Raw genomic sequence first — 288,358 nt, 5'->3', positions numbered from 1 at the left:
ACCAATAAAAAATTTGCACTATACATTAGTTATATAGGTCCTAAAAAGTGCTTTGTGAACTATATGGTGCCAAATGTGCAATTCACATTGCAAAAAGTTCTAACGGGTCTCAAAATGTTTATTAGAGTCTAATAAGTAAATAATAAAAGTATAACAGTTAACCAATGAAAGGTTTGTCTGTTATCGTTAAAAGAACTTAACTAAAACATTTGCACTATACATTAGTTATATAGGTCCTAAAAAGTGCCTTGTGAACTATATGGTGCCAAATGTGCAATTCACATTGCTAAAAGTTCTAACGGGTCTGAAAATGTTTATTAGAGGCTAATAAGTAAATAATAAAAGTATAACAGTTAACCAATGAAAGGTTTGTCTGTTATCGTTAAAAGAACTTAACTAAAAAATTTGCACTATACATTAGTTATATAGGTCCCAAAAAGTACCTTGTGAACTATATGGTGCCAAATATGCAATTCACATTGCAAAAAGTTCTAACTGGTCTCAAAATGTTTATTAGAGTCTAATAAGTAAATAATAAAAGTATAACAGTTAACCAATGAAAGGTTTGTCTGTTATCGTTAAAAGAACTTAACTAAAAAATTTGCACTATACACTAGTTATATAGGTCCTAAAAAGTGCCTTGTGAACTATATGGTGCCAAAAGTGCAATTCACATTGCAAAAAGTTCTAACGGGTTTCAAAATGTTTATTACAGTTTAATAAGTAAATAATAAAAGTATAACAGTTAACCAATAAAAGGTTTGTCTGTTATCGTTAAAAGAACTTAACTAAAAATTTGCACTATACATTAGTTATATAGGTCCTAAAAAGTGCCTTGTGAACAATATGGTGCCAAATGTGCAATTCACATTGCAAAAAGTTCTAACTGGTCTCAAAATGTTTATTAGAGTCTAATAAGTAAATAATAAAAGTATAACAGTTAACCAATGAAAGGTTTGTCTGTTATCGTTAAAAGAACTTAACTAAAAAATTTGCACTATACATTAGTTATATAGGTCCTAAAAAGTGCCTTGTGAACAATATGGTGCCAAATGTGCAATTCACATTGCAAAAAGTTCTAACTGGTCTCAAAATGTTTATTAGAGTCTAATAAGTAAATAATAAAAGTATAACAGTTAACCAATGAAAGGTTTGTCTGTTATCGTTAAAAGAACTTAACTAAAAAATTTGCACTATACATTAGTTATATAGGTCCTAAAAAATACCTTGTGAACAATATGGTGCCAAATGTGCAATTCACATTGCAAAAAGTTCTAACTGGTCTCAAAATGTTTATTAGAGTCTAATAAGTAAATAATAAAAGTATAACAGTTAACCAATGAAAGGTTTGTCTGTTATCGTTAAAAGAACTTAACTAAAATATTTGCACTATACACTAGTTATATAGGTCCTAAAAAGTGCCTTGTGAACTATATGGTGCCAAAAGTGCAATTCACATTGCAAAAAGTTCTAACGGGTTTCAAAATGTTTATTACAGTTTAATAAGTAAATAATAAAAGTATAACAGTTAACCAATAAAAGGTTTGTCTGTTATCGTTAAAAGAACTTAACTAAAAAATTTGCACTATACATTAGTTATATAGGTCCTAAAAAGTGCTTTGTGAACTATATGGTGCCAAATGTGCAATTCACATTGCAAAAAGTTCTAACGGGTCTCAAAATGTTTATTAGAGTCTAATAAGTAAATAATAAAAGTATAACAGTTAACCAATGAAAGGTTTGTCTGTTATCGTTAAAAGAACTTAACTAAAAAATTTGCACTATACACTAGTTATATAGGTCCTAAAAAGTGCCTTGTGAACTATATGGTGCCAAAAGTGCAATTCACATTGCAAAAAGTTCTAACGGGTTTCAAAATGTTTATTACAGTTTAATAAGTAAATAATAAAAGTATAACAGTTAACCAATAAAAGGTTTGTCTGTTATCGTTAAAAGAACTTAACTAAAAAATTTGCACTATACATTAGTTATATAGGTCCTAAAAAGTGCTTTGTGAACTATATGGTGCCAAATGTGCAATTCACGTTGCAAAAAGTTCTAACGGGTCTCAAAATGTTTATTAGAGTCTAATAAGTAAATAATAAAAGTATAACAGTTAACCAATGAAAGGTTTGTCTGTTATCGTTAAAAGAACTTAACTAAAAAATTTGCACTATACATTAGTTATATAGGTCCCAAAAAGTACCTTGTGAACTATATGGTGCCAAATATGCAATTCACATTGCAAAAAGTTCTAACGGGTCTCAAAATGTTTATTAGAGTCTAATAAGTAAATAATAAAAGTATAACAGTTAACCAATGAAAGGTTTGTCTGTTATCGTTAAAAGAACTTAACTAAAAAATTTGCACTATACATTAGTTATATAGGTCCCAAAAAGTACCTTGTGAACTATATGGTGCCAAATGTGCAATTCACATTGCAAAACGTTCTAACGGATCTCAAAATGTTTATTAGAGTCTAATAAGTAAATAATAAAAGTATAACAGTTAACCAATGAAAGGTTTGTCTGTTATCGTTAAAAGAACTTAACTAAAAAATTTGCACTATACATTAGTTATATAGGTCCTAAAAAATACCTTGTGAACAATATGGTGCCAAATGTGCAATTCACATTGCAAAAAGTTCTAACTGGTCTCAAAATGTTTATTAGAGTCTAATAAGTAAATAATAAAAGTATAACAGTTAACCAATGAAAGGTTTGTCTGTTATCGTTAAAAGAACTTAACTAAAATATTTGCACTATACACTAGTTATATAGGTCCTAAAAAGTGCCTTGTGAACTATATGGTGCCAAAAGTGCAATTCACATTGCAAAAAGTTCTAACGGGTTTCAAAATGTTTATTACAGTTTAATAAGTAAATAATAAAAGTATAACAGTTAACCAATAAAAGGTTTGTCTGTTATCGTTAAAAGAACTTAACTAAAAAATTTGCACTATACATTAGTTATATAGGTCCTAAAAAGTGCTTTGTGAACTATATGGTGCCAAATGTGCAATTCACATTGCAAAAAGTTCTAACGGGTCTCAAAATGTTTATTAGAGTCTAATAAGTAAATAATAAAAGTATAACAGTTAACCAATGAAAGGTTTGTCTGTTATCGTTAAAAGAACTTAACTAAAAAATTTGCACTATACACTAGTTATATAGGTCCTAAAAAGTGCCTTGTGAACTATATGGTGCCAAAAGTGCAATTCACATTGCAAAAAGTTCTAACGGGTTTCAAAATGTTTATTACAGTTTAATAAGTAAATAATAAAAGTATAACAGTTAACCAATAAAAGGTTTGTCTGTTATCGTTAAAAGAACTTAACTAAAAAATTTGCACTATACATTAGTTATATAGGTCCTAAAAAGTGCTTTGTGAACTATATGGTGCCAAATGTGCAATTCACGTTGCAAAAAGTTCTAACGGGTCTCAAAATGTTTATTAGAGTCTAATAAGTAAATAATAAAAGTATAACAGTTAACCAATGAAAGGTTTGTCTGTTATCGTTAAAAGAACTTAACTAAAAAATTTGCACTATACATTAGTTATATAGGTCCCAAAAAGTACCTTGTGAACTATATGGTGCCAAATATGCAATTCACATTGCAAAAAGTTCTAACGGGTCTCAAAATGTTTATTAGAGTCTAATAAGTAAATAATAAAAGTATAACAGTTAACCAATGAAAGGTTTGTCTGTTATCGTTAAAAGAACTTAACTAAAAAATTTGCACTATACATTAGTTATATAGGTCCCAAAAAGTACCTTGTGAACTATATGGTGCCAAATGTGCAATTCACATTGCAAAACGTTCTAACGGATCTCAAAATGTTTATTAGAGTCTAATAAGTAAATAATAAAAGTATAACAGTTAACCAATGAAAGGTTTGTCTGTTATCGTTAAAAGAACTTAACTAAAAAATTTGCACTATACATTAGTTATATAGGTCCTAAAAAGTGCCTTGTGAACAATATGGTGCCAAATGTGCAATTCACATTGCAAAAAGTTCTAACTGGTCTCAAAATGTTTATTAGAGTGTAATAAGTAAATAATAAAAGTATAACAGTTAACCAATGAAAGGTTTGTCTGTTATCGTTAAAAGAACTTAACTAAAAAATTTGCACTATACATTAGTTATATAGGTCCTAAAAAATACCTTGTGAACAATATGGTGCCAAATGTGCAATTCACATTGCAAAAAGTTCTAACGGGTCTCAAAATGTTTATTAGAGCCTAATAAGTAAATAATAAAAGTATAACAGTTAACCAATGAAAGGTTTGTCTGTTATCGTTAAAAGAACTTAACTAAAAAATTTGCACTATAAATTAGTTATATAGGTCCTAAAAAGTACCTTGTGAACTATATGGTGCCAAATGTGCAATTCACATTGCAAAAAGTTCTAACGGGTCTCAAAATGTTTATTAGAGTCTAATAAGTAAATAATAAAAGTATAACAGTTAACCAATGAAAGGTTTGTCTGTTATCGTTAAAAGAAATTAACTAAAAAATTTGCACTATACATTAGTTATATAGGTCCCAAAAAGTACCTTGTGAACTATATGGTGCCAAATGTGCAATTCACATTGCAAAAAGTTCTAACGGGTCTCAAAATGTTTATTAGAGTCTAATAAGTAAATAGTAAAAGTATAACAGTTAACAAATGAAAGGTTTGTCTGTTATCGTTAAAAGAACTTAACTAAAAAATTTGCACTATACACTAGTTATATAGGTCCTAAAAAGTGCCTTGTGAACTATATGGTGCCAAAAGTGCAATTCACATTGCAAAAAGTTCTAACGGGTTTCAAAATGTTTATTACAGTTTAATAAGTAAATAATAAAAGTATAACAGTTAACCAATCAAAGGTTTGTCTGTTATCGTTAAAAGAACTTAAGTGAAAAATTTGCACTATACATTAGTTATATAGGTCCTAAAAAGTACCTTGTCAACATTATGGTGCCAAATGTGCAATTCACATTGCAAAAAGTTCTAACTGGTCTCAAAATGTTTATTACAGTCTAATAAGTAAATAATACAAGTATAACAGTTAACCAATGAAAGGTTTGTCTGTTATCGTTAAAAGAACTTAACTAAAAAATTTGCACTATACATTAGTTATATAGGTCCCAAAAAGTACCTTGTGAACTATATGGTGCCAAATGTGCAATTCACATTGCAAAACGTTCTAACGGATCTCAAAATGTTTATTAGAGTCTAATAAGTAAATAATAAAAGTATAACAGTTAACCAATGAAAGGTTTGTCTGTTATCGTTAAAAGAACTTAACTAAAAAATTTGCACTATACATTAGTTATATAGGTCCTAAAAAGTGCCTTGTGAACAATATGGTGCCAAATGTGCAATTCACATTGCAAAAAGTTCTAACTGGTCTCAAAATGTTTATTAGAGGCTAATAAGTAAATAATAAAAGTATAACAGTTAACCAATGAAAGGTTTGTCTGTTATCGTTAAAAGAACTTAACTAAAAAATTTGCACTATACATTAGTTATATAGGTCCCAAAAAGTACCTTGTGAACTATATGGTGCCAAATGTGCAATTCACATTGCAAAAAGTTCTAACGGGTCTCAAAATGTTTATTAGAGTCTAATAAGTAAATAGTAAAAGTATAACAGTTAACCAATGAAAGGTTTGTCTGTTATCGTTAAAAGAACTTAACTAAAAAATTTGCACTATACACTAGTTATATAGGTCCTAAAAAGTGCCTTGTGAACTATATGGTGCCAAAAGTGCAATTCACATTGCAAAAAGTTCTAACGGGTTTCAAAATGTTTATTACAGTTTAATAAGTAAATAATAAAAGTATAACAGTTAACCAATAAAAGGTTTGTCTGTTATCGTTAAAAGAACTTAACTAAAAAATTTGCACTATACATTAGTTATATAGGTCCTAAAAAGTGCCTTGTGAACTATATGGTGCCAAATGTGCAATTCACATTGCTAAAAGTTCTAACGGGTCTGAAAATGTTTATTAGAGGCTAATAAGTAAATAATAAAAGTATAACAGTTAACCAATGAAAGGTTTGTCTGTTATCGTTAAAAGAACTTAACTAAAAAATTTGCACTATACATTAGTTATATAGGTCCCAAAAAGTACCTTGTGAACTATATGGTGCCAAATATGCAATTCACATTGCAAAAAGTTCTAACGGGTCTCAAAATGTTTATTAGAGTCTAATAAGTAAATAATAAAAGTATAACAGTTAACCAATGAAAGGTTTGTCTGTTATCGTTAAAAGAACTTAACTAAAAAATTTGCACTATACATTAGTTATATAGGTCCTAAAAAGTACCTTGTGAACTATATGGTGCCAAATGTGCAATTCACATTGCAAAAAGTTCTAACTGGTCTCAAAATGTTTATTAGAGCCTAATAAGTAAATAATAAAAGTATAACAGTTAACCAATGAAAGGTTTGTCTGTTATCGTTAAAAGAACTTAACTAAAAAATTTGTACTATACATTAGTTATATAGGTCCTAAAAAGTGCTTTGTGAACTATATGGTGCCAAATGTGCAATTCACATTGCAAAAAGTTCTAACGGGTCTCAAAATGTTTATTAGAGTCTAATAAGTAAATAATAAAAGTATAACAGTTAACCAATGAAAGGTTTGTCTGTTATCGTTAAAAGAACTTAACTAAAAAAATTGCACTATACATTAGTTATATAGGTCCTAAAAAGTGCCTTGTGAACTATATGGTGCCAAATGTGCATCTTAATATTGCTAAAAGTTCTAACGGGTCTGAAAATTTTTATTAGAGGCTAATAAGTAAATAATAAAAGTATAACAGTTAACCAATGAAAGGTTTGTCTGTTATCGTTAAAAGAACTTAACTAAAAAATTTGCACTATACATTAGTTATATAGGTCCCAAAAAGTACCTTGTGAACTATATGGTGCCAAATATGCAATTCACATTGCAAAAAGTTCTAACGGGTCTCAAAATGTTTATTAGAGTCTAATAAGTAAATAATAAAAGTATAACAGTTAACCAAAGAAAGGTTTGTCTGTTATCGTTAAAAGAACTTAACTAAAAAATTTGCACTATACATTAGTTATATAGGTCCTAAAAAGTACCTTGTGAACTATATGGTGCCAAATGTGCAATTCACATTGCAAAAAGTTCTAACGGGTCTCAAAATGTTTATTAGAGTCTAATAAGTAAATAATAAAAGTATAACAGTTAACCAATGAAAGGTTTGTCTGTTATCGTTAAAAGAACTTAACTAAAAAATTTGCACTATACATTAGTTATATAGGTCCTAAAAAGTACCTTGTGAACTATATGGTGCCAAATGTGCAATTCACATTGCAAAAAGTTCTAACTGGTCTCAAAATGTTTATTAGAGTCTAATAAGTAAATAATAAAAGTATAACAGTTAACCAATGAAAGGTTTGTCTGTTATCGTTAAAAGAACTTAACTAAAAAATTTGCACTATACACTAGTTATATAGGTCCTAAAAAGTGCCTTGTGAACTATATGGTGCCAAAAGTGCAATTCACATTGCAAAAAGTTCTAACGGGTTTCAAAATGTTTATTACAGTTTAATAAGTAAATAATAAAAGTATAACAGTTAACCAATAAAAGGTTTGTCTGTTATCGTTAAAAGAACTTAACTAAAAAATTTGCACTATACATTAGTTATATAGGTCCTAAAAAGTGCTTTGTGAACTATATGGTGCCAAATGTGCAATTCACATTGCAAAAAGTTCTAACGGGTCTCAAAATGTTTATTAGAGTCTAATAAGTAAATAATAAAAGTATAACAGTTAACCAATGAAAGGTTTGTCTGTTATCGTTAAAAGAACTTAACTAAAACATTTGCACTATACATTAGTTATATAGGTCCTAAAAAGTGCCTTGTGAACTATATGGTGCCAAATGTGCAATTCACATTGCTAAAAGTTCTAACGGGTCTGAAAATGTTTATTAGAGGCTAATAAGTAAATAATAAAAGTATAACAGTTAACCAATGAAAGGTTTGTCTGTTATCGTTAAAAGAACTTAACTAAAAAATTTGCACTATACATTAGTTATATAGGTCCCAAAAAGTACCTTGTGAACTATATGGTGCCAAATATGCAATTCACATTGCAAAAAGTTCTAACGGGTCTCAAAATGTTTATTAGAGTCTAATAAGTAAATAATAAAAGTATAACAGTTAACCAATGAAAGGTTTGTCTGTTATCGTTAAAAGAACTTAACTAAAAAATTTGCACTATACATTAGTTATATAGGTCCTAAAAAGTACCTTGTGAACTATATGGTGCCAAATGTGCAATTCACATTGCAAAAAGTTCTAACTGGTCTCAAAATGTTTATTAGAGCCTAATAAGTAAATAATAAAAGTATAACAGTTAACCAATGAAAGGTTTGTCTGTTATCGTTAAAAGAACTTAACTAAAAAATTTGTACTGTACATTAGTTATATAGGTCCTAAAAAGTGCCTTGTGAACTATATGGTGCCAAATGTGCAATTCACATTGCTAAAAGTTCTAACGGGTCTGAAAATGTTTATTAGAGGCTAATAAGTAAATAATAAAAGTATAACAGTTAACCAATGAAAGGTTTGTCTGTTATCGTTAAAAGAACTTAACTAAAAAATTTGCACTATACATTAGCTATATAGGTCCCAAAAAGTACCTTGTGAACTATATGGTGCCAAATATGCAATTCACATTGCAAAAAGTTCTAACGGGTCTCAAAATGTTTATTAGAGTCTAATAAGTAAATAATAAAAGTATAACAGTTAACCAAAGAAAGGTTTGTCTGTTATCGTTAAAAGAACTTAACTAAAAAATTTGCACTATACATTAGTTATATAGGTCCTAAAAAGTACCTTGTGAACTATATGGTGCCAAATGTGCAATTCACATTGCAAAAAGTTCTAACGGGTCTCAAAATGTTTATTAGAGTCTAATAAGTAAATAATAAAAGTATAACAGTTAACCAATGAAAGGTTTGTCTGTTATCGTTAAAAGAACTTAACTAAAAAATTTGCACTATACATTAGTTATATAGGTCCTAAAAAGTACCTTGTGAACTATATGGTGCCAAATGTGCAATTCACATTGCTAAAAGTTCTAACTGGTCTCAAAATGTTTATTAGAGCCTAATAAGTAAATAATAAAAGTATAACAGTTAACCAATGAAAGGTTTGTCTGTTATCGTTAAAAGAACTTAACTAAAAAATTTGTACTATACATTAGTTATATAGGTCCCAAAAAGTACCTTGTGAACAATATGGTGCCAAATGTGCAATTCACATTGCAAAAAGTTCTAACGGGTCTCAAAATGTTTATTAGAGTCTAATAAGTAAATAATAAAAGTATAACAGTTAACCAATGAAAGGTTTGTCTGTTATCGTTAAAAGAACTTAACTAAAAAATTTGCACTATACACTAGTTTTATAGGTCCTAAAAAGTGCCTTGTGAACTATATGGTGCCAAATGTGCAATTCACATTGCAAAAAGTTCTAACGGGTCTCAAAATGTTTATTAGAGTCTAATAAGTAAATAATAAAAGTATAACAGTTAACCAATGAAAGGTTTGTCTGTTATCGTTAAAAGAACTTAACTAAAAAGTTTGCACTATACACTAGTTATATAGGTCCTAAAAAGTGCCTTGTGAACTATATGGTGCCAAAAGTGCAATTCACATTGCAAAAAGTTCTAACGGGTTTCAAAATGTTTATTACAGTTTAATAAGTAAATAATAAAAGTATAACAGTTAACCAATAAAAGGTTTGTCTGTTATCGTTAAAAGAACTTAACTAAAAAATTTGCACTATACATTAGTTATATAGGTCCTAAAAAGTGCTTTGTGAACTATATGGTGCCAAATGTGCAATTCACATTGCAAAAAGTTCTAACGGGTCTCAAAATGTTTATTAGAGTCTAATAAGTAAATAATAAAAGTATAACAGTTAACCAATGAAAGGTTTGTCTGTTATCGTTAAAAGAACTTAACTAAAAAATTTGTACTGTACATTAGTTATATAGGTCCTAAAAAGTGCCTTGTGAACTATATGGTGCCAAATGTGCAATTCACATTGCTAAAAGTTCTAACGGGTCTGAAAATGTTTATTAGAGGCTAATAAGTAAATAATAAAAGTATAACAGTTAACCAATGAAAGGTTTGTCTGTTATCGTTAAAAGAACTTAACTAAAAAATTTGCACTATACATTAGCTATATAGGTCCCAAAAAGTACCTTGTGAACTATATGGTGCCAAATATGCAATTCACATTGCAAAAAGTTCTAACGGGTCTCAAAATGTTTATTAGAGTCTAATAAGTAAATAATAAAAGTATAACAGTTAACCAAAGAAAGGTTTGTCTGTTATCGTTAAAAGAACTTAACTAAAAAATTTGCACTATACATTAGTTATATAGGTCCTAAAAAGTACCTTGTGAACTATATGGTGCCAAATGTGCAATTCACATTGCAAAAAGTTCTAACGGGTCTCAAAATGTTTATTAGAGTCTAATAAGTAAATAATAAAAGTATAACAGTTAACCAATGAAAGGTTTGTCTGTTATCGTTAAAAGAACTTAACTAAAAAATTTGCACTATACATTAGTTATATAGGTCCTAAAAAGTACCTTGTGAACTATATGGTGCCAAATGTGCAATTCACATTGCTAAAAGTTCTAACTGGTCTCAAAATGTTTATTAGAGCCTAATAAGTAAATAATAAAAGTATAACAGTTAACCAATGAAAGGTTTGTCTGTTATCGTTAAAAGAACTTAACTAAAAAATTTGTACTATACATTAGTTATATAGGTCCTAAAAAGTACCTTGTGAACAATATGGTGCCAAATGTGCAATTCACATTGCAAAAAGTTCTAACGGGTCTCAAAATGTTTATTAGAGTCTAATAAGTAAATAATAAAAGTATAACAGTTAACCAATGAAAGGTTTGTCTGTTATCGTTAAAAGAACTTAACTAAAAAATTTGCACTATACACTAGTTTTATAGGTCCTAAAAAGTGCCTTGTGAACTATATGGTGCCAAATGTGCAATTCACATTGCAAAAAGTTCTAACGGGTCTCAAAATGTTTATTAGAGTCTAATAAGTAAATAATAAAAGTATAACAGTTAACCAATGAAAGGTTTGTCTGTTATCGTTAAAAGAACTTAACTAAAAAGTTTGCACTATACACTAGTTATATAGGTCCTAAAAAGTGCCTTGTGAACTATATGGTGCCAAAAGTGCAATTCACATTGCAAAAAGTTCTAACGGGTTTCAAAATGTTTATTACAGTTTAATAAGTAAATAATAAAAGTATAACAGTTAACCAATAAAAGGTTTGTCTGTTATCGTTAAAAGAACTTAACTAAAAAATTTGCACTATACATTAGTTATATAGGTCCTAAAAAGTGCTTTGTGAACTATATGGTGCCAAATGTGCAATTCACATTGCAAAAAGTTCTAACGGGTCTCAAAATGTTTATTAGAGTCTAATAAGTAAATAATAAAAGTATAACAGTTAACCAATGAAAGGTTTGTCTGTTATCGTTAAAAGAACTTAACTAAAACATTTGCACTATACATTAGTTATATAGGTCCTAAAAAGTGCCTTGTGAACTATATGGTGCCAAATGTGCAATTCACATTGCTAAAAGTTCTAACGGGTCTGAAAATGTTTATTAGAGGCTAATAAGTAAATAATAAAAGTATAACAGTTAACCAATGAAAGGTTTGTCTGTTATCGTTAAAAGAACTTAACTAAAAAATTTGCACTATACATTAGTTATATAGGTCCCAAAAAGTACCTTGTGAACTATATGGTGCCAAATATGCAATTCACATTGCAAAAAGTTCTAACGGGTCTCAAAATGTTTATTAGAGTCTAATAAGTAAATAATAAAAGTATAACAGTTAACCAATGAAAGGTTTGTCTGTTATCGTTAAAAGAACTTAACTAAAAAATTTGCACTATACATTAGTTATATAGGTCCTAAAAAGTACCTTGTGAACTATATGGTGCCAAATGTGCAATTCACATTGCAAAAAGTTCTAACGGGTCTCAAAATGTTTATTAGAGTCTAATAAGTAAATAATAAAAGTATAACAGTTAACCAATGAAAGGTTTGTCTGTTATCGTTAAAAGAACTTAACTAAAAAATTTGCACTATACATTAGTTATATAGGTCCTAAAAAGTACCTTGTGAACTATATGGTGCCAAATGTGCAATTCACATTGCTAAAAGTTCTAACTGGTCTCAAAATGTTTATTAGAGCCTAAAAAGTAAATAATAAAAGTATAACAGTTAACCAATGAAAGGTTTGTCTGTTATCGTTAAAAGAACTTAACTAAAAAATTTGTACTATACATTAGTTATATAGGTCCTAAAAAGTACCTTGTGAACAATATGGTGCCAAATGTGCAATTCACATTGCAAAAAGTTCTAACGGGTCTCAAAATGTTTATTAGAGTCTAATAAGTAAATAATAAAAGTATAACAGTTAACCAATGAAAGGTTTGTCTGTTATCGTTAAAAGAACTTAACTAAAAAATTTGCACTATACACTAGTTTTATAGGTCCTAAAAAGTGCCTTGTGAACTATATGGTGCCAAATGTGCAATTCACATTGCAAAAAGTTCTAACGGGTCTCAAAATGTTTATTAGAGTCTAATAAGTAAATAATAAAAGTATAACAGTTAACCAATGAAAGGTTTGTCTGTTATCGTTAAAAGAACTTAACTAAAAAGTTTGCACTATACACTAGTTATATAGGTCCTAAAAAGTGCCTTGTGAACTATATGGTGCCAAAAGTGCAATTCACATTGCAAAAAGTTCTAACGGGTTTCAAAATGTTTATTACAGTTTAATAAGTAAATAATAAAAGTATAACAGTTAACCAAAGAAAGGTTTGTCTGTTATCGTTAAAAGAACTTAACTAAAAAATTTGCACTATACATTAGTTATATAGGTCCTAAAAAGTGCTTTGTGAACTATATGGTGCCAAATGTGCAATTCACATTGCAAAAAGTTCTAACGGGTCTCAAAATGTTTATTAGAGTCTAATAAGTAAATAATAAAAGTATAACAGTTAACCAATGAAAGGTTTGTCTGTTATCGTTAAAAGAACTTAACTAAAACATTTGCACTATACATTAGTTATATAGGTCCTAAAAAGTGCCTTGTGAACTATATGGTGCCAAATGTGCAATTCACATTGCTAAAAGTTCTAACGGGTCTGAAAATGTTTATTAGAGGCTAATAAGTAAATAATAAAAGTATAACAGTTAACCAATGAAAGGTTTGTCTGTTATCGTTAAAAGAACTTAACTAAAAAATTTGCACTATACATTAGTTATATAGGTCCTAAAAAGTACCTTGTGAACTATATGGTGCCAAATGTGCAATTCACATTGCAAAAAGTTCTAACTGGTCTCAAAATGTTTATTAGAGCCTAATAAGTAAATAATAAAAGTATAACAGTTAACCAATGAAAGGTTTGTCTGTTATCGTTAAAAGAACTTAACTAAAAAATTTGTACTATACATTAGTTATATAGGTCCTAAAAAGTGCTTTGTGAACTATATGGTGCCAAATGTGCAATTCAGATTGCAAAAAGTTCTAACGGGTCTCAAAATGTTTATTAGAGTCTAATAAGTAAATAATAAAAGTATAACAGTTAACCAATGAAAGGTTTGTCTGTTATCGTTAAAAGAACTTAACTAAAAAATTTGCACTATACATTAGTTATATAGGTCCTAAAAAGTGCCTTGTGAACTATATGGTGCCAAATGTGCAATTCACATTGCTAAAAGTTCTAACGGGTCTGAAAATGTTTATTAGAGGCTAATAAGTAAATAATAAAAGTATAACAGTTAACCAATGAAAGGTTTGTCTGTTATCGTTAAAAGAACTTAACTAAAAAATTTGCACTATACATTAGTTATATAGGTCCCAAAAAGTACCTTGTGAACTATATGGTGCCAAATATGCAATTCACATTGCAAAAAGTTCTAACGGGTCTCAAAATGTTTATTAGAGTCTAATAAGTAAATAATAAAAGTATAACAGTTAACCAAAGAAAGGTTTGTCTGTTATCGTTAAAAGAACTTAACTAAAAAATTTGCACTATACATTAGTTATATAGGTCCTAAAAAGTACCTTGTGAACTATATGGTGCCAAATGTGCAATTCACATTGCAAAAAGTTCTAACTGGTCTCAAAATGTTTATTAGAGTCTAATAAGTAAATAATAAAAGTATAACAGTTAACCAATGAAAGGTTTGTCTGTTATCGTTAAAAGAACTTAACTAAAAAATTTGCACTATACATTAGTTATATAGGTCCTAAAAAGTACCTTGTGAACTATATGGTGCCAAATGTGCAATTCACATTGCAAAAAGTTCTAACTGGTCTCAAAATGTTTATTAGAGCCTAATAAGTAAATAATAAAAGTATAACAGTTAACCAATGAAAGGTTTGTCTGTTATCGTTAAAAGAACTTAACTAAAAAATTTGGACTATACATTAGTTATATAGGTCCTAAAAAGTACCTTGTGAACAATATGGTGCCAAATGTGCAATTCACATTGCAAAAAGTTCTAACGGGTCTCAAAATGTTTATTAGAGTCTAATAAGTAAATAATAAAAGTATAACAGTTAACCAATGAAAGGTTTGTCTGTTATCGTTAAAAGAACTTAACTAAAAAATTTGCACTATACACTAGTTATATAGGTCCTAAAAAGTGCCTTGTGAACTATATGGTGCCAAATGTGCAATTCACATTGCAAAAAGTTCTAACGGGTCTCAAAATGTTTATTAGAGTCTAATAAGTAAATAATAAAAGTATAACAGTTAACCAATGAAAGGTTTGTCTGTTATCGTTAAAAGAACTTAACTAAAAAATTTGCACTATACATTAGTTATATAGGTCCCAAAAAGTACCTTGTGAACTATATGGTGCCAAATATGCAATTCACATTGCAAAAAGTTCTAACGGGTCTCAAAATGTTTATTAGAGTCTAATAAGTAAATAATAAAAGTATAACAGTTAACCAATGAAAGGTTTGTCTGTTATCGTTAAAAGAACTTAACTAAAAAATTTGCACTATACATTAGTTATATAGGTCCTAAAAAGTACCTTGTGAACTATATGGTGCCAAATGTGCAATTCACATTGCAAAAAGTTCTAACTGGTCTCAAAATGTTTATTAGAGCCTAATAAGTAAATAATAAAAGTATAACAGTTAACCAATGAAAGGTTTGTCTGTTATCGTTAAAAGAACTTAACTAAAAAAATTGCACTATACATTAGTTATATAGGTCCTAAAAAGTGCCTTGTGAACTATATGGTGCCAAATGTGCAATTCACATTGCTAAAAGTTCTAACGGGTCTGAAAATGTTTATTAGAGGCTAATAAGTAAATAATAAAAGTATAACAGTTAACCAATGAAAGGTTTGTCTGTTATCGTTAAAAGAACTTAACTAAAAATTTGCACTATACATTAGTTATATAGGTCCCAAAAAGTACCTTGTGAACTATATGGTGCCAAATATGCAATTCACATTGCAAAAAGTTCTAACGGGTCTCAAAATGTTTATTAGAGTCTAATAAGTAAATAATAAAAGTATAACAGTTAACCAATGAAAGGTTTGTCTGTTATCGTTAAAAGAACTTAACTAAAAAATTTGCACTATACATTAGTTATATAGGTCCTAAAAAATACCTTGTGAACTATATGGTGCCAAATGTGCAATTCACATTGCAAAAAGTTCTAACGGGTCTCAAAATGTTTATTAGAGTCTAATAAGTAAATAATAAAAGTATAACAGTTAACCAATGAAAGGTTTGTCTGTTATCGTTAAAAGAACTTAACTAAAAAATTTGCACTATACATTAGTTATATAGGTCCTAAAAAGTACCTTGTGAACTATATGGTGCCAAATGTGCAATTCACATTGCAAAAAGTTCTAACTGGTCTCAAAATGTTTATTAGAGCCTAATAAGTAAATAATAAAAGTATAACAGTTAACCAATGAAAGGTTTGTCTGTTATCGTTAAAAGAACTTAACTAAAAAATTTGTACTATACATTAGTTATATAGGTCCTAAAAAGTACCTTGTGAACAATATGGTGCCAAATGTGCAATTCACATTGCAAAAAGTTCTAACGGGTCTCAAAATGTTTATTAGAGTCTAATAAGTAAATAATAAAAGTATAACAGTTAACCAATGAAAGGTTTGTCTGTTATCGTTAAAAGAACTTAACTAAAAAATTTGCACTATACACTAGTTATATAGGTCCTAAAAAGTGCCTTGTGAACTATATGGTGCCAAATGTGCAATTCACATTGCAAAAAGTTCTAACGGGTCTCAAAATGTTTATTAGAGCCTAATAAGTAAATAATAAAAGTATAACAGTTAACCAATAAAAGGTTTGTCTGTTATCGTTAAAAGAACTTAACTAAAAAATTTGCACTATACACTAGTTATATAGGTCCTAGAAAGTGCCTTGTGAACTATATGGTGCCAAATGTGCAATTCACATTGCAAAAAGTTCTAACGGGTTTCAAAATGTTTATTACAGTTTAATAAGTAAATAATAAAAGTATAACAGTTAACCAATAAAAGGTTTGTCTGTTATCGTTAAAAGAACTTAACTAAAAAATTTGTACTATACATTAGTTATATAGGTCCTAAAAAGTACCTTGTGAACTATATGGTGCCAAATGTGCAATTCACATTGCAAAAAGTTCTAACTGGTCTCAAAATGTTTATTAGAGCCTAATAAGTAAATAATAAAAGTATAACAGTTAACCAATGAAAGGTTTGTCTGTTATCGTTAAAAGAACTTAACTAAAAAATTTGTACTATACATTAGTTATATAGGTCCTAAAAAGTACCTTGTGAACAATATGGTGCCAAATGTGCAATTCACATTGCAAAAAGTTCTAACGGGTCTCAAAATGTTTATTAGAGTCTAATAAGTAAATAATAAAAGTATAACAGTTAATCAATAAAAGGTTTGTCTGTTATCGTTAAAAAAACTTAACTAAAAAATTTGCACTATACATTAGTTATATAGGTCCTAAAAAGTACCTTGTGAACTATATGGTGCCAAATGTGCAATTCACATTGCAAAAAGTTCTAACTGGTCTCAAAATGTTTATTAGAGCCTAATAAGTAAATAATAAAAGTATAACAGTTAACCAATAAAAGGTTTGTCTGTTATCGTTAAAAGAACTTAACTAAAAAATTTGTACTATACATTAGTTATATAGGTCCTAAAAAGTACCTTGTGAACAATATGGTGCCAAATGTGCAATTCACATTGCAAAAAGTTCTAACGAGTCTCAAAATGTTTATTAGAGTCTAATAAGTAAATAATAAAAGTATAACAGTTAACCAATGAAAGGTTTGTCTGTTATCGTTAAAAGAACTTAACTAAAATATTTGCACTATACACTAGTTATATAGGTCCTAAAAAGTGCCTTGTGAACTATATGGTGCCAAATGTGCAATTCACATTGCAAAAAGTTCTAACGGGTCTCAAAGTGTTTATTACAGTTTAATAAGTAAATAATAAAAGTATAACAGTTAACCAATAAAAGGTTTGTCTGTTATCGTAAAAAGAACTTAACTAAAAAAATTGCACTATACATTAGTTATATAGGTCCTAAAAAGTGCCTTGTGAACTATATGGTGCCAAATGTGCAATTCACATTGCTAAAAGTTCTAACGAGTCTGAAAATGTTTATTAGAGGCTAATAAGTAAATAATAAAAGTATAACAGTTAACCAATGAAAGGTTTGTCTGTTATCGTTAAAAGAACTTAACTAAAAAATTTGCACTATACATTAGTTATATAGGTCCCAAAAAGTACCTTGTGAACTATATGGTGCCAAATGTGCAATTCACATTGCAAAAAGTTCTAACGGGTCTCAAAATGTTTATTAGAGTCTAATAAGTAAATAATAAAAGTATAACAGTTAACCAATGAAAGGTTTGTCTGTTATCGTTAAAAGAACTTAACTAAAAAATTTGCACTATACATTAGTTATATAGGTCCCAAAAAGTACCTTGTGAACTATATGGTGCCAAATGTGCAATTCACATTGCAAAAAGTTCTAACGGGTCTCAAAATGTTTATTAGAGTCTAATAAGTAAATAATAAAAGTATAACAGTTAACCAATGAAAGGTTTGTCTGTTATCGTTAAAAGAACTTAACTAAAAAATTTGCACTATACATTAGTTATATAGGTCCTAAAAAGTGCCTTGTGAACAATACGGTGCCAAATGTGCAATTCACATTGCAAAAAGTTCTAACGGGTTTCAAAATGTTTATTACAGTTTAATAAGTAAATAATAAAAGTATAACAGTTAACCAATGAAAGGTTTGTCTGTTATCGTTAAAAGAACTTAACTAAAATATTTGCACTATACACTAGTTATATAGGTCCTAAAAAGTGCCTTGTGAACTATATGGTGCCAAATGTGCAATTCACATTGCAAAAAGTTCTAACGGGTTTCAAAATGTTTATTACAGTTTAATAAGTAAATAATAAAAGTATAACAGTTAACCAATAAAAGGTTTGTCTGTTATCGTTAAAAGAACTTAACTAAAAAATTTGCACTATACATTAGTTATATAGGTCCTAAAAAGTGCTTTGTGAACTATATGGTGCCAAATGTGCAATTCACATTGCAAAAAGTTCTAACGGGTCTCAAAATGTTTATTAGAGTCTAATAAGTAAATAATAAAAGTATAACAGTTAACCAATGAAAGGTTTGTCTGTTATCGTTAAAAGAACTTAACTAAAAAAATTGCACTATACATTAGTTATATAGGTCCTAAAAAGTGCCTTGTGAACTATATGGTGCCAAATGTGCAATTCACATTGCTAAAAGTTCTAACGGGTCTGAAAATGTTTATTAGAGGCTAATAAGTAAATAATAAAAGTATAACAGTTAACCAATGAAAGGTTTGTCTGTTATCGTTAAAAGAACTTAACTAAAAAATTTGCACTATACATTAGTTATATAGGTCCCAAAAAGTACCTTGTGAACTATATGGTGCCAAATGTGCAATTCACATTGCAAAAAGTTCTAACGGGTCTCAAAATGTTTATTAGAGTCTAATAAGTAAATAATAAAAGTATAACAGTTAACCAATGAAAGGTTTGTCTGTTATCGTTAAAAGAACTTAACTAAAAAATTTGCACTATACATTAGTTATATAGGTCCCAAAAAGTACCTTGTGAACTATATGGTGCCAAATGTGCAATTCACATTGCAAAAAGTTCTAACGGGTCTCAAAATGTTTATTAGAGTCTAATAAGTAAATAATAAAAGTATAACAGTTAACCAATGAAAGGTTTGTCTGTTATCGTTAAAAGAACTTAACTAAAAAATTTGCACTATACATTAGTTATATAGGTCCCAAAAAGTACCTTGTGAACTATATGGTGCCAAATGTGCAATTCACATTGCAAAAAGTTCTAACGGGTCTCAAAATGTTTATTAGAGTCTAATAAGTAAATAATAAAAGTATAACAGTTAACCAATGAAAGGTTTGTCTGTTATCGTTAAAAGAACTTAACTAAAAAATTTGCACTATACATTAGTTATATAGGTCCTAAAAAGTGCCTTGTGAACAATACGGTGCCAAATGTGCAATTCACATTGCAAAAAGTTCTAACGGGTTTCAAAATGTTTATTACAGTTTAATAAGTAAATAATAAAAGTATAACAGTTAACCAATGAAAGGTTTGTCTGTTATCGTTAAAAGAACTTAACTAAAATATTTGCACTATACACTAGTTATATAGGTCCTAAAAAGTGCCTTGTGAACTATATGGTGCCAAATGTGCAATTCACATTGCAAAAAGTTCTAACGGGTTTCAAAATGTTTATTACAGTTTAATAAGTAAATAATAAAAGTATAACAGTTAACCAATAAAAGGTTTGTCTGTTATCGTTAAAAGAACTTAACTAAAAAATTTGCACTATACATTAGTTATATAGGTCCTAAAAAGTGCTTTGTGAACTATATGGTGCCAAATGTGCAATTCACATTGCAAAAAGTTCTAACGGGTCTCAAAATGTTTATTAGAGTCTAATAAGTAAATAATAAAAGTATAACAGTTAACCAATGAAAGGTTTGTCTGTTATCGTTAAAAGAACTTAACTAAAAAAATTGCACTATACATTAGTTATATAGGTCCTAAAAAGTGCCTTGTGAACTATATGGTGCCAAATGTGCAATTCACATTGCTAAAAGTTCTAACGGGTCTGAAAATGTTTATTAGAGGCTAATAAGTAAATAATAAAAGTATAACAGTTAACCAATGAAAGGTTTGTCTGTTATCGTTAAAAGAACTTAACTAAAAAATTTGCACTATACATTAGTTATATAGGTCCCAAAAAGTACCTTGTGAACTATATGGTGCCAAATGTGCAATTCACATTGCAAAAAGTTCTAACGGGTCTCAAAATGTTTATTAGAGTCTAATAAGTAAATAATAAAAGTATAACAGTTAACCAATGAAAGGTTTGTATGTTATCGTTAAAAGAACTTAACTAAAAAATTTGCACTATACATTAGTTATATAGGTCCCAAAAAGTACCTTGTGAACTATATGGTGCCAAATGTGCAATTCACATTGCAAAAAGTTCTAACGGGTCTCAAAATGTTTATTAGAGTCTAATAAGTAAATAATAAAAGTATAACAGTTAACCAATGAAAGGTTTGTCTGTTATCGTTAAAAGAACTTAACTAAAAAATTTGCACTATACATTAGTTATATAGGTCCCAAAAAGTACCTTGTGAACTATATGGTGCCAAATGTGCAATTCACATTGCAAAAAGTTCTAACGGGTCTCAAAATGTTTATTAGAGTCTAATAAGTAAATAATAAAAGTATAACAGTTAACCAATGAAAGGTTTGTCTGTTATCGTTAAAAGAACTTAACTAAAAAATTTGCACTATACATTAGTTATATAGGTCCTAAAAAGTGCCTTGTGAACAATACGGTGCCAAATGTGCAATTCACATTGCAAAAAGTTCTAACGGGTTTCAAAATGTTTATTACAGTTTAATAAGTAAATAATAAAAGTATAACAGTTAACCAATGAAAGGTTTGTCTGTTATCGTTAAAAGAACTTAACTAAAATATTTGCACTATACACTAGTTATATAGGTCCTAAAAAGTGCCTTGTGAACTATATGGTGCCAAATGTGCAATTCACATTGCAAAAAGTTCTAACGGGTTTCAAAATGTTTATTACAGTTTAATAAGTAAATAATAAAAGTATAACAGTTAACCAATAAAAGGTTTGTCTGTTATCGTTAAAAGAACTTAACTAAAAAATTTGCACTATACATTAGTTATATAGGTCCTAAAAAGTGCTTTGTGAACTATATGGTGCCAAATGTGCAATTCACATTGCAAAAAGTTCTAACGGGTCTCAAAATGTTTATTAGAGTCTAATAAGTAAATAATAAAAGTATAACAGTTAACCAATGAAAGGTTTGTCTGTTATCGTTAAAAGAACTTAACTAAAAAAATTGCACTATACATTAGTTATATAGGTCCTAAAAAGTGCCTTGTGAACTATATGGTGCCAAATGTGCAATTCACATTGCTAAAAGTTCTAACGGGTCTGAAAATGTTTATTAGAGGCTAATAAGTAAATAATAAAAGTATAACAGTTAACCAATGAAAGGTTTGTCTGTTATCGTTAAAAGAACTTAACTAAAAAATTTGCACTATACATTAGTTATATAGGTCCCAAAAAGTACCTTGTGAACTATATGGTGCCAAATGTGCAATTCACATTGCAAAAAGTTCTAACGGGTCTCAAAATGTTTATTAGAGTCTAATAAGTAAATAATAAAAGTATAACAGTTAACCAATGAAAGGTTTGTCTGTTATCGTTAAAAGAACTTAACTAAAAAATTTGCACTATACATTAGTTATATAGGTCCTAAAAAGTACCTTGTGAACTATATGGTGCCAAATGTGCAATTCACATTGCAAAAAGTTCTAACTGGTCTCAAAATGTTTATTAGAGCCTAATAAGTAAATAATAAAAGTATAACAGTTAACCAATGAAAGGTTTGTCTGTTATCGTTAAAAGAACTTAACTAAAAAAATTGCACTATACATTAGTTATATAGGTCCTAAAAAGTGCCTTGTGAACTATATGGTGCCAAATGTGCAATTCACATTGCTAAAAGTTCTAACGGGTCTGAAAATGTTTATTAGAGGCTAATAAGTAAATAATAAAAGTATAACAGTTAACCAATGAAAGGTTTGTCTGTTATCGTTAAAAGAACTTAACTAAAAATTTGCACTATACATTAGTTATATAGGTCCCAAAAAGTACCTTGTGAACTATATGGTGCCAAATATGCAATTCACATTGCAAAAAGTTCTAACGGGTCTCAAAATGTTTATTAGAGTCTAATAAGTAAATAATAAAAGTATAACAGTTAACCAATGAAAGGTTTGTCTGTTATCGTTAAAAGAACTTAACTAAAAAATTTGCACTATACATTAGTTATATAGGTCCTAAAAAATACCTTGTGAACTATATGGTGCCAAATGTGCAATTCACATTGCAAAAAGTTCTAACGGGTCTCAAAATGTTTATTAGAGTCTAATAAGTAAATAATAAAAGTATAACAGTTAACCAATGAAAGGTTTGTCTGTTATCGTTAAAAGAACTTAACTAAAAAATTTGCACTATACATTAGTTATATAGGTCCTAAAAAGTACCTTGTGAACTATATGGTGCCAAATGTGCAATTCACATTGCAAAAAGTTCTAACTGGTCTCAAAATGTTTATTAGAGCCTAATAAGTAAATAATAAAAGTATAACAGTTAACCAATGAAAGGTTTGTCTGTTATCGTTAAAAGAACTTAACTAAAAAATTTGTACTATACATTAGTTATATAGGTCCTAAAAAGTACCTTGTGAACAATATGGTGCCAAATGTGCAATTCACATTGCAAAAAGTTCTAACGGGTCTCAAAATGTTTATTAGAGTCTAATAAGTAAATAATAAAAGTATAACAGTTAACCAATGAAAGGTTTGTCTGTTATCGTTAAAAGAACTTAACTAAAAAATTTGCACTATACACTAGTTATATAGGTCCTAAAAAGTGCCTTGTGAACTATATGGTGCCAAATGTGCAATTCACATTGCAAAAAGTTCTAACGGGTCTCAAAATGTTTATTAGAGCCTAATAAGTAAATAATAAAAGTATAACAGTTAACCAATAAAAGGTTTGTCTGTTATCGTTAAAAGAACTTAACTAAAAAATTTGCACTATACACTAGTTATATAGGTCCTAGAAAGTGCCTTGTGAACTATATGGTGCCAAATGTGCAATTCACATTGCAAAAAGTTCTAACGGGTTTCAAAATGTTTATTACAGTTTAATAAGTAAATAATAAAAGTATAACAGTTAACCAATAAAAGGTTTGTCTGTTATCGTTAAAAGAACTTAACTAAAAAATTTGTACTATACATTAGTTATATAGGTCCTAAAAAGTACCTTGTGAACTATATGGTGCCAAATGTGCAATTCACATTGCAAAAAGTTCTAACTGGTCTCAAAATGTTTATTAGAGCCTAATAAGTAAATAATAAAAGTATAACAGTTAACCAATGAAAGGTTTGTCTGTTATCGTTAAAAGAACTTAACTAAAAAATTTGTACTATACATTAGTTATATAGGTCCTAAAAAGTACCTTGTGAACAATATGGTGCCAAATGTGCAATTCACATTGCAAAAAGTTCTAACGGGTCTCAAAATGTTTATTAGAGTCTAATAAGTAAATAATAAAAGTATAACAGTTAATCAATAAAAGGTTTGTCTGTTATCGTTAAAAAAACTTAACTAAAAAATTTGCACTATACATTAGTTATATAGGTCCTAAAAAGTACCTTGTGAACTATATGGTGCCAAATGTGCAATTCACATTGCAAAAAGTTCTAACTGGTCTCAAAATGTTTATTAGAGCCTAATAAGTAAATAATAAAAGTATAACAGTTAACCAATAAAAGGTTTGTCTGTTATCGTTAAAAGAACTTAACTAAAAAATTTGTACTATACATTAGTTATATAGGTCCTAAAAAGTACCTTGTGAACAATATGGTGCCAAATGTGCAATTCACATTGCAAAAAGTTCTAACGAGTCTCAAAATGTTTATTAGAGTCTAATAAGTAAATAATAAAAGTATAACAGTTAACCAATGAAAGGTTTGTCTGTTATCGTTAAAAGAACTTAACTAAAATATTTGCACTATACACTAGTTATATAGGTCCTAAAAAGTGCCTTGTGAACTATATGGTGCCAAATGTGCAATTCACATTGCAAAAAGTTCTAACGGGTCTCAAAGTGTTTATTACAGTTTAATAAGTAAATAATAAAAGTATAACAGTTAACCAATAAAAGGTTTGTCTGTTATCGTAAAAAGAACTTAACTAAAAAAATTGCACTATACATTAGTTATATAGGTCCTAAAAAGTGCCTTGTGAACTATATGGTGCCAAATGTGCAATTCACATTGCTAAAAGTTCTAACGAGTCTGAAAATGTTTATTAGAGGCTAATAAGTAAATAATAAAAGTATAACAGTTAACCAATGAAAGGTTTGTCTGTTATCGTTAAAAGAACTTAACTAAAAAATTTGCACTATACATTAGTTATATAGGTCCCAAAAAGTACCTTGTGAACTATATGGTGCCAAATGTGCAATTCACATTGCAAAAAGTTCTAACGGGTCTCAAAATGTTTATTAGAGTCTAATAAGTAAATAATAAAAGTATAACAGTTAACCAATGAAAGGTTTGTCTGTTATCGTTAAAAGAACTTAACTAAAAAATTTGCACTATACATTAGTTATATAGGTCCCAAAAAGTACCTTGTGAACTATATGGTGCCAAATGTGCAATTCACATTGCAAAAAGTTCTAACGGGTCTCAAAATGTTTATTAGAGTCTAATAAGTAAATAATAAAAGTATAACAGTTAACCAATGAAAGGTTTGTCTGTTATCGTTAAAAGAACTTAACTAAAAAATTTGCACTATACATTAGTTATATAGGTCCTAAAAAGTGCCTTGTGAACAATACGGTGCCAAATGTGCAATTCACATTGCAAAAAGTTCTAACGGGTTTCAAAATGTTTATTACAGTTTAATAAGTAAATAATAAAAGTATAACAGTTAACCAATGAAAGGTTTGTCTGTTATCGTTAAAAGAACTTAACTAAAATATTTGCACTATACACTAGTTATATAGGTCCTAAAAAGTGCCTTGTGAACTATATGGTGCCAAATGTGCAATTCACATTGCAAAAAGTTCTAACGGGTTTCAAAATGTTTATTACAGTTTAATAAGTAAATAATAAAAGTATAACAGTTAACCAATAAAAGGTTTGTCTGTTATCGTTAAAAGAACTTAACTAAAAAATTTGCACTATACATTAGTTATATAGGTCCTAAAAAGTGCTTTGTGAACTATATGGTGCCAAATGTGCAATTCACATTGCAAAAAGTTCTAACGGGTCTCAAAATGTTTATTAGAGTCTAATAAGTAAATAATAAAAGTATAACAGTTAACCAATGAAAGGTTTGTCTGTTATCGTTAAAAGAACTTAACTAAAAAAATTGCACTATACATTAGTTATATAGGTCCTAAAAAGTGCCTTGTGAACTATATGGTGCCAAATGTGCAATTCACATTGCTAAAAGTTCTAACGGGTCTGAAAATGTTTATTAGAGGCTAATAAGTAAATAATAAAAGTATAACAGTTAACCAATGAAAGGTTTGTCTGTTATCGTTAAAAGAACTTAACTAAAAAATTTGCACTATACATTAGTTATATAGGTCCCAAAAAGTACCTTGTGAACTATATGGTGCCAAATGTGCAATTCACATTGCAAAAAGTTCTAACGGGTTTCAAAATGTTTATTACAGTTTAATAAGTAAATAATAAAAGTATAACAGTTAACCAATGAAAGGTTTGTCTGTTATCGTTAAAAGAACTTAACTAAAATATTTGCACTATACACTAGTTATATAGGTCCTAAAAAGTGCCTTGTGAACTATATGGTGCCAAATGTGCAATTCACATTGCAAAAAGTTCTAACGGGTTTCAAAATGTTTATTACAGTTTAATAAGTAAATAATAAAAGTATAACAGTTAACCAATAAAAGGTTTGTCTGTTATCGTTAAAAGAACTTAACTAAAAAATTTGCACTATACATTAGTTATATAGGTCCTAAAAAGTGCTTTGTGAACTATATGGTGCCAAATGTGCAATTCACATTGCAAAAAGTTCTAACGGGTCTCAAAATGTTTATTAGAGTCTAATAAGTAAATAATAAAAGTATAACAGTTAACCAATGAAAGGTTTGTCTGTTATCGTTAAAAGAACTTAACTAAAAAAATTGCACTATACATTAGTTATATAGGTCCTAAAAAGTGCCTTGTGAACTATATGGTGCCAAATGTGCAATTCACATTGCTAAAAGTTCTAACGGGTCTGAAAATGTTTATTAGAGGCTAATAAGTAAATAATAAAAGTATAACAGTTAACCAATGAAAGGTTTGTCTGTTATCGTTAAAAGAACTTAACTAAAAAATTTGCACTATACATTAGTTATATAGGTCCCAAAAAGTACCTTGTGAACTATATGGTGCCAAATGTGCAATTCACATTGCAAAAAGTTCTAACGGGTCTCAAAATGTTTATTAGAGTCTAATAAGTAAATAATAAAAGTATAACAGTTAACCAATGAAAGGTTTGTCTGTTATCGTTAAAAGAACTTAACTAAAAAATTTGCACTATACATTAGTTATATAGGTCCTAAAAAGTACCTTGTGAACTATATGGTGCCAAATGTGCAATTCACATTGCAAAAAGTTCTAACTGGTCTCAAAATGTTTATTAGAGCCTAATAAGTAAATAATAAAAGTATAACAGTTAACCAATGAAAGGTTTGTCTGTTATCGTTAAAAGAACTTAACTAAAAAAATTGCACTATACATTAGTTATATAGGTCCTAAAAAGTGCCTTGTGAACTATATGGTGCCAAATGTGCAATTCACATTGCTAAAAGTTCTAACGGGTCTGAAAATGTTTATTAGAGGCTAATAAGTAAATAATAAAAGTATAACAGTTAACCAATGAAAGGTTTGTCTGTTATCGTTAAAAGAACTTAACTAAAAATTTGCACTATACATTAGTTATATAGGTCCCAAAAAGTACCTTGTGAACTATATGGTGCCAAATATGCAATTCACATTGCAAAAAGTTCTAACGGGTCTCAAAATGTTTATTAGAGTCTAATAAGTAAATAATAAAAGTATAACAGTTAACCAATGAAAGGTTTGTCTGTTATCGTTAAAAGAACTTAACTAAAAAATTTGCACTATACATTAGTTATATAGGTCCTAAAAAATACCTTGTGAACTATATGGTGCCAAATGTGCAATTCACATTGCAAAAAGTTCTAACGGGTCTCAAAATGTTTATTAGAGTCTAATAAGTAAATAATAAAAGTATAACAGTTAACCAATGAAAGGTTTGTCTGTTATCGTTAAAAGAACTTAACTAAAAAATTTGCACTATACATTAGTTATATAGGTCCTAAAAAGTACCTTGTGAACTATATGGTGCCAAATGTGCAATTCACATTGCAAAAAGTTCTAACTGGTCTCAAAATGTTTATTAGAGCCTAATAAGTAAATAATAAAAGTATAACAGTTAACCAATGAAAGGTTTGTCTGTTATCGTTAAAAGAACTTAACTAAAAAATTTGTACTATACATTAGTTATATAGGTCCTAAAAAGTACCTTGTGAACAATATGGTGCCAAATGTGCAATTCACATTGCAAAAAGTTCTAACGGGTCTCAAAATGTTTATTAGAGTCTAATAAGTAAATAATAAAAGTATAACAGTTAACCAATGAAAGGTTTGTCTGTTATCGTTAAAAGAACTTAACTAAAAAATTTGCACTATACACTAGTTATATAGGTCCTAAAAAGTGCCTTGTGAACTATATGGTGCCAAATGTGCAATTCACATTGCAAAAAGTTCTAACGGGTCTCAAAATGTTTATTAGAGCCTAATAAGTAAATAATAAAAGTATAACAGTTAACCAATAAAAGGTTTGTCTGTTATCGTTAAAAGAACTTAACTAAAAAATTTGCACTTAACACTAGTTATATAGGTCCTAGAAAGTGCCTTGTGAACTATATGGTGCCAAATGTGCAATTCACATTGCAAAAAGTTCTAACGGGTTTCAAAATGTTTATTACAGTTTAATAAGTAAATAATAAAAGTATAACAGTTAACCAATAAAAGGTTTGTCTGTTATCGTTAAAAGAACTTAACTAAAAAATTTGTACTATACATTAGTTATATAGGTCCTAAAAAGTACCTTGTGAACTATATGGTGCCAAATGTGCAATTCACATTGCAAAAAGTTCTAACTGGTCTCAAAATGTTTATTAGAGCCTAATAAGTAAATAATAAAAGTATAACAGTTAACCAATGAAAGGTTTGTCTGTTATCGTTAAAAGAACTTAACTAAAAAATTTGTACTATACATTAGTTATATAGGTCCTAAAAAGTACCTTGTGAACAATATGGTGCCAAATGTGCAATTCACATTGCAAAAAGTTCTAACGGGTCTCAAAATGTTTATTAGAGTCTAATAAGTAAATAATAAAAGTATAACAGTTAATCAATAAAAGGTTTGTCTGTTATCGTTAAAAAAACTTAACTAAAAAATTTGCACTATACATTAGTTATATAGGTCCTAAAAAGTACCTTGTGAACTATATGGTGCCAAATGTGCAATTCACATTGCAAAAAGTTCTAACTGGTCTCAAAATGTTTATTAGAGCCTAATAAGTAAATAATAAAAGTATAACAGTTAACCAATAAAAGGTTTGTCTGTTATCGTTAAAAGAACTTAACTAAAAAATTTGTACTATACATTAGTTATATAGGTCCTAAAAAGTACCTTGTGAACAATATGGTGCCAAATGTGCAATTCACATTGCAAAAAGTTCTAACGAGTCTCAAAATGTTTATTAGAGTCTAATAAGTAAATAATAAAAGTATAACAGTTAACCAATGAAAGGTTTGTCTGTTATCGTTAAAAGAACTTAACTAAAATATTTGCACTATACACTAGTTATATAGGTCCTAAAAAGTGCCTTGTGAACTATATGGTGCCAAATGTGCAATTCACATTGCAAAAAGTTCTAACGGGTCTCAAAGTGTTTATTACAGTTTAATAAGTAAATAATAAAAGTATAACAGTTAACCAATAAAAGGTTTGTCTGTTATCGTAAAAAGAACTTAACTAAAAAAATTGCACTATACATTAGTTATATAGGTCCTAAAAAGTGCCTTGTGAACTATATGGTGCCAAATGTGCAATTCACATTGCTAAAAGTTCTAACGAGTCTGAAAATGTTTATTAGAGGCTAATAAGTAAATAATAAAAGTATAACAGTTAACCAATGAAAGGTTTGTCTGTTATCGTTAAAAGAACTTAACTAAAAAATTTGCACTATACATTAGTTATATAGGTCCCAAAAAGTACCTTGTGAACTATATGGTGCCAAATGTGCAATTCACATTGCAAAAAGTTCTAACGGGTCTCAAAATGTTTATTAGAGTCTAATAAGTAAATAATAAAAGTATAACAGTTAACCAATGAAAGGTTTGTCTGTTATCGTTAAAAGAACTTAACTAAAAAATTTGCACTATACATTAGTTATATAGGTCCCAAAAAGTACCTTGTGAACTATATGGTGCCAAATGTGCAATTCACATTGCAAAAAGTTCTAACGGGTCTCAAAATGTTTATTAGAGTCTAATAAGTAAATAATAAAAGTATAACAGTTAACCAATGAAAGGTTTGTCTGTTATCGTTAAAAGAACTTAACTAAAAAATTTGCACTATACATTAGTTATATAGGTCCTAAAAAGTGCCTTGTGAACAATACGGTGCCAAATGTGCAATTCACATTGCAAAAAGTTCTAACGGGTTTCAAAATGTTTATTACAGTTTAATAAGTAAATAATAAAAGTATAACAGTTAACCAATGAAAGGTTTGTCTGTTATCGTTAAAAGAACTTAACTAAAATATTTGCACTATACACTAGTTATATAGGTCCTAAAAAGTGCCTTGTGAACTATATGGTGCCAAATGTGCAATTCACATTGCAAAAAGTTCTAACGGGTTTCAAAATGTTTATTACAGTTTAATAAGTAAATAATAAAAGTATAACAGTTAACCAATAAAAGGTTTGTCTGTTATCGTTAAAAGAACTTAACTAAAAAATTTGCACTATACATTAGTTATATAGGTCCTAAAAAGTGCTTTGTGAACTATATGGTGCCAAATGTGCAATTCACATTGCTAAAAGTTCTAACGGGTCTGAAAATGTTTATTAGAGGCTAATAAGTAAATAATAAAAGTATAACAGTTAACCAATGAAAGGTTTGTCTGTTATCGTTAAAAGAACTTAACTAAAAAATTTGCACTATACATTAGTTATATAGGTCCCAAAAAGTACCTTGTGAACTATATGGTGCCAAATGTGCAATTCACATTGCAAAAAGTTCTAACGGGTCTCAAAATGTTTATTAGAGTCTAATAAGTAAATAATAAAAGTATAACAGTTAACCAATGAAAGGTTTGTCTGTTATCGTTAAAAGAACTTAACTAAAAAATTTGCACTATACATTAGTTATATAGGTCCCAAAAAGTACCTTGTGAACTATATGGTGCCAAATGTGCAATTCACATTGCAAAAAGTTCTAACGGGTCTCAAAATGTTTATTAGAGTCTAATAAGTAAATAATAAAAGTATAACAGTTAACCAATGAAAGGTTTGTCTGTTATCGTTAAAAGAACTTAACTAAAAAATTTGCACTATACATTAGTTATATAGGTCCTACAAAGTGCCTTGTGAACAATACGGTGCCAAATGTGCAATTCACATTGCAAAAAGTTCTAACGGGTCTCAAAATGTTTATTAGAGCCTAATAAGTAAATAATAAAAGTATAACAGTTAACCAATTAAAGGTTTGTCTGTTATCGTTAAAAGAACTTAACTAAAAAATTTGCACTATACATTAGTTATATAGGTCCTAAAAAGTGCCTTGTGGACAATATGGTGCCAAATGTGCAATTCACATTGCAAAAAGTTCTAACTGGTCTCAAAATGTTTATTAGAGTCTAATAAGTAAATAATAAAAGTATAACAGTTAACCAATGAAAGGTTTGTCTGTTATCGTTAAAAGAACTTAACTAAAAAATTTGCACTATACATTAGTTATATAGGTCCTAAAAAATACCTTGTGAACAATATGGTGCCAAATGTGCAATTCACATTGCTAAAAGTTCTAACTGGTCTCAAAAAGTTTATTAGAGTCTAATAAGTAAATAATAAAAGTATAACAGTTAACCAATGAAAGGTTTGTCTGTTATCGTTAAAAGAACTTAACTAAAAAATTTGCACTATACATTAGTTATATAGGTCCCAAAAAGTACCTTGTGAACTATATGGTGCCAAATGTGCAATTCACATTGCAAAAAGTTCTAACGGGTCTCAAAATGTTTATTAGAGTCTAATAAGTAAATAATAAAAGTATAACAGTTAACGAATGAAAGTTTTGTCTGTTATCGTTAAAAGAACTTAACTAAAAAATTTGCACTATACATTAGTTATATAGGTCCTAAAAAGTGCCTTGTGAACAATACGGTGCCAAATTTGCAATTCACATTGCAAAAAGTTCTAACGGGTCTCAAAATGTTTATTAGAGCCTAATAAGTAAATAATAAAAGTATAACAGTTAACCAATGAAAGGTTTGTCTGTTATCGTTAAAAGAACTTAACTAAAAAATTTGCACTATACATTAGTTATATAGGTCCTAAAAAGTGCCTTGTGAACAATATGGTGCCAAATGTGCAATTCACATTGCAAAAAGTTCTAACTGGTCTCAAAATGTTTATTAGAGTCTAATAAGTAAATAATAAAAGTATAACAGTTAACCAATGAAAGGTTTGTCTGTTATCGTTAAAAGAACTTAACTAAAAAATTTGCACTATACATTAGTTATATAGGTCCTAAAAAATACCTTGTGAACAATATGGTGCCAAATGTGCAATTCACATTGCTAAAAGTTCTAACTGGTCTCAAAATGTTTATTAGAGTCTAATAAGTAAATAATAAAAGTATAACAGTTAACCAATGAAAGGTTTGTCTGTTATCGTTAAAAGAACTTAACTAAAAAATTTGCACTATACATTAGTTATATAGGTCCTAAAAAGTACCTTGTGAACTATATGGTGCCAAATGTGCAATTCACATTGCAAAAAGTTCTAACTGGTCTCAAAATGTTTATTAGAGCCTAATAAGTAAATAATAAAAGTATAACAGTTAACCAATGAAAGGTTTGTCTGTTATCGTTAAAAGAACTTAACTAAAAAATTTGTACTATACATTAGTTATATAGGTCCTAAAAAGTACCTTGTGAACAATATGGTGCCAAATGTGCAATTCACATTGCAAAAAGTTCTAACGGGTCTCAAAATGTTTATTAGAGTCTAATAAGTAAATAATAAAAGTATAACAGTTAACCAATGAAAGGTTTGTCTGTTATCGTTAAAAGAACTTAACTAAAAAATTTGCACTATACACTAGTTATATAGGTCCTAAAAAGTGCCTTGTGAACTATATGGTGCCAAATGTGCAATTCACATTGCAAAAAGTTCTAACGGGTCTCAAAATGTTTATTAGAGCCTAATAAGTAAATAATAAAAGTATAACAGTTAACCAATAAAAGGTTTGTCTGTTATCGTTAAAAGAACTTAACTAAAAAATTTGCACTATACACTAGTTATATAGGTCCTAGAAAGTGCCTTGTGAACTATATGGTGCCAAATGTGCAATTCACATTGCAAAAAGTTCTAACGGGTTTCAAAATGTTTATTACAGTTTAATAAGTAAATAATAAAAGTATAACAGTTAACCAATAAAAGGTTTGTCTGTTATCGTTAAAAGAACTTAACTAAAAAATTTGTACTATACATTAGTTATATAGGTCCTAAAAAGTACCTTGTGAACTATATGGTGCCAAATGTGCAATTCACATTGCAAAAAGTTCTAACTGGTCTCAAAATGTTTATTAGAGCCTAATAAGTAAATAATAAAAGTATAACAGTTAACCAATGAAAGGTTTGTCTGTTATCGTTAAAAGAACTTAACTAAAAAATTTGTACTATACATTAGTTATATAGGTCCTAAAAAGTACCTTGTGAACAATATGGTGCCAAATGTGCAATTCACATTGCAAAAAGTTCTAACGGGTCTCAAAATGTTTATTAGAGTCTAATAAGTAAATAATAAAAGTATAACAGTTAATCAATAAAAGGTTTGTCTGTTATCGTTAAAAAAACTTAACTAAAAAATTTGCACTATACATTAGTTATATAGGTCCTAAAAAGTACCTTGTGAACTATATGGTGCCAAATGTGCAATTCACATTGCAAAAAGTTCTAACTGGTCTCAAAATGTTTATTAGAGCCTAATAAGTAAATAATAAAAGTATAACAGTTAACCAATAAAAGGTTTGTCTGTTATCGTTAAAAGAACTTAACTAAAAAATTTGTACTATACATTAGTTATATAGGTCCTAAAAAGTACCTTGTGAACAATATGGTGCCAAATGTGCAATTCACATTGCAAAAAGTTCTAACGAGTCTCAAAATGTTTATTAGAGTCTAATAAGTAAATAATAAAAGTATAACAGTTAACCAATGAAAGGTTTGTCTGTTATCGTTAAAAGAACTTAACTAAAATATTTGCACTATACACTAGTTATATAGGTCCTAAAAAGTGCCTTGTGAACTATATGGTGCCAAATGTGCAATTCACATTGCAAAAAGTTCTAACGGGTCTCAAAGTGTTTATTACAGTTTAATAAGTAAATAATAAAAGTATAACAGTTAACCAATAAAAGGTTTGTCTGTTATCGTTAAAAGAACTTAACTAAAAAAATTGCACTATACATTAGTTATATAGGTCCTAAAAAGTGCCTTGTGAACTATATGGTGCCAAATGTGCAATTCACATTGCTAAAAGTTCTAACGAGTCTGAAAATGTTTATTAGAGGCTAATAAGTAAATAATAAAAGTATAACAGTTAACCAATGAAAGGTTTGTCTGTTATCGTTAAAAGAACTTAACTAAAAAATTTGCACTATACATTAGTTATATAGGTCCCAAAAAGTACCTTGTGAACTATATGGTGCCAAATGTGCAATTCACATTGCAAAAAGTTCTAACGGGTCTCAAAATGTTTATTAGAGTCTAATAAGTAAATAATAAAAGTATAACAGTTAACCAATGAAAGGTTTGTCTGTTATCGTTAAAAGAACTTAACTAAAAAATTTGCACTATACATTAGTTATATAGGTCCCAAAAAGTACCTTGTGAACTATATGGTGCCAAATGTGCAATTCACATTGCAAAAAGTTCTAACGGGTCTCAAAATGTTTATTAGAGTCTAATAAGTAAATAATAAAAGTATAACAGTTAACCAATGAAAGGTTTGTCTGTTATCGTTAAAAGAACTTAACTAAAAAATTTGCACTATACATTAGTTATATAGGTCCTAAAAAGTGCCTTGTGAACAATACGGTGCCAAATGTGCAATTCACATTGCAAAAAGTTCTAACGGGTTTCAAAATGTTTATTACAGTTTAATAAGTAAATAATAAAAGTATAACAGTTAACCAATGAAAGGTTTGTCTGTTATCGTTAAAAGAACTTAACTAAAATATTTGCACTATACACTAGTTATATAGGTCCTAAAAAGTGCCTTGTGAACTATATGGTGCCAAATGTGCAATTCACATTGCAAAAAGTTCTAACGGGTTTCAAAATGTTTATTACAGTTTAATAAGTAAATAATAAAAGTATAACAGTTAACCAATAAAAGGTTTGTCTGTTATCGTTAAAAGAACTTAACTAAAAAATTTGCACTATACATTAGTTATATAGGTCCTAAAAAGTGCTTTGTGAACTATATGGTGCCAAATGTGCAATTCACATTGCAAAAAGTTCTAACGGGTCTCAAAATGTTTATTAGAGTCTAATAAGTAAATAATAAAAGTATAACAGTTAACCAATGAAAGGTTTGTCTGTTATCGTTAAAAGAACTTAACTAAAAAAATTGCACTATACATTAGTTATATAGGTCCTAAAAAGTGCCTTGTGAACTATATGGTGCCAAATGTGCAATTCACATTGCTAAAAGTTCTAACGGGTCTGAAAATGTTTATTAGAGGCTAATAAGTAAATAATAAAAGTATAACAGTTAACCAATGAAAGGTTTGTCTGTTATCGTTAAAAGAACTTAACTAAAAAATTTGCACTATACATTAGTTATATAGGTCCCAAAAAGTACCTTGTGAACTATATGGTGCCAAATGTGCAATTCACATTGCAAAAAGTTCTAACGGGTCTCAAAATGTTTATTAGAGTCTAATAAGTAAATAATAAAAGTATAACAGTTAACCAATGAAAGGTTTGTCTGTTATCGTTAAAAGAACTTAACTAAAAAATTTGCACTATACATTAGTTATATAGGTCCCAAAAAGTACCTTGTGAACTATATGGTGCCAAATGTGCAATTCACATTGCAAAAAGTTCTAACGGGTCTCAAAATGTTTATTAGAGTCTAATAAGTAAATAATAAAAGTATAACAGTTAACCAATGAAAGGTTTGTCTGTTATCGTTAAAAGAACTTAACTAAAAAATTTGCACTATACATTAGTTATATAGGTCCTAAAAAGTGCCTTGTGAACAATACGGTGCCAAATGTGCAATTCACATTGCAAAAAGTTCTAACGGGTCTCAAAATGTTTATTAGAGCCTAATAAGTAAATAATAAAAGTATAACAGTTAACCAATTAAAGGTTTGTCTGTTATCGTTAAAAGAACTTAACTAAAAAATTTGCACTATACATTAGTTATATAGGTCCTAAAAAGTGCCTTGTGGACAATATGGTGCCAAATGTGCAATTCACATTGCAAAAAGTTCTAACTGGTCTCAAAATGTTTATTAGAGTCTAATAAGTAAATAATAAAAGTATAACAGTTAACCAATGAAAGGTTTGTCTGTTATCGTTAAAAGAACTTAACTAAAAAATTTGCACTATACATTAGTTATATAGGTCCTAAAAAATACCTTGTGAACAATATGGTGCCAAATGTGCAATTCACATTGCTAAAAGTTCTAACTGGTCTCAAAAAGTTTATTAGAGTCTAATAAGTAAATAATAAAAGTATAACAGTTAACCAATGAAAGGTTTGTCTGTTATCGTTAAAAGAACTTAACTAAAAAATTTGCACTATACATTAGTTATATAGGTCCCAAAAAGTACCTTGTGAACTATATGGTGCCAAATGTGCAATTCACATTGCAAAAAGTTCTAACGGGTCTCAAAATGTTTATTAGAGTCTAATAAGTAAATAATAAAAGTATAACAGTTAACGAATGAAAGTTTTGTCTGTTATCGTTAAAAGAACTTAACTAAAAAATTTGCACTATACATTAGTTATATAGGTCCTAAAAAGTGCCTTGTGAACAATACGGTGCCAAATGTGCAATTCACATTGCAAAAAGTTCTAACGGGTCTCAAAATGTTTATTAGAGCCTAATAAGTAAATAATAAAAGTATAACAGTTAACCAATGAAAGGTTTGTCTGTTATCGTTAAAAGAACTTAACTAAAAAATTTGCACTATACATTAGTTATATAGGTCCTAAAAAGTGCCTTGTGAACAATATGGTGCCAAATGTGCAATTCACATTGCAAAAAGTTCTAACTGGTCTCAAAATGTTTATTAGAGTCTAATAAGTAAATAATAAAAGTATAACAGTTAACCAATGAAAGGTTTGTCTGTTATCGTTAAAAGAACTTAACTAAAAAATTTGCACTATACATTAGTTATATAGGTCCTAAAAAATACCTTGTGAACAATATGGTGCCAAATGTGCAATTCACATTGCTAAAAGTTCTAACTGGTCTCAAAATGTTTATTAGAGTCTAATAAGTAAATAATAAAAGTATAACAGTTAACCAATGAAAGGTTTGTTTGTTATCGTTAAAATAACTTAACTAAAAAATTTGCACTATACACTAGTTATATAGGTCCTAAAAAGTGCCTTGTGAACTATATGGTGCCAAAAGTGCAATTCACATTGCAAAAAGTTCTAACGGGTTTCAAAATGTTTATTACAGTTTAATAAGTAAATAATAAAAGTATAACAGTTAACCAATAAAAGGTTTGTCTGTTATCGTTAAAAGAACTTAACTAAAACATTTGCACTATACATTAGTTATATAGGTCCTAAAAAGTGCCTTGTGAACTATATGGTGCCAAATGTGCAATTCACATTGCTAAAAGTTCTAACGGGTCTGAAAATGTTTATTAGAGGCTAATAAGTAAATAATAAAAGTATAACAGTTAACCAATGAAAGGTTTGTCTGTTATCGTTAAAAGAACTTAACTAAAAAATTTGCACTAGACATTAGTTATATAGGTCCCAAAAAGTACCTTGTGAACTATATGGTGCCAAATATGCAATTCACATTGCAAAAAGTTCTAACGGGTCTCAAAATGTTTATTAGAGTCTAATAAGTAAATAATAAAAGTATAACAGTTAACCAATAAAAGGTTTGTCTGTTATCGTTAAAAGAACTTAACTAAAAAATTTGCACTATACATTAGTTATATAGGTCCTAAAAAGTACCTTGTGAACTATATGGTGCCAAATGTGCAATTCACATTGCAAAAAGTTCTAACTGGTCTCAAAATGTTTATTAGAGCCTAATAAGTAAATAATAAAAGTATAACAGTTAACCAATGAAAGGTTTGTCTGTTATCGTTAAAAGAACTTAACTAAAAAATTTGTACTATACATTAGTTATATAGGTCCTAAAAAGTGCTTTGTGAACTATATGGTGCCAAATGTGCAATTCACATTGCAAAAAGTTCTAACGGGTCTCAAAATGTTTATTAGAGTCTAATAAGTAAATAATAAAAGTATAACAGTTAACCAATGAAAGGTTTGTCTGTTATCGTTAAAAGAACTTAACTAAAACATTTGCACTATACATTAGTTATATAGGTCCTAAAAAGTGCCTTGTGAACTATATGGTGCCAAATGTGCAATTCACATTGCTAAAAGTTCTAACGGGTCTGAAAATGTTTATTAGAGGCTAATAAGTAAATAATAAAAGTATAACAGTTAACCAATGAAAGGTTTGTCTGTTATCGTTAAAAGAACTTAACTAAAAAATTTGCACTATACATTAGTTATATAGGTCCCAAAAAGTACCTTGTGAACTATATGGTGCCAAATATGCAATTCACATTGCAAAAAGTTCTAACGGGTCTCAAAATGTTTATTAGAGTCTAATAAGTAAATAATAAAAGTATAACAGTTAACCAATGAAAGGTTTGTCTGTTATCGTTAAAAGAACTTAACTAAAAAATTTGCACTATACATTAGTTATATAGGTCCTAAAAAGTACCTTGTGAACTATATGGTGCCAAATGTGCAATTCACATTGCAAAAAGTTCTAACGGGTCTCAAAATGTTTATTAGAGTCTAATAAGTAAATAATAAAAGTATAACAGTTAACCAATGAAAGGTTTGTCTGTTATCGTTAAAAGAACTTAACTAAAAAATTTGTACTATACATTAGTTATATAGGTCCTAAAAAGTACCTTGTGAACAATATGGTGCCAAATGTGCAATTCACATTGCAAAAAGTTCTAACGGGTCTCAAAATGTTTATTAGAGTCTAATAAGTAAATAATAAAAGTATAACAGTTAACCAATGAAAGGTTTGTCTGTTATCGTTAAAAGAACTTAACTAAAAAATTTGCACTATACACTAGTTATATAGGTCCTAAAAAGTGCCTTGTGAACTATATGGTGCCAAATGTGCAATTCATATTGCAAAAAGTTCTAACTGGTCTCAAAATGTTTATTAGAGCCTAATAAGTAAATAATAAAAGTATAACAGTTAACCAATAAAAGGTTTGTCTGTTATCGTTAAAAGAACTTAACTAAAAAATTTGCACTATACACTAGTTATATAGGTCCTAAAAAGTGCCTTGTGAACTATATGGTGCCAAATGTGCAATTCACATTGCAAAAAGTTCTAACGGGTTTCAAAATGTTTATTACAGTTTAATAAGTAAATAATAAAAGTATAACAGTTAACCAATAAAAGGTTTGTCTGTTATCGTTAAAAGAACTTAATTAAAAAATTTGTACTATACATTAGTTATATAGGTCCTAAAAAGTACCTTGTGAACAATATGGTGCCAAATGTGCAATTCAAATTGCAAAAAGTTCTAACGGGTCTCAAAATGTTTATTAGAGTCTAATAAGTAAATAATAAAAGTATAACAGTTAACCAATGAAAGGTTTGTCTGTTATCGTTAAAAGAACTTAACTAAAAAATTTGCACTATACACTAGTTATATAGGTCCTAAAAAGTGCCTTGTGAACTATATGGTGCCAAATGTGCAATTCACATTGCAAAAAGTTCTAACGGGTTTCAAAATGTTTATTACAGTTTAATAAGTAAATAATAAAAGTATAACAGTTAACCAATGAAAGGTTTGTCTGTTATCGTTAAAAGAACTTAACTAAAAAATTTGCACTATACATTAGTTATATAGGTCCCAAAAAGTACCTTGTGAACTATATGGTGCCAAATGTGCAATTCACATTGCAAAAAGTTCTAACGGGTCTCAAAATGTTTATTAGATTCTAATAAGTAAATAATAAAAGTATAACAGTTAACCAATGAAAGGTTTGTCTGTTATCGTTAAAAGAACTTAACTAAAAAATTTGCACTATACATTAGTTATATAGGTCCTAAAAAGTGCCTTGTGAACAATACGGTGCCAAATGTGCAATTCACATTGCAAAAAGTTCTAACGGGTCTCAAAATGTTTATTAGAGCCTAATAAGTAAATAATAAAAGTATAACAGTTAACCAATTAAAGGTTTGTCTGTTATCGTTAAAAGAACTTAACTAAAAAATTTGCACTATACATTAGTTATATAGGTCCTAAAAAGTGCCTTGTGGACAATATGGTGCCAAATGTGCAATTCACATTGCAAAAAGTTCTAACTGGTCTCAAAATGTTTATTAGAGTCTAATAAGTAAATAATAAAAGTATAACAGTTAACCAATGAAAGGTTTGTCTGTTATCGTTAAAAGAACTTAACTAAAAAATTTGCACTATACATTAGTTATATAGGTCCTAAAAAATACCTTGTGAACAATATGGTGCCAAATGTGCAATTCACATTGCTAAAAGTTCTAACTGGTCTCAAAAAGTTTATTAGAGTCTAATAAGTAAATAATAAAAGTATAACAGTTAACCAATGAAAGGTTTGTCTGTTATCGTTAAAAGAACTTAACTAAAAAATTTGCACTATACATTAGTTATATAGGTCCCAAAAAGTACCTTGTGAACTATATGGTGCCAAATGTGCAATTCACATTGCAAAAAGTTCTAACGGGTCTCAAAATGTTTATTAGAGTCTAATAAGTAAATAATAAAAGTATAACAGTTAACGAATGAAAGTTTTGTCTGTTATCGTTAAAAGAACTTAACTAAAAAATTTGCACTATACATTAGTTATATAGGTCCTAAAAAGTGCCTTGTGAACAATACGGTGCCAAATGTGCAATTCACATTGCAAAAAGTTCTAACGGGTCTCAAAATGTTTATTAGAGCCTAATAAGTAAATAATAAAAGTATAACAGTTAACCAATGAAAGGTTTGTCTGTTATCGTTAAAAGAACTTAACTAAAAAATTTGCACTATACATTAGTTATATAGGTCCTAAAAAGTGCCTTGTGAACAATATGGTGCCAAATGTGCAATTCACATTGCAAAAAGTTCTAACTGGTCTCAAAATGTTTATTAGAGTCTAATAAGTAAATAATAAAAGTATAACAGTTAACCAATGAAAGGTTTGTCTGTTATCGTTAAAAGAACTTAACTAAAAAATTTGCACTATACATTAGTTATATAGGTCCCAAAAAGTACCTTGTGAACAATATGGTGCCAAATGTGCAATTCACATTGCTAAAAGTTCTAACTGGTCTCAAAATGTTTATTAGAGTCTAATAAGTAAATAATAAAAGTATAACAGTTAACCAATGAAAGGTTTGTTTGTTATCGTTAAAATAACTTAACTAAAAAATTTGCACTATACACTAGTTATATAGGTCCTAAAAAGTGCCTTGTGAACTATATGGTGCCAAAAGTGCAATTCACATTGCAAAAAGTTCTAACGGGTTTCAAAATGTTTATTACAGTTTAATAAGTAAATAATAAAAGTATAACAGTTAACCAATAAAAGGTTTGTCTGTTATCGTTAAAAGAACTTAACTAAAACATTTGCACTATACATTAGTTATATAGGTCCTAAAAAGTGCCTTGTGAACTATATGGTGCCAAATGTGCAATTCACATTGCTAAAAGTTCTAACGGGTCTGAAAATGTTTATTAGAGGCTAATAAGTAAATAATAAAAGTATAACAGTTAACCAATGAAAGGTTTGTCTGTTATCGTTAAAAGAACTTAACTAAAAAATTTGCACTAGACATTAGTTATATAGGTCCTAAAAAGTACCTTGTGAACTATATGGTGCCAAATATGCAATTCACATTGCAAAAAGTTCTAACGGGTCTCAAAATGTTTATTAGAGTCTAATAAGTAAATAATAAAAGTATAACAGTTAACCAATAAAAGGTTTGTCTGTTATCGTTAAAAGAACTTAACTAAAAAATTTGCACTATACATTAGTTATATAGGTCCTAAAAAGTACCTTGTGAACTATATGGTGCCAAATGTGCAATTCACATTGCAAAAAGTTCTAACTGGTCTCAAAATGTTTATTAGAGCCTAATAAGTAAATAATAAAAGTATAACAGTTAACCAATGAAAGGTTTGTCTGTTATCGTTAAAAGAACTTAACTAAAAAATTTGTACTATACATTAGTTATATAGGTCCTAAAAAGTGCTTTGTGAACTATATGGTGCCAAATGTGCAATTCACATTGCAAAAAGTTCTAACGGGTCTCAAAATGTTTATTAGAGTCTAATAAGTAAATAATAAAAGTATAACAGTTAACCAATGAAAGGTTTGTCTGTTATCGTTAAAAGAACTTAACTAAAACATTTGCACTATACATTAGTTATATAGGTCCTAAAAAGTGCCTTGTGAACTATATGGTGCCAAATGTGCAATTCACATTGCTAAAAGTTCTAACGGGTCTGAAAATGTTTATTAGAGGCTAATAAGTAAATAATAAAAGTATAACAGTTAACCAATGAAAGGTTTGTCTGTTATCGTTAAAAGAACTTAACTAAAAAATTTGCACTATACATTAGTTATATAGGTCCCAAAAAGTACCTTGTGAACTATATGGTGCCAAATATGCAATTCACATTGCAAAAAGTTCTAACGGGTCTCAAAATGTTTATTAGAGTCTAATAAGTAAATAATAAAAGTATAACAGTTAACCAATGAAAGGTTTGTCTGTTATCGTTAAAAGAACTTAACTAAAAAATTTGCACTATACATTAGTTATATAGGTCCTAAAAAGTACCTTGTGAACTATATGGTGCCAAATGTGCAATTCACATTGCAAAAAGTTCTAACGGGTCTCAAAATGTTTATTAGAGTCTAATAAGTAAATAATAAAAGTATAACAGTTAACCAATGAAAGGTTTGTCTGTTATCGTTAAAAGAACTTAACTAAAAAATTTGTACTATACATTAGTTATATAGGTCCTAAAAAGTACCTTGTGAACAATATGTTGCCAAATGTGCAATTCACATTGCAAAAAGTTCTAACGGGTCTCAAAATGTTTATTAGAGTCTAATAAGTAAATAATAAAAGTATAACAGTTAACCAATGAAAGGTTTGTCTGTTATCGTTAAAAGAACTTAACTAAAAAATTTGCACTATACACTAGTTATATAGGTCCTAAAAAGTGCCTTGTGAACTATATGGTGCCAAATGTGCAATTCACATTGCAAAAAGTTCTAACGGGTCTCAAAATGTTTATTAGAGTCTAATAAGTAAATAATAAAAGTATAACAGTTAACCAATGAAAGGTTTGTCTGTTATCGTTAAAAGAACTTAACTAAAAAATTTGCACTATACACTAGTTATATAGGTCCTAAAAAGTGCCTTGTGAACTATATGGTGCCAAATGTGCAATTCACATTGCAAAAAGTTCTAACGGGTTTCAAAATGTTTATTACAGTTTAATAAGTAAATAATAAAAGTATAACAGTTAACCAATAAAAGGTTTGTCTGTTATCGTTAAAAGAACTTAATTAAAAAATTTGTACTATACATTAGTTATATAGGTCCTAAAAAGTACCTTGTGAACAATATGGTGCCAAATGTGCAATTCAAATTGCAAAAAGTTCTAACGGGTCTCAAAATGTTTATTAGAGTCTAATAAGTAAATAATAAAAGTATAACAGTTAACCAATGAAAGGTTTGTCTGTTATCGTTAAAAGAACTTAACTAAAAAATTTGCACTATACACTAGTTATATAGGTCCTAAAAAGTGCCTTGTGAACTATATGGTGCCAAATGTGCAATTCACATTGCAAAAAGTTCTAACGGGTTTCAAAATGTTTATTACAGTTTAATAAGTAAATAATAAAAGTATAGCAGTTAACCAATAAAAGGTTTGTCTGTTATCGTTAAAAGAACTTAACTAAAAAATTTGCACTATACATTAGTTATATAGGTCCTAAAAAGTGCTTTGTGAACTATATGGTGCCAAATGTGCAATTCACATTGCAAAAACTTCTAACGGGTCTCAAAATGTTTATTAGAGTCTAATAAGTAAATAATAAAAGTATAACAGTTAACCAATGAAAGGTTTGTCTGTTATCGTTAAAAGAACTTAACTAAAAAAATTGCACTATACATTAGTTATATAGGTCCTAAAAAGTGCCTTGTGAACTATATGGTGCCAAATGTGCAATTCACATTGCTAAAAGTTCTAACGGGTCTGAAAATGTTTATTAGAGGCTAATAAGTAAATAATAAAAGTATAACAGTTAACCAATGAAAGGTTTGTCTGTTATCGTTAAAAGAACTTAACTAAAAAATTTGCACTATACATTAGTTATATAGGTTCCAAAAAGTACCTTGTGAACTATATGGTGCCAAATGTGCAATTCACATTGCAAAAAGTTTTAACGGGTCTCAAAATGTTTATTAGAGTCTAATAAGTAAATAATAAAAGTATAACAGTTAACCAATGAAAGGTTTGTCTGTTATCGTTAAAAGAACTTAACTAAAAAATTTGCACTATACATTAGTTATATAGGTCCTAAAAAGTGCCTTGTGAACAATACGGTGCCAAATGTGCAATTCACATTGCAAAAAGTTCTAACGGGTCTCAAAATGTTTATTAGAGCCTAATAAATAAATAATAAAAGTATAACAGTTAATCAATTAAAGGTTTGTCTGTTATCGTTAAAAGAACTTAACTAAAAAATTTGCACTATACATTAGTTATATAGGTCCTAAAAAGTGCCTTGTGAACAATATGGTGCCAAATGTGCAATTCACATTGCAAAAAGTTCTAACTGGTCTCAAAATGTTTATTAGAGTCTAATAAGTAAATAATAAAAGTATAACAGTTAACCAATGAAAGGTTTGTCTGTTATCGTTAAAAGAACTTAACTAAAAAATTTGCACTATACATTAGTTATATAGGTCCTAAAAAATACCTTGTGAACAATATGGTGCCAAATGTGCAATTCACATTGCTAAAAGTTCTAACTGGTCTCAAAATGTTTATTAGAGTCTAATAAGTAAATAATAAAAGTATAACAGTTAACCAATGAAAGGTTTGTCTGTTATCGTTAAAAGAACTTAACTAAAAAATTTGCACTATACATTAGTTATATAGGTCCCAAAAAGTGCCTTGTGAACAATATGGTGCCAAATGTGCAATTCACATTGCAAAAAGTTCTAACTGGTCTCAAAATGTTTATTAGAGTCTAATAAGTAAATAATAAAAGTATAACAGTTAACCAATGAAAGGTTTGTCTGTTATCGTTAAAAGAACTTAACTAAAAAATTTGCACTATACATTAGTTATATAGGTCCTAAAAAGTGCCTTGTGAACAATATGGTGCCAAATGTGCAATTCACATTGCAAAAAGTTCTAACTGGTCTCAAAATGTTTATTAGAGTCTAATAAGTAAATAATAAAAGTATAACAGTTAACCAATGAAAGGTTTGTCTGTTATCGTTAAAAGAACTTATCTAAAAAATTTGCACTATACATTAGTTATATAGGTCCTAAAAAATACCTTGTGAACAATACGGTGCCAAATGTGCAATTCACATTGCAAAAAGTTCTAACTGGTCTCAAAATGTTTATTAGAGTCTAATAAGTAAATAATAAAAGTATAACAGTTAACCAATGAAAGGTTTGTCTGTTATCGTTAAAAGAACTTAACTAAAAAATTTGCACTATACACTAGTTATATAGGTCCTAAAAAGTGCCTTGTGAACTATATGGTGCCAAATGTGCAATTCACATTGCAAAAAGTTCTAACGGGTCTCAAAATGTTTATTAGAGTCTAATAAGTAAATAATAAAAGTATAACAGTTAACCAATGAAAGGTTTGTCTGTTATCGTTAAAAGAACTTAACTAAAAAATTTGCACTATACACTAGTTATATAGGTCCTAAAAAGTGCCTTGTGAACTATATGGTGCCAAATGTGCAATTCACATTGCAAAAAGTTCTAACGGGTTTCAAAATGTTTATTACAGTTTAATAAGTAAATAATAAAAGTATAACAGTTAACCAATAAAAGGTTTGTCTGTTATCGTTAAAAGAACTTAACTAAAAAATTTGTACTATACATTAGTTATATAGGTCCTAAAAAGTACCTTGTGAACAATATGGTGCCAAATGTGCAATTCACATTGCAAAAAGTTCTAACGGGTCTCAAAATGTTTATTAGAGTCTAATAAGTAAATAAAAAAAGTATAACAGTTAACCAATGAAAGGTTTGTCTGTTATCGTTAAAAGAACTTAACTAAAAAATTTGCACTATACACTAGTTATATAGGTCCTAAAAAGTGCCTTGTGAACTATATGGTGCCAAATGTGCAATTCACATTGCAAAAAGTTCTAACGGGTTTCAAAATGTTTATTACAGTTTAATAAGTAAATAATAAAAGTATAACAGTTAACCAATAAAAGGTTTGTCTGTTATCGTTAAAAGAACTTAACTAAAAAATTTGCACTATACATTAGTTATATAGGTCCTAAAAAGTGCTTTGTGAACTATATGGTGCCAAATGTGCAATTCACATTGCAAAAACTTCTAACGGGTCTCAAAATGTTTATTAGAGTCTAGTAAGTAAATAATAAAAGTATAACAGTTAACCAATGAAAGGTTTGTCTGTTATCGTTAAAAGAACTTAACTAAAAAAATTGCACTATACATTAGTTATATAGGTCCTAAAAAGTGCCTTGTGAACTATATGGTGCCAAATGTGCAATTCACATTGCTAAAAGTTCTAACGGGTCTCAAAATGTTTATTAGAGGCTAATAAGTAAATAATAAAAGTATAACAGTTAACCAATGAAAGGTTTGTCTGTTATCGTTAAAAGAACTTAACTAAAAAATTTGCACTATACATTAGTTATATAGGTCCCAAAAAGTACCTTGTGAACTATATGGTGCCAAATGTGCAATTCACATTGCAAAAAGTTCTAACGGGTCTCAAAATGTTTATTAGAGTCTAATAAGTAAATAATAAAAGTATAACAGTTAACCAATGAAAGGTTTGTCTGTTATTGTTAAAAGAACTTAACTAAAAAATTTGCACTATACATTAGTTATATAGGTCCCAAAAAGTACCTTGTGAACTATATGGTGCCAAATGTGCAATTCACATTGCAAAAAGTTCTAACGGGTCTCAAAATGTTTATTAGAGTCTAATAAGTAAATAATAAAAGTATAACAGTTAACCAATGAAAGGTTTGTCTGTTATCGTTAAAAGAACTTAACTAAAAAATTTGCACTATACATTAGTTATATAGGTCCTAAAAAGTGCCTTGTGAACAATACGGTGCCAAATGTGCAATTCACATTGCAAAAAGTTCTAACGGGTCTCAAAATGTTTATTAGAGCCTAATAAGTAAATAATAAAAGTATAACAGTTAACCAATTAAAGGTTTGTCTGTTATCGTTAAAAGAACTTAACTAAAAAATTTGCACTATACATTAGTTATATAGGTCCTAAAAAGTGCCTTGTGAACAATATGGTGCCAAATGTGCAATTCACATTGCAAAAAGTTCTAACTGGTCTCAAAATGTTTATTAGAGTCTAATAAGTAAATAATAAAAGTATAACAGTTAACCAATGAAAGGTTTGTCTGTTATCGTTAAAAAAACTTAACTAAAAAATTTGCACTATACATTAGTTATATAGGTCCTAAAAAGTACCTTGTGAACAATATGGTGCCAAATGTGCAATTCACATTGCTAAAAGTTCTAACTGGTCTCAAAATGTTTATTAGAGTCTAATAAGTAAATAATAAAAGTATAACAGTTAACCAATGAAAGGTTTGTCTGTTATCGTTAAAAGAACTTAACTAAAAAATTTGCACTATACACTAGTTATATAGGTCCTAAAAAGTGCCTTGTGAACTATATGGTGCCAAATGTGCAATTCACATTGCAAAAAGTTCTAACGGGTCTCAAAATGTTTATTAGAGTCTAATAAGTAAATAATAAAAGTATAACAGTTAACCAATGAAAGGTTTGTCTGTTATCGTTAAAAGAACTTAACTAAAAAATTTGCACTATACACTAGTTATATAGGTCCTAAAAAGTGCCTTGTGAACTATATGGTGCCAAATGTGCAATTCACATTGCAAAAAATTCTAACGGGTTTCAAAATGTTTATTACAGTTTAATAAGTAAATAATAAAAGTATAACAGTTAACCAATAAAAGGTTTGTCTGTTATCGTTAAAAAAACTTAACTAAAAAATTTGTACTATACATTAGTTATATAGGTCCTAAAAAGTACCTTGTGAACAATATGGTGCCAAATGTGCAATTCACATTGCAAAAAGTTCTAACGGGTCTCAAAATGTTTATTAGAGTCTAATAAGTAAATAAAAAAAGTATAACAGTTAACCAATGAAAGGTTTGTCTGTTATCGTTAAAAGAACTTAACTAAAAAATTTGCACTATACACTAGTTATATAGGTCCTAAAAAGTGCCTTGTGAACTATATGGTGCCAAATGTGCAATTCACATTGCAAAAAGTTCTAACGGGTTTCAAAATGTTTATTACAGTTTAATAAGTAAATAATAAAAGTATAACAGTTAACCAATAAAAGGTTTGTCTGTTATCGTTAAAAGAACTTAACTAAAAAATTTGCACTATACATTAGTTATATAGGTCCTAAAAAGTGCTTTGTGAACTATATGGTGCCAAATGTGCAATTCACATTGCAAAAACTTCTAACGGGTCTCAAAATGTTTATTAGAATCTAATAAGTAAATAATAAAAGTATAACAGTTAACCAATGAAAGGTTTGTCTGTTATCGTTAAAAGAACTTAACTAAAAAAATTGCACTATACATTAGTTATATAGGTCCTAAAAAGTGCCTTGTGAACTATATGGTGCCAAATGTGCAATTCACATTGCTAAAAGTTCTAACGGGTCTGAAAATGTTTATTAGAGGCTAATAAGTAAATAATAAAAGTATAACAGTTAACCAATGAAAGGTTTGTCTGTTATCGTTAAAAGAACTTAACTAAAAAATTTGCACTATACATTAGTTATATAGGTCCCAAAAAGTACCTTGTGAACTATATGGTGCCAAATGTGCAATTCACATTGCAAAAAGTTCTAACGGGTCTCAAAATGTTTATTAGAGTCTAATAAGTAAATAATAAAAGTATAACAGTTAACCAATGAAAGGTTTGTCTGTTATCGTTAAAAGAACTTAACTAAAAAATTTGCACTATACATTAGTTATATATGTCCTAAAAAGTACTTTGTGAACAATATGGTGCCAAATGTGCAATTCACATTGCAAAAAGTTCTAACGGGTCTCAAAATGTTTATTAGAGCCTAATAAGTAAATAGTAAAAGTATAACAGTTAACCAATGAAAGGTTTGTCTGTTATCGTTAAAAGAACTTAACTAAAAAATTTGCACTATACATTAGTTATATAGGTCCTAAAAAGTACTTTGTCAACAATATGGTGCCAAATGTGCAATTCACATTGCAAAAAGTTCTAACTGGTCTCAAAATGTTTATTACAGTCTAATAAGTAAATAATAAAAGTATAACAGTTAACCAAAGAAAGGTTTGTCTGTTATCGTTAAAAGAACTTAACTAAAAAATTTGCACTATACATTAGTTATATAGGTCCCAAAAAGTACCTTGTGAACTATATGGTGCCAAATGTGCAATTCACATTGCAAAAAGTTCTAACGGGTCTCAAAATGTTTATTAGAGTCTAATAAGTAAATAATAAAAGTATAACAGTTAACCAATGAAAGGTTTGTCTGTTATCGTTAAAAGAACTTAACTAAAAAATTTGCACTATACATTAGTTATATAGGTCCTAAAAAGTGCCTTGTGAACTATATGGTGCCAAATGTGCAATTCACATTGCAAAAAGTTCTAACGGGTCTCAAAATGTTTATTAGAGCCTAATAAGTAAATAATAAAAGTATAACAGTTAACCAATGAAAGGTTTGTCTGTTATCGTTAAAAGAACTTAACTAAAAAATTTGCACTATACATTAGTTATATAGGACCTAAAAAGTGCCTTGTGAACAATATGGTGCCAAATGTGCAATTCACATTGCAAAAAGTTCTAACTGGTCTCAAAATGTTTATTAGAGTCTAATAAGTAAATAATAAAAGTATAACAGTTAACCAATGAAAGGTTTGTCTGTTATCGTTAAAAGAACTTAACTAAAAAATTTGCACTATACATTAGTTATATAGGTCCTAAAAAATACCTTGTGAACAATACGGTGCCAAATGTGCAATTCACATTGCAAAAAGTTCTAACTGGTCTCAAAATGTTTATTAGAGTCTAATAAGTAAATAATAAAAGTATAACAGTTAACCAATGAAAGGTTTGTCTGTTATCGTTAAAAGAACTTAACTAAAAAATTTGCACTATACATTAGTTATATAGGTCCTAAAAAGTGCCTTGTGAACTATATGGTGCCAAATGTGCAATTCACATTGCAAAAAGTTCTAACTGGTCTCAAAATGTTTATTAGAGCCTAATAAGTAAATAATAAAAGTATAACAGTTAACCAATGAAAGGTTTGTCTGTTATCGTTAAAAGAACTTAACTAAAAAATTTGCACTATACATTAGTTATATAGGTCCTAAAAAGTACTTTGTGAACAATATGGTGCCAAATGTGCAATTCACATTGCAAAAAGTTCTAACGGGTCTCAAAATGTTTATTAGAGCCTAATAAGTAAATAGTAAAAGTATAACATTTAACCAATGAAAGGTTTGTCTGTTATCGTTAAAAGAACTTAACTAAAAAATTTGCACTATACATTAGTTATATAGGTCCTAAAAAGTACTTTGTCAACAATATGGTGCCAAATGTGCAATTCACATTGCAAAAAGTTCTAACTGGTCTCAAAATGTTTATTACAGTCTAATAAGTAAATAATAAAAGTATAACAGTTAACCAAAGAAAGGTTTGTCTGTTATCGTTAAAAGAACTTAACTAAAAAATTTGCACTATACATTAGTTATATAGGTCCCAAAAAGTACCTTGTGAACTATATGGTGCCAAATGTGCAATTCACATTGCAAAAAGTTCTAACGGGTCTCAAAATGTTTATTAGAGTCTAATAAGTAAATAATAAAAGTATAACAGTTAACCAATGAAAGGTTTGTCTGTTATCGTTAAAAGAACTTAACTAAAAAATTTGCACTATACATTAGTTATATAGGTCCTAAAAAGTGCCTTGTGAACTATATGGTGCCAAATGTGCAATTCACATTGCAAAAAGTTCTAACGGGTCTCAAAATGTTTATTAGAGCCTAATAAGTAAATAATAAAAGTATAACAGTTAACCAATGAAAGGTTTGTCTGTTATCGTTAAAAGAACTTAACTAAAAAATTTGCACTATACATTAGTTATATAGGTCCTAAAAAGTACCTTGTGAACTATACGGTGCCAAATGTGCAATTCACATTGCAAAAAGTTCTAACGGGTCTCAAAATGTTTATTAGAGCCTAATAAGTAAATAATAAAAGTATAACAGTTAACCAATGAAAGGTTTGTCTGTTATCGTTAAAAGAACTTAACTAAAAAATTTGCACTATACATTAGTTATATAGGTCCTAAAAAGTGCCTTGTGAACAATATGGTGCCAAATGTGCAATTCACATTGCAAAAAGTTCTAACTGGTCTCAAAATGTTTATTAGAGTCTAATAAGTAAATAATAAAAGTATAACAGTTAACCAATGAAAGGTTTGTCTGTTATCGTTAAAAGAACTTAACTAAAAAATTTGCACTATACATTAGTTATAAAGGTCCTAAAAAATACCTTGTGAACAATATGGTGCCAAATGTGCAATTCACATTGCAAAAAGTTCTAACGGGTCTCAAAATGTTTATTACAGTTTAATAAGTAAATAATAAAAGTATAACAGTTAATCAATAAAAGGTTTGTCTGTTATCGTTAAAAGAACTTAACTAAAAAATTTGCACTATACACTAGTTATATAGGTCCTAAAAAGTGCCTTGTGAACTATATGGTGCCAAATGTGCAATTCACATTGCAAAAAGTTCTAACGGGTTTCAAAATGTTTATTACAGTTTAATAAGTAAATAATAAAAGTATAACAGTTAACCAATAAAAGGTTTGTCTGTTATCGTTAAAAGAACTTAACTAAAAAAATTGCACTATACATTAGTTATATAGGTCCTAAAAAGTGCCTTGTGAACTATATGGTGCCAAATGTGCAATTCACATTGCAAAAAGTTCTAACGGGTCTCAAAATGTTTATTAGAGGCTAATAAGTAAATAATAAAAGTATAACAGTTAACCAATGAAAGGTTTGTCTGTTATCGTTAAAAGAACTTAACTAAAAAATTTGCACTATACATTAGTTATATAGGTCCCAAAAAGTACCTTGTGAACTATATGGTGCCAAATGTGCAATTCACATTGCAAAAAGTTCTAACGGGTCTCAAAATGTTTATTAGAGTCTAATAAGTAAATAATAAAAGTATAACAGTTAACCAATGAAAGGTTTGTCTGTTATTGTTAAAAGAACTTAACTAAAAAATTTGCACTATACATTAGTTATATAGGTCCCAAAAAGTACCTTGTGAACTATATGGTGCCAAATGTGCAATTCACATTGCAAAAAGTTCTAACGGGTCTCAAAATGTTTATTAGAGTCTAATAAGTAAATAATAAAAGTATAACAGTTAACCAATGAAAGGTTTGTCTGTTATCGTTAAAAGAACTTAACTAAAAAATTTGCACTATACATTAGTTATATAGGTCCTAAAAAGTGCCTTGTGAACAATACGGTGCCAAATGTGCAATTCACATTGCAAAAAGTTCTAACGGGTCTCAAAATGTTTATTAGAGCCTAATAAGTAAATAATAAAAGTATAACAGTTAACCAATTAAAGGTTTGTCTGTTATCGTTAAAAGAACTTAACTAAAAAATTTGCACTATACATTAGTTATATAGGTCCTAAAAAGTGCCTTGTGAACAATATGGTGCCAAATGTGCAATTCACATTGCAAAAAGTTCTAACTGGTCTCAAAATGTTTATTAGAGTCTAATAAGTAAATAATAAAAGTATAACAGTTAACCAATGAAAGGTTTGTCTGTTATCGTTAAAAAAACTTAACTAAAAAATTTGCACTATACATTAGTTATATAGGTCCTAAAAAGTACCTTGTGAACAATATGGTGCCAAATGTGCAATTCACATTGCTAAAAGTTCTAACTGGTCTCAAAATGTTTATTAGAGTCTAATAAGTAAATAATAAAAGTATAACAGTTAACCAATGAAAGGTTTGTCTGTTATCGTTAAAAGAACTTAACTAAAAAATTTGCACTATACACTAGTTATATAGGTCCTAAAAAGTGCCTTGTGAACTATATGGTGCCAAATGTGCAATTCACATTGCAAAAAGTTCTAACGGGTCTCAAAATGTTTATTAGAGTCTAATAAGTAAATAATAAAAGTATAACAGTTAACCAATGAAAGGTTTGTCTGTTATCGTTAAAAGAACTTAACTAAAAAATTTGCACTATACACTAGTTATATAGGTCCTAAAAAGTGCCTTGTGAACTATATGGTGCCAAATGTGCAATTCACATTGCAAAAAATTCTAACGGGTTTCAAAATGTTTATTACAGTTTAATAAGTAAATAATAAAAGTATAACAGTTAACCAATAAAAGGTTTGTCTGTTATCGTTAAAAAAACTTAACTAAAAAATTTGTACTATACATTAGTTATATAGGTCCTAAAAAGTACCTTGTGAACAATATGGTGCCAAATGTGCAATTCACATTGCAAAAAGTTCTAACGGGTCTCAAAATGTTTATTAGAGTCTAATAAGTAAATAAAAAAAGTATAACAGTTAACCAATGAAAGGTTTGTCTGTTATCGTTAAAAGAACTTAACTAAAAAATTTGCACTATACACTAGTTATATAGGTCCTAAAAAGTGCCTTGTGAACTATATGGTGCCAAATGTGCAATTCACATTGCAAAAAGTTCTAACGGGTTTCAAAATGTTTATTACAGTTTAATAAGTAAATAATAAAAGTATAACAGTTAACCAATAAAAGGTTTGTCTGTTATCGTTAAAAGAACTTAACTAAAAAATTTGCACTATACATTAGTTATATAGGTCCTAAAAAGTGCTTTGTGAACTATATGGTGCCAAATGTGCAATTCACATTGCAAAAACTTCTAACGGGTCTCAAAATGTTTATTAGAATCTAATAAGTAAATAATAAAAGTATAACAGTTAACCAATGAAAGGTTTGTCTGTTATCGTTAAAAGAACTTAACTAAAAAAATTGCACTATACATTAGTTATATAGGTCCTAAAAAGTGCCTTGTGAACTATATGGTGCCAAATGTGCAATTCACATTGCTAAAAGTTCTAACGGGTCTGAAAATGTTTATTAGAGGCTAATAAGTAAATAATAAAAGTATAACAGTTAACCAATGAAAGGTTTGTCTGTTATCGTTAAAAGAACTTAACTAAAAAATTTGCACTATACATTAGTTATATAGGTCCCAAAAAGTACCTTGTGAACTATATGGTGCCAAATGTGCAATTCACATTGCAAAAAGTTCTAACGGGTCTCAAAATGTTTATTAGAGTCTAATAAGTAAATAATAAAAGTATAACAGTTAACCAATGAAAGGTTTGTCTGTTATCGTTAAAAGAACTTAACTAAAAAATTTGCACTATACATTAGTTATATAGGTCCTAAAAAGTACTTTGTGAACAATATGGTGCCAAATGTGCAATTCACATTGCAAAAAGTTCTAACGGGTCTCAAAATGTTTATTAGAGCCTAATAAGTAAATAGTAAAAGTATAACATTTAACCAATGAAAGGTTTGTCTGTTATCGTTAAAAGAACTTAACTAAAAAATTTGCACTATACATTAGTTATATAGGTCCTAAAAAGTACTTTGTCAACAATATGGTGCCAAATGTGCAATTCACATTGCAAAAAGTTCTAACTGGTCTCAAAATGTTTATTACAGTCTAATAAGTAAATAATAAAAGTATAACAGTTAACCAAAGAAAGGTTTGTCTGTTATCGTTAAAAGAACTTAACTAAAAAATTTGCACTATACATTAGTTATATAGGTCCCAAAAAGTACCTTGTGAACTATATGGTGCCAAATGTGCAATTCACATTGCAAAAAGTTCTAACGGGTCTCAAAATGTTTATTAGAGTCTAATAAGTAAATAATAAAAGTATAACAGTTAACCAATGAAAGGTTTGTCTGTTATCGTTAAAAGAACTTAACTAAAAAATTTGCACTATACATTAGTTATATAGGTCCTAAAAAGTGCCTTGTGAACTATATGGTGCCAAATGTGCAATTCACATTGCAAAAAGTTCTAACGGGTCTCAAAATGTTTATTAGAGCCTAATAAGTAAATAATAAAAGTATAACAGTTAACCAATGAAAGGTTTGTCTGTTATCGTTAAAAGAACTTAACTAAAAAATTTGCACTATACATTAGTTATATAGGACCTAAAAAGTGCCTTGTGAACAATATGGTGCCAAATGTGCAATTCACATTGCAAAAAGTTCTAACTGGTCTCAAAATGTTTATTAGAGTCTAATAAGTAAATAATAAAAGTATAACAGTTAACCAATGAAAGGTTTGTCTGTTATCGTTAAAAGAACTTAACTAAAAAATTTGCACTATACATTAGTTATATAGGTCCTAAAAAATACCTTGTGAACAATACGGTGCCAAATGTGCAATTCACATTGCAAAAAGTTCTAACTGGTCTCAAAATGTTTATTAGAGTCTAATAAGTAAATAATAAAAGTATAACAGTTAACCAATGAAAGGTTTGTCTGTTATCGTTAAAAGAACTTAACTAAAAAATTTGCACTATACATTAGTTATATAGGTCCTAAAAAGTGCCTTGTGAACTATATGGTGCCAAATGTGCAATTCACATTGCAAAAAGTTCTAACTGGTCTCAAAATGTTTATTAGAGCCTAATAAGTAAATAATAAAAGTATAACAGTTAACCAATGAAAGGTTTGTCTGTTATCGTTAAAAGAACTTAACTAAAAAATTTGCACTATACATTAGTTATATAGGTCCTAAAAAGTACTTTGTGAACAATATGGTGCCAAATGTGCAATTCACATTGCAAAAAGTTCTAACGGGTCTCAAAATGTTTATTAGAGCCTAATAAGTAAATAGTAAAAGTATAACATTTAACCAATGAAAGGTTTGTCTGTTATCGTTAAAAGAACTTAACTAAAAAATTTGCACTATACATTAGTTATATAGGTCCTAAAAAGTACTTTGTCAACAATATGGTGCCAAATGTGCAATTCACATTGCAAAAAGTTCTAACTGGTCTCAAAATGTTTATTACAGTCTAATAAGTAAATAATAAAAGTATAACAGTTAACCAAAGAAAGGTTTGTCTGTTATCGTTAAAAGAACTTAACTAAAAAATTTGCACTATACATTAGTTATATAGGTCCCAAAAAGTACCTTGTGAACTATATGGTGCCAAATGTGCAATTCACATTGCAAAAAGTTCTAACGGGTCTCAAAATGTTTATTAGAGTCTAATAAGTAAATAATAAAAGTATAACAGTTAACCAATGAAAGGTTTGTCTGTTATCGTTAAAAGAACTTAACTAAAAAATTTGCACTATACATTAGTTATATAGGTCCTAAAAAGTGCCTTGTGAACTATATGGTGCCAAATGTGCAATTCACATTGCAAAAAGTTCTAACGGGTCTCAAAATGTTTATTAGAGCCTAATAAGTAAATAATAAAAGTATAACAGTTAACCAATGAAAGGTTTGTCTGTTATCGTTAAAAGAACTTAACTAAAAAATTTGCACTATACATTAGTTATATAGGTCCTAAAAAGTACCTTGTGAACTATACGGTGCCAAATGTGCAATTCACATTGCAAAAAGTTCTAACGGGTCTCAAAATGTTTATTAGAGCCTAATAAGTAAATAATAAAAGTATAACAGTTAACCAATGAAAGGTTTGTCTGTTATCGTTAAAAGAACTTAACTAAAAAATTTGCACTATACATTAGTTATATAGGTCCTAAAAAGTGCCTTGTGAACAATATGGTGCCAAATGTGCAATTCACATTGCAAAAAGTTCTAACTGGTCTCAAAATGTTTATTAGAGTCTAATAAGTAAATAATAAAAGTATAACAGTTAACCAATGAAAGGTTTGTCTGTTATCGTTAAAAGAACTTAACTAAAAAATTTGCACTATACATTAGTTATAAAGGTCCTAAAAAATACCTTGTGAACAATATGGTGCCAAATGTGCAATTCACATTGCAAAAAGTTCTAACGGGTCTCAAAATGTTTATTACAGTTTAATAAGTAAATAATAAAAGTATAACAGTTAATCAATAAAAGGTTTGTCTGTTATCGTTAAAAGAACTTAACTAAAAAATTTGCACTATACACTAGTTATATAGGTCCTAAAAAGTGCCTTGTGAACTATATGGTGCCAAATGTGCAATTCACATTGCAAAAAGTTCTAACGGGTTTCAAAATGTTTATTACAGTTTAATAAGTAAATAATAAAAGTATAACAGTTAACCAATAAAAGGTTTGTCTGTTATCGTTAAAAGAACTTAACTAAAAAATTTGTACTATACATTAGTTATATAGGTCCTAAAAAGTGCCTTGTGAACTATATGGTGCCAAATGTGCAATTCACATTGCTAAAAGTTCTAACGGGTCTGAAAATGTTTATTAGAGGCTAATAAGTAAATAATAAAAGTATAACAGTTAACCAATGAAAGGTTTGTCTGTTATCGTTAAAAGAACTTAACTAAAAAATTTGCACTATACATTAGTTATATAGGTCCCAAAAAGTACCTTGTGAACTATATGGTGCCAAATGTGCAATTCACATTGCAAAAAGTTCTAACGGGTCTCAAAATGTTTATTAGAGTCTAATAAGTAAATAATAAAAGTATAACAGTTAACCAATGAAAGGTTTGTCTGTTATCGTTAAAAAAACTTAACTAAAAAATTTGCACTATACATTAGTTATATAGGTCGTAAAAAGTGCCTTGTGAACAATACGGTGCCAAATGTGCAATTCACATTGCAAAAAGTTCTAACGGGTCTCAAAATGTTTATTAGAGCCTAATAAGTAAATAATAAAAGTATAACAGTTAACCAATTAAAGGTTTGTCTGTTATCGTTAAAAGAACTTAACTAAAAAATTTGCACTATACATTAGTTATATAGGTCCTAAAAAGTGCCTTGTGAACAATATGGTGCCAAATGTGCAATTCACATTGCAAAAAGTTCTAACTGGTCTCAAAATGTTTATTAGAGTCTAATAAGTAAATAATAAAAGTATAACAGTTAACCAATGAAAGGTTTGTCTGTTATCGTTAAAAGAACTTAACTAAAAAATTTGCACTATACATTAGTTATATAGGTCCTAAAAAATACCTTGTGAACTATATGGTGCCAAATGTGCAATTCACATTGCTAAAAGTTCTAACTGGTCTCAAAATGTTTATTAGAGTCTAATAAGTAAATAATAAAAGTATAACAGTTAACCAATGAAAGGTTTGTCTGTTATCGTTAAAAGAACTTAACTAAAAAATTTGCACTATACATTAGTTATATAGGTCCTAAAAAGTGCCTTGTGAACAATATGGTGCCAAATGTGCAATTCACATTGCAAAAAGTTCTAACGGGTCTCAAAATGTTTATTAGAGTCTAATAAGTAAATAATAAAAGTATAACAGTTAACCAATGAAAGGTTTGTCTGTTATCGTTAAAAGAACTTAACTAAAAAATTTGCACTATACATTAGTTATATAGGTCCTAAAAAGTGCCTTGTGAACTATATGGTGCCAAATGTGCAATTCACATTGCAAAAAGTTCTAACGGGTCTCAAAATGTTTATTAGAGCCTAATAAGTAAATAATAAAAGTATAACAGTTAACCAATGAAAGGTTTGTCTGTTATCGTTAAAAGAACTTAACTAAAAAATTTGCACTATACATTAGTTATATAGGTCCTAAAAAGTACCTTGTGAACTATACGGTGCCAAATGTGCAATTCACATTGCAAAAAGTTCTAACGGGTCTCAAAATGTTTATTAGAGCCTAATAAGTAAATAATAAAAGTATAACAGTTAACCAATGAAAGGTTTGTCTGTTATCGTTAAAAGAACTTAACTAAAAAATTTGCACTATACATTAGTTATATAGGTCCTAAAAAGTGCCTTGTGAACAATATGGTGCCAAATGTGCAATTCACATTGCAAAAAGTTCTAACTGGTCTCAAAATGTTTATTAGAGTCTAATAAGTAAATAATAAAAGTATAACAGTTAACCAATGAAAGGTTTGTCTGTTATCGTTAAAAGAACTTAACTAAAAAATTTGCACTATACATTAGTTATAAAGGTCCTAAAAAATACCTTGTGAACAATATGGTGCCAAATGTGCAATTCACATTGCAAAAAGTTCTAACGGGTCTCAAAATGTTTATTACAGTTTAATAAGTAAATAATAAAAGTATAACAGTTAACCAATAAAAGGTTTGTCTGTTATCGTTAAAAGAACTTAACTAAAAAATTTGCACTATACACTAGTTATATAGGTCCTAAAAAGTGCCTTGTGAACTATATGGTGCCAAATGTGCAATTCACATTGCAAAAAGTTCTAACGGGTTTCAAAATGTTTATTACAGTTTAATAAGTAAATAATAAAAGTATAACAGTTAACCAATAAAAGGTTTGTCTGTTATCGTTAAAAGAACTTAACTAAAAAATTTGTACTATACATTAGTTATATAGGTCCTAAAAAGTGCCTTGTGAACTATATGGTGCCAAATGTGCAATTCACATTGCTAAAAGTTCTAACGGGTCTGAAAATGTTTATTAGAGGCTAATAAGTAAATAATAAAAGTATAACAGTTAACCAATGAAAGGTTTGTCTGTTATCGTTAAAAGAACTTAACTAAAAAATTTGCACTATACATTAGTTATATAGGTCCCAAAAAGTACCTTGTGAACTATATGGTGCCAAATGTGCAATTCACATTGCAAAAAGTTCTAACGGGTCTCAAAATGTTTATTAGAGTCTAATAAGTAAATAATAAAAGTATAACAGTTAACCAATAAAAGGTTTGTCTGTTATCGTTAAAAAAACTTAACTAAAAAATTTGCACTATACATTAGTTATATAGGTCCTAAAAAGTACTTTGTGAACAATATGGTGCCAAATGTGCAATTCACATTGCAAAAAGTTCTAACGGGTCTCAAAATGTTTATTAGAGCCTAATAAGTAAATAGTAAAAGTATAACATTTAACCAATGAAAGGTTTGTCTGTTATCGTTAAAAGAACTTAACTAAAAAATTTGCACTATACATTAGTTATATAGGTCCTAAAAAGTACCTTGTCAACAATATGGTGCCAAATGTGCAATTCACATTGCAAAAAGTTCTAACTGGTCTCAAAATGTTTATTACAGTCTAATAAGTAAATAATAAAAGTATAACAGTTAACCAAAGAAAGGTTTGTCTGTTATCGTTAAAAGAACTTAACTAAAAAATTTGCACTATACATTAGTTATATAGGTCCCAAAAAGTACCTTGTGAACTATATGGTGCCAAATGTGCAATTCACATTGCAAAAAGTTCTAACGGGTCTCAAAATGTTTATTAGAGTCTAATAAGTAAATAATAAAAGTATAACAGTTAACCAATGAAAGGTTTGTCTGTTATCGTTAAAAGAACTTAACTAAAAAATTTGCACTATACATTAGTTATATAGGTCCTAAAAAGTGCCTTGTGAACTATATGGTGCCAAATGTGCAATTCACATTGCTAAAAGTTCTAACGGGTCTCAAAATGTTTATTAGAGCCTTATAAGTAAATAATAAAAGTATAACAGTTAACCAATGAAAGGTTTGTCTGTTATCGTTAAAAGAACTTAACTAAAAAATTTGCACTATACATTAGTTATATAGGTCCTAAAAAGTACCTTGTGAACTATATGGTGCCAAATGTGCAATTCACATTGCAAAAAGTTCTAACGGGTCTCAAAATGTTTATTAGAGTCTAATAAGTAAATAATAAAAGTATAACAGTTAACCAATGAAAGGTTTGTCTGTTATCGTTAAAAGAACTTAACTAAAAAATTTGCACTATACATTAGTTATATAGGTCCTAAAAAGTGCCTTGTGAACTATATGGTGCCAAATGTGCAATTCACATTGCAAAAAGTTCTAACTGGTCTCAAAATGTTTATTAGAGCCTAATAAGTAAATAATAAAAGTATAACAGTTAACCAATGAAAGGTTTGTCTGTTATCGTTAAAAGAACTTAACTAAAAAATTTGCACTATACATTAGTTATATAGGTCCTAAAAAGTACTTTGTGAACAATATGGTGCCAAATGTGCAATTCACATTGCAAAAAGTTCTAACGGGTCTCAAAATGTTTATTAGAGCCTAATAAGTAAATAGTAAAAGTATAACATTTAACCAATGAAAGGTTTGTCTGTTATCGTTAAAAGAACTTAACTAAAAAATTTGCACTATACATTAGTTATATAGGTCCTAAAAAGTACCTTGTCAACAATATGGTGCCAAATGTGCAATTCACATTGCAAAAAGTTCTAACTGGTCTCAAAATGTTTATTACAGTCTAATAAGTAAATAATAAAAGTATAACAGTTAACCAAAGAAAGGTTTGTCTGTTATCGTTAAAAGAACTTAACTAAAAAATTTGCACTATACATTAGTTATATAGGTCCCAAAAAGTACCTTGTGAACTATATGGTGCCAAATGTGCAATTCACATTGCAAAAAGTTCTAACGGGTCTCAAAATGTTTATTAGAGTCTAATAAGTAAATAATAAAAGTATAACAGTTAACCAATGAAAGGTTTGTCTGTTATCGTTAAAAGAACTTAACTAAAAAATTTGCACTATACATTAGTTATATAGGTCCTAAAAAGTGCCTTGTGAACTATATGGTGCCAAATGTGCAATTCACATTGCAAAAAGTTCTAACGGGTCTCAAAATGTTTATTAGAGCCTAATAAGTAAATAATAAAAGTATAACAGTTAACCAATGAAAGGTTTGTCTGTTATCGTTAAAAGAACTTAACTAAAAAATTTGCACTATACATTAGTTATATAGGTCCTAAAAAGTACCTTGTGAACTATACGGTGCCAAATGTGCAATTCACATTGCAAAAAGTTCTAACGGGTCTCAAAATGTTTATTAGAGCCTAATAAGTAAATAATAAAAGTATAACAGTTAACCAATGAAAGGTTTGTCTGTTATCGTTAAAAGAACTTAACTAAAAAATTTGCACTATACATTAGTTATATAGGTCCTAAAAAGTGCCTTGTGAACAATATGGTGCCAAATGTGCAATTCACATTGCAAAAAGTTCTAACTGGTCTCAAAATGTTTATTAGAGTCTAATAAGTAAATAATAAAAGTATAACAGTTAACCAATGAAAGGTTTGTCTGTTATCGTTAAAAGAACTTAACTAAAAAATTTGCACTATACATTAGTTATAAAGGTCCTAAAAAATACCTTGTGAACAATATGGTGCCAAATGTGCAATTCACATTGCAAAAAGTTCTAACGGGTCTCAAAATGTTTATTACAGTTTAATAAGTAAATAATAAAAGTATAACAGTTAATCAATAAAAGGTTTGTCTGTTATCGTTAAAAGAACTTAACTAAAAAATTTGCACTATACACTAGTTATATAGGTCCTAAAAAGTGCCTTGTGAACTATATGGTGCCAAATGTGCAATTCACATTGCAAAAAGTTCTAACGGGTTTCAAAATGTTTATTACAGTTTAATAAGTAAATAATAAAAGTATAACAGTTAACCAATAAAAGGTTTGTCTGTTATCGTTAAAAGAACTTAACTAAAAAATTTGTACTATACATTAGTTATATAGGTCCTAAAAAGTGCCTTGTGAACTATATGGTGCCAAATGTGCAATTCACATTGCTAAAAGTTCTAACGGGTCTGAAAATGTTTATTAGAGGCTAATAAGTAAATAATAAAAGTATAACAGTTAACCAATGAAAGGTTTGTCTGTTATCGTTAAAAGAACTTAACTAAAAAATTTGCACTATACATTAGTTATATAGGTCCCAAAAAGTACCTTGTGAACTATATGGTGCCAAATGTGCAATTCACATTGCAAAAAGTTCTAACTGGTCTCAAAATGTTTATTAGAGTCTAATAAGTAAATAATAAAAGTATAACAGTTAACCAATGAAAGGTTTGTCTGTTATCGTTAAAAAAACTTAACTAAAAAATTTGCACTATACATTAGTTATATAGGTCCTAAAAAGTGCCTTGTGAACAATACGGTGCCAAATGTGCAATTCACATTGCAAAAAGTTCTAACGGGTCTCAAAATGTTTATTAGAGCCTAATAAGTAAATAATAAAAGTATAACAGTTAACCAATTAAAGGTTTGTCTGTTATCGTTAAAAGAACTTAACTAAAAAATTTGCACTATACATTAGTTATATAGGTCCTAAAAAGTGCCTTGTGAACAATATGGTGCCAAATGTGCAATTCACATTGCAAAAAGTTCTAACTGGTCTCAAAATGTTTATTAGAGTCTAATAAGTAAATAATAAAAGTATAACAGTTAACCAATGAAAGGTTTGTCTGTTATCGTTAAAAGAACTTAACTAAAAAATTTGCACTATACATTAGTTATAAAGGTCCTAAAAAATACCTTGTGAACAATATGGTGCCAAATGTGCAATTCACATTGCTAAAAGTTCTAACTGGTCTCAAAATGTTTATTAGAGTCTAATAAGTAAATAATAAAAGTATAACAGTTAACCAATGAAAGGTTTGTCTGTTATCGTTAAAAGAACTTAACTAAAAAATTTGCACTATACATTAGTTATATAGGTCCTAAAAAGTGCCTTGTGAACAATATGGTGCCAAATGTGCAATTCACATTGCAAAAAGTTCTAACGGGTCTCAAAATGTTTATTAGAGTCTAATAAGTAAATAATAAAAGTATAACAGTTAACCAATGAAAGGTTTGTCTGTTATCGTTAAAAGAACTTAACTAAAAAATTTGCACTATACATTAGTTATATAGGTCCTAAAAAGTGCCTTGTGAACTATATGGTGCCAAATGTGCAATTCACATTGCAAAAAGTTCTAACGGGTCTCAAAATGTTTATTAGAGCCTAATAAGTAAATAATAAAAGTATAACAGTTAACCAATGAAAGGTTTGTCTGTTATCGTTAAAAGAACTTAACTAAAAAATTTGCACTATACATTAGTTATATAGGTCCTAAAAAGTACCTTGTGAACTATACGGTGCCAAATGTGCAATTCACATTGCAAAAAGTTCTAACGGGTCTCAAAATGTTTATTAGAGCCTAATAAGTAAATAATAAAAGTATAACAGTTAACCAATGAAAGGTTTGTCTGTTATCGTTAAAAGAACTTAACTAAAAAATTTGCACTATACATTAGTTATATAGGTCCTAAAAAGTGCCTTGTGAACAATATGGTGCAAAATGTGCAATTCACATTGCAAAAAGTTCTAACGGGTCTCAAAATGTTTATTAGAGTCTAATAAGTAAATAATAAAAGTATAACAGTTAACCAATGAAAGGTTTGTCTGTTATCGTTAAAAGAACTTAACTAAAAAATTTGCACTATACATTAGTTATAAAGGTCCTAAAAAATACCTTGTGAACAATATGGTGCCAAATGTGCAATTCACATTGCAAAAAGTTCTAACGGGTCTCAAAATGTTTATTACAGTTTAATAAGTAAATAATAAAAGTATAACAGTTAACCAATAAAAGGTTTGTCTGTTATCGTTAAAAGAACTTAACTAAAAAATTTGCACTATACACTAGTTATATAGGTCCTAAAAAGTGCCTTGTGAACTATATGGTGCCAAATGTGCAATTCACATTGCAAAAAGTTCTAACGGGTTTCAAAATGTTTATTACAGTTTAATAAGTAAATAATAAAAGTATAACAGTTAACCAATAAAAGGTTTGTCTGTTATCGTTAAAAGAACTTAACTAAAAAATTTGTACTATACATTAGTTATATAGGTCCTAAAAAGTGCCTTGTGAACTATATGGTGCCAAATGTGCAATTCACATTGCTAAAAGTTCTAACGGGTCTGAAAATGTTTATTAGAGGCTAATAAGTAAATAATAAAAGTATAACAGTTAACCAATGAAAGGTTTGTCTGTTATCGTTAAAAGAACTTAACTAAAAAATTTGCACTATACATTAGTTATATAGGTCCCAAAAAGTACCTTGTGAACTATATGGTGCCAAATGTGCAATTCACATTGCAAAAAGTTCTAACGGGTCTCAAAATGTTTATTAGAGTCTAATAAGTAAATAATAAAAGTATAACAGTTAACCAATGAAAGGTTTGTCTGTTATCGTTAAAAGAACTTAACTAAAAAATTTGCACTATACATTAGTTATATAGGTCCTAAAAAGTGCCTTGTGAACAATACGGTGCCAAATGTGCAATTCACATTGCAAAAAGTTCTAACGGGTCTCAAAATGTTTATTAGAGCCTAATAAGTAAATAATAAAAGTATAACAGTTAACCAATTAAAGGTTTGTCTGTTATCGTTAAAAGAACTTAACTAAAAAATTTGCACTATACATTAGTTATATAGGTCCTAAAAAGTGCCTTGTGAACAATATGGTGCCAAATGTGCAATTCACATTGCAAAAAGTTCTAACTGGTCTCAAAATGTTTATTAGAGTCTAATAAGTAAATAATAAAAGTATAACAGTTAACCAATGAAAGGTTTGTCTGTTATCGTTAAAAGAACTTAACTAAAAAATTTGCACTATACATTAGTTATATAGGTCCTAAAAAATACCTTGTGAACAATATGGTGCCAAATGTGCAATTCACATTGCTAAAAGTTCTAACTGGTCTCAAAATGTTTATTAGAGTCTAATAAGTAAATAATAAAAGTATAACAGTTAACCAATGAAAGGTTTGTCTGTTATCGTTAAAAGAACTTAACTAAAAAATTTGCACTATACATTAGTTATATAGGTCCTAAAAAGTGCCTTGTGAACAATATGGTGCCAAATGTGCAATTCACATTGCAAAAAGTTCTAACTGGTCTCAAAATGTTTATTAGAGTCTAATAAGTAAATAATAAAAGTATAACAGTTAACCAATGAAAGGTTTGTCTGTTATCGTTAAAAGAACTTAACTAAAAAATTTGCACTATACATTAGTTATATAGGTCCTAAAAAGTGCCTTGTGAACAATATGGTGCCAAATGTGCAATTCACATTGCAAAAAGTTCTAACTGGTCTCAAAATGTTTATTAGAGTCTAATAAGTAAATAATAAAAGTATAACAGTTAACCAATAAAAGGTTTGTCTGTTATCGTTAAAAGAACTTAACTAAAAAATTTGCACTATACATTAGTTATATAGGTCCTAAAAAGTGCCTTGTGAACTATATGGTGCCAAATGTGCAATTCACATTGCAAAAAGTTCTAACTGGTCTCAAAATGTTTATTAGAGCCTAATAAGTAAATAATAAAAGTATAACAGTTAACCAATGAAAGGTTTGTCTGTTATCGTTAAAAGAACTTAACTAAACAATTTGCACTATACATTAGTTATATAGGTCCTAAAAAGTACTTTGTGAACAATATGGTGCCAAATGTGCAATTCACATTGCAAAAAGTTCTAACGGGTCTAAAAATGTTTATTAGAGCCTAATAAGTAAATAGTAAAAGTATAACAGTTAACCAATGAAAGGTTTGTCTGTTATCGTTAAAAGAACTTAACTAAAAAATTTGCACTATACATTAGTTATATAGGTCCTAAAAAGTACCTTGTCAACAATATGGTGCCAAATGTGCAATTCACATTGCTAAAAGTTCTAACTGGTCTCAAAATGTTTATTACAGTCTAATAAGTAAATGATAAAAGTATAACAGTTAACCAAAGAAAGGTTTGTCTGTTATCGTTAAAAGAACTTAACTAAAAAATTTGCACTATACATTAGTTATATAGGTCCCAAAAAGTACCTTGTGAACTATATGGTGCCAAATGTGCAATTCACATTGCAAAAAGTTCTAACGGGTCTCAAAATGTTTATTAGAGTCTAATAAGTAAATAATAAAAGTATAACAGTTAACCAATAAAAGGTTTGTCTGTTATCGTTAAAAGAACTTAACTAAAAAATTTGCACTATACATTAGTTATATAGGTCCTAAAAAGTGCCTTGTGAACTATATGGTGCCAAATGTGCAATTCACATTGCAAAAAGTTCTAACGGGTCTCAAAATGTTTATTAGAGTCTAATAAGTAAATAATAAAAGTATAACAGTTAACCAATGAAAGGTTTGTCTGTTATCGTTAAAAGAACTTAACTAAAAAATTTGCACTATACATTAGTTATATAGGTCCTAAAAAGTACCTTGTGAACTATACGGTGCCAAATGTGCAATTCACATTGCAAAAAGTTCTAACGGGTCTCAAAATGTTTATTAGAGCCTAATAAGTAAATAATAAAAGTATAACAGTTAACCAATGAAGGTTTGTCTGTTATCGTTAAAAGAACTTAACTAAAAAAATTGCACTATACATTAGTTATATAGGTCCTAAAAAGTGCCTTGTGAACAATATGGTGCCAAATGTGCAATTCACATTGCAAAAAGTTCTAACTGGTCTCAAAATGTTTATTAGAGTCTAATAAGTAAATAATAAAAGTATAACAGTTAACCAATGAAAGGTTTGTCTGTTATCGTTAAAAGAACTTAACTAAAAAATTTGCACTATACATTAGTTATATAGGTCCTAAAAAGTGACTTGTGAACAATATGGTGCCAAATGTGCAATTCACATTGCAAAAAGTTCTAACTGGTCTCAAAATGTTTATTAGAGTCTAATAAGTAAATAATAAAAGTATAACAGTTAACCAATGGAAGGTTTGTCTGTTATCGTTAAAAGAACTTAACTAAAAAATTTGCACTATACATTAGTTATATAGGTCCTAAAAAGTGCCTTGTGAACAATATGGTGCCAAATGTGCAATTCACATTGCAAAAAGTTCTAACTGGTCTCAAAATGTTTATTAGAGTCTAATAAGTAAATAATAAAAGTATAACAGTTAACCAATGTAAGGTTTGTCTGTTATCGTTAAAAGAACTTAACTAAAAAATTTGCACTATACATTAGTTATATAGGTCCTAAAAAGTACTTTGTGAACAATATGGTGCCAAATGTGCAATTCACATTGCAAAAAGTTCTAACTGGTCTCAAAATGTTTATTAGAGCCTAATAAGTAAATAATAAAAGTATAACAGTTAACGAATGAAAGGTTTGTCTGTTATCGTTAAAAGAACTTAACTAAAAAATTTGCACTATACATTAGTTATATAGGTCCTAAAAAGTACTTTGTGAACAATATGGTGCCAAATGTGCAATTCACATTGCAAAAAGTTCTAACTGGTCTCAAAATGTTTATTAGAGTCTAATAAGTAAATAATAAAAGTATAACAGTTAACCAATGAAAGGTTTGTCTGTTATTGTTTGAAGAACTTAAGTGAAAAATTTGCACTATACATTATTTATATAGGTCTTAAAAAGTGCCTTGTGAACTATATGGTGCCAAATGTGCAATTCACATTGCTAAAAGTTCTAACGGGTCTCAAAATGTTTATTAGAGTCTAATAAGTAAATAATAAAAGTATAACAGTTAACCAATGAAAGGTTTGTCTGTTATCGTTAAAAGAACTTAACTAAAAAATTTGCACTATACATTAGTTATATAGGTCCTAAAAAGTGCCTTGTGAACTATACGGTGCCAAATGTGCAATTCACATTGCAAAAAGTTCTAACGGGTCTCAAAATGTTTATTAGAGCCTAATAAGTAAATAATAAAAGTATAACAGTTAACCAATGAAAGGTTTGTCTGTTATCGTTAAAAGAACTTAACTAAAAATTTGCACTATACATTAGTTATATAGGTCCTAAAAAGTGCCTTGTGAACAATATGGTGCCAAATGTGCAATTCACATTGCAAAAAGTTCTAACTGGTCTCAAAATGTTTATTAGAGTCTAATAAGTAAATAATAAAAGTATAACAGTTAACCAATGAAAGGTTTGTCTGTTATCGTTAAAAGAACTTAACTAAAAAATTTGCACTATACATTAGTTATATAGGTCCTAAAAAGTGCCTTGTGAACAATATGGTGCCAAATGTGCAATTCACATTGCAAAAAGTTCTAACTGGTCTCAAAATGTTTATTAGAGTCTAATAAGTAAATAATAAAAGTATAACAGTTAACCAATGAAAGGTTTGTCTGTTATCGTTAAAAGAACTTAACTAAAAAATTTGCACTATACATTAGTTATATAGGTCCTAAAAAATACCTTGTGAACAATATGGTGCCAAATGTGCAATTCACATTGCAAAAAGTTCTAACTGGTCTCAAAATGTTTATTAGAGTCTAATAAGTAAATAATAAAAGTATAACAGTTAACCAATAAAAGGTTTGTCTGTTATCGTTAAAAGAACTTAACTAAAAAATTTGCACTATACATTAGTTATATAGGTCCTAAAAAGTACCTTGTGAACTATATGGTGCCAAATGTGCAATTCACATTGCAAAAAGTTCTAACTGGTCTCAAAATGTTTATTAGAGTCTAATAAGTAAATAATAAAAGTATAACAGTTAACCAATGAAAGGTTTGTCTGTTATCGTTAAAAGAATTTAATTAAAAATTTGCACTATACATTAGTTATATAGGTCCTAAAAAATACCTTGTGAACAATATGGTGCCAAATGTGCAATTCACATTGCAAAAAGTTCTAACTGGTTTCAAAATGTTTATTAGAGTCTAATAAGTAAATAATAAAAGTATAACAGTTAACCAATAAAAGGTTTGTCTGTTATCGTTAAAAGAACTTAACTAAAAAATTTGCACTATACATTAGTTATATAGGTCCTAAAAAGTACCTTGTGAACTATATGGTGCCAAATGTGCAATTCACATTGCAAAAAGTTCTAACGGGTCTCAAAATGTTTATTAGAGCCTAATAAGTAAATAATAAAAGTATAACAGTTAACCAATGAAAGGTTTGTCTGTTATCGTTAAAAGAACTTAACTAAAAAATTTGCACTATACATTAGTTATATAGGTTCCAAAAAGTACCTTGTGAACTATATGGTGCCAAATGTGCAATTCACATTGCAAAACGTTCTAACGGGTCTCAAAATGTTTATTAGAGGCTAATAAGTAAATAATAAAAGTATAACAGTTAACCAATGAAAGGTTTGTCTGTTATCGTTAAAAGAACTTAACTAAAAAATTTGCACTATACATTAGTTATATAGGTCCTAAAAAGTGCCTTGTGAACAATATGGTGCCAAATGTGCAATTCACATTGCAAAAAGTTCTAACTGGTCTCAAAATGTTTATTAGAGTGTAATAAGTAAATAATAAAAGTATAACAGTTAACCAATGAAATGTTTGTCTGTTATCGTTAAAAGAACTTAACTAAAAAATTTGCACTATACATTAGTTACATAGGTCCTAAAAAATACCTTGTGAACAATATGGTGCCAAATGTGCAATTCACATTGCAAAAAGTTCTAACGGGTCTCAAAATGTTTATTAGAGCCTAATAAGTAAATAATAAAAGTATAACAGTTAACCAATGAAAGGTTTGTCTGTTATCGTTAAAAGAACTTAACTAAAAAATTTGCACTATACATTAGTTATATAGGTCCTAAAAAGTGCCTTGTGAACTATATGGTGCCAAATGTGCAATTCACATTGCAAAAAGTTCTAACGGGTCTCAAAATGTTTATTAGAGTCTAATAAGTAAATAATAAAAGTATAACAGTTAACCAATGAAAGGTTTGTCTGTTATCGTTAAAAGAACTTAACTAAAAAATTTGCACTATACATTAGTTATAAAGGTCCTAAAAAATACCTTGTGAACAATATGGTGCCAAATGTGCAATTCACATTGCAAAAAGTTCTAACTGGTCTCAAAATGTTTATTAGAGTCTAATAAGTAAATAATAAAAGTATAACAGTTAACCAATGAAAGGTTTGTCTGTTATCGTTAAAAGAACTTAACTAAAAAATTTGCACTATACATTAGTTATATAGGTCCTAAAAAGTGCCTTGTGAACAATATGGTGCCAAATGTGCAATTCACATTGCAAAAAGTTCTAACTGGTCTCAAAATGTTTATTAGAGTCTAATAAGTAAATAATAAAAGTATAACAGTTAACCAATGAAATGTTTGTCTGTTATCGTTAAAAGAACTTAACTAAAAAATTTGCACTATACATTAGTTACATAGGTCCTAAAAAATACCTTGTGAACAATATGGTGCCAAATGTGCAATTCACATTGCAAAAAGTTCTAACGGGTCTCAAAATGTTTATTAGAGCCTAATAAGTAAATAATAAAAGTATAACAGTTAACCAATGAAAGGTTTGTCTGTTATCGTTAAAAGAACTTAACTAAAAAATTTGCACTATACATTAGTTATATAGGTCCTAAAAAGTGCCTTGTGAACTATATGGTGCCAAATGTGCAATTCACATTGCAAAAAGTTCTAACTGGTCTCAAAATGTTTATTAGAGCCTAATAAGTAAATAATAAAAGTATAACAGTTAACCAATGAAAGGTTTGTCTGTTATCGTTAAAAGAACTTAACTAAAAAATTTGCACTATACATTAGTTATATAAGTCCTAAAATGTGCTTTGTGAACAATATGGTGCCAAATGTGCAATTCACATTGCAAAAAGTTCTAACTGGTCTCAAAATGTTTATTAGAGTGTAATAAGTAAATAATAAAAGTATAACAGTTAACCAATGAAATGTTTGTCTGTTATCGTTAAAAGAACTTAACTAAAAAATTTGCACTATACATTAGTTACATAGGTCCTAAAAAATACCTTGTGAACAATATGGTGCCAAATGTGCAATTCACATTGCAAAAAGTTCTAACGGGTCTCAAAATGTTTATTAGAGCCTAATAAGTAAATAATAAAAGTATAACAGTTAACCAATGAAAGGTTTGTCTGTTATCGTTAAAAGAACTTAACTAAAAAATTTGCACTATACATTAGTTATATAGGTCCTAAAAAGTGCCTTGTGAACTATATGGTGCCAAATGTGCAATTCACATTGCAAAAAGTTCTAACTGGTCTCAAAATGTTTATTAGGGTCTAATAAGTAAATAATAAAAGTATAACAGTTAACCAATGAAAGGTTTGTCTGTTATCGTTAAAAGAACTTAACTAAAAAATTTGCACTATACATTAGTTATATAGGTCCTAAAAAGTGCCTTGTGAACAATATGGTGCCAAATGTGCAATTCACATTGCAAAAAGTTCTAACTGGTCTCAAAATGTTTATTAGAGTCTAATAAGTAAATAATAAAAGTATAACAGTTAACCAAAGAAAGGTTTGTCTGTTATCGTTAAAAGAACTTAACTAAAAAATTTGCACTATACATTAGTTATATAGGTCCTAAAAAGTGCCTTGTGAACAATATGGTGCCATATGTGCAATTCACATTGCAAAAAGTTCTAACTGGTCTCAAAATGTTTATTAGAGTCTAATAAGTAAATAATAAAAGTATAACAGTTAACCAATGTAAGGTTTGTCTGTTATCGTTAAAAGAACTTAACTAAAAAATTTGCACTATACATTAGTTATATAGGTCCTAAAAAGTACCTTGTCAACAATATGGTACCAAATGTGCAATTCACATTGCAAAAAGTTCTAACTGGTCTCAAAATGTTTATTACAGTCTAATAAGTAAATAATAAAAGTATAACAGTTAACCAATGAAAGGTTTGTCTGTTATCGTTAAAAGAACTTAACTAAAAAATTTGCACTATACATTAGTTATATAGGTCCTAAAAAGTACCTTGTGAACTATATGGTGCCAAATGTGCAATTCACATTGCAAAACGTTCTAACGGGTCTCAAAATGTTTATTAGAGGCTAATAAGTAAATAATAAAAGTATAACAGTTAACCAATGAAAGGTTTGTCTGTTATCGTTAAAAGAACTTAACTAAAAAATTTGCACTATACATTAGTTATATAGGTCCTAAAAAGTGCCTTGTGAACTATATGGTGCCAAATGTGCAATTCACATTGCAAAAAGTTCTAACTGGTCTCAAAATGTTTATTAGAGCCTAATAAGTAAATAATAAAAGTATAACAGTTAACCAATGAAAGGTTTGTCTGTTATCGTTAAAAGAACTTAACTAAAAAATTTGCACTATACATTAGTTATATAGGTCCTAAAAAGTGCCTTGTGAACAATATGGTGCCAAATGTGCAATTCACATTGCAAAAAGTTCTAACTGGTCTCAAAATGTTTATTAGAGTGTAATAAGTAAATAATAAAAGTATAACAGTTAACCAATGAAATGTTTGTCTGTTATCGTTAAAAGAACTTAACTAAAAAATTTGCACTATACATTAGTTACATAGGTCCTAAAAAATACCTTGTGAACAATATGGTGCCAAATGTGCAATTCACATTGCAAAAAGTTCTAACGGGTCTCAAAATGTTTATTAGAGCCTAATAAGTAAATAATAAAAGTATAACAGTTAACCAATGAAAGGTTTGTCTGTTATCGTTAAAAGAACTTAACTAAAAAATTTGCACTATACATTATTTATATAGGTCCTAAAAAGTACCTTGTGAACTATATGGTGCCAAATGTGCAATTCACATTGCAAAAAGTTCTAACGGGTCTCAAAATGTTTATTAGAGCCTAATAAGTAAATAATAAAAGTATAACAGTTAACCAATGAAAGGTTTGTCTGTTATCGTTAAAAGAACTTAACTAAAAAATTTGCACTATACATTAGTTATATAGGTCCTAAAAAGTGCCTTGTGAACTATATGGTGCCAAATGTGCAATTCACATTGCAAAAAGTTCTAACTGGTCTCAAAATGTTTATTAGGGTCTAATAAGTAAATAATAAAAGTATAACAGTTAACCAATGAAAGGTTTGTCTGTTATCGTTAAAAGAACTTAACTAAAAAATTTGCACTATACATTAGTTATATAGGTCCTAAAAAGTGCCTTGTGAACAATATGGTGCCAAATGTGCAATTCACATTGCAAAAAGTTCTAACTGGTCTCAAAATGTTTATTAGAGTCTAATAAGTAAATAATAAAAGTATAACAGTTAACCAAAGAAAGGTTTGTCTGTTATCGTTAAAAGAACTTAACTAAAAAATTTGCACTATACATTAGTTATATAGGTCCTAAAAAGTGCCTTGTGAACAATATGGTGCCATATGTGCAATTCACATTGCAAAAAGTTCTAACTGGTCTCAAAATGTTTATTAGAGTCTAATAAGTAAATAATAAAAGTATAACAGTTAACCAATGTAAGGTTTGTCTGTTATCGTTAAAAGAACTTAACTAAAAAATTTGCACTATACATTAGTTATATAGGTCCTAAAAAGTACCTTGTCAACAATATGGTGCCAAATGTGCAATTCACATTGCAAAAAGTTCTAACGGGTCTCAAAATGTTTATTACAGTCTAATAAGTAAATAATAAAAGTATAACAGTTAACCAATGAAAGGTTTGTCTGTTATCGTTAAAAGAACTTAACTAAAAAATTTGCACTATACATTAGTTATATAGGTCCCAAAAAGTACCTTGTGAACTATATGGTGCCAAATGTGCAATTCACATTGCAAAACGTTCTAACGGGTCTCAAAATGTTTATTAGAGGCTAATAAGTAAATAATAAAAGTATAACAGTTAACGAATGAAAGGTTTGTCTGTTATCGTTAAAAGAACTTAACTAAAAAATTTGCACTATACATTAGTTATATAGGTCCTAAAAAGTACCTTGTGAACAATATGGTGCCAAATGTGCAATTCACATTGCAAAAAGTTCTAACTGGTCTCAAAATGTTTATTAGAGTGTAATAAGTAAATAATAAAAGTATAACAGTTAACCAATGAAAGGTTTGTCTGTTATCGTTAAAAGAACTTAACTAAAAAATTTGCACTATACATTAGTTACATAGGTCCTAAAAAATACCTTGTGAACAATATGGTGCCAAATGTGCAATTCACATTGCAAAAAGTTCTAACTGGTCTCAAAATGTTTATTAGAGCCTAATAAGTAAATAATAAAAGTATAACAGTTAACCAATGAAAGGTTTGTCTGTTATCGTTAAAAGAACTTAACTAAAAAATTTGCACTATACATTAGTTATATAGGTCCTAAAAAGTAACTTGTGAACTATATGGTGCCAAATGTGCAATTCACATTGCAAAAAGTTCTAACGGGTCTCAAAATGTTTATTAGAGTGTAATAAGTAAATAATAAAAGTATAACAGTTAACCAATGAAAGGTTTGTCTGTTATCGTTAAAAGAACTTAACTAAAAAATTTGCACTATACATTAGTTATAAAGGTCCTAAAAAATACCTTGTGAACAATATGGTGCCAAATGTGCAATTCACATTGCAAAAAGTTCTAACTGGTCTCAAAATGTTTATTAGAGTGTAATAAGTAAATAATAAAAGTATAACAGTTAACCAATGAAAGGTTTGTCTGTTATCGTTAAAAGAACTTAACTAAAAAATTTGCACTATACATTAGTTATATAGGTCCTAAAAAGTGCCTTGTGAACAATATGGTGCCAAATGTGCAATTCACATTGCAAAAAGTTCTAACTGGTCTCAAAATGTTTATTAGTGTCTAATAAGTAAATAATAAAAGTATAACAGTTAACCAATGAAAGGTTTGTCTGTTATCGTTAAAAGAACTTAACTAAAATATTTGCACTATACATTAGTTATATAGGTCCTAAAAAGTGCCTTGTGAACAATATGGTGCCAAATGTGCAATTCACATTGCAAAAAGTTCTAACTGGTCTCAAAATGTTTATTAGAGTCTAATAAGTAAATAATAAAAGTATAACAGTTAACCAATGAAAGGTTTGTCTGTTATCATTAAAAGAACTTAACTAAAAAATTTGCACTATACATTAGTTATATAGGTCCTAAAAAGTACTTTGTGAACAATATGGAGCCAAATGTGCAATTCACATTGCAAAAAGTTCTAACGGGTCTCAAAATGTTTATTAGAGCCTAATAAGTAAATAGTAAAAGTATAACAGTTAACCAATGAAAGGTTTGTCTGTTATCGTTAAAAGAACTTAACTAAAAAATTTGCACTATACATTAGTTATATAGGTCCTAAAAAGTACCTTGTCAACAATATGGTGCCAAATGTGCAATTCACATTGCAAAAAGTTCTAACTGGTCTCAAAATGTTTATTACAGTCTAATAAGTAAATATGAAAAGTATAACAGTTAACCAAAGAAAGGTTTGTCTGTTATCGTTAAAAGAACTTAACTAAAAAATTTGCACTATACATTAGTTATATAGGTCCCAAAAAGTACCTTGTGAACAATATGGTGCCAAATGTGCAATTCACATTGCAAAAAGTTCTAACGGGTCTCAAAATGTTTATTAGAGTCTAATAAGTAAATAATAAAAGTATAACAGTTAACCAATGAAAGGTTTGTCTGTTATCGTTAAAAGAACTTAACTAAAAAATTTGCACTATACATTAGTTATATAGGTCCTAAAAAGTGCCTTGTGAACTATATGGTGCCAAATGTGCAATTCACATTGCAAAAAGTTCTAACGGGTCTCAAAATGTTTATTAGAGTCTAATAAGTAAATAATAAAAGTATAACAGTTAACCAATGAAAGGTTTGTCTGTTATCGTTAAAAGAACTTAACTAAAAAATTTGCACTATACATTAGTTATATAGGTCCTAAAAAGTACCTTGTGAACTATATGGTGCCAAATGTGCAATTCACATTGCAAAAAGTTCTAACGGGTCTCAAAATGTTTATTAGAGCCTAATAAGTAAATAATAAAAGTATAACAGTTAACCAATGAAAGGTTTGTCTGTTATCGTTAAAAGAACTTAACTAAAAAATTTGCACTATACATTAGTTATATAGGTCCTAAAAAGTGCCTTGTGAACAATATGATGCCAAATGTGCAATTCACATTGCAAAAAGTTCTAACTGGTCTCAAAATGTTTATTAGAGTCTAATAAGTAAATAATAAAAGTATAACAGTTAACCAATGAAAGGTTTGTCTGTTATCGTTAAAAGAACTTAACTAAAAAATTTGCACTATACATTAGTTATAAAGGTCCTAAAAAATACCTTGTGAACAATATGGTGCCAAATGTGCAATTCACATTGCAAAAAGTTCTAACTGGTCTCAAAATGTTTATTAGGGTCTAATAAGTAAATAATAAAAGTATAACAGTTAACCAATGAAAGGTTTGTCTGTTATCGTTAAAAGAACTTAACTAAAAAATTTGCACTATACATTAGTTATATAGGTCCTAAAAAGTGCCTTGTGAACAATATGGTGCCAAATGTGCAATTCACATTGCAAAAAGTTCTAACTGGTCTCAAAATGTTTATTAGAGTCTAATAAGTAAATAATAAAAGTATAACAGTTAACCAATGAAAGGTTTGTCTGTTATCGTTAAAAGAACTTAACTAAAAAATTTGCACTATACATTAGTTATATAGGTCCCAAAAAGTACCTTGTGAACTATATGGTGCCAAATATGCAATTCACATTGCAAAAAGTTCTAACGGGTCTCAAAATGTTTATTAGACTCTAATAAGTAAATAATAAAAGTATAACAGTTAACCAATGAAAGGTTTGTCTGTTATCGTTAAAAGAACTTAACTAAAAAATTTGCACTATACATTAGTTATATAGGTCCTAAAAAGTACCTTGTGAACTATACGGTGCCAAATGTGCAATTCACATTGCAAAAAGTTCTAACGGGTCTCAAAATGTTTATTAGAGCCTAATAAGTAAATAATAAAAGTATAACAGTTAACCAATGAAAGGTTTGTCTGTTATCGTTAAAAGAACTTAACTAAAAAATTTGCACTATACATTAGTTATAAAGGACCTAAAAAATACCTTGTGAACAATATGGTGCCAAATGTGCAATTCACATTGCAAAAAGTTCTAACTGGTCTCAAAATGTTTATTAGAGTCTAATAAGTAAATAATAAAAGTATAACAGTTAACCAATGAAAGGTTTGTCTGTTATCGTTAAAAGAACTTAACTAAAAAATTTGCACTATACATTAGTTATATAGGTCCTAAAAAGTACCTTGTGAACTATATGGTGCCAAATGTGCAATTCACATTGCAAAAAGTTCTAACTGGTCTCAAAATGTTTATTAGAGCCTAATAAGTAAATAATAAAAGTATAACAGTTAACCAATGAAAGGTTTGTCTGTTATCGTTAAAAGAACTTAAGTGAAAAATTTGCACTATACATTAGTTATATAGGTCCTAAAAAGTACCTTGTCAACAGTATGGTGCCAAATGTGCAATTCACATTGCAAAAAGTTCTAACTGGTCTCAAAATGTTTATTACAGTCTAATAAGTAAATAATAAAAGTATAACAGTTAACCAATGAAAGGTTTGTCTGTTATCGTTAAAAGAACTTAACTAAAAAATTTGCACTATACATTAGTTATATAGGTCCCAAAAAGTGCCTTGTGAACTATATGGTGCCAAATGTGCAATTCACATTGCAAAACGTTCTAACGGGTCTCAAAATGTTTATTAGAGGCTAATAAGTAAATAATAAAAGTATAACAGTTAACCAATGAAAGGTTTGTCTGTTATCGTTAAAAGAACTTAACTAAAAAATTTGCACTATACATTAGTTATATAGGTCCTAAAAAGTGCCTTGTGAACAATATGGTGCCAAATGTGCAATTCACATTGCAAAAAGTTCTAACTGGTCTCAAAATGTTTATTAGAGTGTAATAAGTAAATAATAAAAGTATAACAGTTAACCAATGAAAGGTTTGTCTGTTATCGTTAAAAGAACTTAACTAAAAAATTTGCACTATACATTAGTTACATAGGTCCCAAAAAATACCTTGTGAACAATATGGTGCCAAATGTGCAATTCACATTGCAAAAAGTTTTAACGGGTTTCAAAATGTTTATTAGAGTCTAATAAGTAAATAATAAAAGTATAACAGTTAACCAATGAAAGGTTTGTCTGTTATCGTTAAAAGAACTTAACTAAAAAATTTGCACTATACATTAGTTATATAGGTCCTAAAAAGTACCTTGTGAACTATACGGTGCCAAATGTGCAATTCACATTGCAAAAAGTTCTAACGGGTCTCAAAATGTTTATTACAGTCTAATAAGTAAATAATAAAAGTATAACAGTTAACCAATGAAAGGTTTGTCTGTTATCGTTAAAAGAACTTAACTAAAAAATTTGCACTATACATTAGTTATATAGGTCCTAAAAAGTGCCTTGTGAACAATATGGTGCCATATGTGCAATTCACATTGCAAAAAGTTCTAACTGGTCTCAAAATGTTTATTAGAGTCTAATAAGTAAATAATAAAAGTATAACAGTTAACCAATGAAAGGTTTGTCTGTTATCGTTAAAAGAACTTAACTAAAAAATTTGCACTATACATTAGTTATATAGGTCCTAAAAAATACCTTGTGAACAATATGGTGCCAAATGTGCAATTCACATTGCAAAAAGTTTTAACGGGTTTCAAAATGTTTATTAGAGTCTAATAAGTAAATAATAAAAGTATAACAGTTAACCAATGAAAGGTTTGTCTGTTATCATTAAAAGAACTTAACTAAAAAATTTGCACTATACATTAGTTATATAGGTCCTAAAAAGTACCTTGTGAACTATACGGTGCCAAATGTGCAATTCACATTGCAAAAAGTTCTAACGGGTCTCAAAATGTTTATTAGAGCCTAATAAGTAAATAATAAAAGTATAACAGTTAACCAATGAAAGGTTTGTCTGTTATCGTTAAAAGAACTTAACTAAAAAATTTGCACTATACATTAGTTATATAGGTCCTAAAAAGTGCCTTGTGAACAATATGCTGCCAAATGTGCAATTCACATTGCAAAAAGTTCTAACTGGTCTCAAAATGTTTATTAGAGTCTAATAAGTAAATAATAAAAGTATAACAGTTAACCAATGAAAGGTTTGTCTGTTATCGTTAAAAGAACTTAACTAAAAAATTTGCACTATACATTAGTTATAAAGGTCCTAAAAAATACCTTGTGAACAATATGGTGCCAAATGTGCAATTCACATTGCAAAAAGTTCTAACTGGTCTCAAAATGTTTATTAGGGTCTAATAAGTAAATAATAAAAGTATAACAGTTAACCAATGAAAGGTTTGTCTGTTATCGTTAAAAGAACTTAACTAAAAAATTTGCACTATACATTAGTTATATAGGTCCTAAAAAGTGCCTTGTGAACAATATGGTGCCAAATGTGCAATTCACATTGCAAAAAGTTCTAACTGGTCTCAAAATGTTTATTAGAGTCTAATAAGTAAATAATAAAAGTATAACAGTTAACCAATGAAAGGTTTGTCTGTTATCGTTAAAAGAACTTAACTAAAAAATTTGCACTATACATTAGTTATATAGGTCCCAAAAAGTACCTTGTGAACTATATGGTGCCAAATATGCAATTCACATTGCAAAAAGTTCTAACGGGTCTCAAAATGTTTATTAGAGTCTAATAAGTAAATAATAAAAGTATAACAGTTAACCAATGAAAGGTTTGTCTGTTATCGTTAAAAGAACTTAACTAAAAAATTTGCACTATACATTAGTTATATAGGTCCTAAAAAGTACCTTGTGAACTATACGGTGCCAAATGTGCAATTCACATTGCAAAAAGTTCTAACGGGTCTCAAAATGTTTATTAGAGCCTAATAAGTAAATAATAAAAGTATAACAGTTAACCAATGAAAGGTTTGTCTGTTATCGTTAAAAGAACTTAACTAAAAAATTTGCACTATACATTAGTTATATAGGTCCTAAAAAGTGCCTTGTGAACAATATGATGCCAAATGTGCAATTCACATTGCAAAAAGTTCTAACTGGTCTCAAAATGTTTATTAAATTCTAATAAGTAAATAATAAAAGTATAACAGTTAACCAATAAAAGGTTTGTCTGTTATCGTTAAAAGAACTTAACTAAAAAATTTGCACTATACATTAGTTATAAAGGTCCTAAAAAATACCTTGTGAACAATATGGTGCCAAATGTGCAATTCACATTGCAAAAAGTTCTAACTGGTCTCAAAATGTTTATTAGGGTCTAATAAGTAAATAATAAAAGTATAACAGTTAACCAATGAAAGGTTTGTCTGTTATCGTTAAAAGAACTTAACTAAAAAATTTGCACTATACATTAGTTATATAGGTCCTAAAAAGTGCCTTGTGAACAATATGGTGCCAAATGTGCAATTCACATTGCAAAAAGTTCTAACTGGTCTCAAAATGTTTATTAGAGTCTAATAAGTAAATAATAAAAGTATAACAGTTAACCAATGAAAGGTTTGTCTGTTATCGTTAAAAGAACTTAACTAAAAAATTTGCACTATACATTAGTTATATAGGTCCTAAAAAATACCTTGTGAACAATATGGTGCCAAATGTGCAATTCACATTGCAAAAAGTTCTAACTGGTCTCAAAATGTTTATTAGAGTCTAATAAGTAAATAATAAAAGTATAACAGTTAACCAATGAAAGGTTTGTCTGTTATCGTTAAAAGAACTTAACTAAAAAAATTGCACTATACATTAGTTATATAGGTCCTAAAAAGTGCCTTGTGAACAATATGGTGCCAAATGTGCAATTCACATTGCAAAAAGTTCTAACTGGTCTCAAAATGTTTATTAGAGTCTAATAAGTAAATAATAAAAGTATAACAGTTAACCAATGTAAGGTTTGTCTGTTATCGTTAAAAGAACTTAACTAAAAAATTTGCACTATACATTAGTTATATAGGTCCTAAAAAATACCTTGTGAACAATATGGTGCCAAATGTGCAATTCACATTGCAAAAAGTTCTAACGGGTCTCAAAATGTTTATTAGAGTCTAATAAGTAAATAATAAAAGTATAACAGTTAACCAATGAAAGGTTTGTCTGTTATCGTTAAAAGAACTTAACTAAAAAATTTGCACTATACATTAGTTATATAGGTCCTAAAAAGTACCTTGTGAACTATATGGTGCCAAATGTGCAATTCACATTGCAAAAAGTTCTAACTGGTCTCAAAATGTTTATTAGAGCCTAATAAGTAAATAATAAAAGTATAACAGTTAACCAATGAAAGGTTTGTCTGTTATCGTTAAAAGAACTTAAGTGAAAAATTTGCACTATACATTAGTTATATAGGTCCTAAAAAGTACCTTGTCAACAGTATGGTGCCAAATGTGCAATTCACATTGCAAAAAGTTCTAACTGGTCTCAAAATGTTTATTACAGTCTAATAAGTAAATAATAAAAGTATAACAGTTAACCAATGAAAGGTTTGTCTGTTATCGTTAAAAGAACTTAACTAAAAAATTTGCACTATACATTAGTTATATAGGTCCCAAAAAGTGCCTTGTGAACTATATGGTGCCAAATGTGCAATTCACATTGCAAAACGTTCTAACGGGTCTCAAAATGTTTATTAGAGGCTAATAAGTAAATAATAAAAGTATAACAGTTAACCAATGAAAGGTTTGTCTGTTATCGTTAAAAGAACTTAACTAAAAAATTTGCACTATACATTAGTTATATAGGTCCTAAAAAGTGCCTTGTGAACAATATGGTGCCAAATGTGCAATTCACATTGCAAAAAGTTCTAACTGGTCTCAAAATGTTTATTAGAGTGTAATAAGTAAATAATAAAAGTATAACAGTTAACCAATGAAAGGTTTGTCTGTTATCGTTAAAAGAACTTAACTAAAAAATTTGCACTATACATTAGTTACATAGGTCCCAAAAAATACCTTGTGAACAATATGGTGCCAAATGTGCAATTCACATTGCAAAAAGTTTTAACGGGTTTCAAAATGTTTATTAGAGTCTAATAAGTAAATAATAAAAGTATAACAGTTAACCAATGAAAGGTTTGTCTGTTATCGTTAAAAGAACTTAACTAAAAAATTTGCACTATACATTAGTTATATAGGTCCTAAAAAGTGCCTTGTGAACTATATGGTGCCAAATGTGCAATTCACATTGCAAAAAGTTCTAACTGGTCTCAAAATGTTTATTAGAGCCTAATAAGTAAATAATAAAAGTATAACAGTTAACCAATGAAAGGTTTGTCTGTTATCGTTAAAAGAACTTAACTAAAAAATTTGCACTATACATTAGTTATATAGGTCCTAAAAAGTGCCTTGTGAACAATATGGTGCCAAATGTGCAATTCACATTGCAAAAAGTTCTAACTGGTCTCAAAATGTTTATTAGAGTGTAATAAGTAAATAATAAAAGTATAACAGTTAACCAATGAAATGTTTGTCTGTTATCGTTAAAAGAACTTAACTAAAAAATTTGCACTATACATTAGTTACATAGGTCCTAAAAAATACCTTGTGAACAATATGGTGCCAAATGTGCAATTCACATTGCAAAAAGTTCTAACGGGTCTCAAAATGTTTATTAGAGCCTAATAAGTAAATAATAAAAGTATAACAGTTAACCAATGAAAGGTTTGTCTGTTATCGTTAAAAGAACTTAACTAAAAAATTTGCACTATACATTATTTATATAGGTCCTAAAAAGTACCTTGTGAACTATATGGTGCCAAATGTGCAATTCACATTGCAAAAAGTTCTAACGGGTCTCAAAATGTTTATTAGAGCCTAATAAGTAAATAATAAAAGTATAACAGTTAACCAATGAAAGGTTTGTCTGTTATCGTTAAAAGAACTTAACTAAAAAATTTGCACTATACATTAGTTATATAGGTCCTAAAAAGTGCCTTGTGAACTATATGGTGCCAAATGTGCAATTCACATTGCAAAAAGTTCTAACTGGTCTCAAAATGTTTATTAGGGTCTAATAAGTAAATAATAAAAGTATAACAGTTAACCAATGAAAGGTTTGTCTGTTATCGTTAAAAGAACTTAACTAAAAAATTTGCACTATACATTAGTTATATAGGTCCTAAAAAGTGCCTTGTGAACAATATGGTGCCAAATGTGCAATTCACATTGCAAAAAGTTCTAACTGGTCTCAAAATGTTTATTAGAGTCTAATAAGTAAATAATAAAAGTATAACAGTTAACCAAAGAAAGGTTTGTCTGTTATCGTTAAAAGAACTTAACTAAAAAATTTGCACTATACATTAGTTATATAGGTCCTAAAAAGTGCCTTGTGAACAATATGGTGCCATATGTGCAATTCACATTGCAAAAAGTTCTAACTGGTCTCAAAATGTTTATTAGAGTCTAATAAGTAAATAATAAAAGTATAACAGTTAACCAATGTAAGGTTTGTCTGTTATCGTTAAAAGAACTTAACTAAAAAATTTGCACTATACATTAGTTATATAGGTCCTAAAAAGTACCTTGTCAACAATATGGTGCCAAATGTGCAATTCACATTGCAAAAAGTTCTAACGGGTCTCAAAATGTTTATTACAGTCTAATAAGTAAATAATAAAAGTATAACAGTTAACCAATGAAAGGTTTGTCTGTTATCGTTAAAAGAACTTAACTAAAAAATTTGCACTATACATTAGTTATATAGGTCCCAAAAAGTACCTTGTGAACTATATGGTGCCAAATGTGCAATTCACATTGCAAAACGTTCTAACGGGTCTCAAAATGTTTATTAGAGGCTAATAAGTAAATAATAAAAGTATAACAGTTAACGAATGAAAGGTTTGTCTGTTATCGTTAAAAGAACTTAACTAAAAAATTTGCACTATACATTAGTTATATAGGTCCTAAAAAGTACCTTGTGAACAATATGGTGCCAAATGTGCAATTCACATTGCAAAAAGTTCTAACTGGTCTCAAAATGTTTATTAGAGTGTAATAAGTAAATAATAAAAGTATAACAGTTAACCAATGAAAGGTTTGTCTGTTATCGTTAAAAGAACTTAACTAAAAAATTTGCACTATACATTAGTTACATAGGTCCTAAAAAATACCTTGTGAACAATATGGTGCCAAATGTGCAATTCACATTGCAAAAAGTTCTAACTGGTCTCAAAATGTTTATTAGAGCCTAATAAGTAAATAATAAAAGTATAACAGTTAACCAATGAAAGGTTTGTCTGTTATCGTTAAAAGAACTTAACTAAAAAATTTGCACTATACATTAGTTATATAGGTCCTAAAAAGTAACTTGTGAACTATATGGTGCCAAATGTGCAATTCACATTGCAAAAAGTTCTAACGGGTCTCAAAATGTTTATTAGAGTGTAATAAGTAAATAATAAAAGTATAACAGTTAACCAATGAAAGGTTTGTCTGTTATCGTTAAAAGAACTTAACTAAAAAATTTGCACTATACATTAGTTATAAAGGTCCTAAAAAATACCTTGTGAACAATATGGTGCCAAATGTGCAATTCACATTGCAAAAAGTTCTAACTGGTCTCAAAATGTTTATTAGAGTGTAATAAGTAAATAATAAAAGTATAACAGTTAACCAATGAAAGGTTTGTCTGTTATCGTTAAAAGAACTTAACTAAAAAATTTGCACTATACATTAGTTATATAGGTCCTAAAAAGTGCCTTGTGAACAATATGGTGCCAAATGTGCAATTCACATTGCAAAAAGTTCTAACTGGTCTCAAAATGTTTATTAGTGTCTAATAAGTAAATAATAAAAGTATAACAGTTAACCAATGAAAGGTTTGTCTGTTATCGTTAAAAGAACTTAACTAAAATATTTGCACTATACATTAGTTATATAGGTCCTAAAAAGTGCCTTGTGAACAATATGGTGCCAAATGTGCAATTCACATTGCAAAAAGTTCTAACTGGTCTCAAAATGTTTATTAGAGTCTAATAAGTAAATAATAAAAGTATAACAGTTAACCAATGAAAGGTTTGTCTGTTATCATTAAAAGAACTTAACTAAAAAATTTGCACTATACATTAGTTATATAGGTCCTAAAAAGTACTTTGTGAACAATATGGAGCCAAATGTGCAATTCACATTGCAAAAAGTTCTAACGGGTCTCAAAATGTTTATTAGAGCCTAATAAGTAAATAGTAAAAGTATAACAGTTAACCAATGAAAGGTTTGTCTGTTATCGTTAAAAGAACTTAACTAAAAAATTTGCACTATACATTAGTTATATAGGTCCTAAAAAGTACCTTGTCAACAATATGGTGCCAAATGTGCAATTCACATTGCAAAAAGTTCTAACTGGTCTCAAAATGTTTATTACAGTCTAATAAGTAAATATGAAAAGTATAACAGTTAACCAAAGAAAGGTTTGTCTGTTATCGTTAAAAGAACTTAACTAAAAAATTTGCACTATACATTAGTTATATAGGTCCCAAAAAGTACCTTGTGAACAATATGGTGCCAAATGTGCAATTCACATTGCAAAAAGTTCTAACGGGTCTCAAAATGTTTATTAGAGTCTAATAAGTAAATAATAAAAGTATAACAGTTAACCAATGAAAGGTTTGTCTGTTATCGTTAAAAGAACTTAACTAAAAAATTTGCACTATACATTAGTTATATAGGTCCTAAAAAGTGCCTTGTGAACTATATGGTGCCAAATGTGCAATTCACATTGCAAAAAGTTCTAACGGGTCTCAAAATGTTTATTAGAGTCTAATAAGTAAATAATAAAAGTATAACAGTTAACCAATGAAAGGTTTGTCTGTTATCGTTAAAAGAACTTAACTAAAAAATTTGCACTATACATTAGTTATATAGGTCCTAAAAAGTACCTTGTGAACTATATGGTGCCAAATGTGCAATTCACATTGCAAAAAGTTCTAACGGGTCTCAAAATGTTTATTAGAGCCTAATAAGTAAATAATAAAAGTATAACAGTTAACCAATGAAAGGTTTGTCTGTTATCGTTAAAAGAACTTAACTAAAAAATTTGCACTATACATTAGTTATATAGGTCCTAAAAAGTGCCTTGTGAACAATATGATGCCAAATGTGCAATTCACATTGCAAAAAGTTCTAACTGGTCTCAAAATGTTTATTAGAGTCTAATAAGTAAATAATAAAAGTATAACAGTTAACCAATGAAAGGTTTGTCTGTTATCGTTAAAAGAACTTAACTAAAAAATTTGCACTATACATTAGTTATAAAGGTCCTAAAAAATACCTTGTGAACAATATGGTGCCAAATGTGCAATTCACATTGCAAAAAGTTCTAACTGGTCTCAAAATGTTTATTAGGGTCTAATAAGTAAATAATAAAAGTATAACAGTTAACCAATGAAAGGTTTGTCTGTTATCGTTAAAAGAACTTAACTAAAAAATTTGCACTATACATTAGTTATATAGGTCCTAAAAAGTGCCTTGTGAACAATATGGTGCCAAATGTGCAATTCACATTGCAAAAAGTTCTAACTGGTCTCAAAATGTTTATTAGAGTCTAATAAGTAAATAATAAAAGTATAACAGTTAACCAATGAAAGGTTTGTCTGTTATCGTTAAAAGAACTTAACTAAAAAATTTGCACTATACATTAGTTATATAGGTCCCAAAAAGTACCTTGTGAACTATATGGTGCCAAATATGCAATTCACATTGCAAAAAGTTCTAACGGGTCTCAAAATGTTTATTAGACTCTAATAAGTAAATAATAAAAGTATAACAGTTAACCAATGAAAGGTTTGTCTGTTATCGTTAAAAGAACTTAACTAAAAAATTTGCACTATACATTAGTTATATAGGTCCTAAAAAGTACCTTGTGAACTATACGGTGCCAAATGTGCAATTCACATTGCAAAAAGTTCTAACGGGTCTCAAAATGTTTATTAGAGCCTAATAAGTAAATAATAAAAGTATAACAGTTAACCAATGAAAGGTTTGTCTGTTATCGTTAAAAGAACTTAACTAAAAAATTTGCACTATACATTAGTTATAAAGGACCTAAAAAATACCTTGTGAACAATATGGTGCCAAATGTGCAATTCACATTGCAAAAAGTTCTAACTGGTCTCAAAATGTTTATTAGAGTCTAATAAGTAAATAATAAAAGTATAACAGTTAACCAATGAAAGGTTTGTCTGTTATCGTTAAAAGAACTTAACTAAAAAATTTGCACTATACATTAGTTATATAGGTCCTAAAAAGTACCTTGTGAACTATATGGTGCCAAATGTGCAATTCACATTGCAAAAAGTTCTAACTGGTCTCAAAATGTTTATTAGAGCCTAATAAGTAAATAATAAAAGTATAACAGTTAACCAATGAAAGGTTTGTCTGTTATCGTTAAAAGAACTTAAGTGAAAAATTTGCACTATACATTAGTTATATAGGTCCTAAAAAGTACCTTGTCAACAGTATGGTGCCAAATGTGCAATTCACATTGCAAAAAGTTCTAACTGGTCTCAAAATGTTTATTACAGTCTAATAAGTAAATAATAAAAGTATAACAGTTAACCAATGAAAGGTTTGTCTGTTATCGTTAAAAGAACTTAACTAAAAAATTTGCACTATACATTAGTTATATAGGTCCCAAAAAGTGCCTTGTGAACTATATGGTGCCAAATGTGCAATTCACATTGCAAAACGTTCTAACGGGTCTCAAAATGTTTATTAGAGGCTAATAAGTAAATAATAAAAGTATAACAGTTAACCAATGAAAGGTTTGTCTGTTATCGTTAAAAGAACTTAACTAAAAAATTTGCACTATACATTAGTTATATAGGTCCTAAAAAGTGCCTTGTGAACAATATGGTGCCAAATGTGCAATTCACATTGCAAAAAGTTCTAACTGGTCTCAAAATGTTTATTAGAGTGTAATAAGTAAATAATAAAAGTATAACAGTTAACCAATGAAAGGTTTGTCTGTTATCGTTAAAAGAACTTAACTAAAAAATTTGCACTATACATTAGTTACATAGGTCCCAAAAAATACCTTGTGAACAATATGGTGCCAAATGTGCAATTCACATTGCAAAAAGTTTTAACGGGTTTCAAAATGTTTATTAGAGTCTAATAAGTAAATAATAAAAGTATAACAGTTAACCAATGAAAGGTTTGTCTGTTATCGTTAAAAGAACTTAACTAAAAAATTTGCACTATACATTAGTTATATAGGTCCTAAAAAGTACCTTGTGAACTATACGGTGCCAAATGTGCAATTCACATTGCAAAAAGTTCTAACGGGTCTCAAAATGTTTATTACAGTCTAATAAGTAAATAATAAAAGTATAACAGTTAACCAATGAAAGGTTTGTCTGTTATCGTTAAAAGAACTTAACTAAAAAATTTGCACTATACATTAGTTATATAGGTCCTAAAAAGTGCCTTGTGAACAATATGGTGCCATATGTGCAATTCACATTGCAAAAAGTTCTAACTGGTCTCAAAATGTTTATTAGAGTCTAATAAGTAAATAATAAAAGTATAACAGTTAACCAATGAAAGGTTTGTCTGTTATCGTTAAAAGAACTTAACTAAAAAATTTGCACTATACATTAGTTATATAGGTCCTAAAAAATACCTTGTGAACAATATGGTGCCAAATGTGCAATTCACATTGCAAAAAGTTTTAACGGGTTTCAAAATGTTTATTAGAGTCTAATAAGTAAATAATAAAAGTATAACAGTTAACCAATGAAAGGTTTGTCTGTTATCATTAAAAGAACTTAACTAAAAAATTTGCACTATACATTAGTTATATAGGTCCTAAAAAGTACCTTGTGAACTATACGGTGCCAAATGTGCAATTCACATTGCAAAAAGTTCTAACGGGTCTCAAAATGTTTATTAGAGCCTAATAAGTAAATAATAAAAGTATAACAGTTAACCAATGAAAGGTTTGTCTGTTATCGTTAAAAGAACTTAACTAAAAAATTTGCACTATACATTAGTTATATAGGTCCTAAAAAGTGCCTTGTGAACAATATGCTGCCAAATGTGCAATTCACATTGCAAAAAGTTCTAACTGGTCTCAAAATGTTTATTAGAGTCTAATAAGTAAATAATAAAAGTATAACAGTTAACCAATGAAAGGTTTGTCTGTTATCGTTAAAAGAACTTAACTAAAAAATTTGCACTATACATTAGTTATAAAGGTCCTAAAAAATACCTTGTGAACAATATGGTGCCAAATGTGCAATTCACATTGCAAAAAGTTCTAACTGGTCTCAAAATGTTTATTAGGGTCTAATAAGTAAATAATAAAAGTATAACAGTTAACCAATGAAAGGTTTGTCTGTTATCGTTAAAAGAACTTAACTAAAAAATTTGCACTATACATTAGTTATATAGGTCCTAAAAAGTGCCTTGTGAACAATATGGTGCCAAATGTGCAATTCACATTGCAAAAAGTTCTAACTGGTCTCAAAATGTTTATTAGAGTCTAATAAGTAAATAATAAAAGTATAACAGTTAACCAATGAAAGGTTTGTCTGTTATCGTTAAAAGAACTTAACTAAAAAATTTGCACTATACATTAGTTATATAGGTCCCAAAAAGTACCTTGTGAACTATATGGTGCCAAATATGCAATTCACATTGCAAAAAGTTCTAACGGGTCTCAAAATGTTTATTAGAGTCTAATAAGTAAATAATAAAAGTATAACAGTTAACCAATGAAAGGTTTGTCTGTTATCGTTAAAAGAACTTAACTAAAAAATTTGCACTATACATTAGTTATATAGGTCCTAAAAAGTACCTTGTGAACTATACGGTGCCAAATGTGCAATTCACATTGCAAAAAGTTCTAACGGGTCTCAAAATGTTTATTAGAGCCTAATAAGTAAATAATAAAAGTATAACAGTTAACCAATGAAAGGTTTGTCTGTTATCGTTAAAAGAACTTAACTAAAAAATTTGCACTATACATTAGTTATATAGGTCCTAAAAAGTGCCTTGTGAACAATATGATGCCAAATGTGCAATTCACATTGCAAAAAGTTCTAACTGGTCTCAAAATGTTTATTAAATTCTAATAAGTAAATAATAAAAGTATAACAGTTAACCAATAAAAGGTTTGTCTGTTATCGTTAAAAGAACTTAACTAAAAAATTTGCACTATACATTAGTTATAAAGGTCCTAAAAAATACCTTGTGAACAATATGGTGCCAAATGTGCAATTCACATTGCAAAAAGTTCTAACTGGTCTCAAAATGTTTATTAGGGTCTAATAAGTAAATAATAAAAGTATAACAGTTAACCAATGAAAGGTTTGTCTGTTATCGTTAAAAGAACTTAACTAAAAAATTTGCACTATACATTAGTTATATAGGTCCTAAAAAGTGCCTTGTGAACAATATGGTGCCAAATGTGCAATTCACATTGCAAAAAGTTCTAACTGGTCTCAAAATGTTTATTAGAGTCTAATAAGTAAATAATAAAAGTATAACAGTTAACCAATGAAAGGTTTGTCTGTTATCGTTAAAAGAACTTAACTAAAAAATTTGCACTATACATTAGTTATATAGGTCCTAAAAAATACCTTGTGAACAATATGGTGCCAAATGTGCAATTCACATTGCAAAAAGTTCTAACTGGTCTCAAAATGTTTATTAGAGTCTAATAAGTAAATAATAAAAGTATAACAGTTAACCAATGAAAGGTTTGTCTGTTATCGTTAAAAGAACTTAACTAAAAAAATTGCACTATACATTAGTTATATAGGTCCTAAAAAGTGCCTTGTGAACAATATGGTGCCAAATGTGCAATTCACATTGCAAAAAGTTCTAACTGGTCTCAAAATGTTTATTAGAGTCTAATAAGTAAATAATAAAAGTATAACAGTTAACCAATGTAAGGTTTGTCTGTTATCGTTAAAAGAACTTAACTAAAAAATTTGCACTATACATTAGTTATATAGGTCCTAAAAAATACCTTGTGAACAATATGGTGCCAAATGTGCAATTCACATTGCAAAAAGTTCTAACGGGTCTCAAAATGTTTATTAGAGTCTAATAAGTAAATAATAAAAGTATAACAGTTAACCAATGAAAGGTTTGTCTGTTATCGTTAAAAGAACTTAACTAAAAAATTTGCACTATACATTAGTTATATAGGTCCTAAAAAGTACCTTGTGAACTATATGGTGCCAAATGTGCAATTCACATTGCAAAAAGTTCTAACTGGTCTCAAAATGTTTATTAGAGCCTAATAAGTAAATAATAAAAGTATAACAGTTAACCAATGAAAGGTTTGTCTGTTATCGTTAAAAGAACTTAAGTGAAAAATTTGCACTATACATTAGTTATATAGGTCCTAAAAAGTACCTTGTCAACAGTATGGTGCCAAATGTGCAATTCACATTGCAAAAAGTTCTAACTGGTCTCAAAATGTTTATTACAGTCTAATAAGTAAATAATAAAAGTATAACAGTTAACCAATGAAAGGTTTGTCTGTTATCGTTAAAAGAACTTAACTAAAAAATTTGCACTATACATTAGTTATATAGGTCCCAAAAAGTGCCTTGTGAACTATATGGTGCCAAATGTGCAATTCACATTGCAAAACGTTCTAACGGGTCTCAAAATGTTTATTAGAGGCTAATAAGTAAATAATAAAAGTATAACAGTTAACCAATGAAAGGTTTGTCTGTTATCGTTAAAAGAACTTAACTAAAAAATTTGCACTATACATTAGTTATATAGGTCCTAAAAAGTGCCTTGTGAACAATATGGTGCCAAATGTGCAATTCACATTGCAAAAAGTTCTAACTGGTCTCAAAATGTTTATTAGAGTGTAATAAGTAAATAATAAAAGTATAACAGTTAACCAATGAAAGGTTTGTCTGTTATCGTTAAAAGAACTTAACTAAAAAATTTGCACTATACATTAGTTACATAGGTCCCAAAAAATACCTTGTGAACAATATGGTGCCAAATGTGCAATTCACATTGCAAAAAGTTTTAACGGGTTTCAAAATGTTTATTAGAGTCTAATAAGTAAATAATAAAAGTATAACAGTTAACCAATGAAAGGTTTGTCTGTTATCGTTAAAAGAACTTAACTAAAAAATTTGCACTATACATTAGTTATATAGGTCCTAAAAAGTACCTTGTGAACTATACGGTGCCAAATGTGCAATTCACATTGCAAAAAGTTCTAACGGGTCTCAAAATGTTTATTAGAGCCTAATAAGTAAATAATAAAAGTATAACAGTTAACCAATGAAAGGTTTGTCTGTTATCGTTAAAAGAACTTAACTAAAAATTTGCACTATACATTAGTTATATAGGTCCTAAAAAGTGCCTTGTGAACAATATGGTGCCAAATGTGCAATTCACATTGCAAAAAGTTCTAACTGGTCTCAAAATGTTTATTACAGTCTAATAAGTAAATAATAAAAGTATAATAGTTAACCAATGAAAGGTTTGTCTGTTATCGTTAAAAGAACTTAACTAAAAAATTTGCACTATACATTAGTTATATAGGTCCTAAAAAGTGCCTTGTGAACAATATGGTGCCAAATGTGCAATTCACATTGCAAAAAGTTCTAACTGGTCTCAAAATGTTTATTAGAGTCTAATAAGTAAATAATAAAAGTATAACAGTTAACCAATGAAAGGTTTGTCTGTTATCGTTAAAAGAACTTAACTAAAAAATTTGCACTATACATTAGTTATATAGGTCCTAAAAAATACCTTGTGAACAATATGGTGCCAAATGTGCAATTCACATTGCAAAAAGTTTTAACGGGTTTCAAAATGTTTATTAGAGTCTAATAAGTAAATAATAAAAGTATAACAGTTAACCAATGAAAGGTTTGTCTGTTATCATTAAAAGAACTTAACTAAAAAATTTGCACTATACATTAGTTATATAGGTCCTAAAAAGTACCTTGTGAACTATACGGTGCCAAATGTGCAATTCACATTGCAAAATGTTCTAACGGGTCTCAAAATGTTTATTAGAGCCTAATAAGTAAATAATAAAAGTATAACAGTTAACCAATGAAAGGTTTGTCTGTTATCGTTAAAAGAACTTAACTAAAAATTTGCACTATACATTAGTTATATAGGTCCTAAAAAGTACCTTGTGAACTATACGGTGCCAAATGTGCAATTCACATTGCAAAATGTTCTAACGGGTCTCAAAATGTTTATTAGAGCCTAATAAGTAAATAATAAAAGTATAACAGTTAACCAATGAAAGGTTTGTCTGTTATCGTTAAAAGAACTTAACTAAAAATTTGCACTATACATTAGTTATATAGGTCCTAAAAAGTGCCTTGTGAACAATATGGTGCCAAATGTGCAATTCACATTGCAAAAAGTTCTAACTGGTCTCAAAATGTTTATTACAGTCTAATAAGTAAATAATAAAAGTATAACAGTTAACCAATGAAAGGTTTGTCTGTTATCGTTAAAAGAACTTAACTAAAAAATTTGCACTATACATTAGTTATATAGGTCCTAAAAAGTGCCTTGTGAACAATATGGTGCCAAATGTGCAATTCACATTGCAAAAAGTTCTAACTGGTCTCAAAATGTTTATTAGAGTCTAATAAGTAAATAATAAAAGTATAACAGTTAACCAATGAAAGGTTTGTCTGTTATCGTTAAAAGAACTTAACTAAAAAATTTGCACTATACATTAGTTATATAGGTCCTAAAAAATACCTTGTGAACAATATGGTGCCAAATGTGCAATTCACATTGCAAAAAGTTTTAACGGGTTTCAAAATGTTTATTAGAGTCTAATAAGTAAATAATAAAAGTATAACAGTTAACCAATGAAAGGTTTGTCTGTTATCTTTAAAAGAACTTAACTAAAAAATTTGCACTATACATTAGTTATATAGGTCCTAAAAAGTACCTTGTGAACTATACGGTGCCAAATGTGCAATTCACATTGCAAAATGTTCTAACGGGTTTCAAAATGTTTATTAGAGTCTAATAAGTAAATAATAAAAGTATAACAGTTAACCAATGAAAGGTTTGTCTGTTATCTTTAAAAGAACTTAACTAAAAAATTTGCACTATACATTAGTTATATAGGTCCTAAAAAGTACCTTGTGAACTATACGGTGCCAAATGTGCAATTCACATTGCAAAATGTTCTAACGGGTCTCAAAATGTTTATTAGAGCCTAATAAGTAAATAATAAAAGTATAACAGTTAACCAATGAAAGGTTTGTCTGTTATCGTTAAAAGAACTTAACTAAAAATTTGCACTATACATTAGTTATATAGGTCCTAAAAAGTGCCTTGTGAACAATATGGTGCCAAATGTGCAATTCACATTGCAAAAAGTTCTAACTGGTCTCAAAATGTTTATTAGAGTCTAATAAGTAAATAATAAAAGTATAACAGTTAACCAATGAAAGGTTTGTCTGTTATCGTTAAAAGAACTTAACTAAAAAATTTGCACTATACATTAGTTATATAGGTCCTAAAAAATACCTTGTGAACAATATGGTGCCAAATGTGCAATTCACATTGCAAAAAGTTTTAACGGGTTTCAAAATGTTTATTAGAGTCTAATAAGTAAATAATAAAAGTATAACAGTTAACCAATGAAAGGTTTGTCTGTTATCATTAAAAGAACTTAACTAAAAAATTTGCACTATACATTAGTTATATAGGTCCTAAAAAGTACCTTGTGAACTATACGGTGCCAAATGTGCAATTCACATTGCAAAATGTTCTAACGGGTCTCAAAATGTTTATTAGAGCCTAATAAGTAAATAATAAAAGTATAACAGTTAACCAATGAAAGGTTTGTCTGTTATCGTTAAAAGAACTTAACTAAAAATTTGCACTATACATTAGTTATATAGGTCCTAAAAAGTACCTTGTGAACTATACGGTGCCAAATGTGCAATTCACATTGCAAAATGTTCTAACGGGTCTCAAAATGTTTATTAGAGCCTAATAAGTAAATAATAAAAGTATAACAGTTAACCAATGAAAGGTTTGTCTGTTATCGTTAAAAGAACTTAACTAAAAATTTGCACTATACATTAGTTATATAGGTCCTAAAAAGTGCCTTGTGAACAATATGGTGCCAAATGTGCAATTCACATTGCAAAAAGTTCTAACTGGTCTCAAAATGTTTATTACAGTCTAATAAGTAAATAATAAAAGTATAACAGTTAACCAATGAAAGGTTTGTCTGTTATCGTTAAAAGAACTTAACTAAAAAATTTGCACTATACATTAGTTATATAGGTCCTAAAAAGTGCCTTGTGAACAATATGGTGCCAAATGTGCAATTCACATTGCAAAAAGTTCTAACTGGTCTCAAAATGTTTATTAGAGTCTAATAAGTAAATAATAAAAGTATAACAGTTAACCAATGAAAGGTTTGTCTGTTATCGTTAAAAGAACTTAACTAAAAAATTTGCACTATACATTAGTTATATAGGTCCTAAAAAATACCTTGTGAACAATATGGTGCCAAATATGCAATTCACATTGCAAAAAGTTTTAACGGGTCTCAAAATGTTTATTAGAGTCTAATAAGTAAATAATAAAAGTATAACAGTTAACCAATGAAAGGTTTGTCTGTTATCTTTAAAAGAACTTAACTAAAAAATTTGCACTATACATTAGTTATATAGGTCCTAAAAAGTACCTTGTGAACTATACGGTGCCAAATGTGCAATTCACATTGCAAAATGTTCTAACGGGTCTCAAAATGTTTATTAGAGCCTAATAAGTAAATAATAAAAGTATAACAGTTAACCAATGAAAGGTTTGTCTGTTATCGTTAAAAGAACTTAACTAAAAATTTGCACTATACATTAGTTATATAGGTCCTAAAAAGTGCCTTGTAAACAATATGGTGCCAAATGTGCAATTCACATTGCAAAAAGTTCTAACGGGTCTCAAAATGTTTATTAGAGCCTAATAAGTAAATAATAAAAGTATAACAGTTAACCAATGAAAGGTTTGTCTGTTATCGTTAAAAGAACTTAACTAAAAATTTGCACTATACATTAGTTATATAGGTCCTAAAAAGTGCCTTGTGAACAATATGGTGCCAAATGTGCAATTCACATTGCAAAAAGTTCTAACTGGTCTCAAAATGTTTATTACAGTCTAATAAGTAAATAATAAAAGTATAACAGTTAACCAATGAAAGGTTTGTCTGTTATCGTTAAAAGAACTTAACTAAAAAATTTGCACTATACATTAGTTATATAGGTCCTAAAAAGTGCCTTGTGAACAATATGGTGCCAAATGTGCAATTCACATTGCAAAAAGTTCTAACTGGTCTCAAAATGTTTATTAGAGTCTAATAAGTAAATAATAAAAGTATAACAGTTAACCAATGAAAGGTTTGTCTGTTATCGTTAAAAGAACTTAACTAAAAAATTTGCACTATACATTAGTTATATAGGTCCTAAAAAATACCTTGTGAACAATATGGTGCCAAATGTGCAATTCACATTGCAAAAAGTTTTAACGGGTTTCAAAATGTTTATTAGAGTCTAATAAGTAAATAATAAAAGTATAACAGTTAACCAATGAAAGGTTTGTCTGTTATCATTAAAAGAACTTAACTAAAAAATTTGCACTATACATTAGTTATATAGGTCCTAAAAAATACCTTGTGAACAATATGGTGCCAAATGTGCAATTCACATTGCAAAAAGTTTTAACGGGTTTCAAAATGTTTATTAGAGTCTAATAAGTAAATAATAAAAGTATAACAGTTAACCAATGAAAGGTTTGTCTGTTATCATTAAAAGAACTTAACTAAAAAATTTGCACTATACATTAGTTATATAGGTCCTAAAAAGTACCTTGTGAACTATACGGTGCCAAATGTGCAATTCACATTGCAAAATGTTCTAACGGGTCTCAAAATGTTTATTAGAGCCTAATAAGTAAATAATAAAAGTATAACAGTTAACCAATGAAAGGTTTGTCTGTTATCGTTAAAAGAACTTAACTAAAAATTTGCACTATACATTAGTTATATAGGTCCTAAAAAGTACCTTGTGAACTATACGGTGCCAAATGTGCAATTCACATTGCAAAATGTTCTAACGGGTCTCAAAATGTTTATTAGAGCCTAATAAGTAAATAATAAAAGTATAACAGTTAACCAATGAAAGGTTTGTCTGTTATCGTTAAAAGAACTTAACTAAAAATTTGCACTATACATTAGTTATATAGGTCCTAAAAAGTGCCTTGTGAACAATATGGTGCCAAATGTGCAATTCACATTGCAAAAAGTTCTAACTGGTCTCAAAATGTTTATTACAGTCTAATAAGTAAATAATAAAAGTATAACAGTTAACCAATGAAAGGTTTGTCTGTTATCGTTAAAAGAACTTAACTAAAAAATTTGCACTATACATTAGTTATATAGGTCCTAAAAAGTGCCTTGTGAACAATATGGTGCCAAATGTGCAATTCACATTGCAAAAAGTTCTAACTGGTCTCAAAATGTTTATTAGAGTCTAATAAGTAAATAATAAAAGTATAACAGTTAACCAATGAAAGGTTTGTCTGTTATCGTTAAAAGAACTTAACTAAAAAATTTGCACTATACATTAGTTATATAGGTCCTAAAAAATACCTTGTGAACAATATGGTGCCAAATGTGCAATTCACATTGCAAAAAGTTTTAACGGGTTTCAAAATGTTTATTAGAGTCTAATAAGTAAATAATAAAAGTATAACAGTTAACCAATGAAAGGTTTGTCTGTTATCTTTAAAAGAACTTAACTAAAAAATTTGCACTATACATTAGTTATATAGGTCCTAAAAAGTACCTTGTGAACTATACGGTGCCAAATGTGCAATTCACATTGCAAAATGTTCTAACGGGTCTCAAAATGTTTATTAGAGCCTAATAAGTAAATAATAAAAGTATAACAGTTAACCAATGAAAGGTTTGTCTGTTATCGTTAAAAGAACTTAACTAAAAATTTGCACTATACATTAGTTATATAGGTCCTAAAAAGTGCCTTGTAAACAATATGGTGCCAAATGTGCAATTCACATTGCAAAAAGTTCTAACGGGTCTCAAAATGTTTATTAGAGCCTAATAAGTAAATAATAAAAGTATAACAGTTAACCAATGAAAGGTTTGTCTGTTATCGTTAAAAGAACTTAACTAAAAATTTGCACTATACATTAGTTATATAGGTCCTAAAAAGTGCCTTGTGAACAATATGGTGCCAAATGTGCAATTCACATTGCAAAAAGTTCTAACTGGTCTCAAAATGTTTATTACAGTCTAATAAGTAAATAATAAAAGTATAACAGTTAACCAATGAAAGGTTTGTCTGTTATCGTTAAAAGAACTTAACTAAAAAATTTGCACTATACATTAGTTATATAGGTCCTAAAAAGTGCCTTGTGAACAATATGGTGCCAAATGTGCAATTCACATTGCAAAAAGTTCTAACTGGTCTCAAAATGTTTATTAGAGTCTAATAAGTAAATAATAAAAGTATAACAGTTAACCAATGAAAGGTTTGTCTGTTATCGTTAAAAGAACTTAACTAAAAAATTTGCACTATACATTAGTTATATAGGTCCTAAAAAATACCTTGTGAACAATATGGTGCCAAATGTGCAATTCACATTGCAAAAAGTTTTAACGGGTTTCAAAATGTTTATTAGAGTCTAATAAGTAAATAATAAAAGTATAACAGTTAACCAATGAAAGGTTTGTCTGTTATCATTAAAAGAACTTAACTAAAAAATTTGCACTATACATTAGTTATATAGGTCCTAAAAAGTACCTTGTGAACTATACGGTGCCAAATGTGCAATTCACATTGCAAAAAGTTCTAACGGGTCTCAAAATGTTTATTAGAGCCTAATAAGTAAATAATAAAAGTATAACAGTTAACCAATGAAAGGTTTGTCTGTTATCGTTAAAAGAACTTAACTAAAAAATTTGCACTATACATTAGTTATATAGGTCCTAAAAAGTGCCTTGTGAACAATATGATGCCAAATGTGCAATTCACATTGCAAAAAGTTCTAACTGGTCTCAAAATGTTTATTAGAGTCTAATAAGTAAATAATAAAAGTATAACAGTTAACCAATGAAAGGTTTGTCTGTTATCGTTAAAAGAACTTAACTAAAAAATTTGCACTATACATTAGTTATAAAGGTCCTAAAAAATACCTTGTGAACAATATGGTGCCAAATGTGCAATTCACATTGCAAAAAGTTCTAACTGGTCTCAAAATGTTTATTAGGGTCTAATAAGTAAATAATAAAAGTATAACAGTTAACCAATGAAAGGTTTGTCTGTTATCGTTAAAAGAACTTAACTAAAAAATTTGCACTATACATTAGTTATATAGGTCCTAAAAAGTGCCTTGTGAACAATATGGTGCCAAATGTGCAATTCACATTGCAAAAAGTTCTAACTGGTCTCAAAATGTTTATTAGAGTCTAATAAGTAAATAATAAAAGTATAACAGTTAACCAATGAAAGGTTTGTCTGTTATCGTTAAAAGAACTTAACTAAAAAATTTGCACTATACATTAGTTATATAGGTCCCAAAAAGTACCTTGTGAACTATATGGTGCCAAATATGCAATTCACATTGCAAAAAGTTCTAACGGGTCTCAAAATGTTTATTAGAGTCTAATAAGTAAATAATAAAAGTATAACAGTTAACCAATGAAAGGTTTGTCTGTTATCGTTAAAAGAACTTAACTAAAAAATTTGCACTATACATTAGTTATATAGGTCCTAAAAAGTACCTTGTGAACTATACGGTGCCAAATGTGCAATTCACATTGCAAAAAGTTCTAACGGGTCTCAAAATGTTTATTAGAGCCTAATAAGTAAATAATAAAAGTATAACAGTTAACCAATGAAAGGTTTGTCTGTTATCGTTAAAAGAACTTAACTAAAAAATTTGCACTATACATTAGTTATATAGGTCCTAAAAAGTGCCTTGTGAACAATATGATGCCAAATGTGCAATTCACATTGCAAAAAGTTCTAACTGGTCTCAAAATGTTTATTAAATTCTAATAAGTAAATAATAAAAGTATAACAGTTAACCAATAAAAGGTTTGTCTGTTATCGTTAAAAGAACTTAACTAAAAAATTTGCACTATACATTAGTTATAAAGGTCCTAAAAAATACCTTGTGAACAATATGGTGCCAAATGTGCAATTCACATTGCAAAAAGTTCTAACTGGTCTCAAAATGTTTATTAGGGTCTAATAAGTAAATAATAAAAGTATAACAGTTAACCAATGAAAGGTTTGTCTGTTATCGTTAAAAGAACTTAACTAAAAAATTTGCACTATACATTAGTTATATAGGTCCTAAAAAGTGCCTTGTGAACAATATGGTGCCAAATGTGCAATTCACATTGCAAAAAGTTCTAACTGGTCTCAAAATGTTTATTAGAGTCTAATAAGTAAATAATAAAAGTATAACAGTTAACCAATGAAAGGTTTGTCTGTTATCGTTAAAAGAACTTAACTAAAAAATTTGCACTATACATTAGTTATATAGGTCCTAAAAAATACCTTGTGAACAATATGGTGCCAAATGTGCAATTCACATTGCAAAAAGTTCTAACTGGTCTCAAAATGTTTATTAGAGTCTAATAAGTAAATAATAAAAGTATAACAGTTAACCAATGAAAGGTTTGTCTGTTATCGTTAAAAGAACTTAACTAAAAAAATTGCACTATACATTAGTTATATAGGTCCTAAAAAGTGCCTTGTGAACAATATGGTGCCAAATGTGCAATTCACATTGCAAAAAGTTCTAACTGGTCTCAAAATGTTTATTAGAGTCTAATAAGTAAATAATAAAAGTATAACAGTTAACCAATGTAAGGTTTGTCTGTTATCGTTAAAAGAACTTAACTAAAAAATTTGCACTATACATTAGTTATATAGGTCCTAAAAAATACCTTGTGAACAATATGGTGCCAAATGTGCAATTCACATTGCAAAAAGTTCTAACGGGTCTCAAAATGTTTATTAGAGTCTAATAAGTAAATAATAAAAGTATAACAGTTAACCAATGAAAGGTTTGTCTGTTATCGTTAAAAGAACTTAAGTGAAAAATTTGCACTATACATTAGTTATATAGGTCCTAAAAAGTACCTTGTCAACAGTATGGTGCCAAATGTGCAATTCACATTGCAAAAAGTTCTAACTGGTCTCAAAATGTTTATTACAGTCTAATAAGTAAATAATAAAAGTATAACAGTTAACCAATGAAAGGTTTGTCTGTTATCGTTAAAAGAACTTAACTAAAAAATTTGCACTATACATTAGTTATATAGGTCCCAAAAAGTGCCTTGTGAACTATATGGTGCCAAATGTGCAATTCACATTGCAAAACGTTCTAACGGGTCTCAAAATGTTTATTAGAGGCTAATAAGTAAATAATAAAAGTATAACAGTTAACCAATGAAAGGTTTGTCTGTTATCGTTAAAAGAACTTAACTAAAAAATTTGCACTATACATTAGTTATATAGGTCCTAAAAAGTGCCTTGTGAACAATATGGTGCCAAATGTGCAATTCACATTGCAAAAAGTTCTAACTGGTCTCAAAATGTTTATTAGAGTGTAATAAGTAAATAATAAAAGTATAACAGTTAACCAATGAAAGGTTTGTCTGTTATCGTTAAAAGAACTTAACTAAAAAATTTGCACTATACATTAGTTACATAGGTCCCAAAAAATACCTTGTGAACAATATGGTGCCAAATGTGCAATTCACATTGCAAAAAGTTTTAACGGGTTTCAAAATGTTTATTAGAGTCTAATAAGTAAATAATAAAAGTATAACAGTTAACCAATGAAAGGTTTGTCTGTTATCGTTAAAAGAACTTAACTAAAAAATTTGCACTATACATTAGTTATATAGGTCCTAAAAAGTACCTTGTGAACTATACGGTGCCAAATGTGCAATTCACATTGCAAAAAGTTCTAACGGGTCTCAAAATGTTTATTAGAGCCTAATAAGTAAATAATAAAAGTATAACAGTTAACCAATGAAAGGTTTGTCTGTTATCGTTAAAAGAACTTAACTAAAAATTTGCACTATACATTAGTTATATAGGTCCTAAAAAGTGCCTTGTGAACAATATGGTGCCAAATGTGCAATTCACATTGCAAAAAGTTCTAACTGGTCTCAAAATGTTTATTACAGTCTAATAAGTAAATAATAAAAGTATAATAGTTAACCAATGAAAGGTTTGTCTGTTATCGTTAAAAGAACTTAACTAAAAAATTTGCACTATACATTAGTTATATAGGTCCTAAAAAGTGCCTTGTGAACAATATGGTGCCAAATGTGCAATTCACATTGCAAAAAGTTCTAACTGGTCTCAAAATGTTTATTAGAGTCTAATAAGTAAATAATAAAAGTATAACAGTTAACCAATGAATGGTTTGTCTGTTATCGTTAAAAGAACTTAACTAAAAAATTTGCACTATACATTAGTTATATAGGTCCTAAAAAATACCTTGTGAACAATATGGTGCCAAATGTGCAATTCACATTGCAAAAAGTTTTAACGGGTTTCAAAATGTTTATTAGAGTCTAATAAGTAAATAATAAAAGTATAACAGTTAACCAATGAAAGGTTTGTCTGTTATCATTAAAAGAACTTAACTAAAAAATTTGCACTATACATTAGTTATATAGGTCCTAAAAAGTACCTTGTGAACTATACGGTGCCAAATGTGCAATTCACATTGCAAAATGTTCTAACGGGTCTCAAAATGTTTATTAGAGCCTAATAAGTAAATAATAAAAGTATAACAGTTAACCAATGAAAGGTTTGTCTGTTATCGTTAAAAGAACTTAACTAAAAATTTGCACTATACATTAGTTATATAGGTCCTAAAAAGTACCTTGTGAACTATACGGTGCCAAATGTGCAATTCACATTGCAAAATGTTCTAACGGGTCTCAAAATGTTTATTAGAGCCTAATAAGTAAATAATAAAAGTATAACAGTTAACCAATGAAAGGTTTGTCTGTTATCGTTAAAAGAACTTAACTAAAAATTTGCACTATACATTAGTTATATAGGTCCTAAAAAGTGCCTTGTGAACAATATGGTGCCAAATGTGCAATTCACATTGCAAAAAGTTCTAACTGGTCTCAAAATGTTTATTACAGTCTAATAAGTAAATAATAAAAGTATAACAGTTAACCAATGAAAGGTTTGTCTGTTATCGTTAAAAGAACTTAACTAAAAAATTTGCACTATACATTAGTTATATAGGTCCTAAAAAGTGCCTTGTGAACAATATGGTGCCAAATGTGCAATTCACATTGCAAAAAGTTCTAACTGGTCTCAAAATGTTTATTAGAGTCTAATAAGTAAATAATAAAAGTATAACAGTTAACCAATGAAAGGTTTGTCTGTTATCGTTAAAAGAACTTAACTAAAAAATTTGCACTATACATTAGTTATATAGGTCCTAAAAAATACCTTGTGAACAATATGGTGCCAAATGTGCAATTCACATTGCAAAAAGTTTTAACGGGTTTCAAAATGTTTATTAGAGTCTAATAAGTAAATAATAAAAGTATAACAGTTAACCAATGAAAGGTTTGTCTGTTATCTTTAAAAGAACTTAACTAAAAAATTTGCACTATACATTAGTTATATAGGTCCTAAAAAGTACCTTGTGAACTATACGGTGCCAAATGTGCAATTCACATTGCAAAATGTTCTAACGGGTCTCAAAATGTTTATTAGAGCCTAATAAGTAAATAATAAAAGTATAACAGTTAACCAATGAAAGGTTTGTCTGTTATCGTTAAAAGAACTTAACTAAAAATTTGCACTATACATTAGTTATATAGGTCCTAAAAAGTGCCTTGTAAACAATATGGTGCCAAATGTGCAATTCACATTGCAAAAAGTTCTAACTGGTTTCAAAATGTTTATTACAGTCTAATAAGTAAATAATAAAAGTATAACAGTTAACCAATGAAAGGTTTGTCTGTTATCGTTAAAAGAACTTAACTAAAAAATTTGCACTATACATTAGTTATATAGGTCCTAAAAAGTGCCTTGTGAACAATATGGTGCCAAATGTGCAATTCACATTGCAAAAAGTTCTAACTGGTCTCAAAATGTTTATTAGAGTCTAATAAGTAAATAATAAAAGTATAACAGTTAACCAATAAAAGGTTTGTCTGTTATCGTTAAAAGAACTTAACTAAAAATTTGCACTATACATTAGTTATATAGGTCCTAAAAAGTGCCTTGTGAACAATATGGTGCCAAATGTGCAATTCACATTGCAAAAAGTTCTAACTGGTCTCAAAATGTTTATTACAGTCTAATAAGTAAATAATAAAAGTATAACAGTTAACCAATGAAAGGTTTGTCTGTTATCGTTAAAAGAACTTAACTAAAAAATTTGCACTATACATTAGTTATATAGGTCCTAAAAAGTGCCTTGTGAACAATATGGTGCCAAATGTGCAATTCACATTGCAAAAAGTTCTAACTGGTCTCAAAATGTTTATTAGAGTCTAATAAGTAAATAATAAAAGTATAACAGTTAACCAATGAAAGGTTTGTCTGTTATCGTTAAAAGAACTTAACTAAAAAATTTGCACTATACATTAGTTATATAGGTCCTAAAAAATACCTTGTGAACAATATGGTGCCAAATGTGCAATTCACATTGCAAAAAGTTTTAACGGGTTTCAAAATGTTTATTAGAGTCTAATAAGTAAATAATAAAAGTATAACAGTTAACCAATGAAAGGTTTGTCTGTTATCTTTAAAAGAACTTAACTAAAAAATTTGCACTATACATTAGTTATATAGGTCCTAAAAAGTACCTTGTGAACTATACGGTGCCAAATGTGCAATTCACATTGCAAAATGTTCTAACGCGTCTCAAAATGTTTATTAGAGCATAATAAGTAAATAATAAAAGTATAACAGTTAACCAATGAAAGGTTTGTCTGTTATCGTTAAAAGAACTTAACTAAAAATTTGCACTATACATTAGTTATATAGGTCCTAAAAAGTGCCTTGTAAACAATATGGTGCCAAATGTGCAATTCACATTGCAAAAAGTTCTAACTGGTTTCAAAATGTTTATTACAGTCTAATAAGTAAATAATAAAAGTATAACAGTTAACCAATGAAAGGTTTGTCTGTTATCGTTAAAAGAACTTAACTAAAAAATTTGCACTATACATTAGTTATATAGGTCCTAAAAAGTGCCTTGTGAACAATATGGTGCCAAATGTGCAATTCACATTGCAAAAAGTTCTAACTGGTCTCAAAATGTTTATTAGAGTCTAATAAGTAAATAATAAAAGTATAACAGTTAACCAATAAAAGGTTTGTCTGTTATCGTTAAAAGAACTTAACTAAAAATTTGCACTATACATTAGTTATATAGGTCCTAAAAAGTGCCTTGTGAACAATATGGTGCCAAATGTGCAATTCACATTGCAAAAAGTTCTAACTGGTCTCAAAATGTTTATTAGAGTCTAATAAGTAAATAATAAAAGTATAACAGTTAACCAATGAAAGGTTTGTCTGTTATCGTTAAAAGAACTTAACTAAAAAATTTGCACTATACATTAGTTATAAAGGTCCTAAAAAATACCTTGTGAACAATATGGTGCCAAATGTGCAATTCACATTGCAAAAAGTTCTAACTGGTCTCAAAATGTTTATTAGGGTCTAATAAGTAAATAATAAAAGTATAACAGTTAACCAATGAAAGGTTTGTCTGTTATCGTTAAAAGAACTTAACTAAAAAATTTGCACTATACATTAGTTATATAGGTCCTAAAAAGTGCCTTGTGAACAATATGTTGCCAAATGTGCAATTCACATTGCAAAAAGTTCTAACTGGTCTCAAAATGTTTATTAGAGTCTAATAAGTAAATAATAAAAGTATAACAGTTAACCAATGAAAGGTTTGTCTGTTATCGTTAAAAGAACTTAACTAAAAAATTTGCACTATACATTAGTTATATAGGTCCTAAAAAATACCTTGTGAACAATATGGTGCCAAATGTGCAATTCACATTGCAAAAAGTTTTAACTGGTCTCAAAATGTTTATTAGAGCCTAATAAGTAAATAATAAAAGTATAACAGTTAACCAATGAAAGGTTTGTCTGTTATTGTTAGAAGAACTTAAGTGAAAAATTTGCACTATACATTAGTTATATAGGTCCTAAAAAATACCTTGTGAACAATATGGTGCCAAATGTGCAATTCACATTGCAAAAAGTTCTAACTGGTCTCAAAATGTTTATTAGAGTGTAATAAGTAAATAATAAAAGTATAACAGTTAACCAATGAAAGGTTTGTCTGTTATCGTTAAAAGAACTTAACTAAAAAATTTGCACTATACATTAGTTATATAGGTCCTAAAAAATACCTTGTGAACTATATGGTGCCAAATGTGCAATTCACATTGCAAAAAGTTCTAACTGGTCTCAAAATGTTTATTAGAGTCTAATAAGTAAATAATAAAAGTATAACAGTTAACCAATGAAAGGTTTGTCTGTTATCGTTAAAAGAACTTAACTAAAAAATTTGCACTATACATTAGTTATATAGGTCCTAAAAAATACCTTGTGAACAATATGGTGCCAAATGTGCAATTCACATTGCAAAAAGTTCTGACTGGTCTCAAAATGTTTATTAGAGTCTAATAAGTAAATAATAAAAGTATAACAGTTAACCAATGAAAGGTTTGTCTGTTATCGTTAAAAGAACTTAACTAAAAAATTTGCACTATACATTAGTTATATAGGTCCTAAAAAGTACCTTGTGAACTATATGGTGCCAAATGTGCAATTCACATTGCAAAAAGTTCTAACTGGTCTCAAAATGTTTATTAGAGTCTAATAAGTAAATAATAAAAGTATAACAGTTAACCAATGAAAGGTTTGTCTGTTATCGTTAAAAGAACTTAACTAAAAAATTTGCACTATACATTAGTTATATAGGTCCTAAAAAGTGCCTTGTGAACAATATGGTCCCAAATGTGCAATTCACATTGCAAAAAGTTCTAACTGGTCTCAAAATGTTTATTAGAGTCTAATAAGTAAATAATAAAAGTATAACAGTTAACCAATGAAAGGTTTGTCTGTTATCGTTAAAAGAACTTAACTAAAAAATTTGCACTATACATTAGTTATATAGGTCCTAAAAAATACCTTGTGAACAATACGGTGCCAAATGTGCAATTCACATTGCAAAAAGTTCTAACTGGTCTCAAAATGTTTATTAGGGTCTAATAAGTAAATAATAAAAGTATAACAGTTAACCAATGAAAGGTTTGTCTGTTATCGTTAAAAGAACTTAACTAAAAAATTTGCACTATACATTAGTTATATAGGTCCTAAAAAGTGCCTTGTGAACTATATGGTGCCAAATGTGCAATTCACATTGCAAAAAGTTCTAACTGGTCTCAAAATGTTTATTAGAGCCTAATAAGTAAAAAATAAAAGTATAACAGTTAACCAATGAAAGGTTTGTCTGTTATCGTTAAAAGAACTTAACTAAAAAATTTGCACTATACATTAGTTATATAGGTCCTAAAAAGTACTTTGTGAACAATATGGTGCCAAATGTGCAATTCACATTGCAAAAAGTTCTAACGGGTCTCAAAATGTTTATTAGAGCCTAATAAGTAAATAGTAAAAGTATAACAATTAACCAATGAAAGGTTTGTCTGTTATCGTTAAAAGAACTTAACTAAAAAATTTGCACTATACATTAGTTATATAGGTCCTAAAAAGTACCCTGTGAACAATACGGTGCCAAATGTGCAATTCACATTGCAAAAAGTTCTAACGGGTCTCAAAATGTTTATTAGAGCCTAATAAGTAAATAATAAAAGTATAACAGTTAACCAATAAAAGGTTTGTCTGTTATCGTTAAAAGAACTTAACTAAAAAATTTGCACTATACATTAGTTATATAGGTCCTAAAAAGTGCCTTGTGAACAATATGGTGCCAAATGTGCAATTCACATTGCAAAAAGTTCTAACTGGTCTCAAAATGTTTATTAGAGTCTAATAAGTAAATAATAAAAGTATAACAGTTAACCAATGAAAGGTTTGTCTGTTATCGTTAAAAGAACTTAACTAAAAAATTTGCACTATACATTAGTTATATAGGTCCTAAAAAGTACCTTGTGAACTATATGGTGCCAAATGTGCAATTCACATTGCAAAAAGTTCTAACTGGTCTCAAAATGTTTATTAGAGTCTAATAAGTAAATAATAAAAGTATAACAGTTAACCAATGAAAGGTTTGTCTGTTATCGTTAAAAGAACTTAACTAAAAAATTTGCACTATACATTAGTTATATAGGTCCTAAAAAGTGCCTTGTGAACAATATGGTGCCAAATGTGCAATTCACATTGCAAAAAGTTCTAACTGGTCTCAAAATGTTTATTAGAGTCTAATAAGTAAATAATAAAAGTATAACAGTTAACCAATGAAAGGTTTGTCTGTTATCGTTAAAAGAACTTAACTAAAAAATTTGCACTATACATTAGTTATATAGGTCCTAAAAAATACCTTGTGAACAATACGGTGCCAAATGTGCAATTCACATTGCAAAAAGTTCTAACTGGTCTCAAAATGTTTATTAGGGTCTAATAAGTAAATAATAAAAGTATAACAGTTAACCAATGAAAGGTTTGTCTGTTATCGTTAAAAGAACTTAACTAAAAAATTTGCACTATACATTAGTTATATAGGTCCTAAAAAGTGCCTTGTGAACTATATGGTGCCAAATGTGCAATTCACATTGCAAAAAGTTCTAACTGGTCTCAAAATGTTTATTAGAGCCTAATAAGTAAATAATAAAAGTATAACAGTTAACCAATGAAAGGTTTGTCTGTTATCGTTAAAAGAACTTAACTAAAAAATTTGCACTATACATTAGTTATATAGGTCCTAAAAAGTACTTTGTGAACAATATGGTGCCAAATGTGCAATTCACATTGCAAAAAGTTCTAACGGGTCTCAAAATGTTTATTAGAGCCTAATAAGTAAATAGTAAAAGTATAACAATTAACCAATGAAAGGTTTGTCTGTTATCGTTAAAAGAACTTAACTAAAAAATTTGCACTATACATTAGTTATATAGGTCCTAAAAAGTACCCTGTGAACAATACGGTGCCAAATGTGCAATTCACATTGCAAAAAGTTCTAACGGGTCTCAAAATGTTTATTAGAGCCTAATAAGTAAATAATAAAAGTATAACAGTTAACCAATAAAAGGTTTGTCTGTTATCGTTAAAAGAACTTAACTAAAAAATTTGCACTATACATTAGTTATATAGGTCCTAAAAAGTGCCTTGTGAACAATATGGTGCCAAATGTGCAATTCACATTGCAAAAAGTTCTAACTGGTCTCAAAATGTTTATTAGAGTCTAATAAGTAAATAATTAAAGTATAACAGTTAACCAATGAAAGGTTTGTCTGTTATCGTTAAAAGAACTTAACTAAAAAATTTGCACTATACATTAGTTATATAGGTCCTAAAAAGTGCCTTGTGAACAATATGGTGCCAAATGTGCAATTCACATTGCAAAAAGTTCTAACTGGTCTCAAAATGTTTATTAGAGTCTAATAAGTAAATAATAAAAGTATAACAGTTAACCAATGAAAGGTTTGTCTGTTATCGTTAAAAGAACTTAACTAAAAAATTTGCACTATACATTAGTTATATAGGTCCTAAAAAGTGCCTTGTGAACTATATGGTGCCAAATGTGCAATTCACATTGCAAAAAGTTCTAACGGGTCTCAAAATGTTTATTAGAGCCTAATAAGTAAATAATAAAAGTATAACAGTTAACCAATGAAAGGTTTGTCTGTTATCGTTAAAAGAACTTAACTAAAAAATTTGCACTATACATTAGTTATATAGGTCCTAAAAAGTACTTTGTGAACAATATGGTGCCAAATGTGCAATTCACATTGCAAAAAGTTCTAACGGGTCTCAAAATGTTTATTAGAGCCTAATAAGTAAATAGTAAAAGTATAACAGTTAACCAATGAAAGGTTTGTCTGTTATCGTTAAAAGAACTTAACTAAAAAATTTGCACTATACATTAGTTATATAGGTCCTAAAAAGTACCTTGTCAACAATATGGTGCCAAATGTGCAATTCACATTGCAAAAAGTTCTAACTGGTCTCAAAATGTTTATTACAGTCTAATAAGTAAATGATAAAAGTATAACAGTTAACCAAAGAAAGGTTTGTCTGTTATCTTTAAAAGAACTTAACTAAAAAATTTGCACTATACATTAGTTATATAGGTCCCAAAAAGTACCTTGTGAACTATATGGTGCCAAATGTGCAATTCACATTGCAAAAAGTTCTAACGGGTCTCAAAATGTTTATTAGAGTCTAATAAGTAAATAGTAAAAGTATAACAGTTAACCAATGAAAGGTTTGTCTGTTATCGTTAAAAGAACTTAACTAAAAAATTTGCACTATACATTAGTTATATAGGTCCTAAAAAGTACCTTGTCAACAATATGGTGCCAAATGTGCAATTCACATTGCAAAAAGTTCTAACTGGTCTCAAAATGTTTATTACAGTCTAATAAGTAAATGATAAAAGTATAACAGTTAACCAAAGAAAGGTTTGTCTGTTATCTTTAAAAGAACTTAACTAAAAAATTTGCACTATACATTAGTTATATAGGTCCCAAAAAGTACCTTGTGAACTATATGGTGCCAAATGTGCAATTCACATTGCAAAAAGTTCTAACGGGTCTCAAAATGTTTATTAGAGTCTAATAAGTAAATAATAAAAGTATAACAGTTAACCAATGAAAGGTTTGTCTGTTATCGTTAAAAGAACTTAACTAAAAAATTTGCACTATACATTAGTTATATAGGTCCTAAAAAGTGCTTTGTGAACTATATGGTGCCAAATGTGCAATTCACATTGCAAAAAGTTCTAACGGGTCTCAAAATGTTTATTAGAGTCTAATAAGTAAATAATAAAATTATAACAGTTAACCAATGAAAGGTTTGTCTGTTATCGTTAAAAGAACTTAACTAAAAAAATTGCACTATACATTAGTTATATAGGTCCTAAAAAGTGCCTTGTGAACTATATGGTGCCAAATGTGCAATTCACATTGCTAAAAGTTCTAACGGGTCTCAAAATGTTTATTAGAGTCTAATAAGTAAATAATAAAAGTATAACAGTTAACCAATGAAAGGTTTGTCTGTTATCGTTAAAAGAACTTAACTAAAAAATTTGCACTATACATTAGTTATATAGGTCCCAAAAAGTACCTTGTGAACTATATGGTGCCAAATGTGCAATTCACATTGCAAAAAGTTCTAACGGGTCTCAAAATGTTTATTAGAGTCTAATAAGTAAATAATAAAAGTATAACAGTTAACCAATGAAAGGTTTGTCTGTTATCGTTAAAAGAACTTAACTAAAAAATTTGCACTATACATTAGTTATATAGGTCCCAAAAAGTACCTTGTGAACTATACGGTGCCAAATGTGCAATTCACATTGCAAAATGTTCTAACGGGTCTCAAAATGTTTATTAGAGCCTAATAAGTAAATAATAAAAGTATAACAGTTAACCAATGAAAGGTTTGTCTGTTATCGTTAAAAGAACTTAACTAAAAAATTTGCACTATACATTAGTTATATAGGTCCTAAAAAGTGCCTTGTGAACAATATGGTGCCAAATGTGCAATTCACATTGCAAAAAGTTCTAACTGGTCTCAAAATGTTTATTAGAGTCTAATAAGTAAATAATAAAAGTATAACAGTTAACCAATAAAAGGTTTGTCTGTTATCGTTAAAAGAACTTAACTAAAAATTTGCACTATACATTAGTTATATAGGTCCTAAAAAGTGCCTTGTGAACAATATGGTGCCAAATGTGCAATTCACATTGCAAAAAGTTCTAACTGGTCTCAAAATGTTTATTACAGTCTAATAAGTAAATAATAAAAGTATAACAGTTAACCAATGAAAGGTTTGTCTGTTATCGTTAAAAGAACTTAACTAAAAAATTTGCACTATACATTAGTTATATAGGTCCTAAAAAGTGCCTTGTGAACTATATGGTGCCAAATGTGCAATTCACATTGCAAAAAGTTCTAACGGGTCTCAAAATGTTTATTAGAGCCTAATAAGTAAATAATAAAAGTATAACAGTTAACCAATGAAAGGTTTGTCTGTTATCGTTAAAAGAACTTAACTAAAAAATTTGCACTATACATTAGTTATATAGGTCCTAAAAAGTGCCTTGTGAACTATATGGTGCCAAATGTGCAATTCACATTGCAAAAAGTTCTAACGGGTCTCAAAATGTTTATTAGAGCCTAATAAGTAAATAATAAAAGTATAACAGTTAACCAATGAAAGGTTTGTCTGTTATCGTTAAAAGAACTTAACTAAAAAATTTGCACTATACATTAGTTATATAGGTCCTAAAAAGTACTTTGTGAACAATATGGTGCCAAATGTGCAATTCACATTGCAAAAAGTTCTAACGGGTCTCAAAATGTTTATTAGAGCCTAATAAGTAAATAATAAAAGTATAACAGTTAACCAATGAAAGGTTTGTCTGTTATCGTTAAAAGAACTTAACTAAAAAATTTGCACTATACATTAGTTATATAGGTCCTAAAAAGTACTTTGTGAACAATATGGTGCCAAATGTGCAATTCACATTGCAAAAAGTTCTAACGGGTCTCAAAATGTTTATTAGAGCCTAATAAGTAAATAGTAAAAGTATAACAGTTAACCAATGAAAGGTTTGTCTGTTATCGTTAAAAGAACTTAACTAAAAAATTTGCACTATACATTAGTTATATAGGTCCTAAAAAGTACCTTGTCAACAATATGGTGCCAAATGTGCAATTCACATTGCAAAAAGTTCTAACTGGTCTCAAAATGTTTATTAGAGTCTAATAAGTAAATAATAAAAGTATAACAGTTAACCAATGAAAGGTTTGTCTGTTATCGTTAAAAGAACTTAACTAAAAAATTTGCACTATACATTAGTTATATAGGTCCTAAAAAGTGCCTTGTGAACTATATGGTGCCAAATGTGCAATTCACATTGCAAAAAGTTCTAACGGGTCTCAAAATGTTTATTAGAGCCTAATAAGTAAATAATAAAAGTATAACAGTTAACCAATGAAAGGTTTGTCTGTTATCGTTAAAAGAACTTAACTAAAAAATTTGCACTATACATTAGTTATATAGGTCCTAAAAAGTACTTTGTGAACAATATGGTGCCAAATGTGCAATTCACATTGCAAAAAGTTCTAACGGGTCTCAAAATGTTTATTAGAGCCTAATAAGTAAATAGTAAAAGTATAACAGTTAACCAATGAAAGGTTTGTCTGTTATCGTTAAAAGAACTTAACTAAAAAATTTGCACTATACATTAGTTATATAGGTCCTAAAAAGTACCTTGTCAACAATATGGTGCCAAATGTGCAATTCACATTGCAAAAAGTTCTAACTGGTCTCAAAATGTTTATTACAGTCTAATAAGTAAATGATAAAAGTATAACAGTTAACCAAAGAAAGGTTTGTCTGTTATCTTTAAAAGAACTTAACTAAAAAATTTGCACTATACATTAGTTATATAGGTCCCAAAAAGTACCTTGTGAACTATATGGTGCCAAATGTGCAATTCACATTGCAAAAAGTTCTAACTGGTCTCAAAATGTTTATTAGAGTCTAATAAGTAAATAATTAAAGTATAACAGTTAACCAATGAAAGGTTTGTCTGTTATCGTTAAAAGAACTTAACTAAAAAATTTGCACTATACATTAGTTATATAGGTCCTAAAAAGTGCCTTGTGAACAATATGGTGCCAAATGTGCAATTCACATTGCAAAAAGTTCTAACTGGTCTCAAAATGTTTATTAGAGTCTAATAAGTAAATAATAAAAGTATAACAGTTAACCAATGAAAGGTTTGTCTGTTATCGTTAAAAGAACTTAACTAAAAAATTTGCACTATACATTAGTTATATAGGTCCTAAAAAGTGCCTTGTGAACTATATGGTGCCAAATGTGCAATTCACATTGCAAAAAGTTCTAACGGGTCTCAAAATGTTTATTAGAGCCTAATAAGTAAATAATAAAAGTATAACAGTTAACCAATGAAAGGTTTGTCTGTTATCGTTAAAAGAACTTAACTAAAAAATTTGCACTATACATTAGTTATATAGGTCCTAAAAAGTACTTTGTGAACAATATGGTGCCAAATGTGCAATTCACATTGCAAAAAGTTCTAACGGGTCTCAAAATGTTTATTAGAGCCTAATAAGTAAATAGTAAAAGTATAACAGTTAACCAATGAAAGGTTTGTCTGTTATCGTTAAAAGAACTTAACTAAAAAATTTGCACTATACATTAGTTATATAGGTCCTAAAAAGTACCTTGTCAACAATATGGTGCCAAATGTGCAATTCACATTGCAAAAAGTTCTAACTGGTCTCAAAATGTTTATTACAGTCTAATAAGTAAATGATAAAAGTATAACAGTTAACCAAAGAAAGGTTTGTCTGTTATCTTTAAAAGAACTTAACTAAAAAATTTGCACTATACATTAGTTATATAGGTCCCAAAAAGTACCTTGTGAACTATATGGTGCCAAATGTGCAATTCACATTGCAAAAAGTTCTAACGGGTCTCAAAATGTTTATTAGAGTCTAATAAGTAAATAGTAAAAGTATAACAGTTAACCAATGAAAGGTTTGTCTGTTATCGTTAAAAGAACTTAACTAAAAAATTTGCACTATACATTAGTTATATAGGTCCCAAAAAGTACCTTGTGAACTATATGGTGCCAAATGTGCAATTCACATTGCAAAAAGTTCTAACTGGTCTCAAAATGTTTATTAGAGTCTAATAAGTAAATAATAAAAGTATAACAGTTAACCAATAAAAGGTTTGTCTGTTATCGTTAAAAGAACTTAACTAAAAATTTGCACTATACATTAGTTATATAGGTCCTAAAAAGTGCCTTGTGAACAATATGGTGCCAAATGTGCAATTCACATTGCAAAAAGTTCTAACTGGTCTCAAAATGTTTATTACAGTCTAATAAGTAAATAATAAAAGTATAACAGTTAACCAATGAAAGGTTTGTCTGTTATCGTTAAAAGAACTTAACTAAAAAATTTGCACTATACATTAGTTATATAGGTCCTAAAAAGTGCCTTGTGAACAATATGGTGCCAAATGTGCAATTCACATTGCAAAAAGTTCTAACTGGTCTCAAAATGTTTATTAGAGTCTAATAAGTAAATAATAAAAGTATAACAGTTAACCAATGAAAGGTTTGTCTGTTATCGTTAAAAGAACTTAACTAAAAAATTTGCACTATACATTAGTTATATAGGTCCTAAAAAATACCTTGTGAACAATATGGTGCCAAATGTGCAATTCACATTGCAAAAAGTTTTAACGGGTTTCAAAATGTTTATTAGAGTCTAATAAGTAAATAATAAAAGTATAACAGTTAACCAATGAAAGGTTTGTCTGTTATCTTTAAAAGAACTTAACTAAAAAATTTGCACTATACATTAGTTATATAGGTCCTAAAAAGTACCTTGTGAACTATACGGTGCCAAATGTGCAATTCACATTGCAAAATGTTCTAACGGGTCTCAAAATGTTTATTAGAGCCTAATAAGTAAATAATAAAAGTATAACAGTTAACCAATGAAAGGTTTGTCTGTTATCGTTAAAAGAACTTAACTAAAAATTTGCACTATACATTAGTTATATAGGTCCTAAAAAGTGCCTTGTAAACAATATGGTGCCAAATGTGCAATTCACATTGCAAAAAGTTCTAACTGGTTTCAAAATGTTTATTACAGTCTAATAAGTAAATAATAAAAGTATAACAGTTAACCAATGAAAGGTTTGTCTGTTATCGTTAAAAGAACTTAACTAAAAAATTTGCACTATACATTAGTTATATAGGTCCTAAAAAGTGCCTTGTGAACAATATGGTGCCAAATGTGCAATTCACATTGCAAAAAGTTCTAACTGGTCTCAAAATGTTTATTAGAGTCTAATAAGTAAATAATAAAAGTATAACAGTTAACCAATAAAAGGTTTGTCTGTTATCGTTAAAAGAACTTAACTAAAAATTTGCACTATACATTAGTTATATAGGTCCTAAAAAGTGCCTTGTGAACAATATGGTGCCAAATGTGCAATTCACATTGCAAAAAGTTCTAACTGGTCTCAAAATGTTTATTAGAGTCTAATAAGTAAATAATAAAAGTATAACAGTTAACCAATGAAAGGTTTGTCTGTTATCGTTAAAAGAACTTAACTAAAAAATTTGCACTATACATTAGTTATAAAGGTCCTAAAAAATACCTTGTGAACAATATGGTGCCAAATGTGCAATTCACATTGCAAAAAGTTCTAACTGGTCTCAAAATGTTTATTAGGGTCTAATAAGTAAATAATAAAAGTATAACAGTTAACCAATGAAAGGTTTGTCTGTTATCGTTAAAAGAACTTAACTAAAAAATTTGCACTATACATTAGTTATATAGGTCCTAAAAAGTGCCTTGTGAACAATATGTTGCCAAATGTGCAATTCACATTGCAAAAAGTTCTAACTGGTCTCAAAATGTTTATTAGAGTCTAATAAGTAAATAATAAAAGTATAACAGTTAACCAATGAAAGGTTTGTCTGTTATCGTTAAAAGAACTTAACTAAAAAATTTGCACTATACATTAGTTATATAGGTCCTAAAAAATACCTTGTGAACAATATGGTGCCAAATGTGCAATTCACATTGCAAAAAGTTCTAACTGGTCTCAAAATGTTTATTAGAGCCTAATAAGTAAATAATAAAAGTATAACAGTTAACCAATGAAAGGTTTGTCTGTTATTGTTAGAAGAACTTAAGTGAAAAATTTGCACTATACATTATTTATATAGGTCCTAAAAAATACCTTGTGAACAATATGGTGCCAAATGTGCAATTCACATTGCAAAAAGTTCTAACTGGTCTCAAAATGTTTATTAGAGTGTAATAAGTAAATAATAAAAGTATAACAGTTAACCAATGAAAGGTTTGTCTGTTATCGTTAAAAGAACTTAACTAAAAAATTTGCACTATACATTAGTTATATAGGTCCTAAAAAATACCTTGTGAACTATATGGTGCCAAATGTGCAATTCACATTGCAAAAAGTTCTAACTGGTCTCAAAATGTTTATTAGAGTCTAATAAGTAAATAATAAAAGTATAACAGTTAACCAATGAAAGGTTTGTCTGTTATCGTTAAAAGAACTTAACTAAAAAATTTGCACTATACATTAGTTATATAGGTCCTAAAAAATACCTTGTGAACAATATGGTGCCAAATGTGCAATTCACATTGCAAAAAGTTCTAACTGGTCTCAAAATGTTTATTAGAGTCTAATAAGTAAATAATAAAAGTATAACAGTTAACCAATGAAAGGTTTGTCTGTTATCGTTAAAAGAACTTAACTAAAAAATTTGCACTATACATTAGTTATATAGGTCCTAAAAAGTACCTTGTGAACTATATGGTGCCAAATGTGCAATTCACATTGCAAAAAGTTCTAACTGGTCTCAAAATGTTTATTAGAGTCTAATAAGTAAATAATAAAAGTATAACAGTTAACCAATGAAAGGTTTGTCTGTTATCGTTAAAAGAACTTAACTAAAAAATTTGCACTATACATTAGTTATATAGGTCCTAAAAAGTGCCTTGTGAACAATATGGTGCCAAATGTGCAATTCACATTGCAAAAAGTTCTAACTGGTCTCAAAATGTTTATTAGAGTCTAATAAGTAAATAATAAAAGTATAACAGTTAACCAATGAAAGGTTTGTCTGTTATCGTTAAAAGAACTTAACTAAAAAATTTGCACTATACATTAGTTATATAGGTCCTAAAAAATACCTTGTGAACAATACGGTGCCAAATGTGCAATTCACATTGCAAAAAGTTCTAACTGGTCTCAAAATGTTTATTAGGGTCTAATAAGTAAATAATAAAAGTATAACAGTTAACCAATGAAAGGTTTGTCTGTTATCGTTAAAAGAACTTAACTAAAAAATTTGCACTATACATTAGTTATATAGGTCCTAAAAAGTGCCTTGTGAACTATATGGTGCCAAATGTGCAATTCACATTGCAAAAAGTTCTAACTGGTCTCAAAATGTTTATTAGAGCCTAATAAGTAAAAAATAAAAGTATAACAGTTAACCAATGAAAGGTTTGTCTGTTATCGTTAAAAGAACTTAACTAAAAAATTTGCACTATACATTAGTTATATAGGTCCTAAAAAGTACTTTGTGAACAATATGGTGCCAAATGTGCAATTCACATTGCAAAAAGTTCTAACTGGTCTCAAAATGTTTATTAGAGCCTAATAAGTAAATAGTAAAAGTATAACAATTAACCAATGAAAGGTTTGTCTGTTATCGTTAAAAGAACTTAACTAAAAAATTTGCACTATACATTAGTTATATAGGTCCTAAAAAGTACCCTGTGAACAATACGGTGCCAAATGTGCAATTCACATTGCAAAAAGTTCTAACGGGTCTCAAAATGTTTATTAGAGCCTAATAAGTAAATAATAAAAGTATAACAGTTAACCAATAAAAGGTTTGTCTGTTATCGTTAAAAGAACTTAACTAAAAAATTTGCACTATACATTAGTTATATAGGTCCTAAAAAGTGCCTTGTGAACAATATGGTGCCAAATGTGCAATTCACATTGCAAAAAGTTCTAACTGGTCTCAAAATGTTTATTAGAGTCTAATAAGTAAATAATAAAAGTATAACAGTTAACCAATGAAAGGTTTGTCTGTTATCGTTAAAAGAACTTAACTAAAAAATTTGCACTATACATTAGTTATATAGGTCCTAAAAAGTACCTTGTGAACTATATGGTGCCAAATGTGCAATTCACATTGCAAAAAGTTCTAACTGGTCTCAAAATGTTTATTAGAGTCTAATAAGTAAATAATAAAAGTATAACAGTTAACCAATGAAAGGTTTGTCTGTTATCGTTAAAAGAACTTAACTAAAAAATTTGCACTATACATTAGTTATATAGGTCCTAAAAAGTGCCTTGTGAACAATATGGTGCCAAATGTGCAATTCACATTGCAAAAAGTTCTAACTGGTCTCAAAATGTTTATTAGAGTCTAATAAGTAAATAATAAAAGTATAACAGTTAACCAATGAAAGGTTTGTCTGTTATCGTTAAAAGAACTTAACTAAAAAATTTGCACTATACATTAGTTATATAGGTCCTAAAAAATACCTTGTGAACAATACGGTGCCAAATGTGCAATTCACATTGCAAAAAGTTCTAACTGGTCTCAAAATGTTTATTAGGGTCTAATAAGTAAATAATAAAAGTATAACAGTTAACCAATGAAAGGTTTGTCTGTTATCGTTAAAAGAACTTAACTAAAAAATTTGCACTATACATTAGTTATATAGGTCCTAAAAAGTGCCTTGTGAACTATATGGTGCCAAATGTGCAATTCACATTGCAAAAAGTTCTAACTGGTCTCAAAATGTTTATTAGAGCCTAATAAGTAAAAATTAAAAGTATAACAGTTAACCAATGAAAGGTTTGTCTGTTATCGTTAAAAGAACTTAACTAAAAAATTTGCACTATACATTAGTTATATAGGTCCTAAAAAGTACTTTGTGAACAATATGGTGCCAAATGTGCAATTCACATTGCAAAAAGTTCTAACGGGTCTCAAAATGTTTATTAGAGCCTAATAAGTAAATAGTAAAAGTATAACAATTAACCAATGAAAGGTTTGTCTGTTATCGTTAAAAGAACTTAACTAAAAAATTTGCACTATACATTAGTTATATAGGTCCTAAAAAGTACCCTGTGAACAATACGGTGCCAAATGTGCAATTCACATTGCAAAAAGTTCTAACGGGTCTCAAAATGTTTATTAGAGCCTAATAAGTAAATAATAAAAGTATAACAGTTAACCAATAAAAGGTTTGTCTGTTATCGTTAAAAGAACTTAACTAAAAAATTTGCACTATACATTAGTTATATAGGTCCTAAAAAGTGCCTTGTGAACAATATGGTGCCAAATGTGCAATTCACATTGCAAAAAGTTCTAACTGGTCTCAAAATGTTTATTAGAGTCTAATAAGTAAATAATAAAAGTATAACAGTTAACCAATGAAAGGTTTGTCTGTTATCGTTAAAAGAACTTAACTAAAAAATTTGCACTATACATTAGTTATATAGGTCCTAAAAAGTGCCTTGTGAACAATATGGTGCCAAATGTGCAATTCACATTGCAAAAAGTTCTAACTGGTCTCAAAATGTTTATTAGAGTCTAATAAGTAAATAATAAAAGTATAACAGTTAACCAATGAAAGGTTTGTCTGTTATCGTTAAAAGAACTTAACTAAAAAATTTGCACTATACATTAGTTATATAGGTCCTAAAAAGTGCCTTGTGAACTATATGGTGCCAAATGTGCAATTCACATTGCAAAAAGTTCTAACGGGTCTCAAAATGTTTATTAGAGCCTAATAAGTAAATAATAAAAGTATAACAGTTAACCAATGAAAGGTTTGTCTGTTATCGTTAAAAGAACTTAACTAAAAAATTTGCACTATACATTAGTTATATAGGTCCTAAAAAGTACTTTGTGAACAATATGGTGCCAAATGTGCAATTCACATTGCAAAAAGTTCTAACGGGTCTCAAAATGTTTATTAGAGCCTAATAAGTAAATAGTAAAAGTATAACAGTTAACCAATGAAAGGTTTGTCTGTTATCGTTAAAAGAACTTAACTAAAAAATTTGCACTATACATTAGTTATATAGGTCCTAAAAAGTACCTTGTCAACAATATGGTGCCAAATGTGCAATTCACATTGCAAAAAGTTCTAACTGGTCTCAAAATGTTTATTACAGTCTAATAAGTAAATGATAAAAGTATAACAGTTAACCAAAGAAAGGTTTGTCTGTTATCTTTAAAAGAACTTAACTAAAAAATTTGCACTATACATTAGTTATATAGGTCCCAAAAAGTACCTTGTGAACTATATGGTGCCAAATGTGCAATTCACATTGCAAAAAGTTCTAACTGGTCTCAAAATGTTTATTAGAGTCTAATAAGTAAATAATTAAAGTATAACAGTTAACCAATGAAAGGTTTGTCTGTTATCGTTAAAAGAACTTAACTAAAAAATTTGCACTATACATTAGTTATATAGGTCCTAAAAAGTGCCTTGTGAACAATATGGTGCCAAATGTGCAATTCACATTGCAAAAAGTTCTAACTGGTCTCAAAATGTTTATTAGAGTCTAATAAGTAAATAATAAAAGTATAACAGTTAACCAATGAAAGGTTTGTCTGTTATCGTTAAAAGAACTTAACTAAAAAATTTGCACTATACATTAGTTATATAGGTCCTAAAAAGTGCCTTGTGAACTATATGGTGCCAAATGTGCAATTCACATTGCAAAAAGTTCTAACGGGTCTCAAAATGTTTATTAGAGCCTAATAAGTAAATAATAAAAGTATAACAGTTAACCAATGAAAGGTTTGTCTGTTATCGTTAAAAGAACTTAACTAAAAAATTTGCACTATACATTAGTTATATAGGTCCTAAAAAGTACTTTGTGAACAATATGGTGCCAAATGTGCAATTCACATTGCAAAAAGTTCTAACGGGTCTCAAAATGTTTATTAGAGCCTAATAAGTAAATAGTAAAAGTATAACAGTTAACCAATGAAAGGTTTGTCTGTTATCGTTAAAAGAACTTAACTAAAAAATTTGCACTATACATTAGTTATATAGGTCCTAAAAAGTACCTTGTCAACAATATGGTGCCAAATGTGCAATTCACATTGCAAAAAGTTCTAACTGGTCTCAAAATGTTTATTACAGTCTAATAAGTAAATGATAAAAGTATAACAGTTAACCAAAGAAAGGTTTGTCTGTTATCTTTAAAAGAACTTAACTAAAAAATTTGCACTATACATTAGTTATATAGGTCCCAAAAAGTACCTTGTGAACTATATGGTGCCAAATGTGCAATTCACATTGCAAAAAGTTCTAACGGGTCTCAAAATGTTTATTAGAGTCTAATAAGTAAATAGTAAAAGTATAACAGTTAACCAATGAAAGGTTTGTCTGTTATCGTTAAAAGAACTTAACTAAAAAATTTGCACTATACATTAGTTATATAGGTCCTAAAAAGTACCTTGTCAACAATATGGTGCCAAATGTGCAATTCACATTGCAAAAAGTTCTAACTGGTCTCAAAATGTTTATTACAGTCTAATAAGTAAATGATAAAAGTATAACAGTTAACCAAAGAAAGGTTTGTCTGTTATCTTTAAAAGAACTTAACTAAAAAATTTGCACTATACATTAGTTATATAGGTCCCAAAAAGTACCTTGTGAACTATATGGTGCCAAATGTGCAATTCACATTGCAAAAAGTTCTAACGGGTCTCAAAATGTTTATTAGAGTCTAATAAGTAAATAATAAAAGTATAACAGTTAACCAATGAAAGGTTTGTCTGTTATCGTTAAAAGAACTTAACTAAAAAATTTGCACTATACATTAGTTATATAGGTCCTAAAAAGTGCTTTGTGAACTATATGGTGCCAAATGTGCAATTCACATTGCAAAAAGTTCTAACGGGTCTCAAAATGTTTATTAGAGTCTAATAAGTAAATAATAAAATTATAACAGTTAACCAATGAAAGGTTTGTCTGTTATCGTTAAAAGAACTTAACTAAAAAAATTGCACTATACATTAGTTATATAGGTCCTAAAAAGTGCCTTGTGAACTATATGGTGCCAAATGTGCAATTCACATTGCTAAAAGTTCTAACGGGTCTCAAAATGTTTATTAGAGTCTAATAAGTAAATAATAAAAGTATAACAGTTAACCAATGAAAGGTTTGTCTGTTATCGTTAAAAGAACTTAACTAAAAAATTTGCACTATACATTAGTTATATAGGTCCCAAAAAGTACCTTGTGAACTATATGGTGCCAAATGTGCAATTCACATTGCAAAAAGTTCTAACGGGTCTCAAAATGTTTATTAGAGTCTAATAAGTAAATAATAAAAGTATAACAGTTAACCAATGAAAGGTTTGTCTGTTATCGTTAAAAGAATTTAACTAAAAAATTTGCACTATACATTAGTTATATAGGTCCTAAAAAGTGCCTTGTGAACAATACGGTGCCAAATGTGCAATTCACATTGCAAAAAGTTCTAACGGGTCTCAAAATGTTTATTAGAGCCTAATAAGTAAATAATAAAAGTATAACAGTTAACCAATAAAAGGTTTGTCTGTTATCGTTAAAAGAACTTAACTAAAAAATTTGCACTATACATTAGTTATATAGGTCCTAAAAAGTGCCTTGTGAACAATATGGTGCCAAATGTGCAATTCACATTGCAAAAAGTTCTAACTGGTCTCAAAATGTTTATTAGAGTCTAATAAGTAAATAATAAAAGTATAACAGTTAACCAATGAAAGGTTTGTCTCTTATCGTTAAAAGAACTTAACTAAAAAATTTGCACTATACATTAGTTATATAGGTCCTAAAAAGTGCCTTGTGAACAATATGGTGCCAAATGTGCAATTCACATTGCAAAAAGTTCTAACTGGTCTCAAAATGTTTATTAGAGTCTAATAAGTAAATAATAAAAGTATAACAGTTAACCAATGAAAGGTTTGTCTGTTATCGTTAAAAGAACTTAACTAAAAAATTTGCACTATACATTAGTTATATAGGTCCTAAAAAATACCTTGTGAACAATATGGTGCCAAATGTGCAATTCACATTGCAAAAAGTTTTAACGGGTTTCAAAATGTTTATTAGAGTCTAATAAGTAAATAATAAAAGTATAACAGTTAACCAATGAAAGGTTTGTCTGTTATCATTAAAAGAACTTAACTAAAAAATTTGCACTATACATTAGTTATATAGGTCCTAAAAAGTACCTTGTGAACTATACGGTGCCAAATGTGCAATTCACATTGCAAAATGTTCTAACGGGTCTCAAAATGTTTATTAGAGCCTAATAAGTAAATAATAAAAGTATAACAGTTAACCAATGAAAGGTTTGTCTGTTATCGTTAAAAGAACTTAACTAAAAATTTGCACTATACATTAGTTATATAGGTCCTAAAAAGTACCTTGTGAACTATACGGTGCCAAATGTGCAATTCACATTGCAAAATGTTCTAACGGGTCTCAAAATGTTTATTAGAGCCTAATAAGTAAATAATAAAAGTATAACAGTTAACCAATGAAAGGTTTGTCTGTTATCGTTAAAAGAACTTAACTAAAAATTTGCACTATACATTAGTTATATAGGTCCTAAAAAGTGCCTTGTGAACAATATGGTGCCAAATGTGCAATTCACATTGCAAAAAGTTCTAACTGGTCTCAAAATGTTTATTAGAGTCTAATAAGTAAATAATAAAAGTATAACAGTTAACCAATGAAAGGTTTGTCTGTTATCGTTAAAAGAACTTAACTAAAAAATTTGCACTATACATTAGTTATATAGGTCCTAAAAAGTGCCTTGTGAACAATATGGTGCCAAATGTGCAATTCACATTGCAAAAAGTTCTAACTGGTCTCAAAATGTTTATTAGAGTCTAATAAGTAAATAATAAAAGTATAACAGTTAACCAATGAAAGGTTTGTCTGTTATCGTTAAAAGAACTTAACTAAAAAATTTGCACTATACATTAGTTATATAGGTCCTAAAAAATACCTTGTGAACTATATGGTGCCAAATGTGCAATTCACATTGCAAAAAGTTTTAACGGGTTTCAAAATGTTTATTAGAGTCTAATAAGTAAATAATAAAAGTATAACAGTTAACCAATGAAAGGTTTGTCTGTTATCTTTAAAAGAACTTAACTAAAAAATTTGCACTATACATTAGTTATATAGGTCCTAAAAAGTACCTTGTGAACTATACGGTGCCAAATGTGCAATTCACATTGCAAAATGTTCTAACGGGTCTCAAAATGTTTATTAGAGCCTAATAAGTAAATAATAAAAGTATAACAGTTAACCAATGAAAGGTTTGTCTGTTATCGTTAAAAGAACTTAACTAAAAATTTGCACTATACATTAGTTATATAGGTCCTAAAAAGTGCCTTGTAAACAATATGGTGCCAAATGTGCAATTCACATTGCAAAAAGTTCTAACTGGTTTCAAAATGTTTATTACAGTCTAATAAGTAAATAATAAAAGTATAACAGTTAACCAATGAAAGGTTTGTCTGTTATCGTTAAAAGAACTTAACTAAAAAATTTGCACTATACATTAGTTATATAGGTCCTAAAAAGTGCCTTGTGAACAATATGGTGCCAAATGTGCAATTCACATTGCAAAAAGTTCTAACTGGTCTCAAAATGTTTATTAGAGTCTAATAAGTAAATAATAAAAGTATAACAGTTAACCAATAAAAGGTTTGTCTGTTATCGTTAAAAGAACTTAACTAAAAATTTGCACTATACATTAGTTATATAGGTCCTAAAAAGTGCCTTGTGAACAATATGGTGCCAAATGTGCAATTCACATTGCAAAAAGTTCTAACTGGTCTCAAAATGTTTATTACAGTCTAATAAGTAAATAATAAAAGTATAACAGTTAACCAATGAAAGGTTTGTCTGTTATCGTTAAAAGAACTTAACTAAAAAATTTGCACTATACATTAGTTATATAGGTCCTAAAAAGTGCCTTGTGAACAATATGGTGCCAAATGTGCAATTCACATTGCAAAAAGTTCTAACTGGTCTCAAAATGTTTATTAGAGTCTAATAAGTAAATAATAAAAGTATAACAGTTAACCAATGAAAGGTTTGTCTGTTATCGTTAAAAGAACTTAACTAAAAAATTTGCACTATACATTAGTTATATAGGTCCTAAAAAATACCTTGTGAACAATATGGTGCCAAATGTGCAATTCACATTGCAAAAAGTTTTAACGGGTTTCAAAATGTTTATTAGAGTCTAATAAGTAAATAATAAAAGTATAACAGTTAACCAATGAAAGGTTTGTCTGTTATCTTTAAAAGAACTTAACTAAAAAATTTGCACTATACATTAGTTATATAGGTCCTAAAAAGTACCTTGTGAACTATACGGTGCCAAATGTGCAATTCACATTGCAAAATGTTCTAACGGGTCTCAAAATGTTTATTAGAGCCTAATAAGTAAATAATAAAAGTATAACAGTTAACCAATGAAAGGTTTGTCTGTTATCGTTAAAAGAACTTAACTAAAAATTTGCACTATACATTAGTTATATAGGTCCTAAAAAGTGCCTTGTAAACAATATGGTGCCAAATGTGCAATTCACATTGCAAAAAGTTCTAACTGGTTTCAAAATGTTTATTACAGTCTAATAAGTAAATAATAAAAGTATAACAGTTAACCAATGAAAGGTTTGTCTGTTATCGTTAAAAGAACTTAACTAAAAAATTTGCACTATACATTAGTTATATAGGTCCTAAAAAGTGCCTTGTGAACAATATGGTGCCAAATGTGCAATTCACATTGCAAAAAGTTCTAACTGGTCTCAAAATGTTTATTAGAGTCTAATAAGTAAATAATAAAAGTATAACAGTTAACCAATAAAAGGTTTGTCTGTTATCGTTAAAAGAACTTAACTAAAAATTTGCACTATACATTAGTTATATAGGTCCTAAAAAGTGCCTTGTGAACAATATGGTGCCAAATGTGCAATTCACATTGCAAAAAGTTCTAACTGGTCTCAAAATGTTTATTAGAGTCTAATAAGTAAATAATAAAAGTATAACAGTTAACCAATGAAAGGTTTGTCTGTTATCGTTAAAAGAACTTAACTAAAAAATTTGCACTATACATTAGTTATAAAGGTCCTAAAAAATACCTTGTGAACAATATGGTGCCAAATGTGCAATTCACATTGCAAAAAGTTCTAACTGGTCTCAAAATGTTTATTAGGGTCTAATAAGTAAATAATAAAAGTATAACAGTTAACCAATGAAAGGTTTGTCTGTTATCGTTAAAAGAACTTAACTAAAAAATTTGCACTATACATTAGTTATATAGGTCCTAAAAAGTGCCTTGTGAACAATATGTTGCCAAATGTGCAATTCACATTGCAAAAAGTTCTAACTGGTCTCAAAATGTTTATTAGAGTCTAATAAGTAAATAATAAAAGTATAACAGTTAACCAATGAAAGGTTTGTCTGTTATCGTTAAAAGAACTTAACTAAAAAATTTGCACTATACATTAGTTATATAGGTCCTAAAAAATACCTTGTGAACAATATGGTGCCAAATGTGCAATTCACATTGCAAAAAGTTCTAACTGGTCTCAAAATGTTTATTAGAGCCTAATAAGTAAATAATAAAAGTATAACAGTTAACCAATGAAAGGTTTGTCTGTTATTGTTAGAAGAACTTAAGTGAAAAATTTGCACTATACATTAGTTATATAGGTCCTAAAAAATACCTTGTGAACAATATGGTGCCAAATGTGCAATTCACATTGCAAAAAGTTCTAACTGGTCTCAAAATGTTTATTAGAGTGTAATAAGTAAATAATAAAAGTATAACAGTTAACCAATGAAAGGTTTGTCTGTTATCGTTAAAAGAACTTAACTAAAAAATTTGCACTATACATTAGTTATATAGGTCCTAAAAAATACCTTGTGAACTATATGGTGCCAAATGTGCAATTCACATTGCAAAAAGTTCTAACTGGTCTCAAAATGTTTATTAGAGTCTAATAAGTAAATAATAAAAGTATAACAGTTAACCAATGAAAGGTTTGTCTGTTATCGTTAAAAGAACTTAACTAAAAAATTTGCACTATACATTAGTTATATAGGTCCTAAAAAATACCTTGTGAACAATATGGTGCCAAATGTGCAATTCACATTGCAAAAAGTTCTAACTGGTCTCAAAATGTTTATTAGAGTCTAATAAGTAAATAATAAAAGTATAACAGTTAACCAATGAAAGGTTTGTCTGTTATCGTTAAAAGAACTTAACTAAAAAATTTGCACTATACATTAGTTATATAGGTCCTAAAAAGTACCTTGTGAACTATATGGTGCCAAATGTGCAATTCACATTGCAAAAAGTTCTAACTGGTCTCAAAATGTTTATTAGAGTCTAATAAGTAAATAATAAAAGTATAACAGTTAACCAATGAAAGGTTTGTCTGTTATCGTTAAAAGAACTTAACTAAAAAATTTGCACTATACATTAGTTATATAGGTCCTAAAAAGTGCCTTGTGAACAATATGGTGCCAAATGTGCAATTCACATTGCAAAAAGTTCTAACTGGTCTCAAAATGTTTATTAGAGTCTAATAAGTAAATAATAAAAGTATAACAGTTAACCAATGAAAGGTTTGTCTGTTATCGTTAAAAGAACTTAACTAAAAAATTTGCACTATACATTAGTTATATAGGTCCTAAAAAATACCTTGTGAACAATACGGTGCCAAATGTGCAATTCACATTGCAAAAAGTTCTAACTGGTCTCAAAATGTTTATTAGGGTCTAATAAGTAAATAATAAAAGTATAACAGTTAACCAATGAAAGGTTTGTCTGTTATCGTTAAAAGAACTTAACTAAAAAATTTGCACTATACATTAGTTATATAGGTCCTAAAAAGTGCCTTGTGAACTATATGGTGCCAAATGTGCAATTCACATTGCAAAAAGTTCTAACTGGTCTCAAAATGTTTATTAGAGCCTAATAAGTAAAAAATAAAAGTATAACAGTTAACCAATGAAAGGTTTGTCTGTTATCGTTAAAAGAACTTAACTAAAAAATTTGCACTATACATTAGTTATATAGGTCCTAAAAAGTACTTTGTGAACAATATGGTGCCAAATGTGCAATTCACATTGCAAAAAGTTCTAACGGGTCTCAAAATGTTTATTAGAGCCTAATAAGTAAATAATAAAAGTATAACAGTTAACCAATAAAAGGTTTGTCTGTTATCGTTAAAAGAACTTAACTAAAAAATTTGCACTATACATTAGTTATATAGGTCCTAAAAAGTGCCTTGTGAACAATATGGTGCCAAATGTGCAATTCACATTGCAAAAAGTTCTAACTGGTCTCAAAATGTTTATTAGAGTCTAATAAGTAAATAATAAAAGTATAACAGTTAACCAATGAAAGGTTTGTCTGTTATCGTTAAAAGAACTTAACTAAAAAATTTGCACTATACATTAGTTATATAGGTCCTAAAAAGTACCTTGTGAACTATATGGTGCCAAATGTGCAATTCACATTGCAAAAAGTTCTAACTGGTCTCAAAATGTTTATTAGAGTCTAATAAGTAAATAATAAAAGTATAACAGTTAACCAATGAAAGGTTTGTCTGTTATCGTTAAAAGAACTTAACTAAAAAATTTGCACTATACATTAGTTATATAGGTCCTAAAAAGTGCCTTGTGAACAATATGGTGCCAAATGTGCAATTCACATTGCAAAAAGTTCTAACTGGTCTCAAAATGTTTATTAGAGTCTAATAAGTAAATAATAAAAGTATAACAGTTAACCAATGAAAGGTTTGTCTGTTATCGTTAAAAGAACTTAACTAAAAAATTTGCACTATACATTAGTTATATAGGTCCTAAAAAATACCTTGTGAACAATACGGTGCCAAATGTGCAATTCACATTGCAAAAAGTTCTAACTGGTCTCAAAATGTTTATTAGGGTCTAATAAGTAAATAATAAAAGTATAACAGTTAACCAATGAAAGGTTTGTCTGTTATCGTTAAAAGAACTTAACTAAAAAATTTGCACTATACATTAGTTATATAGGTCCTAAAAAGTGCCTTGTGAACTATATGGTGCCAAATGTGCAATTCACATTGCAAAAAGTTCTAACTGGTCTCAAAATGTTTATTAGAGCCTAATAAGTAAAAATTAAAAGTATAACAGTTAACCAATGAAAGGTTTGTCTGTTATCGTTAAAAGAACTTAACTAAAAAATTTGCACTATACATTAGTTATATAGGTCCTAAAAAGTACTTTGTGAACAATATGGTGCCAAATGTGCAATTCACATTGCAAAAAGTTCTAACGGGTCTCAAAATGTTTATTAGAGCCTAATAAGTAAATAGTAAAAGTATAACAATTAACCAATGAAAGGTTTGTCTGTTATCGTTAAAAGAACTTAACTAAAAAATTTGCACTATACATTAGTTATATAGGTCCTAAAAAGTACCCTGTGAACAATACGGTGCCAAATGTGCAATTCACATTGCAAAAAGTTCTAACGGGTCTCAAAATGTTTATTAGAGCCTAATAAGTAAATAATAAAAGTATAACAGTTAACCAATAAAAGGTTTGTCTGTTATCGTTAAAAGAACTTAACTAAAAAATTTGCACTATACATTAGTTATATAGGTCCTAAAAAGTGCCTTGTGAACAATATGGTGCCAAATGTGCAATTCACATTGCAAAAAGTTCTAACTGGTCTCAAAATGTTTATTAGAGTCTAATAAGTAAATAATAAAAGTATAACAGTTAACCAATGAAAGGTTTGTCTGTTATCGTTAAAAGAACTTAACTAAAAAATTTGCACTATACATTAGTTATATAGGTCCTAAAAAGTGCCTTGTGAACAATATGGTGCCAAATGTGCAATTCACATTGCAAAAGGTTCTAACTGGTCTCAAAATGTTTATTAGAGTCTAATAAGTAAATAATAAAAGTATAACAGTTAACCAATGAAAGGTTTGTCTGTTATCGTTAAAAGAACTTAACTAAAAAATTTGCACTATACATTAGTTATATAAGTCCTAAAAAGTGCCTTGTGAACTATATGGTGCCAAATGTGCAATTCACATTGCAAAAAGTTCTAACGGGTCTCAAAATGTTTATTAGAGCCTAATAAGTAAATAATAAAAGTATAACAGTTAACCAATGAAAGGTTTGTCTGTTATCGTTAAAAGAACTTAACTAAAAAATTTGCACTATACATTAGTTATATAGGTCCTAAAAAGTACTTTGTGAACAATATGGTGCCAAATGTGCAATTCACATTGCAAAAAGTTCTAACGGGTCTCAAAATGTTTATTAGAGCCTAATAAGTAAATAGTAAAAGTATAACAGTTAACCAATGAAAGGTTTGTCTGTTATCGTTAAAAGAACTTAACTAAAAAATTTGCACTATACATTAGTTATATAGGTCCTAAAAAGTACCTTGTCAACAATATGGTGCCAAATGTGCAATTCACATTGCAAAAAGTTCTAACTGGTCTCAAAATGTTTATTACAGTCTAATAAGTAAATGATAAAAGTATAACAGTTAACCAAAGAAAGGTTTGTCTGTTATCTTTAAAAGAACTTAACTAAAAAATTTGCACTATACATTAGTTATATAGGTCCCAAAAAGTACCTTGTCAACTATATGGTGCCAAATGTGCAATTCACATTGCAAAAAGTTCTAACGGGTCTCAAAATGTTTATTAGAGTCTAATAAGTAAATAGTAAAAGTATAACAGTTAACCAATGAAAGGTTTGTCTGTTATCGTTAAAAGAACTTAACTAAAAAATTTGCACTATACATTAGTTATATAGGTCCTAAAAAGTACCTTGTCAACAATATGGTGCCAAATGTGCAATTCACATTGCAAAAAGTTCTAACTGGTCTCAAAATGTTTATTACAGTCTAATAAGTAAATGATAAAAGTATAACAGTTAACCAAAGAAAGGTTTGTCTGTTATCTTTAAAAGAACTTAACTAAAAAATTTGCACTATACATTAGTTATATAGGTCCCAAAAAGTACCTTGTGAACTATATGGTGCCAAATGTGCAATTCACATTGCAAAAAGTTCTAACGGGTCTCAAAATGTTTATTAGAGTCTAATAAGTAAATAATAAAAGTATAACAGTTAACCAATGAAAGGTTTGTCTGTTATCGTTAAAAGAACTTAACTAAAAAATTTGCACTATACATTAGTTATATAGGTCCTAAAAAGTGCTTTGTGAACTATATGGTGCCAAATGTGCAATTCACATTGCAAAAAGTTCTAACGGGTCTCAAAATGTTTATTAGAGTCTAATAAGTAAATAATAAAAGTATAACAGTTAACCAATGAAAGGTTTGTCTGTTATCGTTAAAAGAACTTAACTAAAAAAATTGCACTATACATTAGTTATATAGGTCCTAAAAAGTGCCTTGTGAACTATATGGTGCCAAATGTGCAATTCACATTGCTAAAAGTTCTAACGGGTCTCAAAATGTTTATTAGAGTCTAATAAGTAAATAATAAAAGTATAACAGTTAACCAATGAAAGGTTTGTCTGTTATCGTTAAAAGAACTTAACTAAAAAATTTGCACTATACATTAGTTATATAGGTCCCAAAAAGTACCTTGTGAACTATATGGTGCCAAATGTGCAATTCACATTGCAAAAAGTTCTAACGGGTCTCAAAATGTTTATTAGAGTCTAATAAGTAAATAATAAAAGTATAACAGTTAACCAATGAAAGGTTTGTCTGTTATCGTTAAAAGAACTTAACTAAAAAATTTTCACTATACATTAGTTATATAGGTCCCAAAAAGTACCTTGTGAACTATATGGTGCCAAATGTGCAATTCACATTGCAAAAAGTTCTAACGGGTCTCAAAATGTTTATTAGAGTCTAATAAGTAAATAATAAAAGTATAACAGTTAACCAATGAAAGGTTTGTCTGTTATCGTTAAAAGAATTTAACTAAAAAATTTGCACTATACATTAGTTATATAGGTCCTAAAAAGTGCCTTGTGAACAATACGGTGCCAAATGTGCAATTCACATTGCAAAAAGTTCTAACGGGTCTCAAAATGTTTATTAGAGCCTAATAAGTAAATAATAAAAGTATAACAGTTAACCAATAAAAGGTTTGTCTGTTATCGTTAAAAGAACTTAACTAAAAAATTTGCACTATACATTAGTTATATAGGTCCTAAAAAGTGCCTTGTGAACAATATGGTGCCAAATGTGCAATTCACATTGCAAAAAGTTCTAACTGGTCTCAAAATGTTTATTAGAGTCTAATAAGTAAATAATAAAAGTATAACAGTTAACCAATGAAAGGTTTGTCTGTTATCGTTAAAAGAACTTAACTAAAAAATTTGCACTATACATTAGTTATATAGGTCCTAAAAAGTGCCTTGTGAACAATATGGTGCCAAATGTGCAATTCACATTGCAAAAAGTTCTAACTGGTCTCAAAATGTTTATTAGAGTCTAATAAGTAAATAATAAAAGTATAACAGTTAACCAATGAAAGGTTTGTCTGTTATCGTTAAAAGAACTTAACTAAAAAATTTGCACTATACATTAGTTATATAGGTCCTAAAAAGTGCCTTGTGAACTATATGGTGCCAAATGTGCAATTCACATTGCAAAAAGTTCTAACTGGTCTCAAAATGTTTATTAGAGCCTAATAAGTAAATAATAAAAGTATAACAGTTAACCAATGAAAGGTTTGTCTGTTATCGTTAAAAGAACTTAACTAAAAAATTTGCACTATACATTAGTTATATAGGTCCTAAAAAGTACTTTGTGAACAATATGGTGCCAAATGTGCAATTCACATTGCAAAAAGTTCTAACGGGTCTCAAAATGTTTATTAGAGCCTAATAAGTAAATAGTAAAAGTATAACAGTTAACCAATGGAAGGTTTGTCTGTTATCGTTAAAAGAACTTAACTAAAAAATTTGCACTATACATTAGTTATATAGGTCCTAAAAAGTACCTTGTCAACAATATGGTGCCAAATGTGCAATTCACATTGCAAAAAGTTCTAACTGGTCTCAAAATGTTTATTACAGTCTAATAAGTAAATGATAAAAGTATAACAGTTAACCAAAGAAAGGTTTGTCTGTTATCTTTAAAAGAACTTAACTAAAAAATTTGCACTATACATTAGTTATATAGGTCCCAAAAAGTACCTTGTGAACTATATGGTGCCAAATGTGCAATTCACATTGCAAAAAGTTCTAACGGGTCTCAAAATGTTTATTAGAGTCTAATAAGTAAATAATAAAAGTATAACAGTTAACCAATGAAAGGTTTGTCTGTTATCGTTAAAAGAACTTAACTAAAAAAATTGCACTATACATTAGTTATATAGGTCCTAAAAAGTGCCTTGTGAACTATATGGTGCCAAATGTGCAATTCACATTGCTAAAAGTTCTAACGGGTCTGAAAATGTTTATTAGAGGCTAATAAGTAAATAATAAAAGTATAACAGTTAACCAATGAAAGGTTTGTCTGTTATCGTTAAAAGAACTTAACTAAAAAATTTGCACTATACATTAGTTATATAGGTCCCAAAAAGTACCTTGTGAACTATATGGTGCCAAATGTGCAATTCACATTGCAAAAAGTTCTAACGGGTCTCAAAATGTTTATTAGAGTCTAATAAGTAAATAATAAAAGTATAACAGTTAACCAATGAAAGGTTTGTCTGTTATCGTTAAAAGAACTTAACTAAAAAATTTGCACTATACATTAGTTATATAGGTCCCAAAAAGTACCTTGTGAACTATATGGTGCCAAATGTGCAATTCACATTGCAAAAAGTTCTAACGGGTCTCAAAATGTTTATTAGAGTCTAATAAGTAAATAATAAAAGTATAACAGTTAACCAATGAAAGGTTTGTCTGTTATCGTTAAAAGAACTTAACTAAAAAATTTGCACTATACATTAGTTATATAGGTCCTAAAAAGTGCCTTGTGAACAATACGGTGCCAAATGTGCAATTCACATTGCAAAAAGTTCTAACGGGTCTCAAAATGTTTATTAGAGCCTAATAAGTAAATAATAAAAGTATAACAGTTAACCAATAAAAGGTTTGTCTGTTATCGTTAAAAGAACTTAACTAAAAAATTTGCACTATACATTAGTTATATAGGTCCTAAAAAGTACCTTGTGAACAATATGGTGCCAAATGTGCAATTCACATTGCAAAAAGTTCTAACTGGTCTCAAAATGTTTATTAGAGTCTAATAAGTAAATAATAAAAGTATAACAGTTAACCAATGAAAGGTTTGTCTGTTATCGTTAAAAGTACTTAACTAAAAAATTTGCACTATACATTAGTTTTATAGGTCCTAAAAAGTGCCTTGTGAACAATATGGTGCCAAATGTGCAATTCACATTGCAAAAAGTTCTAACTGGTCTCAAAATGTTTATTAGAGTCTAATAAGTAAATAATAAAAGTATAACAGTTAACCAATGAAAAGTTTGTCTGTTATCGTTAAAAGAACTTAACTAAAAAATTTGCACTATACATTAGTTATATAGGTCCTAAAAAGTGCCTTGTGAACTATATGGTGCCAAATGTGCAATTCACATTGCAAAAAGTTCTAACTGGTCTCAAAATGTTTATTAGAGCCTAATAAGTAAATAATAAAAGTATAACAGTTAACCAATGAAAGGTTTGTCTGTTATCGTTAAAAGAACTTAACTAAAAAATTTGCACTATACATTAGTTATATAGGTCCTAAAAAGTACTTTGTGAACAATATGGTGCCAAATGTGCAATTCACATTGCAAAAAGTTCTAACGGGTCTCAAAATGTTTATTAGAGCCTAATAAGTAAATAGTAAAAGTATAACAGTTAACCAATGAAAGGTTTGTCTGTTATCGTTAAAAGTACTTAACTAAAAAATTTGCACTATACATTAGTTATATAGGTCCTAAAAAGTACCTTGTCAACAATATGGTGCCAAATGTGCAATTCACATTGCAAAAAGTTCTAACTGGTCTCAAAATGTTTATTACAGTCTAATAAGTAAATGATAAAAGTATAACAGTTAACCAAAGAAAGGTTTGTCTGTTATCTTTAAAAGAACTTAACTAAAAAATTTGCACTATACATTAGTTATATAGGTCCCAAAAAGTACCTTGTGAACTATATGGTGCCAAATGTGCAATTCACATTGCAAAAAGTTCTAACGGGTCTCAAAATGTTTATTAGAGTCTAATAAGTAAATAATAAAAGTATAACAGTTAAACAATGAAAGGTTTGTCTGTTATCGTTAAAAGAACTTAACTAAAAAATTTGCACTATACATTAGTTATATAGGTCCTAAAAAGTACCTTGTGAACTATACGGTGCCAAATGTGCAATTCACATTGCAAAAAGTTCTAACGGGTCTCAAAATGTTTATTAGAGCCTAATAAGTAAATAATAAAAGTATAACAGTTAACCAATGAAGGTTTGTCTGTTATCGTTAAAAGAACTTAACTAAAAAATTTGCACTATACATTAGTTATATAGGTCCTAAAAAGTGCCTTGTGAACAATATGGTGCCAAATGTGCAATTCACATTGCAAAAAGTTCTAACTGGTCTCAAAATGTTTATTAGAGTCTAATAAGTAAATAATAAAAGTATAACAGTTAACCAATGTAAGGTTTGTCTGTTATCGTTAAAAGAACTTAACTAAAAAATTTGCACTATACATTAGTTATATAGGTCCTAAAAAATACCTTGTGAACAATATGGTGCCAAATGTGCAATTCACATTGCAAAAAGTTCTAACTGGTCTCAAAATGTTTATTAGAGTCTAATAAGTAAATAATAAAAGTATAACAGTTAACCAATGAAAGGTTTGTCTGTTATCGTTAAAAGAACTTAACTAAAAAATTTGCACTATACATTAGTTATATAGGTCCTAAAAAGTACCTTGTGAACTATATGGTGCCAAATGTGCAATTCACATTGCAAAAAGTTCTAACTGGTCTCAAAATGTTTATTAGAGTCTAATAAGTAAATAATAAAAGTATAACAGTTAACCAATGAAAGGTTTGTCTGTTATCGTTAAAAGAACTTAACTAAAAAATTTGCACTATACATTAGTTATATAGGTCCTAAAAAGTGCCTTGTGAACAATATGGTGCCAAATGTGCAATTCACATTGCAAAAAGTTCTAACTGGTCTCAAAATGTTTATTAGAGTCTAATAAGTAAATAATAAAAGTATAACAGTTAACCAATGAAAGGTTTGTCTGTTATCGTTAAAAGAACTTAACTAAAAAATTTGCACTATACATTAGTTATATAGGTCCTAAAAAATACCTTGTGAACAATACGGTGCCAAATGTGCAATTCACATTGCAAAAAGTTCTAACTGGTCTCAAAATGTTTATTAGGGTCTAATAAGTAAATAATAAAAGTATAACAGTTAACCAATGAAAGGTTTGTCTGTTATCGTTAAAAGAACTTAACTAAAAAATTTGCACTATACATTAGTTATATAGGTCCTAAAAAGTACCTTGTGAACAATACGGTGCCAAATGTGCAATTCACATTGCAAAAAGTTCTAACGGGTCTCAAAATGTTTATTAGAGCCTAATAAGTAAATAATAAAAGTATAACAGTTAACCAATAAAAGGTTTGTCTGTTATCGTTAAAAGAACTTAACTAAAAAATTTGCACTATACATTAGTTATATAGGTCCTAAAAAGTGCCTTGTGAACAATATGGTGCCAAATGTGCAATTCACATTGCAAAAAGTTCTAACTGGTCTCAAAATGTTTATTAGAGTCTAATAAGTAAATAATAAAAGTATAACAGTTAACCAATGAAAGGTTTGTCTGTTATCGTTAAAAGAACTTAACTAAAAAATTTGCACTATACATTAGTTATATAGGTCCTAAAAAGTGCCTTGTGAACAATATGGTGCCAAATGTGCAATTCACATTGCAAAAAGTTCTAACTGGTCTCAAAATGTTTATTAGAGTCTAATAAGTAAATAATAAAAGTATAACAGTTAACCAATGAAAGGTTTGTCTGTTATCGTTAAAAGAACTTAACTAAAAAATTTGCACTATACATTAGTTATATAGGTCCTAAAAAGTGCCTTGTGAACTATATGGTGCCAAATGTGCAATTCACATTGCAAAAAGTTCTAACTGGTCTCAAAATGTTTATTAGAGCCTAATAAGTAAATAATAAAAGTATAACAGTTAACCAATGAAAGGTTTGTCTGTTATCGTTAAAAGAACTTAACTAAAAAATTTGCACTATACATTAGTTATATAGGTCCTAAAAAATACCTTGTGAACAATACGGTGCCAAATGTGCAATTCACATTGCAAAAAGTTCTAACTGGTCTCAAAATGTTTATTAGGGTCTAATAAGTAAATAATAAAAGTATAACAGTTAACCAATGAAAGGTTTGTCTGTTATCGTTAAAAGAACTTAACTAAAAAATTTGCACTATACATTAGTTATATAGGTCCTAAAAAGTGCCTTGTGAACTATATGGTGCCAAATGTGCAATTCACATTGCAAAAAGTTCTAACTGGTCTCAAAATGTTTATTAGAGCCTAATAAGTAAAAAATAAAAGTATAACAGTTAACCAATGAAAGGTTTGTCTGTTATCGTTAAAAGAACTTAACTAAAAAATTTGCACTATACATTAGTTATATAGGTCCTAAAAAGTACTTTGTGAACAATATGGTGCCAAATGTGCAATTCACATTGCAAAAAGTTCTAACGGGTCTCAAAATGTTTATTAGAGCCTAATAAGTAAATAGTAAAAGTATAACAATTAACCAATGAAAGGTTTGTCTGTTATCGTTAAAAGAACTTAACTAAAAAATTTGCACTATACATTAGTTATATAGGTCCTAAAAAGTACCCTGTGAACAATACGGTGCCAAATGTGCAATTCACATTGCAAAAAGTTCTAACGGGTCTCAAAATGTTTATTAGAGCCTAATAAGTAAATAATAAAAGTATAACAGTTAACCAATAAAAGGTTTGTCTGTTATCGTTAAAAGAACTTAACTAAAAAATTTGCACTATACATTAGTTATATAGGTCCTAAAAAGTGCCTTGTGAACAATATGGTGCCAAATGTGCAATTCACATTGCAAAAAGTTCTAACTGGTCTCAAAATGTTTATTAGAGTCTAATAAGTAAATAATAAAAGTATAACAGTTAACCAATGAAAGGTTTGTCTGTTATCGTTAAAAGAACTTAACTAAAAAATTTGCACTATACATTAGTTATATAGGTCCTAAAAAGTACCTTGTGAACTATATGGTGCCAAATGTGCAATTCACATTGCAAAAAGTTCTAACTGGTCTCAAAATGTTTATTAGAGTCTAATAAGTAAATAATAAAAGTATAACAGTTAACCAATGAAAGGTTTGTCTGTTATCGTTAAAAGAACTTAACTAAAAAATTTGCACTATACATTAGTTATATAGGTCCTAAAAAGTGCCTTGTGAACAATATGGTGCCAAATGTGCAATTCACATTGCAAAAAGTTCTAACTGGTCTCAAAATGTTTATTAGAGTCTAATAAGTAAATAATAAAAGTATAACAGTTAACCAATGAAAGGTTTGTCTGTTATCGTTAAAAGAACTTAACTAAAAAATTTGCACTATACATTAGTTATATAGGTCCTAAAAAATACCTTGTGAACAATACGGTGCCAAATGTGCAATTCACATTGCAAAAAGTTCTAACTGGTCTCAAAATGTTTATTAGGGTCTAATAAGTAAATAATAAAAGTATAACAGTTAACCAATGAAAGGTTTGTCTGTTATCGTTAAAAGAACTTAACTAAAAAATTTGCACTATACATTAGTTATATAGGTCCTAAAAAGTGCCTTGTGAACTATATGGTGCCAAATGTGCAATTCACATTGCAAAAAGTTCTAACTGGTCTCAAAATGTTTATTAGAGCCTAATAAGTAAAAATTAAAAGTATAACAGTTAACCAATGAAAGGTTTGTCTGTTATCGTTAAAAGAACTTAACTAAAACATTTGCACTATACATTAGTTATATAGGTCCTAAAAAGTACTTTGTGAACAATATGGTGCCAAATGTGCAATTCACATTGCAAAAAGTTCTAACGGGTCTCAAAATGTTTATTAGAGCCTAATAAGTAAATAGTAAAAGTATAACAATTAACCAATGAAAGGTTTGTCTGTTATCGTTAAAAGAACTTAACTAAAAAATTTGCACTATACATTAGTTATATAGGTCCTAAAAAGTACCCTGTGAACAATACGGTGCCAAATGTGCAATTCACATTGCAAAAAGTTCTAACGGGTCTCAAAATGTTTATTAGAGCCTAATAAGTAAATAATAAAAGTATAACAGTTAACCAATAAAAGGTTTGTCTGTTATCGTTAAAAGAACTTAACTAAAAAATTTGCACTATACATTAGTTATATAGGTCCTAAAAAGTGCCTTGTGAACAATATGGTGCCAAATGTGCAATTCACATTGCAAAAAGTTCTAACTGGTCTCAAAATGTTTATTAGAGTCTAATAAGTAAATAATAAAAGTATAACAGTTAACCAATGAAAGGTTTGTCTGTTATCGTTAAAAGAACTTAACTAAAAAATTTGCACTATACATTAGTTATATAGGTCCTAAAAAGTGCCTTGTGAACAATATGGTGCCAAATGTGCAATTCACATTGCAAAAAGTTCTAACTGGTCTCAAAATGTTTATTAGAGTCTAATAAGTAAATAATAAAAGTATAACAGTTAACCAATGAAAGGTTTGTCTGTTATCGTTAAAAGAACTTAACTAAAAAATTTGCACTATACATTAGTTATATAGGTCCTAAAAAGTGCCTTGTGAACTATATGGTGCCAAATGTGCAATTCACATTGCAAAAAGTTCTAACGGGTCTCAAAATGTTTATTAGAGCCTAATAAGTAAATAATAAAAGTATAACAGTTAACCAATGAAAGGTTTGTCTGTTATCGTTAAAAGAACTTAACTAAAAAATTTGCACTATACATTAGTTATATAGGTCCTAAAAAGTACTTTGTGAACAATATGGTGCCAAATGTGCAATTCACATTGCAAAAAGTTCTAACGGGTCTCAAAATGTTTATTAGAGCCTAATAAGTAAATAGTAAAAGTATAACAGTTAACCAATGAAAGGTTTGTCTGTTATCGTTAAAAGAACTTAACTAAAAAATTTGCACTATACATTAGTTATATAGGTCCTAAAAAGTACCTTGTCAACAATATGGTGCCAAATGTGCAATTCACATTGCAAAAAGTTCTAACTGGTCTCAAAATGTTTATTACAGTCTAATAAGTAAATGATAAAAGTATAACAGTTAACCAAAGAAAGGTTTGTCTGTTATCTTTAAAAGAACTTAACTAAAAAATTTGCACTATACATTAGTTATATAGGTCCCAAAAAGTACCTTGTCAACTATATGGTGCCAAATGTGCAATTCACATTGCAAAAAGTTCTAACTGGTCTCAAAATGTTTATTAGAGTCTAATAAGTAAATAGTAAAAGTATAACAGTTAACCAATGAAAGGTTTGTCTGTTATCGTTAAAAGAACTTAACTAAAAAATTTGCACTATACATTAGTTATATAGGTCCTAAAAAGTACCTTGTCAACAATATGGTGCCAAATGTGCAATTCACATTGCAAAAAGTTCTAACTGGTCTCAAAATGTTTATTACAGTCTAATAAGTAAATGATAAAAGTATAACAGTTAACCAAAGAAAGGTTTGTCTGTTATCTTTAAAAGAACTTAACTAAAAAATTTGCACTATACATTAGTTATATAGGTCCCAAAAAGTACCTTGTGAACTATATGGTGCCAAATGTGCAATTCACATTGCAAAAAGTTCTAACGGGTCTCAAAATGTTTATTAGAGTCTAATAAGTAAATAATAAAAGTATAACAGTTAACCAATGAAAGGTTTGTCTGTTATCGTTAAAAGAACTTAACTAAAAAATTTGCACTATACATTAGTTATATAGGTCCTAAAAAGTGCTTTGTGAACTATATGGTGCCAAATGTGCAATTCACATTGCAAAAAGTTCTAACGGGTCTCAAAATGTTTATTAGAGTCTAATAAGTAAATAATAAAAGTATAACAGTTAACCAATGAAAGGTTTGTCTGTTATCGTTAAAAGAACTTAACTAAAAAAATTGCACTATACATTAGTTATATAGGTCCTAAAAAGTGCCTTGTGAACTATATGGTGCCAAATGTGCAATTCACATTGCTAAAAGTTCTAACGGGTCTCAAAATGTTTATTAGAGTCTAATAAGTAAATAATAAAAGTATAACAGTTAACCAATGAAAGGTTTGTCTGTTATCGTTAAAAGAACTTAACTAAAAAATTTGCACTATACATTAGTTATATAGGTCCCAAAAAGTACCTTGTGAACTATATGGTGCCAAATGTGCAATTCACATTGCAAAAAGTTCTAACGGGTCTCAAAATGTTTATTAGAGTCTAATAAGTAAATAATAAAAGTATAACAGTTAACCAATGAAAGGTTTGTCTGTTATCGTTAAAAGAACTTAACTAAAAAATTTGCACTATACATTAGTTATATAGGTCCCAAAAAGTACCTTGTGAACTATATGGTGCCAAATGTGCAATTCACATTGCAAAAAGTTCTAACGGGTCTCAAAATGTTTATTAGAGTCTAATAAGTAAATAATAAAAGTATAACAGTTAACCAATGAAAGGTTTGTCTGTTATCGTTAAAAGAATTTAACTAAAAAATTTGCACTATACATTAGTTATATAGGTCCTAAAAAGTGCCTTGTGAACAATACGGTGCCAAATGTGCAATTCACATTGCAAAAAGTTCTAACGGGTCTCAAAATGTTTATTAGAGCCTAATAAGTAAATAATAAAAGTATAACAGTTAACCAATAAAAGGTTTGTCTGTTATCGTTAAAAGAACTTAACTAAAAAATTTGCACTATACATTAGTTATATAGGTCCTAAAAAGTGCCTTGTGAACAATATGGTGCCAAATGTGCAATTCACATTGCAAAAAGTTCTAACTGGTCTCAAAATGTTTATTAGAGTCTAATAAGTAAATAATAAAAGTATAACAGTTAACCAATGAAAGGTTTGTCTGTTATCGTTAAAAGAACTTAACTAAAAAATTTGCACTATACATTAGTTATATAGGTCCTAAAAAGTGCCTTGTGAACAATATGGTGCCAAATGTGCAATTCACATTGCAAAAAGTTCTAACTGGTCTCAAAATGTTTATTAGAGTCTAATAAGTAAATAATAAAAGTATAACAGTTAACCAATGAAAGGTTTGTCTGTTATCGTTAAAAGAACTTAACTAAAAAATTTGCACTATACATTAGTTATATAGGTCCTAAAAAGTGCCTTGTGAACTATATGGTGCCAAATGTGCAATTCACATTGCAAAAAGTTCTAACTGGTCTCAAAATGTTTATTAGAGCCTAATAAGTAAATAATAAAAGTATAACAGTTAACCAATGAAAGGTTTGTCTGTTATCGTTAAAAGAACTTAACTAAAAAATTTGCACTATACATTAGTTATATAGGTCCTAAAAAGTACTTTGTGAACAATATGGTGCCAAATGTGCAATTCACATTGCAAAAAGTTCTAACGGGTCTCAAAATGTTTATTAGAGCCTAATAAGTAAATAGTAAAAGTATAACAGTTAACCAATGGAAGGTTTGTCTGTTATCGTTAAAAGAACTTAACTAAAAAATTTGCACTATACATTAGTTATATAGGTCCTAAAAAGTACCTTGTCAACAATATGGTGCCAAATGTGCAATTCACATTGCAAAAAGTTCTAACTGGTCTCAAAATGTTTATTACAGTCTAATAAGTAAATGATAAAAGTATAACAGTTAACCAAAGAAAGGTTTGTCTGTTATCTTTAAAAGAACTTAACTAAAAAATTTGCACTATACATTAGTTATATAGGTCCCAAAAAGTACCTTGTGAACTATATGGTGCCAAATGTGCAATTCACATTGCAAAAAGTTCTAACGGGTCTCAAAATGTTTATTAGAGTCTAATAAGTAAATAATAAAAGTATAACAGTTAACCAATGAAAGGTTTGTCTGTTATCGTTAAAAGAACTTAACTAAAAAAATTGCACTATACATTAGTTATATAGGTCCTAAAAAGTGCCTTGTGAACTATATGGTGCCAAATGTGCAATTCACATTGCTAAAAGTTCTAACGGGTCTGAAAATGTTTATTAGAGGCTAATAAGTAAATAATAAAAGTATAACAGTTAACCAATGAAAGGTTTGTCTGTTATCGTTAAAAGAACTTAACTAAAAAATTTGCACTATACATTAGTTATATAGGTCCCAAAAAGTACCTTGTGAACTATATGGTGCCAAATGTGCAATTCACATTGCAAAAAGTTCTAACGGGTCTCAAAATGTTTATTAGAGTCTAATAAGTAAATAATAAAAGTATAACAGTTAACCAATGAAAGGTTTGTCTGTTATCGTTAAAAGAACTTAACTAAAAAATTTGCACTATACATTAGTTATATAGGTCCCAAAAAGTACCTTGTGAACTATATGGTGCCAAATGTGCAATTCACATTGCAAAAAGTTCTAACGGGTCTCAAAATGTTTATTAGAGTCTAATAAGTAAATAATAAAAGTATAACAGTTAACCAATGAAAGGTTTGTCTGTTATCGTTAAAAGAACTTAACTAAAAAATTTGCACTATACATTAGTTATATAGGTCCTAAAAAGTGCCTTGTGAACAATACGGTGCCAAATGTGCAATTCACATTGCAAAAAGTTCTAACGGGTCTCAAAATGTTTATTAGAGCCTAATAAGTAAATAATAAAAGTATAACAGTTAACCAATAAAAGGTTTGTCTGTTATCGTTAAAAGAACTTAACTAAAAAATTTGCACTATACATTAGTTATATAGGTCCTAAAAAGTACCTTGTGAACAATATGGTGCCAAATGTGCAATTCACATTGCAAAAAGTTCTAACTGGTCTCAAAATGTTTATTAGAGTCTAATAAGTAAATAATAAAAGTATAACAGTTAACCAATGAAAGGTTTGTCTGTTATCGTTAAAAGTACTTAACTAAAAAATTTGCACTATACATTAGTTTTATAGGTCCTAAAAAGTGCCTTGTGAACAATATGGTGCCAAATGTGCAATTCACATTGCAAAAAGTTCTAACTGGTCTCAAAATGTTTATTAGAGTCTAATAAGTAAATAATAAAAGTATAACAGTTAACCAATGAAAAGTTTGTCTGTTATCGTTAAAAGAACTTAACTAAAAAATTTGCACTATACATTAGTTATATAGGTCCTAAAAAGTGCCTTGTGAACTATATGGTGCCAAATGTGCAATTCACATTGCAAAAAGTTCTAACTGGTCTCAAAATGTTTATTAGAGCCTAATAAGTAAATAATAAAAGTATAACAGTTAACCAATGAAAGGTTTGTCTGTTATCGTTAAAAGAACTTAACTAAAAAATTTGCACTATACATTAGTTATATAGGTCCTAAAAAGTACTTTGTGAACAATATGGTGCCAAATGTGCAATTCACATTGCAAAAAGTTCTAACGGGTCTCAAAATGTTTATTAGAGCCTAATAAGTAAATAGTAAAAGTATAACAGTTAACCAATGAAAGGTTTGTCTGTTATCGTTAAAAGTACTTAACTAAAAAATTTGCACTATACATTAGTTATATAGGTCCTAAAAAGTACCTTGTCAACAATATGGTGCCAAATGTGCAATTCACATTGCAAAAAGTTCTAACTGGTCTCAAAATGTTTATTACAGTCTAATAAGTAAATGATAAAAGTATAACAGTTAACCAAAGAAAGGTTTGTCTGTTATCTTTAAAAGAACTTAACTAAAAAATTTGCACTATACATTAGTTATATAGGTCCCAAAAAGTACCTTGTGAACTATATGGTGCCAAATGTGCAATTCACATTGCAAAAAGTTCTAACGGGTCTCAAAATGTTTATTAGAGTCTAATAAGTAAATAATAAAAGTATAACAGTTAAACAATGAAAGGTTTGTCTGTTATCGTTAAAAGAACTTAACTAAAAAATTTGCACTATACATTAGTTATATAGGTCCTAAAAAGTACCTTGTGAACTATACGGTGCCAAATGTGCAATTCACATTGCAAAAAGTTCTAACGGGTCTCAAAATGTTTATTAGAGCCTAATAAGTAAATAATAAAAGTATAACAGTTAACCAATGAAGGTTTGTCTGTTATCGTTAAAAGAACTTAACTAAAAAATTTGCACTATACATTAGTTATATAGGTCCTAAAAAGTGCCTTGTGAACAATATGGTGCCAAATGTGCAATTCACATTGCAAAAAGTTCTAACTGGTCTCAAAATGTTTATTAGAGTCTAATAAGTAAATAATAAAAGTATAACAGTTAACCAATGTAAGGTTTGTCTGTTATCGTTAAAAGAACTTAACTAAAAAATTTGCACTATACATTAGTTATATAGGTCCTAAAAAATACCTTGTGAACAATATGGTGCCAAATGTGCAATTCACATTGCAAAAAGTTCTAACTGGTCTCAAAATGTTTATTAGAGTCTAATAAGTAAATAATAAAAGTATAACAGTTAACCAATGAAAGGTTTGTCTGTTATCGTTAAAAGAACTTAACTAAAAAATTTGCACTATACATTAGTTATATAGGTCCTAAAAAGTACCTTGTGAACTATATGGTGCCAAATGTGCAATTCACATTGCAAAAAGTTCTAACTGGTCTCAAAATGTTTATTAGAGTCTAATAAGTAAATAATAAAAGTATAACAGTTAACCAATGAAAGGTTTGTCTGTTATCGTTAAAAGAACTTAACTAAAAAATTTGCACTATACATTAGTTATATAGGTCCTAAAAAGTGCCTTGTGAACAATATGGTGCCAAATGTGCAATTCACATTGCAAAAAGTTCTAACTGGTCTCAAAATGTTTATTAGAGTCTAATAAGTAAATAATAAAAGTATAACAGTTAACCAATGAAAGGTTTGTCTGTTATCGTTAAAAGAACTTAACTAAAAAATTTGCACTATACATTAGTTATATAGGTCCTAAAAAATACCTTGTGAACAATACGGTGCCAAATGTGCAATTCACATTGCAAAAAGTTCTAACTGGTCTCAAAATGTTTATTAGGGTCTAATAAGTAAATAATAAAAGTATAACAGTTAACCAATGAAAGGTTTGTCTGTTATCGTTAAAAGAACTTAACTAAAAAATTTGCACTATACATTAGTTATATAGGTCCTAAAAAGTACCTTGTGAACAATACGGTGCCAAATGTGCAATTCACATTGCAAAAAGTTCTAACGGGTCTCAAAATGTTTATTAGAGCCTAATAAGTAAATAATAAAAGTATAACAGTTAACCAATAAAAGGTTTGTCTGTTATCGTTAAAAGAACTTAACTAAAAAATTTGCACTATACATTAGTTATATAGGTCCTAAAAAGTGCCTTGTGAACAATATGGTGCCAAATGTGCAATTCACATTGCAAAAAGTTCTAACTGGTCTCAAAATGTTTATTAGAGTCTAATAAGTAAATAATAAAAGTATAACAGTTAACCAATGAAAGGTTTGTCTGTTATCGTTAAAAGAACTTAACTAAAAAATTTGCACTATACATTAGTTATATAGGTCCTAAAAAGTGCCTTGTGAACAATATGGTGCCAAATGTGCAATTCACATTGCAAAAAGTTCTAACTGGTCTCAAAATGTTTATTAGAGTCTAATAAGTAAATAATAAAAGTATAACAGTTAACCAATGAAAGGTTTGTCTGTTATCGTTAAAAGAACTTAACTAAAAAATTTGCACTATACATTAGTTACATAGGTCCTAAAAAGTGCCTTGTGAACTATATGGTGCCAAATGTGCAATTCACATTGCAAAAAGTTCTAACTGGTCTCAAAATGTTTATTAGAGCCTAATAAGTAAATAATAAAAGTATAACAGTTAACCAATGAAAGGTTTGTCTGTTATCGTTAAAAGAACTTAACTAAAAAATTTGCACTATACATTAGTTATATAGGTCCTAAAAAGTACTTTGTGAACAATATGGTGCCAAATGTGCAATTCACATTGCAAAAAGTTCTAACGGGTCTCAAAATGTTTATTAGAGCCTAATAAGTAAATAGTAAAAGTATAACAGTTAACCAATGAAAGGTTTGTCTGTTATCGTTAAAAGAACTTAACTAAAAAATTTGCACTATACATTAGTTATATAGGTCCTAAAAAGTACCTTGTCAACAATATGGTGCCAAATGTGCAATTCACATTGCAAAAAGTTCTAACTGGTCTCAAAATGTTTATTACAGTCTAATAAGTAAATGATAAAAGTATAACAGTTAACCAAAGAAAGGTTTGTCTGTTATCTTTAAAAGAACTTAACTAAAAAATTTGCACTATACATTAGTTATATAGGTCCCAAAAAGTACCTTGTGAACTATATGGTGCCAAATGTGCAATTCACATTGCAAAAAGTTCTAACGGGTCTCAAAATGTTTATTAGAGTCTAATAAGTAAATAATAAAAGTATAACAGTTAACCAATGAAAGGTTTGTCTGTTATCGTTAAAAGAACTTAACTAAAAAATTTGCACTATACATTAGTTATATAGGTCCTAAAAAGTGCTTTGTGAACTATATGGTGCCAAATGTGCAATTCACATTGCAAAAAGTTCTAACGGGTCTCAAAATGTTTATTAGAGTCTAATAAGTAAATAATAAAAGTATAACAGTTAACCAATGAAAGGTTTGTCTGTTATCGTTAAAAGAACTTAACTAAAAAAATTGCACTATACATTAGTTATATAGGTCCTAAAAAGTGCCTTGTGAACTATATGGTGCCAAATGTGCAATTCACATTGCTAAAAGTTCTAACGGGTCTGAAAATGTTTATTAGAGGCTAATAAGTAAATAATAAAAGTATAACAGTTAACCAATGAAAGGTTTGTCTGTTATCGTTAAAAGAACTTAACTAAAAAATTTGCACTATACATTAGTTATATAGGTCCCAAAAAGTACCTTGTGAACTATATGGTGCCAAATGTGCAATTCACATTGCAAAAAGTTCTAACGGGTCTCAAAATGTTTATTAGAGTCTAATAAGTAAATAATAAAAGTATAACAGTTAACCAATGAAAGGTTTGTCTGTTATCGTTAAAAGAACTTAACTAAAAAATTTGCACTATACATTAGTTATATAGGTCCCAAAAAGTACCTTGTGAACTATATGGTGCCAAATGTGCAATTCACATTGCAAAAAGTTCTAACGGGTCTCAAAATGTTTATTAGGGTCTAATAAGTAAATAATAAAAGTATAACAGTTAACCAATGAAAGGTTTGTCTGTTATCGTTAAAAGAACTTAACTAAAAAATTTGCACTATACATTAGTTATATAGGTCCTAAAAAGTGCCTTGTGAACAATACGGTGCCAAATGTGCAATTCACATTGCAAAAAGTTCTAACGGGTCTCAAAATGTTTATTAGAGCCTAATAAGTAAATAATAAAAGTATAACAGTTAACCAATAAAAGGTTTGTCTGTTATCGTTAAAAGAACTTAACTAAAAAATTTGCACTATACATTAGTTATATAGGTCCTAAAAAGTGCCTTGTGAACAATATGGTGCCAAATGTGCAATTCACATTGCAAAAAGTTCTAACTGGTCTCAAAATGTTTATTAGAGTCTAATAAGTAAATAATAAAAGTATAACAGTTAACCAATGAAAGGTTTGTCTGTTATCGTTAAAAGAACTTAACTAAAAAATTTGCACTATACATTAGTTATATAGGTCCTAAAAAGTGCCTTGTGAACAATATGGTGCCAAATGTGCAATTCACATTGCAAAAAGTTCTAACTGGTCTCAAAATGTTTATTAGAGTCTAATAAGTAAATAATAAAAGTATAACAGTTAACCAATGAAAGGTTTGTCTGTTATCGTTAAAAGAACTTAACTAAAAAATTTGCACTATACATTAGTTATATAGGTCTTAAAAAGTGCTTTGTGAACTATATGGTGCCAAATGTGCAATTCACATTGCAAAAAGTTCTAACTGGTCTCAAAATGTTTATTAGAGCCTAATAAGTAAATAATAAAAGTATAACAGTTAACCAATGAAAGGTTTGTCTGTTATCGTTAAAAGAACTTAACTAAAAAATTTGCACTATACATTAGTTATATAGGTCCTAAAAAGTACTTTGTGAACAATATGGTGCCAAATGTGCAATTCACATTGCAAAAAGTTCTAACGGGTCTCAAAATGTTTATTAGAGCCTAATAAGTAAATAGTAAAAGTATAACAGTTAACCAATGAAAGGTTTGTCTGTTATCGTTAAAAGAACTTAACTAAAAAATTTGCACTATACATTAGTTATATAGGTCCTAAAAAGTACCTTGTCAACAATATGGTGCCAAATGTGCAATTCACATTGCAAAAAGTTCTAACTGGTCTCAAAATGTTTATTACAGTCTAATAAGTAAATGATAAAAGTATAACAGTTAACCAAAGAAAGGTTTGTCTGTTATCTTTAAAAGAACTTAACTAAAAAATTTGCACTATACATTAGTTATATAGGTCCCAAAAAGTACCTTGTGAACTATATGGTGCCAAATGTGCAATTCACATTGCAAAAAGTTCTAACGGGTCTCAAAATGTTTATTAGAGTCTAATAAGTAAATAATAAAAGTATAACAGTTAACCAATGAAAGGTTTGTCTGTTATCGTTAAAAGAACTTAACTAAAAAATTTGCACTATACATTAGTTATATAGGTCCTAAAAAGTACCTTGTGAACTATACGGTGCCAAATGTGCAATTCACATTGCAAAAAGTTCTAACGGGTCTCAAAATGTTTATTAGAGCCTAATAAGTAAATAATAAAAGTATAACAGTTAACCAATGAAGGTTTGTCTGTTATCGTTAAAAGAACTTAACTAAAAAATTTGCACTATACATTAGTTATATAGGTCCTAAAAAGTGCCTTGTGAACAATATGGTGCCAAATGTGCAATTCACATTGCAAAAAGTTCTAACTGGTCTCAAAATGTTTATTAGAGTCTAATAAGTAAATAATAAAAGTATAACAGTTAACCAATGAAAGGTTTGTCTGTTATCGTTAAAAGAACTTAACTAAAAAATTTGCACTATACATTAGTTATAAAGGTCCTAAAAAATACCTTGTGAACAATATGGTGCCAAATGTGCAATTCACATTGCAAAAAGTTCTAACTGGTCTCAAAATGTTTATTAGGGTCTAATAAGTAAATAATAAAAGTATAACAGTTAACCAATGAAAGGTTTGTCTGTTATCGTTAAAAGAACTTAACTAAAAATTTGCACTATACATTAGTTATATAGGTCCTAAAAAGTGACTTGTGAACAATATGGTGCCAAATGTGCAATTCACATTGCAAAAACTTCTAACTAGTCTCAAAATGTTTATTAGAGTCTAATAAGTAAATAATAAAAGTATAACAGTTAACCAATGAAAGGTTTGTCTGTTATCGTTAAAAGAACTTAACTAAAAAATTTGCACTATACATTAGTTATATAGGTCCTAAAAAGTGCCTTGTGAACAATATGGTGCCAAATGTGCAATTCACATTGCAAAAAGTTCTAACTGGTCTCAAAATGTTTATTAGAGTCTAATAAGTAAATAATAAAAGTATAACAGTTAACCAATGTAAGGTTTGTCTGTTATCGTTAAAAGAACTTAACTAAAAAATTTGCACTATACATTAGTTATATAGGTCCTAAAAAATACCTTGTGAACAATATGGTGCCAAATGTGCAATTCACATTGCAAAAAGTTCTAACTGGTCTCAAAATGTTTATTACAGTCTAATAAGTAAATAATAAAAGTATAACAGTTAACCAATGAAAGGTTTGTCTGTTATCGTTAAAAGAACTTAACTAAAAAATTTGCACTATACATTAGTTATATAGGTCCTAAAAAGTACCTTGTGAACTATATGGTGCCAAATGTGCAATTCACATTGCAAAAAGTTCTAACTGGTCTCAAAATGTTTATTAGAGTCTAATAAGTAAATAATAAAAGTATAACAGTTAACCAATGAAAGGTTTGTCTGTTATCGTTAAAAGAACTTAACTAAAAAATTTGCACTATACATTAGTTATATAGGTCCTAAAAAGTGCCTTGTGAACAATATGGTGCCAAATGTGCAATTCACATTGCAAAAAGTTCTAACTGGTCTCAAAATGTTTATTAGAGTCTAATAAGTAAATAATAAAAGTATAACAGTTAACCAATGAAAGGTTTGTCTGTTATCGTTAAAAGAACTTAACTAAAAAATTTGCACTATACATTAGTTATATAGGTCCTAAAAAGTGCCTTGTGAACTATATGGTGCCAAATGTGCAATTCACATTGCAAAAAGTTCTAACTGGTCTCAAAATGTTTATTAGAGTCTAATAAGTAAATAATAAAAGTATAACAGTTAACCAATGTAAGGTTTGTCTGTTATCGTTAAAAGAACTTAACTAAAAAATTTGCACTATACATTAGTTATATAGGTCCTAAAAAATACCTTGTGAACAATATGGTGCCAAATGTGCAATTCACATTGCAAAAAGTTCTAATTGGTCTCAAAATGTTTATTAGAGTCTAATAAGTAAATAATAAAAGTATAACAGTTAACCAATGAAAGGTTTGTCTGTTATCGTTAAAAGAACTTAACTAAAAAATTTGCACTATACATTAGTTATATAGGTCCTAAAAAGTACCTTGTGAACTATATGGTGCCAAATGTGCAATTCACATTGCAAAAAGTTCTAACTGGTCTCAAAGTGTTTATTAGAGCCTAATAAGTAAATAATAAAAGTATAACAGTTAACCAATGAAAGGTTTGTCTGTTATCGTTAAAAGAACTTAACTAAAAAATTTGCACTATACATTAGTTATATAGGTCCTAAAAAGTACCTTGTGAACTATATGGTGCCAAATGTGCAATTCACATTGCAAAAAGTTCTAACTGGTCTCAAAATGTTTATTAGAGCCTAATAAGTAAATAATAAAAGTATAACAGTTAACCAATGAAAGGTTTGTCTGTTATCGTTAAAAGAACTTAAGTGAAAAATTTGCACTATACATTAGTTATATAGGTCCTAAAAAGTACTTTGTGAACAATATGGTGCCAAATGTGCAATTCACATTGCAAAAAGTTCTAACTGGTCTCAAAATGTTTATTAGAGTCTAATAAGTAAATAATAAAAGTATAACAGTTAACCAATGAAAGGTTTGTCTGTTATTGTTAAAAGAACTTAAGTGAAAAATTTGCACTATACATTATTTATATAGGTCTTAAAAAGTGCCTTGTGAACTATATGGTGCCAAATGTGCAATTCACATTGCAAAAACTTCTAACGGGTCTCAAAATGTTTATTAGAGTCTAATAAGTAAATAATAAAAGTATAACAGTTAACCAATGAAAGGTTTGTCTGTTATCGTTAAAAGAACTTAACTAAAAAATTTGCACTATACATTAGTTATATAGGTCCTGAAAAGTACCTTGTGAACTATATGGTGCCAAATGTGCAATTCACATTGCAAAAAGTTCTAACTGGTCTCAAAATGTTTATTAGAGCCTAATAAGTAAATAATAAAAGTATAACAGTTAACGAATGAAAGGTTTGTCTGTTATCGTTAAAAGAACTTAAGTGAAAAATTTGCACTATACATTAGTTATATAGGTCCTAAAAAGTACTTTGTGAACAATATGGTGCCAAATGTGCAATTCACATTGCAAAAAGTTCTAACTGGTCTCAAAATGTTTATTAGAGTCTAATAAGTAAATAATAAAAGTATAACAGTTAACCAATGAAAGGTTTGTCTGTTATTGTTAAAAGAACTTAAGTGAAAAATTTGCACTATACATTATTTATATAGGTCTTAAAAAGTGCCTTGTGAACTATATGGTGCCAAATGTGCAATTCACATTGCAAAAACTTCTAACGGGTCTCAAAATGTTTATTAGAGTCTAATAAGTAAATAATAAAAGTATAACAGTTAACCAATGAAAGGTTTGTCTGTTATCGTTAAAAGAACTTAACTAAAAAATTTGCACTATACATTAGTTATATAGGTCCTAAAAAGTACCTTGTGAACTATACGGTGCCAAATGTGCAATTCACATTGCAAAAAGTTCTAACGGGTCTCAAAATGTTTATTAGAGCCTAATAAGTAAATAATAAAAGTATAACAGTTAACCAATGAAAGGTTTGTCTGTTATCGTTAAAAGAACTTAACTAAAAATTTGCACTATACATTAGTTATATAGGTCCTAAAAAGTGCCTTGTGAACAATATGGTGCCAAATGTGCAATTCACATTGCAAAAAGTTCTAACTGGTCTCAAAATGTTTATTAGAGTCTAATAAGTAAATAATAAAAGTATAACAGTTAACCAATGAAAGGTTTGTCTGTTATCGTTAAAAGAACTTAACTAAAAAATTTGCACTATACATTAGTTATATAGGTCCTAAAAAGTGCCTTGTGAACAATATGGTGCCAAATGTGCAATTCACATTGCAAAAAGTTCTAACTGGTCTCAAAATGTTTATTAGAGTCTAATAAGTAAATAATAAAAGTATAACAGTTAACCAATGAAAGGTTTGTCTGTTATCGTTAAAAGAACTTAACTAAAAAATTTGCACTATACATTAGTTATATAGGTCCTAAAAAATACCTTGTGAACAATATGGTGCCAAATGTGCAATTCACATTGCAAAAAGTTCTAACTGGTCTCAAAATGTTTATTAGAGTCTAATAAGTAAATAATAAAAGTATAACAGTTAACCAATGAAAGGTTTGTCTGTTATCGTTAAAAGAACTTAACTAAAAAATTTGCACTATACATTAGTTATATAGGTCCCAAAAAGTACCTTGTGAACTATATGGTGCCAAATGTGCAATTCACATTGCAAAACGTTCTAACGGGTCTCAAAATGTTTATTAGAGTCTAATAAGTAAATAATAAAAGTATAACAGTTAACCAATGAAAGGTTTGTCTGTTATTGTTAAAAGAACTTAAGTGAAAAATTTGCACTATACATTATTTATATAGGTCTTAAAAAGTGCCTTGTGAACTATATGGTGCCAAATGTGCAATTCACATTGCAAAAACTTCTAACGGGTCTCAAAATGTTTATTAGAGTCTAATAAGTAAATAATAAAAGTATAACAGTTAACCAATGAAAGGTTTGTCTGTTATCGTTAAAAGAACTTAACTAAAAAATTTGCACTATACATTAGTTATATAGGTCCTAAAAAGTACCTTGTGAACTATATGGTGCCAAATGTGCAATTCACATTGCAAAAAGTTCTAACTGGTCTCAAAATGTTTATTAGAGCCTAATAAGTAAATAATAAAAGTATAACAGTTAACGAATGAAAGGTTTGTCTGTTATCGTTAAAAGAACTTAAGTGAAAAATTTGCACTATACATTAGTTATATAGGTCCTAAAAAGTACTTTGTGAACAATATGGTGCCAAATGTGCAATTCACATTGCAAAAAGTTCTAACTGGTCTCAAAATGTTTATTAGAGTCTAATAAGTAAATAATAAAAGTATAACAGTTAACCAATGAAAGGTTTGTCTGTTATTGTTAAAAGAACTTAAGTGAAAAATTTGCACTATACATTATTTATATAGGTCTTAAAAAGTGCCTTGTGAACTATATGGTGCCAAATGTGCAATTCACATTGCAAAAACTTCTAACGGGTCTCAAAATGTTTATTAGAGTCTAATAAGTAAATAATAAAAGTATAACAGTTAACCAATGAAAGGTTTGTCTGTTATCGTTAAAAGAACTTAACTAAAAAATTTGCACTATACATTAGTTATATAGGTCCTAAAAAGTACCTTGTGAACTATACGGTGCCAAATGTGCAATTCACATTGCAAAAAGTTCTAACGGGTCTCAAAATGTTTATTAGAGCCTAATAAGTAAATAATAAAAGTATAACAGTTAACCAATGAAAGGTTTGTCTGTTATCGTTAAAAGAACTTAACTAAAAATTTGCACTATACATTAGTTATATAGGTCCTAAAAAGTGCCTTGTGAACAATATGGTGCCAAATGTGCAATTCACATTGCAAAAAGTTCTAACTGGTCTCAAAATGTTTATTAGAGTCTAATAAGTAAATAATAAAAGTATAACAGTTAACCAATGAAAGGTTTGTCTGTTATCGTTAAAAGAACTTAACTAAAAAATTTGCACTATACATTAGTTATATAGGTCCTAAAAAGTGCCTTGTGAACAATATGGTGCCAAATGTGCAATTCACATTGCAAAAAGTTCTAACTGGTCTCAAAATGTTTATTAGAGTCTAATAAGTAAATAATAAAAGTATAACAGTTAACCAATGAAAGGTTTGTCTGTTATCGTTAAAAGAACTTAACTAAAAAATTTGCACTATACATTAGTTATATAGGTCCTAAAAAATACCTTGTGAACAATATGGTGCCAAATGTGCAATTCACATTGCAAAAAGTTCTAACTGGTCTCAAAATGTTTATTAGAGTCTAATAAGTAAATAATAAAAGTATAACAGTTAACCAATGAAAGGTTTGTCTGTTATCGTTAAAAGAACTTAACTAAAAAATTTGCACTATACATTAGTTATATAGGTCCCAAAAAGTACCTTGTGAACTATATGGTGCCAAATGTGCAATTCACATTGCAAAACGTTCTAACGGGTCTCAAAATGTTTATTAGAGTCTAATAAGTAAATAATAAAAGTATAACAGTTAACCAATGAAAGGTTTGTCTGTTATCGTTAAAAGAACTTAACTAAAAAATTTGCACTATACATTAGTTACATAGGTCCTAAAAAGTGCCTTGTGAACAATATGGTGCCAAATGTGCAATTCACATTGCAAAAAGTTCTAACTGGTCTCAAAATGTTTATTAGAGTGTAATAAGTAAATAATAAAAGTATAACAGTTAACCAATGAAATGTTTGTCTGTTATCGTTAAAAGAACTTAACTAAAAAATTTGCACTATACATTAGTTACATAGGTCCTAAAAAATACCTTGTGAACAATATGGTGCCAAATGTGCAATTCACATTGCAAAAAGTTCTAACGGGTCTCAAAATGTTTATTAGAGCCTAATAAGTAAATAATAAAAGTATAACAGTTAACCAATGAAAGGTTTGTCTGTTATCGTTAAAAGAACTTAACTAAAAAATTTGCACTATACATTAGTTATATAGGTCCTAAAAAGTGCCTTGTGAACAATATGGTGCCAAATGTGCAATTCACATTGCAAAAAGTTCTAACTGGTCTCAAAATGTTTATTAGAGTCTAATAAGTAAATAATAAAAGTATAACAGTTAACCAATGAAAGGTTTGTCTGTTATCGTTAAAAGAACTTAACTAAAAAATTTGCACTATACACCAGTTATATAGGTCCTAAAAAGTGCCTTGTGAACTATATGGTGCCAAATGTGCAATTCACATTGCAAAAAGTTCTAACTGGTCTCAAAATGTTTATTAGGGTCTAATAAGTAAATAATAAAAGTATAACAGTTAACCAATGAAAGGTTTGTCTGTTATCGTTAAAAGAACTTAACTAAAAAATTTGCACTATACATTAGTTATATAGGTCCTAAAAAGTGCCTTGTGAACAATATGGTGCCAAATGTGCAATTCACATTGCAAAAAGTTCTAACTGGTCTCAAAATGTTTATTAGAGTCTAATAAGTAAATAATAAAAGTATAACAGTTAACCAATGAAAGGTTTGTCTGTTATCGTTAAAAGAACTTAACTAAAAAATTTGCACTATACACTAGTTATATAGGTCCTAAAAAGTGCCTTGTGAACTATATGGTGCCAAATGTGCAATTCACATTGCAAAAAGTTCTAACTGGTCTCAAAATGTTTATTAGAGTCTAATAAGTAAATAATAAAAGTATAACAGTTAACCAATGAAAGGTTTGTCTGTTATCGTTAAAAGAACTTAACTAAAAAATTTGCACTATACATTAGTTATATAGGTCCTAAAAAATACCTTGTGAACAATATGGTGCCAAATGTGCAATTCACATTGCAAAAAGTTCTAACTGGTCTCAAAATGTTTATTAGAGTCTAATAAGTAAATAATAAAAGTATAACAGTTAACCAATGAAAGGTTTGTCTGTTATCGTTAAAAGAACTTAACTAAAAAATTTGCACTATACACCAGTTATATAGGTCCTAAAAAGTGCCTTGTGAACTATATGGTGCCAAATGTGCAATTCACATTGCAAAAAGTTCTAACTGGTCTCAAAATGTTTATTAGGGTCTAATAAGTAAATAATAAAAGTATAACAGTTAACCAATGAAAGGTTTGTCTGTTATCGTTAAAAGAACTTAAGTGAAAAATTTGCACTATACATTAGTTATATAGGTCCTAAAAAGTGCCTTGTGAACAATATGGTGCCAAATGTGCAATTCACATTGCAAAAAGTTCTAACGGGTCTCAAAATGTTTATTAGAGTCTAATAAGTAAATAATAAAAGTATAACAGTTAACCAATGAAAGGTTTGTCTGTTATCGTTAAAAGAACTTAACTAAAAAATTTGCACTATACACTAGTTATATAGGTCCTAAAAAGTGCCTTGTGAACTATATGGTGCCAAATGTGCAATTCACATTGCAAAAAGTTCTAACTGGTCTCAAAATGTTTATTAGGGTCTACTAAGTAAATAATAAAAGTATAACAGTTAACCAATGAAAGGTTTGTCTGTTATCGTTAAAAGAACTTAACTAAAAAATTTGCACTATACATTAGTTATATAGGTCCTAAAAAATACCTTGTGAACAATATGGTGCCAAATGTGCAATTCACATTGCAAAAAGTTCTAACTGGTCTCAAAATGTTTATTAGAGTCTAATAAGTAAATAATAAAAGTATAACAGTTAACCAATGAAAGGTTTGTCTGTTATCGTTAAAAGAACTTAACTAAAAAATTTGCACTATACATTAGTTATATAGGTCCTAAAAAATACCTTGTGAACAATATGGTGCCAAATGTGCAATTCACATTGCAAAAAGTTCTAACTGGTCTCAAAATGTTTATTAGAGTCTAATAAGTAAATAATAAAAGTATAACAGTTAACCAATAAAAGGTTTGTCTGTTATCGTTAAAAGAACTTAACTAAAAAATTTGCACTATACATTATGTAAATAGGTCCTAAAAAGTACCTTGTGAACTATATGGTGCCAAATGTGCAATTCACATTGCAAAAAGTTCTAACTGGTCTCAAAATGTTTATTAGAGCCTAATAAGTAAACAATAAAAGTATAACAGTTAACCAATGAAAGGTTTGTCTGTTATCGTTAAAAGAACTTAAGTGAAAAATTTGCACTATACATTAGTTATATAGGTCCTAAAAAGTACCTTGTCAACAATATGGTGCCAAATGTGCAATTCACATTGCAAAAAGTTCTAACTGGTCTCAAAATGTTTATTACAGTCTAATAAGTAAATAATAAAAGTATAACAGTTAACCAATGAAAGGTTTGTCTGTTATCGTTAAAAGAACTTAACTAAAAAATTTGCACTATACATTAGTTATATATGTCCTAAAAAATACCTTGTGAACTATATGGTGCCAAATGTGCAATTCACATTGCAAAAAGTTCTAACTGGTCTCAAAATGTTTATTAGGGTCTAATAAGTAAATAATAAAAGTATAACAGTTAACCAATGAAAGGTTTGTCTGTTATCTTTAAAAGAACTTAACTAAAAAATTTGCACTATACATTAGTTATATAGGTCCTAAAAAGTACCTTGTGAACTATACGGTGCCAAATGTGCAATTCACATTGCAAAAAGTTCTAACGGGTCTCAAAATGTTTATTAGAGCCTAATAAGTAAATAATAAAAGTATAACAGTTAACCAATGAAAGGTTTGTCTGTTATCGTTAAAAGAACTTAACTAAAAATTTGCACTATACATTAGTTATATAGGTCCTAAAAAGTGCCTTGTGAACAATATGGTGCCAAATGTGCAATTCACATTGCAAAAAGTTCTAACTGGTCTCAAAATGTTTATTACAGTCTAATAAGTAAATAATAAAAGTATAACAGTTAACCAATGAAAGGTTTGTCTGTTATCGTTAAAAGAACTTAACTAAAAAATTTGCACTATACATTAGTTATATAGGTCCTAAAAAGTGCCTTGTGAACAATATGGTGCCAAATGTGCAATTCACATTGCAAAAAGTTCTAACTGGTCTCAAAATGTTTATTAGAGTCTAATAAGTAAATAATAAAAGTATAACAGTTAACCAATGAAAGGTTTGTCTGTTATCGTTAAAAGAACTTAACTAAAAAATTTGCACTATACATTAGTTATATAGGTCCTAAAAAATACCTTGTGAACAATATGGTGCCAAATGTGCAATTCACATTGCAAAAAGTTCTAACTGGTCTCAAAATGTTTATTAGAGTCTAATAAGTAAATAATAAAAGTATAACAGTTAACCAATAAAAGGTTTGTCTGTTATCGTTAAAAGAACTTAACTAAAAAATTTGCACTATACATTAGGTATATAGGTCCTAAAAAGTACCTTGTGAACTATATGGTGCCAAATGTGCAATTCACATTGCAAAAAGTTCTAACTGGTCTCAAAATGTTTATTAGAGCCTAATAAGTAAATATTAAAAGTATAACAGTTAACCAATGAAAGGTTTGTCTGTTATCGTTAAAAGAACTTAAGTGAAAAATTTGCACTATACATTAGTTATATAGGTCCTAAAAAGTACCTTGTCAACAATATGGTGCCAAATGTGCAATTCACATTGCAAAAAGTTCTAACTGGTCTCAAAATGTTTATTACAGTCTAATAAGTAAATAATAAAAGTATAACAGTTAACCAATGAAAGGTTTGTCTGTTATCGTTAAAAGAACTTAACTAAAAATTTTGCACTATACATTAGTTATATAGGTCCCAAAAAGTACCTTGTGAACTATATGGTGCCAAATGTGCAATTCACATTGCAAAACGTTCTAACGGGTCTCAAAATGTTTATTAGAGGCTAATAAGTAAATAATAAAAGTATAACAGTTAACCAATGAAAGGTTTGTCTGTTATCGTTAAAAGAACTTAACTAAAAAATTTGTACTATACATTAGTTATATAGGTCCTAAAAAGTACCTTGTGAACAATATGGTGCCAAATGTGCAATTCACATTGCAAAAAGTTCTAACGGGTCTCAAAATGTTTATTAGAGTCTAATAAGTAAATAATAAAACTATAACAGTTAACCAATGAAAGGTTTGTCTGTTATCGTTAAAAGAACTTAACTAAAAAATTTGCACTATACACTAGTTATATAGGTCCTAAAAAGTGCCTTGTGAACTATATGGTGCCAAATGTGCAATGCACATTGCAAAAAGTTCTAACTGGTCTCAAAATGTTTATTAGGGTCTAATAAGTAAATAATAAAAGTATAACAGTTAACCAATAAAAGGTTTGTCTGTTATCGTTAAAAGAACTTAACTAAAAAATTTGCACTATACATTAGTTATATAGGTCCTAAAAAGTGCCTTGTGAACAATATGGTGCCAAATGTGCAATTCACATTGCAAAAAGTTCTAACGGGTCTCAAAATGTTTATTAGAGTCTAATAAGTAAATAATAAAAGTATAACAGTTAACCAAAAAAAGGTTTGTCTGTTATCGTTAAAAGAACTTAACTAAAAAATTTGTACTATACATTAGTTATATAGGTCCTAAAAAGTACCTTGTGAACAATATGGTGCCAAATGTGCAATTCACATTGCAAAAAGTTCTAACGGGTGTCAAAATGTTTATTAGAGTCTAATAAGTAAATAATAAAAGTATAACAGTTAACCAATGAAAGGTTTGTCTGTTATCGTTAAAAGAACTTAACTAAAAAATTTGCACTATACACTAGTTATATAGGTCCTAAAATGTGCCTTGTGAACTATATGGTGCCAAATGTGCAATTCACATTGCAAAAAGTTCTAACTGGTCTCAAAATGTTTATTAGGGTCTATTAAGCAAATAATAAAAGTATAACAGTTAACCAATGAAAGGTTTGTCTGTTATCGTTAAAAGAACTTAACTAAAAATTTTGCACTATACATTAGTTATATAGGTCCCAAAAAGTACCTTGTGAACTATATGGTGCCAAATGTGCAATTCACATTGCAAAACGTTCTAACGGGTCTCAAAATGTTTATTAGAGGCTAATAAGTAAATAATAAAAGTATAACAGTTAACCAATGAAAGGTTTGTCTGTTATCGTTAAAAGAACTTAACTAAAAAATTTGTACTATACATTAGTTATATAGGTCCTAAAAAGTACCTTGTGAACAATATGGTGCCAAATGTGCAATTCACATTGCAAAAAGTTCTAACGGGTCTCAAAATGTTTATTAGAGTCTAATAAGTAAATAATAAAACTATAACAGTTAACCAATGAAAGGTTTGTCTGTTATCGTTAAAAGAACTTAACTAAAAAATTTGCACTATACACTAGTTATATAGGTCCTAAAAAGTGCCTTGTGAACTATATGGTGCCAAATGTGCAATTCACATTGCAAAAAGTTCTAACTGGTCTCAAAATGTTTATTAGGGTCTAATAAGTAAATAATAAAAGTATAACAGTTAACCAATGAAAGGTTTGTCTGTTATCGTTAAAAGAACTTAACTAAAAAATTTGCACTATACATTAGTTATATAGGTCCTAAAAAGTGCCTTGTGAACAATATGGTGCCAAATGTGCAATTCACATTGCAAAAAGTTCTAACGGGTCTCAAAATGTTTATTAGAGTCTAATAAGTAAATAATAAAAGTATAACAGTTAACCAAAAAAAGGTTTGTCTGTTATCGTTAAAAGAACTTAACTAAAAAATTTGTACTATACATTAGTTATATAGGTCCTAAAAAGTACCTTGTGAACAATATGGTGCCAAATGTGCAATTCACATTGCAAAAAGTTCTAACGGGTCTCAAAATGTTTATTAGAGTCTAATAAGTAAATAATAAAAGTATAACAGTTAACCAATGAAAGGTTTGTCTGTTATCGTTAAAAGAACTTAACTAAAAAATTTGCACTATACACTAGTTATATAGGTCCTAAAAAGTGCCTTGTGAACTATATGGTGCCAAATGTGCAATTCACATTGCAAAAAGTTCTAACTGGTCTCAAAATGTTTATTAGGGTCTATTAAGCAAATAATAAAAGTATAACAGTTAACCAATGAAAGGTTTGTCTGTTATCGTTAAAAGAACTTAACTAAAAAATTTGCACTATACATTAGTTATATAGGTCCTAAAAAGTACCTTGTGAACAATATGGTGCCAAATGTGCAATTCACATTGCAAAAAGTTCTAACTGGTCTCAAAATGTTTATTAGAGTCTAATAAGTAAATAATAAAAGTATAACAGTTAACCAATGAAAGGTTTGTCTGTTATCGTTAAAAGAACTTAACTAAAAAATTTGCACTATACACCAGTTATATAGGTCCTAAAAAGTGCCTTGTGAACTATATGGTGCCAAATGTGCAATTCACATTGCAAAAAGTTCTAACTGGTCTCAAAATGTTTATTAGGGTCTAATAAGTAAATAATAAAAGTATAACAGTTAACCAATGAAAGGTTTGTCTGTTATCGTTAAAAGAACTTAAGTGAAAAATTTGCACTATACATTAGTTATATAGGTCCTAAAAAGTGCCTTGTGAACAATATGGTGCCAAATGTGCAATTCACATTGCAAAAAGTTCTAACGGGTCTCAAAATGTTTATTAGAGTCTAATAAGTAAATAATAAAAGTATAACAGTTAACCAATGAAAGGTTTGTCTGTTATCGTTAAAAGAACTTAACTAAAAAATTTGCACTATACACTAGTTATATAGGTCCTAAAAAGTGCCTTGTGAACAATATGGTGCCAAATGTGCAATTCACATTGCAAAAAGTTCTAACTGGTCTCAAAATGTTTATTAGGGTCTAATAAGTAAATAATAAAAGTATAACAGTTAACCAATGAAAGGTTTGTCTGTTATCGTTAAAAGAACTTAACTAAAAAATTTGCACTATACATTAGTTATATAGGTCCTAAAAAATACCTTGTGAACAATATGGTGCCAAATGTGCAATTCACATTGCAAAAAGTTCTAACTGGTCTCAAAATGTTTATTAGAGTCTAATAAGTAAATAATAAAAGTATAACAGTTAACCAATGAAAGGTTTGTCTGTTATCGTTAAAAGAACTTAACTAAAAAATTTGCACTATACATTAGTTATATAGGTCCTAAAAAATACCTTGTGAACAATATGGTGCCAAATGTGCAATTCACATTGCAAAAAGTTCTAACTGGTCTCAAAATGTTTATTAGAGTCTAATAAGTAAATAATAAAAGTATAACAGTTAACCAATAAAAGGTTTGTCTGTTATCGTTAAAAGAACTTAACTAAAAAATTTGCACTATACATTAGGTAAATAGGTCCTAAAAAGTACCTTGTGAACTATATGGTGCCAAATGTGCAATTCACATTGCAAAAAGTTCTAACTGGTCTCAAAATGTTTATTAGAGCCTAATAAGTAAATAATAAAAGTATAACAGTTAACCAATGAAAGGTTTGTCTGTTATCGTTAAAAGAACTTAAGTGAAAATTTGCACTATACATTAGTTATATAGGTCCTAAAAAGTACCTTGTCAACAATATGGTGCCAAATGTGCAATTCACATTGCAAAAAGTTCTAACTGGTCTCAAAATGTTTATTACAGTCTAATAAGTAAATAATAAAAGTATAACAGTTAACCAATGAAAGGTTTGTCTGTTATCGTTAAAAGAACTTAACTAAAAAATTTGCACTATACATTAGTTATATAGGTCCCAAAAAGTACCTTGTGAACTATATGGTGCCAAATGTGCAATTCACATTGCAAAACGTTCTAACGGGTCTCAAAATGTTTATTAGAGGCTAATAAGTAAATAATAAAAGTATAACAGTTAACCAATGAAAGGTTTGTCTGTTATCGTTAAAAGAACTTAACTAAAAAATTTGTACTATACATTAGTTATATAGGTCCTAAAAAGTAACTTGTGAACAATATGGTGCCAAATGTGCAATTCACATTGCAAAAAGTTCTAACGGGTCTCAAAATGTTTATTAGAGTCTAATAAGTAAATAATAAAAGTATAACAGTTAACCAATGAAAGGTTTGTCTGTTATCGTTAAAAGAACTTAACTAAAAAATTTGCACTATACACTAGTTATATAGGTCCTAAAAAGTGCCTTGTGAACTATATGGTGCCAAATGTGCAATTCACATTGCAAAAAGTTCTAACTGGTCTCAAAATGTTTATTAGGGTCTAATAAGTAAATAATAAAAGTATAACAGTTAACCAATGAAAGGTTTGTCTGTTATCGTTAAAAGAACTTAACTAAAAAATTTGCACTATACATTAGTTATATAGGTCCTAAAAAGTGCCTTGTGAACAATATGGTGCCAAATGTGCAATTCACATTGCAAAAAGTTCTAACGGGTCTCAAAATGTTTATTAGAGTCTAATAAGTAAATAATAAAAGTATAACAGTTAACCAAAAAAAGGTTTGTCTGTTATCGTTAAAAGAACTTAACTAAAAAATTTGTACTATACATTAGTTATATAGGTCCTAAAGAGTACCTTGTGAACAATATGGTGCCAAATGTGCAATTCACATTGCAAAAAGTTCTAACGGGTCTCAAAATGTTTATTAGAGTCTAATAAGTAAATAATAAAAGTATAACAGTTAACCAATGAAAGGTTTGTCTGTTATCGTTAAAAGAACTTAACTAAAAAATTTGCACTATACACTAGTTATATAGGTCCTAAAAAGTGCCTTGTGAACTATATGGTGCCAAATGTGCAATTCACATTGCAAAAAGTTCTAACTGGTCTCAAAATGTTTATTAGGGTCTAATAAGTAAATAATAAAAGTATAACAGTTAACCAATGAAAGGTTTGTCTGTTATCGTTAAAAGAACTTAACTAAAAAATTTGCACTATACATTAGTTATATAGGTCCTAAAAAGTGCCTTGTGAACAATATGGTGCCAAATGTGCAATTCACATTGCAAAAAGTTCTAACTGGTCTCAAAATGTTTATTAGAGTCTAATAAGTAAATAATAAAAGTATAACAGTTAACCAATGAAAGGTTTGTCTGTTATCGTTAAAAGAACTTAACTAAAAAATTTGCACTATACACCAGTTATATAGGTCCTAAAAAGTGCCTTGTGAACTATATGGTGCCAAATGTGCAATTCACATTGCAAAAAGTTCTAACTGGTCTCAAAATGTTTATTAGGGTCTAATAAGTAAATAATAAAAGTATAACAGTTAACCAATGAAAGGTTTGTCTGTTATCGTTAAAAGAACTTAACTAAAAAATTTGCACTATACATTAGTTATATAGGTCCTAAAAAGTGCCTTGTGAACAATATGGTGCCAAATGTGCAATTCACATTGCAAAAAGTTCTAACGGGTCTCAAAATGTTTATTAGAGTCTAATAAGTAAATAATAAAAGTATAACAGTTAACCAATGAAAGGTTTGTCTGTTATCGTTAAAAGAACTTAACTAAAAAATTTGCACTATACACTAGTTATATAGGTCCTAAAAAGTGCCTTGTGAACTATATGGTGCCAAATGTGCAATTCACATTGCAAAAAGTTCTAACTGGTCTCAAAATGTTTATTAGGGTCTAATAAGTAAATAATAAAAGTATAACAGTTAACCAATGAAAGGTTTGTCTGTTATCGTTAAAAGAACTTAACTAAAAAATTTGCACTATACATTAGTTTTATAGGTCCTAAAAAGTGCCTTGTGAACAATATGGTGCCAAATGTGCAATTCACATTGCAAAAAGTTCTAACTGGTCTCAAAATGTTTATTAGAGTCTAATAAGTAAATAATAAAAGTATAACAGTTAACCAAAGAAAGGTTTGTCTGTTATCGTTAAAAGAACTTAACTAAAAAATTTGCACTATACATTAGTTATATAGGTCCTAAAAAGTGCCTTGTGAACAATATGGTGCCAAATGTGCAATTCACATTGCAAAAAGTTCTAACTGGTCTCAAAATGTTTATTAGAGTCTAATAAGTAAATAATAAAAGTATAACAGTTAACCAATGTAAGGTTTGTCTGTTATCGTTAAAAGAACTTAACTAAAAAATTTGCACTATACATTAGTTATATAGGTCCTAAAAAGTACCTTGTCAACAATATGGTGCCAAATGTGCAATTCACATTGCAAAAAGTTCTAACTGGTCTCAAAATGTTTATTACAGTCTAATAAGTAAATAATAAAAGTATAACAGTTAACCAATGAAAGGTTTGTCTGTTATCGTTAAAAGAACTTAACTAAAAAATTTGCACTATACATTAGTTATATAGGTCCCAAAAAGTACCTTGTGAACTATATGGTGCCAAATGTGCAATTCACATTGCAAAACGTTCTAACGGGTCTCAAAATGTTTATTAGAGGCTAATAAGTAAATAATAAAAGTATAACAGTTAACGAATGAAAGGTTTGTCTGTTATCGTTAAAAGAACTTAACTAAAAAATTTGCACTATACATTAGTTATATAGGTCCTAAAAAGTGCCTTGTGAACAATATGGTGCCAAATGTGCAATTCACATTGCAAAAAGTTCTAACTGGTCTCAAAATGTTTATTAGAGTGTAATAAGTAAATAATAAATGTATAACAGTTAACCAATGAAATTTTTGTCTGTTATCGTTAAAAGAACTTAACTAAAAAATTTGCACTATACATTAGTTACATAGGTCCTAAAAAACACCTTGTGAACAATATGGTGCCAAATGTGCAATTCACATTGCAAAAAGTTCTAACGGGTCTCAAAATGTTTATTAGAGCCTAATAAGTAAATAATAAAAGTATAACAGTTAACCAATGAAAGGTTTGTCTGTTATCGTTAAAAGAACTTAACTAAAAAATTTGCACTATACACTAGTTATATAGGTCCTAAAAAGTACCTTGTGAACTATATGGTGCCAAATGTGCAATTCACATTGCAAAAAGTTCTAACGGGTCTCAAAATGTTTATTAGAGTCTAATAAGTAAATAATAAAAGTATAACAGTTAACCAATGAAAGGTTTGTCTGTTATCGTTAAAAGAACTTAACTAAAAAATTTGCACTATACATTAGTTATAAAGGTCCTAAAAAATACCTTGTGAACAATTTGGTGCCAAATGTGCAATTCACATTGCAAAAAGTTCTAACTGGTCTCAAAATGTTTATTAGGGTCTAATAAGTAAATAATAAAAGTATAACAGTTAACCAATGAAAGGTTTGTCTGTTATCGTTAAAAGAACTTAACTAAAAAATTTGCACTATACATTAGTTATATAGGTCCTAAAAAGTGCCTTGTGAACAATATGGTGCCAAATGTGCAATTCACATTGCAAAAAGTTCTAACTGGTCTCAAAATGTTTATTAGAGTCTAATAAGTAAATAATAAAAGTATAACAGTTAACCAATGAAAGGTTTGTCTGTTATCGTTAAAAGAACTTAACTAAAAAATTTGCACTATACATTAGTTATATAGGTCCTAAAAAGTGCCTTGTGAACAATATGGTGCCAAATGTGCAATTCACATTGCAAAATGTTCTAACTGGTCTCAAAATGTTTATTAGAGTCTAATAAGTAAATAATAAAAGTATAACAGTTAACCAATGAAAGGTTTGTCTGTTATCATTAAAAGAACTTAACTAAAAAATTTGCACTAAACATTAGTTATATAGGTCCTAAAAAGTACTTTGTGAACAATATGGAGCCAAATGTGCAATTCACATTGCAAAAAGTTCTAACGGGTCTCAAAATGTTTATTAAAGCCTAATAAGTAAATAGTAAAACTATAACAGTTAACCAATGAAAGGTTTGTCTGTTATCGTTAAAAGAACTTAACTAAAAAATTTGCACTATACATTAGTTATATAGGTCCCAAAAAGTACCTTGTGAACTATATGGTGCCAAATGTGCAATTCACATTGCAAAAAGTTCTAACGGGTCTCAAAATGTTTATTAGAGTCTAATAAGTAAATAATAAAAGTATAACAGTTAACCAATGAAAGGTTTGTCTGTTATCGTTAAAAGAACTTAACTAAAAAATTTGCACTATACATTAGTTATATAGGTCCTAAAAAGTGCCTTGTGAACTATATGGTGCCAAATGTGCAATTCACTCTGCAAAAAGTTCTAACGGGTCTCAAAATGTTTATTAGAGTCTAATAAGTAAATAATAAAATTATAACAGTTAACCAATGAAAGGTTTGTCTGTTATCGTTAAAAGAACTTAACTAAAAAATTTGCACTATACATTAGTTATATAGGTCCTAAAAAGTACCTTGTGAACTATACGGTGCCAAATGTGCAATTCACATTGCAAAAAGTTCTAACTGGTCTCAAAATGTTTATTAGAGCCTAATAAGTAAATAATAAAAGTATAACAGTTAACCAATGAAAGGTTTGTCTGTTATCGTTAAAAGAACTTAACTAAAAAATTTGCACTATACATTAGTTATATAGGTCCTAAAAAGTGCCTTGTGAACAATATGGTGCCAAATGTGCAATTCACATTGCAAAAAGTTCTAACTGGTCTAAAAATGTTTATTAGAGTCTAATAAGTAAATAATAAAAGTATAACAGTTAACCAATGAAAGGTTTGTCTGTTATCGTCAAAAGAACTTAACTAAAAAATTTGCACTATACATTAGTTATAAAGGTCCTAAAAAATACCTTGTGAACAATATGGTGCCAAATGTGCAATTCACATTGCAAAAAGTTCTAACTGGTCTCAAAATGTTTATTAGGGTCTAATAAGTAAATAATAAAAGTATAACAGTTAACCAATGAAAGGTTTGTGTGTTATCGTTAAAAGAACTTAACTAAAAAATTTGCACTATACATTAGTTATATAGGTCCTAAAAAGTGCCTTGTGAACAATATGGTGCCAAATGTGCAATTCACATTGCAAAAAGTTCTAACTGGTCTCAAAATGTTTATTAGAGTCTAATAAGTAAATAATAAAAGTATAACAGTTAACCAATGAAAGGTTTGTCTGTTATCATTAAAAGAACTTAACTAAAAAATTTGCACTATACATTAGTTATATAGGTCCTAAAAAGTACTTTGTGAACAATATGGAGCCAAATGTGCAATTCACATTGCAAAAAGTTCTAACGGGTCTCAAAATGTTTATTAGAGCCTAATAAGTAAATAGTAAAAGTATAACAGTTAACCAATGAAAGGTTTGTCTGTTATCGTTAAAAGAACTTAACTAAAAAATTTGCACTATACATTAGTTATATAGGTCCTAAAAAGTGCCTTGTGAACAATATGGTGCCAAATGTGCAATTCACATTGCAAAAAGTTCTAACTGGTCTCAAAATGTTTATTAGAGTCTAATAAGTAAATAATAAAAGTATAACAGTTAACCAAAGAAAGGTTTGTCTGTTATCGTTAAAAGAACTTAACTAAAAAATTTGCACTATACATTAGTTATAAAGGTCCTAAAAAGTGCCTTGTGAACAATATGGTGCCAAATGTGCAATTCACATTGCAAAAAGTTCTAACTGGTCTCAAAATGTTTATTAGAGTCTAATAAGTAAATAATAAAAGTATAACAGTTAACCAAAGAAAGGTTTGTCTGTTATCGTTAAAAGAACTTAACTAAAAAATTTGCACTATACATTAGTTATATAGGTCCTAAAAAGTGCCTTGTGAACAATATGGTGCCAAATGTGCAATTCACATTGCAAAAAGTTCTAACTGGTCTCAAAATGTTTATTAGAGTCTAATAAGTAAATAATAAAAGTATAACAGTTAACCAATGTAAGGTTTGTCTGTTATCGTTAAAAGAACTTAACTAAAAAATTTGCACTATACATTAGTTATATAGGTCCTAAAAAGTACCTTGTCAACAATATGGTGCCAAATGTGCAATTCACATTGCAAAAAGTTCTAACTGGTCTCAAAATGTTTATTACAGTCTAATAAGTAAATAATAAAAGTATAACAGTTAACCAATGAAAGGTTTGTCTGTTATCGTTAAAAGAACTTAACTAAAAAATTTGCACTATACATTAGTTATATAGGTCCCAAAAAGTACCTTGTGAACTATATGGTGCCAAATGTGCAATTCACATTGCAAAACGTTCTAACGGGTCTCAAAATGTTTATTAGAGGCTAATAAGTAAATAATAAAAGTATAACAGTTAACGAATGAAAGGTTTGTCTGTTATCGTTAAAAGAACTTAACTAAAAAATTTGCACTATACATTAGTTATATAGGTCCTAAAAAGTGCCTTGTGAACAATATGGTGCCAAATGTGCAATTCACATTGCAAAAAGTTCTAACTGGTCTCAAAATGTTTATTAGAGTGTAATAAGTAAATAATAAAAGTATAACAGTTAACCAATGAAATGTTTGTCTGTTATCGTTAAAAGAACTTAACTAAAAAATTTGCACTATACATTAGTTACATAGGTCCTAAAAAACACCTTGTGAACAATATGGTGCCAAATGTGCAATTCACATTGCAAAAAGTTCTAACGGGTCTCAAAATGTTTATTAGAGCCTAATAAGTAAATAATAAAAGTATAACAGTTAACCAATGAAAGGTTTGTCTGTTATCGTTAAAAGAATTTAACTAAAAAATTTGCACTATACACTAGTTATATAGGTCCTAAAAAGTACCTTGTGAACTATATGGTGCCAAATGTGCAATTCACATTGCAAAAAGTTCTAACGGGTCTCAAAATGTTTATTAGAGTCTAATAAGTAAATAATAAAAGTATAACAGTTAACCAATGAAAGGTTTGTCTGTTATCGTTAAAAGAACTTAACTAAAAAATTTGCACTATACATTAGTTATAAAGGTCCTAAAAAATACCTTGTGAACAATACGGTGCCAAATGTGCAATTCACATTGCAAAAAGTTCTAACGGGTCTCAAAATGTTTATTAGGGTCTAATAAGTAAATAATAAAAGTATAACAGTTAACCAATGAAAGGTTTGTCTGTTATCGTTAAAAGAACTTAACTAAAAAATTTGCACTATACATTAGTTATATAGGTCCTAAAAAGTGCCTTGTGAACAATATGGTGCCAAATGTGCAATTCACATTGCAAAAAGTTCTAACTGGTCTCAAAATGTTTATTAGAGTCTAATAAGTAAATAATAAAAGTATAACAGTTAACCAAAGAAAGGTTTGTCTGTTATCATTAAAAGAACTTAACTAAAAAATTTGCACTATACATTAGTTATATAGGTCCTAAAAAGTACTTTGTGAACAATATGGAGCCAAATGTGCAATTCACATTGCAAAAAGTTCTAACGGGTCTCAAAATGTTTATTAGAGCCTAATAAGTAAATAGTAAAAGTATAACAGTTAACCAATGAAAGGTTTGTCTGTTATCGTTAAAAGAACTTAACTAAAAAATTTGCACTATACATTAGTTATATAGGTCCTAAAAAGTGCCTTGTGAACAATATGGTGCCAAATGTGCAATTCACATTGCAAAAAGTTCTAACTGGTCTCAAAATGTTTATTAGAGTCTAATAAGTAAATAATAAAAGTATAACAGTTAACCAAAGAAAGGTTTGTCTGTTATCGTTAAAAGAACTTAACTAAAAAATTTGCACTATACATTAGTTATATAGGTCCTAAAAAGTGCCTTGTGAACAATATGGTGCCAAATGTGCAATTCACATTGCAAAAAGTTCTAACTGGTCTCAAAATGTTTATTAGAGTCTAATAAGTAAATAATAAAAGTATAACAGTTAACCAATTTAAGGTTTGTCTGTTATCGTTAAAAGAACTTAACTAAAAAATTTGCACTATACATTAGTTATATAGGTCCTAAAAAGTACCTTGTCAACAATATGGTGCCAAATGTGCAATTCACATTGCAAAAAGTTCTAACTGGTCTCAAAATGTTTATTACAGTCTAATAAGTAAATAATAAAAGTATAACAGTTAACCAATGAAAGGTTTGTCTGTTATCGTTAAAAGAACTTAACTAAAAAATTTGCACTATGCATTAGTTATATAGGTCCCAAAAAGTACCTTGTGAACTATATAGTGCCAAATGTGCAATTCACATTGCAAAACGTTCTAACGGGTCTCAAAATGTTTATTAGAGGCTAATAAGTAAATAATAAAAGTATAACAGTTAACCAATGAAAGGTTTGTCTGTTATCGTTAAAAGAACTTAACTAAAAAATTTGTACTATACATTAGTTATATAGGTCCTAAAAAGTACCTTGTGAACAATATGGTGCCAAATGTGCAATTCACATTGCAAAAAGTTCTAACGGGTCTCAAAATGTTTATTAGAGTCTAATAAGTAAATAATAAAAGTATAACAGTTAACCAATGAAAGGTTTGTCTGTTATCGTTAAAAGAACTTAACTAAAAAATTTGCACTATACACTAGTTATATAGGTCCTAAAAAGTGCCTTGTGAACTATATGGTGCCAAATGTGCAATTCACATTGCAAAAAGTTCTAACTGGTCTCAAAATGTTTATTAGGGTCTAATAAGTAAATAATAAAAGTATAACAGTTAACCAATGAAAGGTTTGTCTGTTATCGTTAAAAGAACTTAACTAAAAAATTTGCACTATACATTAGTTATATAGGTCCTAAAAAGTGCCTTGTGAACAATATGGTGCCAAATGTGCAATTCACATTGCAAAAAGTTCTAACGGGTCTCAAAATGTTTATTAGAGTCTAATAAGTAAATAATAAAAGTATAACAGTTAACCAAAAAAAGATTTGTCTGTTATCGTTAAAAGAACTTAACTAAAAAATTTGTACTATACATTAGTTATATAGGTCCTAAAAAGTACCTTGTGAACAATATGGTGCCAAATGTGCAATTCACATTGCAAAAAGTTCTAACGGGTCTCAAAATGTTTATTAGGGTCTAATAAGTAAATAATAAAAGTATAACAGTTAACCAATGAAAGGTTTGTCTGTTATCGTTAAAAGAACTTAACTAAAAAATTTGCACTATACACTAGTTATATAGGTCCTAAAAAGTGCCTTGTGAACTATATGGTGCCAAATGTGCAATTCACATTGCAAAAAGTTCTAACTGGTCTCAAAATGTTTATTAGGGTCTAATAAGTAAATAATAAAAGTATAACAGTTAACCAATGAAAGGTTTGTCTGTTATCGTTAAAAGAACTTAACTAAAAAATTTGCACTATACATTAGTTATATAGGTCCTAAAAAGTGCCTTGTGAACAATATGGTGCCAAATGTGCAATTCACATTGCAAAAAGTTCTAACTGGTCTCAAAATGTTTATTAGAGTCTAATAAGTAAATAATAAAAGTATAACAGTTAACCAATGAAAGGTTTGTCTGTTATCGTTAAAAGAACTTAACTAAAAAATTTGCACTATACACCAGTTATATAGGTCCTAAAAAGTGCCTTGTGAACAATATGGTGCCAAATGTGCAATTCACATTGCAAAAAGTTCTAACTGGTCTCAAAATGTTTATTAGGGTCTAATAAGTAAATGATAAAAGTATAACAGTTAACCAATGAAAGGTTTGTCTGTTATCGTTAAAAGAACTTAACTAAAAAATTTGCACTATACATTAGTTATATAGGTCCTAAAAAGTGCCTTGTGAACAATATGGTGCCAAATGTGCAATTCACATTGCAAAACGTTCTAACGGGTCTCAAAATGTTTATTAGAGTCTAATAAGTAAATAATAAAAGTATAACAGTTAACCAATGAAAGGTTTGTCTGTTATCGTTAAAAGAACTTAACTAAAAAATTTGCACTATACACTAGTTATATAGGTCCTAAAAAGTGCCTTGTGAACTATATGGTGCCAAATGTGCAATTCACATTGCAAAAAGTTCTAACTGGTCTCAAAATGTTTATTAGGGTCTAATAAGTAAATAATAAAAGTATAACAGTTAACCAATGAAAGGTTTGTCTGTTATCGTTAAAAGAACTTAACTAAAAAATTTGCACTATACATTAGTTATAAAGGTCCTAAAAAGTGCCTTGTGAACAATATGGTGCCAAATGTGCAATTCACATTGCAAAAAGTTCTAACTGGTCTCAAAATGTTTATTAGAGTCTAATAAGTAAATAATAAAAGTATAACAGTTAACCAAAGAAAGGTTTGTCTGTTATCGTTAAAAGAACTTAACTAAAAAATTTGCACTATACATTAGTTATATAGGTCCTAAAAAGTGCCTTGTGAACAATATGGTGCCAAATGTGCAATTCACATTGCAAAAAGTTCTAACTGGTCTCAAAATGTTTATTAGAGTCTAATAAGTAAATAATAAAAGTATAACAGTTAACCAATGTAAGGTTTGTCTGTTATCGTTAAAAGAACTTAACTAAAAAATTTGCACTATACATTAGTTATATAGGTCCTAAAAAGTACCTTGTCAACAATATGGTGCCAAATGTGCAATTCACATTGCAAAAAGTTCTAACTGGTCTCAAAATGTTTATTACAGTCTAATAAGTAAATAATAAAAGTATAACAGTTAACCAATGAAAGGTTTGTCTGTTATCGTTAAAAGAACTTAACTAAAAAATTTGCACTATACATTAGTTATATAGGTCCCAAAAAGTACCTTGTGAACTATATGGTGCCAAATGTGCAATTCACATTGCAAAACGTTCTAACGGGTCTCAAAATGTTTATTAGAGGCTAATAAGTAAATAATAAAAGTATAACAGTTAACGAATGAAAGGTTTGTCTGTTATCGTTAAAAGAACTTAACTAAAAAATTTGCACTATACATTAGTTATATAGGTCCTAAAAAGTGCCTTGTGAACAATATGGTGCCAAATGTGCAATTCACATTGCAAAAAGTTCTAACTGGTCTCAAAATGTTTATTAGAGTGTAATAAGTAAATAATAAAAGTATAACAGTTAACCAATGAAATGTTTGTCTGTTATCGTTAAAAGAACTTAACTAAAAAATTTGCACTATACATTAGTTACATAGGTCCTAAAAAACACCTTGTGAACAATATGGTGCCAAATGTGCAATTCACATTGCAAAAAGTTCTAACGGGTCTCAAAATGTTTATTAGAGTCTAATAAGTAAATAATAAAAGTATAACAGTTAACCAATGAAAGGTTTGTCTGTTATCGTTAAAAGAACTTAACTAAAAAATTTGCACTATACACTAGTTATATAGGTCCTAAAAAGTACCTTGTGAACTATATGGTGCCAAATGTGCAATTCACATTGCAAAAAGTTCTAACGGGTCTCAAAATGTTTATTAGAGTCTAATAAGTAAATAATAAAAGTATAACAGTTAACCAATGAAAGGTTTGTCTGTTATCGTTAAAAGAACTTAACTAAAAAATTTGCACTATACATTAGTTATAAAGGTCCTAAAAAATACCTTGTGAACAATACGGTGCCAAATGTGCAATTCACATTGCAAAAAGTTCTAACGGGTCTCAAAATGTTTATTAGGGTCTAATAAGTAAATAATAAAAGTATAACAGTTAACCAATGAAAGGTTTGTCTGTTATCGTTAAAAGAACTTAACTAAAAAATTTGCACTATACATTAGTTATATAGGTCCTAAAAAGTGCCTTGTGAACAATATGGTGCCAAATGTGCAATTCACATTGCAAAAAGTTCTAACTGGTCTCAAAATGTTTATTAGAGTCTAATAAGTAAATAATAAAAGTATAACAGTTAACCAATGAAAGGTTTGTCTGTTATCATTAAAAGAACTTAACTAAAAAATTTGCACTATACATTAGTTATATAGGTCCTAAAAAGTACTTTGTGAACAATATGGAGCCAAATGTGCAATTCACATTGCAAAAAGTTCTAACGGGTCTCAAAATGTTTATTAGAGCCTAATAAGTAAATAGTAAAAGTATAACAGTTAACCAATGAAAGGTTTGTCTGTTATCGTTAAAAGAACTTAACTAAAAAATTTGCACTATACATTAGTTATATAGGTCCTAAAAAGTGCCTTGTGAACAATATGGTGCCAAATGTGCAATTCACATTGCAAAAAGTTCTAACTGGTCTCAAAATGTTTATTAGAGTCTAATAAGTAAATAATAAAAGTATAACAGTTAACCAAAGAAAGGTTTGTCTGTTATCGTTAAAAGAACTTAACTAAAAAATTTGCACTATACATTAGTTATATAGGTCCTAAAAAGTGCCTTGTGAACAATATGGTGCCAAATGTGCAATTCACATTGCAAAAAGTTCTAACTGGTCTCAAAATGTTTATTAGAGTCTAATAAGTAAATAATAAAAGTATAACAGTTAACCAATTTAAGGTTTGTCTGTTATCGTTAAAAGAACTTAACTAAAAAATTTGCACTATACATTAGTTATATAGGTCCTAAAAAGTACCTTGTCAACAATATGGTGCCAAATGTGCAATTCACATTGCAAAAAGTTCTAACTGGTCTCAAAATGTTTATTACAGTCTAATAAGTAAATAATAAAAGTATAACAGTTAACCAATGAAAGGTTTGTCTGTTATCGTTAAAAGAACTTAACTAAAAAATTTGCACTATGCATTAGTTATATAGGTCCCAAAAAGTACCTTGTGAACTATATAGTGCCAAATGTGCAATTCACATTGCAAAACGTTCTAACGGGTCTCAAAATGTTTATTAGAGGCTAATAAGTAAATAATAAAAGTATAACAGTTAACCAATGAAAGGTTTGTCTGTTATCGTTAAAAGAACTTAACTAAAAAATTTGTACTATACATTAGTTATATAGGTCCTAAAAAGTACCTTGTGAACAATATGGTGCCAAATGTGCAATTCACATTGCAAAAAGTTCTAACGGGTCTCAAAATGTTTATTAGAGTCTAATAAGTAAATAATAAAAGTATAACAGTTAACCAATGAAAGGTTTGTCTGTTATCGTTAAAAGAACTTAACTAAAAAATTTGCACTATACACTAGTTATATAGGTCCTAAAAAGTGCCTTGTGAACTATATGGTGCCAAATGTGCAATTCACATTGCAAAAAGTTCTAACTGGTCTCAAAATGTTTATTAGGGTCTAATAAGTAAATAATAAAAGTATAACAGTTAACCAATGAAAGGTTTGTCTGTTATCGTTAAAAGAACTTAACTAAAAAATTTGCACTATACATTAGTTATATAGGTCCTAAAAAGTGCCTTGTGAACAATATGGTGCCAAATGTGCAATTCACATTGCAAAAAGTTCTAACGGGTCTCAAAATGTTTATTAGAGTCTAATAAGTAAATAATAAAAGTATAACAGTTAACCAAAAAAAGGTTTGTCTGTTATCGTTAAAAGAACTTAACTAAAAAATTTGTACTATACATTAGTTATATAGGTCCTAAAAAGTACCTTGTGAACAATATGGTGCCAAATGTGCAATTCACATTGCAAAAAGTTCTAACGGGTCTCAAAATGTTTATTAGGGTCTAATAAGTAAATAATAAAAGTATAACAGTTAACCAATGAAAGGTTTGTCTGTTATCGTTAAAAGAACTTAACTAAAAAATTTGCACTATACACTAGTTATATAGGTCCTAAAAAGTGCCTTGTGAACTATATGGTGCCAAATGTGCAATTCACATTGCAAAAAGTTCTAACTGGTCTCAAAATGTTTATTAGGGTCTAATAAGTAAATAATAAAAGTATAACAGTTAACCAATGAAAGGTTTGTCTGTTATCGTTAAAAGAACTTAACTAAAAAATTTGCACTATACATTAGTTATATAGGTCCTAAAAAGTGCCTTGTGAACAATATGGTGCCAAATGTGCAATTCACATTGCAAAAAGTTCTAACTGGTCTCAAAATGTTTATTAGAGTCTAATAAGTAAATAATAAAAGTATAACAGTTAACCAATGAAAGGTTTGTCTGTTATCGTTAAAAGAACTTAACTAAAAAATTTGCACTATACACCAGTTATATAGGTCCTAAAAAGTGCCTTGTGAACAATATGGTGCCAAATGTGCAATTCACATTGCAAAAAGTTCTAACTGGTCTCAAAATGTTTATTAGGGTCTAATAAGTAAATAATAAAAGTATAACAGTTAACCAATGAAAGGTTTGTCTGTTATCGTTAAAAGAACTTAACTAAAAAATTTGCACTATACATTAGTTATATAGGTCCTAAAAAGTGCCTTGTGAACAATATGGTGCCAAATGTGCAATTCACATTGCAAAACGTTCTAACGGGTCTCAAAATGTTTATTAGAGTCTAATAAGTAAATAATAAAAGTATAACAGTTAACCAATGAAAGGTTTGTCTGTTATCGTTAAAAGAACTTAACTAAAAAATTTGCACTATACACTAGTTATATAGGTCCTAAAAAGTGCCTTGTGAACTATATGGTGCCAAATGTGCAATTCACATTGCAAAAAGTTCTAACTGGTCTCAAAATGTTTATTAGGGTCTAATAAGTAAATAATAAAAGTATAACAGTTAACCAATGAAAGGTTTGTCTGTTATCGTTAAAAGAACTTAACTAAAAAATTTGCACTATACATTAGTTATAAAGGTCCTAAAAAGTGCCTTGTGAACAATATGGTGCCAAATGTGCAATTCACATTGCAAAAAGTTCTAACTGGTCTCAAAATGTTTATTAGAGTCTAATAAGTAAATAATAAAAGTATAACAGTTAACCAAAGAAAGGTTTGTCTGTTATCGTTAAAAGAACTTAACTAAAAAATTTGCACTATACATTAGTTATATAGGTCCTAAAAAGTGCCTTGTGAACAATATGGTGCCAAATGTGCAATTCACATTGCAAAAAGTTCTAACTGGTCTCAAAATGTTTATTAGAGTCTAATAAGTAAATAATAAAAGTATAACAGTTAACCAATGTAAGGTTTGTCTGTTATCGTTAAAAGAACTTAACTAAAAAATTTGCACTATACATTAGTTATATAGGTCCTAAAAAGTACCTTGTCAACAATATGGTGCCAAATGTGCAATTCACATTGCAAAAAGTTCTAACTGGTCTCAAAATGTTTATTACAGTCTAATAAGTAAATAATAAAAGTATAACAGTTAACCAATGAAAGGTTTGTCTGTTATCGTTAAAAGAACTTAACTAAAAAATTTGCACTATACATTAGTTATATAGGTCCCAAAAAGTACCTTGTGAACTATATGGTGCCAAATGTGCAATTCACATTGCAAAACGTTCTAACGGGTCTCAAAATGTTTATTAGAGGCTAATAAGTAAATAATAAAAGTATAACAGTTAACGAATGAAAGGTTTGTCTGTTATCGTTAAAAGAACTTAACTAAAAAATTTGCACTATACATTAGTTATATAGGTCCTAAAAAGTGCCTTGTGAACAATATGGTGCCAAATGTGCAATTCACATTGCAAAAAGTTCTAACTGGTCTCAAAATGTTTATTAGAGTGTAATAAGTAAATAATAAAAGTATAACAGTTAACCAATGAAATGTTTGTCTGTTATCGTTAAAAGAACTTAACTAAAAAATTTGCACTATACATTAGTTACATAGGTCCTAAAAAACACCTTGTGAACAATATGGTGCCAAATGTGCAATTCACATTGCAAAAAGTTCTAACGGGTCTCAAAATGTTTATTAGAGCCTAATAAGTAAATAATAAAAGTATAACAGTTAACCAATGAAAGGTTTGTCTGTTATCGTTAAAAGAACTTAACTAAAAAATTTGCACTATACACTAGTTATATAGGTCCTAAAAAGTACTTTGTGAACTATATAGTGCCAAATGTGCAATTCACATTGCAAAAAGTTCTAACGGGTCTCAAAATGTTTATTAGAGTCTAATAAGTAAATAATAAAAGTATAACAGTTAACCAATGAAAGGTTTGTCTGTTATCGTTAAAAGAACTTAACTAAAAAATTTGCACTATACATTAGTTATAAAGGTCCTAAAAAATACCTTGTGAACAATACGGTGCCAAATGTGCAATTCACATTGCAAAAAGTTCTAACGGGTCTCAAAATGTTTATTAGGGTCTAATAAGTAAATAATAAAAGTATAACAGTTAACCAATGAAAGGTTTGTCTGTTATCGTTAAAAGAACTTAACTAAAAAATTTGCACTATACATTAGTTATATAGGTCCTAAAAAGTGCCTTGTGAACAATATGGTGCCAAATGTGCAATTCACATTGCAAAAAGTTCTAACTGGTCTCAAAATGTTTATTAGAGTCTAATAAGTAAATAATAAAAGTATAACAGTTAACCAATGAAAGGTTTGTCTGTTATCGTTAAAAGAACTTAACTAAAAAATTTGCACTATACATTAGTTATATAGGTCCTAAAAAGTGCCTTGTGAACAATATGGTGCCAAATGTGCAATTCACATTGCAAAATGTTCTAACTGGTCTCAAAATGTTTATTAGAGTCTAATAAGTAAATAATAAAAGTATAACAGTTAACCAATGAAAGGTTTGTCTGTTATCATTAAAAGAACTTAACTAAAAAATTTGCACTAAACATTAGTTATATAGGTCCTAAAAAGTACTTTGTGAACAATATGGAGCCAAATGTGCAATTCACATTGCAAAAAGTTCTAACGGGTCTCAAAATGTTTATTAAAGCCTAATAAGTAAATAGTAAAACTATAACAGTTAACCAATGAAAGGTTTGTCTGTTATCGTTAAAAGAACTTAACTAAAAAATTTGCACTATACATTAGTTATATAGGTCCTAAAAAGTACCTTGTCAACAATATGGTGCCAAATGTGCAATTCACATTGCAAAAAGTTCTAACTGGTCTCAAAATGTTTATTAGAGTCTAATAAGTAAATAATAAAAGTATAACAGTTAACCAATGAAAGGTTTGTCTGTTATCGTTAAAAGAACTTAACTAAAAAATTTGCACTATACATTAGTTATATAGGTCCCAAAAAGTACCTTGTGAACTATATGGTGCCAAATGTGCAATTCACATTGCAAAAAGTTCTAACGGGTCTCAAAATGTTTATTAGAGTCTAATAAGTAAATAATAAAAGTATAACAGTTAACCAATGAAAGGTTTGTCTGTTATCGTTAAAAGAACTTAACTAAAAAATTTGCACTATACATTAGTTATAAAGGTCCTAAAAAGTGCCTTGTGAACAATATGGTGCCAAATGTGCAATTCACATTGCAAAAAGTTCTAACTGGTCTCAAAATGTTTATTAGAGTCTAATAAGTAAATAATAAAAGTATAACAGTTAACCAAAGAAAGGTTTGTCTGTTATCGTTAAAAGAACTTAACTAAAAAATTTGCACTATACATTAGTTATATAGGTCCTAAAAAGTGCCTTGTGAACAATATGGTGCCAAATGTGCAATTCACATTGCAAAAAGTTCTAACTGGTCTCAAAATGTTTATTAGAGTGTAATAAGTAAATAATAAAAGTATAACAGTTAACCAATGAAATGTTTGTCTGTTATCGTTAAAAGAACTTAACTAAAAAATTTGCACTATACATTAGTTACATAGGTCCTAAAAAACACCTTGTGAACAATATGGTGCCAAATGTGCAATTCACATTGCAAAAAGTTCTAACGGGTCTCAAAATGTTTATTAGAGCCTAATAAGTAAATAATAAAAGTATAACAGTTAACCAATGAAAGGTTTGTCTGTTATCGTTAAAAGAACTTAACTAAAAAATTTACACTATACACTAGTTATATAGGTCCTAAAAAGTACCTTGTGAACTATATGGTGCCAAATGTGCAATTCACATTGCAAAAAGTTCTAACGGGTCTCAAAATGTTTATTAGAGTCTAATAAGTAAATAATAAAAGTATAACAGTTAACCAATGAAAGGTTTGTCTGTTATCGTTAAAAGAACTTAACTAAAAAATTTGCACTATACATTAGTTATAAAGGTCCTAAAAAATACCTTGTGAACAATACGGTGCCAAATGTGCAATTCACATTGCAAAAAGTTCTAACGGGTCTCAAAATGTTTATTAGGGTCTAATAAGTAAATAATAAAAGTATAACAGTTAACCAATGAAAGGTTTGTCTGTTATCGTTAAAAGAACTTAACTAAAAAATTTGCACTATACATTAGTTATATAGGTCCTAAAAAGTGCCTTGTGAACAATATGGTGCCAAATGTGCAATTCACATTGCAAAAAGTTCTAACTGGTCTCAAAATGTTTATTAGAGTCTAATAAGTAAATAATAAAAGTATAACAGTTAACCAATGAAAGGTTTGTCTGTTATCGTTAAAAGAACTTAACTAAAAAATTTGCACTATACATTAGTTATATAGGTCCTAAAAAGTGCCTTGTGAACAATATGGTGCCAAATGTGCAATTCACATTGCAAAATGTTCTAACTGGTCTCAAAATGTTTATTAGAGTCGAATAAGTAAATAATAAAAGTATAACAGTTAACCAATGAAAGGTTTGTCTGTTATCATTAAAAGAACTTAACTAAAAAATTTGCACTAAACATTAGTTATATAGGTCCTAAAAAGTACTTTGTGAACAATATGGAGCCAAATGTGCAATTCACATTGCAAAAAGTTCTAACGGGTCTCAAAATGTTTATTAAAGCCTAATAAGTAAATAGTAAAACTATAACAGTTAACCAATGAAAGGTTTGTCTGTTATCGTTAAAAGAACTTAACTAAAAAATTTGCACTATACATTAGTTATATAGGTCCTAAAAAGTACCTTGTCAACAATATGGTGCCAAATGTGCAATTCACATTGCAAAAAGTTCTAACTGGTCTCAAAATGTTTATTAGAGTCTAATAAGTAAATAATAAAAGTATAACAGTTAACCAATGAAAGGTTTGTCTGTTATCGTTAAAAGAACTTAACTAAAAAATTTGCACTATACATTAGTTATATAGGTCCCAAAAAGTACCTTGTGAACTATATGGTGCCAAATGTGCAATTCACATTGCAAAAAGTTCTAACGGGTCTCAAAATGTTTATTAGAGTCTAATAAGTAAATAATAAAAGTATAACAGTTAACCAATGAAAGGTTTGTCTGTTATCGTTAAAAGAACTTAACTAAAAAATTTGCACTATACATTAGTTATATAGGTCCTAAAAAGTGCCTTGTGAACTATATGGTGCCAAATGTGCAATTCACATTGCAAAAAGTTCTAACGGGTCTCAAAATGTTTATTAGAGTCTAATAAGTAAATAATAAAAGTATAACAGTTAACCAATGAAAGGTTTGTCTGTTATCGTTAAAAGAACTTAACTAAAAAATTTGCACTATACATTAGTTATATAGGTCCTAAAAAGTACCTTGTGAACTATACGGTGCCAAATGTGCAATTCACATTGCAAAAAGTTCTAACGGGTCTCAAAATGTTTATTAGAGCCTAATAAGTAAATAATAAAAGTATAACAGTTAACCAATGAAAGGTTTGTCTGTTATCGTTAAAAGAACTTAACTAAAAAATTTGCACTATACATTAGTTATATAGGTCCTAAAAAGTGCCTTGTGAACAATATGGTGCCAAATGTGCAATTCACATTGCAAAAAGTTCTAACTGGTCTAAAAATGTTTATTAGAGTCTAATAAGTAAATAATAAAAGTATAACAGTTAACCAATGAAAGGTTTGTCTGTTATCGTTAAAAGAACTTAACTAAAAAATTTGCACTATACATTAGTTATAAAGGTCCTAAAAAATACCTTGTGAACAATATGGTGCCAAATGTGCAATTCACATTGCAAAAAGTTCTAACTGGTCTCAAAATGTTTATTAGGGTCTAATAAGTAAATAATAAAAGTATAACAGTTAACCAATGAAAGGTTTGTCTGTTATCGTTAAAAGAACTTAACTAAAAAATTTGCACTATACATTAGTTATATAGGTCCTAAAAAGTGCCTTGTGAACAATATGGTGCCAAATGTGCAATTCACATTGCAAAAAGTTCTAACTGGTCTCAAAATGTTTATTAGAGTCTAATAAGAAAATAATAAAAGTATAACAGTTAACCAATGAAAGGTTTGTCTGTTATCATTAAAAGAACTTAACTAAAAAATTTGCACTATACATTAGTTATATAGGTCCTAAAAAGTACTTTGTGAACAATATGGAGCCAAATGTGCAATTCACATTGCAAAAAGTTCTAACGGGTCTCAAAATGTTTATTAGAGCCTAATAAGTAAATAGTAAAAGTATAACAGTTAACCAATGAAAGGTTTGTCTGTTATCGTTAAAAGAACTTAACTAAAAAATTTGCACTATACATTAGTTATATAGGTCCTAAAAAGTGCCTTGTGAACAATATGGTGCCAAATGTGCAATTCACATTGCAAAAAGTTCTAACTGGTCTCAAAATGTTTATTAGAGTCTAATAAGTAAATAATAAAAGTATAACAGTTAACCAAAGAAAGGTTTGTCTGTTATCGTTAAAAGAACTTAACTAAAAAATTTGCACTATACATTAGTTATATAGGTCCTAAAAAGTACCTTGTCAACAATATGGTGCCAAATGTGCAATTCACATTGCAAAAAGTTCTAACTGGTCTCAAAATGTTTATTACAGTCTAATAAGTAAATAATAAAAGTATAACAGTTAACCAATGAAAGGTTTGTCTGTTATCGTTAAAAGAACTTAACTAAAAAATTTGCACTATGCATTAGTTATATAGGTCCCAAAAAGTACCTTGTGAACTATATGGTGCCAAATGTGCAATTCACATTGCAAAACGTTCTAACGGGTCTCAAAATGTTTATTAGAGGCTAATAAGTAAATAATAAAAGTATAACAGTTAACGAATGAAAGGTTTGTCTGTTATCGTTAAAAGAACTTAACTAAAAAATTTGCACTATACATTAGTTATATAGGTCCTAAAAAGTGCCTTGTGAACAATATGGTGCCAAATGTGCAATTCACATTGCAAAAAGTTCTAACTGGTCTCAAAATGTTTATTAGAGTGTAATAAGTAAATAATAAAAGTATAACAGTTAACCAATGAAATGTTTGTCTGTTATCGTTAAAAGAACTTAACTAAAAAATTTGCACTATACATTAGTTACATAGGTCCTAAAAAATACCTTGTGAACAATATGGTGCCAAATGTGCAATTCACATTGCAAAAAGTTCTAACGGGTCTCAAAATGTTTATTAGAGCCTAATAAGTAAATAATAAAAGTATAACAGTTAACCAATGAAAGGTTTGTCTGTTATCGTTAAAAGAACTTAACTAAAAAATTTGCACTATACATTAGTTATATAGGTCCTAAAAAGTACCTTGTGAACTATATGGTGCCAAATGTGCAATTCACATTGCAAAAAGTTCTAACGGGTCTCAAAATGTTTATTAGAGTCTAATAAGTAAATAATAAAAGTATAACAGTTAACCAATGAAAGGTTTGTCTGTTATCGTTAAAAGAACTTAACTAAAAAATTTGCACTATACATTAGTTATAAAGGTCCTAAAAAATACCTTGTGAACAATATGGTGCCAAATGTGCAATTCACATTGCAAAAAGTTCTAACTGGTCTCAAAATGTTTATTAGGGTCTAATAAGTAAATAATAAAAGTATAACAGTTAACCAATGAAAGGTTTGTCTGTTATCGTTAAAAGAACTTAACTAAAAAATTTGCACTATACATTAGTTATATAGGTCCTAAAAAGTGCCTTGTGAACAATATGGTGCCAAATGTGCAATTCACATTGCAAAAAGTTCTAACTGGTCTCAAAATGTTTATTAGAGTCTAATAAGTAAATAATAAAAGTATAACAGTTAACCAATGAAAGGTTTGTCTGTTATCGTTAAAAGAACTTAACTAAAAAATTTGCACTATACATTAGTTATATAGGTCCTAAAAAGTGCCTTGTGAACAATATGGTGCCAAATGTGCAATTCACATTGCAAAAAGTTCTAACTGGTCTCAAAATGTTTATTAGAGTCTAATAAGTAAATATTAAAAGTATAACAGTTAACCAATGTAAGGTTTGTCTGTTATCGTTAAAAGAACTTAACTAAAAAATTTGCACTATACATTAGTTATATAGGTCCTAAAAAATACCTTGTGAACAATATGGTGCCAAATGTGCAATTCACATTGCAAAAAGTTCTAACGGGTCTCAAAATGTTTATTAGAGTCTAATAAGTAAATAATAAAAGTATAACAGTTAACCAATGAAAGGTTTGTCTGTTATCGTTAAAAGAACTTAACTAAAAAATTTGCACTATACATTAGTTATAAAGGTCCTAAAAAATACCTTGTGAACAATATGGTGCCAAATGTGCAATTCACATTGCAAAAAGTTCTAACTGGTCTCAAAATGTTTATTAGGGTCTAATAAGTAAATAATAAAAGTATAACAGTTAACCAATGAAAGGTTTGTCTGTTATCGTTAAAAGAACTTAACTAAAAAATTTGCACTATACATTAGTTATATAGGTCCTAAAAAGTGCCTTGTGAACAATATGGTGCCAAATGTGCAATTCACATTGCAAAAAGTTCTAACTGGTCTCAAAATGTTTATTAGAGTCTAATAAGTAAATAATAAAAGTATAACAGTTAACCAATGAAAGGTTTGTCTGTTATCGTTAAAAGAACTTAACTAAAAAATTTGCACTATACATTAGTTATATAGGTCCTAAAAAGTGCCTTGTGAACAATATGGTGCCAAATGTGCAATTCACATTGCAAAAAGTTCTAACTGGTCTCAAAATGTTTATTAGAGTCTAATAAGTAAATAATAAAAGTATAACAGTTAACCAATGAAAGGTTTGTCTGTTATCATTAAAAGAACTTAACTAAAAAATTTGCACTATACATTAGTTATATAGGTCCTAAAAAGTACTTTGTGAACAATATGGAGCCAAATGTGCAATTCACATTGCAAAAAGTTCTAACGGGTCTCAAAATGTTTATTAGAGCCTAATAAGTAAATAGTAAAAGTATAACAGTTAACCAATGAAAGGTTTGTCTGTTATCGTTAAAAGAACTTAACTAAAAAATTTGCACTATACATTAGTTATAAAGGTCCTAAAAAGTACTTTGTCAACAATATGGTGCCAAATGTGCAATTCACATTGCAAAAAGTTCTAACTGGTCTCAAAATGTTTATTACAGTCTAATAAGTAAATAATAAAAGTATAACAGTTAACCAAAGAAAGGTTTGTCTGTTATCGTTAAAAGAACTTAATTAAAAAATTTGCACTATACATTAGTTATATAGGTCCCAAAAAGTACCTTGTGAACTATATGGTGCCAAATGTGCAATTCACATTGCAAAAAGTTCTAACGGGTCTCAAAATGTTTATTAGAGTCTAATAAGTAAATAATAAAAGTATAACAGTTAACCAATGAAATGTTTGTCTGTTATCGTTAAAAGAACTTAACTAAAAAATTTGCACTATACATTAGTAACATAGGTCCTAAAAAATACCTTGTGAACAATATGGTGCCAAATGTGCAATTCACATTGCAAAAAGTTCTAACGGGTCTCAAAATGTTTATTAGAGCCTAATAAGTAAATAATAAAAGTATAACAGTTAACCAATGAAAGGTTTGTCTGTTATCGTTAAAAGAACTTAACTAAAAAATTTGCACTATACATTAGTTATATAGGTCCTAAAAAGTACCTTGTGAACTATATGGTGCCAAATGTGCAATTCACATTGCAAAAAGTTCTAACGGGTCTCAAAATGTTTATTAGAGTCTAATAAGTAAATAATAAAAGTATAACAGTTAACCAATGAAAGGTTTGTCTGTTATCGTTAAAAGAACTTAACTAAAAAATTTGCACTATACATTAGTTATAAAGGTCCTAAAAAATACCTTGTGAACAATATGGTGCCAAATGTGCAATTCACATTGCAAAAAGTTCTAACTGGTCTCAAAATGTTTATTAGGGTCTAATAAGTAAATAATAAAAGTATAACAGTTAACCAATGAAAGGTTTGTCTGTTATCGTTAAAAGAACTTAACTAAAAAATTTGCACTATACATTAGTTATATAGGTCCTAAAAAGTGCCTTGTGAACAATATGGTGCCAAATGTGCAATTCACATTGCAAAAAGTTCTAACTGGTCTCAAAATGTTTATTAGAGTCTAATAAGTAAATAATAAAAGTATAACAGTTAACCAATGAAAGGTTTGTCTGTTATCGTTAAAAGAACTTAACTAAAAAATTTGCACTATACATTAGTTATATAGGTCCTAAAAAGTGCCTTGTGAACAATATGGTGCCAAATGTGCAATTCACATTGCAAAAAGTTCTAACTGGTCTCAAAATGTTTATTAGAGTCTAATAAGTAAATAATAAAAGTATAACAGTTAACCAATGAAAGGTTTGTCTGTTATCATTAAAAGAACTTAACTAAAAAATTTGCACTATACATTAGTTATATAGGTCCTAAAAAGTACTTTGTGAACAATATGGAGCCAAATGTGCAATTCACATTGCAAAAAGTTCTAACGGGTCTCAAAATGTTTATTAGAGCCTAATAAGTAAATAGTAAAAGTATAACAGTTAACCAATGAAAGGTTTGTCTGTTATCGTTAAAAGAACTTAACTAAAAATTTGCACTATACATTAGTTATATAGGTCCTAAAAAGTACTTTGTCAACAATATGGTGCCAAATGTGCAATTCACATTGCAAAAAGTTCTAACTGGTCTCAAAATGTTTATTACAGTCTAATAAGTAAATAATAAAAGTATAACAGTTAACCAAAGAAAGGTTTGTCTGTTATCGTTAAAAGAACTTAACTAAAAAATTTGCACTATACATTAGTTATATAGGTCCCAAAAAGTACCTTGTGAACTATATGGTGCCAAATGTGCAATTCACATTGCAAAAAGTTCTAACGGGTCTCAAAATGTTTATTAGAGTCTAATAAGTAAATAATAAAAGTATAACAGTTAACCAATGAAAGGTTTGTCTGTTATCGTTAAAAGAACTTAACTAAAAAATTTGCACTATACATTAGTTATATAGGTCCTAAAAAGTGCCTTGTGAACTATATGGTGCCAAATGTGCAATTCACATTGCAAAACGTTCTAACGGGTCTCAAAATGTTTATTAGAGTCTAATAAGTAAATAATAAAAGTATAACAGTTAACCAATGAAAGGTTTGTCTGTTATTGTTAGAAGAACTTAAGTGAAAAATTTGCACTATACATTAGTTATATAGGTCCTAAAAAATACCTTGTGAACAATATGGTGCCAAATGTGCAATTCACATTGCAAAAAGTTCTAACTGGTCTCAAAATGTTTATTAGAGTCTAATAAGTAAATAATAAAAGTATAACAGTTAACCAATGAAAGGTTTGTCTGTTATCGTTAAAAGAACTTAACTAAAAAATTTGCACTATACATTAGTTACATAGGTCCTAAAAAATACCTTGTGATCAATATGGTGCCAAATGTGCAATTCACATTGCAAAAAGTTCTAACGGGTCTCAAAATGTTTATTAGAGCCTAATAAGTAAATAATAAAAGTATAACAGTTAACCAATGAAAGGTTTGTCTGTTATCGTTAAAAGAACTTAACTAAAAAATTTGCACTATACATTAGCTATATAGGTCCTAAAAAGTACCTTGTGAACTATATGGTGCCAAATGTGCAATTCACATTGCAAAAAGTTCTAACGGGTCTCAAAATGTTTATTAGAGTCTAATAAGTAAATAATAAAAGTATAACAGTTAACCAATGAAAGGTTTGTCTGTTATCGTTAAAAGAACTTAACTAAAAAATTTGCACTATACATTAGTTATATAGGTCCTAAAAAGTACCTTGTGAACTAAATGGTGCCAAATGTGCCATTCACATTGCAAAAAGTTTTAACCGGTTTCAAAATGTTTATTAGAGTGTAATAAGTAAATAATAAAAGTATAACAGTTAACCAATGAAAGGTTTGTCTGTTATCGTTAAAAGAACTTAACTAAAAAATTTGCACTATACATTAGTTATATAGGTCCTAAAAAGTACCTTGTGAACTAAATGGTGCCAAATGTGCCATTCACATTGCAAAAAGTTTTAACCGGTTTCAAAATGTTTATTAGAGTGTAATAAGTAAATAATAAAAGTATAACAGTTAACCAATGAAAGGTTTGTCTGTTATCGTTAAAAGAACTTAACTAAAAAATTTGCACTATACATTAGTTATATAGGTCCTAAAAAGTACCTTGTGAACTATATGGTGCCAAATGTGCCATTCACATTGCAAAAAGTTTTAACGGGTTTCAAAATGTTTATTAGAGGCTAATAAGTAAATAATAAAAGTATAACAGTTAACGAATGAAAGGTTTGTCTGTTATCGTTAAAAGAACTTAACTAAAAAATTTGCACTATACATTAGTTATATAGGTCCTAAAAAGTTCCTTGTGAACAATATGGTGCCAAATGTGCAATTCACATTGCAAAAAGTTCTAACTGGTCTCAAAATGTTTATTAGAGTGTAATAAGTAAATAATAAAAGTATAACAGTTAACCAATGAAATGTTTGTCTGTTATCGTTAAAAGAACTTAACTAAAAAATTTGCACTATACATTAGTTACATAGGTCCTAAAAAATACCTTGTGATCAATATGGTGCCAAATGTGCAATTCACATTGCAAAAAGTTCTAACGGGTCTCAAAATGTTTATTAGAGCCTAATAAGTAAATAATAAAAGTATAACAGTTAACCAATGAAAGGTTTGTCTGTTATCGTTAAAAGAACTTAACTAAAAAATTTGCACTATACATTAGCTATATAGGTCCTAAAAAGTACCTTGTGAACTATATGGTGCCAAATGTGCAATTCACATTGCAAAAAGTTCTAACGGGTCTCAAAATGTTTATTAGAGTCTAATAAGTAAATAATAAAAGTATAACAGTTAACCAATGAAAGGTTTGTCTGTTATCGTTAAAAGAACTTAACTAAAAAATTTGCACTATACATTAGTTATAAAGGTCCTAAAAAATACCTTGTGAACAATATGGTGCCAAATGTGCAATTCACATTGCAAAAAGTTCTAACTGGTCTCAAAATGTTTATTAGGGTCTAATAAGTAAATAATAAAAGTATAACAGTTAACCAATGAAAGGTTTGTCTGTTATCGTTAAAAGAACTTAACTAAAAAATTTGCACTATACATTAGTTATATAGGTCCTAAAAAGTGCCTTGTGAACAATATGGTGCCAAATGTGCAATTCACATTGCAAAAAGTTCTAACTGGTCTCAAAATGTTTATTAGAGTCTAATAAGTAAATAATAAAAGTATAACAGTTAACCAATGAAAGGTTTGTCTGTTATCGTTAAAAGAACTTAACTAAAAAATTTGCACTATACATTAGTTATATAGGTCCTAAAAAGTACCTTGTGAACAATATGGTGCCAAATGTGCAATTCACATTGCAAAAAGTTCTAACTGGTCTCAAAATGTTTATTAGAGTCTAATAAGTAAATAATAAAAGTATAACAGTTAACCAATGAAAGGTTTGTCTGTTATCGTTAAAAGAACTTAACTAAAAAATTTGCACTATACATTAGTTATATAGGTCCTAAAAAGTGCCTTGTGAACTATATGGTGCCAAATGTGCAATTCACATTGCAAAAAGTTCTAACTGGTCTCAAAATGTTTATTAGAGCCTAATAAGTAAATAATAAAAGTATAACAGTTAACCAATGAAAGGTTTGTCTGTTATCGTTAAAAGAACTTAACTAAAAAATTTGCACTATACATTAGTTATATAGGTCCTAAAAAGTACCTTGTGAACAATATGGTGCCAAATGTGCAATTCACATTGCAAAAAGTTCTAACGGGTCTCAAAATGTTTATTAGAGCCTAATAAGTAAATAGTAAAAGTATAACAGTTAACCAATGTAAGGTTTGTCTGTTATCGTTAAAAGAACTTAACTAAAAAATTTGCACTATACATTAGTTATATAGGTCCTAAAAAATACCTTGTGAACAATATGGTGCCAAATGTGCAATTCACATTGCAAAAAGTTCTAACTGGTCTCAAAATGTTTATTAGAGCCTAATAAGTAAATAATAAAAGTATAACAGTTAACCAATGAAAGGTTTGTCTGTTATTGTTAGAAGAACTTAAGTGAAAAATTTGCACTATACATTAGTTATATAGGTCCTAAAAAATACCTTGTGAACAATATGGTGCCAAATGTGCAATTCACATTGCAAAAAGTTCTAACTGGTCTCAAAATGTTTATTAGAGTCTAATAAGTAAATAATAAAAGTATAACAGTTAACCAATGAAAGGTTTGTCTGTTATCGTTAAAAGAACTTAACTAAAAAATTTGCACTATACATTAGTTATATAGGTCCTAAAAAGTACCTTGTGAACTATATGGTGCCAAATGTGCAATTCACATTGCAAAAAGTTCTAACTGGTCTCAAAATGTTTATTAGAGTGTAATAAGTAAATAATAAAAGTATAACAGTTAACCAATGAAAGGTTTGTCTGTTATCGTTAAAAGAACTTAACTAAAAAATTTGCACTATACATTAGTTATATAGGTCCTAAAAAGTACCTTGTGAACAATATGGTGCCAAATGTGCAATTCACATTGCAAAAAGTTCTAACGGGTCTCAAAATGTTTATTAGAGCCTAATAAGTAAATAGTAAAAGTATAACAGTTAACCAATGTAAGGTTTGTCTGTTATCGTTAAAAGAACTTAACTAAAAAATTTGCACTATACATTAGTTATAAAGGTCCTAAAAAATACCTTGTGAACAATATGGTGCCAAATGTGCAATTCACATTGCAAAAAGTTCTAACTGGTCTCAAAATGTTTATTAGAGCCTAATAAGTAAATAATAAAAGTATAACAGTTAACCAATGAAAGGTTTGTCTGTTATTGTTAGAAGAACTTAAGTGAAAAATTTGCACTATACATTAGTTATATAGGTCCTAAAAAATACCTTGTGAACAATATGGTGCCAAATGTGCAATTCACATTGCAAAAAGTTCTAACTGGTCTCAAAATGTTTATTAGAGTCTAATAAGTAAATAATAAAAGTATAACAGTTAACCAATGAAAGGTTTGTCTGTTATCGTTAAAAGAACTTAACTAAAAAATTTGCACTATACATTAGTTATATAGGTCCTAAAAAGTACCTTGTGAACTATATGGTGCCAAATGTGCAATTCACATTGCAAAAAGTTCTAACTGGTCTCAAAATGTTTATTAGAGCCTAATAAGTAAATAATAAAAGTATAACAGTTAACCAATGAAAGGTTTGTCTGTTATCGTTAAAAGAACTTAACTAAAAAATTTGCACTATACATTAGTTATATAGGTCCTAAAAAGTACCTTGTGAACTATATGGTGCCAAATGTGCAATTCACATTGCAAAAAGTTCTAACGGGTCTCAAAATGTTTATTAGAGTCTAATAAGTAAATAATAAAAGTATAACAGTTAACCAATGAAAGGTTTGTCTGTTATCGTTAAAAGAACTTAACTAAAAAATTTGCACTATACATTAGTTATAAAGGTCCTAAAAAATACCTTGTGAACAATTTGGTGCCAAATGTGCAATTCACATTGCAAAAAGTTCTAACTGGTCTCAAAATGTTTATTAGGGTCTAATAAGTAAATAATAAAAGTATAACAGTTAACCAATGAAAGGTTTGTCTGTTATCGTTAAAAGAACTTAACTAAAAAATTTGCACTATACATTAGTTATATAGGTCCTAAAAAGTACCTTGTGAACTATATGGTGCCAAATGTGCAATTCACATTGCAAAAAGTTCTAACGGGTCTCAAAATGTTTATTAGAGTCTAATAAGTAAATAATAAAAGTATAACAGTTAACCAATGAAAGGTTTGTCTGTTATCGTTAAAAGAACTTAACTAAAAAATTTGCACTATGCATTAGTTATATAGGTCCCAAAAAGTACCTTGTGAACTATATGGTGCCAAATGTGCAATTCACATTGCAAAACGTTCTAACGGGTCTCAAAATGTTTATTAGAGGCTAATAAGTAAATAATAAAAGTATAACAGTTAACGAATGAAAGGTTTGTCTGTTATCGTTAAAAGAACTTAACTAAAAAATTTGCACTATACATTAGTTATATAGGTCCTAAAAAGTGCTTTGTGAACAATATGGTGCCAAATGTGCAATTCACATTGCAAAAAGTTCTAACTGGTCTCAAAATGTTTATTAGAGTGTAATAAGTAAATAATAAAAGTATAACAGTTAACCAATGAAATGTTTGTCTGTTATCGTTAAAAGAACTTAACTAAAAAATTTGCACTATACATTAGTTACATAGGTCCTAAAAAATACCTTGTGAACAATATGGTGCCAAATGTGCAATTCACATTGCAAAAAGTTCTAACGGGTCTCAAAATGTTTATTAGAGCCTAATAAGTAAATAATAAAAGTATAACAGTTAACCAATGAAAGGTTTGTCTGTTATCGTTAAAAGAACTTAACTAAAAAATTTGCACTATACATTAGTTATATAGGTCCTAAAAAGTACCTTGTGAACTATATGGTGCCAAATGTGCAATTCACATTGCAAAAAGTTCTAACGGGTCTCAAAATGTTTATTAGAGTCTAATAAGTAAATAATAAAAGTATAACAGTTAACCAATGAAAGGTTTGTCTGTTATCGTTAAAAGAACTTAACTAAAAAATTTGCACTATACATTAGTTATAAAGGTCCTAAAAAATACCTTGTGAACAATATGGTGCCAAATGTGCAATTCACATTGCAAAAAGTTCTAACTGGTCTCAAAATGTTTATTAGGGTCTAATAAGTAAATAATAAAAGTATAACAGTTAACCAATGAAAGGTTTGTCTGTTATCGTTAAAAGAACTTAACTAAAAAATTTGCACTATACATTAGTTATATAGGTCCTAAAAAGTGCCTTGTGAACAATATGGTGCCAAATGTGCAATTCACATTGCAAAAAGTTCTAACTGGTCTCAAAATGTTTATTAGAGTCTAATAAGTAAATAATAAAAGTATAACAGTTAACCAATGAAAGGTTTGTCTGTTATCGTTAAAAGAACTTAACTAAAAAATTTGCACTATACATTAGTTATATAGGTCCTAAAAAGTGCCTTGTGAACAATATGGTGCCAAATGTGCAATTCACATTGCAAAAAGTTCTAACTGGTCTCAAAATGTTTATTAGAGTCTAATAAGTAAATAATAAAAGTATAACAGTTAACCAATGAAAGGTTTGTCTGTTATCATTAAAAGAACTTAACTAAAAAATTTGCACTATACATTAGTTATATAGGTCCTAAAAAGTACTTTGTGAACAATATGGAGCCAAATGTGCAATTCACATTGCAAAAAGTTCTAACGGGTCTCAAAATGTTTATTAGAGCCTAATAAGTAAATAGTAAAAGTATAACAGTTAACCAATGAAAGGTTTGTCTGTTATCGTTAAAAGAACTTAACTAAAAAATTTGCACTATACATTAGTTATATAGGTCCTAAAAAGTACCTTGTCAACAATATGGTGCCAAATGTGCAATTCACATTGCAAAAAGTTCTAACTGGTCTCAAAATGTTTATTACAGTCTAATAAGTAAATAATAAAAGTATAACAGTTAACCAAAGAAAGGTTTGTCTGTTATCGTTAAAAGAACTTAACTAAAAAATTTGCACTATACATTAGTTATATAGGTCCCAAAAAGTACCTTGTGAACTATATGGTGCCAAATGTGCAATTCACATTGCAAAAAGTTCTAACGGGTCTCAAAATGTTTATTAGAGTCTAATAAGTAAATAATAAAAGTATAACAGTTAACCAATGAAAGGTTTGTCTGTTATCGTTAAAAGAACTTAACTAAAAAATTTGCACTATACATTAGTTATATAGGTCCTAAAAAGTGCCTTGTGAACTATATGGTGCCAAATGTGCAATTCACATTGCAAAACGTTCTAACGGGTCTCAAAATGTTTATTAGAGTCTAATAAGTAAATAATAAAAGTATAACAGTTAACCAATGAAAGGTTTGTCTGTTATCGTTAAAAGAACTTAACTAAAAAAATTGCACTATACATTAGTTATATAGGTCCTAAAAAGTACCTTGTGAACTATACGGTGCCAAATGTGCAATTCACATTGCAAAAAGTTCTAACGGGTCTCAAAATGTTTATTAGAGGCTAATAAGTAAATAATAAAAGTATAACAGTTAACCAATGAAAGGTTTGTCTGTTATCGTTAAAAGAACTTAACTAAAAAATTTGCACTATACATTAGTTATATAGGTCCTAAAAAGTGCCTTGTGAACAATATGGTGCCAAATGTGCAATTCACATTGCAAAAAGTTCTAACTGGTCTAAAAATGTTTATTAGAGTGTAATAAGTAAATAATAAAAGTATAACAGTTAACCAATGAAAGGTTTGTCTGTTATCGTTAAAAGAACTTAACTAAAAAATTTGCACTATACATTAGTTATAAAGGTCCTAAAAAATACCTTGTGAACAATATGGTGCCAAATGTGCAATTCACATTGCAAAAAGTTCTAACTGGTCTCAAAATGTTTATTAGGGTCTAATAAGTAAATAATAAAAGTATAACAGTTAACCAATGAAAGGTTTGTCTGTTATCGTTAAAAGAACTTAACTAAAAAATTTGCACTATACATTAGTTATATAGGTCCTAAAAAGTGCCTTGTGAACAATATGGTGCCAAATGTGCAATTCACATTGCAAAAAGTTCTAACTGGTCTCAAAATGTTTATTAGAGCCTAATAAGTAAATAATAAAAGTATAACAGTTAACCAATGAAAGGTTTGTCTGTTATCGTTAAAAGAACTTAACTAAAAAATATGCACTATACATTAGTTATATAGGTCCTAAAAAGTACCTTGTGAACTATATGGTGCCAAATGTGCAATTCACATTGCAAAAAGTTCTAACGGGTCTCAAAATGTTTATTAGAGTCTAATAAGTAAATAATAAAAGTATAACAGTTAACCAATGAAAGGTTTGTCTGTTATCGTTAAAAGAACTTAACTAAAAAATTTGCACTATACATTAGTTATAAAGGTCCTAAAAAATACCTTGTGAACAATATGGTGCCAAATGTGCAATTCACATTGCAAAAAGTTCTAACTGGTCTCAAAATGTTTATTAGGGTCTAATAAGTAAATAATAAAAGTATAACAGTTAACCAATGAAAGGTTTGTCTGTTATCGTTAAAAGAACTTAACTAAAAAATTTGCACTATACATTAGTTATATAGGTCCTAAAAAGTGCCTTGTGAACAATATGGTGCCAAATGTGCAATTCACATTGCAAAAAGTTCTAACTGGTCTCAAAATGTTTATTAGAGTCTAATAAGTAAATAATAAAAGTATAACAGTTAACCAATGAAAGGTTTGTCTGTTATCGTTAAAAGAACTTAACTAAAAAATTTGCACTATACATTAGTTATATAGGTCCTAAAAAGTGCCTTGTGAACAATATGGTGCCAAATGTGCAATTCACATTGCAAAAAGTTCTAACTGGTCTCAAAATGTTTATTAGAGTCTAATAAGTAAATAATAAAAGTATAACAGTTAACCAATGAAAGGTTTGTCTGTTATCATTAAAAGAACTTAACTAAAAAATTTGCACTATACATTAGTTATATAGGTCCTAAAAAGTACTTTGTGAACAATATGGAGCCAAATGTGCAATTCACATTGCAAAAAGTTCTAACGGGTCTCAAAATGTTTATTAGAGCCTAATAAGTAAATAGTAAAAGTATAACAGTTAACCAATGAAAGGTTTGTCTGTTATCGTTAAAAGAACTTAACTAAAAAATTTGCACTATACATTAGTTATATAGGTCCTAAAAAGTACCTTGTCAACAATATGGTGCCAAATGTGCAATTCACATTGCAAAAAGTTCTAACTGGTCTCAAAATGTTTATTACAGTCTAATAAGTAAATAATAAAAGTATAACAGTTAACCAAAGAAAGGTTTGTCTGTTATCGTTAAAAGAACTTAACTAAAAAATTTGCACTATACATTAGTTATATAGGTCCCAAAAAGTACCTTGTGAACTATATGGTGCCAAATGTGCAATTCACATTGCAAAAAGTTCTAACGGGTCTCAAAATGTTTATTAGAGTCTAATAAGTAAATAATAAAAGTATAACAGTTAACCAATGAAAGGTTTGTCTGTTATCGTTAAAAGAACTTAACTAAAAAATTTGCACTATACATTAGTTATATAGGTCCTAAAAAGTGCCTTGTGAACTATATGGTGCCAAATGTGCAATTCACATTGCAAAACGTTCTAACGGGTCTCAAAATGTTTATTAGAGTCTAATAAGTAAATAATAAAAGTATAACAGTTAACCAATGAAAGGTTTGTCTGTTATCGTTAAAAGAACTTAACTAAAAAAATTGCACTATACATTAGTTATATAGGTCCTAAAAAGTACCTTGTGAACTATACGGTGCCAAATGTGCAATTCACATTGCAAAAAGTTCTAACGGGTCTCAAAATGTTTATTAGAGGCTAATAAGTAAATAATAAAAGTATAACAGTTAACCAATGAAAGGTTTGTCTGTTATCGTTAAAAGAACTTAACTAAAAAATTTGCACTATACATTAGTTATATAGGTCCTAAAAAGTGCCTTGTGAACAATATGGTGCCAAATGTGCAATTCACATTGCAAAAAGTTCTAACTGGTCTAAAAATGTTTATTAGAGTGTAATAAGTAAATAATAAAAGTATAACAGTTAACCAATGAAAGGTTTGTCTGTTATCGTTAAAAGAACTTAACTAAAAAATTTGCACTATACATTAGTTATAAAGGTCCTAAAAAATACCTTGTGAACAATATGGTGCCAAATGTGCAATTCACATTGCAAAAAGTTCTAACTGGTCTCAAAATGTTTATTAGGGTCTAATAAGTAAATAATAAAAGTATAACAGTTAACCAATGAAAGGTTTGTCTGTTATCGTTAAAAGAACTTAACTAAAAAATTTGCACTATACATTAGTTATATAGGTCCTAAAAAGTGCCTTGTGAACAATATGGTGCCAAATGTGCAATTCACATTGCAAAAAGTTCTAACTGGTCTCAAAATGTTTATTAGAGCCTAATAAGTAAATAATAAAAGTATAACAGTTAACCAATGAAAGGTTTGTCTGTTATTGTTAGAAGAACTTAAGTGAAAAATTTGCACTATACATTAGTTATATAGGTCCTAAAAAATACCTTGTGAACAATATGGTGCCAAATGTGCAATTCACATTGCAAAAAGTTCTAACTGGTCTCAAAATGTTTATTAGAGTCTAATAAGTAAATAATAAAAGTATAACAGTTAACCAATGAAAGGTTTGTCTGTTATCGTTAAAAGAACTTAACTAAAAAATTTGCACTATACATTAGTTATATAGGTCCTAAAAAGTACCTTGTGAACTATATGGTGCCAAATGTGCAATTCACATTGCAAAAAGTTCTAACTGGTCTCAAAATGTTTATTAGAGCCTAATAAGTAAATAATAAAAGTATAACAGTTAACCAATGAAAGGTTTGTCTGTTATCGTTAAAAGAACTTAACTAAAAAATTTGCACTATACATTAGTTATATAGGTCCTAAAAAGTACCTTGTGAACTATATGGTGCCAAATGTGCAATTCACATTGCAAAAAGTTCTAACGGGTCTCAAAATGTTTATTAGAGTCTAATAAGTAAATAATAAAAGTATAACAGTTAACCAATGAAAGGTTTGTCTGTTATCGTTAAAAGAACTTAACTAAAAAATTTGCACTATACATTAGTTATAAAGGTCCTAAAAAATACCTTGTGAACAATTTGGTGCCAAATGTGCAATTCACATTGCAAAAAGTTCTAACTGGTCTCAAAATGTTTATTAGGGTCTAATAAGTAAATAATAAAAGTATAACAGTTAACCAATGAAAGGTTTGTCTGTTATCGTTAAAAGAACTTAACTAAAAAATTTGCACTATACATTAGTTATATAGGTCCTAAAAAGTGCCTTGTGAACAATATGGTGCCAAATGTGCAATTCACATTGCAAAAAGTTCTAACTGGTCTCAAAATGTTTATTAGAGTCTAATAAGTAAATAATAAAAGTATAACAGTTAACCAATGAAAGGTTTGTCTGTTATCATTAAAAGAACTTAACTAAAAAATTTGCACTATACATTAGTTATATAGGTCCTAAAAAGTACTTTGTGAACAATATGGAGCCAAATGTGCAATTCACATTGCAAAAAGTTCTAACGGGTCTCAAAATGTTTATTAGAGCCTAATAAGTAAATAGTAAAAGTATAACAGTTAACCAATGAAAGGTTTGTCTGTTATCGTTAAAAGAACTTAACTAAAAAATTTGCACTATACATTAGTTATATAGGTCCTAAAAAGTGCCTTGTGAACAATATGGTGCCAAATGTGCAATTCACATTGCAAAAAGTTCTAACTGGTCTCAAAATGTTTATTAGAGTCTAATAAGTAAATAATAAAAGTATAACAGTTAACCAAAGAAAGGTTTGTCTGTTATCGTTAAAAGAACTTAACTAAAAAATTTGCACTATGCATTAGTTATATAGGTCCTAAAAAGTACCTTGTGAACTATATGGTGCCAAATGTGCAATTCACATTGCAAAACGTTCTAACGGGTCTCAAAATGTTTATTAGAGGCTAATAAGTAAATAATAAAAGTATAACAGTTAACGAATGAAAGGTTTGTCTGTTATCGTTAAAAGAACTTAACTAAAAAATTTGCACTATACATTAGTTATATAGGTCCTAAAAAGTGCCTTGTGAACAATATGGTGCCAAATGTGCAATTCACATTGCAAAAAGTTCTAACTGGTCTCAAAATGTTTATTAGAGTGTAATAAGTAAATAATAAAAGTATAACAGTTAACCAATGAAAGGTTTGTCTGTTATCGTTAAAAGAACTTAACTAAAAAATTTGCACTATACATTAGTTACATAGGTCCTAAAAAATACCTTGTGAACAATATGGTGCCAAATGTGCAATTCACATTGCAAAAAGTTCTAACGGGTCTCAAAATGTTTATTAGAGCCTAATAAGTAAATAGTAAAAGTATAACAGTTAACCAATGAAAGGTTTGTCTGTTATCGTTAAAAGAACTTAACTAAAAAATTTGCACTATACATTAGTTATATAGGTCCTAAAAAGTGCCTTGTGAACAATATGGTGCCAAATGTGCAATTCACATTGCAAAAAGTTCTAACTGGTCTAAAAATGTTTATTAGAGTGTAATAAGTAAATAATAAAAGTATAACAGTTAACCAATGAAAGGTTTGTCTGTTATCGTTAAAAGAACTTAACTAAAAAATTTGCACTATACATTAGTTATAAAGGTCCTAAAAAATACCTTGTGAACAATATGGTGCCAAATGTGCAATTCACATTGCAAAAAGTTCTAACTGGTCTCAAAATGTTTATTAGGGTCTAATAAGTAAATAATAAAAGTATAACAGTTAACCAATGAAAGGTTTGTCTGTTATCGTTAAAAGAACTTAACTAAAAAATTTGCACTATACATTAGTTATATAGGTCCTAAAAAGTGCCTTGTGAACAATATGGTGCCAAATGTGCAATTCACATTGCAAAAAGTTCTAACTGGTCTCAAAATGTTTATTAGAGCCTAATAAGTAAATAATAAAAGTATAACAGTTAACCAATGAAAGGTTTGTCTGTTATCGTTAAAAGAACTTAACTAAAAAATTTGCACTATACATTAGTTATATAGGTCCTAAAAAGTACCTTGTGAACTATATGGTGCCAAATGTGCAATTCACATTGCAAAAAGTTCTAACGGGTCTCAAAATGTTTATTAGAGTCTAATAAGTAAATAATAAAAGTATAACAGTTAACCAATGAAAGGTTTGTCTGTTATCGTTAAAAGAACTTAACTAAAAAATTTGCACTATACATTAGTTATAAAGGTCCTAAAAAATACCTTGTGAACAATATGGTGCCAAATGTGCAATTCACATTGCAAAAAGTTCTAACTGGTCTCAAAATGTTTATTAGGGTCTAATAAGTAAATAATAAAAGTATAACAGTTAACCAATGAAAGGTTTGTCTGTTATCGTTAAAAGAACTTAACTAAAAAATTTGCACTATACATTAGTTATATAGGTCCTAAAAAGTGCCTTGTGAACAATATGGTGCCAAATGTGCAATTCACATTGCAAAAAGTTCTAACTGGTCTCAAAATGTTTATTAGAGTCTAATAAGTAAATAATAAAAGTATAACAGTTAACCAATGAAAGGTTTGTCTGTTATCGTTAAAAGAACTTAACTAAAAAATTTGCACTATACATTAGTTATATAGGTCCTAAAAAGTACCTTGTCAACAATATGGTGCCAAATGTGCAATTCACATTGCAAAAAGTTCTAACTGGTCTCAAAATGTTTATTACAGTCTAATAAGTAAATAATAAAAGTATAACAGTTAACCAAAGAAAGGTTTGTCTGTTATCGTTAAAAGAACTTAACTAAAAAATTTGCACTATACATTAGTTATATAGGTCCCAAAAAGTACCTTGTGAACTATATGGTGCCAAATGTGCAATTCACATTGCAAAAAGTTCTAACGGGTCTCAAAATGTTTATTAGAGTCTAATAAGTAAATAATAAAAGTATAACAGTTAACCAATGAAAGGTTTGTCTGTTATCGTTAAAAGAACTTAACTAAAAAATTTGCACTATACATTAGTTATATAGGTCCTAAAAAGTGCCTTGTGAACTATATGGTGCCAAATGTGCAATTCACATTGCAAAACGTTCTAACGGGTCTCAAAATGTTTATTAGAGTCTAATAAGTAAATAATAAAAGTATAACAGTTAACCAATGAAAGGTTTGTCTGTTATCGTTAAAAGAACTTAACTAAAAAAATTGCACTATACATTAGTTATATAGGTCCTAAAAAGTACCTTGTGAACTATACGGTGCCAAATGTGCAATTCACATTGCAAAAAGTTCTAACGGGTCTCAAAATGTTTATTAGAGGCTAATAAGTAAATAATAAAAGTATAACAGTTAACCAATGAAAGGTTTGTCTGTTATCGTTAAAAGAACTTAACTAAAAAATTTGCACTATACATTAGTTATATAGGTCCTAAAAAGTGCCTTGTGAACAATATGGTGCCAAATGTGCAATTCACATTGCAAAAAGTTCTAACTGGTCTAAAAATGTTTATTAGAGTGTAATAAGTAAATAATAAAAGTATAACAGTTAACCAATGAAAGGTTTGTCTGTTATCGTTAAAAGAACTTAACTAAAAAATTTGCACTATACATTAGTTATAAAGGTCCTAAAAAATACCTTGTGAACAATATGGTGCCAAATGTGCAATTCACATTGCAAAAAGTTCTAACTGGTCTCAAAATGTTTATTAGGGTCTAATAAGTAAATAATAAAAGTATAACAGTTAACCAATGAAAGGTTTGTCTGTTATCGTTAAAAGAACTTAACTAAAAAATTTGCACTATACATTAGTTATATAGGTCCTAAAAAGTGCCTTGTGAACAATATGGTGCCAAATGTGCAATTCACATTGCAAAAAGTTCTAACTGGTCTCAAAATGTTTATTAGAGCCTAATAAGTAAATAATAAAAGTATAACAGTTAACCAATGAAAGGTTTGTCTGTTATTGTTAGAAGAACTTAAGTGAAAAATTTGCACTATACATTAGTTATATAGGTCTTAAAAAATACCTTGTGAACAATATGGTGCCAAATGTGCAATTCACATTGCAAAAAGTTCTAACTGGTCTCAAAATGTTTATTAGAGTCTAATAAGAAAATAATAAAAGTATAACAGTTAACCAATGAAAGGTTTGTCTGTTATCGTTAAAAGAACTTAACTAAAAAATTTGCACTATACATTAGTTATATAGGTCCTAAAAAGTACCTTGTGAACTATATGGTGCCAAATGTGCAATTCACATTGCAAAAAGTTCTAACTGGTCTCAAAATGTTTATTAGAGCCTAATAAGTAAATAATAAAAGTATAACAGTTAACCAATGAAAGGTTTGTCTGTTATCGTTAAAAGAACTTAACTAAAAAATTTGCACTATACATTAGTTATATAGGTCCTAAAAAGTACCTTGTGAACTATATGGTGCCAAATGTGCAATTCACATTGCAAAAAGTTCTAACGGGTCTCAAAATGTTTATTAGAGTCTAATAAGTAAATAATAAAAGTATAACAGTTAACCAATGAAAGGTTTGTCTGTTATCGTTAAAAGAACTTAACTAAAAAATTTGCACTATACATTAGTTATAAAGGTCCTAAAAAATACCTTGTGAACAATTTGGTGCCAAATGTGCAATTCACATTGCAAAAAGTTCTAACTGGTCTCAAAATGTTTATTAGGGTCTAATAAGTAAATAATAAAAGTATAACAGTTAACCAATGAAAGGTTTGTCTGTTATCGTTAAAAGAACTTAACTAAAAAATTTGCACTATACATTAGTTATATAGGTCCTAAAAAGTGCCTTGTGAACAATATGGTGCCAAATGTGCAATTCACATTGCAAAAAGTTCTAACTGGTCTCAAAATATTTATTAGAGTCTAATAAGTAAATAATAAAAGTATAACAGTTAACCAATGAAAGGTTTGTCTGTTATCATTAAAAGAACTTAACTAAAAAATTTGCACTATACATTAGTTATATAGGTCCTAAAAAGTACTTTGTGAACAATATGGAGCCAAATGTGCAATTCACATTGCAAAAAGTTCTAACGGGTCTCAAAATGTTTATTAGAGCCTAATAAGTAAATAGTAAAAGTATAACAGTTAACCAATGAAAGGTTTGTCTGTTATCGTTAAAAGAACTTAACTAAAAAATTTGCACTATACATTAGTTATATAGGTCCTAAAAAGTGCCTTGTGAACAATATGGTGCCAAATGTGCAATTCACATTGCAAAAAGTTCTAACTGGTCTCAAAATGTTTATTAGAGTCTAATAAGTAAATAATAAAAGTATAACAGTTAACCAAAGAAAGGTTTGTCTGTTATCGTTAAAAGAACTTAACTAAAAAATTTGCACTATGCATTAGTTATATAGGTCCTAAAAAGTACCTTGTGAACTATATGGTGCCAAATGTGCAATTCACATTGCAAAACGTTCTAACGGGTCTCAAAATGTTTATTAGAGGCTAATAAGTAAATAATAAAAGTATAACAGTTAACGAATGAAAGGTTTGTCTGTTATCGTTAAAAGAACTTAACTAAAAAATTTGCACTATACATTAGTTATATAGGTCCTAAAAAGTGCCTTGTGAACAATATGGTGCCAAATGTGCAATTCACATTGCAAAAAGTTCTAACTGGTCTCAAAATGTTTATTAGAGTGTAATAAGTAAATAATAAAAGTATAACAGTTAACCAATGAAAGGTTTGTCTGTTATCGTTAAAAGAACTTAACTAAAAAATTTGCACTATACATTAGTTACATAGGTCCTAAAAAATACCTTGTGAACAATATGGTGCCAAATGTGCAATTCACATTGCAAAAAGTTCTAACGGGTCTCAAAATGTTTATTAGAGCCTAATAAGTAAATAGTAAAAGTATAACAGTTAACCAATGAAAGGTTTGTCTGTTATCGTTAAAAGAACTTAACTAAAAAATTTGCACTATACATTAGTTATATAGGTCCTAAAAAGTGCCTTGTGAACAATATGGTGCCAAATGTGCAATTCACATTGCAAAAAGTTCTAACTGGTCTCAAAATGTTTATTAGAGTCTAATAAGTAAATAATAAAAGTATAACAGTTAACCAAAGAAAGGTTTGTCTGTTATCGTTAAAAGAACTTAACTAAAAAATTTGCACTATGCATTAGTTATATAGGTCCTAAAAAGTACCTTGTGAACTATATGGTGCCAAATGTGCAATTCACATTGCAAAACGTTCTAACGGGTCTCAAAATGTTTATTAGAGGCTAATAAGTAAATAATAAAAGTATAACAGTTAACGAATGAAAGGTTTGTCTGTTATCGTTAAAAGAACTTAACTAAAAAATTTGCACTATACATTAGTTATATAGGTCCTAAAAAGTGCCTTGTGAACAATATGGTGCCAAATGTGCAATTCACATTGCAAAAAGTTCTAACTGGTCTCAAAATGTTTATTAGAGTGTAATAAGTAAATAATAAAAGTATAACAGTTAACCAATGAAATGTTTGTCTGTTATCGTTAAAAGAACTTAACTAAAAAATTTGCACTATACATTAGTTACATAGGTCCTAAAAAATACCTTGTGAACAATATGGTGCCAAATGTGCAATTCACATTGCAAAAAGTTCTAACGGGTCTCAAAATGTTTATTAGAGCCTAATAAGTAAATAATAAAAGTATAACAGTTAACCAATGAAAGGTTTGTCTGTTATCGTTAAAAGAACTTAACTAAAAAATTTGCACTATACATTAGTTATATAGGTCCTAAAAAGTACCTTGTGAACTATATGGTGCCAAATGTGCAATTCACATTGCAAAAAGTTCTAACGGGTCTCAAAATGTTTATTAGAGTCTAATAAGTAAATAATAAAAGTATAACAGTTAACCAATGAAAGGTTTGTCTGTTATCGTTAAAAGAACTTAACTAAAAAATTTGCACTATACATTAGTTATAAAGGTCCTAAAAAATACCTTGTGAACAATATGGTGCCAAATGTGCAATTCACATTGCAAAAAGTTCTAACTGGTCTCAAAATGTTTATTAGGGTCTAATAAGTAAATAATAAAAGTATAACAGTTAACCAATGAAAGGTTTGTCTGTTATCGTTAAAAGAACTTAACTAAAAAATTTGCACTATACATTAGTTATATAGGTCCTAAAAAGTGCCTTGTGAACAATATGGTGCCAAATGTGCAATTCACATTGCAAAAAGTTCTAACTGGTCTCAAAATGTTTATTAGAGTCTAATAAGTAAATAATAAAAGTATAACAGTTAACCAATGAAAGGTTTGTCTGTTATCGTTAAAAGAACTTAACTAAAAAATTTGCACTATACATTAGTTATATAGGTCCTAAAAAGTACCTTGTCAACAATATGGTGCCAAATGTGCAATTCACATTGCAAAAAGTTCTAACTGGTCTCAAAATGTTTATTACAGTCTAATAAGTAAATAATAAAAGTATAACAGTTAACCAATGAAAGGTTTGTCTGTTATCGTTAAAAGAACTTAACTAAAAAATTTGCACTATACATTAGTTATATAGGTCCCAAAAAGTACCTTGTGAACTATATGGTGCCAAATGTGCAATTCACATTGCAAAAAGTTCTAACGGGTCTCAAAATGTTTATTAGAGTCTAATAAGTAAATAATAAAAGTATAACAGTTAACCAATGAAAGGTTTGTCTGTTATCGTTAAAAGAACTTAACTAAAAAATTTGCACTATACATTAGTTATATAGGTCCTAAAAAGTGCCTTGTGAACTATATGGTGCCAAATGTGCAATTCACATTGCAAAACGTTCTAACGGGTCTCAAAATGTTTATTAGAGTCTAATAAGTAAATAATAAAAGTATAACAGTTAACCAATGAAAGGTTTGTCTGTTATCGTTAAAAGAACTTAACTAAAAAATTTGCACTATACATTAGTTATATAGGTCCTAAAAAGTACCTTGTGAACTATACGGTGCCAAATGTGCAATTCACATTGCAAAAAGTTCTAACGGGTCTCAAAATGTTTATTAGAGGCTAATAAGTAAATAATAAAAGTATAACAGTTAACCAATGAAAGGTTTGTCTGTTATCGTTAAAAGAACTTAACTAAAAAATTTGCACTATACATTAGTTATATAGGTCCTAAAAAGTGCCTTGTGAACAATATGGTGCCAAATGTGCAATTCACATTGCAAAAAGTTCTAACTGGTCTAAAAATGTTTATTAGAGTGTAATAAGTAAATAATAAAAGTATAACAGTTAACCAATAAAAGGTTTGTCTGTTATCGTTAAAAGAACTTAACTAAAAAATTTGCACTATACATTAGTTATAAAGGTCCTAAAAAATACCTTGTGAACAATATGGTGCCAAATGTGCAATTCACATTGCAAAAAGTTCTAACTGGTCTCAAAATGTTTATTAGGGTCTAATAAGTAAATAATAAAAGTATAACAGTTAACCAATGAAAGGTTTGTCTGTTATCGTTAAAAGAACTTAACTAAAAAATTTGCACTATACATTAGTTATATAGGTCCTAAAAAGTGCCTTGTGAACAATATGGTGCCAAATGTGCAATTCACATTGCAAAAAGTTCTAACTGGTCTCAAAATGTTTATTAGAGTCTAATAAGTAAATAATAAAAGTATAACAGTTAACCAATGAAAGGTTTGTCTGTTATCGTTAAAAGAACTTAACTAAAAAATTTGCACTATACATTAGTTATATAGGTCCTAAAAAGTGCCTTGTGAACAATATGGTGCCAAATGTGCAATTCACATTGCAAAAAGTTCTAACTGGTCTCAAAATGTTTATTAGAGTCTAATAAGTAAATATTAAAAGTATAACAGTTAACCAATGTAAGGTTTGTCTGTTATCGTTAAAAGAACTTAACTAAAAAATTTGCACTATACATTAGTTATATAGGTCCTAAAAATACCTTGTGAACAATATGGTGCCAAATGTGCAATTCACATTGCAAAAAGTTCTAACTGGTCTCAAAATGTTTATTAGAGCCTAATAAGTAAATAATAAAAGTATAACAGTTAACCAATGAAAGGTTTGTCTGTTATCGTTAAAAGAACTTAACTAAAAAATTTGCACTATACATTAGTTATATAGGTCCTAAAAAGTGCCTTGTGAACAATATGGTGCCAAATGTGCAATTCACATTGCAAAAAGTTCTAACTGGTCTCAAAATGTTTATTAGAGTCTAATAAGTAAATAATATAAGTATAACAGTTAACCAATGAAAGGTTTGTCTGTTATCGTTAAAAGAACTTAACTAAAAAATTTGCACTATACATTAGTTATATAGGTCCTAAAAAGTACCTTGTGAACAATATGGTGCCAAATGTGCAATTCACATTGCAAAAAGTTCTAACTGGTCTCAAAATGTTTATTAGAGTCTAATAAGTAAATATTAAAAGTATAACAGTTAACCAATGAAAGGTTTGTCTGTTATCGTTAAAAGAACTTAACTAAAAAATTTGCACTATACATTAGTTATATAGGTCCTAAAAAGTGCCTTGTGAACTATATGGTGCCAAATGTGCAATTCACATTGCAAAAAGTTCTAACTGGTCTCAAAATGTTTATTAGAGCCTAATAAATAAATAATAAAAGTATAACAGTTAACCAATGAAAGGTTTGTCTGTTATCGTTAAAAGAACTTAACTAAAAAATTTGCACTATACATTAGTTATATAGGTCCTAAAAAGTACCTTGTGAACAATATGGTGCCAAATGTGCAATTCACATTGCAAAAAGTTCTAACGGGTCTCAAAATGTTTATTAGAGCCTAATAAGTAAATAGTAAAAGTATAACAGTTAACCAATGAAAGGTTTGTCTGTTATCGTTAAAAGAACTTAACTAAAAAATTTGCACTATACATTAGTTATATAGGTCCTAGAAAGTGCCTTGTGAACAATATGGTGCCAAATGTGCAATTCACATTGCAAAAAGTTCTAACTGGTCTCAAAATGTTTATTAGAGTCTAATAAGTAAATAATAAAAGTATAACAGTTAACCAAAGAAAGGTTTGTCTGTTATCGTTAAAAGAACTTAACTAAAAAATTTGCACTATACATTAGTTATATAGGTCCTAAAAAGTGCCTTGTGAACAATATGGTGCCAAATGTGCAATTCACATTGCAAAAAGTTCTAACTGGTCTCAAAATGTTTATTAGAGTCTAATAAGTAAATAATAAAAGTATAACAGTTAACCAATGTAAGGTTTGTCTGTTATCGTTAAAAGAGATTAACTAAAAAATTTGCACTATACATTAGTTATATAGGTCCTAAAAAGTACCTTGTCAACAATATGGTGCCAAATGTGCAATTCACATTGCAAAAAGTTCTAACTGGTCTCAAAATGTTTATTACAGTCTAATAAGTAAATAATAAAAGTATAACAGTTAACCAATGAAAGGTTTGTCTGTTATCGTTAAAAGAACTTAACTAAAAAATTTGCACTATACATTAGTTATATAGGTCCTAAAAAGTGCCTTGTGAACTATATGGTGCAAAATGTTTAATTCACATTGCAACAAGTTCTAACGGGTCTCAAAATGTTTATTAGAGTCTAATAAGTAAATAATAAAAGTATAACAGTCAACCAATGAAAGGTTTGTCTGTTATCGTTAAAAGAACTTAACTAAAACATTTGCACTATACATTAGTTATGAAGGTCCTAAAAAGTACCTTGTGAACTATATGGTGCAAAATGTTTAATTCACATTGCAAAAAGTTCTAACGGGTCTCAAAATGTTTATTTGAGTCTAATAAGTAAATAATAAAAGTATAACAGTCAATCAATGAAAGGTTTGTCTGTTATCGTTAAAAGAACTTAACTAAAACATTTGCACTATACATTAGTTATATAGGTTCTAAAAAGTGCCTTGTGAACTATATGGTGCAAAATGTTTAATTCACATTGCAAAAAGTTCTAACGGGTCTCAAAATGTTTATTAGAGTCTAATAAGTAAATAATAAAAGTATAACAGTTAAACAATAAAAGGTTTGTCTGTTATCGTTAAAAGAACTTACCTAAAACATTTGCACTATACATTAGTTATATAGGTTCTAAAAAGTGCCTTGTGAACTATATGGTGCCAAATGTTTAATTCATATTGCAAAAAGTTCTAACGGGTCTCGAAATGTTTATTTGAGTCTAATAAGTAAATAATAAAAGTATAACAGTCAACCAATGAAAGGTTTATCTGTTATCGTTAAATGAACTTAACTAAAACATTTGCACTATACATTAATTTTATAGGTCCTAAAACGCGACTTGTGAACTACTGTATATGGTGCCAAATGTTTAATTCACATTGCAAAAAATTCTTACGGGTCTCAAAATATTTATTATAGTCTAATAAGTAAATAATAAAAGTATAACAGTAAACCAATGAAAGGTTTGTCTGTTATCGTTAAAAGAACTTAACTAAAACATTTGCACTATACATTAGTTATATAGGTCCTAAAAAGTGCCTTGTGAACTATATGGTGCAAAATGTTTAATTCACATTGCAAAACGTTTTAACGGGTCTCAAAACGTTTATTATAGTCTAATAAGTAAATAATAAAAGTATAACAGTCAACCAATGAAAGGTTTGTCTGTTATCGTTAAAAGAACTTAACTAAAACATTTGCACAATACATTAGTTTTATAGGTCCTAAAACGCGACTTGTGAACTACTGCATATGGTGCTAAATGTTTAATTCACATTGCAAATGTTCTTACGGGTCTCAAAATGTTTATTATAGTCTAATAAGTAAATAATAAAAGTATAACAGTAAACCAATGAAAGGTTTCTCTGTTATCGTTAAAAGAACTTAACTAAAACATTTGCACTATACATTAGTTATATAGGTCCTAAAAAGTGCCTTGTGAACTATATGGTGCCAAATGTTTAATTCACATTGCAAAAAGTTCTAACGGGTCTCAAAATGTTTATTAGAGTCTAATAAGTAAATAATAAAAGTATAACAGTTAACCAATAAAAGGTTTGTCTGTTATCTTTAAAAGAACTTAACTAAAAAATATGCACTATACATTAGTTATATAGGTCCTAAAAAGTGCCTTGTGAACTTTATGGTGCCAAATGTTTAATTCACATTGCAAAAAGTTCTAACGGGTCTCCAAATGTTTATTAGAGTCTAATAAGTAAATACTAAAAGTATAACAGTCAACCAATGAAAGGTTTGTCTGTTATCGTTAAAAGAACTTAACTAAAACATTTGCACTATACATTAGTTATATAGGTTCTAAAAAGTGATTTGTGAACTACTGTATATGGTGCCAAATGTTTAATTCACATTTCAAAAAGTTCTAACGGGTCTCAAAATGTTTATCATAGTCTAATAAGTAAATAATAAAAGTATAACAGTCAACCAATGAAAGGTTTGTCTGTTATCGTTAAAAGAACTTAACTAAAACATTTGCACTATACATTAGTTATATAGGTTCTAAAAAGTGACTTGTGAACTACTGTTTATGGTGCAAAATGTTTAATTCACATTGCAAAGAGTTCTTACGGGTCTCAAAATGTTTATTATAGACTAATAAGTAAATGATAAAAGTATAACAGTAAACCAATGAAAGGTTTGTCTGTTATCGTTAAAAGAACTTAACTAAAACATTTGCACTATACATTAGTTATATAGGTTCTAAAAAGTGACTTGTGAACTACTGTTTATGGTGCAAAATGTTTAATTCACATTGCAAAAAGTTCTTACGGGTCTCAAAATGTTTATTTGAGTCTAATAAGTAAATAATAAAAGTATAACAGTTAACCAATGAAAGGTTTGTCTGTTATCGTTAAAAGAACTTAAATAAAACATTTGCACTATACATTAGTTATATAGGTCCTAAAAAGTGCCATGTGAACTATATGGTGCAAAATGTTTAATTCACATTGCAACAAGTTCTAACGGGTCTCAAAATGTTTATTATAGTCTAATAAGTAAATAATAAAAGTATAACAGGCAACCAATGAAAGGTTTGTCTGTTATCGTTAAAAGAATATAACTAAAACATTTGCACTATACATTAGTTATGAAGGTCCTAAAAAGTACCTTGTGAACTATATGGTGCAAAATGTTTAATTCACATTGCAAAAAGTTCTAACGGGTCTCAAAATGTTTATTTGAGTCTAATAAGTAAATAATAAAAGTATAACAGTCAACCAATGAAAGGTTTATCTGTTATCGTTAAATGAACTTAACTAAAACATTTGCACTATACATTAATTTTATAGGTCCTAAAACGCGACTTGTGAACTACTGTATATGGTGCCAAATGTTTAATTCACATTGCAAAAAATTCTTACGGGTCTCCAAATGTTTATTATAGTCTAATAAGTAAATAATAAAAGTATAACAGTAAACCAATGAAAGGTTTGTCTGTTATCGTTAAAAGAACTTAACTAAAACATTTGCACTATACATTAGTTATATAGGTCCTAAAAAGTGCCTTGTGAACTATATGGTGCAAAATGTTTAATTCACATTGCAAAACGTTTTAACGGGTCTCAAAACGTTTATTATAGTCTAATAAGTAAATAATAAAAGTATAACAGTCAACCAATGAAAGGTTTGTCTGTTATCGTTAAAAGAACTTAACTAAAACATTTGCACAATACATTAGTTTTATAGGTCCTAAAACGCGACTTGTGAACTACTGCATATGGTGCTAAATGTTTAATTCACATTGCAAATGTTCTTACGGGTCTCAAAATGTTTATTATAGTCTAATAAGTAAATAATAAAAGTATAACAGTAAACCAATGAAAGGTTTCTCTGTTATCGTTAAAAGAACTTAACTAAAACATTTGCACTATACATTAGTTATATAGGTCCTAAAAAGTGCCTTGTGAACTATATGGTGCCAAATGTTTAATTCACATTGCAAAAAGTTCTAACGGGTCTCAAAATGTTTATTAGAGTCTAATAAGTAAATAATAAAAGTATAACAGTTAACCAATAAAATGTTTGTCTGTTATCTTTAAAAGAACTTAACTAAAAAATATGCACTATACATTAGTTATATAGGTCCTAAAAAGTGCCTTGTGAACTTTATGGTGCCAAATGTTTAATTCACATTGCAAAAAGTTCTAACGGGTCTCCAAATGTTTATTAGAGTCTAATAAGTAAATACTAAAAGTATAACAGTCAACCAATGAAAGGTTTGTCTGTTATCGTTAAAAGAACTTAACTAAAACATTTGCACTATACATTAGTTATATAGGTTCTGAAAAGTGATTTGTGAACTACTGTATATGGTGCCAAATGTTTAATTCACATTGCAAAAAGTTCTAACGGGTCTCAAAATGTTTATCATAGTCTAATAAGTAAATAATAAAAGTATAACAGTCAACCAATGAAAGGTTTGTCTGTTATCGTTAAAAGAACTTAACTAAAACATTTGCACTATACATTAGTTATATAGGTTCTAAAAAGTGACTTGTGAACTACTGTTTATGGTGCAAAATGTTTAATTCACATTGCAAAGAGTTCTTACGGGTCTCAAAATGTTTATTATAGACTAATAAGTAAATAATAAAAGTATAACAGTAAACCAATGAAAGGTTTGTCTGTTATCGTTAAAAGAACTTAACTAAAACATTTGCACTATACATTAGTTATATAGGTCCTAAAAAGTGACTTGTGAACTACTGTTTATGGTGCAAAATGTTTAATTCACATTGCAAAAAGTTCTTACGGGTCTCAAAATGTTTATTTGAGTCTAATAAGTAAATAATAAAAGTATAACAGTTAACCAATGAAAGGTTTGTCTGTTATCGTTAAAAGAACTTAAATAAAACATTTGCACTATACATTAGTTATATAGGTCCTAAAAAGTGCCATGTGAACTATATGGTGCAAAATGTTTAATTCACATTGCAACAAGTTCTAACGGGTCTCAAAATGTTTTAGTAGAGTCCAATAAGTAAATAATAAAAGTATAAAAGTTAACAAATAAAAGGTTTGTCAGTTATCGTTAAAAGAACTTAACTAAAAAATTTGCACTATACATTAGTTATATAGGTTCTAAAAAGTGCCTTGTGAACTATATGGTGCCAAAGTTTAATTCGCATTGCAAAAAGTTCTAACGGGTCTTAAAATTTTAATTAGAATCTAATAAGTAAATAATAAAAGAATAACAGTTAACCAATAAAAGGTTTGTCTATTATCGTTAAAAGAACTTAACTATAAAATTTGCACTATACATTAGTTATATAGGTCCTAAAAAGTGTCTTGTGAACTATATGGTGCCAAATGTGCAATTCACATTGCAAAAAGTTCTAACGGGTCTCAAAATGTTTATTAGAGTCTAATAAGTAAATAATAAAAGTATAACAGTTAACCAATAAAAGGTTTGTCTGTTATGGTTAAAAGAACTTAACTAAAACATTTGCACTATACATCAGTTATATAGGTCCGAAAAACTTTCTTGTTAGCTATATGGTGCCAAATGTTTAATTCACATTGCAAAAAGTTGTAACGTGTCTCAAAATGTTTATTAGAGTCTAATAAGTAAATAATAAAAGTATAACAGTTAACCAATAAAAGGTTTGTCTGTTATCGTTAAAAGAACTTAACTAAAACATTTGCACTATACATTAGTTATATAGGTCTTAAAAAGTGACTTGTGAACTACTGTATATGGTGCCAAATGTGCAATTCACATTGCAAAAAGTTCTTACGGGTCTCAAAATGTTTATTTGAGTCTAATAAGTAAATAATAAAAGTATAACAGTTAACCAATGAAAGGTTTGTCTGTTATCGTTAAAAGAACTTAACTAAAACATTTGCACTATACATTAGTTATATAGGTCCTAAAAAGTGCCTTGTGAACTATATGGTGCAAAATGTTTAATTCACATTGCAACAAGTTCTAACGGGTCTCAAAATGTTTATTAGAGTCTAATAAGTAAATAATAAAAGTATAACAGTCAACCAATGAAAGGTTTGTCTGTTATCGTTAAAAGAACTTAACTAAAACATTTGCACTATACATTAGTTATGAAGGTCCTAAAAAGTACCTTGTGAACTATATGGTGCAAAATGTTTAATTCACATTGCAAAAAGTTCTAACGGGTCTCAAAATGTTTATTTGAGTCTAATAAGTAAATAATAAAAGTATAACAGTCAATCAATGAAAGGTTTGTCTGTTATCGTTAAAAGAACTTAACTAAAACATTTGCACTATACATTAGTTATATAGGTTCTAAAAAGTGCCTTGTGAACTATATGGTGCAAAATGTTTAATTCACATTGCAAAAAGTTCTAACGGGTCTCAAAATGTTTATTAGAGTCTAATAAGTAAATAATAAAAGTATAACAGTTAAACAATAAAAGGTTTGTCTGTTATCGTTAAAAGAACTTACCTAAAACATTTGCACTATACATTAGTTATATAGGTTCTAAAAAGTGCCTTGTGAACTATATGGTGCCAAATGTTTAATTCATATTGCAAAAAGTTCTAACGGGTCTCGAAATGTTTATTTGAGTCTAATAAGTAAATAATAAAAGTATAACAGTCAACCAATGAAAGGTTTATCTGTTATCGTTAAATGAACTTAACTAAAACATTTGCACTATACATTAATTTTATAGGTCCTAAAACGCGACTTGTGAACTACTGTATATGGTGCCAAATGTTTAATTCACATTGCAAAAAATTCTTACGGGTCTCAAAATGTTTATTATAGTCTAATAAGTAAATAATAAAAGTATAACAGTAAACCAATGAAAGGTTTGTCTGTTATCGTTAAAAGAACTTAACTAAAACATTTGCACTATACATTAGTTATATAGGTCCTAAAAAGTGCCTTGTGAACTATATGGTGCAAAATGTTTAATTCACATTGCAAAACGTTTTAACGGGTCTCAAAACGTTTATTATAGTCTAATAAGTAAATAATAAAAGTATAACAGTCAACCAATGAAAGGTTTGTCTGTTATCGTTAAAAGAACTTAACTAAAACATTTGCACAATACATTAGTTTTATAGGTCCTAAAACGCGACTTGTGAACTACTGCATATGGTGCTAAATGTTTAATTCACATTGCAAATGTTCTTACGGGTCTCAAAATGTTTATTATAGTCTAATAAGTAAATAATAAAAGTATAACAGTAAACCAATGAAAGGTTTCTCTGTTATCGTTAAAAGAACTTAACTAAAACATTTGCACTATACATTAGTTATATAGGTCCTAAAAAGTGCCTTGTGAACTATATGGTGCCAAATGTTTAATTCACATTGCAAAAAGTTCTAACGGGTCTCAAAATGTTTATTAGAGTCTAATAAGTAAATAATAAAAGTATAACAGTTAACCAATAAAATGTTTGTCTGTTATCGTTAAAAGAACTTAACTAAAAAATATGCACTATACATTAGTTATATAGGTCCTAAAAAGTGCCTTGTGAACTTTATGGTGCCAAATGTTTAATTCACATTGCAAAAAGTTCTAACGGGTCTCAAAATGTTTATTAGAGTCTAATAAGTAAATACTAAAAGTATAACAGTCAACCAATGAAAGGTTTGTCTGTTATCGTTAAAAGAACTTAACTAAAACATTTGCACTATACATTAGTTATATAGGTTCTAAAAAGTGATTTGTGAACTACTGTATATGGTGCCAAATGTTTAATTCACATTTCAAAAAGTTCTAACGGGTCTCAAAATGTTTATCATAGTCTAATAAGTAAATAATAAAAGTATAACAGTCAACCAATGAAAGGTTTGTCTGTTATCGTTAAAAGAACTTAACTAAAACATTTGCACTATACATTAGTTATATAGGTTCTAAAAAGTGACTTGTGAACTACTGTTTATGGTGCAAAATGTTTAATTCACATTGCAAAGAGTTCTTACGGGTCTCAAAATGTTTATTATAGACTAATAAGTAAATAATAAAAGTATAACAGTAAACCAATGAAAGGTTTGTCTGTTATCGTTAAAAGAACTTAACTAAAACATTTGCACTATACATTAGTTATATAGGTTCTAAAAAGTGACTTGTGAACTACTGTTTATGGTGCAAAATGTTTAATTCACATTGCAAAAAGTTCTTACGGGTCTCAAAATGTTTATTTGAGTCTAATAAGTAAATAATAAAAGTATAACAGTTAACCAATGAAAGGTTTGTCTGTTATCGTTAAAAGAACTTAAATAAAACATTTGCACTATACATTAGTTATATAGGTCCTAAAAAGTGCCATGTGAACTATATGGTGCAAAATGTTTAATTCACATTGCAACAAGTTCTAACGGGTCTCAAAATGTTTATTATAGTCTAATAAGTAAATAATAAAAGTATAACAGGCAACCAATGAAAGGTTTGTCTGTTATCGTTAAAAGAATATAACTAAAACATTTGCACTATACATTAGTTATGAAGGTCCTAAAAAGTACCTTGTGAACTATATGGTGCAAAATGTTTAATTCACATTGCAAAAAGTTCTAACGGGTCTCAAAATGTTTATTTGAGTCTAATAAGTAAATAATAAAAGTATAACAGTCAACCAATGAAAGGTTTGTCTGTTATCGTTAAAAGAACTTAACTAAAACATTTGCACAATACATTAGTTTTATAGGTCCTAAAACGCGACTTGTGAACTACTGCATATGGTGCTAAATGTTTAATTCACATTGCAAATGTTCTTACTGGTCTCAAAATGTTTATTATAGTCTAATAAGTAAATAATAAAAGTATAACAGTAAACCAATGAAAGGTTTCTCTGTTATCGTTAAAAGAACTTAACTAAAACATTTGCACTATACATTAGTTATATAGGTCCTAAAAAGTGCCTTGTGAACTATATGGTGCCAAATGTTTAATTCACATTGCAAAAAGTTCTAACGGGTCTCAAAATGTTTATTAGAGTCTAATAAGTAAATAATAAAAGTATAACAGTTAACCAATAAAATGTTTGTCTGTTATCTTTAAAAGAACTTAACTAAAAAATATGCACTATACATTAGTTATATAGGTCCTAAAAAGTGCCTTGTGAACTTTATGGTGCCAAATGTTTAATTCACATTGCAAAAAGTTCTAACGGGTCTCCAAATGTTTATTAGAGTCTAATAAGTAAATACTAAAAGTATAACAGTCAACCAATGAAAGGTTTGTCTGTTATCGTTAAAAGAACTTAACTAAAACATTTGCACTATACATTAGTTATATAGGTTCTAAAAAGTGATTTGTGAACTACTGTATATGGTGCCAAATGTTTAATTCACATTGCAAAAAGTTCTAACGGGTCTCAAAATGTTTATCATAGTCTAATAAGTAAATAATAAAAGTATAACAGTCAACCAATGAAAGGTTTGTCTGTTATCGTTAAAAGAACTTAACTAAAACATTTGCACTATACATTAGTTATATAGGTTCTAAAAAGTGACTTGTGAACTACTGTTTATGGTGCAAAATGTTTAATTCACATTGCAAAGAGTTCTTACGGGTCTCAAAATGTTTATTATAGACTAATAAGTAAATAATAAAAGTATAACAGTAAACCAATGAAAGGTTTGTCTGTTATCGTTAAAAGAACTTAACTAAAACATTTGCACTATACATTAGTTATATAGGTCCTAAAAAGTGACTTGTGAACTACTGTTTATGGTGCAAAATGTTTAATTCACATTGCAAAAAGTTCTTACGGGTCTCAAAATGTTTATTTGAGTCTAATAAGTAAATAATAAAAGTATAACAGTTAACCAATGAAAGGTTTGTCTGTTATCGTTAAAAGAACTTAAATAAAACATTTGCACTATACATTAGTTATATAGGTCCTAAAAAGTGCCATGTGAACTATATGGTGCAAAATGTTTAATTCACATTGCAACAAGTTCTAACGGGTCTCAAAATGTTTATTATAGTCTAATAAGTAAATAATAAAAGTATAACAGGCAACCAATGAAAGGTTTGTCTGTTATCGTTAAAAGAACTTAACTAAAACATTTGCACTATACATTAGTTATGAAGGTCCTAAAAAGTACCTTGTGAACTATATGGTGCAAAATGTTTAATTCACATTGCAAAAAGTTCTAACGGGTCTCAAAATGTTTATTTGAGTCTAATAAGTAAATAATAAAAGTATAACAGTTAACCAATGAAGGGTTTGTCTGTTATCGTTAAAAGAACTTAACTAAAACATTTGCACTATACATTAGTTATATAGGTACTAAAAAGTGCCTTGTGAACTATATGGTGCCAAATGTGCAATTCACATTGCAAAAAGTTCTAACGGGTCTCAAAATGTTTATTAGAGTCTAATAGGTAAATCATAAAAGTATAACAGTTAACCAATAAAAGGTTTGTCTGTTATCGTTAAAAGAACTTTACTAAAACATTTGCATTATAGATTAGTTATATAGGTCCTAAAAAGTGCCTTGTGAACTATATGGTGCAATATCTTTAATTTACATTGCAAAAAGTTCTAACCGGTCTCAAAATGTTTTAGTAGAGTCCAATAAGTAAATAATAAAAGTATAAAAGTTAACAAATAAAAGGTTTGTCAGTTATCGTTAAAAGAACTTAACTAAAAAATTTGCACTATACATTAGTTATATAGGTTCTAAAAAGTGCCTTGTGAACTATATGGTGCCAAAGTTTAATTCGCATTGCAAAAAGTTCTAACGGGTCTTAAAATTTTAATTAGAATCTAATAAGTAAATAATAAAAGAATAACAGTTAACCAATAAAAGGTTTGTCTATTATCGTTAAAAGAACTTAACTATAAAATTTGCACTATACATTAGTTATATAGGTCCTAAAAAGTGTCTTGTGAACTATATGGTGCCAAATGTGCAATTCACATTGCAAAAAGTTCTAACGGGTCTCAAAATGTTTATTAGAGTCTAATAAGTAAATAATAAAAGTATAACAGTTAACCAATAAAAGGTTTGTCTGTTATGGTTAAAAGAACTTAACTAAAACATTTGCACTATACATCAGTTATATAGGTCCGAAAAACTTTCTTGTTAGCTATATGGTGCCAAATGTTTAATTCACATTGCAAAAAGTTGTAACGTGTCTCAAAATGTTTATTAGAGTCTAATAAGTAAATAATAAAAGTATAACAGTTAACCAATAAAAGGTTTGTCTGTTATCGTTAAAAGAACTTAACTAAAACATTTGCACTATACATTAGTTATATAGGTCTTAAAAAGTGATTTTGTGAACTACTGTATATGGTGCCAAATGTGCAATTCACATTGCAAAAAGTTCTTACGGGTCTCAAAATGTTTATTTGAGTCTAATAAGTAAATAATAAAAGTATAACAGTTAACCAATGAAAGGTTTGTCTGTTATCGTTAAAAGAACTTAAATAAAACATTTGCACTATACATTAGTTATATAGGTTCTAAAAAGTGCCATGTGAACTATATGGTGCAAAATGTTTAATTCACATTGCAACAAGTTCTAACGGGTCTCAAAATGTTTATTATAGTCTAATAAGTAAATAATAAAAGTATAACAGGCAACCAATGAAAGGTTTGTCTGTTATCGTTAAAAGAACTTAACTAAAACATTTGCACTATACATTAGTTATGAAGGTCCTAAAAAGTACCTTGTGAACTATATGGTGCAAAATGTTTAATTCACATTGCAAAAAGTTCTAACGGGTCTCAAAATGTTTATTTGAGTCTAATAAGTAAATAATAAAACTATAACAGTCAACCAATGAAAGGTTTATCTGTTATCGTTAAATGAACTTAACTAAAACATTTGCACTATACATTAATTTTATAGGTCCTAAAACGCGACTTGTGAACTACTGTATATGGTGCCAAATGTTTAATTCACATTGCAAAAAATTCTTACGGGTCTCAAAATGTTTATTATAGTCTAATAAGTAAATAATAAAAGTATAACAGTAAACCAATGAAAGGTTTGTCTGTTATCGTTAAAAGAACTTAACTAAAACATTTGCACTATACATTAGTTATATAGGTCCTAAAAAGTGCCTTGTGAACTATATGGTGCAAAATGTTTAATTCACATTGCAAAACGTTTTAACGGGTCTCAAAACGTTTATTATAGTCTAATAAGTAAATAATAAAAGTATAACAGTCAACCAATGAAAGGTTTGTCTGTTATCGTTAAAAGAACTTAACTAAAACATTTGCACAATACATTAGTTTTATAGGTCCTAAAACGCGACTTGTGAACTACTGCATATGGTGCTAAATGTTTAATTCACATTGCAAATGTTCTTACGGGTCTCAAAATGTTTATTATAGTCTAATAAGTAAATAATAAAAGTATAACAGTAAACCAATGAAAGGTTTCTCTGTTATCGTTAAAAGAACTTAACTAAAACATTTGCACTATACATTAGTTATATAGGTCCTAAAAAGTGCCTTGTGAACTATATGGTGCCAAATGTTTAATTCACATTGCAAAAAGTTCTAACGGGTCTCAAAATGTTTATTAGAGTCTAATAAGTAAATAATAAAAGTATAACAGTTAACCAATAAAATGTTTGTCTGTTATCTTTAAAAGAACTTAACTAAAAAATATGCACTATACATTAGTTATATAGGTCCTAAAAAGTGCCTTGTGAACTTTATGGTGCCAAATGTTTAATTCACATTGCAAAAAGTTCTAACGGGTCTCCAAATGTTTATTAGAGTCTAATAAGTAAATACTAAAAGTATAACAGTCAACCAATGAAAGGTTTGTCTGTTATCGTTAAAAGAACTTAACTAAAACATTTGCACTATACATTAGTTATATAGGTTCTAAAAAGTGATTTGTGAACTACTGTATATGGTGCCAAATGTTTAATTCACATTGCAAAAAGTTCTAACGGGTCTCAAAATGTTTATCATAGTCTAATAAGTAAATAATAAAAGTATAACAGTCAACCAATGAAAGGTTTGTCTGTTATCGTTAAAAGAACTTAACTAAAACATTTGCACTATACATTAGTTATATAGGTTCTAAAAAGTGACTTGTGAACTACTGTTTATGGTGCAAAATGTTTAATTCACATTGCAAAGAGTTCTTACGGGTCTCCAAATGTTTATTATAGACTAATAAGTAAATAATAAAAGTATAACAGTAAACCAATGAAAGGTTTGTCTGTTATCGTTAAAAGAACTTAACTAAAACATTTGCACTATACATTAGTTATATAGGTTCTAAAAAGTGACTTGTGAACTACTGTTTATGGTGCAAAATGTTTAATTCACATTGCAAAAAGTTCTTACGGGTCTCAAAATGTTTATTTGAGTCTAATAAGTAAATAATAAAAGTATAACAGTTAACCAATGAAAGGTTTGTCTGTTATCGTTAAAAGAACTTAAATAAAACATTTGCACTATACATTAGTTATATAGGTCCTAAAAAGTGCCATGTGAACTATATGGTGCAAAATGTTTAATTCACATTGCAACAAGTTCTAACGGGTCTCAAAATGTTTATTATAGTCTAATAAGTAAATAATAAAAGTATAACAGGCAACCAATGAAAGGTTTGTCTGTTATCGTTAAAAGAACTTAACTAAAACATTTGCACTATACATTAGTTATGAAGGTCCTAAAAAGTACCTTGTGAACTATATGGTGCAAAACGTTTAATTCACATTGCAAAAAGTTCTAACGGGTCTCAAAATGTTTATTTGAGTCTAATAAGTAAATAATAAAAGTATAACAGTTAACCAATGAAGGGTTTGTCTGTTATAGTTAAAAGAACTTAACTAAAACATTTGCACTATACATTAGTTATATAGGTACTAAAAAGTGCCTTGTGAACTATATGGTGCCAAATGTGCAATTCACATTGCAAAAAGTTCTAACGGGTCTCAAAATGTTTATTAGAGTCTAATAAGTAAATAATAAAAGTATAACAGTTAACCAATGAAGGGTTTGTCTGTTATCGTTAAAAGAACTTTACTAAAACATTTGCATTATAGATTAGTTATATAGGTCCTAAAAAGTGCCTTGTGAACTATATGGTGCAATATCTTTAATTTACATTGCAAAAAGTTCTAACCGGTCTCAAAATGTTTTAGTAGAGTCCAATAAGTAAATAATAAAAGTATAAAAGTTAACAAATAAAAGGTTTGTCAGTTATCGTTAAAAGAACTTAACTAAAAAATTTGCACTATACATTAGTTATATAGGTTCTAAAAAGTGCCTTGTGAACTATATGGTGCCAAAGTTTAATTCGCATTGCAAAAAGTTCTAACGGGTCTTAAAATTTTAATTAGAATCTAATAAGTAAATAATAAAAGAATAACAGTTAACCAATAAAAGGTTTGTCTGTTATCGTTAAAAGAACTTAACTATAAAATTTGCACTATACATTAGTTATATAGGTCCTAAAAAGTGTCTTGTGAACTATATGGTGCCAAATGTGCAATTCACATTGCAAAAAGTTCTAACGGGTCTCAAAATGTTTATTAGAGTCTAATAAGTAAATAATAAAAGTATAACAGTTAACCAATAAAAGGTTTGTCTGTTATGGTTAAAAGAACTTAACTAAAACATTTGCACTATACATCAGTTATATAGGTCCGAAAAACTTTCTTGTTAGCTATATGGTGCCAAATGTTTAATTCACATTGCAAAAAGTTGTAACGTGTCTCAAAATGTTTATTAGAGTCTAATAAGTAAATAATAAAAGTATAACAGTTAACCAATAAAAGGTTTGTCTGTTATCGTTAAAAGAACTTAACTAAAACATTTGCACTATACATTAGTTATATAGGTCTTAAAAAGTGACTTGTGAACTACTGTATATGGTGCCAAATGTGCAATTCACATTGCAAAAAGTTCTTACGGGTCTCAAAATGTTTATTTGAGTCTAATAAGTAAATAATAAAAGTATAACAGTTAACCAATGAAAGGTTTGTCTGTTATCGTTAAAAGAACTTAACTAAAACATTTGCACTATACATTAGTTATATAGGTCCTAAAAAGTGCCTTGTGAACTATATGGTGCAAAATGTTTAATTCACATTGCAACAAGTTCTAACGGGTCTCAAAATGTTTATTAGAGTCTAATAAGTAAATAATAAAAGTATAACAGTCAACCAATGAAAGGTTTGTCTGTTATCGTTAAAAGAACTTAACTAAAACATTTGCACTATACATTAGTTATGAAGGTCCTAAAAAGTACCTTGTGAACTATATGGTGCAAAATGTTTAATTCACATTGCAAAAAGTTCTAACGGGTCTCAAAATGTTTATTTGAGTCTAATAAGTAAATAATAAAAGTATAACAGTCAATCAATGAAAGGTTTGTCTGTTATCGTTAAAAGAACTTAACTAAAACATTTGCACTATACATTAGTTATATAGGTTCTAAAAAGTGCCTTGTGAACTATATGGTGCAAAATGTTTAATTCACATTGCAAAAAGTTCTAACGGGTCTCAAAATGTTTATTAGAGTCTAATAAGTAAATAATAAAAGTATAACAGTTAAACAATAAAAGGTTTGTCTGTTATCGTTAAAAGAACTTACCTAAAACATTTGCACTATACATTAGTTATATAGGTTCTAAAAAGTGCCTTGTGAACTATATGGTGCCAAATGTTTAATTCATATTGCAAAAAGTTCTAACGGGTCTCGAAATGTTTATTAAAGTCTAATAAGTAAATAATAAAAGTATAACAGTCAACCAATGAAAGGTTTATCTGTTATCGTTAAATGAACTTAACTAAAACATTTGCACTATACATTAATTTTATAGGTCCTAAAACGCGACTTGTGAACTACTGTATATGGTGCCAAATGTTTAATTCACATTGCAAAAAATTCTTACGGGTCTCAAAATGTTTATTATAGTCTAATAAGTAAATAATAAAAGTATAACAGTAAACCAATGAAAGGTTTGTCTGTTATCGTTAAAAGAACTTAACTAAAACATTTGCACTATACATTAGTTATATAGGTCCTAAAAAGTGCCTTGTGAACTATATGGTGCAAAATGTTTAATTCACATTGCAAAACGTTTTAACGGGTCTCAAAACGTTTATTATAGTCTAATAAGTAAATAATAAAAGTATAACAGTCAACCAATGAAAGGTTTGTCTGTAATCGTTAAAAGAACTTAACTAAAACATTTGCACAATACATTAGTTTTATAGGTCCTAAAACGCGACTTGTGAACTACTGCATATGGTGCTAAATGTTTAATTCACATTGCAAATGTTCTTACGGGTCTCAAAATGTTTATTATAGTCTAATAAGTAAATAATAAAAGTATAACAGTAAACCAATGAAAGGTTTCTCTGTTATCGTTAAAAGAACTTAACTAAAACATTTGCACTATACATTAGTTATATAGGTCCTAAAAAGTGCCTTGTGAACTATATGGTGCCAAATGTTTAATTCACATTGCAAAAAGTTCTAACGGGTCTCAAAATGTTTATTAGAGTCTAATAAGTAAATAATAAAAGTATAACAGTTAACCAATAAAATGTGTGTCTGTTATCTTTAAAAGAACTTAACTAAAAAATATGCACTATACATTAGTTATATAGGTCCTAAAAAGTGCCTTGTGAACTTTATGGTGCCAAATGTTTAATTCACATTGCAAAAAGTTCTAACGGGTCTCCAAATGTTTATTAGAGTCTAATAAGTAAATACTAAAAGTATAACAGTCAACCAATGAAAGGTTTGTCTGTTATCGTTAAAAGAACTTAACTAAAACATTTGCACTATACATTAGTTATATAGGTTCTAAAAAGTGATTTGTGAACTACTGTATATGGTGCCAAATGTTTAATTCACATTGCAAAAAGTTCTAACGGGTCTCAAAATGTTTATCATAGTCTAATAAGTAAATAATAAAAGTATAACAGTCAACCAATGAAAGGTTTGTCTGTTATCGTTAAAAGAACTTAACTAAAACATTTGCACTATACATTAGTTATATAGGTTCTAAAAAGTGACTTGTGAACTACTGTTTATGGTGCAAAATGTTTAATTCACATTGCAAAGAGTTCTTACGGGTCTCAAAATGTTTATTATAGACTAATAAGTAAATAATAAAAGTATAACAGTAAACCAATGAAAAGTTTGTCTGTTATCGTTAAAAGAACTTAACTAAAACATTTGCACTATACATTAGTTATATAGGTTCTAAAAAGTGACTTGTGAACTACTGTTTATGGTGCAAAATGTTTAATTCACATTGCAAAAAGTTCTTACGGGTCTCAAAATGTTTATTATAGTCTAATAAGTAAATAATAAAAGTATAACAGTCAACCAATGAAAGGTTTGTCTGTTATCGTGAGAAGAACTTAACTAAAACATTTGCACTATACAATAGCTATACAGGTCCTAAAAGGACCCTCGTGAACTATATGGTGCAAAATGTTTAATTTACATTCCCAAAAGTTCTAACCCATCTCAAAATTTTTATTAGAGTCTAATAAGTAAATAATAAGAGTACAACAGTTAACCAATAAGAGTTTATCTGTTATCGTTAAAGGAACTTAACTACAATATATGCACTATAAAATTGTTATATAGGTCTTAAAACGCCCCTTGTAAACTATATGGTGCAAAATGTTTAATAAATTCTCCCAAAAGTTCCAATACGTCTCGAAATGTTTATTAGAGTCTAATAAACAACTCATCAGAATACAACAGTTAACCAATAAAAGGTTTGTCTGTTATCGTTAAAAGAACTTTACTAAAACATTTGCGTTATAATTTAGTTATATAGGTCCTAAAAAGTGCCTTGCATACTATATGGTGCAAAATGTTTAATTAACATAGAAAAAAGTTCTAATGGGTCTAAAAATGTTTATTAGAGTCTAATAAGCAAATAATAAAAGTATAACAGTTAACCAATAAAAGGTTTGTCTGTTATCGTTAAAAGAACTTTACTAAAACATATGCGTTATAATTTAGTTATATAGGTCCTAAAAAGTGCCTTGCATACTATATGGTGCAAAATGTTTAATTAACATAGAAAAAAGTTCTAATGGGTCTAAAAATGTTTATTAGAGTCTAATAAGCAAATAATAAAAGTATAACAGTTAACCAATAAAAGGTTTGTCTGTTATCGTTAAAAGAACTTAGTTAAAACATTTGCACTATACATTAGTTATATAGGTCTTAAAAAGTGACTTGTGAACTACTGCATATGGTGCCAAATGTGCAATTCACATTGCAAAAAGTTCTTACGGGTCTCAAAATGTTTATTAGAGTCTAATAAGTAAATAATAAAAGTATAACAGTCAACCAATAAAAGGTTTGTCTGTTATCGTTAAAAGAACTTAACTAAAACATTTGCACTATACATTAGTTATATAGGTCCTAAAAGGTGCCTTGTGAACTATATGGTGCAAAATGTTTAACTCACATTGCAAAAAGTTCTAACGGGTCTCAAAATGTTTATTAGAGTCTAATAAGTAAATAATAAAAGTATAACAGTTAACCAACAAAAGGTTTGTCTGTTATCTTTAAAAGAACTTAACTAAAAAATATGCACTATACATTAGTTATATAGGTCCTAAAAAGTGCCTTGTGAACTATATGGTGCCAAATGTGCAATTCACATTGCAAAAAGTTCTAACGGGTCTCCAAATGTTTATTAGAGTCTAATAAGTTAATACTAAAAGTATAACAGTTAACCAATAAAATGTTTGTCTGTTATCGTTAAAAGAACTTAACTAAAACATTTGCACTATACATTAGTTATATAGGTCCTAAAACGTGCCTTGTGAACTATATGGTGCAAAATGTTTAATTCACATTGCAAAAAGTTCTAACGGGTCTCAAAATGTTTATCATAGTCTAATAAGTAAATAATAAAAGTATAACAGTCAACCAATGAAAGGTTTGTCTGTTATCGTTAAAAGAACTTAACTAAAACATTTGCACTATACATTAGTTATATAGGTTCTAAAAAGTGACTTGTGAACTACTGTTTATGGTGCAAAATGTTTAATTCACATTGCAAAAAGTTCTTACGGGTCTCAAAATGTTTATTATAGTCTAATAAGTAAATAATAAAAGTATAACAGTAAACCAATAAAACGTTTGTCTGTTATCGTTAAAAGAACTTAACTAAAACATTTGCACTATACATTAGTTATATAGGTCCTAAAACGTGCCTTGTGAACTATATGGTGCAAAATGTTTAATTCACTTTGCAAAGAGTTCTAACGGGTCTCAAAATGTTTATTAGAGTCTAATAAGTAAATAATAAAAGTATAACAGTCAACCAATGAAAGGTTTGTCTGTTATCGTGAGAAGAACTTAACTAAAACATTTGCACTATACAATAGCTATACAGGTCCTAAAAGGACCCTCGTGAACTATATGGTGCAAAATGTTTAATTTACATTCCCAAAAGTTCTAACCCATCTCAAAATTTTTATTAGAGTCTAATAAGTAAATAATAAGAGTACAACAGTTAACCAATAAGAGTTTATCTGTTATCGTTAAAGGAACTTAACTACAATATATGCACTATAAAATTGTTATATAGGTCTTAAAACGCCCCTTGTAAACTATATGGTGCAAAATGTTTAATAAATTCTCCCAAAAGTTCCAATACGTCTCGAAATGTTTATTAGAGTCTAATAAACAACTCATCAGAATACAACAGTTAACCAATAAAAGGTTTGTCTGTTATCGTTAAAAGAACTTTACTAAAACATTTGCGTTATAATTTAGTTATATAGGTCCTAAAAAGTGCCTTGCATACTATATGGTGCAAAATGTTTAATTAACATAGAAAAAAGTTCTAATGGGTCTAAAAATGTTTATTAGAGTCTAATAAGCAAATAATAAAAGTATAACAGTTAACCAATAAAAGGTTTGTCTGTTATCGTTAAAAGAACTTTACTAAAACATATGCGTTATAATTTAGTTATATAGGTCCTAAAAAGTGCCTTGCATACTATATGGTGCAAAATGTTTAATTAACATAGAAAAAAGTTCTAATGGGTCTAAAAATGTTTATTAGAGTCTAATAAGCAAATAATAAAAGTATAACAGTTAACCAATAAAAGGTTTGTCTGTTATCGTTAAAAGAACTTAGTTAAAACATTTGCACTATACATTAGTTATATAGGTCTTAAAAAGTGACTTGTGAACTACTGCATATGGTGCCAAATGTGCAATTCACATTGCAAAAAGTTCTTACGGGTCTCAAAATGTTTATTAGAGTCTAATAAGTAAATAATAAAAGTATAACAGTCAACCAATAAAAGGTTTGTCTGTTATCGTTAAAAGAACTTAACTAAAACATTTGCACTATACATTAGTTATATAGGTCCTAAAAGGTGCCTTGTGAACTATATGGTGCAAAATGTTTAACTCACATTGCAAAAAGTTCTAACGGGTCTCAAAATGTTTATTAGAGTCTAATAAGTAAATAATAAAAGTATAACAGTTAACCAACAAAATGTTTGTCTGTTATCTTTAAAAGAACTTAACTAAAAAATATGCACTATACATTAGTTATATAGGTCCTAAAAAGTGCCTTGTGAACTATATGGTGCCAAATGTGCAATTCACATTGCAAAAAGTTCTAACGGGTCTCCAAATGTTTATTAGAGTCTAATAAGTTAATACTAAAAGTATAACAGTTAACCAATAAAATGTTTGTCTGTTATCGTTAAAAGAACTTAACTAAAACATTTGCACTATACATTAGTTATATAGGTCCTAAAAGGTGCCTTGTGAACTATATGGTGCAAAATGTTTAATTCACATTGCAAAAAGTTCTAACGGGTCTCAAAATGTTTATCATAGTCTAATAAGTAAATAATAAAAGTATAACAGTCAACCAATGAAAGGTTTGTCTGTTATCGTTAAAAGAACTTAACTAAAACATTTGCACTATACATTAGTTATATAGGTTCTAAAAAGTGACTTGTGAACTACTGTTTATGGTGCAAAATGTTTAATTCACATTGCAAAAAGTTCTTACGGGTCTCAAAATGTTTATTATAGTCTAATAAGTAAATAATAAAAGTATAACAGTAAACCAATAAAACGTTTGTCTGTTATCGTTAAAAGAACTTAACTAAAACATTTGCACTATACATTAGTTATATAGGTCCTAAAACGTGCCTTGTGAACTATATGGTGCAAAATGTTTAATTCACTTTGCAAAGAGTTCTAACGGGTCTCAAAATGTTTATTAGAGTCTAATAAGTAAATAATAAAAGTATAACAGTCAACCAATGAAAAGTTTCTCTGTTATCGTTAAAAGAACTTAACTGAAACATTTGCACTATACATTAGTTTTATAGGTCCTAAAACGTGCCTTGTGAACTACTGTATATGGTGCCAAATGTTTAATTCACATTGCAAAAGGTTCTAACGCATCTCCAAATGTTTAGTAGAGTCTAATAAGTAAATAATAACGGTACAACAGTTAACCAATAAAAGGTCTGTTATCGTTAAAAGAACTTAACTACAACATATGCACTATAAAATAGTTACAAAATTCCTAAAATGCGACTTGTGAACTATTTGTTGCAAAATGTTTAATTCACATTCCTAAAAGTTCTAACGCGTCTCAAAATGTTTAATAGAGTCCAATAAGTAAATAATAAGAGTACAACAGATAACCAATAAAAGGTTTGTTTCTTATCGTTAAAAGAACTTAACTACAACATTTGCACTATAAAATAGTTATGTAGGTCCTAAAGCGCCCCTTGTGAACTATATGGTGCAAAATGTTTAATAAATTCTCCCAAAAGTTCCAACGCGTCTCGAAATGTTTATTAGAGTCTAATAAGTAAATACTAAAAGTATAACAGTCAACCAATAAAAGGTTTGTCTGTTATGGTTAAAAGAACTTAACTAAAACATTTGCATTATACATTAGTTATATAGGTCCTAAAAAGTGCCTTGTGAACTATATGGTGCAAAATGTTTAATTCACATTGCAAAAAGTTCTAACGGGTCTCAAAATGTTTATTAGAGTCTGATAGGTAAATCATAAAAGTATAACAGTTAACCAATAAAAGGTTTGTCTGTTATCATTAAAAGAACTTTACTAAAACATTTGCATTATACATTAGTTATATAGGTCCTAAAAAGTGCCTTGTGAACTATATGGTGTAAAATGTTTAAATTACATTGCAAAAAGTTCTAACCGGTCTCAAAATGTTTTAGTAGAGTCCAATAAGTAAATAATAAAAGTATAAAAGTTAACAAATAAAAGGTTTGTCAGTTATCGTTAAAAGAACTTAACTAAAAAATTTGCACTATACATTAGTTATATAGGTCCTAAAAAGTGCCTTGTGAACTATATGGTGCAATATCTTTAATTCACATTGCAAAAAGTTCTAAAGGTTCTCAAAATTTTTTTAAAAGTCCAATATGTAAATAATAAAAGTATAAAAGTTAACAAATAAAAGGTTTGTCTGTTATCGTTAAAAGAACTTTACTAAAAAATTTGCACTATACATTAGTTATATAGGTTCTAAAAAGTGCCTTGTGAACTATATGGTGCCAAAGTTTAATTCGCATTGCAAAAAGTTCTAACGGGTCTCAAAATTTTAATTAGAATCTAATAAGTAAATAATAAAAGTATAACAGTCAACCAATGAAAGGTTTGTCTGTTATCGTTAAAAGAACTTAACTAAAACATTTGCACTATACATTAGTTATATAGGTTCTAAAAAGTGATTTGTGAACTACTGTATATGGTGCCAAATGTTTAATTCACATTGCAAAAAGTTCTAACGGGTCTCAAAATGTTTATCATAGTCTAATAAGTAAATAATAAAAGTATAACAGTAAACCAATGAAAGGTTTGTCTGTTATCGTTAAAAGAACTTAACTAAAACATTTGCACTATACATTAGTTATATAGGTTCTAAAAAGTGACTTGTGAACTACTGTTTATGGTGCAAAATGTTTAATTCACATTGCAAAAAGTTCTTACGGGTCTCAAAATGTTTATTATAGTCTAATAAGTAAATAATAAAAGTATAACAGTCAACCAATGAAAGGTTTGTCTGTTATCGTGAGAAGAACTTAACTAAAACATTTGCACTATACAATAGCTATACAGGTCCTAAAAGGACCCTCGTGAACTATATGGTGCAAAATGTTTAATTTACATTCCCAAAAGTTCTAACCCATCTCAAAATTTTTATTAGAGTCTAATAAGTAAATAATAAGAGTACAACAGTTAACCAATAAGAGTTTATCTGTTATCGTTAAAGGAACTTAACTACAATATATGCACTATAAAATTGTTATATAGGTCTTAAAACGCCCCTTGTAAACTATATGGTGCAAAATGTTTAATAAATTCTCCCAAAAGTTCCAATACGTCTCGAAATGTTTATTAGAGTCTAATAAACAACTCATCAGAATACAACAGTTAACCAATAAAAGGTTTGTCTGTTATCGTTAAAAGAACTTTACTAAAACATTTGCGTTATAATTTAGTTATATAGGTCCTAAAAAGTGCCTTGCATACTATATGGTGCAAAATGTTTAATTAACATAGAAAAAAGTTCTAATGGGTCTAAAAATGTTTATTAGAGTCTAATAAGCAAATAATAAAAGTATAACAGTTAACCAATAAAAGGTTTGTCTGTTATCGTTAAAAGAACTTTACTAAAACATATGCGTTATAATTTAGTTATATAGGTCCTAAAAAGTGCCTTGCATACTATATGGTGCAAAATGTTTAATTAACATAGAAAAAAGTTCTAATGGGTCTAAAAATGTTTATTAGAGTCTAATAAGCAAATAATAAAAGTATAACAGTTAACCAATAAAAGGTTTGTCTGTTATCGTTAAAAGAACTTAGTTAAAACATTTGCACTATACATTAGTTATATAGGTCTTAAAAAGTGACTTGTGAACTACTGCATATGGTGCCAAATGTGCAATTCACATTGCAAAAAGTTCTTACGGGTCTCAAAATGTTTATTAGAGTCTAATAAGTAAATAATAAAAGTATAACAGTCAACCAATAAAAGGTTTGTCTGTTATCGTTAAAAGAACTTAACTAAAACATTTGCACTATACATTAGTTATATAGGTCCTAAAAGGTGCCTTGTGAACTATATGGTGCAAAATGTTTAATTCACATTGCAAAAAGTTCTAACGGGTCTCAAAATGTTTATTAGAGTCTAATAAGTAAATAATAAAAGTATAACAGTTAACCAATAAAATGTTTGTCTGTTATCTTTAAAAGAACTTAACTAAAAAATATGCACTATACATTAGTTATATAGGTCCTAAAAAGTGCCTTGTGAACTATATGGTGCCAAATGTGCAATTCACATTGCAAAAAGTTCTAACGGGTCTCCAAATGTTTATTAGAGTCTAATAAGTTAATACTAAAAGTATAACAGTTAACCAATAAAATGTTTGTCTGTTATCGTTAAAAGAACTTAACTAAAACATTTGCACTATACATTAGTTATATAGGTTCTAAAAGGTGCCTTGTGAACTATATGGTGCAAAATGTTTAATTCACATTGCAAAAAGTTCTAACGGGTCTCAAAATGTTTATCATAGTCTAATAAGTAAATAATAAAAGTATAACAGTCAACCAATGAAAGGTTTGTCTGTTATCGTTAAAAGAACTTAACTAAAACATTTGCACTATACATTAGTTATATAGGTTCTAAAAAGTGACTTGTGAACTACTGTTTATGGTGCAAAATGTTTAATTCACATTGCAAAAAGTTCTTACGGGTCTCAAAATGTTTATTATAGTCTAATAAGTAAATAATAAAAGTATAACAGTAAACCAATAAAACGTTTGTCTGTTATCGTTAAAAGAACTTAACTAAAACATTTGCACTATACATTAGTTATATAGGTCCTAAAACGTGCCTTGTGAACTATATGGTGCAAAATGTTTAATTCACTTTGCAAAGAGTTCTAACGGGTCTCAAAATGTTTATTAGAGTCTAATAAGTAAATAATAAAAGTATAACAGTCAACCAATGAAAAGTTTCTCTGTTATCGTTAAAAGAACTTAACTGAAACATTTGCACTATACATTAGTTTTATAGGTCCTAAAACGTGCCTTGTGAACTACTGTATATGGTGCCAAATGTTTAATTCACATTGCAAAAGGTTCTAACGCATCTCCAAATGTTTAGTAGAGTCTAATAAGTAAATAATAACGGTACAACAGTTAACCAATAAAAGGTCTGTTATCGTTAAAAGAACTTAACTACAACATATGCACTATAAAATAGTTACAAAATTCCTAAAATGCGACTTGTGAACTATTTGTTGCAAAATGTTTAATTCACATTCCTAAAAGTTCTAACGCGTCTCAAAATGTTTAATAGAGTCCAATAAGTAAATAATAAGAGTACAACAGATAACCAATAAAAGGTTTGTTTCTTATCGTTAAAAGAACTTAACTACAACATTTGCACTATAAAATAGTTATGTAGGTCCTAAAGCGCCCCTTGTGAACTATATGGTGCAAAATGTTTAATAAATTCTCCCAAAAGTTCCAACGCGTCTCGAAATGTTTATTAGAGTCTAATAAGTAAATACTAAAAGTATAACAGTCAACCAATAAAAGGTTTGTCTGTTATGGTTAAAAGAACTTAACTAAAACATTTGCATTATACATTAGTTATATAGGTCCTAAAAAGTGCCTTGTGAACTATATGGTGCAAAATGTTTAATTCACATTGCAAAAAGTTCTAACGGGTCTCAAAATGTTTATTAGAGTCTGATAGGTAAATCATAAAAGTATAACAGTTAACCAATAAAAGGTTTGTCTGTTATCATTAAAAGAACTTTACTAAAACATTTGCATTATACATTAGTTATATAGGTCCTAAAAAGTGCCTTGTGAACTATATGGTGCAAAATGTTTAAATTACATTGCAAAAAGTTCTAACCGGTCTCAAATTGTTTTAGTAGAGTCCAATAAGTAAATAATAAAAGTATAAAAGTTAACAAATAAAAGGTTTGTCAGTTATCGTTAAAAGAACTTAACTAAAAAATTTGCACTATACATTAGTTATATAGGTCCTAAAAAGTGCCTTGTGAACTATATGGTGCAATATCTTTAATTCACATTGCAAAAAGTTCTAAAGGTTCTCAAAATTTTTTTAAAAGTCCAATATGTAAATAATAAAAGTATAAAAGTTAACAAATAAAAGGTTTGTCTGTTATCGTTAAAAGAACTTTACTAAAAAATTTGCACTATACATTAGTTATATAGGTTCTAAAAAGTGCCTTGTGAACTATATGGTGCCAAAGTTTAATTCGCATTGCAAAAAGTTCTAACGGGTCTCAAAATTTTAATTAGAATCTAATAAGTAAATAATAAAAGTATAACAGTTAACCAATAAAAGGTTTGTCTATTATCGTTAAAAGAACTTAACTATAAAATTTGCACTATACATTAGTTATATAGGTCCTAAAAAGTGTCTTGTGAACTATATGGTGCCAAATGTGCAATTCACATTGCAAAAAGTTCTAACGGGTCTCAAAATGTTTATTAGAGTCTAATAAGTAAATAATAAAAGTATAACAGTTAACCAATGAAAGGTTTGTCTGTTATCGTTAAAAGAACTTAACTAAAACATTTGCACTATACATTAGTTATATAGGTCCTAAAAAGTGCCTTGTGAACTATATGGTGCAAAATGTTTAATTCACATTGCAAAAAGTTCTAACGAGTCTCAAAATGTTTATTAGAGTCTAATAAGTAAATGATAAAAGTATAACAGTTAACCAATAAAAGGTTTGTCTTTTATGGTTAAAAGAACTTAACTAAAACATTTGCACTATACATTAGTTATATAGGACCTAAAAAGTGCCTTGTGAACTATATGGTGCAAAATGTTTAATTCACATTGCAACAAGTTCTAACGGGTCTCAAAATGTTTATTATAGTCTAATAAGTAAATAATAAAAGTATAACAGTCAACCAATGAAAGGTTTGTCTGTTATCGTTAAAAGAACTTAACTAAAACATTTGCACTATACATTACTTATGAAGGTCCTAAAAAGTACCTTGTGAACTATATGGTGCCAAATGTTTAATTCACATTGCAAAAAGTTATAACGGGTCTCAAAAGGTTTATTAAAGTCTAATAAGTAAATAATAAAAGTATAACAGTCAATCAATGAAAGGTTTGTCTGTTATCGTTAAAAGAACTTAACTAAAACATTTGCACTATACATTAGTTATATAGGTTCTAAAAAGTGCCTTGTGAACTATATGGTGCAAAATGTTTAATTCACATTGCAAAAAGTTCTAACGGGTCTCAAAATGTTTATTAGAGTCTAATAAGTAAATAATAAAAGTATAACAGTTAACCAATAAAAGGTTTGTCTGTTATCGTTAAAAGAACTTACCTAAAACATTTGCACTATACATTAGTTATATAGGTTCTAAAAAGTGCCTTGTGAACTATATGGTGCCAAATGTTTAATTCATATTGCAAAAAGTTCTAACGGGTCTCAAAATGTTTATCATAGTCTAATAAGTAAATAATAAAAGTATAACAGTCAACCAATGAAAGGTTTGTCTGTTATCGTTAAAAGAACTTAACTAAAACATTTGCACTATACATTAGTTATATAGGTTCTAAAAAGTGACTTGTGAACTACTGTTTATGGTGCAAAATGTTTAATTCACATTGCAAAAAGTTGTAACATGTCTCAAAATGTTTATTATAGTCTAATAAGTAAATAATAAAAGTATAACAGTAAACCAATGAAAGGTTTGTCTGTTATCGTTAAAAGAACTTAACTAAAACATTTGCACTATACATTAGTTATATAGGTCCTAAAAAGTGCCTTGTGAACTATATGGTGCAAAATGTTTAATTCACATTGCAAAACGTTTTAACGGGTCTCAAAACGTTTATTATAGTCTAATAAGTAAATAATAAAAGTATAACAGTCAACCAATGAAAGGTTTGTCTGTTATCGTTAAAAGAACTTAACTAAAACATTTGCACAATACATTAGTTTTATAGGTCTCAAAACGCGACTTGTGAACTACTGCATATGGTGCTAAATGTTTAATTCACATTGCAAAAAGTTCTTACGGGTCTCAAAATGTTTATTATAGTCTAATAAGTAAATAATAAAAGTATAACAGTAAACCAATGAAAGGTTTCTCTGTTATCGTTAAAAGAACTTAACTAAAACATTTGCACTATACGTTAGTTATATAGGTCCTAAAAAGTGCCTTGTGAACTATATGGTGCCAAATGTTTAATTCACATTGCAAAAAGTTCTAACGGGTCTCAAAATGTTTATTTGAGTCTAATAAGTAAATAATAAAAGTATAACAGTTAACCAAAAAAATTTTTGTCTGTTATCTTTAAAAGAACTTAACTAAAAAATATGCACTATACATTAGTTATATAGGTCCTAAAAAGTGCCTTGTGAACTATATGGTGCCAAATGTTTAATTCACATTGCAAAAAGTTTTAACGGGTCTCCAAATGTTTATTAGAGTCTAATAAGTATATACTAAAAGTATAACAGTTAACCAATAAAAGGTTTCTCTGTTATCGTTAAATGAACTTAACTAAAACATTTGCACTATACATTAGTTTTATAGGTCCTAAAACGCGACTTGTGAACTACTGTATATGGTGCCAAATGTTTAATTCACATTGCAAAAAGTTCTAACGGGTCTCAAAATGTTTATCATAGTCTAATAAGTAAATAATAAAAGTATAACAGTCAACCAATGAAAGGTTTGTCTGTTATCGTTAAAAGAACTTAACTAAAACATTTGCACAATACATTAGTTATATAGGTTCTAAAAAGTGACTTGTGAACTACTGTTTATGGTGCTAAATGTTTAATTCACATTGCAAAAAGTTCTTACGGGTCTCAAAATGTTTATTATAGTCTAATAAGTAAATAATAAAAGTATAACAGTAAACCAATGAAAGGTTTGTCTGTTATCGTTAAAAGAACTTAACTAAAACATTTGCACTATACATTAGTTATATAGGTCCTAAAAAGTGCCTTGTGAACTATATGGTGCAAAATGTTTAATTCACATTGCAAAACGTTTTAACGGGTCTCAAAACGTTTTTTATAGTCTAATAAGTAAATAATAAAAGTATAACAGTTAACCAATGAAAGGTTTCTTTTTTATCGTTAAAAGAACTTAACTAAAACATTTGCACTATACATTAGTTATATAGGTCCGAAAAACTTCCTTGTGAACTATATGGTGCAAAATGTTTAATTCACATTGCAAAGAGTTCTAACGGGTCTCAAAATGTTTATTAGAGTCTAATAAGTAAATAATAAAAGTATAACAGTCAACCAATGAAAAGTTTCTCTGTTATCGTTAAAAGAACTTAACTGAAACATTTGCACTATACATTAGTTTTATAGGTCCTAAAACGTGCCTTGTGAACTACTGTATATGGTGCCAAATGTTTAATTCACATTGCAAAAGGTTCTAACGCATCTCCAAATCTTTAGTAGAGTCTAATAAGTAAATAATAACAGTACAACAGTTAACCTATAAAAGGTCTGTTATCGTTAAAAGAACTTAACTACAACATATGCACTATAAAATAGTTACAAAATTCCTAAAATGCGACTTGTGAACTATTTGTTGCAAAATGTTTAATTCACATTCCTAAAAGTTCTAACGGGTCTCAAAATGTTTAATAGAGTCCAATAAGTAAATAATAAGAGTACAACAGATAACCACTAAAAGGTTTGTTTCTTATCGTTAAAAGAACTTAACTACAACATTTGCACTATAAAATAGTTATGTAGGTCCTAAAGCGCCCCTTGTGAACTATATGGTGCAAAATGTTTAATAAATTCTCCCAAAAGTTCCAACGCGTCTCGAAATGTTTATTAGAGTCTAATAAGTAAATACTAAAAGTTTAACAGTTAACCAATAAAAGGTTTGTCTGTAATGGTTAAAAGAACTTAACTAAAACATTTGCATTATACATTAGTTATATAGGTCCTAAAAAGTGCCTTGTGAACTATATGGTGCAAAATGTTTAATTCACATTGCAAAAAGTTGTAACGTGTCTAAAAATGTTTATTAGAGTCTAATAAGTAAATGATAAAAGTATAACAGTTAACCAATAAAAGGTTTGTCTGTTATGGTTAAAAGAACTTAACTAAAACATTTGCACTATACATCAGTTATATAGGTCCGAAAAATTTTCTTGTGAGCTATATGGTGCCAAATGTTTAATTCACATTGCAAAAAGTTGTAACGTGTCTCAAAATGTTTATTAGAGTCTAATAAGTAAATAATAAAAGTATAACAGTTAACCAATAAAAGGTTTGTCTGTTATCGTTAAAAGAACTTAACTAAAACATTTGCACTATACATTAGTTATATAGGTCTTAAAAAGTGACTTGTGAACTACTGTATATGGTGCCAAATGTGCAATTCACATTGCAAAAAGTTCTTACGGGTCTCAAAATGTTTATTTGAGTCTAATAAGTAAATAATAAAAGTATAACAGTTAACCAATGAAAGGTTTGTCTGTTATCGTTAAAAGAACTTAACTAAAACATTTGCACTATACATTAGTTATATAGGTCCTAAAAAGTGCCTTGTGAACTATATGGTGCAAAATGTTTAATTCACATTGCAACAAGTTCTAACGGGTCTCAAAATGTTTATTATAGTCTAATAAGTAAATAATAAAAGTATAACAGTCAACCAATGAAAGGTTTGTCTGTTATCGTTAAAAGAACTTAACTAAAACATTTGCACTATACATTAGTTATGAAGGTCCTAAAAAGTACCTTGTGAACTATATGGTGCAAAATGTTTAATTCACATTGCAAAAAGTTCTAACGGGTCTCAAAATGTTTATTTGAGTCTAATAAGTAAATAATAAAAGTATAACAGTTAACCAATGAAGGGTTTGTCTGTTATCGTTAAAAGAACTTAACTAAAACATTTGCACTATACATTAGTTATATAGGTACTAAAAAGTGCCTTGTGAACTATATGGTGCCAAATGTGCAATTCACATTGCAAAAAGTTCTAACGGGTCTCAAAATGTTTATTAGAGTCTAATAGGTAAATCATAAAAGTATAACAGTTAACCAATAAAAGGTTTGTCTGTTATCGTTAAAAGAACTTTACTAAAACATTTGCATTATACATTAGTTATATAGGTCCTAAAAAGTGCCTTGTGAACTATATGGTGCAATATCTTTAATTTACATTGCAAAAAGTTCTAACCGGTCTCAAAATGTTTTAGTAGAGTCCAATAAGTAAATAATAAAAGTATAAAAGTTAACAAATAAAAGGTTTGTCAGTTATCGTTAAAAGAACTTAACTAAAAAATTTGCACTATACATTAGTTATATAGGTCCTAAAAAGTGTTTTGTGAACTATATGGTGCAATATCTTTAATTCACATTGCAAAAAGTTCTAAAGGTTCTCAAAATTTTTTTAAAAGTCCAATATGTAAATAATAAAAGTATAAAAGTTAACAAATAAAAGGTTTGTCTGTTATCGTTAAAAGAACTTTACTAAAAAATTTGCACTATACATTAGTTATATAGGTTCTAAAAAGTGCCTTGTGAACTATATGGTGCCAAAGTTTAATTCGCATTGCAAAAAGTTCTAACGGGTCTTAAAATTTTAATTAGAATCTAATAAGTAAATAATAAAAGAATAACAGTTAACCAATAAAAGGTTTGTCTATTATCGTTAAAAGAACTTAACTATAAAATTTGCACTATACATTAGTTATATAGGTCCTAAAAAGTGTCTTGTGAACTATATGGTGCCAAATGTGCAATTCACATTGCAAAAAGTTCTAACGGGTCTCAAAATGTTTATTAGAGTCTAATAAGTAAATAATAAAAGTATAACAGTTAACCAATAAAAGGTTTGTCTGTTATGGTTAAAAGAACTTAACTAAAACATTTGCACTATACATCAGTTATATAGGTCCGAAAAACTTTCTTGTGAGCTATATGGTGCCAAATGTTTAATTCACATTGCAAAAAGTTGTAACGTGTCTCAAAATGTTTATTAGAGTCTAATAAGTAAATAATAAAAGTATAACAGTTAACCAATAAAAGGTTTGTCTGTTATCGTTAAAAGAACTTAACTAAAACATTTGCACTATACATTAGTTATATAGGTCTTAAAAAGTGACTTGTGAACTACTGTATATGGTGCCAAATGTGCAATTCACATTGCAAAAAGTTCTTACGGGTCTCAAAATGTTTATTTGAGTCTAATAAGTAAATAATAAAAGTATAACAGTTAACCAATGAAAGGTTTGTCTGTTATCGTTAAAAGAACTTAACTAAAACATTTGCACTATACATTAGTTATATAGGTCCTAAAAAGTGCCTTGTGAACTATATGGTGCAAAATGTTTAATTCACATTGCAACAAGTTCTAACGGGTCTCAAAATGTTTATTAGAGTCTAATAAGTAAATAATAAAAGTATAACAGTTAACCAATGAAAGGTTTGTCTGTTATGGTTAAAAGAACTTAACTAAAACATTTGCACTATACATCAGTTATATAGGTCCGAAAAACTTTCTTGTGAGCTATATGGTGCCAAATGTTTAATTCACATTGCAAAAAGTTGTAACGTGTCTCAAAATGTTTATTAGAGTCTAATAAGTAAATAATAAAAGTATAACAGTTAACCAATAAAAGGTTTGTCTGTTATCGTTAAAAGAACTTAACTAAAACATTTGCACTATACATTAGTTATATAGGTCTTAAAAAGTGACTTGTGAACTACTGTATATGGTGCCAAATGTGCAATTCACATTGCAAAAAGTTCTTACGGGTCTCAAAATGTTTATTTGAGTCTAATAAGTAAATAATAAAAGTATAACAGTTAACCAATGAAAGGTTTGTCTGTTATCGTTAAAAGAACTTAACTAAAACATTTGCACTATACATTAGTTATATAGGTCCTAAAAAGTGCCTTGTGAACTATATGGTGCAAAATGTTTAATTCACATTGCAACAAGTTCTAACGGGTCTCAAAATGTTTATTAGAGTCTAATAAGTAAATAATAAAAGTATAACAGTCAACCAATGAAAGGTTTGTCTGTTATCGTTAAAAGAACTTAACTAAAACATTTGCACTATACATTAGTTATGAAGGTCCTAAAAAATACCTTGTGAACTATATGGTGCAAAATGTTTAATTCACATTGCAAAAAGTTCTAACGGGTCTCAAAATGTTTATTTGAGTCTAATAAGTAAATAATAAAAGTATAACAGTCAATCAATGAAAGGTTTGTCTGTTATCGTTAAAAGAACTTAACTAAAACATTTGCACTATACATTAGTTATATAGGTTCTAAAAAGTGCCTTGTGAACTATATGGTGCAAAATGTTTAATTCACATTGCAAAAAGTTCTAACGGGTCTCAAAATGTTTATTAGAGTCTAATAAGTAAATGATAAAAGTATAACAGTTAACCAATAAAAGGTTTGTCTTTTATGGTTAAAAGAACTTAACTAAAACATTTGCACTATACATTAGTTATATAGGTCCTAAAAAGTGCCTTGTGAACTATATGGTGCAAAATGTTTAATTCACATTGCAACAAGTTCTAACGGGTCTCAAAATGTTTATTATAGTCTAATAAGTAAATAATAAAAGTATAACAGTCAACCAATGAAAGGTTTGTCTGTTATCGTTAAAAGAACTTAACTAAAACATTTGCACTATACATTACTTATGAAGGTCCTAAAAAGTACCTTGTGAACTATATGGTGCCAAATGTTTAATTCACATTGCAAAAAGTTATAACGGGTCTCAAAAGGTTTATTAAAGTCTAATAAGTAAATAATAAAAGTATAACAGTCAATCAATGAAAGGTTTGTCTGTTATCGTTAAAAGAACTTAACTAAAACATTTGCACTATACATTAGTTATATAGATTCTAAAAAGTGCCTTGTGAACTATATGGTGCAAAATGTTTAATTCACATTGCAAAAAGTTCTAACGGGTCTCAAAATGTTTATTAGAGTCTAATAAGTAAATAATAAAAGTATAACAGTTAACCAATAAAAGGTTTGTCTGTTATCGTTAAAAGAACTTACCTAAAACATTTGCACTATACATTAGTTATATAGGTTCTAAAAAGTGCCTTGTGAACTATATGGTGCCAAATGTTTAATTCATATTGCAAAAAGTTCTAACGGGTCTCAAAATGTTTATCATAGTCTAATAAGTAAATAATAAAAGTATAACAGTTAACCAATGAAAGGTTTGTCTGTTATCGTTAAAAGAACTTAACTAAAACATTTGCACAATACATTAGTTTTATAGGTCCTAAAACGCGACTTGTGAACTACTGCATATGGTGCTAAATGTTTAATTCACATTGCAAATGTTCTTACGGGTCTCAAAATGTTTATTATAGTCTAATAAGTAAATAATAAAAGTATAACAGTAAACCAATGAAAGGTTTCTCTGTTATCGTTAAAAGAACTTAACTAAAACATTTGCACTATACATTAGTTATATAGGTCCTAAAAAGTGCCTTGTGAACTATATGGTGCCAAATGTTTAATTCACATTGCAAAAAGTTCTAACGGGTCTCAAAATGTTTATTAGAGTCTAATAAGTAAATAATAAAAGTATAACAGTTAACCAATAAAATGTTTGTCTGTTATCTTTAAAAGAACTTAACTAAAAAATATGCACTATACATTAGTTATATAGGTCCTAAAAAGTGCCTTGTGAACTTTATGGTGCCAAATGTTTAATTCACATTGCAAAAAGTTCTAACGGGTCTCCAAATGTTTATTAGAGTCTAATAAGTAAATACTAAAAGTATAACAGTCAACCAATGAAAGGTTTGTCTGTTATCGTTAAAAGAACTTAACTAAAACATTTGCACTATACATTAGTTATATAGGTTCTAAAAAGTGACTTGTGAACTACTGTATATGGTGCCAAATGTTTAATTCACATTGCAAAAAGTTCTAACGGGTCTCAAAATGTTTATCATAGTCTAATAAGTAAATAATAAAAGTATAACAGTCAACCAATGAAAGGTTTGTCTGTTATCGTTAAAAGAACTTAACTAAAACATTTGCACTATACATTAGTTATATAAGTTCTAAAAAGTGACTTGTGAACTACTGTTTATGGTGCAAAATGTTTAATTCACATTGCAAAAAGTTCTTACGGGTCTCAAAATGTTTATTATAGTCTAATAAGTAAATAATAAAAGTATAACAGTAAACCAATGAAAGGTTTGTCTGTTATCGTTAAAAGAACTTAACTAAAACATTTGCACTATACATTAGTTGTATAGGTTCTAAAAAGTGACTTGTGAACTACTGTTTATGGTGCCAAATGTTTAATTCACATTGCAAAAAGTTCTTACGGGTCTCAAAATGTTTATTATAGTCTAATAAGTAAATAATAAAAGTATAACAGTCAACCAATGAAAGGTTTGTCTGTTATCGTGAGAAGAACTTAACTAAAACATTTGCACTATACAATAGCTATACAGGTCCTAAAAGGACCCTCGTGAACTATATGGTGCAAAATGTTTAATTTACATTCCCAAAAGTTCTAACCCATCTCAAAATTTTTATTAGAGTCTAATAAGTAAATAATAAGAGTACAACAGTTAACCAATAAGAGTTTATCTGTTATCGTTAAAGGAACTTAACTACAATATATGCACTATAAAATTGTTATATAGGTCTTAAAACGCCCCTTGTAAACTATATGGTGCAAAATGTTTAATAAATTCTCCCAAAAGTTCCAATACGTCTCGAAATGTTTATTAGAGTCTAATAAACAACTCATCAGAATACAACAGTTAACCAATAAAAGGTTTGTCTGTTATCGTTAAAAGAACTTTACTAAAACATTTGCGTTATAATATAGTTATATAGGTCCTAAAAAGTGCCTTGCATACTATATGGTGCAAAATGTTTAATTAACATAGAAAAAAGTTCTAATTGGTCTAAAAATGTTTATTAGAGTCTAATAAGCAAATAATAAAAGTATAACAGTTAACCAATAAAAGGTTTGTCTGTTATCGTTAAAAGAACTTTACTAAAACATATGCGTTATAATTTAGTTATATAGGTCCTAAAAAGTGCCTTGCATACTATATGGTGCAAAATGTTTAATTAACATAGAAAAAAGTTCTAATGGGTCTCAAAATGTTTATTAGAGTCTAATAAGCAAATAATAAAAGTATAACAGTTAACCAATAAAAGGTTTGTCTGTTATCGTTAAAAGAACTTAGTTAAAACATTTGCACTATACATTAGTTATATAGGTCTTAAAAAGTGACTTGTGAACTACTGCATATGGTGCCAAATGTGCAATTCACATTGCAAAAAGTTCTTACGGGTCTCAAAATGTTTATTAGAGTCTAATAAGTAAATAATAAAAGTATAACAGTCAACCAATAAAAGGTTTGTCTGTTATCGTTAAAAGAACTTAACTAAAACATTTGCACTATACATTAGTTATATAGGTCCTAAAAGGTGCCTTGTGAACTATATGGTGCAAAATGTTTAATTCACATTGCAAAAAGTTCTAACGGGTCTCAAAATGTTTATTAGAGTCTAATAAGTAAATAATAAAAGTATAACAGTTAACCAATAAAATGTTTGTCTGTTATCTTTAAAAGAACTTAACTAAAAAATATGCACTATACATTAGTTATATAGGTCCTAAAAAGTGCCTTGTGAACAATATGGTGCCAAATGTGCAATTCACATTGCAAAAAGTTCTAACGGGTCTCCAAACGTTTATTAGAGTCTAATAAGTTAATACTAAAAGTATAACAGTTAACCAATAAAATGTTTGTCTGTTATCGTTAAAAGAACTTAACTAAAACATTTGCACTATACATTAGTTATATAGGTCCTAAAAGGTGCCTTGTGAACTATATGGTGCAAAATGTTTAATTCACATTGCAAAAAGTTCTAACGGGTCTCAAAATGTTTATCATAGTCTAATAAGTAAATAATAAAAGTATAACAGTCAACCAATGAAAGGTTTGTCTGTTATCGTTAAAAGAACTTAACTAAAACATTTGCACTATACATTAGTTATATAGGTTCTAAAAAGTGACTTGTGAACTACTGTTTATGGTGCAAAATGTTTAATTCACATTGCAAAAAGTTCTTACGGGTCTCAAAATGTTTATTATAGTCTAATAAGTAAATAATAAAAGTATAACAGTAAACCAATGAAAGGTTTGTCTGTTATCGTTAAAAGAACTTAACTAAAACATTTGCACTATACATTAGTTATATAGGTCCTAAAACGTGCCTTGTGAACTATATGGTGCAAAATGTTTAATTCACATTGCAACACGTTTTACCGGGTCTCAAAACGTTTATTATAGTTTAATAAGTAAATAATAAAAGTATAACAGTCAACCAATGAAAGGTTTTTTTGTTATAGTTAAAAGAACTTAACTAAAACATTTGCACAGTACATTAGTTATATAGGTTCTAAAAAGTGCCTTGTGAACTACTGTATATGGTGCCAAATGTGCAATTCACATTGCAACAAGTTCTAACGGGTCTCAAAATGTTTATTATAGTCTAATAAGTAAATAATAAAAGTATAACAGTCAACCAATGAAAGGTTTGTCTGTTATCGTTAGAAGAACTTAACTAAAACATTTGCACTATACAATAGCTATACAGGTCCTAAAATGACCCTCGTGAACTATATGGTGCAAAATGTTTAATTTACATTCCCAAAAGTTCTAACCCATCTCAAAATTTTTATTAGAGTCTAATAAGTAAATAATAAGAGTACAACAGTTAACCAATAAGAGTTTATCTGTTATCGTTAAAGGAATTTAACTACAATATATGCACTATAAAATTGTTACATAGGTCTTAAAACGCCCCTTGTAAACTATATGGTGCAAAATGTTTAATAAATTCTCCCAAAAGTTCCAACACGTCTCGAAATGTTTATTATAGTCTAATAAACAACTCATCAGAATACAACAGTTAACCAATAAAAGGTTTGTCTGTTATCGTTAAAAGAACTTAACTAAAACATTTGCACTATACATTAGTTATATAGGTCCTAAAAAGTGCCTTGTGAACTATATGGTGCAAAATGTTTAATTCACATTGCAACAAGTTCTAACGGGTCTCAAAATGTTTATTAGAGTCTAATAAGTAAATAATAAAAGTATAACAGTCAACCAATGAAAGGTTTGTCTGTTATCGTTAAAAGAACTTAACTAAAACATTTGCACTATACATTAGTTATGAAGGTCCTAAAAAATACCTTGTGAACTATATGGTGCAAAATGTTTAATTCACATTGCAAAAAGTTCTAACGGGTCTCAAAATGTTTATTTGAGTCTAATAAGTAAATAATAAAAGTATAACAGTCAATCAATGAAAGGTTTGTCTGTTATCGTTAAAAGAACTTAACTAAAACATTTGCACTATACATTAGTTATATAGGTTCTAAAAAGTGCCTTGTGAACTATATGGTGCAAAATGTTTAATTCACATTGCAAAAAGTTCTAACGGGTCTCAAAATGTTTATTAGAGTCTAATAAGTAAATGATAAAAGTATAACAGTTAACCAATAAAAGGTTTGTCTTTTATGGTTAAAAGAACTTAACTAAAACATTTGCACTATACATTAGTTATATAGGTCCTAAAAAGTGCCTTGTGAACTATATGGTGCAAAATGTTTAATTCACATTGCAACAAGTTCTAACGGGTCTCAAAATGTTTATTATAGTCTAATAAGTAAATAATAAAAGTATAACAGTCAACCAATGAAAGGTTTGTCTGTTATCGTTAAAAGAACTTAACTAAAACATTTGCACTATACATTACTTATGAAGGTCCTAAAAAGTACCTTGTGAACTATATGGTGCCAAATGTTTAATTCACATTGCAAAAAGTTATAACGGGTCTCAAAAGGTTTATTAAAGTCTAATAAGTAAATAATAAAAGTATAACAGTCAATCAATGAAAGGTTTGTCTGTTATCGTTAAAAGAACTTAACTAAAACATTTGCACTATACATTAGTTATATAGATTCTAAAAAGTGCCTTGTGAACTATATGGTGCCAAATGTGCAATTCACATTGCAAAAAGTTCTAACGGGTCTCAAAATGTTTATTAGAGTCTAATAAGTAAATAATAAAAGTATAACAGTTAACCAATAAAAGGTTTGTCTGTTATCGTTAAAAGAACTTACCTAAAACATTTGCACTATACATTAGTTATATAGGTTCTAAAAAGTGCCTTGTGAACTATATGGTGCCAAATGTTTAATTCATATTGCAAAAAGTTCTAACGGGTCTCAAAATGTTTATCATAGTCTAATAAGTAAATAATAAAAGTATAACAGTCAACCAATGAAAGGTTTGTCTGTTATCGTTAAAAGAACTTAACTAAAACATTTGCACAATACATTAGTTTTATAGGTCCTAAAACGCGACTTGTGAACTACTGCATATGGTGCTAAATGTTTAATTCACATTGCAAATGTTCTTACGGGTCTCAAAATGTTTATTATAGTCTAATAAGTAAATAATAAAAGTATAACAGTAAACCAATGAAAGGTTTCTCTGTTATCGTTAAAAGAACTTAACTAAAACATTTGCACTATACATTAGTTATATAGGTCCTAAAAAGTGCCTTGTGAACTATATGGTGCCAAATGTTTAATTCACATTGCAAAAAGTTCTAACGGGTCTCAAAATGTTTATTAGAGTCTAATAAGTAAATAATAAAAGTATAACAGTTAACCAATAAAATGTTTGTCTGTTATCTTTAAAAGAACTTAACTAAAAAATATGCACTATACATTAGTTATATAGGTCCTAAAAAGTGCCTTGTGAACTTTATGGTGCCAAATGTTTAATTCACATTGCAAAAAGTTCTAACGGGTCTCCAAATGTTTATTAGAGTCTAATAAGTAAATACTAAAAGTATAACAGTCAACCAATGAAAGGTTTGTCTGTTATCGTTAAAAGAACTTAACTAAAACATTTGCACTATACATTAGTTATATAGGTTCTAAAAAGTGACTTGTGAACTACTGTATATGGTGCCAAATGTTTAATTCACATTGCAAAAAGTTCTAACGGGTCTCAAAATGTTTATCATAGTCTAATAAGTAAATAATAAAAGTATAACAGTCAACCAATGAAAGGTTTGTCTGTTATCGTTAAAAGAACTTAACTAAAACATTTGCACTATACATTAGTTATATAAGTTCTAAAAAGTGACTTGTGAACTACTGTTTATGGTGCAAAATGTTTAATTCACATTGCAAAAAGTTCTTACGGGTCTCAAAATGTTTATTATAGTCTAATAAGTAAATAATAAAAGTATAACAGTAAACCAATGAAAGGTTTGTCTGTTATCGTTAAAAGAACTTAACTAAAACATTTGCACTATACATTAGTTGTATAGGTTCTAAAAAGTGACTTGTGAACTACTGTTTATGGTGCCAAATGTTTAATTCACATTGCAAAAAGTTCTTACGGGTCTCAAAATGTTTATTATAGTCTAATAAGTAAATAATAAAAGTATAACAGTCAACCAATGAAAGGTTTGTCTGTTATCGTGAGAAGAACTTAACTAAAACATTTGCACTATACAATAGCTATACAGGTCCTAAAAGGACCCTCGTGAACTATATGGTGCAAAATGTTTAATTTACATTCCCAAAAGTTCTAACCCATCTCAAAATTTTTATTAGAGTCTAATAAGTAAATAATAAGAGTACAACAGTTAACCAATAAGAGTTTATCTGTTATCGTTAAAGGAACTTAACTACAATATATGCACTATAAAATTGTTATATAGGTCTTAAAACGCCCCTTGTAAACTATATGGTGCAAAATGTTTAATAAATTCTCCCAAAAGTTCCAATACGTCTCGAAATGTTTATTAGAGTCTAATAAACAACTCATCAGAATACAACAGTTAACCAATAAAAGGTTTGTCTGTTATCGTTAAAAGAACTTTACTAAAACATTTGCGTTATAATATAGTTATATAGGTCCTAAAAAGTGCCTTGCATACTATATGGTGCAAAATGTTTAATTAACATAGAAAAAAGTTCTAATTGGTCTAAAAATGTTTATTAGAGTCTAATAAGCAAATAATAAAAGTATAACAGTTAACCAATAAAAGGTTTGTCTGTTATCGTTAAAAGAACTTTACTAAAACATATGCGTTATAATTTAGTTATATAGGTCCTAAAAAGTGCCTTGCATACTATATGGTGCAAAATGTTTAATTAACATAGAAAAAAGTTCTAATGGGTCTCAAAATGTTTATTAGAGTCTAATAAGCAAATAATAAAAGTATAACAGTTAACCAATAAAAGGTTTGTCTGTTATCGTTAAAAGAACTTAGTTAAAACATTTGCACTATACATTAGTTATATAGGTCTTAAAAAGTGACTTGTGAACTACTGCATATGGTGCCAAATGTGCAATTCACATTGCAAAAAGTTCTTACGGGTCTCAAAATGTTTATTAGAGTCTAATAAGTAAATAATAAAAGTATAACAGTCAACCAATAAAAGGTTTGTCTGTTATCGTTAAAAGAACTTAACTAAAACATTTGCACTATACATTAGTTATATAGGTCCTAAAAGGTGCCTTGTGAACTATATGGTGCAAAATGTTTAATTCACATTGCAAAAAGTTCTAACGGGTCTCAAAATGTTTATTAGAGTCTAATAAGTAAATAATAAAAGTATAACAGTTAACCAATAAAATGTTTGTCTGTTATCTTTAAAAGAACTTAACTAAAAAATATGCACTATACATTAGTTATATAGGTCCTAAAAAATACCTTGTGAACTATATGGTGCAAAATGTTTAATTCACATTGCAAAAAGTTCTAACGGGTCTCAAAATGTTTATTTGAGTCTAATAAGTAAATAATAAAAGTATAACAGTCAATCAATGAAAGGTTTGTCTGTTATCGTTAAAAGAACTTAACTAAAACATTTGCACTATACATTAGTTATATAGGTTCTAAAAAGTGCCTTGTGAACTATATGGTGCAAAATGTTTAATTCACATTGCAAAAAGTTCTAACGGGTCTCAAAATGTTTATTAGAGTCTAATAAGTAAATGATAAAAGTATAACAGTTAACCAATAAAAGGTTTGTCTTTTATGGTTAAAAGAACTTAACTAAAACATTTGCACTATACATTAGTTATATAGGTCCTAAAAAGTGCCTTGTGAACTATATGGTGCAAAATGTTTAATTCACATTGCAACAAGTTCTAACGGGTCTCAAAATGTTTATTATAGTCTAATAAGTAAATAATAAAAGTATAACAGTCAACCAATGAAAGGTTTGTCTGTTATCGTTAAAAGAACTTAACTAAAACATTTGCACTATACATTACTTATGAAGGTCCTAAAAAGTACCTTGTGAACTATATGGTGCCAAATGTTTAATTCACATTGCAAAAAGTTATAACGGGTCTCAAAAGGTTTATTAAAGTCTAATAAGTAAATAATAAAAGTATAACAGTCAATCAATGAAAGGTTTGTCTGTTATCGTTAAAAGAACTTAACTAAAACATTTGCACTATACATTAGTTATATAGATTCTAAAAAGTGCCTTGTGAACTATATGGTGCCAAATGTGCAATTCACATTGCAAAAAGTTCTAACGGGTCTCAAAATGTTTATTAGAGTCTAATAAGTAAATAATAAAAGTATAACAGTTAACCAATAAAAGGTTTGTCTGTTATCGTTAAAAGAACTTACCTAAAACATTTGCACTATACATTAGTTATATAGGTTCTAAAAAGTGCCTTGTGAACTATATGGTGCCAAATGTTTAATTCATATTGCAAAAAGTTCTAACGGGTCTCAAAATGTTTATCATAGTCTAATAAGTAAATAATAAAAGTATAACAGTCAACCAATGAAAGGTTTGTCTGTTATCGTTAAAAGAACTTAACTAAAACATTTGCACAATACATTAGTTTTATAGGTCCTAAAACGCGACTTGTGAACTACTGCATATGGTGCTAAATGTTTAATTCACATTGCAAATGTTCTTACGGGTCTCAAAATGTTTATTATAGTCTAATAAGTAAATAATAAAAGTATAACAGTAAACCAATGAAAGGTTTCTCTGTTATCGTTAAAAGAACTTAACTAAAACATTTGCACTATACATTAGTTATATAGGTCCTAAAAAGTGCCTTGTGAACTATATGGTGCCAAATGTTTAATTCACATTGCAAAAAGTTCTAACGGGTCTCAAAATGTTTATTAGAGTCTAATAAGTAAATAATAAAAGTATAACAGTTAACCAATAAAATGTTTGTCTGTTATCTTTAAAAGAACTTAACTAAAAAATATGCACTATACATTAGTTATATAGGTCCTAAAAAGTGCCTTGTGAACTTTATGGTGCCAAATGTTTAATTCACATTGCAAAAAGTTCTAACGGGTCTCCAAATGTTTATTAGAGTCTAATAAGTAAATACTAAAAGTATAACAGTCAACCAATGAAAGGTTTGTCTGTTATCGTTAAAAGAACTTAACTAAAACATTTGCACTATACATTAGTTATATAGGTTCTAAAAAGTGACTTGTGAACTACTGTATATGGTGCCAAATGTTTAATTCACATTGCAAAAAGTTCTAACGGGTCTCAAAATGTTTATCATAGTCTAATAAGTAAATAATAAAAGTATAACAGTCAACCAATGAAAGGTTTGTCTGTTATCGTTAAAAGAACTTAACTAAAACATTTGCACTATACATTAGTTATATAAGTTCTAAAAAGTGACTTGTGAACTACTGTTTATGGTGCAAAATGTTTAATTCACATTGCAAAAAGTTCTTACGGGTCTCAAAATGTTTATTATAGTCTAATAAGTAAATAATAAAAGTATAACAGTAAACCAATGAAAGGTTTGTCTGTTATCGTTAAAAGAACTTAACTAAAACATTTGCACTATACATTAGTTGTATAGGTTCTAAAAAGTGACTTGTGAACTACTGTTTATGGTGCCAAATGTTTAATTCACATTGCAAAAAGTTCTTACGGGTCTCAAAATGTTTATTATAGTCTAATAAGTAAATAATAAAAGTATAACAGTCAACCAATGAAAGGTTTGTCTGTTATCGTGAGAAGAACTTAACTAAAACATTTGCACTATACAATAGCTATACAGGTCCTAAAAGGACCCTCGTGAACTATATGGTGCAAAATGTTTAATTTACATTCCCAAAAGTTCTAACCCATCTCAAAATTTTTATTAGAGTCTAATAAGTAAATAATAAGAGTACAACAGTTAACCAATAAGAGTTTATCTGTTATCGTTAAAGGAACTTAACTACAATATATGCACTATAAAATTGTTATATAGGTCTTAAAACGCCCCTTGTAAACTATATGGTGCAAAATGTTTAATAAATTCTCCCAAAAGTTCCAATACGTCTCGAAATGTTTATTAGAGTCTAATAAACAACTCATCAGAATACAACAGTTAACCAATAAAAGGTTTGTCTGTTATCGTTAAAAGAACTTTACTAAAACATTTGCGTTATAATATAGTTATATAGGTCCTAAAAAGTGCCTTGCATACTATATGGTGCAAAATGTTTAATTAACATAGAAAAAAGTTCTAATTGGTCTAAAAATGTTTATTAGAGTCTAATAAGCAAATAATAAAAGTATAACAGTTAACCAATAAAAGGTTTGTCTGTTATCGTTAAAAGAACTTTACTAAAACATATGCGTTATAATTTAGTTATATAGGTCCTAAAAAGTGCCTTGCATACTATATGGTGCAAAATGTTTAATTAACATAGAAAAAAGTTCTAATGGGTCTCAAAATGTTTATTAGAGTCTAATAAGCAAATAATAAAAGTATAACAGTTAACCAATAAAAGGTTTGTCTGTTATCGTTAAAAGAACTTAGTTAAAACATTTGCACTATACATTAGTTATATAGGTCTTAAAAAGTGACTTGTGAACTACTGCATATGGTGCCAAATGTGCAATTCACATTGCAAAAAGTTCTTACGGGTCTCAAAATGTTTATTAGAGTCTAATAAGTAAATAATAAAAGTATAACAGTCAACCAATAAAAGGTTTGTCTGTTATCGTTAAAAGAACTTAACTAAAACATTTGCACTATACATTAGTTATATAGGTCCTAAAAGGTGCCTTGTGAACTATATGGTGCAAAATGTTTAATTCACATTGCAAAAAGTTCTAACGGGTCTCAAAATGTTTATTAGAGTCTAATAAGTAAATAATAAAAGTATAACAGTTAACCAATAAAATGTTTGTCTGTTATCTTTAAAAGAACTTAACTAAAAAATATGCACTATACATTAGTTATATAGGTCCTAAAAAGTGCCTTGTGAACTATATGGTGCCAAATGTGCAATTCACATTGCAAAAAGTTCTAACGGGTCTCCAAACGTTTATTAGAGTCTAATAAGTTAATACTAAAAGTATAACAGTTAACCAATAAAATGTTTGTCTGTTATCGTTAAAAGAACTTAACTAAAACATTTGCACTATACATTAGTTATATAGGTCCTAAAAGGTGCCTTGTGAACTATATGGTGCAAAATGTTTAATTCACATTGCAAAAAGTTCTAACGGGTCTCAAAATGTTTATCATAGTCTAATAAGTAAATAATAAAAGTATAACAGTCAACCAATGAAAGGTTTGTCTGTTATCGTTAAAAGAACTTAACTAAAACATTTGCACTATACATTAGTTATATAGGTTTTAAAAAGTGACTTGTGAACTACTGTTTATGGTGCAAAATGTTTAATTCACATTGCAAAAAGTTCTTACGGGTCTCAAAATGTTTATTATAGTCTAATAAGTAAATAATAAAAGTATAACAGTAAACCAATGAAAGGTTTGTCTGTTATCGTTAAAAGAACTTAACTAAAACATTTGCACTATACATTAGTTATATAGGTCCTAAAACGTGCCTTGTGAACTATATGGTGCAAAATGTTTAATTCACATTGCAAAACGTTTTACCGGGTCTCAAAACGTTTATTATAGTTTAATAAGTAAATAATAAAAGTATAACAGTCAACCAATGAAAGGTTTTTTTGTTATAGTTAAAAGAACTTAACTAAAACATTTGCACAGTACATTAGTTATATAGGTTCTAAAAAGTGCCTTGTGAACTACTATATATGGTGCCAAATGTGCAATTCACATTGCAACAAGTTCTAACGGGTCTCAAAATGTTTATTATAGTCTAATAAGTAAATAATAAAAGTATAACAGTCAACCAATGAAAGGTTTGTCTGTTATCGTTAGAAGAACTTAACTAAAACATTTGCACTATACAATAGCTATACAGGTCCTAAAATGACCCTCGTGAACTATATGGTGCAAAATGTTTAATTTACATTCCCAAAAGTTCTAACCCATCTCAAAATTTTTATTAGAGTCTAATAAGTAAATAATAAGAGTACAACAGTTAACCAATAAGAGTTTATCTGTTATCGTTAAAGGAATTTAACTACAATATATGCACTATAAAATTGTTACATAGGTCTTAAAACGCCCCTTGTAAACTATATGGTGCAAAATGTTTAATAAATTCTCCCAAAAGTTCCAACACGTCTCGAAATGTTTATTATAGTCTAATAAACAACTCATCAGAATACAACAGTTAACCAATAAAAGGTTTGTCTGTTATCGTTAAAAGAACTTTACTAAAACATTTGCGTTATAATTTAGTTATATAGGTCCTAAAAAGTGCCTTGCATACTATATGGTGCAAAATGTTTAATTAACATAGAAAAAAGTTCTAATGGGTCTCAAAATGTTTATTATAGTCTAATAAGTAAATAATAAAAGTATAACAGTCAACCAATGAAAGGTTTGTCTGTTATCGTGAGAAGAACTTAACTAAAACATTTGCACTATACAATAGCTATACAGGTCCTAAAAGGACCCTCGTGAACTATATGGTGCAAAATGTTTAATTTACATTCCCAAAAGTTCTAACCCATCTCAAAATTTTTATTAGAGTCTAATAAGTAAATAATAAGAGTACAACAGTTAACCAATAAGAATTTATCTGTTATCGTTAAAGGAACTTAACTACAATATATGCACTATAAAATTGTTATATAGGTCTAAAAACGCCCCTTGTAAACTATATGGTGCAAAATGTTTAATAAATTCTCCCAAAAGTTCCAATACGTCTCGAAATGTTTATTAGAGTCTAATAAACAACTCATCAGAATACAACAGTTAACCAATGAAAGGTTTGTCTGTTATCGTTAAAAGAACTTTACTAAAACATTTGCGTTATAATTTAGTTATATAGGTCCTAAAAAGTGCCTTGCATACTATATGGTGCAAAATGTTTAATTAACATAGAAAAAAGTTCTAATTGGTCTAAAAATGTTTATTAGAGTCTAATAAGCAAATAATAAAAGTATAACAGTTAACCAATAAAAGGTTTGTCTGTTATCGTTAAAAGAACTTTACTAAAACATATGCGTTATAATTTAGTTATATAGGTCCTAAAAAGTGCCTTGCATACTATATGGTGCAAAATGTTTAATTAACATAGAAAAAAGTTCTAATGGGTCTAAAAATGTTTATTAGAGTCTAATAAGCAAATAATAAAAGTATAACAGTTAACCAATAAAAGGTTTGTCTGTTATCGTTAAAAGAACTTAGTTAAAACATTTGCACTATACATTAGTTATATAGGTCTTAAAAAGTGACTTGTGAACTACTGCATATGGTGCCAAATGTGCAATTCACATTGCAAAAAGTTCTTACGGGTCTCAAAATGTTTATTAGAGTCTAATAAGTAAATAATAAAAGTATAACAGTCAACCAATAAAAGGTTTGTCTGTTATCGTTAAAAGAACTTAACTAAAACATTTGCACTATACATTAGTTATATAGGTCCTAAAAGGTGCCTTGTGAACTATATGGTGCAAAATGTTTAATTCACATTGCAAAAAGTTCTAACGGGTCTCAAAATGTTTATTAGAGTCTAATAAGTAAATAATAAAAGTATAACAGTTAACCAATAAAATGTTTGTCTGTTATCTTTAAAAGAACTTAACTAAAAAATATGCACTATACATTAGTTATATAGGTCCTAAAAAGTGCCTTGTGAACTATATGGTGCCAAATGTGCAATTCACATTGCAAAAAGTTCTAACGGGTCTCCAAACGTTTATTAGAGTCTAATAAGTTAATACTAAAAGTATAACAGTTAACCAATAAAATGTTTGTCTGTTATCGTTAAAAGAACTTAACTAAAACATTTGCACTATACATTAGTTATATAGGTCCTAAAAGGTGCCTTGTGAACTATATGGTGCAAAATGTTTAATTCACATTGCAAAAAGTTCTAACGGGTCTCAAAATGTTTATCATAGTCTAATAAGTAAATAATAAAAGTATAACAGTCAACCAATGAAAGGTTTGTCTGTTATCGTTAAAAGAACTTAACTAAAACATTTGCACTATACATTAGTTATATAGGTTCTAAAAAGTGACTTGTGAACTACTGTTTATGGTGCAAAATGTTTAATTCACATTGCAAAAAGTTCTTACGGGTCTTAAAATGTTTATTATAGTCTAATAAGTAAATAATAAAAGTATAACAGTTAACCAATGAAAGGTTTGTCTGTTATCGTTAAAAGAACTTAACTAAAACATTTGCACTATACATTAGTTATATAGGTCCTAAAACGTGCCTTGTGAACTATATGGTGCAAAATGTTTAATTCACATTGCAAAACGTTTTACCGGATCTCAAAACGTTTATTATAGTCTAATAAGTAAATAATAAAAGTATAACAGTCAACCAATGAAAGGTTTGTTTGTTATAGTTAAAAGAACTTAACTAAAACATTTGCACAGTACATTAGTTATATAGGTTCTAAAAAGTGCCTTGTGAACTACTGTATATGGTGCCAAATGTGCAATTCACATTGCAACAAGTTCTAACGGGTCTCAAAATGTTTATTATAGTCTAATAAGTAAATAATAAAAGTATAACAGTCAACCAATGAAAGGTTTGTCTGTTATCGTTAGAAGAACTTAACTAAAACATTTGCACTATACAATAGCTATACAGGTCCTAAAATGACCCTCGTGAACTATATGGTGCAAAATGTTTAATTTACATTCCCAAAAGTTCTAACCCATCTCAAAATTTTTATTAGAGTCTAATAAGTAAATAATAAGAGTACAACAGTTAACCAATAAAATGTTTGTCTGTTATCTTTAAAAGAACTTAACTAAAAAATATGCACTATACATTAGTTATATAGGTCCTAAAAAGTGCCTTGTGAACTATATGGTGCCAAATGTTTAATTCACATTGCAAAAAGTTCTAACGGGTCTCCAAACGTTTATTAGAGTCTAATAAGTTAATACTAAAAGTATAACAGTTAACCAATAAAATGTTTGTCTGTTATCGTTAAAAGAACTTAACTAAAACATTTGCACTATACATTAGTTATATAGGTCCTAAAAGGTGCCTTGTGAACTATATGGTGCAAAATGTTTAATTCACATTGCAAAAAGTTCTAACGGGTCTCAAAATGTTTATCATAGTCTAATAAGTAAATAATAAAAGTATAACAGTCAACCAATGAAAGGTTTGTCTGTTATCGTTAAAAGAACTTAACTAAAACATTTGCACTATACATTAGTTATATAGGTTCTAAAAAGTGACTTGTGAACTACTGTTTATGGTGCAAAATGTTTAATTCACATTGCAAAAAGTTCTTACGGGTCTCAAAATGTTTATTATAGTCTAATAAGTAAATAATAAAAGTATAACAGTTAACCAATGAAAGGTTTGTCTGTTATCGTTAAAAGAACTTAACTAAAACATTTGCACTATACATTAGTTATATAGGTCCTAAAACGTGCCTTGTGAACTATATGGTGCAAAATGTTTAATTCACATTGCAAAACGTTTTACCGGGTCTCAAAACGTTTATTATAGTCTAATAAGTAAATAATAAAAGTATAACAGTCAACCAATGAAAGGTTTGTTTGTTATAGTTAAAAGAACTTAACTAAAACATTTGCACAGTACATTAGTTATATAGGTTCTAAAAAGTGCCTTGTGAACTACTGTATATGGTGCCAAATGTGCAATTCACATTGCAACAAGTTCTAACGGGTCTCAAAATGTTTATTATAGTCTAATAAGTAAATAATAAAAGTATAACAGTCAACCAATGAAAGGTTTGTCTGTTATCGTTAGAAGAACTTAACTAAAACATTTGCACTATACAATAGCTATACAGGTCCTAAAATGACCCTCGTGAACTATATGGTGCAAAATGTTTAATTTACATTCCCAAAAGTTCTAACCCATCTCAAAATTTTTATTAGAGTCTAATAAGTAAATAATAAGAGTACAACAGTTAACCAATAAGAGTTTATCTGTTATCGTTAAAGGAATTTAACTACAATATATGCACTATAAAATTGTTACATAGGTCTTAAAACGCCCCTTGTAAACTATATGGTGCAAAATGTTTAATAAATTCTCCCAAAAGTTCCAACACGTCTCGAAATGTTTATTATAGTCTAATAAACAACTCATCAGAATACAACAGTTAACCAATAAAAGGTTTGTCTGTTATCGTTAAAAGAACTTTACTAAAACATTTGCGTTATAATTTAGTTATATAGGTCCTAAAAAGTGCCTTGCATACTATATGGTGCAAAATGTTTAATTAACATAGAAAAAAGTTCTAATGGGTCTAAAAATGTTTATAAGAGTCTAATAAGCAAATAATAAAAGTATAACAGTTAACCAATAAAAGGTTTGTCTGTTATCGTTAAAAGAACTTAACTAAAACATTTGCACTATACATTAGTTATATAGGTCTTAAAAAGTGACTTGTGAACTACTGCATATGGTGCCAAATGTGCAATTCACATTGCAAAAAGTTCTTACGGGTCTCAAAATGTTTATTATAGTCTAATAAGTAAATAATAAAAGTATAACAGTAAACCAATGAAAGGTTTGTCTGTTATCGTTAAAAGAACTTAGTTAAAACATTTGCACTATACATTAGTTATATAGGTCCTAAAACGTGCCTTGTGAACTATATGGTGCAAAATGTTTAATTCACATTGCAAAACGTTTTACCGGGTCTCAAAACGTTTATTATAGTCTAATAAGTAAATAATAAAAGTATAACAGTCAACCAATGAAAGGTTTGTTTGTTATAGTTAAAAGAACTTAACTAAAACATTTGCACAATACATTAGTTTTATAGGTCCTAAAACGCGACTTGTGAACTACTGCATATGGTGCAAAATGTTTAATTCACATTGCAAAAAGTTCTTACGGGTCTCAAAATGTTTATTATAGTCTAATAAGTAAATACTAAAAGTATAACAGTAAACCAATGAAAGGTTTGTCTGTTATCGTTAAAAGAACTTAACTAAAACATTTGCACTATACATTAGTTATATAGGTCTTAAAAAGTGCCTTGTGAACTATATGGTGCCAAATGTGAAATTCACATTGCAAAAAGTTCTAACGTGTCTCAAAATGTTTATTAGAGTCTAATAAGTAAATAATAAAAGTATAACAGTTAACCAATAAAAGGTTTGTCAGTTACAGTTAAAAGAACTTAACTAAAACATTTGCACTATACATCAGTTATATAAGTCCGAAAAAGTTTCTTGTGAGCTATATGGTGCAAAATGTTTAATTCACATTGCAAAAGTTCTTACGGGCCTCAAAATGTTTATTATAGTCTAATAAGTAAATAATAAAAGTATAACAGTAAACCAATGAAAGGTTTGTCTGTTATCGTTAAAAGAACTTAGTTAAAACATTTGCACTATACATTAGTTATATAGGTCCTAAAAAGTGCCTTGCATACTATATGGTGCAAAATGTTTAATTAACATAGAAAAAAGTTCTAATTGGTCTAAAAATGTTTATTAGAGTCTAATAAGCAAATAATAAAAGTATAACAGTTAACCAATAAAAGGTTTGTCTGTTATCGTTAAAAGAACTTTACTAAAACATATGCGTTATAATTTAGTTATATAGGTCCTAAAAAGTGCCTTGCATACTATATGGTGCAAAATGTTTAATTAACATAGAAAAAAGTTCTAATGGGTCTAAAAATGTTTATTAGAGTCTAATAAGCAAATAATAAAAGTATAACAGTTAACCAATAAAAGGTTTGTCTGTTATCGTTAAAAGAACTTAGTTAAAACATTTGCACTATACATTAGTTATATAGGTCTTAAAAAGTGACTTGTGAACTACTGCATATGGTGCCAAATGTGCAATTCACATTGCAAAAAGTTCTTACGGGTCTCAAAATGTTTATTAGAGTCTAATAAGTAAATAATAAAAGTATAACAGTCAACCAATAAAAGGTTTGTCTGTTATCGTTAAAAGAACTTAACTAAAACATTTGCACTATACATTAGTTATATAGGTCCTAAAAGGTGCCTTGTGAACTATATGGTGCAAAATGTTTAATTCACATTGCAAAAAGTTCTAACGGGTCTCAAAATGTTTATTAGAGTCTAATAAGTAAATAATAAAAGTATAACAGTTAACCAATAAAATGTTTGTCTGTTATCTTTAAAAGAACTTAACTAAAAAATATGCACTATACATTAGTTATATAGGTCCTAAAAAGTGCCTTGTGAACTATATGGTGCCAAATGTGCAATTCACATTGCAAAAAGTTCTAACGGGTCTCCAAACGTTTATTAGAGTCTAATAAGTTAATACTAAAAGTATAACAGTTAACCAATAAAATGTTTGTCTGTTATCGTTAAAAGAACTTAACTAAAACATTTGCACTATACATTAGTTATATAGGTCCTAAAAGGTGCCTTGTGAACTATATGGTGCAAAATGTTTAATTCACATTGCAAAAAGTTCTAACGGGTCTCAAAATGTTTATCATAGTCTAATAAGTAAATAATAAAAGTATAACAGTCAACCAATGAAAGGTTTGTCTGTTATCGTTAAAAGAACTTAACTAAAACATTTGCACTATACATTAGTTATATAGGTTCTAAAAAGTGACTTGTGAACTACTGTTTATGGTGCAAAATGTTTAATTCACATTGCAAAAAGTTCTTACGGGTCTTAAAATGTTTATTATAGTCTAATAAGTAAATAATAAAAGTATAACAGTTAACCAATGAAAGGTTTGTCTGTTATCGTTAAAAGAACTTAACTAAAACATTTGCACTATACATTAGTTATATAGGTCCTAAAACGTGCCTTGTGAACTATATGGTGCAAAATGTTTAATTCACATTGCAAAACGTTTTACCGGATCTCAAAACGTTTATTATAGTCTAATAAGTAAATAATAAAAGTATAACAGTCAACCAATGAAAGGTTTGTTTGTTATAGTTAAAAGAACTTAACTAAAACATTTGCACAGTACATTAGTTATATAGGTTCTAAAAAGTGCCTTGTGAACTACTGTATATGGTGCCAAATGTGCAATTCACATTGCAACAAGTTCTAACGGGTCTCAAAATGTTTATTATAGTCTAATAAGTAAATAATAAAAGTATAACAGTCAACCAATGAAAGGTTTGTCTGTTATCGTTAGAAGAACTTAACTAAAACATTTGCACTATACAATAGCTATACAGGTCCTAAAATGACCCTCGTGAACTATATGGTGCAAAATGTTTAATTTACATTCCCAAAAGTTCTAACCCATCTCAAAATTTTTATTAGAGTCTAATAAGTAAATAATAAGAGTACAACAGTTAACCAATAAAATGTTTGTCTGTTATCTTTAAAAGAACTTAACTAAAAAATATGCACTATACATTAGTTATATAGGTCCTAAAAAGTGCCTTGTGAACTATATGGTGCCAAATGTTTAATTCACATTGCAAAAAGTTCTAACGGGTCTCCAAACGTTTATTAGAGTCTAATAAGTTAATACTAAAAGTATAACAGTTAACCAATAAAATGTTTGTCTGTTATCGTTAAAAGAACTTAACTAAAACATTTGCACTATACATTAGTTATATAGGTCCTAAAAGGTGCCTTGTGAACTATATGGTGCAAAATGTTTAATTCACATTGCAAAAAGTTCTAACGGGTCTCAAAATGTTTATCATAGTCTAATAAGTAAATAATAAAAGTATAACAGTCAACCAATGAAAGGTTTGTCTGTTATCGTTAAAAGAACTTAACTAAAACATTTGCACTATACATTAGTTATATAGGTTCTAAAAAGTGACTTGTGAACTACTGTTTATGGTGCAAAATGTTTAATTCACATTGCAAAAAGTTCTTACGGGTCTCAAAATGTTTATTATAGTCTAATAAGTAAATAATAAAAGTATAACAGTTAACCAATGAAAGGTTTGTCTGTTATCGTTAAAAGAACTTAACTAAAACATTTGCACTATACATTAGTTATATAGGTCCTAAAACGTGCCTTGTGAACTATATGGTGCAAAATGTTTAATTCACATTGCAAAACGTTTTACCGGGTCTCAAAACGTTTATTATAGTCTAATAAGTAAATAATAAAAGTATAACAGTCAACCAATGAAAGGTTTGTTTGTTATAGTTAAAAGAACTTAACTAAAACATTTGCACAGTACATTAGTTATATAGGTTCTAAAAAGTGCCTTGTGAACTACTGTATATGGTGCCAAATGTGCAATTCACATTGCAACAAGTTCTAACGGGTCTCAAAATGTTTATTATAGTCTAATAAGTAAATAATAAAAGTATAACAGTCAACCAATGAAAGGTTTGTCTGTTATCGTTAGAAGAACTTAACTAAAACATTTGCACTATACAATAGCTATACAGGTCCTAAAATGACCCTCGTGAACTATATGGTGCAAAATGTTTAATTTACATTCCCAAAAGTTCTAACCCATCTCAAAATTTTTATTAGAGTCTAATAAGTAAATAATAAGAGTACAACAGTTAACCAATAAGAGTTTATCTGTTATCGTTAAAGGAATTTAACTACAATATATGCACTATAAAATTGTTACATAGGTCTTAAAACGCCCCTTGTAAACTATATGGTGCAAAATGTTTAATAAATTCTCCCAAAAGTTCCAACACGTCTCGAAATGTTTATTATAGTCTAATAAACAACTCATCAGAATACAACAGTTAACCAATAAAAGGTTTGTCTGTTATCGTTAAAAGAACTTTACTAAAACATTTGCGTTATAATTTAGTTATATAGGTCCTAAAAAGTGCCTTGCATACTATATGGTGCAAAATGTTTAATTAACATAGAAAAAAGTTCTAATGGGTCTAAAAATGTTTATAAGAGTCTAATAAGCAAATAATAAAAGTATAACAGTTAACCAATAAAAGGTTTGTCTGTTATCGTTAAAAGAACTTAACTAAAACATTTGCACTATACATTAGTTATATAGGTCTTAAAAAGTGACTTGTGAACTACTGCATATGGTGCCAAATGTGCAATTCACATTGCAAAAAGTTCTTACGGGTCTCAAAATGTTTATTATAGTCTAATAAGTAAATAATAAAAGTATAACAGTAAACCAATGAAAGGTTTGTCTGTTATCGTTAAAAGAACTTAGTTAAAACATTTGCACTATACATTAGTTATATAGGTCCTAAAACGTGCCTTGTGAACTATATGGTGCAAAATGTTTAATTCACATTGCAAAACGTTTTACCGGGTCTCAAAACGTTTATTATAGTCTAATAAGTAAATAATAAAAGTATAACAGTCAACCAATGAAAGGTTTGTTTGTTATAGTTAAAAGAACTTAACTAAAACATTTGCACAATACATTAGTTTTATAGGTCCTAAAACGCGACTTGTGAACTACTGCATATGGTGCAAAATGTTTAATTCACATTGCAAAAAGTTCTTACGGGTCTCAAAATGTTTATTATAGTCTAATAAGTAAATACTAAAAGTATAACAGTAAACCAATGAAAGGTTTGTCTGTTATCGTTAAAAGAACTTAACTAAAACATTTGCACTATACATTAGTTATATAGGTCTTAAAAAGTGCCTTGTGAACTATATGGTGCCAAATGTGAAATTCACATTGCAAAAAGTTCTAACGTGTCTCAAAATGTTTATTAGAGTCTAATAAGTAAATAATAAAAGTATAACAGTTAACCAATAAAAGGTTTGTCAGTTACAGTTAAAAGAACTTAACTAAAACATTTGCACTATACATCAGTTATATAAGTCCGAAAAAGTTTCTTGTGAGCTATATGGTGCAAAATGTTTAATTCACATTGCAAAAGTTCTTACGGGCCTCAAAATGTTTATTATAGTCTAATAAGTAAATAATAAAAGTATAACAGTAAACCAATGAAAGGTTTGTCTGTTATCGTTAAAAGAACTTAGTTAAAACATTTGCACTATACATTAGTTATATAGGTCCTAAAACGTGCCTTGTGAACTATATGGTGCAAAATGTTTAATTCACATTGCAAAACGTTTTACCGGGTCTCAAAACGTTTATTATAGTCTAATAAGTAAATAATAAAAGTATAACAGTCAACCAATGAAAGGTTTGTTTGTTATAGTTAAAAGAACTTAACTAAAACATTTGCACAATACATTAGTTTTATAGGTCCTAAAACGCGACTTGTGAACTACTGCATATGGTGCAAAATGTTTAATTCACATTGCAAAAAGTTCTTACGGGTCTCAAAATGTTTATTATAGTCTAATAAGTAAATACTAAAAGTATAACAGTAAACCAATGAAAGGTTTGTCTGTTATCGTTAAAAGAACTTAACTAAAACATTTGCACTATACATTAGTTATATAGGTCTTAAAAAGTGCCTTGTGAACTATATGGTGCCAAATGTGAAATTCACATTGCAAAAAGTTCTAACGTGTCTCAAAATGTTTATTAGAGTCTAATAAGTAAATAATAAAAGTATAACAGTTAACCAATAAAAGGTTTGTCAGTTACAGTTAAAAGAACTTAACTAAAACATTTGCACTATACATCAGTTATATAAGTCCGAAAAAGTTTCTTGTGAGCTATATGGTGCAAAATGTTTAATTCACATTGCAAAAGTTCTTACGGGCCTCAAAATGTTTATTATAGTCTAATAAGTAAATAATAAAAGTATAACAGTCAACCAATGAAAGGTTTCTCTGTTATCGTTAAAAGAACTTAACTAAAACATTTGCACTATACATTAGTTTTATAGGTCCTAAAACGCGACTTGTGAACTACTGCATATGGTGCAAAATGTTTAATTCACATTGCAAAAAGTTCTAACGGGTCTGAAAATGTTTATTAGAGTCTAATAAGTAAATAATAAAAGTATAACAGTAAACCAATAAAAGATTTCTCTGTTATCGTTAAAAGAACATAACTAAAACATTTGCACTATACATTAGTTATATAGGTTCTAAAAAGTGCCTTGTGAACTACTGTATATGGTGCCAAATGTGCAATTCACATTGCAACAAGTTCTAACGGGTCTCAAAATGTTTATTATAGTCTAATAAGTAAATAATAAAAGTATAACAGTCAACCAATGAAAGGTTTCTCTGTTATCGTTAAAAGAACTTAACTAAAACATTTGCACTATACATTAGTTATATAGGTTCTAAAAAGTGACTTGTGAACTACTGTTTATGGTGCAAAATGTTTAATTCACATTGCAAAAAGTTCTTACGGGTCTCAAAATGTTTATTATAGTCTAATAAGTAAATAATAAAAGTATAACAGTAAACCAATGAAAGGTTTGTCTGTTATCGTTAAAAGAACTTAACTAAAACATTTGCACTATACATTAGTTATATAGGTTCTAAAAAGTGACTTGTGAACTACTGTTTATGGTGCAAAATGTTTAATTCACATTGCAAAAAGTTCTTACGGGTCTCAAAATGTTTATTATAGTCTAATAAGTAAATAATAAAAGTATAACAGTCAACCAATGAAAGGTTTGTCTGTTATCGTGAGAAGAACTTAACTAAAACATTTGCACTATACAATAGCTATACAGGTCCTAAAAGGACCCTCGTGAACTATATGGTGCAAAATGTTTAATTTACATTCCCAAAAGTTCTAACCCATCTCAAAATTTTTATTAGAGTCTAATAAGTAAATAATAAGAGTACAACAGTTAACCAATAAGAGTTTATCTGTTATCGTTAAAGGAACTTAACTACAATATATGCACTATAAAATTGTTATATAGGTCTTAAAACGCCCCTTGTAAACTATATGGTGCAAAATGTTTAATAAATTCTCCCAAAAGTTCCAATACGTCTCGAAATGTTTATTAGAGTCTAATAAACAACTCATCAGAATACAACAGTTAACCAATAAAAGGTTTGTCTGTTATCGTTAAAAGAACTTTACTAAAACATTTGCGTTATAATTTAGTTATATAGGTCCTAAAAAGTGCCTTGCATACTATATGGTGCAAAATGTTTAATTAACATAGAAAAAAGTTCTAATTGGTCTAAAAATGTTTATTAGAGTCTAATAAGCAAATAATAAAAGTATAACAGTTAACCAATAAAAGGTTTGTCTGTTATCGTTAAAAGAACTTTACTAAAACATATGCGTTATAATTTAGTTATATAGGTCCTAAAAAGTGCCTTGCATACTATATGGTGCAAAATGTTTAATTAACATAGAAAAAAGTTCTAATGGGTCTCAAAATGTTTATTAGAGTCTAATAAGCAAATAATAAAAGTATAACAGTTAACCAATAAAAGGTTTGTCTGTTATCGTTAAAAGAACTTAGTTAAAACATTTGCACTATACATTAGTTATATAGGTCTTAAAAAGTTACTTGTGAACTACTTCATATGGTGCCAAATGTGCAATTCACATTGCAAAAAGTTCTTACGGGTCTCAAAATGTTTATTAGAGTCTAATAAGTAAATAATAAAAGTATAACAGTCAACCAATAAAAGGTTTGTCTGTTATCGATAAAAGAACTTAACTAAAACATTTGCACTATACATTAGTTATATAGGTCCTAAAAGGTGCCTTGTGAACTATATGGTGCAAAATGTTTAATTCACATTGCAAAAAGTTCTAACGGGTCTCAAAATGTTTATTAGAGTCTAATAAGTAAATAATAAAAGTATAACAGTTAACCAATAAAATGTTTGTCTGTTATCTTTAAAAGAACTTAACTAAAAAATATGCACTATACATTAGTTATATAGGTCCTAAAAAGTGCCTTGTGAACTATATGGTGCCAAATGTGCAATTCACATTGCAAAAAGTTCTAACGGGTCTCCAAATGTTTATTAGAGTCTAATAAGTTAATACTAAAAGTATAACAGTTAACCAATAAAATGTTTGTCTGTTATCGTTAAAAGAACTTAACTAAAACATTTGCACTATACATTAGTTATATAGGTCCTAAAAGGTGCCTTGTGAACTATATGGTGCAAAATGTTTAATTCACATTGCAAAAAGTTCTAACGGGTCTCAAAATGTTTATCATAGTCTAATAAGTAAATAATAAAAGTATAACAGTCAACCAATGAAAGGTTTGTCTGTTATCGTTAAAAGAACTTAACTAAAACATTTGCACTATACATTAGTTATATAGGTTCTAAAAAGTGACTTGTGAACTACTGTTTATGGTGCAAAATGTTTAATTCACATTGCAAAAAGTTCTTACGGGTCTCAAAATGTTTATTATAGTCTAATAAGTAAATAATAAAAGTATAACAGTAAACCAATGAAAGGTTTGTCTGTTATCGTTAAAAGAACTTAACTAAAACATTTGCACTATACATTAGTTATATAGGTCCTAAAACGTGCCTTGTGAACTATATGGTGCAAAATGTTTAATTCACATTGCAAAACGTTTTACCGGGTCTCAAAACGTTTATTATAGTCTAATAAGTAAATAATAAAAGTATAACAGTCAACCAATGAAAGGTTTGTTTGTTATAGTTAAAAGAACTTAACTAAAACATTTGCACAGTACATTAGTTATATAGGTTCTAAAAAGTGCCTTGTGAACTACTGTATATGGTGCCAAATGTGCAATTCACATTGCAACAAGTTCTAACGGGTCTCAAAATGTTTATTATAGTCTAATAAGTAAATAATAAAAGTATAACAGTCAACCAATGAAAGGTTTGTCTGTTATCGTTAGAAGAACTTAACTAAAACATTTGCACTATACAATAGCTATACAGGTCCTAAAATGACCCTCGTGAACTATATGGTGCAAAATGTTTAATTTACATTCCCAAAAGTTCTAACCCATCTCAAAATTTTTATTAGAGTCTAATAAGTAAATAATAAGAGTACAACAGTTAACCAATAAGAGTTTATCTGTTATCGTTAAAGGAACTTAACTACAATATATGCACTATAAAATTGTTACATAGGTCTTAAAACGCCCCTTGTAAACTATATGGTGCAAAATGTTTAATAAATTCTCCCAAAAGTTCCAACACGTCTCGAAATGTTTATTATAGTCTAATAAACAACTCATCAGAATACAACAGTTAACCAATAAAAGGTTTGTCTGTTATCGTTAAAAGAACTTTACTAAAACATTTGCGTTATAATTTAGTTATATAGGTCCTAAAAAGTGCCTTGCATACTATATGGTGCAAAATGTTTATAAGAGTCTAATAAGCAAATAATAAAAGTATAACAGTTAACCAATAAAAGGTTTGTCTGTTATCGTTAAAAGAACTTAACTAAAACATTTGCACTATACATTAGTTATATAGGTCTTAAAAAGTGACTTGTGAACTACTGCATATGGTGCCAAATGTGCAATTCACATTGCAAAAAGTTCTTACGGGTCTCAAAATGTTTATTATAGTCTAATAAGTAAATAATAAAAGTATAACAGTAAACCAATGAAAGGTTTGTCTGTTATCGTTAAAAGAACTTAACTAAAACATTTGCACTATACATTAGTTATATAGGTCCTAAAACGTGCCTTGTGAACTATATGGTGCAAAATGTTTAATTCACATTGCAAAACGTTTTACCGGGTCTCAAAACGTTTATTATAGTCTAATAAGTAAATAATAAAAGTATAACAGTCAACCAATGAAAGGTTTGTTTGTTATAGTTAAAAGAACTTAACTAAAACATTTGCACAATACATTAGTTTTATAGGTCCTAAAACGCGAATTGTGAACTACTGCATATGGTGCAAAATGTTTAATTCACATTGCAAAAAGTTCTTACGGGTCTCAAAATGTTTATTATAGTCTAATAAGTAAATAATAAAAGTATAACAGTAAACCAATGAAAGGTTTCTCTGTTATCGTTAAAAGAACTTAACTAAAACATTTGCACTATACATTAGTTATATAGGTCTTAAAAAGTGCCTTGTGAACTTAATGGTGCCAAATGTGAAATTCACATTGCAAAAAGTTGTTACGTGTCTCAAAATGTTTATTATAGTCTAATAAGTAAATAATAAAAGTATAACAGTTAACCAATAAAAGGTTTGTCAGTTACAGTTAAAAGAACTTAACTAAAACATTTGCACTATACATCAGTTATATAAGTCCGAAAAAGTTTCTTGTGAGCTATATGGTGCAAAATGTTTAATTCACATTGCAAAAGTTCTTACGGGCCTCAAAATGTTTATTATAGTCTAATAAGTAAATAATAAAAGTATAACAGTCAACCAATGAAATATTTCTCTGTTATCGTTAAAAGAACTTAACTAAAACATTTGCACTATATATTAGTTTTATAGGTCCTAAAACGCGACTTGTGAACTACTGCATATGGTGCAAAATGTTTAATTCACATTGCAAAAAGTTCTAACGGGTCTGAAAATGTTTATTATAGTCTAATAAGTAAATAATAAAAGTATAACAGTAAACCAATAACAGGTTTCTCTGTTATCGTTAAAAGAACATAACTAAAACATTTGCACTATACATTAGTTATATAGGTTCTAAAAAGTGCCTTGTGAACTACTGTATATGGTGCCAAATGTGCAATTCACATTGCAACAAGTTCTAACGGGTCTCAAAATGTTTATTATAGTCTAATAAGTAAATAATAAAAGTATAACAGTCAACCAATGAAAGGTTTCTCTGTTATCGTTAGAAGAACTTAACTAAAACATTTGCACTATACAATAGCTATACAGGTCCTAAAATGACCTTCGTGAACTATATGGTGCAAAATGTTTAATTTACATTCCCAAAAGTTCTAACCCATCTCAAAATTTTTATTAGAGTCTAATAAGTAAATAATAAGAGTACAACAGTTAACCAATAAGAGTTTATCTGTTATCGTTAAAGGAACTTAACTACAATATATGCACTATAAAATTGTTACATAGGTCTTAAAACGCCCCTTGTAAACTATATGGTGCAAAATGTTTAATAAATTCTCCGAAAAGTTCTAACACGTCTCGAAATGTTTATTATAGTCTAATAAACAACTCAACAGAATACAACAGTTAACCAATAAAAGGTTTGTCTGTTATCGTTAAAAGAACTTTACTAAAACATTTGCGTTATAATTTAGTTATATAGGTCCTAAAAAGTGCCTTGCATACTATATGGTGCAAAATGTTTAATTAACATAGAAAAAAGTTCTAATGGGTCTAAAAATGTTTATTAGAGTCTAATAAGCAAATAATAAAAGTATAACAGTTAACCAATAAAAGGTTTGTCTGTTATCGTTAAAAGAACTTAACTAAAACATTTGCACTATACATTAGTTATATAGGTCTTAAAAAGTGACTTGTGAACTACTGCATATGGTGCCAAATGTGCAATTCACATTGCAAAAAGTTCTTACGGGTCTCAAAATGTTTATCATAGTCTAATAAGTAAATAATAAAAGTATAACAGTCAACCAATGAAAGGTTTGTCTGTTATCGTTAAAAGAATTTAACTAAAACATTTGCACTATACATTAGTTATATAGGTCCTAAACGGTGCCTTGTGAACTATATGGTGCAAAATGTTTAATTCACATTGCAAAAAGTTCTAACGGGTCTCAAAATGTTTATTAGAGTCTAATAAGTAAATAATAAAAGTATAACAGTTAACCAATAAAATGTTTGTCTGTTATCGTTAAAAGAACTTAACTAAAAAATATGCACTATACATTAGTTATATAGGTCCTAAAAAGTACCTTGTGAACTATATGGTGCAAAATGTTTAATTCACATTGCAAAAAGTTCTAACGTGTCTCAAAATTTTTATTAGAGTCTAATAAGTAATTAATAAAAGTATAACAGTCAACCAATGAAAGGTTTGTCAGTTATCGTTAAAAGAACTTAACTAAAACATTTGCACTATACGTTAGTTATATAGGTCCTAAAAAGTACCTTGTGAACTATATGGTGCAAAATGTTTAATTCACATTGCAAAAAGTTCTAACGGGTCTCAAAATGTTTATTAGAGTCTAATAAGTAAATAATAAAAGTATAACAGTTAACCAATGAAAGGTTTCTTTGTTATCGTTAAAAGAACTTAACTAAAACATTTGCACTATACATTAGTTATATAGGTCCGAAAAACTTCCTTGTGAACTATATGGTGCAAAATGTTTAATTCACATTGCAAAGAGTTCTAACGGGTCTAAAAATGTTTATTAGAGTCTAATAAGTAAATAATAAAAGTATAACAGTCAACCAATGAAAAGTTTCTCTGTTATCGTTAAAAGAACTTAACTGAAACATTTGCACTATACATTAGTTTTATAGGTCCTAAAACTTGCCTTGTGAACTACTGTATATGGTGCCAAATGTTTAATTCACATTGCAAAAGGTTCTAACGCATCTCCAAATGTTTAGTAGAGTCTAATAAGTAAATAATAACAGTACAACAGTTAACCAATAAAAGGTCTGTTATCGTTAAAAGAACTTAACTACAACATATGCACTATAAAATAGTTACAAAATTCCTAAAATGCCCCTTGTGAACTATTTGTGGCAAAATGTTTAATTCACATTCCTAAAAGTTCTAACGCGTCTCAAAATGTTTAATAGATTCCAATAAGTAAATAATAAGAGTACAACAGATAACCAATAAAAGGTTTGTTTCTTATCGTTAAAAGAACTTAACTACAACATTTGCACTATAAAATAGTTATGTAGGTCCTAAAGCGCCCCTTGAGAACTATATGGTGCAAAATGTTTAATAAATTCTCTCAAAAGTTCCAACGCGTCTCGAAATGTTTATTAGAGTCTAATAAGTAAATAATAAAAGTATAACAGTTAACCAATAAAAGGTTTGTCTGTTATCGTTAAAAGAACTTAACTAAAACATTTGCATTATACATTAGTTATATAGGTCCTAAAAAGTGCCTTGTGAACTATATGGTGCAAAATGTTTAATTCACATTGCAAAACGTTCTAACGGGTCTCAAAATGTTTATTAGAGTCTAATAAGTAAATAATAAAAGTATAACAGTTAACCAATGAAAGGTTTCTTTGTTATCGTTAAAAGAACTTAACTAAAACATTTGCACTAGACATTAGTTTTATAGGTCCCAAAAACTTCCTTGTGAACTATATGGTGCAAAATGTTTAATTCACATTGCAAAGAGTTCTAACGGGTCTCAAAATGTTTATTAGAGTCTAATAAGTAAATAATAAAAGTATAACAGTCAACCAATGAAAGGTTTGTCTGTTATCGTTAAAAGAACTTAACTAAAAAATATGCACTATACATTAGTTATATAGGTACTAAAAAGTGCCTTGTGAACTATATGGTGCCAAATGTGCAATTCACATTGCAAAAAGTTCTAACGGGTCTCAAAATGTTTATTAGAGTCTAATAGGTAAATCATAAAAATATACCAGTTAACCAATAAAAGGTTTGTCTGTTATCGTTAAAAGAAATTTACTAAAACATTTGCATTATACATTAGTTATATAGGTCCTAAAAGTGCCTTGTGAACTATATGGTGCAATATCTTTAATTTACATTGCAAAAAGTTCTAACCGGTCTCAAAATGTTTTAGTAGAGTCCAATAAGTAAATAATAAAAGTATAAAAGTTAACAAATAAAAGGTTTGTCTGTTATCGTTAAAAGAACTTTACTAAAACATTTGCACTATACATTAGTTATATAGGTCCTAAAAAGTGCCTTGTGAACTATATGGTGACAAAGTTAAATTCGCATTGCAAAAAGTTCTAACGGGTCTCAAAATTTTAATTAGAATCTAATAAGTAAATAATAAAAGTATAACAGTTAACCAATAAAAGGTTTGTCTATTATCGTTAAAAGAACTTAACTATAAAATTTGCACTATACATTAGTTATATAGGTCCTAAAAAGTGTCTTGTGAACTAAATGGTGCCAAATGTGCAATTCACATTGCAAAAAGTTCTAACGGGTCTCAAAATGTTTATTAGAGTCTAATAAGTAAATAATAAAAGTATAACAGTTAACCAATAAAAGGTTTGTCTGTTATCGTTAAAAGAACTTAACTAAAACATTTGCACTATACATTAGTTATATAGGTCCTAAAAAGTGCCTTATGAACTATATGGTGCAAAATGTTTAATTCACATTGCAAAAAGTTCTAACGGGTCTCAAAATGTTTAATAGAGTCTAATAAGTAAATGATAAAAGTATAACAGTTAACCAATAAAAGGTTTGTCTGTTATGGTTAAAAGAACTTAACTAAAACATTTGCACTGTACATCAGTTATATAGGTCCGAAAAAGTGCCTTGTGAGCTATATGGTGCAAAATGTTTAATTCACATTGCAAAAAGTTGTAACGTGTCTCAAAATGTGTATTAGAGTCTAATAAGTAAATTATAAAAGTATAACAGTTAACCAATAAAAGGTTTGTGTGTTATCGTTAAAAGAACTTTACTAAAACATTTGCACTATACATTAGTTATATAGGTCTTAAAAAGTGACTTGTGAACTACTGTATATGGTGCCAAATGTGCAATTCACATTGCAAAAAGTTCTTACGGGTCTTAAAATGTTTATTTGAGTGTAATAAGTAAATAATAAAAGTATAACAGTCAAGTTGAAAATAAGGACATTTCTTAGAAATAAGGACAAACATATTTTCTAAGACACGGACCTTTAAAATAAGGACAAATCTTATAAATAAGGACGGTATGGCAACCCTGGTTATATAGGTCCTAAAAAGTGCCTTGTGAACTATATGGTGCAAAATGTTTAATTCACATTGCAAAACGTTTTAACGGGTCTCAAAACGTTTATTAGAGTCTAATAAGTAAATAATAAAAGTATAACAGTTAACCAATGAAAGATTTGTGTGTTATCGTTAAAAGAACTTAACTAAAACATTTGCACTATACATTAGTTATATAGGTAATAAAAAGTGCCTTGTGAACTATATGGTGCAAAATGTTTAATTCACATTGCAACAAGTTCTAACGGGTCTCAAAATGTTTATTAGAGTCTAATAAGTAAATAATAGAAGTATAACAGTTAACAAATGAAAGGTTTCTTTGTTATCGTTAAAAGAACTTAACTAAAACATTTGCACTATACATTAGTTATATAGGTCCGAAAAACTTCCTTGTGAACTATATGGTGCAAAATGTTTAATTCACATTGCAAAGAGTTCTAACGGGTCTTCAAATGTTTATTAGAGTCTAATAAGTAAATACTAAAAGTATAACAGTTAACCAATAAAACGTTTGTCTGTTATCTTTATAAAAACTTAACTAAAAAATATGCACTATACATTAGTTATATAGTTTCTAAAAAGTGCCTTGTGAATCATATTGTGCCAAATGTGCAATTCACATTGCAAAAAGTTCTAACGGGTCTCAAAATGTTTATTAGAATCTAATAGGTAAATCATAAAAGTATAACAGTTAACCAATAAAAGGTTTGTCTGTTATCGTTAAAAGAACTTTACTAAAACATTTGCATTATACATTAGTTATATACAGGGTTGCCATACCGTCCTTATTTATAAGATTTGTCCTTATTTTAAAGGTCCGTGTCTTAGAAAATATGTTTGTCCTTATTTCTAAGAAAGTCCTTATTTTCAACTTTCGTTCTTATTTTTAGGACGGAGGTGAGCACTTTCGTCCTTATTTTGGGCATTTTTACACCTTACGATACTATTTTGTACCAAAGAGATACCAAAATTATGAACATGCAGATAGTGTCTTGTTTTTTTTAGGAACATTGGTTGCTTTCTCCTGTTGTACACTGTTTAAGGTGGTATTCCTCGTTCGTTTTCTAGTCGTCCTTACTTTTTAGTTGAGACTGATGGCAACCCTGCCTATATAACTAATGTATAGTGCAAATGTTTTAGTTAAGTTCTTTTAACGATAACAGACAAACATTTTATTGGTTAACTGTTATACTTTTATTATTTACTTATTAGACTCTAATAAACATTTTGAGACCCATAAGTACTTTTTGCAATGTGAATTGCACATTTGGCACCATATACAGTAGTTCACAAGTCACTTTTTAAGACCTATATAACTAATGTATAGTGCAAATGTTTTAGTTATGTTCTTTTAACGATAACAGAGAAACCTTTCATTGGTTTACTGTTATACTTTTATTATTTACCTATTAGACTCTAATAAACATTTTGAGACCCGTAAGTACTTTTTGCAATGTGAATTGCACATTTGGCACCATATGCAGTAGTTCACAAGTCGCGTTTTAGGACCTATAAAACTAATGTATAGTGCAAATGTTTTAGTTAAGTTCTTTTAACGATAACAGACAAACCTTTCATTGGTTGACTGTTATACTTTTATTATTTACTTATTAGACTCTAATAAACGTTTTGAGACCCGTTAAAACGTTTTGCAATGTGAATTAAACATTTTGCACCATATAGTTCACAAGGCACTTTTTAGGACCTATATAACCAGGGTTGCCATACCGTCCTTATTTATAAGATTTGTCCTTATTTTAAAGGTCCGTGTCTTAGAAAATATGTTTGTCCTTATTTCTAAGAAATGTCCTTATTTTCAACTTTCGTCCTTATTTTTAGGACGGAGGTGAGCACTTTCGTCCTTATTTTGGGCATTTTTACACCTTACGATACTATTTTGTACCAAAGAGATACCAAAATTATGAACATGCAGATAGTGTTTTTTTTTTTTAGGAACATTGGTTGCTTTCTCTTGTTGTACACTGTTTAAGGTGGTATTCCTCGTTCGTTTTCTAGTCGTCCTTACTTTTTAGTTGAGACTGATGGCAACCCTGCCTATATAACTAATGTATAGTGCAAATGTTTTAGTTAAGATCTTTTAACGATAACAGACAAACCTTTTATTGGTTAACTGTTATACTTTTATTATTTACTTATTAGACTCTAATAAACATTTTGAGACCCGTAAGTACTTTTTGCAATGTGAATTGCACATTTGGCACCATATACAGTAGTTCACAAGTCACTTTGTAAGACCTATATAACTAATGTATAGTGCAAATGTTTTAGTTATGTTCTTTTAACGATAACAGAGAAACCTTTCATTGGTTGACTGTTATACTTTTATTATTTACTTATTAGACTATAATAAACATTTTGAGACCCGTAAGTACTTTTTGCAATGTGAATTAAACATTTTGTACCATATGCAGTAGTTCACAAGTCGCGTTTTAGGACCTATAAAACTAATGTATAGTGCAAATGTTTTAGTTAAGTTCTTTTATCGATAACAGACAAACCTTTCATTGGTTGACTGTTATACTTTTATTATTTACTTATTAGACTATAATAAACGTTTTGAGACCCGTTAAAACGTTTTGCAATGTGAATTAAACATTTTGCACCATATAGTTCACAAGGCACTTTTTAGGACCTATATAACTAATGTATAGTGCAAATGTTTTAGTTAAGTTCTTTTAACGATAACAGACAAACCTTTTATTGGTTAACTGTTATACATTTATTATTTACTTATTAGACTCTAATAAACATTTTGAGACCCGTTAGAATTTTTTGCAATGTGAATTAAACATTTGGCACCATATAGTTCACTAGGCACTTTTTAAGGCCTATATAAGTAATGTATAGTGCAAATGTTTTAGTTAAGTTCTTCTAACGATAACAGACAAACCTTTCATTGGTTGACTGTTATACTTTTATTATTTACTTATTAGACTATAATAAACATTTTGAGACCCGTTAGAACTTTTTGCAATGTGAATTGCACATTTGGCACCATATACAATAGTTCACAAATCACTTTTTAAGACCTATATAACTAATGTATAGTGCAAATGTTTTAGTTAAGTTCATTTAACGATAACAGAGAAAACTTTCATTGGTTGACTGTTATACTTTTATTATTTACTTATTAGACTCTAATAAACATTTTCAGACATGTTAGAATTGTTTGCAATGTGAATTAAACATTTTGCACCATATACAGTAGTTCACAAGTCCCTTTTTAACACTTATATAACTAATGTATAGTGCAAATGTTTTAGTTAAGTTCTTTTAACGATAACAGAGAAACCTTTCATTGGTTGACTATTATACTTTTATTATTTACTTATTAGACTATAATAAACATTTTGAGACCCGTAAGAACTTTTTGCAATGTGAATTAAAATTTGGCACCATATAGTTCACAAGGCACTTTTTAGGACCTATATAACTAATGTATAGTGCAGATGTTTTAGTTAAGTTCTTTTAACGATAACAGACAAACCTTTTATTGGTTAACTATTATACTTTTATTATTTACTTATTAGACTCTAATAAACATTTTGAGACACGTTACAACTTTTTGCAATGTGAATTAAACATTTGGCACCATATAAAGTAGTTCACAAGGCACGTTTTGGGACCTATAAAACTAATGTATAGTGCAAATATTTTAGTTAAGTTCTTTTAACGATAACAGACAAACCTTTCATTGGTTGACTGTTATACTTTTATTATTTACTTATTAGACTATAATAAACATTTTGAGACACGTTAGAACTTGTTGCAATGTGAATTAAACATTTTGCACCATATAGCTCACAAGAAACTTTTTCGGACCTATATAACTGATGTATAGTGCAAATGTTTTAACTAAGTTCTTTTAACGATAACAGACAAACCTTTTATTGGTTAACTGTTATACTTTTATTATTTACTTATTAGACTATAATAAACATTTTGAGACCCGTTAGTACTTGTTGCAATGTGAATTAAACATTTGGCACCATATAGTTCACAAGGCACTTTTTAGCACCTATATAACCAGGGTTGCCATACCGTCTTTATTTATAAGATTTGTCCTTATTTTAAACGTCCGTGTCTTAGAAAATATGTTTGTCCTTATTTCTAAGAAATGTCCTTATTTTCAACTTTCGTCCTTATTTTTAGGACAGAGGTGAGCACTTTCGTCCTTATTTTGGGCATTTTTACACCTTACGATACTATTTTGTACCAAAGAGATACCAAAATTATGAACATGCAGATAGTGTCTTGTTTTTTTTAGGAACATTGGTTGCTTTCTCCTGTTGTACACTGTTTAAGGTGGTATTCCTCGTTCGTTTTCTAGTCGTCCTTACTTTTTAGTTGAGACTGATGGCAACCCTGGTTATATAGGTCCTAAAAAGTGCCTTGTGAACTATATGGTGCAATATCTTTAATTTACATTGCAAAAAGTTCTAACCGGTCTCAAAATGTTTTAGTAGAGTCCAATAAGTAAATAATAAAAGTATAAAAGTTAACAAATTAAAGGTTTGTCTTTTATCATTAAAAGAACTTAACTAAAAAATTTGCTCTATACATTAGTTATATAGGTCCTAAAAAGTGCCTTGTGAACTATATGGTGCAATATCTTTACTTTACATTGCAAAAAGTTCTAACGGGTCTCAAAATTTTTATTAGAGTCCAATATGTAAATATTAAAAGTATAAAAATTAACAACTAAAAGGTTTGTCTGTTATCGTTAAAAGAACATTACTAAAGAATTTGCACTATACATTAGTTATATAGGTCCGAAAAACTTTCTTGTGAGCTATATGGTGCAAAATGTTTAATTCACATTGCAAAAAGTTCTAACGTATCTCAAAATTTTTATTATAGTCTAATAAGTAAATAATAAAAGTATAACAGTTAACCAATGAAAGGTTTCTTTGTTATCGTTAAAAGAACTTAACTAAAACATTTGCACCATACATTAGTTATATAGGTCCTAAAAAGTACCTTGTGAACTATATGGTGCCAAATGTTTAATTCACATTGCAAAAAGTTGTAACGTGTCTCAAAATGTTTATTAGAGTCTAATAAGTAAATAATAAAAGTATAACAGTTAACCAATAAAAGGTTTGTCTGTTATCGTTAAAAGAACTTTACTAAAACATTTGCACTATACATTAGTTATATAGGTCTTATAAAGTGACTTGTGAACTACTGTATATGGTGCCAAATGTGCAATTCACATTGCAAACAGTTCTTACGGGTCTCAAAATGTTTATTTGAGTCTAATAAGTAAATAATAAAAGTATAACAGTTAACCAATGAAAGGTTTGTCTGTTATCGTTAAAAGAACTTAACTAAAACATTTGCACTATACATTAGTTATATAGGTCCTAAAAAGTGCCTTGTGAACTATATGGTGCAAAATGTTTAATTCACATTGCAACAAGTTCTAACGGGTCTCAGAATGTTTATTATAGTCTAATAAGTAAATAATAGAAGTATAACAGTCAACCAATGAAAGGTTTGTCTGTTATCGTTAAAAGAACTTAACTAAAACACTTGCACTATACATTAGTTTTATAGGTCCTAAAACGTGCCTTGTGAACTACTGTATATGGTGCCAAATGTTTAATTCACATTGCAAAAAGTTCTAACGGGTCTCAAAATGTTTAATAGAGTCTAATAAGTAAATGATAAAAGTATAACAGTTAACCAATAAAAGGTTTGTCTGTTATGGTTAAAAGAACTTAACTAAAACATTTGAACTATACATCAGTTATATAGGTCCGAAAAACTTTCTTGTGAGCTATATGGTGCAAAATGTTTAATTCACATTGCAAAAAGTTCTAACGAGTCTCAAAATTTTTATTAGAGTCTAATAAGTAATTAATAAAAGTATAAAAGTAAACCAATGAAAGGTTTCTTTGTTATCGTTAAAAGAACTTAACTAAAACATTTGCACTATACATTAGTTATATAGGTCCGAAAAACTTCCTTGTGAACTATATGGTGCCAAATGTTTAATTCACATTGCAAAAAGTTGTAACGTGTCTCAAACTGTTTATTAGAGTCTAATAAGTAAATAATAAAAGTATAACAGTTAACCAATAAAAGGTTTGTCTGCTATCGTTAAAAGAACTTTACTAAAACATTTGCACTATACATTAGGTATATAGGTCCTAAAAAGTGCCTTGTGAACTATATGGTGCAAAATGTTTAATTCACATTGCAACAAGTACTAACGGGTCTCAAAATGTTTATTATAGTCTAATAAGTAAATAATAAAAGTATAACAGTTAACCAATAAAAGGTTTGTCTGTTATCGTTAAAAGAACTTTACTAAAACATTTGCACTTTACATTAGTTATATACGTCTTAAAAAGTGACTTGTGAACTACTGTATATGGTGCCAAATGTGCAATTCACATTGCAAAAAGTACTTACGGGTCTCAAAATGTTTATTTGAGTCTAATAAGTAAATAATAAAAGTATAACAGTTAATCAATGAAAGGTTTGTCTGTTATCGTTAAAAGAACTTAACTAAAACATTTGCACTATACATTAGTTATATAGGTCCTAAAAAGTGCCTTGTGAACTATATGGTGCCAAATGTTTAATTCACATTGCAAAAAGTTGTTACGGGTCTCAAAAGGTTTATTAAAGTCTAATAAGTAAATAATAAAAGTATAACAGTCAATCAATGAAAGGTTTGTCTATTATCGTTAAAAGAACTTAACTAAAACATTTGCACTATACATTAGTTATACAGGTTCTAAAAAGTGACTTGTGAACTACTATTTATGGTGCAAAATGTTTAATTCACATTGCAAAACGTTTTAACGGGTCTCAAAACGTTTATTATAGCCTAATAAGTAAATAATAAAAGTATAACAGTCAACCAATGAAAGGTTTGTCTGTTATCGTTAAAAGAACTTAGTTAAAACATTTGCACTATACATTAGTTATATAGGTCCTAAAACGTGCCTTGTGAACTACTGCATATGGTGCAAAATGTTTAATTCACATTGCAAAAAGTTCCTACGGGTCTCAAAATGTTTATTATAGTCTAATAAGTAAATAATAAAAGTATAACAGTAAACCAATGAAAGGTTTCTCTGTTATCGTTAAAAGAACTTAACTAAAATATTTGCACTATACATTAGTTTATAGGTCCTAAAACGCGACTTGTGAACTACTGCATATGGTGCAAAATGTTTAATTCACATTGCAAAAAGTTCCTACGGGTCTCAAAATGTTTATTATAGTCTAATAAGTAAATAATAAAAGTATAACAGTAAACCAATGAAAGGTTTCTCTGTTATCGTTAAAAGAACATAACTAAAACATTTGCACTATACATTAGTTATATAGGTCTTAAAAAGTGACTTGTGAACTACTGTATATGGTGCCAAATGTTTAATTCACATTGCAAAAAGTTCTTACGGGTCACAAAATGTTTATTTGAGTCTAATAAGTAAATAATAAAAGTATAACAGTTAACCAATAAAAGGTTTGTCTGTTATCGTTAAAAGAACTTAACTAAAACATTTGCACTATACATTAGTTATATACCCTTTAGGTCCTAAAATGTGCCTTGTGAACTATATGGTGCAAAATGTTTAATTCACATTGCAACAAGTTCTAACGGGTCTCAAAATGTTTATTAAAGTCTAATAAGTAAATAATAAAAGTATAACAGTCAACCAATGAAAGGTTTGTCTGTTATCGTTAAAAGAATTTAACTAAAACATTTGCACTATACATTAGTTATATAGGTCCTAAAAAGTGCCTTGTGAAATATATGGTGCCAAATGTTTAATTCACATTGCAAAAAGTTCTAACGGGTCTCAAAATGTTTATTAGAGTCTAATAATTAAATAATAAAAGTAGAACAGTCAACCAATGAAAGGTTTCTCTGTTATCGTTAAAAGAACTTAACTAAAACATTTGCACTATACATTAGTTTTATAGGTCTCAAAACGTGCCTTGTGAACTACTGTATAAGGTGCCAAATGTTTAATTCACATTGCAAAAAGTTGTAACATGTCTCAAAATGTTTATTAGAGTCTAATAAGTAAATAATAAAAGTATAACAGTCAACCAATGAAAGGTTTATCTGTTATCGTTTAAAGAACTTAACTAAAACATTTGCACTATACATTAGTTATATAGGTCCTAAAAAGTGCCTTGTGAACTATATGGTGCAATATCTTTACTTTACATTGCAAAAAGTTCTAACGGGTCTCAAAATGTTTATTAGAGTCCAATATGTAAATAATAAAAGTATAAAAGTTAACAAATAAAACGTTTGTCTGTTATCGTTAAAAGAACTTTACTAAAGAATTTGCACTATACATTAGTTATATAGGTCCTAAAAAGTGCCTTGTGAACTATATGGTGCCAAATGTTTAATTCGCATTGCAAAAAGTTCTAACGGGTCTCAAAATTTTAATTAGAATCTAATAAGTAAATAATAAAAGTATAACAGTTAACCAATAAAAGGTTTGTCTATTATCGTTAAAAGAACTTAACTATAAAATTTGCACTATACATTAGTTATATAGGTCCTAAAAAGTGTCTTGTGAACTATATGGTGCCAAATGTTTAATTCACATTGCAAAAAGTTCTAACGGGTCTCAAAATGTTTATTAGAGTCTAATAAGTAAATAATAAAAATATAACAGTTAACCAATAAAAGGTTTGTCTGTTATCGTTAAAAGAACTTAACTAAAACATTTGCACTATACATTAGTTATATAGGTCCGAAAAACTTCCTTGTGAACTATATGGTGCCAAATGTTTAATTCACATTGCAAAAAGTTGTAACGTGTCTCAAAATGTTTATTAGAGTCTAATAAGTAAATAATAAAAGTATAACAGTTAACCAATAAAAGGTTTGTCTGTTATCGTTAAAAGAACTTTACTAAAACATTTGCACTATACATTAGTTATATACGTCTTAAAAAGTGACTTGTGAACTACTGTATATGGGGCCAAATGTGCAATTCACATTGCAAAAAGTTCATACGGGTCTCAAAATGTTTATTTGAGTCTAATAAGTAAATAATAAAAGTATAACAGTTAATCAATGAAAGGTTTGTCTGTTATCGTTAAAAGAACTTAACTAAAACATTTGCACTATACATTAGTTATATAGGTCCTAAAAAGTGCCTTGTGAACTATATGGTGCAAAATGTGCAATTCACATTGCAACAAGTTCTAACGGGTCTCAAAATGTGTATTATAGTCTAATAAGGAAATAATAAAAGTATAACAGTCAACCAATGAAAGGTTTGTCTGTTATCGTTAAAAGAACTTAACTAAAACATTTGCACTATACATTAGTTTTATAGGTCCTAAAACGTGCCTTGTGAACTACTGTATATGGTGCCAAATGTTTAATTCACATTGCAAAAGGTTCTAACGTGTCTCAAAATGTTTATTAGAGTCTAATAAGTAAATAATAAAAGTATAACAGTCAATCAATGAAAGGTTTGTCTGTTATCGTTAAAAGAACTTAACTAAAACATTTGCACTATACATTAGTTATATAGGTCCTAAAAAGTACCTTGTGAACTATATGGTGCCAAATGTTTAATTCACATTGCAAAAAGTTGTTACGGGTGTCAAAAGGTTTATTAAAGTCTAATAAGTAAATAATAAAAGTATAACAGTCAATCAATGAAAGGTTTGTCTATTATCGTTAAAAGAACTTAACTAAAACATTTGCACTATACATTAGTTATACAGGTTCTAAAAAGTGACTTGTGAACTACTATTTATGGTGCAAAATGTTTAATTCACATTGCAAAAAGTTCTTACGGGTCTCAAAATGTTTATTATAGTCTAATAAGTAAATAAGAAAAGTATAACAGTAAACCAATGAAAGGTTTGTCTGTTATCGTTAAAAGAACTTAACTAAAACATTTGCACTATACATTAGTTATATAGGTCCTAAAAAGTGCCTTGTGAACTATATGGTGCCAAATGTTTAATTCACATTGCAAAACGTTTTAACGCGTCTCAAAACGTTTATTATAGTCTAATAAGTAAATAATAAAAGTATAACAGTCAACCAATGAAAGGTTTGTCTGTTATCGTTAAAAGAACTTAACTAAAATATTTGCACTATACATTAGTTTTATAGGTCCTAAAACGCGACTTGTGAACTACTGCATATGGTGCAAAATGTTTAATTCACATTGCAAAAAGTTCTTACGGGTCACAAAATGTTTATTATAGTCTAATAAGTAAATAATAAAAGTATAACAGTAAACCAATGAAAGGTTTCTCTGTTATCGTTAAAAGAACATAACTAAAACATTTGCACTATACATTAGTTATATAGGTCTTAAAAAGTGACTTGTGAACTACTGTATAAGGTGCCAAATGTGCAATTCACATTGCAAAAAGTACTTACGGGTCTCAAAATGTTTATTAGAGTCTAATAAGTAAATAATAAAAGTATAACAGTTAACCAATAAAAAGTTTGTCTGTTATCGTTAAAAGAACTTAACTAAAACATTTGCACTATACATTAGTTATATAACCTTTAGGTCCTAAAATGTGCCTTGTGAACTATATGGTGCAAAATGTTTAATTCACATTGCAACAAGTTCTAACGGGTCTCAAAATGTTTATTATAGTCTAATAAGTAAATAATAAAAGTATAACAGTCAATCAATGAAAGGTTTGTCTATTATCGTTAAAAGAACTTAACTAAAACATTTGCACTATACATTAGATATACAGGTTCTA

The sequence above is a fragment of the Clavelina lepadiformis genome, chromosome 1 (genome assembly GCF_947623445.1).
Source record: "Clavelina lepadiformis chromosome 1, kaClaLepa1.1, whole genome shotgun sequence".
In the NCBI taxonomy this organism is placed as follows: Eukaryota; Metazoa; Chordata; class Ascidiacea; order Aplousobranchia; family Clavelinidae; genus Clavelina; species Clavelina lepadiformis.
Note: the sequence above shows the minus strand (reverse complement) of the source record.